The 288358-nt window shown below is 38.6% G+C and overlaps 4 protein-coding genes and 1 pseudogene across 5 annotated transcripts; 4 read left to right on the plus strand and 1 right to left on the minus strand.

Annotated features, from left to right (window-relative positions):
- The first annotated feature begins 43542 nt into the window (after positions 1 to 43542).
- LOC132108313 (L-rhamnose-binding lectin CSL2-like) lies at positions 43543 to 63341 on the plus strand. The gene is made up of 9 exons (XM_059515018.1): positions 43543 to 43593; positions 55800 to 55848; positions 55949 to 56023; positions 56097 to 56232; positions 56344 to 56453; positions 59700 to 59744; positions 62609 to 62729; positions 62833 to 62942; positions 63179 to 63341. The coding sequence occupies exons 1-8, from the start codon at positions 43543 to 43545 to the stop codon at positions 62936 to 62938; spliced, it is 693 nt and encodes a 230-aa protein (XP_059371001.1). The 3' UTR covers positions 62939 to 62942; positions 63179 to 63341.
- Positions 63342 to 69865: 6524 nt separating this feature from the next.
- wdr62 (WD repeat domain 62) lies at positions 69866 to 108140 on the plus strand. The gene is made up of 31 exons (XM_059514909.1): positions 69866 to 70279; positions 70523 to 70614; positions 72572 to 72634; positions 72725 to 72782; positions 74450 to 74620; positions 74995 to 75132; positions 75942 to 76124; positions 78428 to 78588; positions 80643 to 80832; positions 80915 to 81049; positions 82315 to 82478; positions 82552 to 82643; positions 82754 to 82879; positions 82960 to 83030; positions 83543 to 83664; positions 83826 to 83901; positions 83996 to 84107; positions 84212 to 84275; positions 87616 to 87738; positions 90767 to 90906; positions 91038 to 91099; positions 91177 to 91443; positions 99860 to 100014; positions 101150 to 101271; positions 101382 to 101501; positions 101712 to 101823; positions 102014 to 102116; positions 104262 to 104316; positions 105224 to 105952; positions 106350 to 106444; positions 107215 to 108140. Exons 1-31 carry the CDS (start codon positions 70130 to 70132, stop codon positions 107473 to 107475), a joined length of 4512 nt encoding a protein of 1503 aa, XP_059370892.1. The 5' UTR covers positions 69866 to 70129; the 3' UTR covers positions 107476 to 108140.
- A 96-nt stretch (positions 108141 to 108236) lies between these two features.
- On the plus strand, positions 108237 to 152184 carry LOC132108242 (protein Atg16l2-like). 2 transcript variants are annotated; one of them, XM_059514911.1, is made up of 18 exons: positions 108237 to 109469; positions 110115 to 110184; positions 110644 to 110695; positions 111232 to 111305; positions 112429 to 112680; positions 113880 to 113945; positions 114209 to 114298; positions 114550 to 114603; positions 116373 to 116478; positions 121151 to 121256; positions 121626 to 121696; positions 127354 to 127425; positions 128508 to 128628; positions 128769 to 128874; positions 140759 to 140908; positions 142624 to 142671; positions 145586 to 145687; positions 145845 to 146290. In XM_059514911.1, the coding sequence occupies exons 1-18, from the start codon at positions 109334 to 109336 to the stop codon at positions 145900 to 145902; spliced, it is 1734 nt and encodes a 577-aa protein (XP_059370894.1). In that variant the 5' UTR covers positions 108237 to 109333; the 3' UTR covers positions 145903 to 146290. The 2 variants fall into 2 exon arrangements, with proteins under 2 accessions (XP_059370894.1, XP_059370893.1); XM_059514910.1 differs by lacking the exon at positions 145845 to 146290 and adding an exon at positions 151104 to 152184 and having other exon boundaries at positions 108240 to 109469.
- A 1881-nt stretch (positions 152185 to 154065) lies between these two features.
- arrb1 (arrestin, beta 1) lies at positions 154066 to 196056 on the plus strand. Its single transcript, XM_059514913.1, has 16 exons — positions 154066 to 154541; positions 187526 to 187556; positions 188181 to 188241; positions 188582 to 188626; positions 189041 to 189237; positions 189351 to 189410; positions 189529 to 189596; positions 189948 to 190083; positions 191368 to 191452; positions 191539 to 191611; positions 191702 to 191839; positions 191924 to 192007; positions 193669 to 193692; positions 194120 to 194190; positions 194435 to 194486; positions 195523 to 196056. The coding sequence occupies exons 1-16, from the start codon at positions 154522 to 154524 to the stop codon at positions 195632 to 195634; spliced, it is 1257 nt and encodes a 418-aa protein (XP_059370896.1). The 5' UTR covers positions 154066 to 154521; the 3' UTR covers positions 195635 to 196056.
- A 26683-nt stretch (positions 196057 to 222739) lies between these two features.
- On the minus strand, positions 222740 to 228846 carry LOC132107552 (olfactory receptor 52K1-like; annotated as a pseudogene).
- Positions 228847 to 288358: the final 59512 nt, after the last annotated feature.

Raw genomic sequence — 288358 nt, forward strand, 5'->3', positions numbered from 1 at the left:
CCAGATAATTCTTACACATATAACATCAGCATGCTTTCATGCTCATCTTTTAAGCTAAATTAATGTGCTGGCTAGATTTACTTATATTAGGTGGCGCTGTCAGAAAAAACTAGGGTCCTATAACCGGGGTCCTATAGGCGGGGTCCTAAAACCGCTGCCTCCGATTGTGCAGGAATACCCTTCTCAATAGTACTCACATAAGGACTCATAATTTAATTGAAAAGATACACATCCATAGTGTAACTGCATCATCTATACAAACCATTGTGCTTGGACCCCTTGATGATCACCTTGATTTAAACAAATCAGACATTGGTATTTACATACAGGAGATAGAGGACATGGTTAAGTTGTGCAATAAGCATAACTTGCTCCTTAATGTTAATAAAACCAAAGAAATGATTTTTGACCCTAGGTCTATAGGCGATCAAAGCCCTATTATAATTGAAGGAGTACCGATTGAACAAGTAACAACATATAAATATTTAGGAATTCAATTAGACAAACAGTTACATTGGTCAAATCAAGTGGAGTATGTTTCCTCACGAATAGGTCAGCGTCTATATTTCTTAAGGAAACTAAGAGTTCATGGTGTTGACAAGGATATTATGTTCTCACAGTTCTCTCTCCACCTTCAATACCACGACTTAGGTGCCCTTGAGCAAGGTACCGAACCCCCAACTGCTCCCCGGGCGCCGCAGCATAAATGGCTGCCCACTGCTCCGGGTGTGTGTTCACAGTGTGTGTGTGTGTTCACTGCTCTGTGTGTGTGAGCCGCGACTTCCGGCGCCAGATAATTATTCCGGTGAGCCAAATTTCTGCAAGACTTTCCTTAACAAGTGTTCCATGCACTTTGCTTTACAGCCCTGCACTTTCGCGACTGAGGAGCCGAAGGTTGCATTTACCCTGACTTTACTATCTGGCAAAGCCGCCTTATGGGGACGGTGGTGTGGGAGAACCAACATCCGTGTTGCGCCTCGTTCCACACCCTCTCGGATGAAATGAAACGGGTCTTCGATAGAGCAGGGAAGCTGCCCACCAGCTCTCAAACCTGCAACAAGGTAGATCTTCGGTCACGGACTATTCCATCTAGTTCCGTACCCTGGCGGCCACGTGCCAGTGGAACGAGGCGGCGCAGTGGGATCGATTCCTGCATGGGCTGGCCGACCGTGTTCAGAAGGAGATCTACCTCCTCGAGCTGCCCCCTACACTCAACGGACTAATCGACCTGGCTCTTCGAGTTGATGCCCGGATTAACCGTCTGGGCAGACAGACCAGTCCTACACGCCCTCCCATCTCTCCGGAAAGGGGCCGCTCGAGTCGAGAGAACACGGTCGGTCCTGTCAACGACCACGAACCCATGCAGGTGGGTAGAGCTCGGCTGTCCCGGAGGGAGAGAGAGCGGCGGAGGTCCCAAGGATTGTGTTTGTACTGCGGAGGCTCAGGACATCCCATCTATTCCTGCCCGGTAAAAGAGCCAGCCAGGTAGTAAAAATGAGGCTACTATCGGGTGGGATCTCCGCTGGGAAGTCCTCAACTACATCATCGACCTACCTTCCGGTGAAACTGCGGTGGGAGAATCACATTCACGACTGTCACGCCCTTCTGGACTCTGGAGCCGAAGGTAATTTCATCGACTCCCTCCTTGCACGTCACCTGAACATTCCTGTCCTGCCTGTGTCTCTTCCCATCCATGTCACCACACTCAATAGCCAGGAACTGCCACACGTCACCAACTATACTGAACCCATCACTCTGCTCACATCAGGCAATCATTGTGAAACCATATCCTTTTTTCTCATGGACTCCCCCATAGCTCCCATTGTTTTAGGTCACCCCTGGTTAATCAAACATAATCCACGAGTGGATTGGGGTTCCAACACTGTCACATTGTGGAGTGAAAGTTGTCATGAGTCTTGTCTGGTTTCTGCTTGTCCTGTTGTGGCTGTTTCTGTCTTTCAGAAGGAGAACATGGTATAATCAAACGTGCCCGCAGAGTACCTGGACCTGAAGGAGGTGTTTAGTAAGTCCCGTGCTGCTTCTCTTCATCCGCATCGTCCCTACAACTGTGCTATAGACTTAGTGCCAGGTAAGTCTCTGCCTAAAGGCAAACTATACTCTCTTTCTATTCCGGAGAGGGAGGCCATGGAGAAATACATTTCTGATTCCTTGGCATCGAGGTTCATCCTCCCTTCCTCTTGTCCAGCGGGGGCGGGATTCTTTTTTGTGGGTAAGAAGGATGGTTCTCTGCGACCTTGTATTGACTACCGAGAGCTGAACAACATTACGATAAAGAACACCTATCCGTTGCCACTAATGTCTTCAGTTTTTGAGAGGTTACAGGGAGCATCCGTATTCACAAAATTGGATTTACGTAATGCTTATCATTTGGTCCGCATCAGAAAGGGGGATGAATGGAAAACCGCCTTTAATACCCCTAGAGGGCACTTTGAATACTTGGTGATGCCGTTCGGGCTCTCCAACTCGCCAGGGGTTTTCCAATTCTCGTTAATGACGTGTTGAGAGATATGGTAGATCAGTTTATATATGTTTACCTGGATGACATTCTGATTTTTTCTTCATCTCTCCAGGAACACGTTCAACACGTCAGATGAGTGCTCCAGAGATTACTTGAGAATGGGCTTTTTGTCAAGGCGGAGTAATGCGTATTCCAAGCACAGTCTGATCCCTTCCTAGGGTATATTGTCTCATCCGAGGGAACACGTATGGACCCTGACAAGGTTAAGGCTGTGATAGATTGGCCATCTCCAGATTCCCGTAAGGCCCTACAGCAGTTTCTGGGGTTCGCCAATTTCTATCTGCATTTTATTCGCAATTTCAGCCAACTAGCCTCACCTCTGACTGCCTTGACCTCTCCCAGTACTCTGTTCAGGTGGTCGGACGCAGCCGAGACTGCGTTCACTAACCTCAAGAGCCACTTTGTTTCGGCACCCATCCTTGTGGCCCCTGACCCCACACGGCAGTTCGTGGAGGAGGTCGACGCATCAGAGGTGGGGGTAGGAGCAGTGCTGTCCCAACGTGCTGCCTCGGACGATAAGGTACATCCATGCGCGTTTTTCTCCCATCGTTTATCTCCTACTGAACGCAATTATGACATTGGTAACAGAGAATTGTTGGCCGTCAAATTAGCTTTAGAGGAGTGGCGTCACTGGTTGGAAGGCTCAGGGGTACCTTTCATTGTTTGGACCGATCATAAGAATTTAGAGTACATTAGAACTGCCAAAAGGCTCAATTCCAGGCAGGCTCGGTGGGCATTTTTTTTTCGGCATTTTGATTTTACTTTATCGTACCGCCCAGGTTCCAAAAATGTCAAACCCGACTTTTTTGCACGTATTAATCCGCCTACTCCGGTTCCCCCGCTGCCGCGTCTCGTAGATGGGGAACCGACATATTCGGTTAATCGTATTCTGGACTCGAGACGGAGGGGACGAGGATTCCAGTACCTGGTGGACTGGGAGGGTTACGGTCCGGAGGAGAGTTGGGTACCTGCTAGGGACATATTGGATCACTCCCTTATTGATGATTACAATCAGCAGGTAGGCCCTTCTGGGAACTCCAGGAGGCGTTCTTAGAGGGGGGGTACTGTGGGTTTTGCACTTTGTGGGTGAAGTCTGTGTTTTATGCGTCTGCAATGATTAGTTTATGGGCATCTCCGTTAATTGTCATCAGCAGCAGCTGTCACTCATTACCCTCTCTATATAATGGCTTGTCTCACATCTTGTGTTTGTGAGAGCGTTGTTTCATGTTGGTTAACCGTGCTTTGCTTTCTGTTGTGTTCTGCGTTTTGGATGTCCGTGTCCTCCCCCGGAACCTCGTCCACTCTTCGCAACCACCACAAGCATCACAACTTACCTTCGGCTCGATTCCCCGCAGTTCCTGTGCCACCCTCTCCTGCTGCCAACTCACCACCGCCATCTGGATTCATCACCTCCTTCCACCATCTCGGACTGTATCTTCTTCCCAGCGTTGTTTGTGTTCCAATTTGTTTGGTTATCGTCTCTCATTAAAACTTTGTTTATACTCGCACTTGTTTCCAGCTTCACCCAGTCGTCACAAGAAGTCAGTCAACTAAACAATTCAGAAAATAACTAAACAAATCACAACTCAAACAATCAAAGAGAAAAATGAACGCGGCTGGCAAAAATGGACAGTCGCCCGCTGGCTGAAAAGCAGGACGGCTGACAACATCACATAAAGCCTGGCCCCCTTTTAAGCAGGCAAGTCCATCCTTATTGGTTGAGTGATGAACTGAACAGCCAATTAACAAAACCTAAGAATTTAGAACAGAAAAAGAGAGGGAAAGAAAACAGGGAGCAAACAAAACAAAATACAGAACGTACAGGGACGTAATGTCACGCTGTCTGGTTTCTGTTTCCCTGAGTCTTCTCTTGATAGTCATTACCCTGCCTATATTAACCGGTCTGTTTCTGTTTGTTTTGATGGAGTCCTTTCTTTCTGTCACCCAGTTTCCTCGCCTTCCGAGTTCTCATTCCTGTTCCAGTTCCTATTCCTGTTCCTATCCCTGTTGTTTGTTTGTTTTGGATTGATTTCTGGTTTTGACCCCTGCTTGTTGGATTCTGATTTGGATTACCCATTAAAACCCACACTGCGTTTGGATCTCTCGTCTCCTGTGTTTCTCTGGGTTCCTGATCGTAACAGAAGGACTCCATCATGTCGAAATCCAGCGGTGTGGGACTTCATTCCTGTTCCCCAGCCAGTATGGTGGAGCGGAGGGCGAAAAAGTGGACAACTTTTGCCCACTGTTGTCTAAACCAGCACGCACCGCCCCATCTGCCCCCTGGCTGTCCGAGGTTATCCGTGAACATCGCTCTAAACTCAGGGCTGCAGAGAGGAAATGGCAGAAATCAAGAAACTCTACCGACCTCAGTGTGTATCAGTCTCTCCTCTCTTCCTTCTCTGCAAATGTCTTCACGGCTAAAACATCCTACTACCACAACAAAATTAACAGCTGTTGTGATGCTCGGACACTCTTCAAGACTTTCTCTTCTCTTCTTAATCCGCCGCCACCACCTCCTCCATCGACTCTTACAGCGTACGATTTTACAGTTTTCTTCACAAATAAGACAAGAACCATCAGTGACCAATTCTCCACACCGCATACTGAGGACAACTTCACAATGACCGACGCACACTCTTTCTCCTCCTTCTCCCCACTCTCAGAGATGGACGTTTCCAAACTTCTCCTGTCCAATCATCCTACTACTTGTCCACTTGATCCGATCCCCACTCACCTCCTTCAAGCGATCTCTTCTTCAGTCATACCTTCGCTTACTCGCATTATCAACTCCTCTCTTCACTCTGGAACATTTCCCTCAGCATTCAAGCAGGCTCTGGTAAGCCCACTGCTAAAGAAACCATCTCTAAATCCAGCACTTCTTGAAAACTACAGACCAGTATCCCTTCTTCCATTCATTGCAAAGACACTTGAGCGAGCTGTGTTCAACCAGCTTTCTATGTTAATAATAATAATAATAATTCATTACATTTATATAGCACTTTTCTAGGCACTCAAAGCGCTTACATAGTCAAGAGGTATCTCCTCATCCACCACCAGTGTGCAGCATCCACCTGGATGATGCGACGGCAGCCATAGTGCGCCAGAACGCCCACCACACACCAGCTTACTGGTGGAGAGGAGACAGAGTGATGAAGCCAATCAGTGGATATGGGGATTGTTAGGAGGCCATGATGGTCAGAGGCCAATGGGCACATTTAGCCAGGATGCCGAAGTCACACCTCTACTCTTTTTTCGAAAGACTTCCTTGGATTTTTAATGACCACAGAGAGTCAGGACCTCGGTTTAACGTCTCATCCGAAGGACGGTGCTTGTTGACAGTATAGTGTCCCCATCACTACACTAGGGCGCTAGGACCCACATAGACCACAGGGTCCCCCACAGCACCCCCTACTGGCCTCACTAGCACCTTTTCCAGCAGCAACCTAGTTTTCTCAGGAGGTCTCCCATCCAGGTACTGACCGGGCTCATCCCTGCTTAGCTTCAGTGGGAAACCGGTCTTGGGCTCCAGGGTGATATGGCTGCCGGCATATACTCCTTGTCCTTGTACAGAACAACCTCCTGGACAGCAACCAATCTGGCTTCAAAAGTGGCCACTCAACTGAGACTGCTCTGCTCTCGGTTACTGAAGCCCTGCGACTAGCAAGAGCAGCTTCAAAATCCTCAGTACTCATCTTACTCGACCTGTCTGCTGCTTTTGACACCGTTAATCACCAGATTCTCCTGTCCACCCTCAAAAAGATGGGCATCTCTGGAACCGCACTCCTGTGGGTTAAGTCCTACCTCTCCAACAGATCCTTCAGTGTGTCTTGGAGGGGTGATGTTTCTAAGTCCCAACACCTTACTACTGGGGTTCCTCAAGGCTCAGTACTTGGACCACTTCTCTTCTCCATCTACATGACGTCATTAGGATCTGTCATTCAGAAGCATCGCTTTTCTTACCACTGCTACGCTGATGACACCCAACTCTACTTCTCATTCCAACCAGATGACCCGACAGTAGCTGCTCGCATTTCCGCCTGTCTGAGTGACATTTCTAGCTGGATAATTGACCATCACCTTCAGCTTAACCTTACGAAGACAGAACTCCTGGTGATTCCAGCTAACCCATTGCTTCATCACAACTTCTCTATACAGCTGAGTTCGTCAACCATTACTCCTTCGAGGACAGCCAGAAACCTAGGAGTTGTGATGGATCATTGCTTCACAGACCACATTGCTACAACGACCCGATCCTGCAGGTTTGCCTTATACAACATTAGGAAGATTAGACCCTTCCTGTCAGAGCAAGCCACCCATCTTCTTGTCCAAGCTCTTGTTCTCTCCAGACTGGACTATTGTAATGCTCTCCTGGCAGGCCTTCCTGCGTGTACTGTCAAGCCTCTGCAATTGATCCAGAATGCAGCAGCAAGGGTTGTCTTCAATGAGCCAAAAAAATCTCACGTTACTCCTCTCCTCATCAGGTTACACTGGCTACCAGTAGCCGCTCACATCAAATTCAAGGTACTGATGCTAGCCTACAAGCCAACCACTGGCACGGCACCAACATACCTAAACTCAGTGGTTAAATCTTATGTGCCCTCCAGAAGTTTGCACTATGCAAGTGAACGACGCCTTGTGGTGCCATCACAAAGAAGTTCAAAATCACTCTCACGGACCTTTTCCTGGACTGTGCCGAGCTGGTGGAATGACCTCCCAATCTCAATTCGTACAGCTGAATCTTTACTCATTTTCAAGAAACATCTAAAGACTCATCTTTTTCGACAGCACTTAACCAACTAATACTAGCACTTTTCCTTTTATTGTCTTTTCATTTATTAAAAAAAAAACAAACCTGGCTATGCGTTCTATATTAGACTAACTGAGACTTGTCATGGCACTTATATACAGTCGTGGCCAAAAGTTTTGAGAATTACATAAATATTAGTTTTCAAAAAGTTTGCTGCTAAACTGCTTTTAGATCTTTGTTTCAGTTGTTTCTGTGATGTACTGAAATATAATTACAAGCAATTCATACGTTTCAAAGGCTTTTATCGACAATTACATGACATTTATGCAGAGTCAGTATTTGCAGTGTTGGCCCTTCTTTTTCAGGACCTCTGCAATTCGACTGGGCATGCTCTCAATCAACTTCTGGGCCAAATCCTGACTGATAGCAACCCATTCTTTCATAATCACTTCTTGGAGTTTGTCAGAATTAGTGGGTTTTTGTTTGTCCACCCGCCTCTTGAGGATTGACCACAAGTTCTCAATGGGATTAAGATCTGGGGAGTTTCCAGGCCATGGAACCAAAATTTCAACATTCTGGTCCCCGAGCCACTTAGTTATCACTTTTGCCTTATGGCACGGTGCTCCATCGTGCTGGAAAATGCATTGTTCTTCACCAAACTGTTGTTGGATTGTTGGAAGAAGTTGCTGTTGGAGGGTGTTTTGGTACCATTCTTTATTCATGGCTGTGTTTTTGGGCAGAATTGTGAGTGAGCCCACTCCCTTGGATGAGAAGCAACCCCACACATGAATGGTGTCAGGATGCTTTACTGTTGGCGTGACACAGGACTGTTGGTAGCGCTCACCTTTTCTTCTCCGGACAAGCCTTTTTCCAGATGCCCCAAACAATCGGAAAGGGGCTTCATCTGAGAATATGACTTTGCCCCATTCCTCAGCAGTCCATTCACTATACTTTCTGCAGAAGATCATTCTGTCCCTGATGTTTTTTTTTGGAGAAAAGTGGCTTCTTTGCTGCCCTTCTTGACACCAGGCCATCTTCCAAAAGTCTTGGCCTCACTGTGCGTGCAGATGCGCTCACACCTGCCTGCTGCCATTCCTGAGCAAGCTCTGCACTGGTGGGACTCTGATCCCGCAGCTGAATCCTCTTTAGGAGACGATCCTGGCGCTTGCTGGACTTTCTTGGACGCACTGAAGCCTTCTTTACAAGAATTGAACCTCTTTCCTTGAAGTTCTTGATGATCCTATAAATTGTTGATTTAGGTGCAATCTTAGTAGCCACAATATCCTTGCCTGTGAAGCCATTTTTATGCAACGCAATGATGGCTGCACACGTTTCTTTGCAGGTCACCATGGTTAACAATGGAAGAACAATGATTTCAAGCATCACCCTCCTTTTAACATGTCAAGTCTGCCATTCTAACCCAATCAGCCTGACATAATGATCTCCAGCCTTGTGCTCGTCAACATTCTCACCTGAGTTAACAAGACGATTACTGAAATGATTTCAGCAGGTCCTTTAATGACAGCAATGAAATGCAGTGGAAAGGTTTTTTTGGGATTAAGTTAATTTTCATGGCAAAGAAGGACTATGCAATTCATCTGATCACTCTTCATAACATTCTGGAGTATATGCAAATTGCTATTATAAAAACTAAAGCATCAACTTTTCCAATTTCCAATATTTATGTAATTCTCAAAACTTTTGGCCACGACTGTACTGTTGTTGTTCTCTTGTTGACCTGACTGCTTCTATTGTTCTCATTTATAAGTCGCTTTGGATAAAAGTGTCTGCTAAATGATTAAATGTAAATAAAATTCATAAGATTTACCACCCTCCGCCAAGAGGGGAATGAGGTGGGTGCTATGGCACATGTTTTCTGGACCCTGGCGGATGGTATGGGATATAATGATGAGGCCCTAAAAGACATTTTCAACACCGGTCTGGATGACCCGGTGCCTCGAATGGAAATGGATCAGTTGGATGCTTTCAATTTCTGGGAATTCATGTTCTACCTACAACATCGGTGTGGCGAGTGGGGCGGGGCTGAGAGCCGTGGGAACAGGAGCGAGGCTGGTGGAGTGATTGGAAATGAGCGACACCTGCTCGACCCACCGGTCTCGAGTCCCATGGAGGAGATGGAAGGATATAAAACAAGAGCGACGACAGTGACGGATGAGAGAGGACCAGGCCTGGGCTTTAGTTTGTGTTTGGTTTTTATTTGTGCGCGCCAGTCGTCCGTGAGGGGCTGACGTGCTGTTTTGTGTTTATTTTGTCGTTAAAGTTTGATTTGATTGTCCGCCGGTTCCTGCATCCTTCTTCCCGATGATTATGAAGTTTTAATACGTTACAGTGGTGCCGAAACGGGAGAAGGAGGGACGCGCTGCTGAAGATCCCTGAAGATGTGCCGCCATGGACGCTCGAGGCGGTGGGCTGGAGTGAGTTGCCGGGGACAGCGAGCTTGCTGCCGGCCGCCCGTGATGTGGAGGGGCGGCTGCCATCCGTGAGGGAGAGGAGGAGTCGGCGCCGTTCGCCAGAGAGCCGGAGCCTGCTGCCGTCCGCCTGAATGGGGAGGAGCAGGGAACGGGGGACTCCTGCCTGCTGCCCAAAACCGGAGGAGCCATCGCCATCCACCGGGCGGCAGAGGAGTGTCGTGCCGTCCGCCGAGGGCTGTCCAGTGCCACCGCCAGGCACCGCGGAGGAGATCACCCAGCTGGTGGAGGGCCGAGCAGCAGTGCGTCTGGGAACCGGAATTATTTTTTTTTCCTCCTCTCTTCCTTCTCTTGTCTCTGTCGCTCCTCCTTCCATCTCCTTTTCTTTCGCCTCGTCTGTTCTACCCCCAGGTTCCCGCAGGTCACCGTGAGCGGTCCCCCCTAGAGGGAGGGGGGGAGGGAGTAGAGCGCAGTCTCGTGGGTACCCCCCGGCCTGCGAGGGGTGATGGGGGTATGTGACGAGTGGGGCAGGGCCGAGAGCCGTGGGAACAGGAGCGAGGCCGGTGGAGTGATTGGAAATGAGCGACACCTGCTCGACCCACCGGTCTCGAGTCCCATGAAGGAGATGGAAGGATATAAAACAGGAGTGACGACAGTGATGGACCAGATAGGACCAGGCCTGGGCTTTAGTTTGTGTTTGCTTTTTATTTGTGCGTGTCAGTCATCCGTGAGGGGCTGACGCACTGTTTTGTGTTTATTTTGTCATTAAAGTTTGATTTGATTGTCTGCCGGTTCCCGCCTCCTTTTTCCCGATGATTATGAAGTTATAATGCGTTACAATTGGCTTCCGTGGGATACCCCAGCCACTCCTGTCTCTCCCGGTGGGATGGCCGATTCTAGACCGGGGTCTACAAAACCCTCCAGAGTCGAGTCAGGTTCCCGTTGACCCTCCAGAGTCAGGTCAGGTCACCGTTGACACTCCAGAGTCAGGTCAGGTCACCGTTGGCACTCCAGAGTCAGGTCAAGTCACCGTTGACACTCCAGAGTCAGGTCAAGTCACCGTTGACACTCCAGAGTCAGGGCAAGTCACCGTTGACACTCCAGAGTCAGGGAAAGTCACTGTTGACACTCCGGAGTCAAGTCAAGTCACCATTGACACTCCAGAGTCAGGTCAAGTCACCAGTGGTCAAAGTCAAGTCACCAGTGTTCTTCATGGGCAAAATCAAGTCACCAGTGTTCTTCATGGGCAAAGGCAAGTCACCATTGATCTTCATGGGCAAGGGCAAGTCACCAATGATCTTCATGGGCAAAATCAAGTCACCAGTGTTCTCCATGGGCAAAGCCAAGTCACCGACTATCTTCCTGGGCAAAGGCAAGTCACCATTGATCTTCATGAACAAATGCAAGTCACCATTGATCTTTATGAGCAGAGTCAAGTCACCAATGATCTTCATGAGCAGAGTCAAGTCACCAATGATCTTCCTGAATCCAGTCTAAACACCACAGAATTACCAGAGTCTCTCCACGTCTCTGCTGAACTACCAGAGTCTCTCCACGTCTCGGCTGAACTACCAGAGCCTCTCCTCGTCTCTGCGGAACTTCCAGAGCCTCGTCATGTCTCAGCCGAACTCTCTGAGCGCTCGACTGATCCTGTCGTGGCCACGGAGGCCACCCTTAAATTGTTCATGTTCTCTGTTTAAGACTTGCCCAACCAGACTTGCTCTCCTGTGTCATCGATCCCACTGTACGGTGGGATCACAGAATGGTGACGTCACTTCCTGTTTGTTGTTGGCGGCTGTACTGCGTTTGAGCTCGGTCACTATATTCTTTTCATTGACTATTTTTAACTTAAAAATCAATTTTATACATCATCGTTTCCGTTTATATAACGTGTGAATATATCCTCTATTGTATTCTACAACAAAAACAAACGACTTCTCCCACTCCTGCCTTCGACATCTCCATCCGGAACCGCTTCACTCCCCTCCGCGAGACAGGACACGACGCTGTGATCATCGGAGACTCCATCGTCCGAAACGTAAGTGCTACGTTAGCCGAAGGTAAAGTGCACACTCATTGTTTGCCTGGTGCTCGTGTTCTCGATGTTTCTGACATTCACGGTGACGATCGTCGTGTCAGGACCACTGCCCACGTATCGACGAGGACACGAAAGGTTCAGTAGACTTTTTGCTTTAAATGAATGGTTGTTGTCATGGTGTAAAGAACAGAAACTGCTATTTGTTAATAACTGGAATCTTTTCTGGGAGCGTCCTAGGCTGTTTCGCGCTGATGGATTACACCCCAGCAGAGTCGGAGCGGAGCTGCTCTCTGACAACATCTCCAGGACACTTCGCTCCATGTGACTAGTAAGACAATTCTCAAATAACTATTATGATGAGTTTTGTTCCACCCGCTTAAATGATAAAAGTACTTGTGCTGTAAAAACTATTAAGACTGTGTCTGTTCCCCGAATAGTGTGGTCAAAATATAATGTAGGATCTAGAAAAAATCTTATCGTAATTAAACCAGAAAAATGTAAAGTAAATGATCAAAAACAATTTTTAAAGTTTGGGCTCATAAATATTAGATCACTCACACCCAAAGCAGTTATTGTAAATGAAATGATCACAGATAATAGTTTTGATGTACTCTGCTTGACTGAAACCTGGCTAAAACCAAATGATTATTATATAGTGATATTCTCAATGTTACACAGAAAACAGGATACAGGTTTAACTCTTTTGAAATACTTCTGCTAAATGTTACACTGTCAGACATGCAAAAGAAATCTAATGTATCTCTTGCTCTGGCTACTGTGTATAGACCACCAGGGCCGTATACAGATTTCCTAAAAGAATTTGCAGATTTCCTCTCAGACCTTCTAGTTACAGTTGATAAGGCGCTAATCATGGGAGATTTTAATATTCACGTTGATAATGCAAATGATTAGGGCTGTGAATCTTTGGCAAGGCAGCGATTCGATTCGATTACGATTCATAGGTTGTCGATTCGATTCAAGAACGATTTTTGCAAATTTAGAACGATTCAATTCGATTTGATTCACAATTAAATTCGATTCGATTCGATTATAACGATTCGATTCTGCATTCTTTAAGTGCATTCACAGGATTGTTTAAATGCTTCTACTAAATTCTTTAAATGCTTAGTCAGGGGGCAAATTACAGTAGCATTTATGGTTAGAGAACCATAGGTTAGAAAAAAAAAAAAAAACCTTTTGTCCATTGTTAAATGCTAGTTTAATGATGCGACATGGCATACGTAAAAATGTATGTAAGCCACGTTTTTAAAAAAAGAGCTTAAAGAGTATTATGTATAAGCTAACATTTTGTCACACCAGGGGCGTAGCCATAATTTCAGAAGTGACAGAAATGTCAAATACAATCATTTTATGTATGTAGCCTATATAATAATAATAATAATTATTATTATTATTATATTTTTTTTTACAAGGAATTATCTTCTTTTTTAATTACTTTTAATTAGCTGTAATAACTTAAATACACTGCTGGACAATAATCAATCATTTGTAATCAATATTTTTTTCCTAATGGCAATTTTATGATTGTTTTATATACTAGGCTACATTTAATTAGCAATTATTTAAATTTTCTGCACAGGATAAGGTAGAAAATATACTTTATAGTTTCTGTACTGTAATAAATGTCAATTAGCACTGCATCATTCATAAATTGTTTTTGGGTTTTTTTTTAGTTTCATCAGTTCATTCTGCTTTTATTCAGTTTAGCTGCAGATATAGCCTGGCACGTCTATGAGAGCGAGATCGCTTCTCTTTCAGTGTGAAAACGTCTTCATCTCTATTTAACTTTTCCTCTCCATCAGAGAATGATTCTGAGAGAAAATGTGCCCGATGTCTGTTTGCTAATGAAACAAACGCTTCATGCATCTGATTATCAGATAAATATTGCGCTCTTATTTCAAGGTCGTTGTTAATGCTGTGGTTAATTTTAAAAGTTTCCTTCGTATATTCGGTTCATCCGCATTGTTTAAAAACATTTATCATTCAATGGATCTGTGCGTATGATTTAGACACTTACATTTCTGCTCCGTCCATGAAATAAATACAGCTGTCGACGGCTCTGGTAACTCCGTCGGTAAGATGCAGAGAGCCATTGACAAACTACAGAAAAGTAAAACTACTTCACGGCATTACTGGCCACAAGTCCTATAGATCACACGTCAGCTGCGTCAGATACGAACGGAGCGCGAGCGCAATCCTGTGACAGTCTCAGGCGGTAAACAGTGGAGCGCGTGAAGGACAGATAAGAGGCACGATTCACGAACACTTTTCAAGGTCTCCATTAATTCGTGCATGTGTAATTTAATGTGTATACATTGTGAAAGCATTGAATCGCTATAGAAATCGCGATTCAATCGATTCTTAGCATTTTGAATCGATAACTGTCCAAGATCGGTGATTCACGATTCAAAAATCATGTTTCAAGATCGATGCATATGAATCGACAGGGTTTGTAATCGATGCATCGAGAAAACGAGTGAATCGTTACACCCCTACAAATGATACATTAGGACTTGCGTTTACTGACCTAATAAACTCCTTTGGAGTCAAGCAAAATGTCACCGGGCCCACTCATCGTTTTAATCATACACTAGATTTAATTATATCGCTTGAAATCGATCTTACTGCTATAGATATTGTACCCCAAAGTGATGATATTACAGACCATTTCCTTGTATCGTGCATGCTGCGTATAACTGATATTAACTATTTGTCTCAGCGATACCATCTGGGCAGAACTATTGTTCCAGCCACCAAAGAAAGATACGCAAATAACCTGCCTGATCTATCTCAACTGCTATTTGTACCCAAAAATACACATGAATTAGACGAAATTACTGACAACATGGGCACTATTTTCTCTAATACATTAGAAGCTGTTGCCCCTATCAAATTGAAAAAGGTTAGAGAAAAACGTACCATGCCATGGTATAACAGTAATACTCACTCTCTCAAGAAAGTAACTCGTAGTCTTGAACGCAAATGGAGAAAAACTAACTTGGAAGTTTTTAGAACTGCATGGAAAAACAGTATGTCCAGGTATAGACAGGCTCTAAAAACTGCTAGGGCAGAGCATATACACAAACTCATTGAAAATAACCAAAACAATCCAAGGTTTTTATTTAGCACAGTGGCTAAGTTAACAAATTACCAGACGCCACCTGATTCAAATATTCCACCAATGTTAAATAGTAATGACTTTATGAATTTCTTCACTGATAAAATAGATAACATTAGAAATACAATAGCGAATGTAGATTCTACAGCGTCTAACACTTCAGTTTCATCCATCGCACCCAAAGATAAACTGCAGTGCTTTACAAATATAGGACAGGAAGAGCTAAATAAACTTATCACTGTATCTAAACCAACAACATGTTTATTAGATCCTGTACCCACTAAATTACTAAAAGTGCTCTTTTAGTAATTTAGTGGGTACAGGATCTAATAAACATGTTGTTGGTTTAGATAAAAACCATTCAAGCTGGCGGTTATCAAGCCTCTTATTAAGAAACCAAAACTAGATCCTAGTGTACTGGCAAATTATAGGCCTATTTCAAATCTTCCATTTATGTCTAAAATTTTAGAAAAAGTTGTGTCTGCTCAATTGAGCACCTTCCTGCATAAAAATGATCTGTATGAAGAATTTCAGGTTTTAGGCCCCACCATAGCACAGAAACTGCACTTGTTAAAATTACAAATGACCTTGCGTCAGATCAAGGCTGCATCTCATTTCTAGTCTTACTTGATCTTAGTGCTGCGTTCGACACCATAGATCATGACATACTCATAGATCGATTACAAAACTATACAGGTATTCAAGGGCAGGCTCTAAGATGGTTTAGATCCTACCTGTCCGATCGCTACCATTTTGTTTACTTAAATGGGGTGTCATCTCATTTATCATCAGTAAAATATGGAGTGCCACACGGATCCCGTCCTAGGTCCCCTTCTATTTTAAATATACATGTTGCCCCTTGGTAATATTATTAGAAAATACGGAATTAGCTTCCACTGTTATGCTGATGATACTCAGCTATATATCTCAACGAGACCAGATGAAACTTCCCAATTATCTAAGCTTACAGAGTGTATTAAAAATGTAAAAGATTGGATGACAAATAATTTTCTCCAATTAAATTCGGATAAGACAGAGATATTAATTATTGGACCAAAAAACACTACACAGAATCTTGTAGATTACAATCTGCAACTATACAGATGTACTGTTACTTCCTCTACAGTCAGAAATCTGGGTGTTATATTAGACAGCAATTTGTCTTTTGAAAATCATATTTCCAATGTTACAAAAACTGCATTCTTCCATCTTAGAAACATTGCCAAGCTACGAAACATGTTATCTGTTTCTGATGCAGAAAAACTAGTTCATGCATTCATGACCTCTAGACTTGACTATTGTAATGCACTTCTAGGTAGTTGTCCTGCTTCGTCAATAAACAAGCTACAGGTAGTCCAAAATGCAGCAGCTAGAGTCCTTATGAGGTCAAGAAAATATGATCATATTACCCCAATTTTACAGTCTCTGCACTGGCTACCTATTAAGTTCCGTATCAGTTACAAATTATCATTACTTACCTATAAGGCCATAAACGGCTTCTGTCTCGACCGCACGGATGTGGTGGTCTTCTGCGCCGCCCTGGTGGCCTTCTGTCTCGACCGCATGGCTCCAATTCCACCTTGCTCCTCTCTGGATTCCTGCCCTGTCGGTTCAGCCCTGGGCCACTGAACTTTCTGTTCCTTCCTGGACTTGTGTTTTGTTGTTGTTTTGTTTTAGTTTGTTTTGTTTTGTTTAGTTTTTTTGGTTTTCTCTCCGTCTCCCTCTATGGACCTGGCCCTCCATCTCTCCCCCTGATCCTCCACTGGTCCACCTCCCTCATGGTCTCCTTGTTTTTGTTTTTTGCTCTTCTTCTCTCTGTTTCCCTCTATGGACCTGGCCCTCCGTCCCTCCCCCTGGTCCTCCGACTTCTTGTCTCTGTTTCCCTATATTACCTGGCCCTCCGTCCCTCCCCCTGGTCCTTCGCCTCTCCACCTCCCTCCTGGTCTCTGTTATCCTTGGTCTGTTCTTGTGTTCGGGTGGAGCATCTGGTAGCTGCTCCATGGAGGAGGGGGTAATGTCACGCCGTCTGGTCTCTGTTTCCCTGAGTCTCCACTAGTGGTCTCACTTCCCCATAGGCACCTCACCGCAGGCACTACAATTCCAACAAAGCCTTGTCCCTTCATTACAGTAATTGCACTCCTGTTAATTGCACTCAGGTGTCTTCTCTTAATAGTCATTACCCTGCCTATATTAACCGGTCTGTTGCTGTTTGTTTTGATGGAGTCCTTTCTTTCCGTCACCCAGTTTCCTCGCCTTCCGAGTTCTCATTCCTGTTCCATTTCCTATTCCTGTTCCTGTTCCTATCCCTGTTGTTTGTTTGTTTTGGATTGATTTCTGGTTTTGACTCCTGCTTGTTGGATTCTGAATGGATTACCCATTAAACCCACACTGCGTTTGGATCTCTCGTCTCCTGTGTTTCTCTGGGTTCCCGATCGTAACACGTAACACTCCCCCCTTAAAGAAAAAAAACTATATAATGATAAACATTATAAGTTTTAACAAGTTCTAAGGCCACCAACCAAGCTCTAGATAAAGCATCAGCAATAATATTTTCCGATCCCTTTTTGTGTTTAATCACCAAATTATAACCCTGTATAACTAGAGACCAGAGATCAAACGCTGGTTATGGTTGTACATGCGTGCCAAGAACACCAAAGGATTATGGTCAGTGAACACAGTTACAGACATATTACTTGAGCTAATATACACATCAAAATATTGTAGAGCCATCAGAAGTCCCAAGGTTTCTTTTTCGATAGTAGAATAGTTTAAGTGATGCTTATTAAACGTACGTGAAAAGAAACACACGGGATGTTCAATTCCATGGGCATCCTCCTGGATCAATACGGCTCCCGCACCAACCAAACTTGCATCAATCTCCAGTAAAAATGACTTTTCACAATCCGTAGTTTCTACAGCAAAATTTTACAGAATTTTACTGTATAAACATTTTACAAGATACAGCTGTAATTCGCAATGCATTATGGGTCAAATAAGGTTTTACAGTTATTAACAGTATATTTCCACATCAACTGTAATTCATTTACAAGAAGCAGGTGTTGTCACTGTAGTTCCTGCTTTTTACACTAACTTACTGTAGTGTGGCATTATGGGATTGCGCGCGCATCTATAAAGTCGTGAGTCGTGGTTTGAAATCGTGACTTACGGGTTCAAAAACCTGCCTGGGACGCAGCATTATACTCAAGAAATATATCCTTTTATATGCATTTAAGTTAATGTATAAGCGATTTCATGTCACAATAGCCTCCTATCCTGACATTCAGTGGCCTTGGTAACTTCTGTGCAGTAAACTGGGAATTGCTATCATAGCAAAGTTACGCCAAATGTTCGATTTTTGGAAATAAAATGTTCTTATTGAGAGCATTTAAAAGTAGTGTTTACCTGACTTAAAATAAAGCCCAATGCGAAAGATTGTCATACTAACTACTATCTATCAAAAATAACTACCGAACAGCAAAATGTGAAATTTCATTCATTTATACGTGTTCAAATGTCCCATATTGACTCGACGCCTTACTATAATAAGTGAAAGACATCTTTATATGCCCGACTGGACAAATTAGCCTGATTTAAAAAAAAAAGAAAATAAAAAAAGACTGAGGAAGCATCGAAACGCGAGACTGATTCTGATTATATTAACGTTTCATTCAACATCAAAACAAGTTTAACCGCACATATAAACTCACAGAAAATACATAAGGTAAAGGTTCAACTGTTGAGTTTATTTATAACATATGATATAAGAAGCATCACAATTTAGATGTTTTGCTGAGTATCACGATTGCAAATACATAGTTCAATAAACAATTAACAAGTTACTTACTTTTTTAGACACAATATTAACTGTTGTTGTATTTCACCAACGCATACAGTTCCAAACAAAGACCAAAGCAAAACTATTTTGCTCATTCTCAAATCAAAACTCTCCAAACTTTAGCTAACGCTAAATGATTCATCTTTTTGAACCGATCGGTTCAATGAATGACTCAGTTGATTCACTCATTAAAGAGTAACTAAACCCTAAACCAGCTTTTTTTTAGTTAATGATCTATAAGAATGGGGCTTTATTAGTGCTGTTCATTGATTCGAGTAACTTTTTTGCCATTTGAGTATAAATTGTTATATGGTATATGGTGTAAAAACGTGTGAGTGCTGCCCTCTTCAGGTTGAACGGTGGCTACTGCAGTTGATTTTTCCTATTGGTTGTTGCGGTGGCAAGTGACGTAAGCGGTGGCAGGTGACGTAAGCGGTTTCCAGCTCACCACGCCCCTTGGTACGAGCTACCACGCCCTTGGCAGTATAAAACCATCAAAATCACTGTAGTGAGTCAGGAGCTGGAATTGCGAGTATTGGTAACGACCAGGATAGACTAATATAGCATCTATTTAGCATAGCAATTATATAGTTATTTAGATCTTCAAGTTAGCGTAGATTTATCTCTATTTAGTACAGTGGTCAGGATGGTACGGAGGTGTGTTGCTGGTTGCGACAGCACTGCTGGACTGCATAGTTTACCAGCAGACTTTAAAATTAAGCGCCAGTGGTTGCATGCACTTGGCCTGGAAGACTGCAAGTTCCCGCCTAGAGCTCGAGTGTGCAAACTGCGTTTTACACGGGATTGTTTCTCCAACGCAATGGAGGTGGAAATGGGCTTCTCCACACAGCTCGCGCTGAAAAGCGACGCGGTGCGGGAGTTAATACCGCAGTTTGAGCCAGCGGCTCGAATTGATATGAACAGACACCTCGACATCCTCCACTTCAGGTAAAAGTGGGGGAGAAAAGTCCTCTACTTCAAATGATCGCTCTGTTGCAAAGCTACTTGCGTCATTACAGTCACTCTCCATTTTAGCGTCTCTGACAGCAGCTGTCAATCAATCCGTCACTGCGAGTCTCAGGATCACGCCGCACTCGCTCAGCCCCGCCCTAGGTTCGTCCCCTCTATCTCCGCTGTGATCTGCCCACTTTTCAGCATTTTTCAAATATTGTCAGTGGGTGGAGTCAGGCTCTGAGCAGGGGTTTAGTTACACTTTAAGTTATTTACTGCCACCTAATGGCGCATTAGTTTCAGGTTTAATAAGTAGCATTGCATTTTTCCAACATTTATTAATTGTATTTTCAAATATTATGTCATTACACAGTTGTAATTTTGCACTGTTAATTATTTAATTTGATTGGTGGTACAGTTGTACAATGTAATATTACAATTTATAATTATAAATTATATAATTTATAATAGTTTGTTTATTCTAAAATATATGCCTTTTTGGGTGTTAATTTTGCTCTCATTTACAGTACATAATGCTTTAAAGAAATCACAAGATTATTTTCTTTATTTCTTGTAGGTGCAAAGAATAGCAGCTGATGTGGAGAAATGTTCGATGCTTCAAGACTCTGAAGCTGATTTTATTAGGTAATGTATTAATTATTTAAATAATTTGATAAACTTGTAATTTAGATTACAATTGATATTGAAATACTGCATTGTAGGTTACATTAATGCTTATATTTATTCATTTCAGGTCCACCCAGTGGCTTTTGACTATTTGAGGGTCAGATGGGTGTGAATTCATACCTCAACATTGTGCGTCCCGGGAGCAGGCATCTTTTGCACACTTGAATTTTTTCAAAGGTAACAAGTTTTACTTAAGGAATTTCATTTGCGAAAAAGGTTACTTATTTAAAAGGTTACTCCACCCCATAATGAAATGTAGTCATTCATCACTGTTAACTGTTAACAGTGATTAATGTCGTTCCAAACCCATGAAAGCTTTGTTCGTCGTCGGAACAGAATTTAAGATATTTCAGATGAGAACCGGGAGGCTTGCGTCTGTCCCACTGACAGCCAAACAATGAACAATGTCTAAGCTCAGAAAAGTATGAAAATAATTGTCAGAATAGTCCATCTGCCATCAGTGGCTCAACTGTAATTTTACGAATCTACAAGAATAATTTTTGTATGCAAAGAAAACAAAAAGAACAACTTTATTCAACAAAGTCATTATTTTTTATTATGTTAGCCGCACCACACGGATACGCTGTTTTCGTTTAAATCAAAGCGTAAATAAACATAGCGTGTCCATGTGACCCAGCTGACACAGAACAGGCTATGTAGTGTGTGTCCAACAGATACTCTCCTAAAATGGCACTACACTGACGCAGAGGAGACTAATTGTTGAATAAATCCTAATTTTAGTTTTTCTTTGCATACAAAAAGTATTGTCGTCGCTTCATAACGTTACGGTTGAACCACTGATGGACTATTCTGATGATGTCTTTCATACTTTTCTGGGCCTTGACAGTGGTATTTACTGGAGAGTCTATGGAACAGTCACAATCTTCCCGGTTGCATCCAGAATATCTTAAATTGTGTTCCGAAGACGAACGAAGCTTTTACGGGTTTGGAACGACACGAGGGTAAGATTTTCATTTTGGGGTGGAGTAACTATTTAAGTACTGGTAAATGCTGATTGTATTGTATAAGTGGCATTTTGATATTTATTTTATTGAGCTAGTTTCATTCAGTACTTAACTTTATCCTGATGCTTTTGCTTGTTTTTATGTGCAGATGTTTTCTTGGTATCACAACACTCACTGGATACAAGACGGACACATAGAGGCAAAACAAGTGGAAAAGTCTCAGAAGAGGGACAACCCTCATGTGTGTGCTCATCTCAGAAAGTTGATGGACTTTCAGTATGTATTTATTAAATTGTCTTTAGCAGGAATATTCTTAATTTAATAGAACATAAGCTCAAACAACAGAATTTGTGATTTAAAGGCAGGGTAGGTAAAAAAATGTATAAAAAACTTTTTTTCCAAATTTGTTTAAACTTTATTTATATATCAATACATAATTAAAATGTAAGTACTCTGAAAAAGAAAGAATAAAAATCGAGTGACTCTAGACCTCTCACGACTGTTTAAAGACAGCTCATCATTTCCATTCACTCCACCCCCTCCCTTCTGGGCTCCTTCCAAAGCCTCTACTACGGCTCGCTAAGTAATGTTATGTTAGCTATATTACGCAGCTACGTGTGCTAATGACACATGCTTCATGAAAAAAATATGTATGATCAAAATACAAAAAGAAAGATTTACCTGTCCAGCAGAAATAAAGCCATCAAGGAGTCACTTTTCAGCCCCTTGAGTTCCCTCAGTTCTCGCCATCGCTGAAAGCCACGCCGATATTAACTCGCATTTTATTTCTTTGTTTATCCAAAGACTTTTTGTTCATTGCCTTTTCTTGTACTGTTACTGTCTTCCTTTTTTTGCCTGGTTTGCCTTCACTAACTGCATAGGCTGGTACTGTGAATTTTGCTTGCTGTTTCTCTGCCATTGTTTTGGTATTCCTAGGATCCGTGCCTGTTGAATTCCTCAAATCAAACATGCGTGCAAGTGGGCAGGTCATGTGTGGCAAAAGGGTGGTTGCCATGGTTGCGAGAGAGTGACAGTCGCCTAAGCCAATCCTATGTTTCGTCCCGAAATGGAAATAATGAGCTGTGTTTAATACAGATTAAACGGTCTAGAGTCACTCGATTTTTATACTCTTTTTATCAGAGTACTTACAATTTAATTATGCATTGATATATATAGAAAGTTTAAACAAATTTGGAAGAAAGTTGTTTATACATGTATTACCTACCCTGCCTTTAATGTTGATTACAGCATTTTATTTTAATCCTTTTCTTTAAAACATATTTGTTTTACAAAAATTATACAAATTCTGTTGATTGACCTTCATTTTTATAGAAAATTAATATTCTACTCAGAATATGGCTGTCACGTTTATGAACTTTTGGTTTCCTTATTTGGTCATCTTCCTTTTCTTGTTTTAGTTAATTGATTGATCCTCACCTGTCCCCAGTTCCCTCATCACCTGTGTGTTTAAATACCTGGTCTGTTTAGTTCTCCCTTGTCCGTGATTATTATTGTGGTTTATCGTTGTTGATATATGTGACTTGTATGCTAAATGTTATCTTGTTAATATTGTCTGTATTCTTCGTTATCGTCAGTAAACTCCTCATTTATTCCTTATCCTCCTCTTGCACTTTGTTTTACTTTTAGCACTACACCTCATCTGTAACAATGGCTTTTTTAAAAAAGTTATTTGTGATGCTATGCTATTTTTATGATAAGATTTAACTGTTGAAAGACTGAAAATTACCAGTAAAAGCCTTGCAATGTCTTTCTGCCAGTTTTAATAAATACTTATTTGCAACATCATTGACTTGGTTTTTATTCATTTGTAAATGTATTAAGCTAGAGCTCATGATAATGCATTTATATCAGTATTTTATAGTTTTCTGTTAAAATTATTCTTTAAAGCAGTTTCATTGTTAAATTATTACAAGATCATATTGTATTTAGGGGTATTTACAGGATTTTATTGGCAACTTTTGTTGCCAGTTAAATACTGGCATTTAATGAAATTACAAAAAAATGCTGTAAAATATATTTACAGGACTTTATTGGAAACTTTTTTGGCAGGTAAATACTGTACTTTAGTGAATTTACAAAATATTGCTGTAAAATAAAATACAATACAATTCAATGTTACTGTAAAAAATACTACAAATTACTGTATTTCACATACAGCAATTAGCTGTAATTTTCTTTGCAGTAATGTCCTGTAACCATCATTTTTACAGGATTTTATTGGCAACTTTTTTGCCAGTAAAATCCTGTAAATTCTACAGTACATTTTTTTACAGTGCACAGATACCAAATACAGACATTGCTTATAACCTAAATCCCAGTAAAGATACCCTTATTTTATGAAAATCGATCATTTTCCCGATCAATGGTGCAATTAGAGGGATTGAATATCCATTATACCCTTTCACTCCAAACTTGGTGTTAAAAACACAAAAATAAACAAACCAAAAATAAGTAAGATCAATATTGAGCCATCTTTAAAAATAAAAATAATCATAATCCTTATTTCCTCGAAAACCTAGAGTCCTAGTTTATTACTTAATAGCCCTTTTATTAAGTTTTACTTTCACCACGAATCCATTTGCAGTCATCATAGTTCACATGCTGTTTAAACATACATGAACCATAAACCTAAACTTCAAAATTACATTTTAAGTATCGAAGTGTCTAACTTTAAAAATACAACTAACCGGTACACTTATTGTCATGCATGTATTTTTATACCATGACATTACTGTTAATCATACTCATTGCCTTATTATTATTATTACTTATTTTATTTTATTTTTTTATGCAAATCTTGTCAATTATCATACCATATTACTGTACTCAGACTATATTAAACACACATTCAGAAGCAAATCCTCAATACCTCGTATAAAGTCAATTTAGTTCTCACTGTTTTGTCAGTTAGAAATGCTTACAGGTCAGCTACCTGGTCAATGTCTTAAAAACCCTTCGTTCATGTTTGTCATTTGGCAGTGATATTTATTTACCCAAAATTATAATAAACTGAAAAAGAGCAGACAGATTTCCCAATACTATTACTAAATGAACAATACTATTACTTAGTTCTAAACGGCCAAATATTTATCAAAGAGGCATCCTCAGTTTCTGTAAATCGTACTCGGTTACTAAACGTAACGTCGGTTCTCTCTAGAAGAGCGAACGAGTAAAAAATTATCCTTAATTTTGTATTTTTGTAAAGCGCATTTGCAGCAGTACACAGCCATAGGCGAGACGGCTCGTTCGCTCATTGGCTTGTTCTGCGGCAACTGCACAGCCTATCGAGCGCAGGCTGATGCAACATCAGACCAATAAGGGCGCTTCGCGCCCTTCTTGCCACTTCCCGCCGAAACGGGTGTGGCCCAACCTATAAAAGGAGCTCGAAAAGGCTGACTCACCTGATTTATTTCATCGCCGAAGCGAACCAGAGTGAATCGTACGCACGGCAGAGAACGCAGTACTCGTTCGCTCTTCTAGAGAGAACCGAGGTTACATTTAGTAACCGAGTACGTTCTCTTACGAGAGCTCTCTCGTACTGCGTCTTAGCTAAGACGCTACGGGAACCCAATGTAAAGCGCCGTGCGCGCACACCAATAAACCTGAAGCAACGCCCAGGATTTACAGTGCACAGTCACCTGAGGGACTCACAGAGAGTCCAGGACAGAAAGGGGGAAAACCCTCCGTCCCATATCTAGCAGCATCCGTAGATGCGGCAATATGACATCACACAGCCGAGGCAAGGCCTGACCAATGTGGCAATGCGGGTCTTACGCAATACTGCCCATATAACAGTCGGCAGCGCATAGCGCTCGTGAACTCAGAATTCCCCTCAGGGCCCTGATTCGACTATACCGACAGCAGCCTTGCTTGCAAGGCGGGAACTCCAGGTTATAGAACCTGATAAATGTAGACGGCGAGGCCCAACCTGCCGCCATACATATATCCTGCAAGGAGATCCTGCAAGGAGATCCTGCAAGGAGATCCTTGAGATCTTGTGGAGTGTGCTCTGACGCCCAACGGGCACTGAAGGCCCCTGGAAGCGTAAGCTAACGCTATGGCGTCAACTATCCATCTGGATAGAGTCTGTCTCGAAACAGCCATTCCCTTGGAACGTCCACCGAATGAGACAAACAGCTGCTCCGTCTGCCGAAAGGCAGCAGAGCGAGACACATAAGCTCTTAAAACCCTGACAGGGCAAAGAAAACTCGAGTCTCTATCCTCTCCTGACACCGGCAGGGCAGACAGGGCAATAACCTGAGCCCGAAACGGTGTGTTGAGGGATTTCGGCACATAACCGTGCCTAGGTTTGAGTATGACCCTTGAGTCATTGGGCCCAAACTCCAAGCACGACTGGCTCACCGAGAGTGCGTGCAAATCACCCACACGCTTCACCGAAGCAAGAGCCAACAAGAATACTGTCTTGAACGACAGATGCTGAAGGCTAACCGATTGGATAGGCTCAAAATGGGGACCCTTCAAGGCCTCCAAAACCGCCGCGAGGTCCCACATAGGGACTGACGGAGGTCTGGGAGGATTCAGCCTCCTAGCTCCTCTGAGGAACCGGATGACTAAATCATTCCTTCCTATTAACTGACCGAGCACCGTTTCAGAAAACGCCGCGATGGCCGCCACATAAATTTCGAGCGTGGATGGGGCTCTGCCCTTATCCAACAGCTCCTGTAGGAAGGAGAGGACCTCCGTCACCTCACAACTAAGGGGTGAATAACCTCGAGCTGTGCACCAGCTGGAGAACACCGACCACTTCGAGGCATACAGACGTTGTGTCGACGGAGCTCTAGCCTGAGTGATGGTATTTAGCACTCCCACTGCGAGATCAGCGGGTAACCGTTGAGCGCCCACACATGGAGGGACCACAACTCCGGTTGAGGGTGCCAAATCGAGCCCCTGGCCTGCGAGAGGAGGTCCCTCCTCAACGGTACCGGCCACAGGCGATATCTGCTAACTGCATCAAATCTGGGAACCATGGTTGGTTCATCCAAAGAGGTGCTACAAGCAGTATTGAACATCTCGTTTCTCTCACCCGTTCTACCACCTGCGGAAGGAGGGAGACGGGAGGGAAAGCATAAAGCGGGCAGCACGGCCATTCCAATGCTTTCGTTCTTGGAAAAGAACGCAGGGCAGTGAGCGTTTTCGTGGGACGCGAAGAGGTCCACCTCCGCCCTGCCAAATCTTTCCCACAACAGCCGGACTGTTTGCGGGTGTAGAGACCATTCGCCCGTAGGAACATTGCCTCTGGACAGCCTTTCTGGACCCAGATTCTGTATGCACGGCCCTCAACGAACGCACGTTGCGCTGAGCCCAAACCAGGAGGCGTTCCGCTAGCCTGTACAGGTTTCAGGACCCGAGACCGCCCTGGCGATTTATGTAGGACACCACAGACATGTTGCCCGAACGGACTAAGATGTGGTGATCCTTGATTTGGGGACAAAAGCGCATCAGCGCATTCTCCACTGCCAGCATTTCCAGACAGTTGATATGATGGAGCTTTTCCCGTTCTGACCATAGGCCAAAGGACGGTCTGCCCTCGAGCAGCGCTCCCCATCCCGAAGTGGAGGCGTCCGTCGACACCATCTTCACATTCGGGGAAGTCCCCAGGCTTACACCTGATCGGTACCAGCCGTTCGCTGTCCAAGGTGCCAGAGCTGTGACACAGCTCTGATTGACCTTGAGATGCCGCCGGCCAGACGCCCACGCTCTGCGCGGCACCCGCGTCTTCAGCCAGAACTGCAGGGGGCGCATGCGGAGCAGGCCCAGCTGCAGAGCCGGAGATTTTGAGGCCATGAGGCCCAGCATCTTCTGACAGTGTTTGAGCGACACGGTCGCGCCGCAGCGGAAAGAACTCGCTGCACGCTGAATGCCCATCCCGCGCTGTGGTGACAGCCGCGCCGTCATGGAACACGAGTTCAGAACTATACCCAGAAACAGAATCGTCTGACTGGGGTTCAGCGAAATCTTCGCCCAATTGACACTGAGGCCGAGCTTCTCGAGGTGATCGAGTAAAAGCTCCGCTCGTGATCGGGCCAGAACCAGCCAGTCGTCCAAATAATCCAGCACTCGCATGCCTCTGAGTCTAAGAGGAGCGAGCGCTGCATCCATGCACCTCGTAAACGTACGAGGAGCCACGGAGGACTGTAAACTGGTATGCCTGGCCCTCGAAGGCGTATCTCAAATATCGCCTGTGGTTTGACGCTATCTGCATTTGAAAATACGCGTCCCTCAGATCTATTGACATGAACCAGTCCCCTCTGCGAATCTGCGCGAGGAGTTTCCTGGTCATAAGCATTTTGAAACTGCGTTTCATCAATGCCTTGTTCAGCTGTCTTAGATCCAGTATGGGCCTGAGACCCCCGTCTCTCTTGGTCACCAGAAAGTATCTGCTGTACAGCCCCCCCTCGCTTTGAGCTTGAGACACAGGCTCTACAGCCCCTTTGCTCAACAGTTTTGATATTTCGGCCCGAAGTATGTGTGCTACTTCTGTTTTGACCGTAGTTTCGACGCGCGCTGAAAAGCGCAGAGGGCGTCAAAAAAACTGTAGCGAGTAGCCTCTCTTTATAATGCCTAGCACCCAATCCGAAACCCCTGGAAGCGCTGACCATGCATCTGCATGAATGGCTAAGGGCTGGATGCGAAGCGCGCTCTGTTGACTGGGCAACGGCGGCGCTCAGGTGTGCTGCGCATTTGAGGCGGGGAGCGCGCAGATCACAGCAGGCTGATTGCTCCTCCTCGACCCCGTCCCGGCGCTTAACCGACTGGGGGAAGGCTGAGCAGGTCCCGTGGGACTCGATATGTCTGCGAGTAACTGTGGGCTGCATATGTGCACATTTACCACTTTCAACTCGCTGTCTGCCTGTGCAGAGCGTACGTGCACGGGCCTCGTTTTTACAGAAGCCACGCGCTGTATGTGACATAGTGTATGTGGGCACTGGGGAGTGGGCACGTTTACTATGCGGTGCACTCGACCAATCTGTGTCGATCTTATGTGCGCAAGCCCTGTGTGCAGGGCTGTGCTTACATGTGGAGATGGGCACTGAGGAGTGGGCATCGTCACTGCATTTATAGCACCGTCGGCCGTGGCCAGACGAGCGTGCACGGGTTTTGTTTTTACAGAAACCACATGACGCGTGTGACATAGTAATTGTGGGCACTGAGGGGTGGGCACGCTTACTATGCAGTGTGCGCGATCGACTTGAGTTGCTTTTATGGGCGCAGGCCCTGTGTGCAGGGCTGTGCTTACATGTGGAGATGGGCACTGAGGAGTGGGCATCGTCACTACATTTATAGCACCATCGGCCATGGCCGGACGAACGTGCACGGGTTTCGTTTTTACAGAAACCACATGACGCGTGTGACATAGTGATTGTGGGCACTGAGGAGTGGGCACGTCTACTATGTAGTGCGCGTGATCGACTTGAGTCGCTTTTATGGGCACGAGCCCTGTGTGAAGGGCTGTGCTTATATGTGGAGATGGGCACTGAGCAGTGGGCATCGTCACTACATTTATAGCACCATCGGCTGTGGCCAGGAAACCAGAAATTACACCTTTTTCGGGAAATATCTGGGTAGCCGTGATAACGGTTTTTGTGTGCAGGCAAGCGGGCAACCGTACAGGCTTGCGCATTGCAAAAGACGCTGAAACAGTCACAATCTCTGGAACTGAAACAGCGGCGCGCTTAGGTGAGAGCCCGGCCACAGAGGAACTCGTACACCGGCGCTTCGATGAAGCAGCCATCGTGTGTAGTGCAGACGCAGCGTCATGCAGCATGCATAGACGGCTTTCCTAGGATGGCTTCGGGGCTCCCGGCCTCACCGTAATCCTCTGCCGCGGTCCCCGCGGCGCGGGGCGACGGCCGGTAGAGCGAGAACGGGGATCTCGAGCTGCGTTGCTGAAGCTGTTGTGATAACGGCTTTTGTGTGCAGGCAAGCGGGCAACTGTGCAGGCTTGCGCGTTGCAGAAAACGCTGAGACAGTCACAATTCCTGGAACTGAAACAGCGGCGCGCTTGGGTGAGAGTTCGGACACAGCGGAACTCGTACACCTGCGCATCGATGAAGCAGCCATCGCGAGTAGTGCAGCCGCAGTGTCACACAGCAGACTTTAGATGGCAACACCGCTTTTGCCGCCGTCCAGCAGAGGGCGGACAAAGGTGCGTCGCTATCGCCTGTTCCACCTGCGGAAGTGACTGGTAGTTCCTGTTTTTTAGCATCATGAGTGTGGAGAATGCTAGTGAGACAGACGAACGAGTTCGCGCTGAATATGGAGCGTTCCAAGCCTTCGCCACCTCTTCGTGAAGCTCAGGAAGAAATGAGGCGGGCTTTGAGAAGTACGCTCATCCGAAAGGGAAATACCATCCAGCCGGGAACGAGAGAGGGGGGCGCTGGTGCAGACCACTCGCGGCCGAGACTCGTCGCGGCCAACGCGAGCATTCGCCCGGCTCCTTCTCGATGTCAGCTCGTCTGCTGGGCTTCTGAGCAGAAGGCGCGAGATCCTCGGAGCTCGCCCAGCCCTCACTGCCCGAAGCTAGCAGAGAGCGCGTGTCCTCTTCCCCCGACACGGCCCTGAGATCGACTTCCTCGGTCGACGCGCCGGCAAACAGCGGGCACTGCCCACCGGGAAGCGATGCAGGGGGGGCCGGTGAAGCAGGGCGAACCGGCGAGCTCGGTTGAGCTGAAGACGGTTCCGGAATCCGCTGGAAGCGATGCTTTTACGGCGCCTCAGCGCAGCGGAGAATGCAGGCTCAGAGAAAAAGGCCAGGCGAGTCCTCAGAGTCACCATGGCAACAGCTCGCAGTGGGGGCATCCGCCGTCAGCGAGCGCGAGCGCTGCATGATCTTCACCCAGGCAGGAGACACAGATGACGTACCGGTCTCCCTCGCTGAGTGGGGCTCTGACGAGCCGCAGGAAGGCATCTTAAAAAAGACGCGAGCTCTTTTACGAGTGTGTGTCGCAGGGAGAACACACACACACATAAAGAACAGCTGGATATAACAGAATTGAGAGGATATAGGCGCCGGATAGCGCAGCAGGAACGGTAGTGGAAGGCGGCGATGCCAGCAGCTTCAGAATGGCTCGTCCTGCTGATATGCTTTCTCAGACGGCGCTTGCTTCCTCTGTGATCCAGCGATGCGTGAGCTTCGCTGAAGAGATGAAAAATCAGGTGAGTCAGACTTTTCGAGCTCCTTTTATAGGTTGGGCCACACCCGTTTCGGCGGGAAGTGGCAAGAAGGGCGCGAAGCGAAGCATAGGCTGTGCAGTTGCCGCAGAACAAGCCAATGAGCGAACGAGCCGTCTCGCCTATGGCTGTGTACTGCTGCAAATGCGCTTTACAAAAATACAAAATTAAGGATAATTTTTTGCTTCAGTATTTCGTAAAAAGAGACTTTTCTTAGCTAAGACGCAGTACGAGAGAGCTCTCGTAAGAGAACTGTATTGAAACAGTATACATTATCATAAAGCCCTGTCAGTGTTCACAATATAAATTTGATTTGACTTGACAGGTGTTCATAAGCAGCTCCATAGAGCCTATTACAATTGTGTTGTTTAAACATAATTTTTTTGCTGTGCTTTTTCAATTAATTCAAACCTCTTGTTATGGTATTCCTCCATTAAGGGGCTATCCCAGGAGATCCACACATGTTTGTTCAACTTATCTCTGTTCTACATAAACCAAACTATTGCGTCATTCAGACCTTGAGGACCCACAAAGAACTTACAGCTGCTTTTGCACTATATTAAATAAACAGGATTCACTCCTTTGTTTTCCCACCAGGCTTCATTATGTGAGGGTGCTCTCTGAATAATTTGGTTAGTGACTTAGCCAATCTGTCACTTTTTTTCTGCCGTCAAGTCTAAAATATTTACCTTTACCATTCAAACAACAAAGTGTTAAATTGTTAAAATTTAGACCCTCATTTAAATTTAGGCATGGATTTTAAACCCATTTTGGACGGCAATCTTAAATTTCACAAATCCAATCATATAAACACTCTTAAACATATTAATCCAGAGAGTGATTTAAATCAGCATTATAAAAAGACAAAACAAGTCATTATTACCAGTAGCAGACAGAGCTGGATAACCAATCCACTTAAAGCTCGTCCCATGTTCGGCATTGTCTTTTCATTAGTTTCACTCAGAATTATCGACTTCTGTAAAGTAATTTCACTTAACACATCAGTAATGATAAAACACTCATTCCAGAGGTTAGTGACTCAATATACACAAAGCAGAAACAGAATTGTCCTCCAAAATATACAGTAGTCATACTTTTCTTTAAAATAATTTTTTACCTTACATGCTTAATTTCCTTAACCTTTGTTATCTAAACCATCTCTTGATTCAGCAAAAGCAGTCCTCATTTTTAGCCACCACCATATCTTGTAATCATCTTATGCCATGCCTAATGACCTGCATGAGTAAAGACTATGATATAGACATATTAGTTCAATATCATTTAGCCACATGGTCTCAGATGGTTCTTGACAGCCCATTGTCATTAACTCTTTATAAATAAGCCTCTTTTCCTCAGGGTCTGATCCCCTGGCATAGTTGCATCAAGTTGTGGACGCTTGTCACAACAAGCAATCAAGGAATGCGGTTGCTGGTGATCAGTTCTGGAGTAGCTCACATTTTTGAGGCAGATTGCTGTACTTCCTACAGTTCCCCTCTTAATGATGCTCTAGGCCTATCAAGCATCCGCTCAACTCCACTACCATCTCACATATAACACCTCCCTTCTGGGCAGGTGCCCAGTGGCGGTGACCCCCTGCCTTCGGTTGTCCCCTATTGGCCAGAAGAGGATCTTACCCGCACTGAGAAATCACCTCATGCACACTGGTAACCACTCTTTCCCGTTGCAACATCCTTGACAGTCTTCTTCCAGAATCCAGTATTTCCTGCAGCTTAGGAAAGGTGTACTCAAGAACCATGAGAGCCATTGACAGCACCAACTAGTGTTAAAACATTGAAAAAGGTTAATCAAACTAATATTTAATCGCTAAAATCAATTGGATACCTCCAAACTATCATGCTGAGATTACTCAGTGAATTTATTTTTCACACCCGACCATTCATTGTAATTTTCTGTTGCTTCTGTAGCTGCAGCCATCAGGCCCTGTATGATGGTGGAGACTAAAAATAAGATAGATAAGTTACTGGTCATAGAACAAATAGCAGTACAACTGTTTAACTATTCAAAATTATTACATCTATAGCATAGTATTATGATTTAAAGATTTTAAATTGTTATTCATTATTTTTTTTAATCTCTTATTTCTTAAATGCATTGGGCAGTTGAACATTTAACTACCTAATGCCCTCTTAATGCATTAAATCTGAACTTTTTTTATCATGTCCTTTAGCATCTCAGTGCCTATGATTTGACTGAAACACTGTGCTGTACTATAAATAGCTTATCACTTAAACACAGGCTCAGATAAAGGCATTTTAGCTTACTTTGAATGAGAGAGAGAACTCTGAGGGATTCAGGACTTGTAACAATGCATTTTCATTCATTTTTAACATAATTTCATCGTACTATCATTTTACTCTAGCCCAGTTTAAAACTTGTCAGAAATTATATGCATTTTAAAAATAAACATCTTTATATTTGTATTTTTACTTTATTTTCGCAACTCAAATGTTTCTCAAAGTTCTTTGCAGTCATTGTCATTACTTTTACATCAACTTGTATTTATTCATTCACTTAATTCTGGCCATGGCTTCGGAATTTCAACATTGGTTTTAAATCTGTCAGAGGTTATCTGACCCAGGTATATTACTTTGGGTCTTGCTAGCATGCAGTCTTCAAAGTTACTTTGAAACCCCCGTTTATGTTACTTGTTTACAACTTTATCATCTCATAAGCAAACAATAATTTTCTTTTCTCTTTTTTTTTTATGATGCTGCGTGGCTACAATTTTGCAATCCAACAATAAAATTACTCTTTTGGCCAAACATTAGTAAATATAGGAATTACAAAATTTTCACTCAGAACATGTCTCTGGTATTTTTACTGCTTAAGCCAGAGTCATGGTGGGGGCCAGCATGAGATAAAAACAACTGCTTCATTGCAGTCAAAGCAATCTTATCTTTTAAAGCAAAACATAAGCTTCTAAGTTTTTCCAAAATGCTACTGCCAATTTGTGTGCCTATACAGTTTTTCTTTCAACAATTATGGAACTAGAACAGATCTTATGGTATCATTCTTTGTCATTTAAACCTATGCACAAAGAATCAGATTAAATCATCACTCAATTACTTCTGGGATAATTTTTAACAAATCAGCACACATATTTAAAAAATTGTTTTATCTCTCTGGTTCTTTTTAAGTTTAAAGCCAATCAAGTTTTTGTTTTAACATTACAATCAGAATCGAAGCTCAGACTGACCATTCTTTCAATGAATTCAGAGAATATTTTTAAAGTCAGAGCTTCAGAGCCAAACTGTTTACAGCATTTGCTCTCTTCTGTTTCATTATTTCCATCAGGGCTGAGCAAGTTACCTAATTTGTCAGTCATATTTCTATCAAATCACTTGAGGCGGTGATCTTACCAACAGCACTTGACTTCTGCGTGATGAAACTGCAAAGTATATTCCAGAATTTCCATATACTGGTCCAATCCAATCAGGGTCATGAAAACTAAATTTAAGATCTTCAGGGGTTGTTCCTGATGCATCCCAGATCAATCAATACTTTCCCTTTGCATATATCCCTATATTTTTATAGGTGCACATATGAATTATCACTATTTATTTATTTTTAAACACTACTTTTGGATACTCTGTTCCCTTACCACTGACCTGGCCTATTTCTAAGCTTGGGGCGCCCCCGTCTGTAATGGTGGGTGATCAAGAGTTGGAAGAGCGAGTTACGACTAGAACCCCGTCTAGCGTCTTACATTCTTCTTGGGATTTCCCATACCCCTATGGCTTACCCAGCCGTAAATGCACTGCCCTTTACGGCCTCTCGTGCTTTTCGGCTCTCTGTGCTTGACCCAGCACTGCCCATTACGGGTTCACATGCCTGTTAAGAATGCGTTTTTGTCCCTCCTGGACTGTGCACACCTAGAAAAAATTCACGTCTCTCTCTAAGACCTATAGGTGTGCACTTGTACCCCCTGTAACTGTACACATCTTTAAATATATCTTATCCTAAGACCTAGCGATGTGCACTTGTACCCCTTTTACTCACAAGGTTACTTCATTTACAGGTGTACCGTGACACCAATTTACCTACTCCACCCTGGAGCTGGTGTCTACCCCCTCACGTCTGAGTGAGTCTATCGTTCCTCCTTCTCTCGACCCTCTCCACTTACAGACAGTCCCTAACCAATAATATTAAATATAAAATCCTTCCTACCTTGGTTTGATGATTGATCAGCGATGTCACCAAAGAACGATGGCCAGCGCATCCTCCACCATTAACTGTAGGGGAATTTACAGTTAAAACCCAAGGACCAGATATGTCGCAATGAAGACCAGGAGTCAGAGATGAGTTCAATTAATAATAATAATTTTACTTAATGAAATAGTTTGCAATTTCATCAGCAGAAGTCAGCTTCAATACTCTCGACGGAGTTCGTAGGCCGCTCTCGAACAACTCAAAATCAACCCCAGTTATACCCTGACAGAGGATACTAATTGCGTCAATACATAAGTCAACAAAATTCTGGTTGGTTCCAAAACCTGGATAAACTCTCCAAAGACGTATATCTGATACGCTGGACACTGGCAGTTGATCGTTTGTCCTGGGACTGTCTGAGCTTCTCCCTGTACAGACAGATACTAACACACATACACAGAGAACTTATCTAAAATTCAAGGCTTTCTAGCACTGGCGAGTGTCTTATCATTACGGTTGGATACACACACATGATATGTGGACATTAATCTTGAGGAAAAGAAATACAGGGTAGAACAGGATTATTTAATATCTCATAAGTACACATAAGGTTACACATTTCACTCTTGCCATAACATGATTAATAGTCAAACAAGAAATCATGTAATAATATAACTAATATCAGTATGAAGGATATGGCAACTCGGCATCCACTCCTTCACTAGTCTCCATACAGTATTTACGAAGCATAGATTTCAGCGCCTGGTGAAATCGTTCTAACGCCCCTTGACTTTCTGGATGGTACGCACTTGCGGCTCTATGGGAAATTTTCTTTAATACTTTTGAAAAAAGTCTTGAAAGAAAATTTGTACCCTGATCAATTTGTACAATTCTCGGTAACCCAAACATTGAAAAGAATTTCACGAGTGCACGAGTAATTACAGTAGCAGTTATTTTCCGCAACGGGACCGCCTCCGGAAAACGTGTCGCCGCACACATTATCGTTAACAAGTACTGGTTACCAGCTCTGGTCTTGGGCAAAGGACCAACACATTCGACAATAACGTGCTTGAAAGGTTCCCCCATCTCAGGTATAGGAACAAGTGGTGCGGGTGGAATTACTTGGCTTACCTGAAAATTTACAAATACTACAAGTCCTGCAATATTTCACGACATCAGACTTTAATCTGGGCCAAACGAAGTGCTTCAAAATGCGATTATACGTCTTCTTAATGCCCAGGTGTCCAGACAAAGCATGATCATGGGCCAAGGAGAGTATAACTTGTCTGTAACACACCGGAACAACAAGTTGATTAACAGTAGACCACTCAAAATCATCCGAAACATTCGTACACCATCTACGCATAAGCAATCCGTTATCTAGATATCTAGATAGTAAGCAGCTTTTCTCTCACGTGCTACCTCCAAAGGTACAACAACCGAAGAGAAACATTTATGCAGGGTGACATCGGCTCCTTGAGCTGCAACAATCTTATCACAGGTCAATGGTAATTTTACATCATTCAAATTGGAATCAGGTTTTTCATCTACCTCACCTTCATCAGCCATCAAAATACCATGCTCAAAAGTAGATGCCATAAAGGTAGTAGACAAATAATCTGCATCAGCAAGTTTACGAGCTTGTGCCCGTGTCAGTGCACAAACAGGAAAGACTTCAGGGAATCTTTCAGACATCTCATCAAAATGATCAGACATATCAATTTTGTCACAAACTTCGAGGAAAGGTGTAACCCTCCCACCAGCAACATCATTACCAAGGATAAATTTTATCCCACGCACAGACAAATTGTCACGCACCCCAACCTTCCCTTACGAAAATTAACCATGGTTTTACTACAAATAAAACCCAAAAAACCATGGTTACTATAGTTAAACCATGGTAACCACAAATTAACCATGGTTTTGCTATATTAACCATGGTTTAACCATGGTATTTGTAGTAAATCTGTGGTTATACAAATGGTAGTCAACACGCCAAAAAACCATGGGTTACTACAGTTTTACTATAATAAAACCATGGTTATTTTTCATAAGGGTTAATCCTTCCTGTATACAACTCAGATCGCAAATGAATCTGATGTAAAGGGACTCTGACAGTCTCCATTCCGATACCTCGTACCAAAACATAACTACCACAAAAAGTTTCATCAGAGAAAAGAAACGCATCCTTAGCCATGATCGTCTGTATGGCACACTGTAAAAAGTTTTAACTATTATTTACTCAATTTTATTGGTGAAACATTTTTACACTCAAAAAAACTGAGTAAATTTTAAAGCTGTGAAATCAATTAAATATACTGTATGAATTGAGTAAATGCAAGTAAAAAAATTAAGTAAATCTGAGTAACTGCATCTGGTACATTAACTAATAAAATTAAGTAGAAATAATTGAACATTTAAACATTTAAAAACAATATTTATGAGTAATATTAACTGTTTTTATTAATGAGTAATATTAACTTTTTATTTTCTCTAAACCTTTGTAAAATAGTACTCCACACAACCACCAGTATACATGACATTGGCCTTTATTGTCAATGAGTACAGCAATACAGCACATTTTACACTGTATACAATATTGCCTACATTTAAACTCATTTAACAAACATTTTATAAGTAAAAATTAAATATTTAAAAATTCAGGTAGCCTAATTCAAGTGTAATCAAATCAACCCAATATCCACCGGATCAGTGCTAGTCCTCGTGCCGGAGACGGACTCGCCGCTGCGGGTGAACTTTGAACTTCATACCGCCGTCCTGCGTTTCACTCACAGCCGATAGATACTGCGAGTGACTGACATAGCCTGCCAATAAACAAACAGTGACAGTTCTGAGGAAATTTTATAATCCAAATGATAATAATTATATTTATTATCATTAGGAATGAAGTCATGTGTTTATGCAAAGCGTTTCAATCATGCAAAAAGACGCGACTCTCGTTTAGGTGTCGAATTACGCCTCTGTATGTTGTTTTGCATTAAATATGATTTAAAGCACAGTAAAGATTTTATAGATAAAATAAAACATACACAAACCTGAATTTCACAGAGGAAATGCACCAAATCTGCGACGCTGAGAAGAGAGCTGTTGAGACTGGAGAGTTCAAACTGCCCGCGCTCACTGACTCAACCAACCGTCGAGTTGTCGTCACGTCAGAGGGTGGGGGAGGGGTGCATTGTTTTAATTGAGTAAACTTACTCAAATTTTAAGAGTGTGTTAAATATATTAATAATATTGATTTGAATTAAGTAATATTTTTGTTTCTTGAAACAGATCATTTTAATTCAACATTCTCAAATATTTTGATAGAAATTTCACAAATATATTAAGTATATTATAAAGAAATAATTGGTTAGTCAAATACTAAATAATTTTATGTAAAAAATAATTCTGTGGCTTAGTAAATATTACAGAAATTTTTAACTTTATTAACTTAATAAAATCTCTGTAATATTTACTAAGCCACAGAATTATTTTTTACAGTGCACCTGTATCACGCAACATGGTCAATTTAACCTGATTTATCAATTGAGCATCAGCAGAAATGAATCCTTCCATTAAAAAAGGATCATAGCCTGCATCTATCTTTTTCATGATTTTCAATCATGTCAACGGTCTTTACAAATGCAACACTTTTAGAAGGATTAAGCTGCTGCTTACGTTTTAAAGCAAGGCAATCAGCAATCACGTGGCCAGTTTTGTGACAATAAAAACAATCTCTCTCTTCCTTAACTTTTATACTGGTAGACTTAAAATGTGACTGGTCCTTCAAAACGGGAGTAATTGAAGGAACTTTTTCAGTACGGGCAATAAAATTTGTTTTGTGAGTCAGTGCAAACTCATCAGGAAGAACAGATACGTTTGACAATAAGCTTACTTTCTGTTCATTTAAGTAAACTGCGGTGCAATCAGGGATACAACCCTTTAATTCCTCGAGCAAAATTAATTCACATAGTGCCTGAAAATCTGTAACTTTGCTTGCTATGCACCATTTGTCAAACAGCATGGACTTTTCCCTAGCGAATTCGCTGCCTATAAGCTTCAGGTACAAGTTCATAAGTTCTCAAAATTGTCGCTTTAACAATGTCGTAATTTAAACTGTCCTCCAAAGACAAGACAGAACACACTTCTTGAGCTTTTCTCATTAGCTTACACTGTAGTAACAAAGATCATACATCTCGAGGCCAATTCAAGCCGAAGCAATTCGCTCAAAAACGAGTCCACCTCTATCTCTCTAAACTGTGGCACAAGAGCAATGCGTTTACTCACATCAAATATATTACCTGATAATCCTACTCTTGTCGCATTATCAGCCCGTACCGGCATACCCAATGGCGCAACAGGCATACCCAATGGCGCAGCCATAACCAATGGCACGGGAGGAGAAGTTGGTAATGGAGTGGGGGCTACTGGAACAGGAGGACCCTGCGCATCTCTGGTAACTAGCAATTCGAGCTCCCGCAACTTGATCTGAGTATCCGCATCAATTTCCAAACTGCGAATTTCAAGCTGAAACTCCAGCTCAGCCTGACGCTCAGCTATCTTCGCGCACTCTTTCATCTGGACCTTTGCCAGGTGTAACTTGAGACGTGCTTCACTTCCAGACACAGACAATGCAGGAGAAGGAGGATCAAAAGGCGGCAATACAACTTTGGTTTTGGACTCCTTAACCTCAGCAAATTCGCTTGCTTCTTCCTCACCAAGCGCAAGAGACTGGACATCAGCACCGAGCAACTCTTGCTCTACTCGGTCAACCAATTGAGAATGAGGAGTTGTCGTCATAGCACAAAGCCCCTCCCTCGATATCACAGTCTCCGCCATGTTGGCAGTATACCGGCGGCGAAACAGGATTGTTTACATGTGTTGTTAACTCGGTAGTAGAGGAAGTTCTCGCAATTCTGCACTGTTTTACCATGCCTGGAAGTTACTGCTGCGTTAAAAACTGCTCCAGTACCTCTCACGATACATATGGAGAACAATGGAATACAGTTTTTTTAGGTTACACCAAGCGCAAAAGAGCGGTATTTGGAGAAGCTCTCAAGCATCCAAAATATCGACCCATACGAGCTCCCTGCAAGCAGCACAGAGACCTGGACCATTTACCTCCATGCACACATATGGACATTGGGAATTATATTGTTTTTGGTTTAAGTTACTACACAATGTCATGTCCGCTCTCTGATCATCCCGTTCTTCGGTGTGTGCGTGTGTTTCTGTATAGGTCTGCAGCTCGTGTGCACATGGTGTTTTGTTTTGGTTTTGATCATTCGTCTTGCACCTATCTGTGGCGTTCCTCCCTCCCCCTCATCACTACTGTTTCCGCTTCTAATTGTTTGACTCCGCTCACCTGAATTCAATGTCTGTTCATCTCTTGCTCTATTTATTCTCGTCTGTCGCGCCTATCGATTCCAGATCGTTGTTCGTCAATAGTCCCGGTGTAGTCTTTCTGTCTGATCCTGTCAAGCCTTGTTCTGTCGTGCCATTGTTTGCTGCTACTGGTTTTGTTTTGTTTTTCTATTTTTCCCCTCCCTCATTTCCTAGACCGGGCACCGGCATACTTCTGAAGAGTTTTGTTTGCTCCTTCACTGGCTCTCTCGTGGCTTCCTCCCCTCACCGCTCTCTACGCGGCCGCGCCGTTGGGCGCCCCCTGCCGGGCATTTTTGCAAGGACATTGAAGTCTCTTATTTTTGTTGGACCTTTTTCCTCATTTCCCGGCCTGTTTTTGTTCGTTGGAGGGAGCTTTTCTTTTGACTTTTTGAATAAATTGGTCTCGCATTGTAACCTGCATCTGTGTCCAGTTGTGTTCCTGACACACAATGCAGGAGCTTAAAAGCCACAAGTCTTTGGAAAGCTATGAGGCTTTCTGCTGTGGCTGGGTCCATCTACAGCAGGTGATGAAAACATTGTTGTACTGGCCAAAGTTAGTTTATTCACATGCGTTTTAGTGTATTGTAATTACATTGCATTTAGAATGCACTTCTTGACCAAAATGACAAAGTAATTTACTGCGACGATTTCATAAACACTAGATTGTTACGAGATGTTCAATGTATACAAAGGTTTCCTACATGTTTTGATGTGGGCTAAAGCTGTGTATGTTTAGTTATGATTTGATTTTAACCCAATGACACATGCGGTACCAGGTTTTTGTGTTGGGGGCTGCAAAGTGGACAAACCAGTTCTGGGTTGGCTAGGGTAGTTAAATGTGTGATTGCAAGAACTATGGGGGAAAATAAAGGAGGAACTGGAGTGATGCCAAAACAATGAAATAATCAAAATCAGAAACAACCCTGATAACTTAAAACCAACCCAACTAATCTAACTATCAAACAGAAAATGTAGAAATGAAACAGCAAGCTTCAGCATATCCAACGCTCAAAATAAACTACCCTAATTAATAACAAAAATACAGAGACGGCAGTCACTCCCTATCTAAAACTAACAAGAAATAGAACTATACATTAAATACAAAAACTTACCTACCTCCGTCCGAACTAAGCTAACAGGACCTCATTGATGTAGGTTAACTATTCTCTGGTATGATGTCAAAAGAGTAATCACAGCTCCAATCATTCAACAACAGGTGTTTACAAGTTCTACTGATTAATGACCTAATTTTAGTAAAATATCCACAAATCAGGAAACCTCAAACCAACCAATAAGTCAGTCAACTAAACAATTCAGAAAATAATCTCTATAATCTGACTATCTATCTATCTATCTATCTATCTATCTATCTATCTATCTATCTATCTATCTATTGTCGCGGGCTGAAGAATCACACGGCAGGCTGTGATGAATTGTTAAAGCCCCGGAGGGTGTGTTTATTAATGACAGTGATCGTGAAGGTGCCAGTAGTGTCCGGTGCTCGTCCTCTGTGCTGCGTGATCCTGTTTGCCGGCCGGCTGAGTGCAAGTGGAATCGGTGTCCGGTGCTCAGGTGGCGGGCTGGTCGGTCATTCGCTTTCTGGAGAGATAAGAGACACAACATTAGCTGGCGTTGCTTTGGAGAGCTTTCTCACCCGTGTCCTCTCGGGTGCAGCTTTTGTAGTCCTCGTCTGAGCCCTTTCAGCTGGGACCGATCAGCCCGCGGTGATTGAGTGCAGGTGGATCTCCTCCGTTGCCAGGGCGACGCTGATAGGTGCCCGGGACACGGCTCACACTCCCCCCCCCTAAGCGTCGTCCTGGTCCCTCGGACGAGTGGGGAAGTGGGGGCTGGGGGGGGAAGTCATACCTGACAGACCTGCGAAAGCTGTCCACAGGCGGGAGAGCCCATCTGCATTGGCGTTGGCGGTTCCAGCTCGATGTCGCACGTCAAAGTGGAAGTCCTGGAGCGCTAGGAACCACCGTGTCACCCGGGCATTGGTATCCTTAGCCCGGGCCATCCATTGCAAAGGAGCGTGATCAGTGATGAGGGTGAACTTCCGTCCCAGGAGATAATATTTCAGCTGCAGGACTGCCCACTTGACGGCCAACGCCTCCTTCTCCACCGCCGCGTACCGCTGTTCTGTTGTGGACAGCTTTCGGCTGATGTAGACCACCGGGTGTTCCTCACCGTCTCGTATTTGGGATAACACGGCTCCCAACCCGGTGTCGGATGCGTCCGTCTGCAACAAGAAGGGACAGTTAAAGTTAGGGGCGCGTAATACCGGTTCGGACGTGAGCGCCGCTTTTATCCCCTTGAACGCCTCCTCTTCCGGGGGTCCCCATCTCACTCTCTCTGGCTGTCCCTTCTTGGTGAGGTCTGTCAGGGCGGTCGCTAGGGAGGAGAAGTTAGGTATAAAGCACCTATAGTACCCCGCCAATCCCAAAAAGGCCCGTATCTGCCGTATTTGGGACCATGACGATGGGACTGGACCACGGACTGCGGGAGGGCTCGATGATCCCCAACTTCAGCATCTCCTGTACCTCCCTTTCGACTGCATGTCGCCGGGCCTCCGGGATTCGGTAGGGCCGCTGTCGCATGATGGTCCCTGGAGGTGTGCGTACGTCATGCTGAAGTACGTGGGTCCGCCCGGGACGTGGGGAGAACACATCGGAGAATTGACCGACCAGATGTTGGAGCTCCGTCCTCTGGGCGGCCGACAGTTGGGGGCTGATGTCAACAACCACGGTAGAGACGGCGGCGAGTGCGGCGGCCTGAGTCCTCGTTCCCTCCCAGCGTTTCAGGAGATTAATGTGGTACAGTTGACTTTCCTTCCTTCGTCCAGGCTGGCGTACTCTGTAGGTCACGGGCCCCCCTTTCTCCGTAACGATATATGGGCCTTGCCATTTCGCGAGGAATTTACAAGCTGCCGTGGGGACGAGAACCAACACGTAATCACCTGGCTGGAACTCCCGTGGTTGGGCCGCCCGGTCGTATCATCGACGTTGGGCTTCCTGCGCTGCTGTCAGGTGTTCCCGGACGAGGGGCATGACGCGGTCGATCCTTTCCCTCATTTCCCTCACGTGCTCGATCGTGGTACGATGGGCGGTCGGCTGCTGCTCCCAGGCCTCCTTGGCGACATCGAGCAGGCCACGGGGCTGCCGCCCGAACAACAGCTCGAAAGGTGTGAATCCTGTGGAGGCCTGGGGGACTTCCCGGATGCCGAAGAGGACGTACGGCAGCATTTGGTCCCAGTCCCGTCGGTCGTCCGCAGCCACGCGACGGAGCATCTGCTTCAACGTCTGATTGAACCGCTCGACCAGCCCATCGGTCTGAGGGTGGTAGACGGTGGTCCGGAGCTGTTTCACCTTAAGGAGGCTGCAGAGGTCAGCCATCGTCCGGGACATGAAGGGGGTGCCCTGGTCGGTCAATATCTCTCGGGGGATGCCGACCCGGCTACACAGTAGGAAGAGCTCCTGGGCGATGGCCTTGGAGGTAGCCTTGCGCAGTGGAATGGCCTCGGGGTACCGGGTCGCATAGTCCACGATGACCAGTATGTGTTCGTGCCCCTGATGCCGGTGATTCTTCAGCAGTTTGCCCGCATTCTCCACCAGTGTCGCGGGTTGAAGAATCACACGGCAGGCTGTGATGAATTGTTAAAGCCCCGGAGGGTGTGTTTATTAATGACAGTGATCGTGAAGGTGCCAGTAGTGTCCGGTGCTCGTCCTCTGTGCTGCGTGATCCTGTTTGCCGGCCGGCTGAGTGCAAGGGGAATCGGTGTCCGGTGCTCAGGTGGCAGGCTGGTCGGTCATTCGCTTTCTGGAGAGATAAGAGACACAACATTAGCTGGCGTTGCTTTGGAGAGCTTTCTCACCCGTGTCCTCTCGGGTGCAGCTTTTGTAGTCCTCGTCTGAGCCCTTTCAGCTGGGACCGATCAGCCCGCGGTGATTGAGTGCAGGTGGATCTCCTCCGTTGCCAGGGCGACGCTGATAGGTGCCCGGGACACGGCTCACACTATCTATCTATCTATCTATCTATCTATCTATCTATCTATCTATCTATCTATCTATATTCTATATACTCATTCATCTATCTATATCTATCTATTTATCTCTTCATTCAGTCATCTATCTATCTATATTCAAACTAGTCTATCTATCTATCTATCTATCTATCTATCTATCTATCTATCTATCTATCTATCTATCTATCTATCTATCTATCTATCTATCTATCTCTATTTATCTATATTCAAACTAATCTATCTATCTATCTATCTATCTATCTATAATCTGACTATTTATATCTATCTATCTATCTATCTATCTATCTATCTATCTATCTATCTATCTATCTATCTATCTATCTATCTATCTATCTATCTATCTATCTTCATAGCAACACTTTAGCAACTATCCAAACCAACCTAGAAACTACCCGGGGTATCCTAGCAACCTCATACCAACAACTTAGCAACCACTCCGGGTACCCTAGCAACCGCATGGCAACACCTAAGCAAACACTCCAGGAACCCTATAAAAACCGAATAGCAACACCCTAGCAACCATCCTAGGTAACCTAGCAAACGCAGGGCAACACCTTAGCAACCACTCCGGGCACCCTAGCAACCGCATAGCAACACCCCAGCAACAATCCCAGGTACCTTGTTTTACTGTTTGTTGACTCTATTGTTCTTGATTTTGTTATTTAAGGTGCAGTATGTAATATTGATAGATAGTGGCTGAAATAGGTGCAGAAGTCTATGTTCAAAATATTGGAGGGAGTTGTTTCCCCAGCCCACTTCACTTCAGATTCAATACTCACACCAGGTTGCCAGATTGAGGACACGCTACAGAACAAGTGCATTGGCAATGGAAGGTGACAAGCCTTATACTGTAAGTCAGAGCTTGAATATGCCTCTTGTCAAAAAGCTATTTAGATGGATGCAGAGGCCTTTTAGTTTGGGTAGAATCTGCAATCTCTCACACAGTTCATTTGTTGGCTTCTATGGCAGCTGCACAATATCTAAAATGTAACATTAATGTTTTGAAAAATGTCACTTTATAGTCTTGTATTTTCATGTGGTCTCATTGTTGGATAGTGAGTATGAAAAAGTAGCTGGGTGTTACTAAGTAGTTGCTAAAGTGTTCCAAGTGGAATTTAGCATGTTGTTCCATGCATGTTTTTTTTTTTTCTGTATATTGCTATGCAGTTTCTTGGGTGTTCTGGGTGGTTGCCAGAATGTTTCTATGTGGCTACTAAAAAAGAAAGAGAGCTAAGTTCTATAAGTCTAGCATCCTTTGGCATTACCTATTCATTGTCTTTTTTTAAATCCTACAAAACCCGAATTTAAAATCCACAAAGCCACAACTAAATACAGGATCTTCCATCAATAGCGTGCAGACTAGGACAGAGACTGCGACATTTGAATGTGAGTTCATGTGTGAGCCTGTTCGCTTTGATGCCCCTCCAACAGTCCATTAAGCATTTAATCTTGGAGCTTTGGAGGGGTCGATCGCACCGATGTCGTGCCCAGGAGTTGCCGCATATGGGAGAGCTGTCCGGCCCTGATAAAGCATTCATCTCCCAGTCCCCTTTGAAAAGGCCCCGGACCATTTCAATAATTCATCTGTGTGTTTAATGAGCTCCAGTAATCCGCAGTGTTGGGCAACTGCAAACTCAGTGCCTCACAGTGCTCTACTCACAGTGCTCTAAAATGAACAAGATTAGAGGATTATTCCCATGCATTTCTGTATTCATGCGTTCATTTACAAACTTGGCAATATTGTTCCGCTGGTTTGGCTGCTATGGCAGCTTTAAACGATTTGAGCCAGCACTTATATATATATAAATCTTGCCATGGCAGAATTTTCACCAGGGGTCTTTTTAGGCCCCCCAGTAGGGACTCACCCTCCAATCCAACACATGCACGAGTTGAACCTGCATATCTAAATCCTTCTAAATCCAAATTATTATTATTTTTTCCCTCCTGATTAAAAATAATAACAATGCACACTTCATAATCTTTTAATAAGCTTGAATCAGTATTGCTCGTTTAAAGGAATAGTTCACGCAAAATGAAATTATCTCATAATTTATTGCCCTCAAGCCAGCCTAAATGTATATGCCTTTTTTCTTTCAGATGAACACAATTAGAGTTATATTAAATTATGTTAATATAATTTGTTATATTAAGTAAATGTGCTTTGTAATTAATTTGAACAATTTTTTTAAGTGAATTGTGAACAGAAGTGAGTTGTTTGGGTCACATGTACTATTTATTTTCTTTTAGCAACAGTTTTTTTGTAAGTATTTAGGTCTGGTACATTTTAGAAGTTCCGTCATTAATTATAAAACATTGGTTTAGTAAAGATGTTTTTGTACATTTTTTTTTTTGTACAATATTATGCTGTATCAGTAACATTCTGAAATGTTCTATAATATTGTTCATTGTGGACCATAAAATTAAAAAATATATATTTCAACGTAGCTTCAATATTTTGGTAAATATTTAGGTTTGGAAAATTTTAGAACTTCTAGAACTACCATTGGTTTGACTTGAGGGTAAGTAAATTATAGTATAATTTTTGGGTGAACTGGTCCTTAAAAGTGCTCCTTGTGGAAACAGGGAGAGAAAAATGTCAGTGCAGCTGAAATAAAGCAGTAGAGTCTAGCAGTCCATCAAACATCCTCATCCCTCACCTTCCCCTGACTTTTCTCTCTCTTTCACTCCACAAGGCCAGGTGATTAATCAGGTGAAATCTGTCTGCTTCTCTCTCCAGTCAGACTCTGACAATGCCTCCGGTGTGTATGAGATGATGAGGGAGAAATGACCTTTGTTAAGCTTTACATCAAGACATTCAGTGACTACAATATGTGCTGTTCAGTGTTAATTGCACTTCATGAAGAATTAATATCTTGAATGTGATTTCGAAGATTTCTATAAAAAAGGCTTTTTATGTGTCAGGTCTGAACTTTTTAAAACGATTTAATCATTTGTACCTTATTTACATATATAGATTTTTATAATGTGAGAGGTGATTGTGCTTGAAAAAAGTTGCTGACTTGATGCTATGTTGTTATAGGTTAGTGTTTCTCAACAGGGGCATTCGAAGATCATAGTGGGGCACTGGAAGCAATATTTTTGAAAGGGGGGTGCTGATGTTCTCAGGGGGCATTTGGTTAAGGTGAGTTTACACCAAAGATGTATGAGCTGAAACTTGTAAAGGAAAGTGGAAATTTATAGAAGCAGCCTTTGTGCACAGAAGCTTTGTAGGCTGTGGTTCAGGAAACAGTCCTCCTCCTAAAATGCGTTGCACAGATCTGAATATTTGGGTTGAACTGTTCTGGAACAGTGTTGAAATACAACTTAACCACTGATTACTAGTTGTACTAGTTTACAGATCTTCTTCATGCACAAAGAGCTTGTAACTCTCCAAAGAGAAAGAAAAAATGTAAATCACATCATTTGAACCCTTATTATATTATATTATACACTGATTATATTCAGGATCTGTGTGCTTTGACAGAATATGTTGCGATGATTGTGGCCATGTAGTAGTGTTAGTTAGTGTAAGCCACTAGTTTAAACCAAATCTACCGCTTCTAAACTATAATTTCCACAGCTTTCTTTAGTGCAGCTGCCAGACTTCCCGTAAAAATAAAAGCAAACATTTAGACACGATAAAGCACAGTAGACCTATGCTTTTTCTTGTTTAGACAAATTAATATGAAAGTGAAAAGTAAAAGTGACATGAAATTCAGCCAAGTATGGTGATCCATACTCAGAATTCATTATCTGTATTTAACCCATCCAAAGTGCACACACACCCAGAGCAGTGGGCAGCCATTTATGCTGCACCACCAGGGAAGCAGTTGGGGGTTCGGTGCCTTGCTCAATGGCACCTCAGTCATGGTATTGCTGGCCGGTCTCAAACCCACAACCCTAGGGTCTAGGAGTCAAACTCTCTAACCACTAGGCCACAACTTTCATTACTTTTTGCTTGCCGATTGACTGTAGTTGGTTTGAATGCCAAATTCCAAAAATGTTTGATCAACTCTTGAAAATATAGCCTATTTATATTCACAAGTTTTTTTGTTTTTTTTTCTCATTGTTTTTTTCACATTATATATGTGCTCCAGTGGGCTTTTATATTTGGGTTAAATTTGTATTATTTTTATATACATGCTTCACCTGAAATTCGAAACAAAGAGACAGGCTCTAACAAAATACACTAACCACTCCCCCAACCCACATGGTGGTTTGAAATGCACAACATATACACTATATTCACTTAACTGATTCGTTGTCAGTGCTATTTCAGAGCAATACTTAAAAATATAGAGACGGGTGTCGATTTGTTTCAGTACATTTGCTTCGACTGTTTCAGTGTTTCATCAAGCCTCGCTCTGCCCACCACTAATTTTTATACAGTTTGATGTTCAACAATATTATAGTTACATACATTTATACAGAAAAAGGTGTGTCTAACAGATTTATCTAACAGAGAGACAGAATGACTACTTTTATGCCAGACTAGAATAAATCATCTGTGGCAAATATGGTGATGTGGCTGACTGTGTGCAGGTGTGAAACAGAAGGGAGGCTGGGAAATGTAGTTCCAAGTAGGCTGGGCTGGTGACTGAGGAAAGTGATTGGGCTTGTGTCAGGAGATTGTGTCAAATTGACATTGAACGTAAATAAATCCTTAAAGAAGTAAAACGAAATAGAAACAGAAAATGAAACGAAGAGCAATTTCAAGTGAAATATAGTATTTTCATAATCCTCTATGATGCCTGCAAAAACATCAAAATGTGTATTTTGGTGTGATTAAGTAGCATTTCTCTCTGCAGATTATGGTTGTGGGATGTGACAGCATCTGAAATGCACACTTAACTTTAGAGTTACAATGTATCTCCTTCCATTTGTTTTTGTAAAATCAATTGTATATGAGATCCTAAAAGACATGAGGATATAAAGTCATGCAGCTGTGACTGTGTATGTATGGAATGATATTGCGGACATTATTCAAAAGCAATCGCAAATTGTATTTGCAATTGCGTTTTCAATTTGTGGACGCATAAAATGTGACATAATCCAAACGCAAATGCAAATCGCGCATTACCGTTTGCATTTTCGTTTAAGCGAACGCACAGTGTCTGCCAAATTTAAAATGGAAATGCAAAGTCCATTTGCAATTGTGTTTCCCATATCTTACGAGCTATGAGCCTGTCATATTTAAATAGAAATATTAATTACCACATTTGCCTTTTCACTCTCTCTGCACTTTGCATGTAAACTGCCAAAACTCAAATGGAATCGCAATTTCTTTTGCATTTGAATTTCCGACGTCTACACGGACACCTGTCAATCAAGTGACAGGGGCGGGGCCATTTTATTGGGCGTGTTTGCATTGGGAAGTGACGCCACTCACAGTCGACGGTAATAGATAATTATTAATTAATTAGTGTGGACTTTGTCATCTAAATACTTACAGTTTTTCTCAGTCACTTTGGTGCATTTCTCAAATCAGAAATGAAATTCTCAAAACTACTTGTACAACCTCCACATCATCTAGTCATTTATACACATCACAAAACCAGTTTCTCATTCTTTTGAACAAGTTGCGATTGCTTTTGTACATTCATGCAATTGATTACGCACATTTATCGGTGGTTTCCTACATTATCAGTTTCTTATGTCATGTTACTCAAAATGTATTATATAGTTTTCTGTGCAATAGTCTTACCCCTCAAAACATCTAGTCTTTAGTTCATCGTATAAGTCATTAAATGCAAAATGGTTAATCTACTTGTCATAAACTGCCAAGCACACTTTTTATTTTTATTTTTACAAATTATTATTAGACTTTTTGTAAATTTGGCATGAATTGTGCAAGTGAATCTTTACTAATGAAGAGAATGTAGATGATAAACCAATGATAAACCATTTCTCTGAAATAGCTCAAAGGTTCATCTCATGAATCTTCAGTTGGAAAGCTTATACTGTATAGACAGAGGACAACACAAGAGTTACAAATTCTGAAAATTGACGTATTTTCATCTTTGTGCCATATTTCTTTTTCCTTTTCTATATCACAATGGCATTGTAAAGGTTTTTTTATTTTTTGTGTCAAACCACTAGAAAAAGTGTAACTGGGAATTCTATCCAGTCTATTTCAATAAATACAGTAATGTGTAAATTTCTACTTTTGAAATGGATATATGGCATACATAAGCATATGGCATACTGTTCAATACAGTAACTGTCATCAAAAATGTTGCCATGGTTTACATCAGAACATCCCTCCAGTGTACACTGTTATATTGACAACATGACTAAGCGATTTGACTGTCTCATCTGTAAACTATGACACAAGGACTTGTCATTCTGATGGCACTGACATGTTCATTGACACAGATATTTATTTTTGAGAGATGAACTAAGGATTTTGAGCAAGAGACTGTCTTTTGCAGGTAATCCATGGTGTTTTGCTATTTGTACGAGTTGTTTTGAGAAATGCACTTACTGTTTTGAAAATCTCAAGGATGATTCAAGAAATGTACCAAAGCAACTGCATACTAATAACTTGTAATCTTTACAAGAATATCTGAATCATGCAATGAGCAAGTCTGCCTTTATTAAACACTTAATATCGCGTCAGTTTGTGCTTTCAGAATCGCCGAGTCTGCTGCCGTCGTTCCAGCACATCTGCAGAGACCTGAACCAGAAAATTGGTCACCAGATAACATGGTAACCAGATAAACCGTAACACCGGGAAGATTAGGCAAATAGACTGGTGACGTACAGTAGGTCTGCGCGCGTTTCTCAATACAAAGTACGCTGATTTCGGACTTGCATCCTCAGTAGTTCAGACTTTTTGCATTCGACTCGGGAGTGTGATTTCTGCGAGGACGCAGGTCCGGTAATTCTGCAAACAGCAGCGTACTTAATAACATGTCAGCTCGCCTTGACTACTGCAATTTTCCTAACTGTATATTTACAATAAAACAAAAAGGATATGAAATACCACTGCCTCCTTTCATTTTTCATTTAAACATAATAATAGCAGCAGAAATGTACTTAGTTCAGGGAAATGTGTATATATATATAGTCATTACAAATGAAACTAAATATTATTTCAATTGCCTCTTTAATTAGCGTCGACTGTGAGTGATGTCACTTCCCAATGCAAACACGCCCAATAAAATGGCCCCACCCCTGTCACTTGATTGACAGGTATCCGTGTAGACGTTGGAAGTTCAAATGCAAAAGAAATTGCGATTTCATTTGAGTTTTGGCAGTTTACATGCACAGTGCAGAGAGAGTGAAAAGGCAAATGTGGTAATTAATATTGCTATTTAAATATGACAGGCTCACAGCTCGTAAGATATGGGTAACACAATTGCAAACGGACTTTGCATTTCCATTTTAAATTTGGCAGACACTGTGCGTTCGCTTAAACGAAAATGCAAATGGTAAGGCGCGATTTGCTTTTGGATTATGTCACATTTTATGCATTCACAAATTGAAAACGCAATTGCAAATACAATTTGCAATTCCTTTTGAATAAACTCTGGAATATAATTCCATATGTATGTTTACGCATAGACCCAAATAATAACAATGTAAAAAAAATATGGACCAAACTTTTAATATTTTTTTTTACTTTGTGGTGAAGAGGAGATAAGTATCCTTAAAATGGCTGGACACACTTACATGTTCTCTTAAACTAAAAAGAGAAAAATATATGATTGGTTGGAAATCAGTGACAATTTGAAAGTTATAATATAACATTTTAAGAAAGAAATCATCTACCCGTTAAGAATCTGTTTAGAGTCTGTGTTGGATGGAGGAGCTCCAGAAAATCTTAATAAGCCATCTTTTTTTAGAGTGAAGCTTCTGTTAGAGTTTTACATTAAAACAACAACAGCGGCAGCAAAAGCATATTGTGTGAATAAGTTCTTTTTTATTAACACATGCAATTGTAGCAATTTTGTTTTTTAAATTTCTTTGTGTGGCTGTAAGATACACGAACAACCAATGATACAAATTTGTATGTGAAAAATAAAATACAAACATAGCAAAATGAGAAAACAGTCTGTACACACAAGTGTGATCACTTATTTCTAAAATAGATCAAAAATTCAGATTATGAAATGCTAAAACCTGAAGTAACTTTTTCTGAAGAACAAGACGAAACATCTAACATCAAGTATTTCATAACTTAAGTATGAATGTGTAAGTTTACATCAAACTTTCAGAGAAAAATGCAGCCTATCCTACAATTTCTCAAGCACATAAATGATATATCATATTTTAACACCCACCAAAAGATGACACAGTCAAGTCAAGTCAAGTCACCTTTATTTATATAGCGCTTTAAACAAAATACTCAAAGCAACTGAACAACATTCATTAGGAAAACAGTGTGTCAATAATGCAAAATGATAGTTAAAGGCAGTTCATCATTGAATTCAGTGATGTCATCTCTGTTCAGTTAAATAGTGTCTGTGCATTTATTTGCAATCAAGTCAACGATATCGCTGTAGATGAAGTGTCCCCAACAAAGCAAGCCAGAGGCGACAGCGGCAAGGAACCGAAACTCCATCGGTGACAGAATGGAGAAAAAAACCTTGGGAGAAACCGGGCTCAGTTCGGGGCCAGTTCTCCTCTGACCAGACGAAACCAGTAGTTCAATTCCAGGCTGCAGCAAAGTCAGATTGTGCAGAAGAATCATCTGTTTCCTGTGGTCTTGTCCTGGTGCTCCTCTGAGACAAGGTCTTTACAGGGGATCTGTATCTGGGGCTCTAGTTGTCCTGGTCTCCCCTGTCTTTCAGGGATGTAGAGGTCCTTTCTAGGTGCTGATCCAGCATCTGGTCTGGATACGTACTGGATCCGGGTGACTGCAGTGACCCTCTGATCTGGATACAGACTGGATCTGGTGGCTACGGTGAACTCGGAATGAGAGAGAAACAGACAAATATTAGCGTAGATGCCATTCTTCTAATGATGTAGCAAGTACATCGGGTGTTATGGGAAGTGTTCCCGGTTCCGGTTTACCTAATTAATGCAGCCTAAAAATCCTTTAACGGATTTGGATATTAAAAGCATATTAGTGTGTTATGTGTAAGCCAGGTTAAAGAGATGGGTCTTTAATCTAGATTTAAACTGCAAGAGTGTGTCTGCCTCCCGAACAATGTTAGGTAGGTTATTCCAGAGTTTAGGCGCCAAATAGGAAAAGGATCTGCCGCCCGCATTTGATTTTGATATTCTAGGTATTATCGAATTGCCTGAGTTTTGAGAACGCAGCGGACGTAGAGGATTATAATGTAACAGGAGCTCATTCAAATACTGAGGTGCTAAACCATTCAAGGCTTTATAAGTAATAAGCAATATTCCGGCGATCTCAGGACAGTTGACGGGCCACTGCTGCGCGTCCTCACGAAAGCTTATCATTTTCACGTGTTTTTAAGCCTTACCACTTGTCGATTTAAACATTAAAGCATCCAAACACAAGACGCGGAAAAGCTGAACAGAGTAGCTGGTTACTCGCGCGCTGTGTTCGGTGCGGAGAGAGAGCCGCATATCACGGACAGTCCCTCCTGCACATGAACGAACAAATACTAATCGCAGTTGAACGAACAAAAGGATGTGAAAGAGCCCAATTCAGTACCACGGTGTTCAGGTGTTCAGGGCTCACGCAGAGAAAGGAGTCTCAAAACACTTGAACACCAAATTTGCTTCTTTTTGCTATTGTGCCGACAAATACATACAAAATATTTCAAAATACCCGCCTTGGAAAGTTTTTTTTTCAGTTATTTGTCAGTTATTTCTTAAGTGAAAATAAACAGTTGAGGGAAAAGATGCATTCATCGTCTCTTAAAGTGGCCGCGCCTAATTTAGCTACTAGCTGCTGTAATGTTAATTCAAGAAAATGAAAGAAAATCACTCACTGCTCTTGACTGAATTACTTTGTAGTTTTAACAAGAATTTATGCACAGTCAAACCAAAAATTATCCAAACTCCAGATATCATTTTTGATATACATATTTTACTACAGGACACTAATACATTTATGTAAGTGAGTATAAGCAAACTGTGACATATTATACCCAAAGAATCTTCATACAGTGAACTACTAGTGAAATAGATAGATATACATTTTTTTTTAGCTTTTTTGCATTATTGACACATTGTTTTCCTAATGACTGTTGTTCAGTTGCTTTGACACAATGTATTTTGTTTAAAGCGCTATATAAATAAAGGTGACTTGACTTGACTTGACTTATCCATCTATCTATATATAAAATTGGGAATAAAATTATTCAGCACCTTATAAAGCACCATGCATTGCTTATGTGTTTTTTTTTCTGAATTGCTAATGCAACCTTTTCACACCACAGTCTGAACAAAATTAAGCATTGCTTGGTAATTGGTCAACAAAGTATTGATAGTTGTGTAAATATTGTCATAATAACAGTTGTCTGTAGTTTTGGTTTATTGTTAATCCATTACGTACATTTCTATCAAAGTTATGACATTATCAAGATGAATTTGTTCTGACAGAGTTTAACTCTAAATTCTTGTCATACTTTATAACCATTTTAGAAGCAATAGCAAATAAACTGTAATAATGTGAGAAATGTTGAAGGTGTCTGAATAAATTTTGGTTTGATTGTATATTTCATTTTTACATTGAAGACTATCCAGTGCTATTGTACATTTAATTATTCGATTTCTGTACCTGGACACCTACAAACTTGAAAAAAACTTAAACATTGTGTAAATAGCAAAACTAAATAAAAATGAACGAACATACAAATTAAACAATTTCAAACAGGTCCCACTGGTACAACCTTCAGCGGGGCCCCGCAAACCCCAGCTACGTCCCTGCTTGTGGGTGTTGAATACTGTGACCAAACACCAATAACACTTGTTATTTTGGAAAGTAATGCAATAAAATAATTGTTAATTTACAATGTTACTTAACAATTGTTAAGTGTTCCTGTGTTCTTGATACTCAAAAAAAAAGAAGCCGAAGGCTTCAGTTTCTTAATCTTAAGAAATAATAGAATAACTCTTTAAATAATAAAACTGGTCAATAATAAAAAAAGACTTTTAAAAGGAATTTTAATGACTGAAGTTATTTAGCATAATTCATGTAGGTCATAAATTCAAATCCTAATAGTCATAAAAAGGTCTTAAAAAGTCTTAAATTTGACTGATTAAACCCTGTAGTAAGAACTCTTGCTGCTGCATTTTGGACTAGCTGTAGTTTGTTAACTAAGAGTGCAGAACAACCACCCAATAAAGCATTACAATAATCTAACCATGAGGTCATCAATGCATGGCACTCAGGGAACCTTCCTTTGACAATCACACTTCATTGCAACACTTTGAAGAATGCCAGCTAAAGGTACTTTCAAGAAACCTGTTATGATTTCAACATTTAAATCAAGATTATGAAGTTCAACTGTAATTTCCTCTTTTGTTATCTATTGCCAACAGATGGTGATACGTTTGCTGCGTTTGTTATAAATACAGTATTCACATGAATGTACCTTTTCATATGAAGACAAGGTTTTCTTTTCATACATATGTACCAATATACCATGCTGGTGCAAAAACGTGGGATTACTTGTATGTATTTTTTTTTTATTTTTTATTCAATTTGTCAGATTCAGTATTTTCAATATAGTATTTGTTTCTGTTTGATTTTACAGTGCTGCTGTTGCTGTGTCAACATGGTAAGATGCCCAATTAATGTGCAAAGTTGTTAGAAGTCACATTTTTCATTCAAAACTTAATTATTTATTTCAAGTAATTTTACTTTTCTCACCTAAACAGCATGTTTCCTCTCTGCAAGTAATCCAGTAAAAAAATCAGTGACCTGTGAAGGACAATCTGCATCCCTCAGTTGTGGTGAGTAATCAAGACTCGAAAACAGTTTGATTAAACTTAACAATGATTCTCGTGGTCTTCTTACGTGTGTTAGACTGGGGATTCATACATGTCCTTGATGCCAACTATGGAAGGAATGATGGCAGGATATGCTCTGCTGGACAACGACACGAGTGGCTCTCAAATGTTCACTGCTTCCAAAAAACATCCCTCCAAACGATGACCACAAGGTAGGATTAACTGATAACAGAGAACATTTTATTACTTTGCAAAACCATGACATACCGTTATCCTTTCAAATCTTCATTTTTAATACTTGTCATTGTCTGTTCATGAATCAGGTGTAATGGAAGAAAAAGCTGTTCTGTTCAAGCAGTGAACTCAGTTTTCAAAGATCCCTGTTATGGGACTTATAAATACCTGCAAGTGTCTTATGAGTGTCGCTCACTTAGTAAGTCAACAATTATACACACATAATTTACAACCTTAAATTTGAAGTTGATAATCTTAAAGGCTTAGTGCACCCCAAAATGAAAATTCTGTTATTAATTACTCATCCTCATGTTGTTCAAAATCCATAAGACCTTTGTTCATCTTCGGAACACATATTAAGATATGTCTGATGGAATCTGAGAGCTCTCTGATCCTCCCATAGACACCAAAGCAAATAAAATGTTCCAAGACACAGAAATGTAGCAAAAACATCTATAAAACAGTCCATGTGACATACGTGGGAAAACAAAAATGACGACTTTTTTCAACAACTCTTCTCCTGCGAGTTACTGTTTTCCACCAATCACAATGCATTTGCATGCTTCACCCTAAGTGTAAACGGGACATTCTACCAGAAACGTACATTTTCTATCCCAAAAGAAACAAACAAAAAGTAGTATTAACCTTCAACTTTAACACTGATTTTAACAAAGGAGATAGTGAATAATTGTAAATTATTGAAATCCCACCTCTGCACATAATAATTTTTGAATAATAAGCATTTTAATATGCAGTTACTCTTTAAAATGTCAGGCTCCGTCACAGACATGGCTGATATTGTAAGTGTGTTAAAGAATATGCTCTCTTCTGTACAAATATCATCATTTTAATGAGGATCTGTCCCTTATTGAAGGAAACATATAATTCATTAAAAAAAACACAGCTATCAGGCTGATTTTGCTTGTTTTGTGGGCTCTTAGATAAAGAATGACCATCAGGTTCACATAATGTTGTTGAATAAGGGGCTTTTTGGGTAAAGTTTGTTACCAACGCATTATTGTAAATATATAATCCAGTCTTTACTATCACTATATACCCATTTCAATAATTGTTATAATCAAAATAGCCATTTTTGGACTAAAATATACTTTGTGACAGGACTGACCATGGTGTGACAGGGTTGACAATGTTGTGACAGGACTGACATTTTTTCCATCAAGCATTACGATTTACATTAAAATGACCAGATTTTCTCTGTAAAACTAAAAAAACTAAATGTTTATAATTTGTAGTAATATACTAAAAATCTGTATTTAAATAGTGGATAAGTCTTTATTAATAAAAATTAACCAAACACAATTAACAATGGGAAAAGATAGTCTCGATTTTAAAAAGTGAACAGTGTTTTAATTCTCTAATAGGCCTATTATCAGCCTCTTTAAACCTGTGTATGCTACAAGTAAAATTCATTAATATATCCTATATGTTATCATATATCTTTACCCAGATTCCTTATTGAATCAGTAACTTAAGAGCTGTATAATAGAAGAAACAATACACACAGCACACTTGTCTTTGGTATTATTGTATTGTACAAAACCATTTTGATGTACAACCAATTGATGTATTTAATTTTTTGTATCAGCACTAACAAGAAAAAGACATTTAAAAAACAGTCACTAAAACAGCTAAACCTGTATTTTTACAACTGATTCAGTTAGGTATGCTTTTTTAATAACAAATTGATGTATTTGACTAACTTTTCAAATTAATGCCCTTGAGTCTTACTGTAAGTAATGTACTGCCCTACCCCTCAGTATTTGTATCAGCACTAACAAGAAAAATACTTTTAAAACAAGCACTAAAATAGCTAAACATGTATTTTTACAACTGATTCAGTTAGGTATGCTTTTTTAATAACAAATTGATGTATTTGACTAACTTTTCAAATGAATGCCCTTGAGTCTTACTGTAAGTAATGTACTGCCCTACCCCTCAGTATTTGTATCAGCACTAACAAGAAAAATACTTTTAAAACAAGCACTAAAATAGCTAAACATGTATTTTTACAACTGATTCAGTTAGGTATGCTTTTTTAATAACAAATTGATGTATTTGACTAACTTTTCAAATGAATGCCCTTGAGTTTGCAGCATCAAAATTAAATTGAATTTGAATTGAAATTAGGCGTTTATTCAAAATAAATAAATAAATAAATAAATAAACAAATGTTAGCAGTAGTCAACATATTCATCTGCAATGAAACAAGAAGATTACCTGTGGTATTCACTACAAACAAGCAATGTATCAGGCCCCGTCACAGAATGTCAGGCCCTGTCACAGTGAAATGTGACAGGGCCTGACGTGACAGGGCCTGACCGTCAGCCATTTTAATAGCTATGACTCAGCAATTTAGCATGTTAGCATAAAAACTGACAACATTTCAGAGAGTATTTACACAAAAGATTTAATTTGTTCCAAATCTAAACCTATTGACATACATTTTCTGGGACATTATTGCGTGACAGGAACTGACGTAGTAGCTCGACCTCAGGTAAAAACATGCAGAAAGGCTTAAAATTACAAAATTCAAGGACAGAACTTACCTCTGGTTGGTGTCAGTGTGTGATGAGAGGCAAATGAGGTCACTTCCTGTGATTTGGGACCTTAAAGAGATATCACACACTTTTCTTGGAATCTTTTATGCAAGTGTGACAGGGCATGACAGAAACCCGGGGACACTTTTAAAAAATCGATTTATTTATTATTAATTCATTTTACTGAAGATTTTAATCGAATAATACAAATTATAACATCTTAAATGTGCTATGGTATTGTTTTTTCTATGAATTTCAAATGTATAATTATTATTTATATGATGTATAGAATTGAGATTTGACCTGGGACAGTACATTTTAGGGGTTCTTAATTTTAAAAAGGGTTTTTTAAACAAAAATAAAAAACAATTTAATCAAATACATAACATAATCTGTTGTAAAACTCTCTAAATTAATTCACTGTATGACAGTTTTGGGAAATATGTGGATTACACCAGTTTTATAAAACAATAGTAGTGCCAGGACAGCAAATGTACGTTTCTGGTAGAATGTCCCAAACAATATTAACTCGGGAGAGAAGAATTGTTAAATAAATTATGTTATTTTGTTTTCTTTGTGCATAAAAAGTATTCTCATAGCTTCGCAAAATTGAAGTGGAACCACTAATGTCACATGAACGGTTTTACAGATGTCCTTACTACGTTTCTGTGTCTGGGAAGATTTCAGTGTCGTTGCTGTCTATGGAGGGTCTGAGAGCTCTCAGATTTAATAATAATTAAAAAAAAGTCGTAATTTTTGTTCCAAAGATGAACGATGTTCTTACGGGTTTTGAACAACATGATGGTGAGTAATTAACCCTTTAACAGTCAAATCCTTTTGCTAATATTACTGACCCTTGTTCCTTTTTTCCACCTAAATAATTCTAGAACAAAGCGTAACTTGTGAAAGTAGCCAAAGTTCCATGACCTGTGGTAAGAATCATCTCAAAGGTCTTTTTTTACCCATATGTTTAGCTAATTTACACTAGGAAATAGGTCCGTGTATCTTTTGGTCATTTGACTTTCTACTTAAAAAGAAATAAAGATAAATGAGAAACGGATTGATTTTCGTTTTTCTGTTTTGTTTAAAAAACGTAAAACGAAATATTACCTGGATTTTTCGTATTTTTGTTTATGGGTATAAAATGAGATGATGCTTTAATATTTGTTTGAATGTGTGGGCGGCGCTAAAACGCCCCTTTCATCTTTCTGTTCTGCACCGACAAGCAGCAACGAGAGCTCAGTTCATCTTCAACAGGAGAGAAGCGGCAGACAGCAGAGCTAATTAATCCTGCCGATTCTTTGCTAGTGGTGCTTGCAAGATAAAATAATAATAATAATAATAATAATAATAAATAATAATATCATATTTTCATGTTATTGACAAAGCAGACTTGACAACTTTATTCATAAAACGCCATTTGTATTTTACTTTAGCCTGTGATCTACAACGACATGGAATAAAATATACTACAAATTTTTAGCCTACTTAATTTATTCTAGGCCATTCAGAAAAAAAAATAATGGGAAAAATCCGACCCACATTTATAATAAAATTTATAATAAAATAAGTTAAGTTTTCCCCATAATTAGTCTGCTTTAAATAGCCTACTTAGAATTATGAACTGAATTCACGAATTCCGTAGATGACAGTATGAATATAGTGATGGTGTGACATCATTACAGATAATGAGTTCAGACGGGAAACACTGCACCTCTCTTGGTTTCATATGAATTGCATAGGCCTAAACATAAAATTATTATTATTACTTTACTATTTAAATGGCTTATTTTAAAAGTAGACATGTCCAGCTAGACATGGTTCGTCTGATGCATAAACATGGTTAATTTCTGACGTTTCAGAAAGAAGTTCATGTACGTAGACTGAGATGGCAGAAAGCACATCGTGTTGAGTTTTGTAAGGTTTTCATGTTATTTAGGGTGTCTTATGACCAAAACTGACGGAGCTGAAGCTCTTTCCTCTGTTATCGGGATGGAGAGTGTGGAGAAGTGCAGCAGACTACACTCTACAAGATAAAGCTTCAGTTGCTGTATGTAATAGTGAATGAAAACATGTTAGGCTACCTGTGAGGTTTTTCTTAAATAGGCATAGAATAAAATTAGTAGGCTAAAAATCTGCATATTTCATGTCGTTGTAGATCATATAGGCCTACAGTAAAATTCAAATGTCATAGAATAAGGTAATTTCTGTTTTGTCAATAAAAAAAAAAAAAAAAAAAAATTTCGGTGCTTGTCGGTGCAGAACAGAAAGATGAAAGGGGCGTTTTAGCGCCGCCCACACATTCAAACAAATATTAAAGCATAATCTCATTTTTGACCCATAAACAAAAATACGAAAAATACAGCTAAATTTTCGTTTTCCGTTTTTTAAACAAAACAGAAAAACGAAATGATGAACACGATGTGCTTTCTGCCATCTCAGTCTACATGAACTTCTTTCTGAAACGTCAGCTGGACATGTCTACTTTTAAAATAAGCCATTTAAATAGAAAAGTAATAATAATAATTTTATGTTTAGGCCTATGTAATTCATATGAAACCAAGAGAGGTGCAGTGTTTCCCGTCTGAACTCATTATCTGTAATGATGTCACACCATCACTATATTCATACTGTCATCTACGGAATTCGTGAATTCAGTTCATAATTCTAAGTAGGCTATTTAAAGCAGACTAATTATGGGGAAAACTTAACTTATTTTATTATAAATTTTTTTATAAATGTGGGTTGGATTTTTCCCATTATTTTTTTTTTCTGAATGGCCTAGAATAAATTAAGTAGGCTAAAAATTTGTAGTATATTTTATTCCATGTCGTTGTAGATCACAGGCTAAAGTAAAATACAAATGGCGTTTTATGAATAAAGTTGTCAAGTCTGCTTTGTCAATAACATGCAGCAGCCTGAAAATATAATATTGTTTATTATTATGTTGGCTTGGCAAAGCCAACATACTGTTATGCTATTTAAAGTGTAACTAAACCCCTGCTCAGAGCCTGACTCCACCCACTGACAATATTTGAAAAATGCTGAAAAGTGGGCAGATCACAGCGGAGATAGAGGGGACGAACCTAGGGCGGGGCTGAGCGAGTGCGGCGTGAACCTGAGACCCGCAGTGACGGATTGCAGGTGTATTTTTTTATGGTATTATTAATATTTTTTTTTTTGCAGTGGGGCAACTCAAGAATGTTGGGCACACAAGTACTGTGGCTCTTTTGCCCCATGGCCAAGATGGCCAAGCCAACATCAAAGTTAGTTCACTAACTTTTAATTCTAGTTATTATTATTATTATTATTATTATTTTATCTTGCAAGCACCACTAGCAAAGAATCGGCAGGATTAATTAGCTCTGCTGTCTGCCGCTTCTCTGCTGTTCAAGATGAACTGAGCTCGCAGAATACAGAAGAGTTGAAAGGGGCGTTTCAGCGCCACCCACACATTCAAAAAAATATTAAAGCATAATCTCATTTTATACCCATAAACAAAAATACTAAAAATCCAGCTAAATTTTCGTTTTCCGTTTTTTAAACAAAACAGAAAATCAATCCATTTCTCATTTATCTTTATTTCTTTTTAAGTAGGCTAGAAAGTCAAATGACCAAAAGATGCACGGACCGAAATAGCTAATAAAGTTCACAAATAATTACAACGAAACAGCAAGTAACAAGTAAAATGTGACATTTTTAAATACACAGACAATGTATTTTCTTGTAAAACATATTTTACCTGTGATGGTTAGCCATGAAATTATGATCATTAACGTCAGTTTTTCTTTATCAGAGACCGGTGTTATTGTTGTTCATCATGCCAATTATGGACGGCGGGATCTTCGACTATGCCCTGATAAATATTTGACAAATTCAGATTGTTACTCTGTTGAGACTGCCAATATAAGTTCCAGGTACAGCAGAAACATCATCTATTTAGATTAGAATCACTTACAGTAAGTAACATACAATGTAAAATTAACAAAAATGAATGCAATATCTTTTTTTCTTTATAAGGTGCAATGGAAAAAGGTCTTGTCTTCTAACTGCTTCAAATTCAGTGTTCTCTGATCCGTGTGTCGGCGTCTATAAGTACCTGGAAGTGACATACTCCTGCAAATGAGTTTGTGAGTAAAAAAAATATTCTTATTGTTGATGTTCAGTTATTTTTCTACTAATAGTTGTGGGAATTCTATTAAACACAAAAACAGTTTTGATACGTTTTGACAATTATTTTCTCTTAAGGGGTTTGATTGATTTTCAACACCTTGATAAAGTTGGTTCATTGCATTATTTCACACAGAGATCTCAATAATAATCTAAAATGCTGCTAAAATGCTTGTCTTCTGTCTCAATGTCACAGAGCATGATCTGCATCAGTCGGTGAGGAAACGGCCTGGAAGAGCAGAAGCAGCACATCCTTTTCTTTTGCACTGGCATTTCTGTTTCTCTTCTGATTCTCTTTTTTCTTTAAATCTGCTTTGAATTGGTTAAAAAAAAAAAAAAAAAACTTTATGCAAAAATAAATTGCATTTGAAATGAAATCTGCCTCCCCTCCTTCACACACACTGATGTCAACAATTGTTTAAACAATCATATGACTTGGCACAGCTTATAACAGTAGCATTTATTTGATACAAATGTTAGAAGGCCTATATATAATCAAATATATTACTGATTAAAACATTATTTAGGTAGTACTTTACAATAATGAACTATTATTGGTTTATTTTGTTAGCAAACACGTAACTATAATTATTAAAAAGTTCTTTCCATCAATCAGTTTCTTACTTGCATTTAAAATATTTCACACGTTTCACTTGTACGTTACTTTTTGTCAGTCTCCTTAAGACCAGCATGTTTTAAATACAAGAGCAAGTCTTCGATCAGGTGGAAAAAAACCCTCTCCAATATTTTGAATTTGGACTGCAATACCTAGTTCAACCTTTAGTTGAACTAGACCAGTCAATCCTACATACAGCACCTTTAAGTACTATTTCTGTCATGGTTTCTTCAAGTTAAACCGAACTTTTATTTTGACGGGTTTTTGAGTAGACCTTGAGGTTTAAATTTTTTTGATATGATGATACTTTACTAAAAAAACAAAAAGAAAACAAACAAAAAGTGACTCTCTGAGCGGTCTAGAGATTATGTTTGTGTGTTCAAGTGTTCATAAATTGAGGCAGCAGAGGCTGAAAAATGCTTCAGTATGTGTGTGTTAAATGAAACTGTACGTCTGCACCACTCATTCACATAGAGAAATGCAGAACATGCAGAATTCATATTTAAATTATATTTTGCAGCTTAATATTCACAGACACTAGTCCATATGGCATTTAAACGTACTAACCTACTCTTGATGTATACATCCAAAATTGGGCAAATTCCTTGACATTCCATGTTATACAGCAAATTCCATTTTTTTCCACATCACGGAAATCATAGCCCCCTATAAAGGAGAGCGGTGCTTTCGTTCTGTAGTTTCACTTTTGTAAATGTCTAGATGTCTGAGATGTCTAGATTGATGCACTTCTGTGTCTGCTTGTGGTCTAATCTAAACACACCCATCCATGCAAACATGCGTCACTGAGCACATCTGTCAGGGCCCATCATGAGACCAAAGCAGGTGACAGATGAGGTTCATCACACACACACACACACACACACACACATGAAGTCCTACACACACTTGTGTTGGCAATCATGCAAAGTGACTTTATGAGAGATAGCCTGTCGAGTTGATTCACAGGCCTGTTAAGGAGATGAAGGCAGCGATGAGGCGACATTGAGAGCAGAAGAGCAGAGGCGTAAGCCTCCACCCCTGACACATGCATATAAACCCCTAATCACTGACCATGATTAGCTGTCGTCTCTCTGTAGCTCAAATCAATAGTGTGAGTGACGCGAGTCTCTGCAGCTCTGTCAGGGACCATTTATAAATGTACAACCACATGCTTCATTATTATGAGTCAAGTCAAGTCACCTTTATTGATATAGCGCTTTAAACAAAATACATTGCGTCAAAGCAACTGAACAACATTCATTAGGAAAACAGTGTCAATAATGCAAAATGATAGTTAAAGGGAGTTCATCATTGAATTCAGTGATGTCATCTTTGTTCAGTTAAATAGTGTCTGTGCATTTATTTGCAATCAAGTCAACGATATCGCTGTAGATGAAGTGTCCCCAACTAAGCAAGCCAGAGGCGACAACGGCAAGGAACCGAAACTCCATCGGTGACAGAATGGAGAAAAAAACCTTGGGAGAAACCAAGCTCAGTTGGGGGCCAGTTCTCCTCTGACCAGACGAAACCAGTAGTTCAATTCCAGGCTGCAGCAAAGTCAGATTGTTCAGAAGAATCATCTGTTTCCTGTGGTCTTGTCCTGGTGCTCCTCTGAGACAAGGTTTTTACAGGGGATCTGTATCTGGGGCTCTAGTTGTCCTGGTCTCCACTGTCTTTCAGGGCAGTAGAGGTCCTTTTTTAGGTGCTGATCCACCATCCGGTCTGGATACGTACTGGAATCGGGTGACTGCAGTGACCCTCTGATCTGGATACAGACTGGATCTGGTGGCCACGGTGACCTCGGAACAAGAGAGAAACAGACAAATATTAGCGTAGATGCCATTCTTCTAATGATGTAGCAAGTACATCGGGTGTTATGGGAAGTGTTCCCGGTTCCGGTTTACCTAATTAATGCAGCCTAAAAATCCTTTAACAGATATGGATATTAAAAGCATATTAGTACACAGCAAAAAAATCTGAGTGAAATTATCTCTGTTGGGAGTACATGTGAGACCACACTCAAGAGTGTGAAAGTGTTAAAATAGGAGTGTAAAATTAACACTGAAGCAGAGTTAAAGTTAATGAGATAATTAAGTGATTAATTGAGTGATGATTGACCATTATTGACGAGACCTGATGTTAACATGCAGAATCAACAAAGACGAAAATCACTATTTTTATGGTATCACCATTATAGTGGTCAGTGTTTAAGTCAGATTTTAATTGGCTGTTATAACGGAGTTTTAAAACCGATGGACAAGCAAAGACTCCGCTGACTACAAAGACTATTGTTATTCTTGAATTACTGAGTTAAAGTTACATTGTTGATTATTGCAGCCCTATGATTGTTCAACAAAGTATTTCCAGCATTTTAAATTCAATCTGAGGAATTTCTTAAAAATTGTTTGTTCAAAAATCTTTCAGTTATACATGCAAACATCAAGAATCAACCTGTCAATCTCAACAATGGTGAAAATCCAAAAAGCATGTTGCAGTGCATTCTGGGTGCCACCTATCAAAATTCATCCATGACTCCTATGATGCATTGCGGCATGAATAAATTATTAGCTGAATTGTTTCAGTAATTTCCTTTATTCTTACTATTCTATTTTTGTTTTTTATGTTTCTTTTAGTAGTTTGTTTTCTAATGTTTAGAGTTGGTCTATTTTTCTGAATATGCTGTTTGTCACCGTTGTTGAGATTCCTACACTAATTTTTGATGTATGTGTGTGCCTAAAGCAAGCTTTTCTTATGATCAGAACAACTTTCAAGAAATCATTTTAATTAGTGTGTACTGTACAATAACAGGGTTTTTACAATCAATGAGGTCAATCAAATCTGTTTAGGATTTAATTGAGTTTGGTGATTCAAGTGAAATGCCCATGTTCTGATTTTTTTCCTGTCTGTTTGTTACAATTCAGTTGTAACAGCCAAACCAAATCTGACTTTAAAAATGTAAGGCTCAAGAGCCCAACTAAAGCAAACACTGACCACTATAATGGTGACATGAAAATAGTGATTTTCGTCTTTGTTGATTCTGCATGTTAACATCAGGTCTCGTCAATAATGGTCAATCATCACTGAATTAATCACTTAATTATCTCATTAACTTTAACTCAGCTTCAGTGTTAATTTAACACTCCTATTTTAACACTTTCACACTCTTGAGTGTGGTCTCACATGTACTCCCAACAGAGTTAATTTCACTCAGATTTTTTTGCTGTGTAGGACCCTGCTGTTACGGATCACTCGGAGACAGAGGAGTAACAGATGAAAGATGTAATTTATTGAATGGACACAAGCAGAGGAGCGGGAAGTGAGGAGTGGATGGGTGTTGGGATCCGTGCCGGGAAGGAGGGTACCACACACACGCACCGTGGGGTCTTTAGGAGGATCTTGGAGGTAATCCTTGGAGAGAAGATGGAAGAAGAGTCTTCGGAGGTTATCCTTGGAGAGAAGGTAAAGAGGAGTTAGTCCTAATAGTTAGCGCAGGAATGATCTTGTCGCGAACGTGACCGGACAATGACTGGGTGCGTGTGTGTGGCTTTTGTGGTACTGTGGTGGATGATAGGTGATGCGGATCAGGTGGTGATGATTAATATTCAGGTGAGGGTGTGCGCCGTGATTGTGTGGAGGTGGAACCTGGCGTGTTTGTGACACCTGCCTCGGCGCCTTGAGTCGAGTATAGCTTGCACCTGATAGGCCTCCTTGCCATCGATGGTTATGGGAGGGGTACTCTCCCACTTAATCATTAATATCCCAATGGATATTTTTGAACAATTAGCTGCATGAGTATTATGATCTCTATAGATTAAGAAGCGCTGTATTGTACTTTTTTTTAAATAATGAAAAAATAAACATGCATTTAAAATCTAAATTGTGTAATAATAATAATAGTAAAATGTTTATACTGTTTATACTTGCTTACCTCGGAAGTTGCCTTGAGTGTGATATAAGTGACAAAATCAAGAAGAAAAACCCAATAAATGTAGCTAGAATGATCCAGAATATTATGACGACTGAATCTAATAATAAAGAGAACACAGTTAGGCATTAGATTATCAAAAGGAGGTGATCAAAAGGAGGATGTCAAGTATCTCACATCTGTTGTACTTGAGTGCACTGGCGTTGACGGAGACCGGATCTATGTAATCGTAGTAGTACTCGTAATCCCACACATACTCTGAAGACGACTCTGTGGAGTTTTTCATTGTCTTTGATTCTGTGAGTCAGTGCAAGTCTGAGCCAGAAGCACTGATTTAAAACCCTTGATCCCACCCACAGTGAAACCACATCCCCCTTTATGAAATATAGCTAATATTTCTAATGAAAACTTTTCACTCATCTTATTCAGGAGTCTTTCTCTTTAGTTTTAGCTTCAGTCCATCTAAAAATATAAATATTATGTAGATAATAGGTTGCTTTGAGCCAATCATATGAGCAGTAAACACCATGTGAGTGATTAATCAGTAAAGGCAGCAGACATGAAAAGAAAAAAATTCTTTATATATATATACAGTACAGACCAAAAGTTTGGAAACGTTACTATTTTTAATGTTTTTGAAAGAAGTTTCTTCTGCTCATCAAGCCTGCATTTATTTGATCAAAAATACAGAAAAAACAGTAATATTGTGAAATGTTATTACAACTTAAAATAATAGTTTTCTATTTGAATATACTTTAAAAGAAATAATTTATTCCTGTGATGCAAAGCTGAATTTTAAGCATCATTACTCCAGCCTTCAGTGTCACATGTAACATCCAGTCTATCACATGATCATTTAGAAATCATTCTAATATTCTGATTTATTATGAGTGTTGGAAACAGTTCTGCTGTCTAATATATTTGATCAATAGAAGGTTAAAAAGTCTAATAATATATATTCTAATAATATATTTTCTTTACTATCACTTTTTATCAATTTAACACATCCTTGCTGAATAAAAGTATTGATTTTATTTAAAAAAAGAAAAAAACAATTACTGATCCCAAATTACTGACCAGTAGTGTATATTGTTATTACAAAATATTTATATTTTAAAAACATAGCTTCTTTTTTTTTTTTTTTACTTTTTATTCATCAAATTATCCTAAAAAAGTATCACATGTTCTGAAAAAATATTAAGCAGCAGAACTGCTTCCAACTTTGATAATGAATCATCATATTAGAATGTTTTCTAAAGGATCATGTGATAATGATCCTAAAAACTCAGCTTTACATCACAGAAATAAATGATAATTTAAAGTATAATAAATTTAAAAACAATTATTTTAAATTGTAATAATATATCACAATATTAAATTTTTTTGATCAAATAAAAGCAGGCTTGATGAGCAGAAGAAACTTCTTTCAAAAACATTAAAAATAGTAATGTTTCCAAACTTTTGGTCTGTACTGTATATATATATATATATATATATATATATATACACACACACACACACACACACACACACACACACACACACACACACACACACACACACACACAACAAGCAAGTGTAAATAAATAGGCTATAAATATATAGACAAATGTTCTTACTTATTGTTATTTTTTTTAAGATGCTTTTACTGCTATATATGATAAGCTACTACTAAATATAATGTTGGAACTTAATATTCTGTAAAGCTGTTTTGCATTGATTTGTATTGTGAAAAGCGCTTTACAAATATACTTGAAAACTTGAATTGTGTGGATTTAAGCTTTGACTGAAAAAAGGAAATTAAAATATAGAATACGAATATAAACAAAAGCTTTTCGTAAATTATTTGTGCTCCGTTTTTACGTAATAACATCATGCATGCAATATTTAATAGTTTATGTAAATATCCATTCCATGCAATACGTTGTCTATCCTAATGTTTGAAACCATTTCTGTAATTATATAATGAATGTAATTTTGGAAAACTGTAAACGATTCTTGCATTTATTATGTTTATGCTTAATGATGAGTTTAAAATTAATTTAATGATCACAACTTTTAGTAAAGGTAAAATATACACACACACACACATATATATATATATATATATATATATATGTATATATATATATATATATATTTTTTTTTTTTTTTTTTTTTTTTTAATCTTTAATTACAGAACAAACATAAAAAAGTAAGACGCCTGGGCAAACCTAGAAATGATGTCATATTAAACTGACCAATAGAGAGTGAGATACATGTATGATCCCGCCCCCGGTGCGCGATTCATCCAATCACAGGAGACGGTGTATGTTTGAAACGGTCGGCCAGTATCAGATGATCACATTACATGGACTTCGTTCATTGCTAACAGCTGTGTAACATTGTCGAAGTTTCGTTTTCAGCCGAAAAAACAAGTAATTTCTTCGTACTTTCCAAATCAAAACTTAAGATCCTCAGTCAGTATTAAAAAGTCGGACGGAGTATAAAATAGTCGGGCATTCGCGCTTCTTATCAGCTGACAGCATTAGACATTTTAAATGCAAACTAATATGTGTTCATAGACTATGCATTATCTATTGAACCGTTATTAAAAGTGTTACACTATGGCGGATGGGACTTTGGTCTTTGGAGCGAATCTAAACGCGAGTTGTTTGACCTCTCGAGCAAAGAAAGTCAACAACAACAGCATTTCAGCAGCAGCGAACATGAGGAGAAAGACACGACAGAGCAACAGAAGAGACATTCACAGCCGGGTAAAGTCCTGAGCAGCATGACACACTCAGTCCTGTTGTGTTTACTGTTACATTAGTGCAGAGTCTTCCTGTTTGTGCCTTCATTCTCATGCAGTCAACTTTTCCACGCATTGTGTTTTTGTGAGTCACATTTAACCAGATGCACGATACACGCCCTGTTTATTGCATTGCGTTTGCCAGCATGCATGTGAAATGTTAATATGCACGAGATGATTAGTTCATGATGTTGTGTTATGATTGCAGGTCGTCTTGGAGAAGGTCCTGGGCATCACTGCCTCCAGCAGCAGTGCTTTGACCTGTGACCCCAACACTGGTTTAGTAGCATATCCTGCAGGGTAGGACTATTTCTATTCATGCATTCTGTGTCCAAGTCCATTCTTGAAGGAATAGTTCACTCAAAAAAGGAAAACTGTCATTTAAACTTTGTTGTTTGAGACCTGAATCTTCTTTATGTAAAACAAAAGGAATCTCTTCTAATGGAAGTGATTGGGGACTAAAGATGTGCAATTCAGATCTGATAAATAAGCAAAGTAGTCCATATGTTTTAATGCGCTATATTTGTAGTCTTCTGGAGCCATAACTTAGTGTATTGATGAGACGGAACTAGGCCTGTCACTATAACAACTTTTTTTTGTGTGTGTGTGAGATATTGCCCCAGAAATAATTGCGATAATATTGTCATTTTGAAGACCATTTTATGTCACTAAATATAAAATCATAATGAAATCGCATAATAATGCAAGAAGGCCTACACACTTCTAAATGTCAACAAACTTTTAATTTAAGAATATTAAGATAATGGAAATTAAGTGTCAAAATACTAAATACCTGAATAAATCGTAAATAAACATTTACTAACAAAAAGTGCAAAGTAACTAGTAGAAAAAGAAAAATGCACAAAGAACTTGAATGGAGATTTTTTCCATCTTCATATCATATATGTATGTATTCATGTGTATAAATATATATATATATATATATATATATATATATATATATATATATATATATATATATATATATATATATATATATATATATATATATATATAAAAACACTGTTTTGGACATTGCGAAGGAATTCTTCTTAATCAGCCAGTATTATAATGATTAAAATAGGAAGTTTAATATTGTAATATTTTGCAATATTTCTATCCCTCTCTCTCTCTCTCTCTCTCTCTCTATATATATATATATATATATATATGCAGTACAGACCAAAAGTTTGGAAACATTGCTATTTTTAATGTTTTTGAAAGAAGTTTGTTTGATCAAAAATACAGAAAAATTAAAAAATTTAATATTGTGATATATTATTACAATTTAAAATAATTGTTTTTAATTGTTTTTATTGCAAAGCTGAATTTTTTAGGATCATTATCACATGATCCTTTAGAAATCATTCTAATATGATGATTCATTATCAAAGTTGGAAACAGTTCTGCTGCTTAATATTTTTTCAGAACATATGATACTTTTTTATAATAATTTGATTAATAAAAAGTAAAAAAAAAAAAAGCTATGTTTTTTAAATATAAATATTTTGTAATAACAATATACACTACTGGTCAGTAATTTGGGGTCAGAAATTTTTTTTCTTTTTTTTTTTTTAAATAAAATCAATATTTTTATTCAGCAAGGATGTTAAATTATGTGTTAAATATATTATTATAATTTTATTTATTTTTTTAATAAATGCAGTTCTTTTTAACCTTTTATTGATCAAATATATTAGACAGCAGAACTGTTTCCAACACTCATAATAAATCAGAATATTAGAATGATTTCTAAATGATCATGTGATAGACTGGATGTTACATGTGACACTGAAGGCTGGAGTAATGATGCTGAAAATTCAGCTTTGCATCACAGGAATAAATTATTTTTTTTAAGTATATTCAAATAGAAAACTATTATTTTAAGTTGTAATAATATCATAATATAATATGTGTAATATTCACAATATTAGTTTTTTTCTGTATTTTTGATAAAATAAATGCAGGCTTGATGAGCAGAAGAAACTTCTTTCAAAAAGATTAACAATAGTAATGTTTCCTAACTTTTGGTCTGTACTGTGTGTGTGTGTGTGTGTATATATATATATATATATATATATATATATATATATATATATATATATATATATATATATATATATATTGATCAAATAAATACAGCCTAGTTGCACATAAAATTGGAATCTTCTTAGAAAATTGGAATAGTGAAAGTATTCAAATATACTAATATATTGTCAATTATTATATAATGTATAATCCGTAAACTGTGTTTCAGTTGTGCGATCGTCATCCTGAGCCCAAAGAAAAACAAGCAGACTCATATTTTTAACACATCCAGGTAAACAACATCCTCCTTTTTTAATTCCGCAGCATAATGTTGTACATTGTGACTGAATTATGTCTTTTGAATTATGTGTTTGTTGCTCAGGAAAACCTTCAGTGCCTTGGCTTTCTCACAGAATGGAAAATATTTGGTCACTGGTGAGGTAAGTGCTTTGAAATGTTTTATGAGGGCCGAAAGAATGACAACTGTGCAAAATGCCCTTCTCCACCGCATTTGAAAGGGAAAGGAGGCAGTCCGTCATTGATTCACATGGTTATTATGTATATATGTGGAAGAGGAGTTATGACTGGGCTGTTTGAACATCTGTGTTCTGCGTTCTGATGCATTCCAGCTCCTGGCTGCCATGGTGAGGCCCCGTGCCTGTCCCAACAGAGAAGCGTTGTAGCCACAGCAGATCACAAAAGCAGTGCAATGCCTGCTTTCCTATATTTAGGCATCTGACTCATTAAAGGTGCATGTTTCACAGGGAAGTTGGAAAAGGGTTATTTAAAAGAATAGATCACCCAAAAATGACCGTTTTGTTCTCATATACTGTATGTACTTTCCTCATACAAAGAATAACCTCAGAAGCGTTTGGTAAAGCGTGAGGGTTGTGTGAGCTATTGCTGTAGTTTGATTGATATCACTTCATATCACTGCAGCTGCAGCCCATCTAGATGAGTGTTAGTCACTGTTTAACCCCGTGAAAGCCACATGTTGTCCTACATTCTGACACACAGCTTTGTTTATTAGTGACCGTTTTTATCTACTCATGCTTTCCCTCATCATCTGATCTTGCTGAACACAAAAATTAAATGAAAATCAAAAGAAACGCTGGCGGCATAGTACTAGACAATATTTCTAAAAATGTTTGACTTTCCTACTACGTTTGTCTAAGGAAATATTAAGATACAACAGTCTATGTATTTGTAATACAGTCATATGAAATGTTATTATCCCATTCATATAAGTCATGAACCAAACCTGTTTTTGGAGTTCTCTGCTGAGATTTGATTTCGCAGATGATGTGTTCCAGTGGCTGACATCAGATCGGCTGTTGTAGTAGAAATGAATTAAAATAGAAAAAGCTGTCAACTGAAACATTTGAAATAAAACGATTATTTAAAAGTAAAATATGCATTTAGGCTTGAATTAAGTCAAGTCACCTTTATGTAGTGCTTTAAAAAATACAGATTGTGTCAAAGCAACTTCACAGTTTTAAATAGGAAAAGTGTCAATAAAGCAAAAGTGAAAACAGTTTTTTTTAGTTAAAGGCAGTTCATCATTAATGAAGTGATGCTGTCAACATCTAGCTCAGTTCAGTTTAAATAGTATCTGTGCAATCAAGTCAACGATATCACTGTAGATGAAGTGTCCCCAACTAAGCAAGCCAGAGGCGACAGCGGCAAGGAACCGAAACTCCATCGGTGACAGAATAGAGAAAAAAACCTTGGGAGAAACCAGGCTCAGTTGGGGGGCCAGTTCTTCTTTGACCAGACGAAACCAGTAGTTCAATTCCAGACTGCAGCAAAGTCAGATTGTGCAGAAGAAACATCTGTTTCCTCTGGTCTGTCCCAGTGGCAATCTAGGAGAGAAGGTCTTCATATATATATATATATATATATGTATGTATATGAAGGTTAATAAGTAAATGGATGTCTTTTTTTTATTTTTTTTTTATACTTCCTTCACCACTCTGTTCTTGGTATGTTGTATAGTATTGTAGACACATTGTATCTGGGTGTGGGGTCTCCCACATTTATTCTGATGATTTTTTGCATTGTTACCATCAACAATTTGTTCCCTATCTCTTTCCCTGTTGCTTGGCAGAGCGGGCACATGCCCTGTGTGCGGGTGTGGGACGTGGCAGAGCGGACACAGGTGGCAGAGGTCCAGTGTCATAAGTATGGGGTGGCGTGTGTATCTTTCTCCCCCAACGGAAGCTACATAGTGTCTGTGGGATACCAGCACGACAGGACGGTCAGCGTCTGGGAGTGGAAGGTGGGTACCAAATCACAGCCATGAACCTAAGAAAATAACCTGACTGATACTGAATTTGAATAAGATTACGAAAGACTACTTTCTTTATGATATTATCTACATAAGTAGATTCGCATTTCCACTGGGGAGCAACTTATGCATTATCTATAATCCCAACTGGTAAATGTGAGTGTGCGCAGTCATTTGTAATTCTGATATTTCTGACTCCACTTGAAGGACACATTAAACTCCTCGTTGTAGTATGTTCTGGATGAAGTAAACTGAACTTCATCAGACATCCTGTGCTCTGTTCATAGAGACCCTGTCAGTCAGAAGGCAGCTTGTGAGTCTGATTTACAACAAATAATGCTTTTAAATATTTTCTTTGCTTGTAGAAGGGGACTGTTATAGCATCCAACAAGGTGTCCAGCCGTGTGCTTGCTGTATCTTTCTCGGAGGACAACAGCTACTTTGTAACCGCAGGGCACAGGCATGTGAGGTTCTGGTACCTTGATGCCTCAAAGGAAAGAAGGGTGAGACCCTTGGCACATGTTGCTACAGTCTGCAGATGCACTGAAATAGATAGATTTTTATGCAAACACGCACTACTGGTCAAAATATCTGTTTCTATTTTAAAATGTAATTTATTTCTGGGTAGGTAAAGCTATTTTCTGCATCATTACTCCAGTCGCATATGTTTTGGTGCTCAGTTTTTCATAATGGTTTGTATTATCAATGTTTAAAACAGTTTTTGCTGCTTATTTTTGTGAAACCTGTGATGCATGCGTTTTAGGATACTTCAAATTATAGAAATATTTTTTCAAATTATACAATATTTTTTTACATTATAAATGTCTTAATGTTACTTTCATTTAATTGAATGGATCATTTGTCTTTTTTTTTTTTAATCTTCCCTTACCCCAATGGTAGTGTATGATGGTTTCCAAAAGAAACTAAACCAATAAGCAGCACAACAGTTTAACATTGATTATAAGATAATTCTTGAGCAACTAATGAGTATATTAGAATGATTTCTGAAGAATTATGACGTTGAAGTCTAGAGTAATGATGCTGAAAATATGTGGCCAGTGTGTCCTGTGTTTTGGTTCATTGCTAATTGGGTTCTTTACACAACCTAAGAATTTCAAGCGTGCTAATCTGAACTGACGTGATCAGTGCCATTTCCTGTGTTTGTGGGTTTGTCGTTTTACCAGACGGAGCACGTAACACTTGTTGTTCCTTGTCGTTCAAATAAGCACACATTTTCTTCATGTTCTTGAAGCATTTAAGAAAGTCCTCACGTGTTGAGGTTGTTCATATGTTTTGTGATTGGCTGCTCCAGGTGAACAGCACAGTTCCTCTGATTGGTCGCTCAGGGTTGCTCGGGGAGCATCAGAACAGTCAGTTCTGTGGTTTGGCGTGTGGCCGTGGCTCTATGGCCAGCAGCACCTACTGTATCACACACACGGGTCTGCTGTGCCAGTTCAACAGCAACAGACAACTGGACTCCTGGGTGGATCTCAAGGCAAGTGTCATGCATTGCCCCCGTTTCATTGCTGAAGTGCAAGTGTCTCCTATCAATCATTTCCAGTTGCCCTGTAGGCTTGCAATATTGCCTATTTCAAACAGATTTTGTTGCACTTTATTTAACCTGGGACTATGGAAGCCCATTTCTGCCACTACATTTTTTGTTTATATATATATTTCACAATTCTTAAAATTCCTTTTTTTCTCAGAATTCTGAGTTTACATATCGCAATTGACACTTTTTCTCAGAATTGCAAGACATAATCTTGAAATTGTGAAAAAAAAAGTCAGAATTGGAAGTTTATATCTTGCAATTCTGACTTTATAATTCGCAGTTGCGAGAGATGAACTTCTGAGAAAGTCAGAGTTGAAATCCAAGAATAACCAAATCATATTTTCCACAGAGCCTTGTGGTTTGTAGTAACTACCATTTAAAGGAATAGTTACCGTATTTTCCGGACTATAAGTCGCACTTTTTTTTCATAGTTTGGCTGGTCCTGCAACTATAAGTCGCATTTATTTAGAATCAAGAGAAAACATTACCGTCTCCAGCCGCGAGAGGACGCTCTGTGCTGCTCAAAAGTGCTCCTGTAGTCTACACTGAGCAGCATAGAGCACCCTCTCGCGGCTGGAGACGGTAATGCTTTCTCTTGGTTCTAAATAAATGCGACTTATAGTCCAGTGAGACTTATGTTTTTTTTTCCTCGTCATGACGTATTTTTGGTATGATGCGACTTATACTCAGGTGCGACTTATAGTCCGAAAAATACGCTACTCCAAAAATTCACCCAAGTGTTTCTTCACCAGAACAGATTTAAAGAAATCATTACGGTACATGATTTGCTCTCCAGTGAATTCGCTGTTGTAGTTGATTGGATGCCGCTAGAATGAGTCCAGCTGCTGATCAAAACACTAGAGTAATCCACACTAGTGGATGACCGATATGGGCTTTTTGACAGCGATGCCGATATCTTGGAAAGCAGAGGGGCCGGTAGCTGATATAAAGCATAAAGATATAATTTTGTAAATTTTTTTATTCCTATTTAAGAAGTTTAAAAAAATTTGACAATGGTTTAAAAAATAAATGTGTAAAATAAACATAGTTATACTTTAGATGACAATGTATTTTTCACAAATAAATATTTAATAAAAATATAATTAAAAAGGAAGTAAACACTGTAACTAACAGGCCAATCAGTATTCTGGAAAGTTTGTGTGCATTGGGAATTATTTTCATTAAAGCCAGGGTAACCCTCGTTTTACATACAGCACACAGAGAAAATGACATGACAGTGGACAAATGCATACAGTGCAGCATAATTTTAAATTATGAGTTTAAAGTTTAAAGCATTCAGTTCACACACACAGACTTCTGTCCGTATTTGACAGAACTATTAACAACGACGGTGAACAAGAGGAAGAATGTGAGTACTGTGTGGTCACTGCTCAGGCGCTTCTGCCACTCTCTCTTCAGTCTCCAGTCTCCTGCTTCGAACACAGGCCTAGCAGAAAAACTTATCGGCCGATATTTGAAAAATGCCAGCCGGATTGGTGATATATTGGTCGACAACTAATCCACACGACTCGAGCCCATCAATCAGCATTCTGTGACATGAAAAGCTTTGTAGTTCAGACTTTAACTTAAAAAAATAAGACTTTAACTTCATTGGAAAAAATAAGTATGCACAGATAAAACATTTTATGTAAGTGAAAACATGCTAAAACAGTTCTAAACAAATATTTAGGTGGATTTTGATGTGAGACGACAGCAGGGGATGGACTTTTGATCATCGATAATGTTTTATCATTTTGCCCATAAGAAAAGTTTCAAAGTAAATCCCTTACTGATGGATTTGTCTTTATTTTTTATTTATATATATATATATATATATATATATATATATATATATGTATAATATTATATAATAATATATCAATTTTTTTAAAGAATTGCAATTTTTCACTTCAAGACATTAATTGATGGAGTGGTGTGGATTATTGGGATATTTTTATCAGCTGTTTGGACTCTCATTTTGATGGCACCCATTCACTGCAGAGGTGCTGCACTGTGGTGGTGTAATGTAAAATTTCTTCAAATCTTTACAATATAAATAAGCTCAACTGCATCTTTGATAACCTGAACGTGACTACGTTTTCAGTAAATTATCTTTGGGGGAACTATTCCTTTAAGGCCAGTATGAAATAGCTGAACACTGATTACGTAACATGTCTTGGAGACCAGTAGGACAGGATTTTTAAAAGATATATTTAGGAAAGTATGTCTTTGTTTTGGTGTTGTAGACGACGTCAGCACAGTGCTTATCGGTGAGCGAGACGTTTGTCTTCTGCGGCTGTGCTGATGGCACAGTGCGTGTGTTCAGCCCACAGGACCTGCGTTACATCACCACACTGCACCGGCCACACTGCTTGGGAGTAGATGTGTCTCAGGGCACCCAGCCAGGGTAAGAGACCGTCAGGAAATCCTGGAATAATAGAGCCACAATGATTTCTCTAATAATCACCACAATGATTTCTCTAATAATCACATTTGCACTTTTGTTTCTTTTCTTTGCTGTTTAAACAAATGATTGTATCATTGCATGCCAATGACATTTCTAAAGTGTCATTTAAGATGCAGTCACATGTTAAAATTAGTTCAGCTATGACAGATGCGTCTAGAGCTGCTGTTTTTGTTTTTATTTCACTCCAGCTGTTTATGAACGCAAGGTCACACACATCCTATGTGAACACCAACTTCTTGCAGAGCAAATATAATGCAAAAGCAAAAATATTTGTAGTACCAGTGTACCATATTTTCTGAAGTGGCACCAGGTGATAATAGCCTGTATACCATATAATAATAATAATAATAACCATATATTTGAGTTCCCCTACTCCACTTAGATCTTGCAAATTAAATGGTATAAAGAACAAGAATGAATAATAAAAATAAACCTAAATCATTCATTATAAGTGGCTTTCATTATAAAATGTTGGAAATGCTCTATATAAATAAACTTGACATCTTATAGTGACCAACAAACTCAAATTGTGATAAAGTTAAATGTGAGGAAAGATAACAATTGAAACCCTCAAGATGAAACGCATTTCTAATTTCTCATCCGCTGACTTGTTCGCTATTTACCGTATTTGGTAATATTTCTGATCTAGTGTTTTTCCTCTTAAAATAAAAAAAGGACTAAAGAAGGATAATGAATGTTTAAGCAAATAAATACCCTGTAAAAAAAAAAGAGAGAAAAAAAAAGATGGGATGAAATGTGTGTGAGGCGTTGGGAGAAGAAATTGGATTTCATGTGTAGTAACACATGGCATATTACAACATACTTAAAAACTGTAATAGTATGTTGTCATACTAAAATAACACTGTCAAACATTAAAATAACTAAAATAACACAATCACTGGTGTGAGTAATGACACCAAGATAAACTCATTGACTTGAGTTTTTGTGTATATACTTGCACCATATTGGGGGGGGGGTTGTTGTGATTTCACTTTATTTTTAATGTTAGTGTGTAATGTTGCTGTTTGAGCATAAAAAATATAGTTATATAAAAAAAACAAGTTACTTCCCGGGTTCATGACATCACAAACCCAGATAAACCCCACCCTCGGGAAAAAGCAGCAAAGTGGGCGAGGGCATGTTGTGCTGCTTTAGAGATGAGGAAGAGAAAACTAGAGATGCACGTAAAAATCTGTTCATGTATGATCATTTTATAATGATTCTAATTGATTCACAAGTTTAAAAATCAGTGTTCTAAGCAGAGGTTCATAATACTGTTCCTCTGTCACCCTGCTCTCCCGCTCTCTTTAACTCCGCTCAGCTCTGACAATGAACTGTTCCAATTATACACTTATTTTCACATAGCTATGAGAAGCATTAAACTTGTGCCTGAAGTTGCCATACTGTATTAAAGCTTTAATCAGGATAAAACTGTATATTAAAAGCTAAAATAAGCAGCAGCATTTACAATAACAGTGTATCTAAAAGTATGAGACAACAACAAACAGAAAAAATTTGGCCTACCATTAAAAGCCGTACTTGCAACAGGTTTTGCACGAACCTCTTCGATAATATCCTCTGTTTCTCTATTTGGCTCAAACTGATAAGCGATATTAACGATGCTGTTGTTTACTATACAACTGGAGCACATGTCACTAAGGTGGGGGACGGGACATATAGATGTGCACTAGAGGTGGTTTAGCCAATCACAACACTGGGCTAGCTAACCAATCAGAGCTCATTGACTATTTCTGAGGGAGGGGCTTCATAAAAGCGGGAAATGATCAGCGTGTTTCTCAGAGAAGGGACAGAGCAGTGTGGAATAAAGGTAAATTATGTGAGTGCTTTTTTTTTTTTTTTTTTTTATAAACAAAGCATTAACACATGTTAGACTGCACCCCATAAACACAATCAAGCCTAGAAAGAAAACACTGAACCACCCCTTTAATATGAAATGTTATACATTTTTTCTTTGATTACTTCTCTTTTTCTAGGCATTTGTTTGGCGCAAACCCAGAAGCACAGTATCCAGATACGCTGGCTTTAACCTTTGACCCTGTGACCAGGCACTTGACGTGTGTGTATAATGACCACAGTGTGTATGTGTGGGATGTGCGGGACGTTCAGAGCGTTGGCAAGGTCTATTCAGCTCTGTACCACAGCGGCTGTGTGTGGAGTGTGGAGGTGAGGTAGTGACAGACCATGTTGATCAGATAGATTATACTCTAGCTAGGCCAGTTTCCTAATGCATGAATATTCTCTGCAGACCTACCCTGAGCTTGAAGATTCATCTGCGGCGTGTTTGTCCCCCGGTTCTTTCCTCACCTGTTCATCCGATAACACCATCCGCCTGTGGAAGAGTGATTCAGGACATGGCCTTCGCAACAACCTTTACAGCCAGGTACTGCTAGCCATGACAATATTAAATCATATTTTCACATTTTTACCCTTTTTTATGCTAAATGTGAAAACGTTTCCAAGAATTGAAAAAGCTGAGAAGTAGTTTAAAGGTACAATTTGTAAGATATTTGCAGTAAAATATCCAAAAACCACTAGGCTAGTGTTATATATATTTTGTCCAGCTGATTACTAACAATATCTCTAATGTTTTCAAGTACTTGTAAATCATGAGAAAATCCCCATTCTAAACAGTGACATGGGGCAGTGCAGTCGCCTATCAATGACGTTAGTTACCCTTTGTTACCGCCTTTACTAACGTAGAAACCACATGACAACAGTGTCGTTGACAAATGCGGAAGTAGCTTCGCGACAAACTTCAACTAGAAATAGATGCTGATCTCGCTTGTTTTACTCGACAGGTGAGTTGTTTTGATTCGTATCTTTACAGAAAATGTATGCTATTATAACGATCAACAAGATTAGTATTATGGGGCATATACGCCAAACACGGGGCATCACGTCTCTAGACCTGTGCGAGGGATGCGCCTGATCCATAGTCTGATCACGTCTTTGCATTGACTTTGTATGTAATCTACTCGCGCAAATTGTTGAACTCGCGTTAAATCCATGATTTATCTTTCCGTCTGATTGATGGCCATCAAGCGGTTAGGTAGAAGACAACAAATCCCATCATTCCACGCTCCTTCTTAGCGTCATCAAACCACGCGATTGTTATTGTTTTGATAGTATGCCCTCTAGTGGCAGGTCCTACAACCTGTACCTTTAATAGTGTTTATAATTTCATACCAGAGGTATTATTGTGTGCAGATTTTATAACTTTTTATGTATTAATTAGGAAACTGAATGACCGAATATTTGTATTTCTAAATATGAATTTGCCATACTCTAATTTTACATTGATAGTCCATTTCACTAAAACATTGATGCTTAAAGTTCACAAAGAAAACACAAGTAAACCATATGAATCACGCTTTATGCATGTTCATTAATCTGTTTAATATGTGAGTAAAAGCTAAAGTAAATCGGGTCATCATATGAAGTGATTTGTTCATCATATGTGTCTTTATGAACTTTTTAGAAGCATCAGTTTTGGTGGAATAAACTTTCAATGGAGGGAAACATCTCTTAGGTTTCATTATAAACATTGTAATTTGTGATTATCTAAGGGCTTTGGTATGGTGTGAGGGTGGAAAAAATATTTTGCCAATACATTCTTCTTGCATTCATTGATTTTTGCTGTTTCAGGATATCGTAAGGATCGTGTATGTGGACGATGACACACAGTACCTCAAAGCTGAGGCTGAGAAAGCCGAGGGAGCAAGCCAGGATGGTAAATCTGGGATCAGGGTGATGGGAATCAGCCCAGATGGCCAACATTTGGCCGCCGGAGACCGCAGTGGAAACCTGAGGTGAGAGAAAATGAAGGAACTACGCAGAGAACTGAATCATGAACATCTGCTAAATCATCTGTCTTTTCTTCAGAATCTTCGGCTTGCAGTTTATGGACGAGCTGCAGAAAATCGAGGCTCATGATTCGGAGGTTTTGTGTCTAGCCTTCTCCCCTACTGAGACTGGTAAGTGAGCCATTTCTTTTTCAAATGCATATTTTGTTTTGCACAAACAGTTTCATTTAATTGAGATGAAATACGTCTTTATGTCTTTTAAAAAGTGTTTTTCCTGTCAGGTTTGCATCTGTTGGCTTCTGCGAGTCGTGATCGGCTCATTCACATTTTTGACATGGAGAACAAATGCAATTTAGTGCAGACAGTTTATGATCATTCGGCCTCCATCACTGCCATCAAGTTTACTGGTGAGTTCACAGTAGATAAACACTTAATGATCGTATACTCTTAAATATTTAGATTAAGACCTGTCATACATTTATTGTAGGATTGAGTTCAGAGTTGTGTATGGTTAGCTGTGGAGCTGATAAGAGCATCTATTTTCGATCTGCTGAAAAGGTAAGGATGCTACAGTTATGTTGCGGTTATATTTTTCTGTTACTGCTGTTATGTTATAGAGGTATTTTCTTATATCTACTACATAGACGGACAGCGTAGAGATTGGCCAGTCATAAATAGTGCTGCCCTGGAGCAGATAATTCTAAATATTGTCATGATTTTGGAGATATTCAACCGTTATTTATTTTATATGCTTACAGCTAACCTAATTAAATTAGGAAGAAAAATTATCCAGTTTGCTTAAAGGGTTAGTTCACTTAAATGTAACTTCGCTTCAATTTTCAGTTTCAATTATTAGACAATTTTTTTTTTTGATTTCTGAATAGTTATTTAATTTAATAAAAATAATCCAGAACAATTTAGGAGGGTGGGGGGGGCGGTGGACATGTGTTAGAGGGGTCAGTCAGTGAATATGCAAACAGACATCTAAGCTTTGATTTTGATTAATCTGCCTTTAATGCAACTTATTTGTTTCTTTCTAACTGTTGTTGTTTGTGTCTCTCTTCTGAAAGACCTCTGAAGGCTTGAACTTCTCACGATCTCATCACATAGTGGAGAAGAGCACACTGTATGATATGGACCTGGACGCCACACGCACACACACGGCCATCGCATGCCAAGACCGCAACGTTAGGTAGGGCTTTGTGTGAGCTGATATTCATTATAAAGGTTCAGATGGTCTTTTTTCTTTTTCTTTTTGAATGCTGATACTACAATAATAAATGCGTTTATGTATCGGATTTATATCAGAGTTATTTGCATGAATGCCATTTCAAGACTCTTTTTCGTTTTCAGAGTTTACAATGTGCAGAGTGGCAAGATGAAAAAGTGTTTCAAGGGCTCCTTGAATGATGATGGGACACTGCTTAAGGTGTGTGTGTATGTGTGTGTGTGATGGGAATAATACTCTTTATGGTAATAACTTTCTTTTTTTTTGGCAATAACTTCGTTGTTTTGGCTCTCAGGTTCAGTTGGATCCCTCTGGGATGTTTTTGGCCACCAGTTGTTCAGACAAAAATATCTGTATCTTTGACTATGAGTCAGGCGAATGTGTAGCCACCTTATTTGGACATTCGGGTAACATTGTTTTTTTTTTTTTATCACTGATTTCATTCTTTCCCCGCATAAACAAATCTTATTTGGTCTCCTTATTGTTGACCAAACATTTTATCCTCACACAGAAATTGTTACGGGTATGAAGTTCAGCCAGGACTGCCGGCATCTGATTACAGTCTCTGGTGACAGGTAAATCTTATTATTTATATATATATATTTATTTATTTATTTTGTGTGTGTATTAGTTTTAATATATGAGGCAACATATTATATACATGAATTTTAGTAATTGTTTTATTTGGTGGATGTAGTTACAGTATAAAAGAATTACAGGAAAAGCAAACGCAAACACAGAATTGAACAAGGCATGTACACCTTTTAAATATTTAACATTTTAGATTTTAAACCATATATTAATGTAGTGGTTCTTGAAGTCATAAAATATCTTGAGTTTGAAAAAAAAGGAAGGCCATAAAAAAAAGGCTCAAATATATTAAATGTTATAACAAAATTTCTTTAAATTGGGCATGTTAAAACAAGAATTGTAACAACTTGACGTGATTATTAAACTTCAATAAACTGTGGTTAAATTAATGTGAGCGCTGAACGTTTAAAATCTGTGATTTTGCATATTATATAGGCTCATAGTTTCATGGTGGATTGCACTCAATGAATATTGTGCATTTATGCCAAACAGTTGTTTGAATTGGGACTGTTTACTTAGATTTTTGTATTTCTTAGATGGATGAAAGTGCCTTTTATCTCTTATTTTTATGTTTTGAGCAGCTGGGAGTAGTAAAGCATGTACATTTTAAAATAAGAGTCCATGTGTAGCCTGAGTCCAAGCGTGCCGCACGAGTCCTAAAAGTGAGGGCGGAACGTTTCGATCACCTCCAGGTGATTGGCTGCAGTAGAGGTCATAAACCCCGCCCTCTCCCTGTAATCTAATGGGATGCAAGACAAACTAAATAATCAAATTACTTCCAATAAATATTTCCAAAAGATGGTTTCCGTTATTTGATGTAGTTCTTATCGTGCTGGTTTGTTTACATGTTGTTGTTTTGTTATTTCTTAGAAATTTGCTTTAAGGTCGTTATTTGATGCTATAAAAACGGGCCATGGTTTCATGATTGTCAAGTCGCCTTTATTTATAAGGTTAAAGGGTTAGTTCGCCCAATTTGTAAAATGTCATTAATAACTTACCCTCATGTTGTTTTAAACCAGTAAGACCTCCGTTCATCTTCTGAACACAGTTTAAGATATTTTAGATTTAGTCCGAGAGCTCTCAGTCCCTCCATTGAAGCTGTGTGTACGGTATACTGTCCATGTCCAGAAAGGTAAGAAAAACATCATCAAAGTAGTCCATGTGACATCAGAGGGTCAGTTAGAATTTTTAGAAGCATCGAAAATACATTTTGGTCCAAAAATAGCAAAAACGACGACTTTATTCAGCATTGTCTTCTCTTCCGGGTCTGTTGTGTGAGAGAGTTCAAAACAAAGCAGTCTGGTTCGCGAACAAATCATTCAGTTCACCAAATCGAACTGAATCGTTTTAAATGGTTCGCATCTCTAATAAGAATAAATCCACAAATGACTTAAGCTGTTAACTTTTTTTAATGTGGCTGACGCTCCCTCTGAGTTCAAACAAACCAATATCCCGGAGTAATTCATGTACTCAAACAGTACACTGACTGAACTGCTGTGAAGAGAGAACTGAAGATGAACACCGAGCCGAGCCAGATAATGACTCGTTCTCGTGTCAAGAACCGTTTCTGTCAGACGCGTCCGATTCGAGAAGCTGATGATACTGCGCATGTGTGATTCAGTGTGAAGCAGACTGACACACAGAGCGCCTCAACTGATTCTTTTGGTGATTGATTCTGAACTGATTCTGTGCTAATGTTATGAGCCCAGGTAAACCGAAGGCTTGCAGTCATCGCCAATGACGCCAATACGTCGAGCGCAAAAGAACCGGTGAACCGTTTTCTTCAACCGGTTTACTGAATCGAACTGTCCGAAATAGCTACTGGTGATCCGAAAACCGATGCAACCGGTTCTTTACTCGTGAACGAGTCAGTCTTTTGTTCGTTATCTGGCTCGGCTCGGTGTTCATCTTCAGTTCTCTCTTCACAGCAGTTCAGTCAGTGTACTGTTTGAGTAAATGAATTACTCCGGGATATTGGTTTGTTTGAACTCAGAGGGAGTGTCAGCCACATTAAAAAAGTTAACAGCTTAAGTCATTTGTGGATTAATGCGTATTAGAGATGCGAACCGTTTAAAACGATTCAGTTCGATTTGGTGAACTGAATGATTCGTTCGCAAACCGGATATCCAGACTGCTTTGTTTTGAACTCTCTCACAACAGACCCGGAAGAGAAGACAATGATGAATAAAGTTGTTTTTGCTATTTTTGGACCAAAATGTATTTTCGATGCTTAAAAAATATTCTAACTGACCCTCTGATGTCACATGGACTACTTTGATGATGTTTTTCTTACCTTTCTGGACATGGACCGTATACCATTCACACCGCTTCAATGGAGGGACTGAGAGCTCTCGGACTAAATCTAAAATATCTTAAACTGTGTTCCGAAGATAAACGGAGGTTTTACGGGTTTGAAACAACATCAGTGTAAGTTATTAATTACATAATTTTGCTATCTGGGTGAACTAACCCTTTAAGTGCTTTAAACAAAACCGATTGGGTCAAAGCAACTGAACATTAATTAGGAAAGCAGTGTGTCAATAATGCAAAATTACCATTAAAGGCAATTCATCATTGAATTGTGGTCTTGTGATTGTGTCTAAGGCAGTTTGGGTGGGACTTTGATTCTGCGGCTCCACCTAATGACACTACTGCACAGACTCTGGCTCCAAATTACGTAATTTACTCAAAATTGCATGGGTCATACTGACATGCTTTGGCTTCACTTTTCTGTAGTGGAAGGAAGTGTAGACGTCACTTGTGTTTTTTATTTTTTATATTATACAGTCTATGCCTGAATCCCTTAATAGGTTTATCATTAAAAGTCCTGCATTATTAAAAAAAAAAAAATTCTTTCAAAATTCGATACTGTGTTTGGCGTTAAGTTTAAACATTGCATTTAATGTAGATTTTACTAGTACGGAGACAATCAATAATGTATACATTATTGAAACACAATGTATTAGCCAATATTGTTTGACCTTACCTCAATTTGTGTCGAGGTAGTTCATTCAAAAATGATAATTCTGTCATTTACAGAATCTATCATTCCGAATTCTGTCATTCCAAACTTGTATGTTGTTGTTTTTTTCTTTTTCTTTTTTCTGTGGTACATAAAAAAAAAAATGGGAACCAAAACTGTTTGGTTACCAACTTTATGTTCCACAGAAGAAATGCATACAGGCTTTGAATGATATGAGGGAGTAAATTTACATAATATACAACGTTTTTGGGTGGACTGTCCTACAAGGACACACCAGTGTAGACAATCACTAATACACATATCTAATGCTAGGGTGTGTGTTTTTGTGTGTGTGCGTCCAGCTGTGTGTTTGTGTGGCGGTTGGACTCTCAGATGACCAACTCCATGAGGAAGAGGCTGGCAGAGAGGAAGCAGCAAGCAGGTCTGACGGTTCAGCGGGCCCCCAGCAAACAGCAAGCCATCCGGTAGTCACTGCAAATCTGATCTTCTTATTTCAAATTCACACTAGAAGTGTTGGCACAGACCCAGACTGAGTTAATGGCGTGTGTGATTTATATTTTACAGCAAAAGCAGTTGCCCTTGCATTGGTCTTTTTTTCCCTATGAAATTCTTTGAAATTGAAAGTGAACTCTCAGGGCAACTCTGGAGATGAAGTTCATGTTTTCATGTCCTCAGAGTGAGAAAAATGCATTGAAAACAGCACAAGTGTCACGCATTGCTTTAGTGTAGTAAAAGAGCATGATTCGAAGCAAAATGAGGCTGTAAATGTGGACTAGTAATTAGATGAGTTGACCTATTTGTAGCCCAATTTAGCCACTTGTTAGCGACCACCTTTTAAGACAAGTTAAACCGGTTTAAAAAAAAAACAAAGGGGATATTACATATGCATTTTTGTCATAGAATAAAACGTAAAAATATCTTGAGCTTTAGTTCAAAAATGTGCCAATGTTCAAAAACTATTACTTTACTTCAGTCTGATTCACAACGGTTTTCTAATTTGAGTGGTACTGGTGGGAATTAGCTGGAAATTCAAGCATGCTGCCACGTCATTACATCACGTCAGTAAACCTAATGTCGTCGTCGTCTAGTTTAGTAGGCTATAGGAAGTGAGGATCCTGCAGGTGGTGGATTGTTTATATTATTTTCTCACAGCAGCTGGAATAACTAAATTTATCATTTTGATGGCAGATTGTAATCTATGGAAGGCATTTTCTGCCAAATTTAAATAAATAAATGAAATGATTAAAATTAAAATGAAAACCAGATTAACTATTTCATTACAGAAAACTGTACGCAAAATATGTGACAAAATTGAGAATGAAATTAAATGATTTCATTTTCACGGTGACATACCTGTCAAATTGAAAAATAAAATGCAATTGGTGATTTCACATTTCATTTTCAATAAAGTCTCGAGGCAAGACTGCCAATATTAAAATGAAAAGCCAAACGTGAAAAAGAAACTACACATACAGTTTTTACAAAGCTCTTTATTAACGCTCACGCAATAATAGTGACACAATTCAAATTTAAATTTTACTTGTCATTTTAATTCCTCTTTTATTTCACTGCTTTCATTTTCGTTTTCATTTTCAAAGACAACCTGCATGCAAATTATATGTTAATGAGTGGGTGTGGCTTATTCAAGTAACGGCGCTAGAGACAATCGTCTCGTGTGCATGAGTTGAATGGTGGTTGAAACAATGTGTGAAACGACATTAAAATGTGAATATATTGTAATCGAGACATGGCGAATCTGTTAGTGAGCTTTTGCGGGAAGCTGCTGCAGCATTAGAACGTGGAAGAAACAACCAGTCTGACCAGCATGCATCAAACCCTCGACCCACTGCAGTTCCTCGGCCTGAGCCTCCACGAGACTCCCCGGAAAATCTGCTGTCTGCTGAGTTTGTGACGGCTGCAAAATGTCCAAGTGTATCCAAGATTAGGGGTGCTCCGATCACGATCGGCCGATCGTTAATGCGCATCTCGTCAGTAAAGCCGGTTCTCTAATCAGCGGTTAATTCCATCAGGTGCGTGATTTCACATAGAGCAGCTGTTACTACACAGAGCCATATTGTTAACTGAGAAGATGCGCAAATAAACGCTGAAAATGAACGTGGATTTGCGCATCTTCTCAGTTAACAATGGCTCTGTGTAGTAACAGCTGCTCTATGTGAAATCACGCACCTGATGGAATTAACCACTGATTAGAGAACCGGCTTTACTGACGAGATGCGCATAACGATCGGCCGATCGTGATCGGAGCACCCCTATCCAAGATAGATTCAACTCGTAGCAAAATGAAGTCATTATCATCCGAAATGTTTGCTAGCTGGTTTAATTCTGCTGCTACACTGGCCATAACCGCCATTACAGCTCCTCCACGTAACAACGTAATTGAGCCACACCCACTCATAAACATATAATTTGCATGCAGGTTGTCTTTGAAAATGAAAACGAAAATGAAAACAGTGAAATAAAAGAGGAATTAAAATGACAAGTAAAATTTAAATTTGAATTGTGTCACTATTATTGCGTGAGCGTTAATAAAGAGCTTTGTTAAAACTGTATGTGTAGTTTCTTTTTCACGTTTGGCTTTTCATTTTAATATTGACAGTCTTGCCTCGAGACTATTGAAAATGAAATGTGAAATCACCAATTGCATTTTATTTTTCAATTTGACAGGTATGTCACCGTGAAAATGAAATCATTTAATTTCATTCTCAATTTTGTCACATATTTTGCGTACAGTTTTCTGTAATGAAATCGTTCATCTGGTTTTAATTGTAATTTTTAATCATTTCATTTATTTATTTAAATTTGGCAGAAAATGCCTTCCATAGTAATCCAGAAAGGATTGTGTATTTATGAAACACATGTGACCGAAGTTACATTCCGGTTTTAAATGTGCATCTGATTACAAAAGAGCCTATGTGGTATTACACAATATTTGTTTTAAAGAGAACCAGTTTGAAGAAAGAGTAATCAACTTTTTTGGTTAAAGAATAAAAAATTTGAATGGTATGACAATTAGAGATTTGACTGTACAGAAATTGAAATCTACACAAAGTATAACAATAATAATTTGCATTGTTTGTGATATGAGCTAACCGATTGTTAGATTTAATCACCGTTGGTAGTGTAATTTATTGTAATGCTTTTGTCCTCGGTTGGTCAGAACAAACGTGGCAGACATTTTTATTTGGGTCATATATTCCTAGATATAGGCTAGAAGCTGTGAAATACAGTATCCACACTGGTTCGGTGACTAACGGTCACATATACTCCTCGAAACATTACATTGATCTGCGCTGGAGCCGTGCCCGGTGCCCAACCCACTGAAGATAATTGCGCAAATAACTGCAATTGCAGGTTTTCAAACAGATGGCGACAAAGAGGCAAAACTTATGGATTGCAGCTTTAAAATGAAAGCCCTTAGAGGTTCCGATAATGGATTTTAGCAGATAACAAAAAAAAAATCCTATTGCTTAGGAGAGAGACCTACATCACTGTACCCTGTAATGTGTTGCCTCACATGGAGGAGGAAGAGGAGGGCAGCTTGATGCCGGAGGAGACTCCAGAAGATTGTGTGGAGGACTGCAGAACTCCCGACAGGCTCGATTCCACTGATGGTACGTCAGTTTGTCACTTCTGAGGTGATACTTGGAAGTCTTTAGCCTTTCGGGTCACATCAAGTGCATAAGCAAAATGTATAGAATGCCGTTTGAAATGTGATTTAACGGGCTTGACTGTTCCACTTCAGCATCTGTGGATTCTTTGGTGCTGCAAACCAATGGCAAAATGCCCATGTGGGTTCGAAGACTGGTATGTATGTTTCTGTTCATAAAATGTTGTTGCATATTGTGTTCTTTCATGACCAGTGGATCTCTTGGTTGTCACAGGGTGGCAGAGGTGAAAATGATGGTGGTGACGTAGCGAATAGATCTCAGTACCAGCCACAGGGACGCTGGGCAGTGCAGTCAAATCCATTAGCCATCCGCACAGTACTGGAGATGAAGAGCATGCAGCTTCCCCTCTCACACACTCCCTGCAGAGCCGTGGGAGAGGAAGAATTTGAGAAAGACTCTCGCTTTCACCCTCAGAGTTTCAACAGTCTGCTGGATGAAGATGTTGACGATGAGCTAGAGGAGGAGGACAAGATTTGCTGTGTAAGTTATGTCATTTTTAACAAATTTGCCCCGCTATGCCCCCGTATACCACACCAGTGATCACTCTATACTGTGAAGCTGCTTTTTGGTGTTCCTAGTGCTTTTATTAGTAGAGTGCACAATATTATTAGTAAAATATCAAAATACTGTTCTAATATGATTAGTGATAGTTTTATGTAAAGTAAAATGATGCTGTCGAAGAAAATCTTATTTAAACCATAGCATTGCTAATGTATTAAATCATTAATTGTGCTTTTAAAACACGTTTGCGCGGCCCACTGCAAAAAAAATTAACTGACCCCGCTATTGTTGGGTTAATAACTTAGTACTCAGAAGCTAGATTGTTAACTGTGTTTATTGAATGAACTAGGGCTGTGCAATATGGACCAAAAAAAAAAAAAAACCTATGGCGATTTCTTTGATCAATATGGCGATTTCAATTTTAATCACGATTTTGACACATGCTTTACAGTCATAAATGCATTCAGGATGAATTTGAAACCTATTTCCAAAAGAAAACCAATTAGAACTTTATCAAAAAGTTGTAACGTCTCTAGAACAGACATAATTCAAAATAATCACTATAGTAAAGGTGTAACAAACTTTATAGACTTATGGCAAAAACATATAAATAAACAAATCCCGTATCCAGGGACTTTTTTTTTATTTTTTGCCATGCATTGGTCATAGAGCTCATTAATTGTAGCGGTCCCTCAGGTGTTGAAATAGATTTGTTATACATTATAAAGGTTCACATGTACTCCGTTTGCAGTGCGTATACAGTATGTGTATGCAATGCAGAAGCAGCAGCGAGAGCACGTTATTATAACGTGAAAGCACATTTAAAATAATGCGTGAGCGTGAATCTCTCTGCTCGCACACAGATTTCCTTTACTCTATCACAAAACCAAACATGCTTGCTCAGATACACGCTGCTCTCGCACGGAGAGAGTGTGCGCACTTAAAACGTGTCTACTCACACTTAAACTGCGTCCTGTGCACTCACAACTCTCTCTATGCTCATGTGCTAGATATTAATTATTTTCGCACGTTTTTATTTCTAGCCTTTTACAGTGTGAACTCTCTGATCCATTAACATGGGCTCGGAAAAAAGACGCATCAGGCAGTGTGTGAACCTGCAGTTAGGCATAAGCTCAGTCTGTTCTGTTCTACTGATTAGATCGGATAGCATACTGCGGGAGGTCAGGCCCACTGAAAATCGTGCTATAAAGCTATTTAGAAATCGCACACGCTAAAATCTTGATTTTATTACGATTTCGATTAATCACACAACCCTAGAATGGACTGGAAATTAACAAAATAACTCTGGCTGGCACCACTCAGCATAACGGGAAAACCAGATCCAGGCAGAGCTCGGCAGCAGGTAGACAGTCAGTGGAGCAAGCAGTCAGGAGGGAACATTTTGACAGCCATTAATGTTGACCCTGTTGAAACCCATTTATGCATGTTTGAATTTGTTGTTTTGTAGCATATGCAGCAAAAAAAATATCTAAGATAAATTGGTGGTTTATTCTTAAACCAATCAGCGAGCTCGAATAGTGGAAGCATAGTAACAGTTTAATATTTATTTTTTGTTATTTAATTATATATATTAAATTATTTAATAGTAATTGGCGGCCCACCTGCAATACGGCCCACAGGTTGAAAACCACTGATATAGAACATTGCTATCGCTCCAGAAATTGTCATTGATTTATGGTTTAATACTTGAAAATTCCTTTGAGTCAGAGTGACATTGTGTTGTATACTGAAAAGAAAAGTGGGACAGGCATTGAGCCCTGAGGTATCCCAATAGATTCTCACCTTTCCTCCACATTTATTACATTCAAGTTAATTTGATTGGAGATGCTTTTATACAATTTATGAGCTATTATGAATGGTGTCTGTTAAACTTTTCGTTGATTACATGTTACAAGGAGAAATGTCTGAATCACACTCATTAAGACTCATTGTTTTATTATAGTCAGGTTTGTTTTTACACTGAGCAGAATTATAAACGCACCCCCTTTTTTTGCCCGCATTTTTCATGAACTTTTTCTGTGTACACAAAAGGCCTATTACTCTCAAGTATTGTTCACAAATCTGTCTAAATCTTTATTAGTGAGAACTTCTCCTTTGCCGAGATAATCCATCCACCTCTGAGGTGTGGCATATCAAGATGCCGATTAGACAATCGGTTTGCATAATCAAAGAATTTCTGCACAAACAGTCAGAAACCATCTCAGGAAAGCTCATCTGCATGCTCGTCATCCTCATAGGGGTCTCGACCTGACTGCAGTTCGTCATCGTAACTGACTTGAGTGGGCAAATGCTCACATTCGATGGCGTCTGACACTTTGGAGAGGTGTTCTCTACACTGATGAATCCCGGGTTTCAATGTACAGGGCAGATGGCAGACAGGGTGTAAGGCATCATGTGGGTGAGTGGTTTCCTGATGTCAACGTTGTGGATCGAGTGGCCCATGGTGGCAGTGGGGTTTTGGTATTGGCAGGCATACGTTGACGATATGGACCGCAAACACCGGTGCATTTTATTGATGTCATTTTAAATACACAGAGATTAGGGCTGGGCGATATGGAGCAAAAAATATATCTCGATTTATTTAGCTATAACTGCAAAAACAAATATGCCAAATATTACGTTTAGGGCCCTATGAAACGTTTTATTTTTTTCTTCACCATATGTTTTATTGTTACCTAATTCTGTGTTTTAGCATGTGTAATTATTTAAATGCATAAAAACAACTTAATTAGTTTAAAAAAAATCTTAAAATAGCCTTATGTGAAATGATCAGAAATTCTGTTTATTTACATTTTTCTGGTTATCAAATGAATTTAATTTATCTTTTTAATTATTTAAAATTAAGCAAACTTTATTTTTTGGTTATTAAAAATAAAACATAGAAGAAATGTTGTGTGATTTATTCCTCAAAAAATTATGTTTGTTTCATTTTAATAGTAGTAGTAGTAGTGGGCTATGTACATTCTGCTGATCAATAGTAATAGATTTCTGGTAAATACTTTTATTTTGTAAATATAAATCATAGGGCCCTACGGCAGACATCTGCCTGCTGTTCGTCCGACGCCTTAAAACCGAAGTATCTCCATATAATGGAGCCAGTTGTCCTTTAATTATTATTATTATTATTATTATTATTATTTTTTTAGACTAGTTCTATACACGCTAGGGGAGGGGGTACAAAAGCAAGGAGGCGGGGGCGAGCACAGCACAGAGAAGGCAAGCAAGCAAAGTGGCGGAATTAAATATATCGTATATATCGATATATTGTTTATGTCAAAATCCATATCGTGTTTAAAAAATCGCCCGCACCTAACAGAGATACTGTGAAATCCTGAGGCCCATTGTTGTTCCATTCATCCACGACCATCACCTCGTGTTGCAGCATGATAATGCATGGTCCCATGGCAAGGATCCGTACACAATTCCTGGAAGCTGAAAACATCCCAGTTCTTGCATGGCCAGCATACTCACCGGACATGTCACATTGAGCATGTTTGGGCAGCTCTGGATCCATTCCTGCCAATATCCAGCAACTTCACACAGCCATTGAAGTTGAGTGGACCAACATTCCACAGGCCACAATCAACAACCTGATCAACTCTATGTGAAGGAGATGTGTTTCACTGCATGATGCAAATGGTGTTCACACCAGATACTGACTGGTTTTCGGACCTTCCAATACGTTAAAACTGCACATTTTAAAGTGGCCTTTTATTGTGGGCCAGCCTAAGGCACACCTGTGCATTAATCATGCCGTCTAATCAGCATCTTGATATGCCACACCTGTGAGGTGGATGGATTATCTCGGCAAAGAAGTGCTTACTAATAAAGATTTAGACAGATTTGTAATCAATATTTGAGAGAAAGAGGCCTTTTGTGTACACAGAAAAAGTTCATGAAAAATGCGGGCAAAAACAAAAGTGTTGCGTTTATAATTTTGTTCAGTGTACTACTCATACAGAACAGTGAAATCGCTCCATAAATTCTCTGTAAAGTCCTTTCTTGCCTGCCTTGAGATGGGTGATGCTTGACCTCCCATGATTTCACTCCTATGGTTTTTTACTCCTGAAATTTGCATAAAGTTAGACATTTCTCAACTTTGCCAAATTGCTGGACGTGCCTGCATCCATTTGCCAGCAGATGGAGTTGCTCGTATTGCTGGAAGTCACCATCTTTTTATTGAAAATAATTGGGATTATGCTGCTTTGTTGTGTGTCGCTGACACTTTGAATGGTACTTTAAGGACTTAAAGGAAATTTTAAAAGGTGATGCCTAGTCCTGAAAGTGTCAGGGAATTTATTTGGATTTTTTTTTTTTTTTTTTTTTTATACTTATACCCAGCTCCAAAGTATTTGCCAATAAATAACTGAATGCTGTAACTTGGAAAAAAAAAATAATAATAATTTCTTTAATTATTAACCAGGAGTCATGAAATGAACTGCTGAAAATAACATGGAAATTTGTTAGTTAAAAGCATAGACTGCATAAAAACATGGATGTAAGGCAAGGCAAGTTTATTTATATATAGCACATTTCGTACACCATGGTAATTCAAAGTGCTTAACATAAAACGAAGTAAAATAGTTATGAAAAAATAATAAAACAAAAATGAAAACAAGCTATTTTAAAACTTTGGAAATGATTTAAAAATTGACTTATTTAAAATTGAATTTAAAACAGTTAAAAATAGAAAATGATTTTACAAAAAAAATACAGTGAATACGTAAAATACAGTGCAATCGGTTCGGACATTGCACAGTGCTCATTCAATAAATGCACAGCTAAACAGATGGGTTTTGAGTCTACAGTTGTGGCCAAAAGTTTTGAGAATTACATAAATATTAGTTTTCAAAAAGTTTGCTGCTAAACTGCTTTTAGATCTTTGTTTCAGTTGTTTCTGTGATGTAATGAAATATAATTACAAATACTGACAAGAGTCAGTATTTGCAGTGTTGGCCCTTCTTTTTCAGGACCTCTGCACTTCGACTGGGCATGCTCTCAATCAACTTCTGGGCCAAATCCTGACTGATAGCAACCCATTCTTTCATAATCACTTCTTGGAGTTTGTCAGAATTAGTGGGTTTTTGTTTGTCCACCCGCCTCTTGAGGATTGACCACAAGTTCTCAATGGGATTAAGATCTGGGGAGTTTCCAGGCCATGGACCCAAAATTTCAACATTCTGGTCCCCAAGCCACTTAGTTATCACTTTTGCCTTATGGCACGGTGCTCCATCGTGCTGGAAAATGCATTGTTCTTCACCAAACTGTTGTTGGATTGTTGGAAGAAGTTGCTGTTGGAGGGTGTTTTGGTACCATTCTTTATTCATGGCTGTGTTTTTGGGCAGAATTGTGAGTGAGCCCACTCCCTTGGATGAGAAGCAACCCCACACATGAATGGTGTCAGGATGCTTTACTGTTGGCATGACACAGGACTGATGGTAGCGCTCACCTTCTCCGGACAAGCCTTTTTCCAGATGCCCCAAACAATCGGAAAGGGGCTTCATCGGAGAATATGACTTTGCCCCAGTCCTTAGCAGTCCATTCACTATACTTTCTGCAGAAGATCAATCTGTCCCTGATGTTTATTTTGGAGAGAAGTGGCTTCTTTGCTGCCCTTCTTGACACCAGGCCATCTTCCAAAAGTCTTGTCCTCACTGTGCGTGCAGATGCGCTCACACCTGCCTGCTGCCATTCCTGAGCAAGCTCTGCACTGGTGGCATTCCGATCCCGCAGCTGAATCCTCTTTAGGAGACGATCCTGGCGCTTGCTGGACTTTCTTGGACGCCCTGAAGCCTTCTTTACAAGAATTGAACCTCTTTCCTTGAAGTTCTTGATGATCCTATAAATTGTTGATTTAGGTGCAATCTTAGTAGCCACAATATCCTTGCCTGTGAAGCCATTTTTATGCAACGCAATGATGGCTGCACGCGTTTCTTTGCAGGTCACCATTGTTAACAATGGAAGAACAATGATTTCAAGCATCACCCTCCTTTTAACATGTCAAGTCTGCCATTCTAACCCAATCAGACTGACATAATGATCTCCAGCCTTGTGCTCGTCAACATTCTCACCTGAGTTAACAAGACGATTACTGAAATGATCTCAGCAGGTCCTTTAATGACAGCAATGAAATGCAGTTGAAAGGTTTTTTGGGGATTAAGTTAATTTTCATGGCAAAGAAGGACTATGCAATTCATCTGATCACTCTTCATAACATTCTGGAGTATATGCAAATTGCTATTATAAAAACTTAAGCAGCAACCTTTCCGATTTCCAAAATTTATGTAATTCTCAAAACTTTTGGCCACGACTGTTGTTTTAAATGTGACTAGTGTTTTAGCACATCTCTTCTGAAAGCTGATTCCAACTGCGGGCGGCATAATAACTAAAGGCGGACTCCCCTTGTTTTGTGTGAACCCTTGGTATTTCTAACTGACTTGATCCTAATGATCTGAGTGCTCTGTTAGATTTATATTCAGTGAACATATCTGCAATATATTTCGGTCCTAGGTCATTGAGTGATTTATATATGAGTAAAAGTACTTTGGCTTCCAGTTACATTTACGATTGATTTTAGTGTAAGTGTGTGATATGCTCAGATTTTCTAGTCAGAATCCTGGCAGCAGCGTTCTGGATAAACTGCAGCTGTCTAATTGTCTTTTTGGAAAGGCCGGTGAGGAGCCCATTACAATAGTCCACCCTGCTGGTGATAAAGGCATGATCAAGTTTCTCCAAGTCTTGACTGGAAACAAAACATCTAATTCTAATGTTTTTTAGATTATAGTATGCTGATTTAGTTACTGTAATGACATGACTACTGAAACTGAGGTCTGTCTCCAGAATTACACCAAGATTCCTGACTTGATTTTTAGTTGTTTGACCCCTAGAGTCAAGGTATGCATTCACCTTGAAAACTTCATCTTTGTTTCCAAACGCAATAACTTCAGTTTTTTTTCCTTGTTTAACTGAAGAAAGTTCTGGTACATCCAACTATTAATTTCACCAATACATTGGCAGAGGGAGTCAATAAGGCTGTAGTCATTTGGAGGTAAGGCTAGGTAAATCTGGGTATCATCAGCATAGCTGTGATAGGCAATTTGGTTCTTTCTCATTATTTGACTTTGTGGGAGCATATACAGGCTAAACGAAAGCAGTGCAAGAATTGAGCCTTGTGGGACTCTGCATGTCATGGATGTCCACTTAGACTTATGCTCTCCTAGACTCACTCTAAGTATTACCTGAACCATTTGAGTAACATCCCAGACAGCCTGACCCCGTTTTCCAGTCTCTCTTAGTAGTATCTTATGATTGACAGTGTCAAACGCAGCACTGAGATCTAGCAATACCAGCACTGATATTTTGCCAGTGTCAGAATTTAAGCGAATATCATTTATTATCTTAATCTGTGCTGTGATGCGGTCGGAAACCTGATTGAAAATTGTCCAGGTATCCATTTGAGTTTAGGTATTTTTTTCAGCTGACTAAAAACAACCTTTTCTGTAATTTTGCCCTATAAAAGGAAGATTAGATATTGATCTATAATTGCTCAAAATTTTCAGGGAGTTTGGAAATGTCCCAGAAAGAAGTGAGGCGTTCACCACTTCTAAGAGATCTGCTTCTAAACAATTTGGCACACTTTTGAAAAAAGATATGGGAAGTGTGTTAAGATAACAGGTTGACGATTTTAGGTGATGCACTATTTCTTCCAAAATTTGGATGTAGTGTCCGTGACGTGTGCCCTCGCCAAGAACGGGCCGTCGCCATCCGACTCTCCCGGACAATCAAAAATGGGCAAAAAGGCAGGAGCTACTTGCTGAAGCCATGCCCACGGAGCGTGACGGCAGTGTCAGCAACCTTAATTATGCAGAACTTTAAGTCTTAATATAATTTAAACAGATGAGTTATAAAAAAATTCACCCTCCTCACAGTTATCATGAAGGGCAAAATTAGCAATTTGGACCAAAATCATTTTACGCACCAGGCTGTAAACGTTTTTTTTTTTTTTCTGCTGTAAAGTTGGGCATTTTAACATGGGGAGTCTATGGGATTGACTCCCTTTTGCAGCCAGCCTCAAGAGGCCAGTCAATGAATTGCAGTTTTTGTCACTTCCTTATTGGCCTCACGAACCCTGTTTGTAGGTTTGGTCTTATTTTCCCAGCTTCACGTTACTGGATATTTGAGAAAAATGACAATTGACAATGGTCAAGTGGGTAAGAACAGTTAATGGGACTAACAAAAACACAAAATCTATAACTCGAAGTTTGAGCCAATAATAGCAGTGATGCTTTTCTTAACAAGGCTAACTAATAATCATATCCATGTAATCATCTGATCCCTTAATTGAAATATGAAGGTGTTTGTTCATTTGTTTTAGGATTCCCGAGATGGGCTTAGCTCTTCGCTCAAGGAGCCACATTTTCTGCAATTGCCACATGGAGAGGAGAACTTTCATCCAGAGCTCAGCTCACCAGACAAGACCGGCTACATTTTGTACCCAGCAAACAGCACTGCTCTGTCCACAGGAGAAGGGTAAATTGCTTGTAATGATATCTGGTTTACTTAATTTTTTCCCTTAGAAAGTGGGCATATTTACATTTAGTAATTTAGCAGATACTTTTCCAGCAACATGAGAAATGGTGTTATTTGATTTTTGTTTAATATTTAAAAATGCCTTAAAGTATCATGACTTAGAGTAGCTTTGTAGTATGTACTCAAAAGATAAGGGGATCAAGCATTGAGCCCTGAGGTATCCCAGTGGTTACTTGATGTGAAAGTCACCAGTCCCAGAGTGCCATCCATCCATCCATCTTCTTCCGCTTATCCGGGGCCAGGTCGCGGGGGCAGCAGTCTAAGCAGAGAACCCCAGACTTCCCTCTCCCTAGACACTTCCTCCAGCTCTTCTGGGGGGACACCGAGGCTTTCCCAGGCCAGCCGGGAGACATAGTCTCTCCAGCGTGTCCTAGGTCTTCCCCGGGGTCTCCTCCCAGTGGGATGCGCCCGGAACACCTTCCCGGGAAGGCGTCCAGGAGGCATCCGGAACAGATGCCCGAGCCACCTCAGCTGACCCCTCTCGATGTGGAGGTGCAGCGGCTCTACTCTGAGCTCCTCCCGAGTGACTGAGCTTCTCACCCTATCTCTAAGGGATCGCCCAGCCACCCTGCGGAGAAAGCTCATTTCGGCCGCCTGTATCCGTGATCTTGTCCTTTCGGTGAGAGTAGGAACGTAGATTGACCGGTAAATCGAGAGCTTCGCCTTGCGGCTCAGCTCTTTCTTCACCACGACAGACCGGTACATCGACCGCATTACTGCAGAAGCTGCACCGATCCGTCTGTCAATCTCCCGTTCCATCCTTCCCTCACTCGTGAACAAGACCCCAAGATACTTAAACTCCTCCACTTGAGGCAGGAACTCTCCACCAACCTGAAGTGGGCAAGCCACCCTTTTCCGACTGAGTCCCAGAGTGTTTTTTTTTTTTTTTTTTTTTTACAAATTATGAAAGGTTGATGTGCCAGATTCAAACTGAATTGGAGGAAGGAAATAATAAACAGTGAGACACATTTTCATATGGTGAAACTGGACTTTGTACACACAGTAAATTAAATATAGCTATATGAAAGTCCCCAGTAGCATTTTCACTTATTGCGTAACCTTTTTTTTCATGCAGAGAGTTTGATGTTAAAGCTCTGTGTCAGGGTGCATGTGATGACCCTGAGGAAGAGGAGCTAAGTCCAGATAGTGCTTGTTCAGCTGAGAGTCCAGCCTCCCATAGCAACCATCCCCATGACCGTGAGTCACATTACCTGCTGTGTTTGGAGTGCTGTAAAACATTAGTAGTTGCCTTGAAAAGTTGAAGGTCATCCTGTTTATGTGACATTATCTGTTTTGTTGCTTTGTAGAGGAAACCGACTCCCTCAGTCAAGTGAGCTCCACAGGAAGCTCAGGAGTTGAAGAGGATGAAGAAGAATCTGGAACTTTGCTTCACCAACATTTTGACTCTCTGGGTGTGGCGGCTAATGGTAAAAGATGTTTGCAACATCAGCTGTCTGTTTTTAATGGAAATCAACATTTTATTGGCTTAAAAAAATACATTGAGTACACAATACAAATTTGTGCAGTCTGAGAATAAACACATTTGTGATTTTCATTTTGGTTGAAATATTCCTTTAAGACGATGGTGAATTTCTTATTGCTAATCTTATCTGCTGTGGATGTGGAAACTCTTGTAGAAAAGTTCAACACTGATTCAAGCAGTCTGCAGCCCCCAACAGACAATAACTTCCTCAATCCTCGTCTCAGCATCTCCACGCGCTTCCTCTCACGCTTTCAGAGCCGCTTTCGGTGAGTCAGCATCCATGTCTTAACTGTAATGTTCAATATGTGTAATAGAGAAATATAAGATTACAATTATAGCTCTTCTCTTCCCTTTTGAGATCTAAATAAAACGGGGGAAGAAGTGTCTGTGGAATTACATATTGTAGTGTGTCATGAAGATGACATTGTACATTTCATTTCTGTCTTCCTGTTTCAGCACTATTGGGACTAGTGGCAGTACTGTTTGCAGGCCTGCAGCCTGCCTGCCCTGTATACCGGATGAATCCAGTGATAGCTGTCTAGCCCTTGATGGAACAATGGTATGATTTTTTTATTTAAGTCTGAATGTCATACAAGATGATCCCATTGGTTGTTCATTCCAATGACAAATCAGACTGAATAGCAATGTCACAAAATTCTATGGCATTTCTTTAGCTTTAAAAAAAAAAAAACTCAATAGAACAAAATGGTGCAATTAATCATAAATTTAACCACTTCTCCCATATTGTTAGTGATGCCATTGTTGTTCTGTAATGTGCAACCTCTACATATGATAACACCTCTGTAATGTGGTTTTAGGTTTTTATATTTCTAGTTCACCCAAAAAGGAAAATTGTCATTTACTCACCCTCAAGTCTTTCCAAACCCACAAAAGTTTGGTTTATCCTCTGAACACAAGTGAAGATACATAATGAAACCAGAATGATTTCTGTTCCTCGATTTGAAAGTCTGTTCCTTTTTAAAATCGCAGTACCCCTAAAAAGAATCTACATGAATCAAGCAGTTTAATCCAAGTTTCCTTACAAGACATGATTAACTTTATATGATGAACTGATTTAGTTTATGCTTAATCATTTGATAAATGCACATATAGTATATAAAGAACATCAAAAATGGTAAATGGAAGCTCACATGTGCTTGTGTGATGCTAGAGAACCGATGAGGTTTGTTCTTGCATCTCACTCACTCAAGCATGTTTGAACTTCCACAAGAACCACTGGCGTTTGTTCTTATGTGCAAAGCAAGTATAATTTGAGCTGCAGTAGCTATATTTGATGTGCTCTATTTATGTCCATTGATCAGTGTAAATAAAAAGCCTAAATAAAATCTTTATCCTATAAAGTAAATGACAGACTTTTCACTTGTTTATAACTATCCCCAAGTCTTAAGGGTATATCTGCTAATAGTTTGAAGTCCTTGTTTAGGATTACTCTCTTAGTTTAAATGACCTCAAAAGCACGGACAAAAAAAAAAGTGACTTTCATAATAATCAAAATAATGACTTATTTTTTCATAAGATACTTTCTCTTAATAATGTAAAACTTTCTTGAAAAAATGACTTAATCCACGCAAGCGCAATGCAAGAGTGACAGCACGCTAGCGACATCTCTTAGTCAAAGCCATGCAGGAACACCGCAAACATGTTTTCTGTAATCTAAAGTGTACAATCTGTCTTTTAAATAACGTTTTCAGATAAATTATCTGCATGTAGTTTTGTTAATTTGCAGCACTTACCAAGTTACTCTGCCAGATAGTTCATGGCTTCAAATAGGTTTGCAGCGATAGACTGTGCTGACGGTGATACCGGTGTTAAGCCACAACACTGGTTACATCACTTGCCCACTGCGTTACCGACCCCCACCATCGTTTAGATTTTTTATAGTAATACAGATCATTTATTTGAGTAAAAGAACAGACACTACAATTAAAAACTGAATGCGTATGCTCAATGCAGCGTGCCGAACGACAGTCACATCACAGATCATATTTAATTTATCCAGTAAGTTGAGCTGACTGACAAGAAGAGTGAGGTGAGACAGACAAGACGATGGCGGATGATTTCATCTCCAGACTAAATGCATAAGCGCTTGGTTGCCAATATTTTGGATTTTGAAAAGCCTGCTAACTTTTGCTGTTTATCTAAGGTGATTTTGGAAGGTTTTTTTTTTTTTTTTTTTTTAAATATTAGTTTCTTATTAAATTGGTTCCCATTGTTATCTGATTTTTACTTTATTTAAACTTTGTTTATTTTATTTGACATTGTGTATGCCGTGCCTCCAAGCTTTCTTATTCGTTTTGCTAATAAACATTCTACGTGTATTTATGTGGTTATGTATTATGCATGTATACTTGGCCTTTTTCCAGTTTTGTATACCTATTTAAACTTTATGTAAATGTTCTATTAGGCATAGCCTGCCCTATAGCATGGTGTGCTTTTATTTGTTTTGTTAATAAAAGTTCTGTTTTATAAATAGGCTAGAGTTTGACGTAGTATGTTGTTGTTGACGACGCTGGACTGCCGCTAATTCAAAAGTGAAAGCAAAATAAGCACGCCACCTTTACAAGCTATTTAAAAGCGGAGTAAAGCAGGGAAAAGATTAAAGTAAAGTAAAGCAGGCAAAAGCTTAAAATTGTCTGTGGGACTTCTGTCTTGTTAATTTTTCTCCCCTTATCCTGCTTTTAAGGACAAGTCCAAGGTTCTTTCAAACAACAGTGGACTCCTCGAGAACGAGAAAAGTGGTATGTCCCATTACCTGTTAATAGAAACTTCCTATCAGCAAGTTTGTTCTGCTTCACTTCAAGTCATTTGAAGGCCTAAACAGTAGTATCTGACTGGTCATGTGATCTCAACATATCGGCCCAATGAGGTGCTGTGCTCCATGTAAAATACAACTCATTTTTCCTCTCAAAATTGGTTACTGTCGAATTAGAAGATATCAGAAGTGCAGGCTCTGTTTTAGTCATTTTAAATATAATGCTTGCTTAATTATAATTTGTGTATGCTGAAATCTTGTCCTCCAGTTACCAAGAAACGTTCCTCAGTGGGTGCTCGGAAATCTTGCCAAAACTTATCTTTTTTACGCTGGAAAAATGCTCTTGGAGGTCTGTGAGAGGGTGTTGGGTGGTGTGTGTGTGTGCTCTTGTTTTTGTGACACATCAGGACACAACTCTGTATAATGTCATGGGTATGACACAGGTATTACAAGGAGAGGATGACTTATGAGGACATAACCCTTGTCCCCATTTTCCAAAACGCTTATAAACCATACATAATTTAGTTTTTTTGAGAAAGTAAAAATGCACAAAGTTTCCTGTAAGGGTTAGGTGTAGAGTTGGTGTAGGGCCATATAAAATACAGTTTGTACAGTATAAAAACCATTACGCCTATGGGATGTCCCCACTTTTCACAAAAACAAACGTGTGTTTTCTTTTCTTTTTTTTTATGTCTGGGCTTACCAAATTACCAAATCAGAACGGTTTTACTTTGGTGTGGTGATTTTCATTTTCATTTATTTGCTTTCTCAGTTAGTTTGTGCACATCTTGGTTTTTGGTTTTCTTTGTGCAGTTGGGGTTAAACATCCAGCTTTAAAAATGACATTTGGGATTTTCTTCCTTTTAATAAACTTTTAATATTTAACTTTTCAGAAATCACAAACAAGAGCAATCAGTCCAAAGCTCATGTTGCCGTCAACACTACATGCATTCTCACCACCAAATCTACCAGCAGTGCCTGTGACTCATCTGTAACGCGCTCCCGCCAAAGCTACATGGGTCCCACCGCAAGCTCCCGAGCAAAGATAACCCAGAGCAACTCGGTGGAGAGTTTGAACGTGTGTACATTAGAGGAAGTGCAGTTAAACACCCCGTCTTTGTCTCTGGACCTAAGTGTGGATCAAAGCAAAGAGAACATTGTTCCTCCTTCCTCTTCAGTTGTGTCCTCTGGATCATCTCATCCCACACCAGCTCTCTCTACTCCTGCCTTGGGGAACCACAGTGCCCGGGCGGCTCTTCGATTAGACCTCGCGGGCCCCAGTCGTGCCAGTTTATCACCAGTGTCCCTCAAGAGCCGTCTAGGGAAAGCTGAACGTGCCGAGTCTCCGCGTCGACAGGCTCTGGTGACGCCCACAGAGATGCGGTCACTGGGCAAGGAGTGTCGGAAACACATGGTCAATATTGAACAGAGTTTGGTTACTAAGACTTCAAGCAGGTTCTCAACTGGGTCTGAAGTATTTGCCAGGAACTCTGCGGTGTCAGAAACCAGTCATTCTGTGGTTGAAGACCTGCAGTTTACAGAGTCATGTGGGAATCCACTGGCTAGCGATCAGACGAACTCTGAAGATGCTACAGAAAACCACTGCACTGAAGAGGACACAGGTACTTTGTATCCTACATGCTAAAATGCATTTAAACTGCAAGGACATGGTTCATGAACCTCTTTAAGGCTTTATTCTGAAAGAGCTGTTCAATAGTTAATTAGGCATAGAAATACTTCCATATAGTTGTGCATAGATTTATGATGCTCAAAATTCAGATTAAAGGAATACTACTTTTCTTTGAATATTAAAAACACTCCACTACAATGCCAATGGGTGTTCACTGTCTTCACATTTCAACCAACCAGAATGTTCATTTATTAGGTTTTCGTCATTGGCTTAATCTGTTTAAACAACATGCTTATCAGAATATGACTGAATTCTGATTAATATTTGGATTTTTTTTTTTTTTATATAGTCAGTCACAGAAGGTAATATTTATTTATTTTTGTCTTTAGGATTTTCCGCGGAGTCAATGAGTGTCCAGATGTGTAAGGAGATGGTAAATGAACTCTGGCAGACCATCCATAAAGCAACTGGCTTTTATAACAAGGTGATTTATCAATCTCTTCCTGTGTCAGAGATATCATTTGAAATTTTATATATAATATAATCTTGTAGTTTTTCCATGTGTTTTTTTTTTTTTTTTTTACCCTCTCTCTGTTCCTTAAAATTAAAGTCTTTCTAATATTTATTTTTAAATCATTTTGTAAATCTTATCACATATATATATATATATATATATATATATATATATATATATATATATATATATAATTATTATTTATTTTATTTTTTTTTTAATTAAGATTTTATTAAATTAAAAATAACACCAGAGTTATTTTTCAGTAAAGTTGAATATGGGGCCTGGGGTCAGTTTTTATTTATTTTTTATTTTATTTTGTATTTTTATATTATTCTGCAATAATGCATTTAAATTAATCAGTAAAGGCATTTATATTTACACAAGAAGTTTTATTTCATGTAAATGCTGTACTACAATCGTACACTGATAAAAAGAAATGTTTCTTAAGCACCAAATCTACATTACAATTATTCCTAATTGATACGGTGTCACTGAAGACTAGAGTAATGGTTTCTAAAAATTCTGAAGTTTCAGTGTAAGATTTATTAAAATATTTCTAACTTTTGAACAGTGGTGTGCGTCTATAAATTTGTGTGGAAACTGGTGAAACTGTCTATAAAAATAGAAATAAGTATTTAATTCAATTAGTACAAAATTACCTTAACAATAACATTGTCTCAAAGCTAAACCTAAAAGCCGTCTAATGGTGAAACACATCATCTATCCCCTCTCTGTAGTTGTGCTCTGTCCCGGATCTGTCGGAGCAGCAGGAGCAGATGAAGAGTGTTTTGCAGGAGGTGTTTGTGGGGGTACAGAGTGAGCTGAACTCTCTGTGCCCACAAGAGACACGCCCCTCGCCCCAAAGCACCCGTCCCATACCGGAGGACTCTCCTGGCCGTCAGCTCCGGGACGACAGAGCTGTGGCCCTCCTGGAGAAATATTCAGAGATGCTCTTACTCCGAATGACTGAAAAAGGAGCACAGGCCACACTGGAGTAACGCTCCGCTCCTATCCTTCGATTGGCAAAAATGAGCTTCTAATGGCATATCCATAAGCACCTTTAAACCTTGATGTCTTTCATTGGTTTTATGTTTTTAAATATGTAAATGCATATTTGATTTGTGTGTGTGAGAAACTGGTCTTTTATACTTTCCTGTTTTTTTATTTTAATTGTATTATTATTTTACACTACATTTCAATACCTGAGTGTATTTGGTCACAAACTTTTTTTTTTTTTATGATTTGAAGGATTGTCAAGGCAAATCTTCAGGACCTACCCTATTATGTCCTTGATATTTTATGTACAGTTTTGAAACGGTGTTACCTTTTTAGAATGCAGATTTGAATTATGTACTCCGGTTTTGTTTTGATGTTTAATGCTTGTGTAGTTTTACACCATTTCACCACAGCCACGCAGAATAACTAAGAGGTGTTCCATTGTCATTTTATTTCGAATGTTGCTCTGAATAGTGACTTCCCAAAGCATCTGGCTGTGACTCAGTTTGCTCGTCACTGGTGTGCTGATCATGCTTTGTCATGTTGATGTACAATCCTTTATTTCTTCTTTTCACAGAAAATGTATAGTTGTCTGTTTTTCAAAGGCTTTGTAAATAAGTTTTAACCAGCTAATTGCACTGTTTTAATATTAAACATTCAAATATGATTGTTTTTGTGGTTCATTATGATTCTGAAAGACAGTACATTTACAAAAAAAAATAACTGAATTTTTTTTTTTTTTGCTTTTTTTTCTCAGCTTTAAACTTAATATTTAATGAGTGATTAACTCAAAAACTATTATAGTAATTTGGTAAATCATAAGTTCAAAAGAGTAGTATCAAAGTAATATGCATTGTGTTTTTGTAGAAACCATAGGTACTTTTTTTGTAAAGTTTTCCAATATTTCCCATACATGTACTCTAACTTATTTTTAACTTCTGTGGTTCCTACAGTATTTGTCATTCATACGTATTAGTCATTTATGTGTGACTTACTGTCATACGTATTAAATCGGTGTGAGCCGAGGTTTCAGTGTTTGTCCAGCTGTACTACATAGCATTGGATCATCAATGTTACTAACAAATACTGTTTCTATGTTTGTTGCGACAGAGGGCGCTTTGAGGCTCAGAAACCCATACCATCATGAGCAGCATTCACATTTTTTTTTAATTCTTGGGAAACGTTAGTAAAATAAATGTATAACAGAAGTATTTTAATTCTACGTATCGTTTCCAGACGTAGAAATTAAAACGTGCCCCAGGACGTCTATGAAATGAATACAACTATTTGAAATTGTGTAATCACAACGATTGTGATTGGTCTATCTTGGCAAATCGATGAAAGAGGTAACATAAGTCACATGACCGCATATTTGCGCAAAGATGATGCAAAAAACGTATTCTCACCTATATAATCACAGTCACACTTCAATATACAATGGGTTGAAAATACACAAAGATTTATAAAAAAAATTATAATTTAATGCAGTTATAAGTTAACGTTCTTAACCAATCAGAGAAACCGTCTGGGCCAAAAGACCACACCCATTTTATTATCCGCGATTTAGATGTACTTTCCATTCTAGCCAGTTTTTTTGCAAGGCAAGCCTGAGACGCATTGACATGTTGTGTCATGATTACTCATCAGCGACAGCAGCAGGCAGCAGGCGGCTCCCCTCGTGTGTTTACAGCCGCTGCACTGACGCGTCGCGTTGGGTCGCGTCGCGTCGCGTCTCAGCCCACTTTCTGCTTCATAGGAATGGAAAACAAACGTAAAAGTTAAGTTCCAGATGACGCGGCGTGCATCCGTGAACTATGTCTAAGAAAGTCGATTACTGGCACTGTAGTCAAATTATTATTTATGATCATGGCGGCGTCGCAGCGCGCGAGAAACTCTGAACTTAAACAGATCGAAACATGGAAGCGTCACGTTATCAGACAGCTGAAATATCGCAACAGGACCCAGACGAGCGTCTTCCAGGATCTCATACAGTCATGTAAGCTTTATTAATGCTTTATTCTTTTTGTTTTAATTTTTTAGGCCATGCAGTGCAACTTGTAAGTCATGGAAAATAAGAAAAACCTGTTGTTTTGGATGCACTAGCAGTTTAGAAATCTATTTATTGCTGTAAGGCTGATTAAATAATTACATTTTATATATGTTTAAGCACTTAAAGATACTATATAATACAGTTAAATATTATAAAATATTTAAAATTCATTAATATCATATTTTACAGAAAATACAAAGAGCAGTAACAGTTAAATATAATGTTTCACAAAATACATTTGTATTATATGTTATATTCGTATTCGTAACGTGGGAATTAAGCTATGTTTATATTTTGTTTTTATTATTTTATAATTTATTTAGGATTATAATGCGAAGTATGCTCCACTTTTATTAATTATTATTATGGAGAACAGGATATAAAAAATGCAACTAATTTAACTGAAGGTCTAATTTGCATAGCGTCAGTATAATAAACACAATTCAGTTATGCAAGTTCTCACTCATTCTGATTCTGTGAATCTTGAAAATCTCATTAACAAACACTCTCGGAGTGTTAAACATCGGCTGGCCTCTGATAAAACAAATCATGCTTGTTCAGAAATAGTTTGTCATATTGTTCTTCTTCTAGATCACAGTCTGCTGGAGAAGTCCAAGCAAAGAGCCCTCATAACCAAAGGCATTCTGGGATCAGGGTCAAGGTAACCTTTACTCTCATAATATGCTTTACCTGATCTGAACCGAAAAACTGCTTCAGTTGGAGTAAGGTTTGATGCAGTCACATTATATTTCTGAATATTACAACATAAAACTATTAATTTAGAATACCACACAAAACACATTTTTATACTACAGAAAACAAACCCCATAAACTCTGATTGTTCAATTGTAATTAAAGATTGCTACACATTACAGTGTAATGGGTGGAGTTGTGGATTTACTGAAACATGCATGCGACTGTCACTTTGATTCTATTACTATTATTATTATTATTACATTTTTTTAGATACTATAAATATGTAACAACTTACCAACCATACTATTTTGACATTTCAGTATAGAGATTGCATACTGTATATACTTATCTGTTTTTTCCTGTTCAACCATGACAAATCTTATTCTGCTTTTAATTTCAACATGCTTTTTGTTGTCCCTTGCAGACCCTCACTTACAGAAGATTCGCTGACATCTCTACAAACAACCACCGGGGAGGTAGGAAATCAGCCTTTCTCATGATGATTGGATTTCGTCAAACGTTTATAAACCAAACTGAATTTTATGGTACGAGTTGTGACCTGTTTCACTGAACAGGTTTACTAGTTGGCCTGTTGTTATCTCTTCCTTTTAGCAGACAGCCAGCCATCGAATCTACAAGCATAAAGTAAAAATGCCCTGGGAAATGTTCTTCCAAAGCATTTTGATCTAATGTGAATGAGAACATTATTTGGAGACATATTAGGAAACTCGACTGCTTTTATGTAGAATTGATCAGAGTGGTGTATATAACCAGTTGTTACACCTAATCTTGAATTAAAGTTTTCTTAAGACCAGTCGGAAAGTCTTTTGTGATAAAACCTGCTGCACATCTGCTTTATCAAAACACAGGTTCTCTCCCTCATATCGAACTATTCTAGCTAATAAAAAATATATGTCAACATTAGAAACCAACGGCATTAGTATTGTCTGTGTTATTATGCTTTTTTATTGAAAGTTTTTTTTTTGGCTTTAGAATTGTTTTGTTCTTGCAGCTTGCGTATCAAGTGGTGGAACTGCAGCAGAGAATCCAGATAAAGGAAGTGACACTGGATGAACAGCACACCAAGTGAACCTCTTTATTCTTTTATGACGTGAAAACAGGAAACCTCTCTTCTACAGAGGCCATATTATGTACATGTAGAGCTCCACAATTACATTTTTTGGGGTCTGCTAGAATACATTTAACATAATTTGAAAAAACATCATTCTTCTCACTCTGTAGATTGCTGTAACACCTCTCTGCCTGAAACATGTTACCTGGTTTAACACAGTGAAGTAGCTAAGTCATGAAAATAATGTCAGGGCTACAAAAAAAGGTGTTTCAGACATGGACTTTGTAATAGCAGCTCAATTTTTTTTTAAATAAATAAAATAAAGTAAATAAAAAAAACAGAATGGATGCTCCTTAAAGAGCTAATTGTATGCAATGATGTATCATTGGCACTCTCCACAAATAAGCGTATTGTCAGGATTCTGGACCTGTTTTGCCCCCAGTGTTCCCATATTTGGTCATGTTCCTGTTCTCTGGTCTCATTATCAGTTGATCTGCAGTGATATGAAATAACTTGAAATTTTGACCCCACTACTGAGTGATAGCTTTAGGAGCCCAGAACCCAATTTATTAATATATTTGCACTCTAATGGTAACAGGGTGCTAACATTTTAAAACTAATATAAAATGACAGCAAAATGCTAAAAACAGAACATGTAATGTTTAGTTTTACTTTTTACCTCTCAATATTGTTAATTAACGTTTTTATAAGATTAAGAACCTCCTTTAAATGATACTTACGCTCCTTTTACTAAAACTTTGTTGTTGTTGTTTTGTTTTTTTTGAGAGAGAGAGTTTCAGGCCCTATGTTGTATCCTGTATGTGGAAAGTGACATTTATTTACACACAAGCTGTTGTCTCAATATTATAAATTAATAATGTCCTAAATTTTGGACCTAAATCTAACATACGGCTAAAGGTGAAAGATAGAATAACCCTGGACATCTCTTTCCATTCTTTAGATTAAAAATAACTCATATCGAATTTCCATTAACTATTCCTTTTTCTAGCTGTAGACTATTTAGCTTGGTCTAGATGTGCATAATGGAATGCACAAAGCTGCAAAATAATTTCTTGAATATCCAAAACCATTTTATGATAGATCTTGCATTAATAATTATTATTTTATTTTTATTAGGCTATATGAGGTCCAAAACTATCTCAGTGATTTGGCGTCAGAACACAGCGTGCTTCAGAAAAGCGTGGCAGAGGTACAGACTAGAAACCGACTTCTGAAACAAGAATATGATTCTCTGCTGGAGCAGCACCAGAACATGGAGAGGACGTACCGACAAGAGAAACTCCGCAGCTCCGAGATCCTGGAGAACATGATCCTTCCAAAACAGCAGGCTGCTGTCCGCATGAACCATCGCAATGAGAAGAGAGTGAGGTCAGAGGCATGATGGGAGGTGAAATGTGTGATTGCTGCGCCATTAGAATAACCAAATCCGATCCATCTCTCAAAAATAATCTCCCGTCTTCTAATTCATGTCATCGGTTGTGCATTGATTCAGCAGAATGGTGAAATGAAATTTATATCATCATTTACTCAACCTCATGCTGTTTAAACCTGACTTTCTTTCTTCCATAGAACACAGGTTTTTTTTTGGTTTATACACTGAAGGCCAGAGTGGTCCATTGTTGTTCTATTGACTGTCACTGTATGGGCAAAAGTGTTCTTTCAATATCTGCTATTGTGTTCTGCACAAGAAAGTTCACTAAACAGGTTTGGAATAACATAAGGGCGAGTAAATTATGACATAATTTGAATATTTGGATAAACTTTTTCTGTAAATATGTTACAATATAGGAGCTAAAAGTACATTTATTCATTTAGCAGACGCTTATATCCAAAGCGACTTACAGATGAGGACAATGGAAGCAATCAAAAACAAGAAAAAGAACAAATATGATGTACAAATGTTATAACAAGTCTCAAAAGTATTACATTCTTATTAGTGTCCAAATATTTTGTTACATCTGCCAACAAGGAATAACGGACACAGAGGCCACGTCAAACATTGTTTGTTAAAATTCAATGGCTTAGAAGATGGTTAAAGTAGTTTTTCATAGTTTGGCTGGTCCTGCGAATAGTCAGGTGCGACTTATTTATCAAAATTAATTTGACATGAACCAAGAGAAATGGACCAAGAGAAATGAACTAAGAGAAATGAACCAAGAGAAAAACATTACCGTCTATAGCCGCCAGAGGGCGCTCTATGCTGCTCAGTGCTCCTGTAGTCTACACTAAGCAGCATAGGGCGCCCTCTCGCGGCTGGAGACGGTAATGTTTTCTCTTGGTTCTTGGTTCTAAATAAATGCGACTTATTGTCCAGTGCGACTTATATATGTTTTTTCCTCATCATGACGTATTTTTGGACTGATGCGACTTATACTCAGGTGCGACTTATAGTCCGAAAAATATGGTTAATGAGTTAGTGTTTTTGTCACTTTTCAAAGTTAATGGAGAAGAATCTCTCTGCTCCTGGCAAATCATCTGTAGGGTTTTTTTCCATAATGTTGAAAGCAAATTTTGTCCATTCCTTAAACACCACATCATTCTTGATCACATTCCCTCTTCTGTCTTAGAGCCAGAGAGGCCAGTCTTCACAAAGAGCTTCAGATGGCTGCCAGTAAGAACGTGAATATTATTGAGTAAGTATCAGCTGCATAAAGTGTGAATCTGATTTCATGTCAGTCCAAACCCTCATCACTGTCTTTCTTCTGTGAAGCGCAAAAGGAGAGTTGTTACAGTATGCGCTGTCATTTAGTTATTTGTGTTTCACAGAGGAAAGAAAGTCATGCCGGTTTGTAATAATGAGGGTGAGCAAAGATTTTTTAATCCGCATATAAGGGCAGCATAAACAATCCTATAAAATCAACATGTTTTCATTCATTGTTTTGCTTTTGCCTGTCAGAGAGTCTGGAAATATGTCACCTCCCAGACCATCGTCCCCTAAAAGTGACTCTTCAGAGAGGCTGGAGAGATCCCACGGGCCACTTTTCAGGTAATAGCAGGGGCCTTCATGTATAATACAGTAATTATTTTGGGTAAAATATCTAAGTAATATTTTGGGTGCATCTTAAGCTTTATCTGTAGCATTGAGGCTGTTGATTACCCTAGGAAATAATTTTGCCTAATTATGGCTAATTCGGAGTAATTTTAACATCAGTTCATGTAGTATCATTAATAACCTAATGCATTTATATTTTTTTTATCAAAGTCTGGACTATCAAAGTTGTTGTTTTTTCTTCTCAGGTCTGCTTCAGCTACATCTCCGCGCATCATCAGCTCCATCAGAGGACTTTTTGAGTACGTTTCTCACTGAAAGCTCTTTGAATCACTGTATAGCAGAAGCTGTGATTGTCTGAAAAGTTTTAAGGCATTTCACAGGGGAATGTGAAGGGGAACCTTATTTTTTTAGACGTGTTAGTGTACATGTACATAGGTGAACATAAAAAAACAGAGTGTAGAAATCATAGAAAAAAAGTGAGCAGTGCTTTTTAAAATTAGAAATACAGCAAATTCTAAGCAAACCCCATAGTAACATACAGTTCTCAAAATTAGGAAATTCAATTATTAATCTCTTTGAAAAACCTTTTTTCCCCTAATGTGTAGCATAAAAAACAAAAATGTGCTTGAAAAGTAAACCTGTTGTTAAAATGTAAATCTGATTTGAACAAACTAGTATAGTCTGAATCCACTTTATAGGCGCACACACCTATATCATCATGCCACTTGACAGGTGATGATTTACAATAAACCAATTGTAAATTTAAAGTATGTCTGTTAAATGTTAATAATGAATAAACAAAATAAAATAAAATTGAATTGAATTTTATTTTAAATAATTTTTTTTGATACATTTGATATAATTAATATTAAATGAACATCAATTTGATTTAAGTGAAGTCTACTGGATCTGATTTTGAAGTTACAGTTTAGTGGATTCTCGTCTGTTTCATTACAGAGTCAAGACATCCATTCTAGCGCTAGCAGTTGTTTGCACGGGAAATGTTATTACTTCTATATGTCAGTTTCCTACATGGTTCCTTTTTGGTAAAAACCTGCACCCACAGTACTTTACTGGAAGCAGCACTAATTTAAATCCATACCCGATCTGACCTATTTGACGTAAAGACGCGAAACGAACCGCACCTGCATTAAGTCTGCTACATATTATGCTCGTTTTACAAAATGAAAAAAATCTAGGGTTTCACCAGAATGAGTCTGTGAAGTTTCAGCTCAAAATACCCCACACATTTATTATAACAGCTGGAAAAATGTCATTTTTGGGGTGTGTGTAAAAAAGAGCTGTTTTGGTGTGTATCACTTTAAATGCAAATAAGCTTTATATTCCCACCCTGTCTCCTTGATAATATACGCACCCAATAGTCCGGAGTGAAATGATTTGCGCAGGCATATATGTATTCAGGTAGATTTTGAGGCACATTACTGTGAAAAATAGAAGTAATCCGCTGCGTCCTCAGTACATTCAAACACAGAACACCTCGAGAGTATTGTTAATTTTGTCAATCTAATCTATGATTAGTCAATTAATGCTAGCTGGTCATTTTGTGTCAGGATAAAAAAAAACAGTTGAATTAGTTTTTTTTGTGTGTGTGTGGAAAGTTAATTTTTTTGGCCAATGAAGCTTTTAGCAATTATTTAAAATGCAACTGATCACTCAATCTAGAAACAATGTGAATAAACACCACAACAGCTTAAGCAGCAAACTTTGCAAAATACATCATTTATGTCACTGCCAAAACTTTTGACCATGACTTTATCCATTTAACAGCGAAGCTCTGACTCTTGACATCTGGCAGCCGCACTCATGAAAGCTCACATAGTAGATGCGTGTAGAGCAGTCTGCAGTAACATTTTGCCTCCTTTTTTGACAAAAATAAAAGAGTTTTTTGTTAAAGTTTTATTTATTTTTTTAAATACATTTTAGTCTCTTCTTATTTCGTCAAAGAAATGAACACTGTAACACGTTAACTCAGCCCAGCTTCTCTGTATATGTAAGTTCTGAACTGTTCACAAGCATTATTGATTGTTGTTCTGTTGTCTGTGTCCAGGAGGAAGATAAGAGGTAAATCAGTTTGCAGATCAGAGGAAGACCTCTATATACCATTAGGAGTCTGTCTGGTTGCCAGAGTCCCAACAAAGGCAATTTTTACAATGGTGCGTGTTGCTTTTTACAACAACATCCAACAACAAAATCCGCCCCTCATAAGCTTTGTGATGATGTTCTGTCTAGATCTGGTCCTGTTTGGCTATGAAGCAAGTAGAAATGTATAAAACCTTGAACCCTGCAAATGATGGGGAAAAAGTTGTGTACTAGGTGAACTAGTAACAGACAGACGTGGAGAGGTAGGCTAAATGTACCATAATATTGATCTTGTGGTTCTTAAATGGGTCATGTCTTAAAGATATCTTTAAAAGCACATTCCCTGTAGTGGAGGCTGTTGGTCTGTCTGTGGATGATGGGAATGTGGAACAAAGCGTCTGTGTGTCGCTGTGAAGCGGTGTCTTTCTATATCACACTGCAGCTCTGTCATGTGCAGCCACCCGCTTCAGACGTCCATTTTCATTTGAATAGCTGACAGCAGAAACCAGCGCGAGATGTGGTATGGAGAGAAGTTACCACTTCCTTAAATGGAGATGTCACAATTTAGTGATTTGCATTTCCTGTTGATCTTTTGGTTTCTGGTGTGGCAGAATTTAAATCTTTTGGTTGTTGGCATATCAGAATTCAAGCTCTGTTTCTAGCCATTTCATCGTTTTTAAGAGATTTCTACAAATTGCATGTACTTTTACTGTTAAATAGAGCTTACATGTACAGCTTACATTTCAATTTGAGTAATAAAGTAATACACTTCTTGTTTGTATTATCTTTACACCTTTGTAAAGTTGCTTCCCTTTTTGTAGTTTCACATTATAGTGTACTGGTTAAAAATAAAATTGGGCATGACAGTTATTATTATTTTTGCTGTATTAAAAACAGAAGGTAGTTAAGTTCCTCAAAATCAGACACATGGTTATTTGTACCATCAGATACGCACACAGAGTCTCATTATATCACAAACAACAAGTATTGTTCTATACCATTGTTGGACCATGGTATTTGGTAATTTCCTGCAATTTTCCTGCTACACTAATAGAAGCGGAGCAAAACTACTACTGATGCCTAGTCTCAGCCTCAGACGTCACACCATGGACCGTTGACTAAATGTCTGATGGATATGGGACACAAAAGTGGAAACACTTCAGGAATGTCAAAGTCATTATCGGATTGGTTGAATTCTACAGGAACTGTGATGACGAGCACTTATCAGGATCAACTAAACACTGGATTTTCAGAAGTATGTGAAATATTTAAAATTCGCGGCATAGAATCTTTAAAATACATCCAAGAGTTATACACAGCAGTCTGTTATTGTGGCGACCTTTCCACGCCTCGAACCGTGGCAATGAACTAAACAAACTGTGATTGGTTGTTGACATGTCATTCAAACGGCCTCATGGGCGGGCTTTGGCTGGCCAATGAAAGTTTCCATGAATTACCGGTCTGGCTACGCGAGACTAACTGATACCTAACATCAGGTGTGAGATGAAGTTTTCACTAATCAGACCCAAACTGTGAGCAGGGCTACTCAAGGCTACCTGGCAAAAGTTTGAAATAATTAGTTTGAAAAGTTTGAAATAATTTGAAGAAATCTCTTATGCTTATCGATTCAACTTTTTATTCAACCAAAAAACTGTGAAATATTATAATTAAAAAGTATTTAATAATTTTAATACATTTTCAAATGTAATTTTTTCCTTTGATGACAAAGCTGAATTTTCAGCATCATTACTCCAGTCTTCAGTTTCTCATGTTCCTTTAAAACATTCTCATATGCTGATTTTCTTTTTTTTCCGAATAGAATATGTTAAAAAGAACAGCATCTATTTGAGATAAAAATCTCTTGTAACATTAACATGTTTTTTTTCTGTTACTTTTGAACAATTCAATGGCTCCTTGCTAATTTTTAATTTATTTTATATTTTATGGTCGTGTAATCGCAGTTTGCACGAAAATATTAAGCAGCATATTAGAATGATTTGTGAAGTATCATGGAACACTGAAGACTGGAATAATTTTGTGGAAAATTCAGCTTTGCATCACAGGAATAAATTACATTTAAAATGTATTCAAACAAAAATCAGTTATTTTAAATTGTAACAGGATTTACAATATTACAGTTTTTGCTATATCTTTGGTCAAATAAATGCAGCATTGGATAGCATAAGAGACTTCTTTCAAATACATAGGATATTTTGGGTGATTGTTAGGGAATTGGTACGGTGTTGCTAGGGTGTTCTGGTTTGTTGCTAAGATGTTGCCAGGGTGCTCAAGGTGGTTGTTAGGGTTTTCTGAAAATGCAAACTGATTAAATGTATTCATAAATGCAATCAGTTTGGATAAAAGTGTCTGATGGAAGCATAAATGTAAATGTAAAGGATTAAAGCTGCATGCAGCGATGAAAGGGCCCTCGCACCCGGGCTCACCACCACCCGGTGCCCATAGGAGGAACAGTGAACGTTGGGCCATATGCTTATAAAATAGTAAATATTTGTGCCACATTTCCTGCTGCCAACAGGTGGCGCTATGATTACAACTGAATATCGGCATGTTAATGTCTTCAGGCCAGGACTCTTACCAAACATGCAAAGTATCGGGCAGATCAGACATCTCTGTTAAGTTAGTTAGTATAAGTTAGTATAAAATAAGTCATTTCCTGTTTCCAGCAGGCGGCACAATACTTATAGTTGTATATTGGCCTTAGGTTGTGTTCAGGCCAGGACTCTTATAAAACATGTGAAGTTTGGGTCAGACTGGGAATAGTATGCATGAGTTACAACAACATCCTGTTTCATAGTAATAATAGCATCCATTAGCACATAGTAAGTGTTGCTAGCATGTTTGAGAATATTTCTAGCATGATTAGCACCCAGTGGCTAATTTTTAATGTGCTGCAAATAGTGCATAAAAGTGTTAAACATGATGCTTCGTGTTGCCAGCAGGTGGCGCTATGACTATAAACGAATACAGGCTTGATGTATTTAGGACAGGACCCTTGTCAAACGTGTGAAGTTTGGGGAAGATCGGACATTGCTTGCCTTAGTTACAGCAACTTCCTTATTCAATGCAATAGTTGCATGCTTTAACATTTAGCTAAGTGTTGCTAGCATGTTTTAGTATGCTTCTAGAATGTTGCCAGCCTATTTAACACTTGTTGATGCTTTTTATTATTTTGCATGGAGTCCATAACCGTCTTTAACATGCCACTTCCTGTTGCCATTATGTGGCGCTGTGACTTTAATCGAATACTGGCATGTTGATGTGTTCAGGAGAGGACTCTTATCAAATTTGTTAAATTTGGGGAAGATTGGACACTTTATGCCTGAATTACAGTAACTTCCTGATTCACCTCAGTAATATGATGCTTTAGCATTTAGCTAAGTGTTGCTAACATGTTTTAGTATGTTTCTAGCATGCTGCCATTGTATTTATCACTTGATGATGTGTTGATGTGTTCAGTACAGGACTCTTGTCAAACGTGTGAAGTTTGGGGAAGATTGGACGTTGCTAGCCTGAGTTACAGCCACTTCCTTATTCAATGCCATAGTTGCATGCTTTAACACTTAGCTAAGTGTTGCTAGCATGCTTTATTATGTTTCTAGCATGTTGTCAGCCTATTTAACACTTTTTGACACATTTTAATTTGTCCCTAGGAGTCCATAACAGTGTTAAACTTGTCACTTCCTGTTACCAGCAGGTGGCACTATGACTAAAACTGAATTTGGTCATGGGTGTTTGTTTGGAACAAAACACCTATCACACGTGTGAAGTTTGGGGAAGATCGGACATTGCTTGCCTGAGTTACAGCAACTTCCTTTATCACTACATTAGTAGCATGCTTTAGCGCTTAGCTAAGTGTTGCTAGCATGTATTGGTATGTTTCTAGCATGATGCCAGCTTATTTAACACTTGTTGACACTTTATAATATGTTCCTAGGAGTCCATAAGAGTGTTAACCATGTAACTTTCTGTTACCAGCAGGTGGCGCTATGACTATAACTGAATTTGGTCATGAGTGTTTGTTCAGGACAGAACACCTATCACATGTGTGAATTTTGGGGAAGATCGGACATTGCTTGCCTGAGTTACAGCAACTTCCTGTTTCAGGGCGAAACATCAAACTTTGTCAGGCAGCCAGGGACACACCCCTTGACGAAAACTCAAAACCTTCGCAATTTAACATCACAAAGGTCTTATGATGACCCTCACTAAATTTGAAGACCATCTGACTAAAACTGTAGGAGGAGTTTGTCAAAGTACAAGGCATGGAAATAGCAAAAACTGCACAAAAATCGTACAGGATATTCAAAATAACTTACTTCCTGTTGGGTTTTGGATTTTGTACCCAGAGACTTTTTTGTAGATAATGGTGTGCTACATGTGTGTACCGATTTTCATGCATGTACGTGAAACGTAGCTCGAGGCGCACTATATAAATATATAAATATAAATATAAATATATATATATATAAATATAACATATAAATATATAAATATAACAGGTGGCACTATCGAGCCATTTTGCCACACTCACTTCTGAAACCTATATCAGATGTAAATTTTCGCCAGTCCTGATGCGTGTGCAAAGTTTCGTGAGTTTTGGAGAATTTTTAGGCCCTCAAAAATGCGATTCATTTCGGAGAAGAAGAAGAAAAAGAAGAAGAAATGGAGCAATTCCAATAGGGTCCTCCACCTAATTAGAAATGAATGTGTGTTTTCTGGTTTCAGGATGCTCATGAGCTGGGAATCAATGCTGTGAGGTTCAGTACCAGTTCAAACCTACTGGCTACAGGAGGAACTGACAGAGTCATCAAACTGTGGGGCATTGAAGCAGGTACATCACAAAAATTATCTGATCTTCTGTTCAATTGTCAGCTTCAGCCATATAGACAGGATTCAAATATAGTAAAAAACCCACATCAAGTAAGTGATAGTGAATGCTCTTGTCATTACATGTGACTGCCTCTGACCACCAGCAGATGTCAGCACTCTAATATCTAAAACATCCCTTAGTCGGGGTACATTAAATTGAGATGAAAAATTAAATTTTCTATATATATATATATTTTAAGACAAGTATTACTGTGTGTAGATAAACTATGATCTCATTTGATGTGCTCTATTATACAGTTAATGGACACAACAAAAGTGAGTGCATATTCTCAGGCTTGATGTAAAATACTGCAGTGTTTTGTCCTCACAGGAACTCTTCAGAACAAAGGGACATTAGATGGAAGTAATGAGGGGATCACCAGCATTGAGTTCGACCCGACGGTATGAACACACATAAATCACTGTGTTTGAATAAATTTTTCACAGAAAATGAGCAATGTAACCAGACAACATACTAAAATGCCTCTATTATTATCCCTGAAGCTGTCACTCCCTGCAGATTTACACAGTTTTACATATGAGCCCTGGAGTTCAGCACAGCTTACAAATTCTATACTCTTTGTTGGTTATAATGGAAGCGTTGTAGTTTTGTCGCTTTGTTTGCTTGTTGTATATATTGGGTGTTACAGTGCATGCATTTTGCTTCAGTTTCACCAGCAGTAATTTCTGTGTGCACTGCAACCATAGATCTGTGCATCAGACTTCAAATTCGCTCATTAGGACCTGCTGTTGTAATTAACCAATTTAATGCCTACATTTATGCACACAACAGACATTTCTGAGATCGTTTCTGCAATTCTTGTACAACTGCTACAAAAAATGTATGAATAAAACTATAATGCATAAAAGTATACCCAAATTAAATACTGTAAACAACTATTTCATTAATGTTGACTCACAGAACTAATATGTGCTGATTTAACAGAATTACAAATGGTTTTTGAATGTGTTGTAGCTTTTTGCGCTGCTACACCTGTTTAGTGAATCAACCCCCCTTATTGGACTTTAGTTCAGGGATTTTTGATGCCAAGAACCCTTAAAGTATGATGATTCCCTCCCTAAAACATAAGAGCACCTATATTTCCATGTATGCTCATGAAATGTGTTTAACAATAGTATGTTCCTTAAAAATAGTATGTGTGCTATAATGTGCACATGTGTAGAAGGTGAAACAATGACAGTTCATAGAATGTTCATAGAAATAAAATAATCACAATTAATTTGAATTTTGCACATTCTTTAGAAAGAAGAATTATTAAATTATTCATTAAATTAATAATATATTAAATTATTGTGATCAATACACATTTCAATCAAGACAACTTTCAAAATAGATTTTAACAGCATTTTTATAAATAAGAATAAAGGTAGTTTTGATGTTGGCGGACTAGATTTGCTATACTGCTGCTGCTGGTATGAGTGTATACATACTACTGAAACATGGTCAGAATAATGGGTATTAGGATACATGCTGCTACATGGTAAAAAGGAGAACACTACAGCAGATGTAGACAGGTGGTGCTGGGGAAGAGGAGGACTAAAGAAAATTCTCATGGCGCACACTAATGAGCTGTACCAGCTTGGGATGGGAATTGCATAGATATGAAAGAGAGATTGTTTGGCTACATTGACTGCTTGGGAGAACCAATCAGCAACTTTAAAGAGAAAACATCTCGGTTATATATGTAACCCTTGTTCCCTGAAGGAGGGAACGGAGACGTCACGTCGGTAATGACCGACTTTGGGATTTCTCTTAGAGAGACCAATCCACTTCATATATGGTGAGAACACCGGAAGATACCGGCTCTACACAAAGGCTATAGAATCTAGCGAACATGTTGGGGGTCTCCCAGCTCACAGCTCTACAAATTTCTTTCAGCAGGCGTCTTTAACCAGCGTAAAGGAGGATGCAACTCTTTTAGTATAGTGAGCTTGCAACCTGAGTGGGCAGGGCACACCCTGTGCCTGATAAGCCAGGGTGATGGCATTCACTATCCAGTGAACCATCCACTGCTTAGAGACGGCATTCCTCTTCTGCCGGCCTCTGTAACAGACAAAGAGCTGATCTGAGGTCCTGAAGCTTTGTGTCCGGTCTACTTACCATATCAAGGCTCGGACAGGACAAAGCAAAGTTAGGGCTGGGTCTGCCTCCTCCAGGGGCAGCGCTTGCAGGTTATCTCCCTGATCCCTGATGGGAGTAGTAGGAACCTTGGCCACGTAGGCGGGCCAGGGCTCAGGATTACCTGGGAGCCAGCTGGCCCAAACTTCAGGCACAATTCGTCTACCGAAAATGCATACACTACCCTCTTGTTGGAGGCCAATGCAATCATTAACAGAGTTTTCATTGAAAGAAACATTAGCTCGACTGACTGCAAGGGCTCAAATGGGCCCTTCTGTATTACTCTGAGTACTGAATTGCATAGCCGAGTCTGATGGTCCTCAGGAGCCAGCAAGATGGGTTGGTTTGCCAGTAACCCAGACACCATGCAAGCTGGACCACGGGAACGCCAACATACCCACGGTGGGGCAGCGAGGTGGAACGCAGGACCCAGACCATTGGTGGACTGAAGAGGGGTCTGAGTGTACAGTGCAATGCTTACCTGGCTCCACGGTTTGGCAGAGGGTGCATGAGCAGGGCCTTTGATGATACTCTCGAACCGCCCCAGTGCTGCCTACTGGCGAGAGAGGAGGATGAGTGTGGTCAATCCACAAATCTCTGTGCCCTTTTAGGACCCAGAGACAGAGAAAACTGCTCATTTGTCAAGATTTTTGGAAACAAGAAAATAACTCTGTGGTGTGGGAGAGGTACATTCACCATTCCCCATAGAGCAGTTCTGTCTCTCTCTGGGTCGCCTGTCCCAGGGCCTCTTGCTCTTCCACTTAGCGAGGTTTGTTGGGGGCCTGGACAAGCAGGGGGGCCTGCCTACGCCCAGCTCCACAGTGCCGCTTGCTAAAGGCTGGCGTGCTGTGGCCAGCAGATGGGTGGAAGCAGCAGCTGCCTGCTAGGGCAGGACATGTCGGTGCTCCTTTGCAGACGAGAACTGCTGGTCCATGTTCTCAGCTGTGTCTTGAGGATCCAAACCCTTATGTCGACCAGACACAGCCAGAGGTGATGCTCCTGGACCAAAAGTGTGGACATCATACGACCCATAGAACTCGCTGGTCAGTTGTGGTTCAGAGCTCTTTTAGAACTTCCTGATTGTGACCACCCTCGTGGAGGTCCCTCGGTGCTTTAGCCTGAAAAACCTGCAGTGATGCCATAGCGTGTTAGACGGAGGCAGCTTCTCTACTGGCCGCATAAGCATTGCTGGACAGACGAGTGCGTACAGACCCGGGAGGGAAGACACAGTAAGCAAGTCGGTTTTCGACAGAAAAAGGTGCCATCCATGGCCTGGTAAGCCCTTCATGCACCTACAGGAAGAATGACACCGGGGTGAGGCACTGAGAACCAGCGGGGGCCACCCAACCAATCATCCAACCAGTCATCCAACCTTGAGGGCTCGGGACACGGTGGAGGTCTCCACTCAAGGCTACCCTCATGGTGCCCCGGAAAAGCATTGCCATTATTTCCTGATCAAATTCAGGCATTTCTAAAGTCCCGGAGGGCAGCAGCGCAGCCAAATCGTCCTATCCAGAATGCTCCTGCTCACCCTCCGATTCAACGATTTGACATCCGATCGTCGGGAGGAGCGCTGAAGGATACTGCTGATATGCTCCTTGTAGAGGGCCCAACACGTTCCTTTGGCAGCTCAACTGGTTGTCGAGGGCAAGAGGAGTGATGGTCCCCCAAGGGTTGGTTTCCTGGAGGGTTTGCCATCACTGTTACCCTGAGACCACCTGTCACTACTGCTTGAAGTTGCCCCTGCCTGACTGCAGTCATGACGAGCACTATATCGAAGCAGAAGCAAAGGAGCTCTACACCTTTTGAGGTAACGGAGCTTACCCCGCAACTCGAAAATGGTCATCTTCCCGCAATGAAAACATGACTCTTCCACGAATGGCACCTCAGCGTGCTTAATGGCCAGACATGTGAGGCAGCAATCGTGACCATCACTCAAAGCCAGGTAACGGCCGCATCCAAAAACGCACAGGTGATAGGTTTTCTGTAGACGTAACATCTAGTTTTCAAGACACAATGTCATCTTTAAAAATACGCACCCGTGAATGCTCTATTAGGGAAAAAGCTCTTATAGTGTGCAGAAGCACACAGGAGAGATGTCTGCCTGCAACACAAACGGGGTAGTGCAGCCTGATGTGTGCAATCCACTCGACACGGGAAACCACCACCGCTGAAGTGCCATACCACCAACATCAAGTGCTTCAAAGAGCGCGCTGAACTCATTCAGACTTAGTGTCTCAGTAGACTAGTCAGGAGAAAAATGATGTGATCGCTTGGCTCCGAAGCTAAAAGCGGAGTATGTGTTGCACCTGCTGCCTAGTTATACTTGTGGTGCGCTCAGCGGCAGCTGGATGCAGTCATCGCATGCCAGTGTGCATGCCACTTTCTCTCCAAGCAAGATTCCAAAGTGTGTCTGTGACGAGTGGGGCGGGGCCGAGAGACGTGGGAACAGAGCAAGGCCGGTGGAGTGATTGGAGATGAGCGACACCTGCTCGACCCACCGGTCTCAAGTCCCACGGAGGAGATGGAAGGATATAAAACGACGACGTCAGTGAAGGACAAGAGAGGACCAGGCCTGGGTTTTAGTTGTGTTTGGTTTTTAATTTGTGCGCGTCAGTCGTCCGTGAGGTCTTGTATTTATTTTGATTATTAAAATATTATTTGATTGTCCGCCGGTTCCCACCTCCTTCTTCCCGATGATTTTGAAGGTTTTATTGTTACAGTGGTGCCGAAACCCGGGAGAAGGAGGGACGCGCTGCTGAAGATCCCTCGCCGCTGTGGTGAATCCGTGGTGCCATCGAGCAGGCGAGGGAGTGTGCCGCCATGGATGCTCGAGGCGGTGGGCTGGAGTGAGTTGCCGGGGACGGTGCGAGCTCGCTGCCGGCCGCCCGTGATGTGGAGGGGCAGCTGCCGTCTGTGAGGGAGCGGAGGAGTCGGCACCGTTTGCCAGGGAGCCGGAGCCTGCTGCCTCCGTGAAGGAATCCGGAGGAGCAGGGAACGGGGGACTCCTGCCGGCTGCCCAAAATCGGAGGAGCCGTCGCCATCCACCGGGCGGCGGAGGAGTGCTGTGTCATCCGCCGAGGGCCGTCCAGTGCCACCGCCAGGCACCGCGGAGGAGATCACCCAGCTGGTGGAGGGCCGAGCGGCAGTGCATCTGGGAACCGGAATTTTTTTTTTTTTTTTCTCCTCTCTCCCCTCTCTCGTCTCCGTCGCTCCTCCTTTCATCTCCTTTTCTCTCGCTTCATCTGTCCTACCCCCAGGTTCCCGCAGGTCCCCGTGAGCGGTCCCCCCCGGAGGGAGGGGGGGGGGGTAGAGCGCAGTCTCGAGGGTACCCCCCGGCCTGCGAGGGGCGATGGGGTATGTGACGAGTGGGGCGGCCGAGAGACGTGGGAACAGAGCGAGGCCGGTGGTGGAGTGATTGGAGATGAGCGACACCTGCTCGACCCACCGGTCTTGAGTCCCACGGAGGAGATGGAAGGATATAAAACTGGAGCGACGACAGTGAAGGACGTGAGAGGACCAGGCCTGGGTTTTAGTTTGTGTTTGGTTTTTATATGTGCCGCTGTTTTGTCTTTATTTTGTAATTAAAGTTTATATTTGATTGTCCGCCGGTTCCCGCCTCCTTCTTCCCGATGATTATGAAGGTTTTATTGTTACACTGTCATTACCAACGTGACGTTGAGAGTGACCGACTGAAAGGGAACCCCTGCTTTTAGATGAGCTGAAGAACACTCCATAAGACTCTACTGAGTCATTGTTAATTAGCAAATACCAATTAGCTGAGCTAAAAGAGTCCTTGGCTACTGAATGATCTTTATTAGTAAAATAAGGGGACTGTTCCAGTAAAGCTGTTGAGTTGATTATGCTGTGGTTACTGCTCTAATGCATTGTCGGATGTGTTACTGTGCTTTTCCATCAGGGCACTCGGATTTTAGCTGCGTCATATGACAAGTCGGCTCTATTCTGGAGGCTAGAGGACAGCGTTCCCAAGGTAACAGAGCTTACCTCTCACCCACCCAAACCTCCCTGCCCTAATCTGTCTCTCTGAATTACTCTAGAGCATCATCAGATGAGAGAGAGCAGTATGAATCTTTTTAAAGATGTTTATTGTTCTGCCTACTAAGATTTCATTGTGTTTTACATGGCAGTGAGGCGTTGAGAGTTTTATGTGGTGGAATCAGCTTGTCATATGATTTTTGATGCAAACAGGCAAGATATGGGTCATTCTTACTATGCAGTCATTTCTATGGCCCAGCATATTTGACTTAATATATTGTATAAAATGAATCTTATATTGTATAAAATATATTTTCTCATATTAGAAAATACAGTCCATTGAATATGGGGTGAATTTTTAAAAATACAATAATGTGACGCTCTTATAGAAAAACAAATCAGAAATAATTTTTATACATTTTGTATGAGGTACAAAGTTCAAAGGGCTTGGCATAACAGAAATGACGATATGTCATATAAAAATGTAATGTCTGAAAATGTACTTGCATGACAGAAAGGGTAAAAACCAATTTGTCATGCTGAAAATAAGAGGAGACTACTTTAACAAGACACCATTGCTCCAAATGCTGTAAAATGTATTTAATATTTTATTTCTACGTGTGTGTGTGTGTGTGTGTGTGTGAGAGAGAGACAGAGTGAGAAAATACATGTTTGGATTAATTCCTTAGAAAATGTGTCTGGGTCATACTTTACCTCCATATCTAAAGAAGAAAGATATTTAAAAGATATTAACACTTTTATTCAGCAACAATGAATTAAAAAAGATCAAAAGTGAAAGCGACACTGAAGACTAGAATATCGACTGCAAAAAAACCCAAAACTTTTTCATCACAACACTTAACCAATTATAAAAATGTTAGTTTAAATTGTAATAATATTTTACAGTATTTCTGTAATTTATATATATATATACATACACACACACTAGTCATATTTTCTTATGCAAAATAAAACTACTTTTAATTTTGGGAGAAAATATGACATGTAAATGTTCTTGACATGTTTAGAGAGAGATTCTGTTTAGCTTCTCATTATAAGTATATCTTGTTTTTCTAGGTTACATTGACAGGTCATTCTCGTAAAGTGACAGCAGCCAGATTTAAATACAGTCAGAGGCAGGTGGTCACGGGCAGTGCGGACAGGACTGTGAAGATATGGGACCTCCAGCGAGCAGCGTGTATGTGTCACAAAAATATGCATCTAATCACTCATGCATTAACTAACAATGAGCACTTTCTGCATCTGTCTGCGATAATTTGTTCAACATATTAGCACAGATCAGTAATTTCCATATTTCTTTATCGTTTCTACGCACAGGCATACAAACCATTGAGGTTTTGTCTTTCTGTAGTGATGTTGTGTGCTCCGAGTACCTCATCATCAGCAGCCATTATGACAGAAAAATACGCTTTTGGGACAGCAGGTAAGAACAGGGAAATTCCAACACCACCCACTGTGTAAACAACATAAAAAATATATCATATATATTTTATATTATATATATATATATAATATATCATATATCAATATATCAGAAAATATAAAAACTCATCTTAATAAATGTTTATGAAATGTTAACATCTATTTAGTCTGACGTAATCAGACTTTGACTACGTGTATAAAGTGTGCTTCACATTGAGGCTTTTGCCGTGAAAGGCTTTGTTCACACTGCAGGGGAAAACTCAAATCCTTCAATCCAGTTTTTAAACAGACTGTTTAAACTGCATGTGTAAATGGCCAGATCTGATTCTGTTCAGAGTGCAGTCAGCTTTTTCTACATCACTATGTATAAGACTTAGCATAGGTTCCTTCACTATTTATGATGTTTTCCACAAGGTCAGTATTCAGATCTGAACACGTTCAGTGGAAATGTGCGGTCACATTTTTGTGGATGAAATCTGTTTATTCAATACAAATCCACACAATCTGAAATATCGCAAGATTTCCATATGCAGATTTGGACAGAAAGTTGCTTTGTTTGAAAATAAATTCTGTATAAGCTGTGCTTCAAAAATCGCTACACTAATGAGAATAGACAGTCAATATTTTTTAACTATTTCTTTAATGTGTCCAACACCTTAAAACAGTGGTCTCAAACTCAATTCCTGGAGGGCTACAGCTTTGCAGAGTTTAGCTCCAACCAGCTCCAAATCACACCTGCTTGGATGTTTCTAGTAATCCTGAAGACCTTGATTAGCTGGATCAGGTGTGTTTGATTAGGGTTGGAGCAAAACTGTGCAGAGCTGTGGCCCTCCAGAAATTGAGTTTGAGAGCAATGCCTTAAAAGATGGAAAGGTTGAATGATTTGTCAGATTTTTGCCACAATACCTGGTATAGCAATAAATTGAAAGCAGGAACTGGCTTGTGTTTTTTTACTGTTCAGAGTATAAAAAAAATGAAAGGAATTTGAGCCATATAGTCAGGCCTAATAAATGCATTCTTAGGGCCTGTTTACACCTGGTCCTAGACAATTGAGATTGTCTAGGAAGCATTCAAGATGAAACTGGAAAAGTGTGAATGCATCTGGTTGTTGATGTGGCCAAGTGCAGATGGAAAGGTTTAAACAAATCAGATACAGATCCATTTAGAGAAAGCACATGAACTGACCAAGAGCAAACAGGCCATTAGAAAGGAAAAGATTATCTGAACCTTATGTTCAATTCACATATGTACAAATCTTGGTAATATGTTATATATTTTCACAATTCTGACTTTTTTCCTCAAAACTTACGTCCTGACAGGTCTGTTTTTTTTCTGCATGCAGTCAGGTCAGTTATCATAAATCAGAATTGTCAGATATACACTCAAATGTTTTTTCAAACGTTCAAATGTGTGAAAAGGTCAGAACTGTGAGATCGCAATTAGTTGCAATTACCTTTTCATATTTTTATTCCATGTCAGAAATAAGCTTCCACACAAATGGGATGTATTCTCACAAGCAAAGCAGAACATAAAAGAACATAAAATAAATTTCTTATTTAGCCTTTCTTCTCAGGTTTACACTACATCTAGTATTATTATCCATCTTTATACATCTGCTTGGATCACTCAAACTTCATTTGATGTTAGATGAAAACATGTGACCACGTATAATCTGTGGTGAAAACATTGCTATCTCTTCTGTAATTATTCTGTTATAAACACTCACCTGAGACGGATATTGATACTGTGTGTAAATGGGGCCTAAGTCTTATGTACACAAACTAGGTATTACATTTTCTTTCTGGTTCTGAATGTAATTGCCTTAAAATGTACAGTTGAAGGTTGATTTGTTAAACGAGCTGTGGTTTAATGGCTTTGTAGCAGTGTAAAACCTAGAAATGTGTTGATCACTGTAGTGCTTTTCACAGCAACCTTTCAAGTTTCCAGGGCTGACAGTTAATTGTGAGTAATGAACCCAGCTGGCAGTGCTCGCTGTCTGTCACCACACGTCTGGCTAGTGTGATGACCTAAAACAGTGCAGCCTCAGGTGTGTGTGGTGTCATCGCTGGCGAGAGACGGCGTGTTAACACTTTTGTGGTAATGCGTGAGATTGGCTTCTCCACAGGCCCAGTCATACAGAGAGAAACTCTTCCACATGTGTTGACAGTTGACGCTCAAATGTGTTTATGCTGCTCTGCGTGGAATTCAATTTCCAGATGTGAATTTTTTTTCTAGGCTAAATGTTTTGATGCTTTTGGTTTAATTTAGTATATTGCTGTTCTTTAAATGGATATATGGCAAAAAACGTATCTACATGTTTTAACGTTGTGAACTTCCCAACATAGAAACATAACAACAACATGATTCAAGTGACATCCACTTTACTAAAAACTTGCAATACCATCTAGTTAATTGTTTTAAAAATATTTTTCTGGGACTTGACAGTGAAGCAGCTGAAACATGTATGCCCGAATTGTATTCATACCACCCATATACATATATTTGACCCTGGACCACAAAACCAATCTTAAATTTAGATTTATACATAATCTGAAACCTGAATAAATAACTTTCCATTGATGTGTGGTTTGTTAGGATTGGACAGTATGTGTTCGAGAGACAAAAAGTAAAAAAAATATACAGTATACATACTGATAAAATCGCCTTTAAAGTTGTCCAAATGAAGTTCTTAGCTATGCATATTACTAATCAAAAATTAAGTTTTGATATATGTATGGTAGCACATTTACAAAATATGTTCATGGAACATGATCTTGACTTAATATCCCAATGATTTTTGACATCTATAATTTTTACCCATACTATGTATTTTTGGCTATTGCTACAAATACTGTATACTTGTGCTACCTATGACTATTACCTATGGTTTTGTGGTCCAGGGTCACATATAGAATGTACTTTTTTTAATGGTTGCAATGCAAATTTAATGGTTGCAAACCAGATGTTTTACATACCATACAGTACAGTATGCAATTTCAGATACAGCTATGGCAAGTGAGAACTCATAAACCCTTTTGTAAATGCATTTATGAAAATTTGAAATATTAGCATTAACTCTTTTTTTCGGGGGACTCCTCCTTTGATGCTTTTAATCTCATGAAACCTACACTGAAAACACCTACACTGTCATTGGATTAAAGAAAAAAAAACTTATACAGATTTGGTTTACTTTTTCTCAAGTAAAAAACAAAACAAACAACAAAAGAAGTATGTTGGACATTCAGAATGTGAGTTTACTGTGTGAAATATCATTGAATTACTGTTTGGAAAAAAAATTAAGCATTTCCACTCTTGAGAGTCAAACATTTTAAAATGTTCATTATATCACAGTGAATTCCTCAACACTCACATAATTCCCACTCTTATCATTGCAATAAAAATGTTGAGGAAGAATTTACAATGGTTAATAGTGAAAACTGCTTTTAAAGTCTCCCTCATTTGGAAAAAAAAAACATTCAAATAATGGGCAGCATTGAAACTTTTTATAGAATTCATACTACAATTCATAACACATTTTATATATTAGCCAAAACAATTCCCATGAGATTTGGTGCTGTAGACAGCTTTTAAAAAACATCAATTCACTGGAAAAACATTTGTAGCTTCATTTTTCAGGAAAGTGACAGCATGCTCGGGGAATCCAAGGACTTTCAGTTGTGTATGAGGTTTTCCTGTCTTTATTTTATAGGGATAGTTCACCCAAAAATTCAGATCATGTCATCGTTTACTCACTCTCCTGTAGTTCAAACCCATTTGACTTTAAAATGGGACAGTCCATTTAAACAGAACTTCCAAAAAAGTCATAAGCGCCATGAAAACAAATTCATATGAAATGTATGTTTATATGGGAATAAAAGCATAAATTAAATCAGTTAATCATATACATTTACATGGCTTATGCATTTAGTAGACGATCCAAAGTGACTTACAGTGCATATAAAGTGATTATATCTCTATACAAGACTTAAATAAAGCAACTCTATTCATATGCAATACTCTTAAAACACCTTCACGACCTAGTTTTGGTTGCCTGAACTTTTATTGGATTGAAAGAAATCTGTCAGGTTTCATTAAACATATCTTAATTTGTGTTTCAAAAATTAACCAAAGTCTTATAGGTTAGGTTTGGAACAACATGAGGGTGAGTTAATGACAGAATTTAAATTTTAAATCATCTCATGCACTTTGTAATGTATGGAATCAATTTTTAAAGCTGCTTTAAATTTAAAACTGTATTCATGGATCCAGTTAATTGATTTATATAAAATGTCCTCTAAAATATTCACTTTTGCGTGAGACATAACTAACTGTGTTTGTTAATATTCATAAAGACCGGCATGTTTGTATGATTCACCTTTAAAGATAACAAAAATATTTTGCAGAGTGCAAGTTTTATGAAATTCCTTTTTAAAAGTATTTTTCAGAGCAATTAAAAGAATTTTAAAAAAGAATCAACTAATGTTCAAGATTAACCATTTCAAGTAATTAGTCGTAAGTATACGGATTACTTTTGGAATAATCATTTTGATTAAAAAAGGAAGTAGCACTATGCACTACACCTAACCAGTCACAGCTGCCTTTCAGTTGCATTCTGTATTTTGAAATCCCTACTTTGCAATCAAGCGGTGCTATGTGACGCCACATGACTGTCACGGCTTACGCTGCTGGAAGGAACACGGAACCGAAGGATAAACGAAACAAGGCTTTATTATCCAACATAGGCATTATCCAAACATGGATCACAGAGGAAGACACAGGTAAGTAGCAAGTAACTGGTAGCAAGTGGCAAGTAACAAGTAGACCCGACCAAACAGAACTGAAAGGACAAGGCTTTTATACAAGGGATAATTGGGTAAACGCAGGTGGATGGAATCACTAAATTAACCGGGAAATAGAACACATGGAGAAATGAATAGACACACCTGGGAACTAATCAAACCACACACGGAAGACAGAAACTGGAACACAGGGGCAAAAACACACAAAATGAGTCCAGGTATGTGACAGTACTCCCCCCTCCCGGTAGGTGCGTCCTCGCACCGTAGAAACAACAAAGGGAGGCGTGGGTGGGAACTTGGGAGGAGGTTCCGGTGGAGGACAGCCTCCCAGGAGGGGGCCAGCAGACAGGGACCACGGAAGGAGGAGCCAGGGAGGAGACGACGGAGGGAGGAGCCAGGGAGGAGACAGGAGGGATCTGAAGCAGGAGGCACCCAAGCAGGGCCCAGACCACAGCCATAACGGCCCAAGGTGGGGCCGACGGTGGAAGGAGCCATGGAGGAGGAATGGTCGCCGACTCCAGGGACTCGACCCACGGCAACGGAGCAAGTGGAGGAGGAGCCCGAGGCGGAGACGGAGAGCCGAAGAGCCAGGGTGACGGGGAGGAGCCGGAGGTCCTAGGCGGAACTGATGGCTCTGGTGACTGACGCGGCGATGTGGATCCGGAAGGCTGCGGTGAGGCCAGAGTGACCGAGGACTGAGGTGTAGCCGAGGGGATGAAGGAGCCTGACGGAGCCGGAGGGACGGAGGGATGAGGCGAAGCCGGAGGAGTGGAGTCCCGAGGCATAGGATGGACGACGCCAGACCAAGGCGGAGCCGGAGAAACGAGGGAGCCAGGCAGAGCATGTGGACTGCCGGGCCACGGCGGAGAGGAAGGAGCTAGGAGCCATGGTGGAGCCGACGGGTCAACGGGCCGAGGCGGAGTCCAGGCCTCAGAGGCTGGAGGCGGAGGTGAGGGAGACGCCGACCAAGGCGGCGCTGGAGGATGGCGGTCCCGCTGAGCTCGCACCACAATGATGGTAGGCTGAGGGCGAGCAGAGGGGCAGCCAGACGACAGCGGAGGAGGAGGCAGGAGTGGGTGGGAGGGTGGGAATTTCGGAGGAGCAGGCACTGGAGTGAGCTCTGGGGCTGGAGCCCTTCCTGGGCTTAACTGGGGATCAGGAGCCCGTCCTGGGCTTAACGGGGGATCAGGAGCCCGTCCTGGGTTTAACGGGGGATCAGGAGCCCGTCCTGGGCTCAACGGGGGATCAGGAGCCCGTCCTGGGCTCAACGGGGGATCAGGAGCCCGTCCTGGGCTCAACGGGGGATCAGGAGCCCGTCCTGGGCTCAACGGAGGATCAGGAGCCCGTCCTGGGCTCAACGGAGGATCAGGAGCCCGTCCTGGGCTCAACGGAGGATCAGGAGCCCGTCCTGGGCTCAACGGAGGATCAGGAGCCCGTCCTGGGCTCAACGGGGGGATCAGGAGCCCGTCCTGGGCTTAACGGGGGATCAGGAGCCCGTCCTGGGCTTAACGGGGAATCAGGAGCCGTCCTGGGCTTAACGGGGGATCAGGAGCCCGTCCTGGGCTTAACGGGGGATCAGGAGCCCGTCCTGGGCTTAACGGGGGATCAGGAGCCCGTCCTGGGCTTAACGGGGGATCAGGAGCCCGTCCTGGGCTTAACGGGGGATCAGGAGCCCGTCCTGGGCTTAACGGGGAATCAGGAGCCGTCCTGGGCTTAACGGGGGATCAGGAGCCCGTCCTGGGCTTAACGGGGGATCAGGAGCCCGTCCTGGGCTTAACGGGGGATCAGGAGCCCGTCCTGGGCTTAACGGGGGATCAGGAGCCCGTCCTGGGCTTAACGGGGGATCAGGAGCCCGTCCTGGGCTTAACGGGGGATCAGGAGCCCGTCCTGGGCTTAACGGGGGATCAGGAGCCCGTCCTGGGCTTAACGGAGGATCAGGCATAGGTGAATTGAAAACCCCCTCATTTTGACCCATTCGGCGCTCAACATTTAGGTCCCTCGTGGTGGGCAGTGTCGCCGGCTCTCGCACCTGGTCTGACGGGTTGCTCTCTGGCTCTCCGTCATCGGTGGGCTCGGGCTTATGCCCCGTACCATGGGGAGATTGTAGGCTGGGCTCTGGGTCCAGAGTGGACCTGGCGAGATCCTCCATTGGGCAGACCGTGAGAGGTGACCCATTTCTCACCAGATTCCACTCTACGAACGCGGCAAAATCCTCCCGAGGACCATCTTCGTTCGACAACGCTCTGCACTTGGAGTTCAGGCTGGCGTGATAGAAGCAGCAGAGCTTGCTGTCCGGGTAGCTGGTGGCATTAGCTAGCAGTAAAAACCGTCTGGTATGGTCCTCGAGAGAAAGTTCCTCCTGCTTCAGCAGGAGAAGGAGGAATTCGGGCGATAGAGGGGATCCATGACACTACGGAAAGAAAAAGACTGGGAAAAAACAGAAAACAAAACGGAGGGAAAACACGCAGTTTTTTAATTTTTTGGGTCGGGTCTTCTGTCACGGCTTACGCTGCTGGAAGGAACACGGAACCGAAGGATAAACGAAACAAGGCTTTATTATCCAACATAGGCATTATCCAAACATGGATCCCAGAGGAAGACACAGGTAAGTAGCAAGTAACTGGTAGCAAGTGGCAAGTAACAAGTAGACCCGACCAAACAGAACTGAAAGGACAAGGCTTTTATACAAGGGATAATGGGGAAACACAGGTGGATGGAATCACTAAATTAACCGGGAAATAGAACACATGGAGAAATGAATAGACACACCTGGGAACTAATCAAACCACACACGGAAGACAGAAACTGGAACACAGGGGCAAAAACACACAAAATGAGTCCAGGTATGTGACAATGACAAAACCACATTGCTCATTATAATTAATGATTATCTCTGAAAGTGACGTGACATCTATTCATTACATAGACATTACATGCAAACCATGACAAGCTTGACAACAACAACAAGTATTACTTTGAATAACAAAAAGCACATGCAAGCCAAGAATAGAGCTACCGTTCTGGAAGAGTAATTGACATGTAGCTTTAACATAATTACTACGTACATTTACATTTACATTTAGCAGACGCTTTTATCCAAAGCGACTTACAAATGAGGACAATGGAAGCAATCAAAAACAACAATGAGCAATGATATACAAGTGCTATAACAAGTCTCAGTTAGCTTAAACGCAGTACACGTAGCAAGGGCTTTTAAATAATATAATAAATCAAAAGAAAAAAGATAAAATAGAAAAAGAATAGAGCAAGCAAGTGTTAGAGGTCCATATTTATATATATATATATATATATATATATATATATATATATATATATATATATATATATATATATATATATATACAGTACAGACCAAAAGTTTGGACACATCTTCTCATTCAAAGAGTTTTCTTTATTTTCATGACTATGAAAATTGTAGAGTCACACTGAAGGCATCATAACTATGAATTAACACATGTGGAATTATATATGGAATTATATACATAACAAAAAAGTGTGAAACAACTGAAAATATGTCATATTCTAGGTTCTTCAAAGTAGCCACCTTTTGCTTTGATTACTGCTTTGCACACTCTTGGCATTCTCTTGATGAGCTTCAAGAGGTAGTCACCTGAAATGGTCTTCCATTGGTCTTGAAGGAGGAGAGATGCTTAGGTTCAGGTCTGGTGACTGTGGAGGCCAGGTCATCTGGCGCAGCACCCCATCACTCTCCTTCTTGGTCAAATAGCCCTTGATGCCTTCAGTGTGACTCTACAATTTTCATAGTCATGAAAATAAAGAAAACTCTTTGAATGAGAAGGTGTGTCCAAACTTTTGGTCTGTACCGTATATATATATATATATATTTATTTATTTATATTATGTATTAATATTTTATATTTATTGGTATTCCTAAAGACTTGATTATTTATTTTTTTCTGGTTGGTGGCAATATTTTCTGATATAGAGTTATAAAAAAATCCAACGTGGAAAAATAAACAAACAAACAAATAAATACATAATTTGATTAAATAATCTCTTTGCTTTTAAAAACATAACATTTCAGAAAACTTTTAATACAAAACCGTAGTCTAAGGGGCAGTTTTACTAACAGTTGTCGCCAGTGCAAACTATCTTTTGGCATTAAAATTATATTGTCTGGTTTTACTAAAGATGCGCAGTGGTGAATTAGCGCTGAAAAGAAATGGACAAAGTTCTTTTTGTGCCTGACCTTATCGAATATGCATCTGTAGGAGTTTCCCTTTCAAACGCAAAATTTATGGGAGGGGAGTATTCAATTGAATCACGCAATGTGCGTTACTAAATTTTAGCTGTTACTACACAGAGCTGTTAGTTAACTGAGAAGCTGCGCAAATCCACGTTCAATTCCAGCATTTATTTGCGCATCTTGTCAGTTAACAACGGCTCTGTGTAGTAACAGCTGTTCTATGTGAAATCACGCACCTGATGGAATTTACAGCTGATTAGAGAACCGGCTTTACTGACGAGATGCGCATTAACGATCGGCCGATTGTGATCGGAGCACCTCTATTGCCATAGGTCCATATTTTGTATATTACAGGTTGTGATTTAGTGGAGCAGCTGGTCCAAATAAACGGGATTGAGCCATTTTTCAAGAGCAAGTGTTTAGTGAATCCCGCATTGAACTTTACCAGTTTTTTTTAACTCCCCGATATTAGAGAAGCAGTCATCAGTAAAATCACCTGTTTGTGGGTGTGGTCAAGTTGTTCACTGCCATCCAACATAGAACATAGGCGGGAAATATGCAAATGTGTTACTCAGTGACGTGTAACCATCACGAAAGTGGGATTTGAATTACTAACGACTCGATTAGTCTGTAGAGAGTCGATTCTATATTTTGGGAGACAGTAAGTTTAACATGCACTTTCGGCTTTGCTGATCGTTTTATTACATTACATTTGTTACATTACACACTGCATGAAGGGCAATATTGGAAATGGCATAATGGGGCACTTTGAAGATGTTGCCCTATTCACCTGTGGTGTATTCCCTTAAACAAAAACAGCAAACATGTGTCTTTGATTCGATGCATTGCTGCCGTAAGAACAGCTTACATCATCTGCTACTAAATATTAATGGTGTACCATAAATGTCCCTTATGTCACACTGGAGCTGATCAAGTTTCCTTGAATAAGGTTGCTTTGAAAATCACTTGGTTGCGTTTTAAGTGACCCTGCAATATTATGCCTCAATTGTTGCTTAACCCTCCTTCTTCAGAATCTCAGTGTGTTTTGATTGCTCTGATTGGATAAGAGATGTAAAATAATACCACCAAGGATGTTCATCCAGCAAAGCTCTGTTCTTCATAGGCCACAAAGCCTCACGGCGAACGTAATTCACCTTTCAAGCATGAAGCTGACAATATAGATGACGCCACAGAGGTAGAAAGAGAGCCATTATTTACACCACGTCTCAGTCCTTGACATCTCTCATTCACTCCCAGCAACCACAGCTTTCAGCTGCCAAGGAGCCGACGGCTCGCTTGTCTCCTAGCAACCATCAGACCACATGATTGTCTCTCCTCTGTTTATCTCGTCGTAATGGGATTTGTGCTATATAATGACATTTGCGTTTTACTCCATGCAATGCTTTGACCATTTTTGCCTCTTTCGGAAAAGAAGAGTTACTTTCAGAGTTATGCGTTCACTGTATAATAAGCTCGCACCAAATCTGTGTTGCTTTAAGAGACAGTAAACACTCCAGCCTGTCTCTGTGATTGAAATTCAAATCATTGTCTTGCACAACGTTCAGAAAAATTTGGCTCCTCTGGTTTACCGAGTGACACCTGGAAATCATAAATGTTAAATGTCTTGAGATTCACAATCTTTCCCCTTGTCTTTGTCCAGATGATAACTTGTTGGAATATAAAAGGAAACAACAGACTGTGTCCTCAGGCTGCACATCTGCAGTCACCTCTCTTGTCTTATTAAGTGTATCACTCATAGTGTAATGAGACAATCTATCATGACATCAGTCTCCTTATGCTCGATGGAGAGCTGCAATTATCAGATTTCAGACTTCAGATGGGCCTTAAGCCTCATGGTGCTGGATCTGTCCTAATATACAACACAAAAATAATATGAGGCCAGATGGCAATAACAACAACTAGGTCACTTTTCCCAATCAGGGTTCACTGTGGTGTCCCATTACATTTTAAAAGCATTTAAAAAGCACACCTTTAATTTAATTTAATTTAATTTAAAATGTAATTGAATTTAATTTATTTTTTGTCAGTAGTTATTAGATAACTTAAGATATTAGCTATTAGAACTATTATTGAACATAAAATTAACCTGAAATTATTGAAATCTTGAAAAACACGGTAAAATAGTCCAAATCCATATGTTCTCACATTAGCATGAAAATAGTTTGAAACATCAAATGTCTTCCTTTTTTAATTATTTTTTTGTAAATACATTGCTTTTAAAATAGATTCTGTACTTAACATTTACATTTGTAATTATTAATATTATTTTCAACTTTATTCATTACATATAATTAAATAATTACATTTTTTACTAATTATTAATAAGGCCAGTATTACCTATACCACTACTGATGCTTCGGTTAAATTGATTATTTTGTTTTTAATTTCTAGAGATAAAATTTATAATTATAGCCATTCAGAATTAAAGTATAATTGAAGGCCAAGACTAAACAACAAATTATTATTATTTTCATCATCATCATCATCATCATCATTATTATTATTATTATTATTTAATTTGACATTTGTTGACAATTACAGAACATTAAAAAAATATTATAACAGCTTTTAGTATAAGTTAAATAACATAAGCTACTTCAGGAATTGAAAAATGGATGCTTTTTTAATTGCATTTAGTATTTCTAACGCATTAATCAGCAAGTATTAATTACAGAATTTAATGTACTTTAATTCCCATGCCTAAAAATAAATAAACGTAATAAAATAAACAGTTATAAAACAAGTACTGAATTGTCATGTTTACCTGTTTGCTGTATTATGCTTGGTTACACTAAGATATGACAGTAAAGTGAAATGCGGTTGTCTGTTTTCCGTAGGGCAGGCACTTGCACACAGGAAGTGCCTCTTCAGGGCAGAGTGACGTCACTGGACCTCTGCCCCAACCACAGGCAGCTGCTCAGCTGCTCCAGGGATGACATCCTGCAGCTGGTTGACCTGAGAAAGAGTAACGACAGGGTGGCCTTCAGGTAGACACACACAAACACAGAGGGGGTTAGGCACAGGTGGGGGTGTATTCTTAACAGCATCATACACAGAAATAGATTTTATAACTCTTGCTAAGCAACAAAACATGCCTTTGGCGAGCAAATAAAACTCTGCCAGCTGGTAAGTAAGTTAATTAGGACCTGCAACATACATGTTTATGATAATATGACATTGAGTGATCCTCAAAACACATGAAAAATAAACATCTACTCAAAACTATATTTTAAATTATATGAATAAAAAGTGCTTATTTAATGTAATTATCATGCCTCTTTTATATTGATTCTGAATTAATTTGGGTAATTAATTAAGGATACACATGCTGAACATTTTTATTTCCAAAAAGTGGCAGTAAATTTCACACACACACACACACACACACACACCTTTAAATTTAATAAATACACACAGACACAGTTTTTGTTACCATATACGAGAAGGTATTTTTTTTATTGAGAAACGACTTTGCAATAGGCTCACAATATTGATTAAAGTTCCAAGAGACAAACAAAATGACTTTGTCATTTAAATCACCTATTCTTAACTATAGGGACCATAACCATAACCACCTGGAGGGCCGCAAAAAACTTTACGTTTTTCACCTGTGGGCCGCAAGGGCCGCGGGACCAAACAAGTTATCAATTGAAGACACCAGAATGACCACTGTTATCTATGAGACAGTTACAATACACCATCACACCACTAGTGGCAGTAATGCCTCAGTTAGTTGTTTAACAAGCGCTAATAAGCAATGATTTCCACTGCACACGTCTGCGGCGCGTTACGGCTCCGACGCGGCTACCGGAGCTGATCACGACCACTCTAGTCTATGCTTGTGTTTACACCAGACGCTTGTGCAGCTTTGCTGTGCTGCACGCGCTGAATTACGCCTGTTTCACACATACTCCGTCTGCAGTGCGTATGCGTTTGCATATTTTTTTTTACACACCCAGGATTCCAGCGTTCACACTGCATGCGGCTGAGTAGGTCTGTCAGTGCGTTCCAGGAGCGGTCCGTCAGTGCGCCTATATTTTTTCATTTGCAGTTTATTTCAATGTTAATTTACAACTTATTTAATTTTAAAAATATTATTTTGAATTTATTTTAGCAAAACATTTTATTTTATTTATTTTATATAAATGTTAATTTTTTGTAAGCAAAATCTGTCAAATCTTACTGATTTTTTGCATTAATATGCCTGTCTTTTAATTTTGTTCTTGATGCAGATTGATTTGTTCCCTGAATTGTTGTGTGTTTGGCATCTTGTTGTATGTGCAGGTTTATATACACATGAATAATAAACTGTTAAACTGCAAGTGGATTTCATTTAGTTATTGAATACAAATCAAACCAAGGCTTAGATCAATAAACCAATACAGTGCTAATATTTGATTGGGCCCTGGGCCACTTTGTACTGTAAAATTTGGGCCCCGACATCAAAAAGGTTAAGAAACCCTGATTTAAATCATGCATATTCAATTCCCTGGCACCAATGACAGAACGGCTCCCTTCAGCATTATCCTTTGTTTTAAGGCAATTCCAAATGCAAAAACAGAGAAACTAGTTATATAGACAGAAAATGGCCCAAGGCATTTAAAAAGTGTGTTTATATAAATCTGAATGAGCACTCTGATTAGTTTTGTTGTTCATTTTACAAAACACTCACAAATTTCTCTCTTTTTCTTGCTTGTTTCAGAGCGGAGGGATTCAAATGTGGAAGTGACAGCACCAAGGCCATCTTCAGGTGAGTGAACTCAAACAGGACGCAGTGAGTCGTCGCTAGCCATCCATCAGTGTTGAGTTTGCAGACCACTGTCTGTGCAGTAATAGGACATGTCTGTGCTATGTCTCATTCGAGATGGCATGCTGTGTGATGCTTACAACCCCTGAAACGTTGGCATCTACACAAACTCTGTTTTGCAGTGCTGACTTTTCTTTTCTTAGTCTTTGGAGAGGTTATGTGAATGGAAAATCCAATTCTGATAGCTGGCAAGACAGATTTCATTTGTCACTCTTGTCAGTTTCTAGTTTCAGAGGGAGTCACGTCTTGTTTTCTTTCGGGTAAAAGTCTGGATTATTCTCAGCGTGCAGTTCCATGATAGTTTTGGGTGAAACTTACAAAACTTGTGCTGGTCATATTTAACCTCAAAATTAAGAAAATAAGACGTGTTATTTATTTATTTACTTATTTTAGATGAATGTGAAGCCAACCTTTTAGATAATTTGTATAGTGACATTTTCATTCATTAATCATTTCATTCATTTACATTCAATTAATTTTGGAGCTAGTAATTAGATTATTAATACATTTTTTAATTATTGGTGTTGCTGAGAAAAAAAAATCATTATGTTACATTATTGTATTGTTTAGTTACATTACCATCAATGGGGCTGGTATATATATATATATATATTTTTTTTTTTTTAAAGTTATCTAATGGTCACAGAAGTTGCATTTATTTGAAATCTGAAATCCAGTTAACTGTTATTTTATAATTAATTAAATTTAATTCGAATTGAATTATAATTTTCAGCACCTTTAGTCCAGTCTTCTGTGTCACATGATCCTTCAGAGGTCATCTTATTTTGTGCTTTAGGCTTAATTTCATTGCCAAACTTTTTTGTTGTGTATGAATTTACAGAAAAGGCTTATATAACAGCGTAAGATGCCGTATTAAAGAATCAGATAGATGCTTTTAATTTCTGGCCTAAAAATGGTGTGCTCTACCTCTACTACAGATGTGTTTTCAATACTCCTTGAGCCTTTGCAGCCTTTATATCCTCATGCACAGTCTGACCCTGCAGTTTTTCTCAGCATTGTTAGAAAGTAAATGCAACACATTCCATATGATGTGAGATGAGAAACCTTACAGATGAGTCTTTTTAGCACTTCCCTGCATAGGCATATACCGTTTCCATGGACACAAGTGAGGCCAAGAACGCACTGTGGCTTTTTTTTCACGAATGGATCTTGCATGAGCACAAAAAGACAGAGAGTCACAAGCAGGCATCTAATGGTTGCTTCATCATTCATCAACACCTTCGCTCTGCACTCTTGTGCCAGGCATATAACTCAGCATCTTCCCTCCTTGGCCAACATTTTTCTTTTAGACTGCGCAGGTAGAAACAGCCCACTGTCATAGGAAACACTAATAGTCGAGCAAAGCATATCTACTACACTGGAGGAAACAAACATGCTATTTCTATTGAATAAAATTTGCTTGAAATTCATTTCATTTTGTTATCTGGCAAAATATTTTACAGTATGTGAAGAATGATTAATCTGTATGGAACATTATATTATATTATATTATATTATATTATATTATATTATATTATATTATATTATATTATATTATATTATATTATATATGCTACTGTTTAATATTCTGGGGTCTGTACAATGCTATGCTTTTGAAAGACGTCTCTTATGCTCACTAACGGCTACATTTATGTAAATGAAAAATACAGTAAAACAGAAATATTGTAATTATAAAAAAATGTTATAATAAAATAATTATGGGGAAAAAAAATATATTTTTTAAATGTCATTTATTCTTGTTATGAAAAAAAGCTGAATTTTCAGCATAATTACTCCAGGCTTCAGTGTCACATGATCCTTTAGAAATTATTCTAATATACTGATTTTGTGCTCCGTATTTTCATGTTATTATCAACAGTTGTTCTTCTTAATGTTTTTTGTGAAAACCATTTTTATAGATACAGCAATTATTTGAAATAGAATTTTTTTTTAACAATGTGAAAATCTTTGACTGTCAAGTTCAGTCAGTTTAATGCATAATTCCTGCATTAAAAAAAAAAACCTTTTGCAGGGTAGTGTAGGACCAAACGGGAATTGCAACCATGTGAATATCACAGAAATAGGTGTCCAAGGAAATCAAACCTGTCCCTACACTCTGTAACAAACATGTTTTTAGCCAGTCATAAAACCAGCCAATGAGCAATACTCTTTGCCTGTTAATATTTTACTGCATTTGGGATTGCTGACAGTGGATTGGCTGACATGTCTTTGGAGCACAGGGTTTTTTAGAGAAGCCGTGTGGTTGAAGGGATAGTGTGATCTAATGTAGTCCAGCAGAGGTTAGCAAGACTGAAATCGCTTATAGTACCTTTTGAAATCCATTGATTCATGTCAGATGCAGTATCGTGGAAAAGAGCAAAAACATTGAAAATTGTGTCCAGATGGTTATTGACTATAGTTTTTGTCTCTTGCTCTCTACATACTTCTAAGACGGCATGCTGTCTGAAATGGAGCCTCAACGGATTTGAAACACTTTACATTGGTTTCAGCTAATGCTCATAGTTTCCATCCACCATCTTATTGTCTTTTGTCATTGCGCTTGTGGTATTTCGATCACACACTCTGTGAGGTATACATTTAAAGCCATGTCTAATTTGTCCAAAATAAGGTCTATGAAGGCAGCATAATTTCAGCATAAAAAAAGCTAATCTTCATTCACTTGGTTATGGAACAGACTGAACAGATATGTCTTGTATAGCTTCCTGACATTTCAGTCAATTTTTTATCAGATCACTGGCCCGAGGGATCTATACGGCAAGAGAAAAACAGTTCCACAGAGTAATGTCTTTCAGTCTGTAGTCATCAGTCACAATGGACGGTTTTTTCTCTTTTTCAGTCCGGATGGCAGTTTCCTGGCAGCTGGCTCTGCAGATGGTGCCGTCTACATATGGAATGTGAACACAGGAAACCTTGAAAAACGGCTTCCTGACATGCACAGGTAACACAGAGATGGCCACCACAAACAACCAATCATTTCATTTCCTAACAATACTTGCTTTTCTTACAAGTATCCTACAAGCATTTCCTAAATATCGTTAGCAAACTATGATTGTGACCAACATAATTCAGTATTTCTGTGTTTTCCAAAACCATAGCTCCAACACACATTTGCAAACAGCATACCAGAATTGTGTGGTGAGAACTTCAGCATAGTTTCTTGTTAAGACGTGGACTGGCTAATATGCAGTACAACCTATATACAGTATGTCATTCCACATTTTCATTCTGCATCTTTTAGTGTGGAAAGACAACAAAGAGTGGACGTGTGCAGCTTTGCTCTAAAACCCTAGTGGAATGTAATACGGAGCCTGAAATTGAATCAAATATCTGAAAATAAAGTGAAACAATGGAGAACAAAATAGCGAAGTAGTCCGTAGATGCCATGTTTAATATTTACAGCAATAATCTGACTCCACCACCATTGTGATGTAATTTACTACAGTTCTAAATTACTAAACCAGCAACAAATTATTTAAATTTTGGGAAATAGTCATGACTAGCAAGTTAATTTCTCCAGTGGTTCATTGTGGTTCATTGTATTATGCATGGTTTAAATCCATGTGTCCGTTAGTTTAGCAAAGCTAGATGGATTTAAAAGCTTTATTGACAAAATTTGCGTATGGCAACAAGTAGGGCTGTCGCGATAGTCGATAAATCAATTAATCGCACAATAAAAAAAAATGAGCTTGATTATATTTTCGGCCGCAATAATTTTTTTCTATTTTTATTTAAATAATGAAGCATGTCATGATGTGATGTGGGGTTAGTCTGGAGCGCAGCCTGTGGACAGCTCGCGACAGAAAACACCCTCTCCGATGGCACAGATGTCCTGGGAATAAAGAGATAACGTCTCGCTAGAGTGACCAGCTTTGGGAAGCCCCTTTCATTTGCTTGTGGATGTTTGCGTCGCAAGTGATACACCTATGTACTTGCACAACTATTGTACTTCCTTTTAATACCGCGTAAAATATTTTGCAAGTACCTTCGTTGCCCTTTCTGTCGAAATTGGCCTTATTTTCGCTCGCTTCATTTGGCTTGCTCAGCTAAATATGCCTGTAGGCGTGTGGATGCGTGTGTCAACACGCCCAGTTAACACACACGCGCGTCATTTTCTCCATTCCAAAGCGCTCGTGCAGTTGCGCTCCTGATGCATCTGTCATTGCTAAGCATCCATCAGCTGCGATATCCGTTACAACAAGGAAATATCAGTAATGGATTTCCACCACTGAAGAACCCTCGCTGTAACTCTGCTACAATATTTATTTTCGAAGAAGAGTAAAATAAAACTTTGCAGTGTTTTGGTGCACCCCGTTTTTCAAAAACAACGGGTATTTTCACCCTGAAGGAAGCTGATTGAGTCGGTTCTTTTCACATGACCTGGTGACCTGGTGTACCTGTGTTATTATGCCATTATCATTATATTAGTTGAAACTGGTCTTAGAACGACGATATTATCGTTTATCGCGATAATTTCTTGGACAATTTATCTTTCAGCAAAACTTGTTATCATGACAGGCCTAGCAACAAGGTTTCTCAACCTTGATTTAATTGGCTATTTGGGCTGTTTCATCTATTATAATGTCAATTTATCTTGGTCATCGAAATTTCATTGACACCTTCATTCATTTCACGCTGAATCAAAGTGTTTCTGTGATGACAATAAAAGTTGCCCACGCAAATTTTGCTAATTGTTTTGCTAATTTCAAGTTTGTTATGTGAATTCACTCTTCTGACCAACAGAAAGCTGCTTGAAAAAGTACATAATGTTTAAAATAATGTTTATAAACTATATATAATTAATTAAGTTGCTTAAACATTTAGAAACAAATCAGCATCATGCATGTATGTATAGTTTAATACAAAGGACTGAAAACCAATCACAAAGAGTACTTTATTCACTTAACCCTCTGGAGTCGATTAACACGTATACGCGTTATGAGGCATTTTCTTCTGATAACCCTGAAAAGAACTTCAATCAATCAAATCTGTAGAGGGTCTACTTTTTTGTATACAGACATAATAATAACAAAACGTTGTGCATTTATAAAATAAAGATAACAAACAAGGTGTGCTGTCTGCAGCCTTTGTCTGCGCTGATCTTCTTTTACAAACACGTCATTTAAATGAACTGTAACTCCGTGAATACTCAACGAAGAGACATGAGAGAGATATCTATAGAAAGCCTGACATGTCTACTTTTAAACTAAACAAGTGCCGCCGAAAACAGATATTCTGTGTTAAAGTAATCCATATGAAAACAACGCGATGTCCGTTTTTCATGTCTTCCTTCATTATCTTCTAATGCGACCACGTCACCCTTGCTGAACGAGCTATTCAGATTCTGATGTGTCACTGAAGCACGCAGCTTGAATACGCCCATACAACAGAAGACAACGCAGCCAGACTGTTCTTCAAGTGTTATTATTTTACTGTTTGCTTCGCGATGAGAGGAATGAGACATAATTCACCCCAAAAAGATGTGATTTGAGATTTGGATTTCCGCAGAAAAAAAAAGAATGAAGCGCTTTATTCAGCAGAGATCATAAACATGAGTAAGTCTCTTTTTTTTATACACTTGTACTAGTTTTCACATAACGTGTAAGCATTTTACTAGTTAGACTTTTTCTAAACTATAATTCCTGACTAAGTGTATAATCAAGTGAAACATTATGAAGTTTCAGTAACAATATACACTACTATACCATTCAAAAGCTTGATGTAAATAATATAAATGTAACAAATAAATGTAAATGTAACAAATGATGTAATTGTTTGATGTAACAAGCAATGCTGTTCTTTCAATTCATCCCCCCTAAAAAAACCTGAAAAAATATTATCATGTCTTTTCAACATTAATAATAATAATAATAATAATTTTTTTTTTTTTTTTGTAGAAAATCAGATTGTTAAAAGGATTTCTGAAGGATTGTGTGACTGGAGTAATGATGCAAAAAAATCAACTTTGAAAGTCAGCTTTGATTGTTCCTAATAAACTGTTTAACTGCACTCGCAAGTGAATATTAAATTATGTTGTGGGATAATTAAATATATTCTAAATAAACTAGAAACATAAAATTACATTAATTTACAATAAAAAAAATTCTCAAAAACTCAATCATGTACATACATGCTGTGCACATATTATTATAGCCCAGTTTGTGCTGATTACAGTGAGATTAGACTTTAGCCATTTAGATGTTTATAAGAAACTGAAAAAAGCACAAATGTCAGGGCATGACAAAACTTCTCCAGGCCCCAAAAATACCCTTAGACCTCAGAGGGTTAAAAACATGAGATGCAGTGGGATGGGAAAAACTGCCATTAAGTCTCGAGACATGTTTTTAAAAGTTTAACTTACATTAATTTTACATGGCTTTCTAAACATGTGGTTCTCTTGTGCGAGACGTGAGTGCAACGGTGATAGATGTCCCTATAGAAAATGTGATAAATATGCATTCTGTGTGAACGGCTTGGTTTCAATTTGGATGTAAACAACATCTTCTCCACATTGATGTTCTCTTTTTCCGCAGTATTTTGAATGAACAACGTAGCAGTGCTACAACCAGTGGGTTCAACTGGACATTTACATCGTCAACACAACTTGTGTGCCAGTGATAAGGCTGCAACCTTTTTGCATTCAAACATGGATTTTTATTTTAAATTCGATTAATGTTCAAAGCGTAAATAAATGTTTTGACAGCCCTACTTTACATTGCTACGCTATTGACAATATTATCTTTTTTGCCCATGAAATTTCACCTAAATTTAGCAAATGTGACCACATCTGTTACTCCCAGAAGGGTTTTTTTTTTTTTTTTCCCCCAAATTTTCAAGTCACCGCCAGCCCTTTGGGTCACTTTCACAAAATTTCATGGCCCCCCCAAATATTTTGTTGTATGAATATCTGAACATGCAATATGTCTAAAAAAGAAAAGACAGAACAGAGCCTCTGCTTTTAAACAAAAACCCTGTTTTATTCTAGCATCATGCTTTTTTATGTATACTGTAAGTTTCATAAAAAAGCAAAATTTTGAATGGAAAGCTGAGAAAATCAGTTTTTTTTTAAATATTTTTGCAGTATAGGGTACAGAACAATGATTCAAAATGTAGATAGTTTCCATCATCACCTCCAGTCGTGGCCTAACGGTTAGAGTGTTGGACTTGCAATCCAAGGGTTGCAAGTTCGAGTCTCGGGCCGGCAGGAATTGTAGATGGGGGGAGTGAATGTACAGCACTCTCTCCACCTTCAATACCACGACTTAGGTGCCCTTGAGCAAGGCACCGAACCCCCAACAGCTCCCCGGGCGCCGCAGCATGAATGGCTGCCCACTGCTCCGGGTGTGTGTTTACTGCTCCCCGGGCGCCGCAGCATAAATGGCTGCCCACTGCTCCGGGTGTGTGCTCACAGTGTGTGTGTTCACTGCTCTGTGTGTGTGCATTTCGGATGGGTTAAATGCAGAGCACAAATTATGAGTATGGGTCACCATACTTGGCTGAATGTCACTTCACTTCACTTCAGTCTGTGTGTGTGTGTGTGTGTGTGTGTTCACTGCTGTGTGTGTGTGTGCACTTTGGATGGGTTAAATGCAGAGCACAAATTCTGAGTATGGGTCACCATACTTGGCTGTATGTCATGTCACTCACTTTTTTTCACTTTCAAACCTTAAACAGTCCTAAACCACTTCATGTGTCAAAATTTCATTCGTAACATTGGTAACGTTAGGCAGTTTTGATTTAAATGCTGTTTAATGCTTGATCATCGCTTTATTTTACCTATATGTGATCACTTGTTTTTGCTTCTTCGTCTTCGCTTATGTTTTTTTCAGACATTCAGTTCTTTTTCAGAAGATGTGTATTAGCGCCCCCTACCATATAACAGTAAAAATACAGAAAATTCAGTCAATTGCATGGAAGTGTTGGGGCAAAGGAACAGTTAAGCAGCAAGCTACATTGTTGTACAGGAAATGCACTCCAGTTTGATTAGTTTACCTTTTTTCCTGCTTTAGTATATACTGCAAGTCACTCTCAAATAAGGGATAATATACAGTCAGCCATTATGATGTAAAAATGTGTCATGATGCATATAAATGAACTCTAAATTGTCAAAGGTTTAAAGAGCAGGAAAGATATTCAGCAAATATTAACTTAAATTTCAATCTGTTCTTTGCAAAAAGCTATATTGTAGTTTTCAAGGTGGCTTCAGGATAATTAGAATACGGTATATTAGTTATGGAGTTTTTTGTGTCAATAATTCCACTTTTCCCGAATGCTTTTTTTGGGTGGGATGCTGTGAATTATCTCTTTAATTTTGTCTTTAAATTGAATTCTAAGATTCTGCTAAATTCTTTTTGCAGAGCTTCAATAAGCGCTGTGGCCTGGTCGTTGTCAGGTGAATATGTGGTAAGCGTGGACAAGAGCCGTCGTGCTGTGCTCTGGAGCGATATCTGAGACCAGACACGGGCTGCCTTTTTCCATCTTATCAACTGAAGACACTCCTGGAAATGCACTCAGGGATGTCATCAAAACACAACCTTGTTGGGAAAGCTCACACTCTGCACTCCGTCAATAGCAGGATCCTTAGTATTGTGACAGTCTTTGTTGCTAAGAGGCTGTGTCATCCAAAACGCAGACAGATGTGCTAATGCTACAGGGGTCTGGCGACTGTTGAGCAGAGCTGTCTGGGTTTTGTTTTGAAACCTTGTTACAGATGAATTACCGATGCAGAATTTGCCAAAGCGTTTGTAGGCCTTCCTATTGCTTGACTTCGAACTATAATTGTCAGCAACTTTAAAATCTGAGACCTCTTGCCGTACGCCAGATATTGCTGCCTGTGGGATTTGATATCAAAGGGAAACATGAACAAAATGGATTCAGCCTGTTTTAGGAACAAGACAACACATTTCTGAATATGTGGAAACTCGACCCCAATGGATTCGCATTTCAGTCCTATTTTTAGAGACCAAAACACAGAACAGACACAAAATTGAAGGCCTGGTAAAAGGCCATTGTATATTGTCGCACAATGACACAGATTCTTGAATACAGTATAAAATGAGATATAAATATTATACTTTCGTTCAAAACTGTGGGGTCAGTATTTTTTTATGAAATAAGTGCTGATATTCAGTAGATCAATAGTGACAGTAAAGACATTTACAATGTAAAAAGATGTCTATTTTAAATAAATTCTGTTATTTAAAAAAAAAAAAACAATTGTTTTCACAATAATATGAACTTCAAACTGTTTAAGTTAATAAGAAATATTTCTTAGAATGAGATCTCAAGGATCATGTGATGCCTAAGACTGGAGTAATTGGCTGCTGAAAATGTAGCTTTGGCAATAAAATACATTTAAAAATAAAATAGAAAACCATTCTATTAAAGTGTAATAGTATTTTACACTATTACTTTTTTGCTCTTTTTCTTTTTTTTTTTTAAATCAAATAAGGGTTGATAGATTGCAGGCTTTGTGAGGAGAAAAGACTGACCCCAAACTTTTGAATGCTAGTGTATATATTTTAGCTGTCTTACACCACAGTGGAAATCTTGGGACCATTATGATGTTTTATTGACTATAGTTTTTTCAAATTGATCTATTTCTATTCTATTCTGGTCCTGTCATTAAAGCAGACACTCCAATTATTGTGTTTGTTGATTTTTAAATTCACTCTAATTGTCATGCCAATGATTTCTAATAATGAAAAAATATATTAAATTAGAAAAACAGCAAAATAGAAGCATTTTCACTAGTGGTCTAAGACTTAAAGACCCTACTGTGTGTTGTTAATCACTGCTTTAGTTCTATTGGACTGACTCCAGTAATTTATTATAAAAAGGGACTTGTGTTTTAAAAATGAATGAGAGGAAGCCTTGGCCTCCGCCACACTCTTTAGTGCTGCCATAGAGACCCAGTATGCTCACTGCTAAACTGCACTCAGATTAGCATTTAAAAGAGCCCGTGTCTGATGAGAATCACAGCACACCGCTCTGACTGACTTTGAAGACCCAAATTACTGCCATCAGAGATCACACGAGTCCAGCGTAATGTACAGACCACCATTTGATTCGATCTGCTGTGTTCATTTGCATGTTAATTGACGGTTAGATGATGGAAAGTCTAATGCCCATCTTAAACTCAGCTGTTGGACCGAGTAGTTTTAATGTTGTGTCTAGAATATTTATCAACCTAAAACCATATGAGCTAGTTGCTATGGTGAAGTACTATGTATGTGCCTCAGAAATCTCTGATCTTACTGTAGATCACTGCATTGTTACCAAGTAAAACTTAAAAGAACTCTGCCTTTCCAAATGTGGATCGTCCTCAAAGTAGCACAGTTATCAAGGGAACAGCGGTATATTTGTTAATTACACTCATTTCTTTTTTGCAAAAACTTAAGAACCAAAAGTGAGTTTTATTATCAAGTCAATTGTTTACATGCAAAATGAAAGACAGAGCAAAGAGTAGTAAGTCCATGCTTCTCTATGCTCTAACAGGCGCCTTCCATGAATAGAGTACAAAATACTATATGTCCTGAAAAACCAAAAATTGTGTCATGACACAGTTACATGATACAAGTGATTTTGTGGGTTATTACATTAAATAATCATACAAATTAAATACATTTTACATTTTATTAAATAAAATAAAAAATAAAGAATAATTTCAAAATGTGTCTCACTGTATAGCGGGTTATTTGAGACAAAAATATTTGTTTGTAGTTGTGATTAGAGTGCTTTTATTTATTAATTATTATTATCATTATTATTATTTGATATTTGTTTCCTGCATTAAGTTTTGAAACTAACTGCTTTTCATTATGGGTTCATTGTTAGGTTAAAAACTTTGTGGAATCTGTGCATAATGAAGTCATGGGACACCAAAGTGTATTCTATTTATGGAAAGTGCCAATATGACACGGTTTAGCATTCGTTTGAGAATTAATGTATTTTAGAGTTTTACACTTTTGTCATTATGGTCTGAAGTAATGATGCTTTGCTGTCATGTCATATTTTGTCTGGGTTTTAATTTCAGCATCATCTTGATGTTTAGATTTTAGAATCTTATTTGATTTATTTATTTGATATATGATAAAAACACTCAAATTTCAGGGATGCTTTTAAAATTAATAAAACCATTTTAAACCCACATGATGGCTGATTGATTTGCTTTATCCTAGTCGGTATTGATTTATTGCTTTGGGAGTTTAGGACTGTAACGTGACACCACTTTAACCGATGTCATCGCTCATCTCACTCACAGCCTCTGCACAGTGACGGCGAGCTGAGAAATCTGCCCAGCGTTGGAGAATATCATCATCCCGCGCACACATCCAGAGAGGAAGGGAGATAGCGAGAGAGAGAGAGAGAGACGAGGAGAGGAAAACACAGCGGATGAGCTCTGCTAGATAGTGTGGATATCAAACAGAAGCTTCTTAAGCGTTAGGATTTTCCAAACAGCGTCTACTGTTCCTACATTCCCACCTGAAGGACTCCTAAAGCAGAGCAGCTCAGGAAAGCAACCAGGAATCGCCGGCTTCTGCTTGTGTTCTTTCCGTTTGTCTGGAGTGGAGATGCTTCTGTAATTGGATTCACCTGGAAAGCGTTCAAACCGTGAGGAGAGCTGCTTAAGTGACAGTGTCTCTCTAACGCAGCCTAGTAAATTCTCTTCATCTTTCTTTTTTCCCCTTGGCTCCATCTCCCTCTCTTTTCTCGGCAGCCCCTCTCATCTTCTTCCCACAGCAGAAGAGTTTCTGTCGCACGCTGATCCTTACGATGGGTGATAAAGGCACAAGGTAAGCCGTGTGTTGCAGAAGGATTCGCTGCTACAGGAGGACATCTTTCTTTTATTCTATAGCTTGTCATTTAACATAACAGTGGCTCAACGCAGTCAGTATTGCATTGCTGTTCACATTTATCCATTCTCGGCGCAAGTTTAGGGTGAGATCTCTGAGCTCTTTAACACCAGTTATGATGAGTTAACCTTTTAAATCATATTAAGCTGTGTTCAGTTGAAAACCCAGGTCAGGAAAGTGCATGTAGAGAGTGGGACTGGGACTCAGCTGGATTTGAGGCTGGAATAAGCATATTTGCTGTGCTAAATGGACCATTAGCTTTATGGATAGTTGCATTTTTTTTTATCCCTTCCTGTCTGTCAAGCCATCAGAAACCATTGCATAAGTGTATCCCATATGTTTCATCTGTTCTTCATTTGATGAAGGCTTTAGAGGGCGGTGAAGGCATCACACTGTTTTGGCATAGCGGCATTTCCATTGATATTTGACATTTCACACAAGAGCACATTTAACAGGACATTCAAAACTCTCGGCAAGACTGCGAACCAGTCCTGCTTTATAATAACAACTCACTCTTCAAAATCACTTACATGCCTTTTTTACTGGCACCTTGAAGAACCTTTAACATCCATGGAAACTTTTCATCACGCAGAAAGGTGGGAAAAAGTTGATCAGATTTAAAATATTCTTTACAACAAGAAAGATGATTATTTTATTTTATTATTTTTTGGAATTATATATATATGTTGGAATTGGAATTTTAAAGCGTGTATAACCCTTGGGTCCCCAATGGGGCACCCATTCTTAAAGAGCCACTCTGTATTTAATCATTGAGCTATAGTTACTGTACGTCCAAACTCTTGGCCAGTGCACATTAATAAGGTAAGAAATACTTTTGAGCCCCTCAAACCTCTCAACTTTCAAGTCAGTGAAAGAGATTGACTGTCAGCATGAAGTTATTAAACATTACTGTTTATTCTGGTCAGTAATCACCCACTTACAGTAAATGAACATTCTGACATTTTGTTTTATATCTTTATACTACAACATTGCATTTTTTATAGTGATTGCTACATATATATATATACATGTGTGTGTGTGTATATATATATATATATATATATATATATATATATATATATATATATATATATATATACGCTATAAGAACTTCTATGGAAAGTACTGTGTAGATTTTTTTAATTTTACTTTTTTAAATTAGACAAAAAGACATGTTATAACAAATAGGCCAAAGATTATTTATCTTTGACTGCAACAATATGAAATTCTCCAAAGCAGAATGTCACAATAGCATATTCTGTGCACATGATGATTCACAATTTAAAGCATAGTCACTCAGAGTCGCATGGAATGAAAGCCGCATAATGAAAATTTCATTTCGCTCGCTACTCCAGTTCTCTCATCTAACAGACATCTGATTGTGAGTATTTGACCATTCAGAATCACCAATAAACTCCAGCAAAACACAATCTTTTTAAACAAAAGCATGGGCCTTTATGATAAAGAGAATGGGAACTTAGGAACATCTTGTAGAGAGTTTTACTGTGCTGACTGTCGTAACTGACCTCAACATATTGCTTGAGCGCTGAATAAATAATGACGTGACTAACACAATTTCATGGAAATTCGTAACTGGTGATTTGGTGGCCAATTTGTATGAATTCATATGATCTTGTTTGTTTTCTGTTTTCTTATTATCTGCTTATGCCAGGTGAACCTTCATGCTTAATTTATGTTTTAGGTTTTTTTATTTTTCATTATTTTACACTGTATAAATTTACTATTTTCCCTTTTTTTGTCCTTTTTTGACAGTAACACCATAATGCACAGAATCGTTTTGGATCAGTCCCATCAGACTGATACTTGACCCGAAAAAAGGAACATATCTGACTGATATGATAAGGTATCAGATCGGTGCAGTAATGTGATACAGTGGAACAGCTGTTCTTGTTTACTTGCTAACAATTCTTAAACGTCTTCCAAAGATGCAATGTGTGAATCTCGCAACAGTTGTAAATGACAGTGATTAGTCCTTTCTAGCAAGTGCTTATTTTAACAGATTAGGAATTCTTAGTTATTACGTTAAATACCTGTAAACTAAACCCCAACAGATTGGTGCTTGGCATTTTGAGAAAGCACAGCCAGTTTTGTGTGCACTATGCTTTAGATTATCAGTGAAAGATCTGCTGACGAGCCATCTGAATCTGCTCATGACAAACTTTGCAAGAAGTGCATCTTCTATTGCTTTACGTGGTCGTGTTACCTTGCATATATTCATTAAAATGACTTTTCTCTGTTATTATTTCTGTTTATACTGCGTCTTTATAAGATTTAACTAAAACAACATTATTAATTAAGACATTCTGGTAATACTTTCAGTTAAAGTTTAATTAGTTAATATTAGAAAAAAATAAATAGTAATTAAAAAATAAATCAAATCAAATTTGTTAAAGCCAATTTATTTTATTTTATTCAGATGAGATTTATTGCTTGGTTGAAACCTTACATCTTCATTTATATTTCTTTGAAAAAATCATTTTAAAAACCACATACACTTAATACGTTATAAATGTGTAGTATTTTATATATATATACATATATATATATAAGCCAAAATGTTACTTAATATAGGTCAATGTAATTTTATTTTATTATAAATTTTTGGCTTTTACAAAATTGAATATATTTTATATTTAATGTATAGTATTTTATACAAAATTAACTTGCTATTTCAATTACTTAATAAATTATTGGATGAATTATATCCATAGATGTATATTATTTGTATAATGCACTTTAAATGAATGACACAGTCGCTCCATTTTATTTTATTTTTTAAATATTATGTAGAGTCCTTACATTAAAACTGAGAAGAAAGAAAAAGAAAGAAAATAAGAGTTAATCACATATAGCACCCATTAACAAAAGATATATGGAGTCACCACTGTCCCTATATGTCACTTCTTTGACCGTTAGAACCAGACACTGCAAATAAATAATGTCATGAAAGAATCAATTCTACTTCTGCTCTTTAAACATTTCAGAAACATACAACCCACTGAAAATTAATGGACCTGAATGATCAGCGGACACTCTATTAAACAAGGCCTCAGGCCTGACCGGCAGTTGAAGTTTTGGTGTGATAAAGTTTTACAGTATCTGCAACTCATGCTTAAGTGTTTTTTGCAAGATAAAAATTCATTTTCCCCACTTAATCTAATTTACGATGGTATCAGGTTATCAGCACTGATGCGCTTTTTAAGATTCAGAGTTGATTTCTGAGTTTCCGGTGCAGTAAGCAAGTTGAAATCTTTATAGCCTTTAATGGTTTATTGTTACTTAAAGTGCTTTATAGTTCAGAAGCCTACAGTTGATCTGTTCTACTATCTACTAGTATCTACTATACAGTGTTTTCAGGATGGACATCCTATTTGTGCTGCCCACACTTATTATCTAAGTAGTCTTTGTGATCCATTGTTCATTTTGAATGATTTTTATGCTTCTTTAGCATCTTTGTGTGACTTTTGCTGAGCTCTTCAGCACCTTTTGAATTCTCCTGCCAATCTGAATCTCCCTGGATGCATATGACCACTTGAATAACAGTTTAGAAAACGTTGTGCATGATACGTTAAGAGGCAGCTGTAAACAAATTAAATTTATATAGAATACAATAATAGACGGCATGTCTTTTAACCTATAATGCTTTTGTTTGTGTAATTTTTGACTGCTATATTGTACCAGTTGTACATAAAGCTGCATTCCAACCCCTCAGTTCAGTCAGTAATAAATTTGTGTGCAGTATTTTGTCCCACAACAGTATCAGACAGGAAATGACAATCTGGCTGTGAACAGTCTTAAGACACATCAGAATGACTGACACAAATTTATTATCAAATTTGACAAATTGCTGGATATATTCTATTGACCTATTGACCTGCATGAAATGAGGAAGCCATTAGATTTGTCATACCCCAGGAAACATCAAGTTTGTGGTCTGTGCGCTTTTCTCTCAGCTGATGCAGCAAAACACAAACATATATACACATGTACACTTTGTCTTTATCTTGCTTCTAGAATTCAGATGTGTTTCATGTTGGTCACAAGCAAAATTTTATTTATTTATATTACAATGGTAATGTATGGTGTAATTAATATTTGAAATTGAAATGTTAAAACTGCCTTTTAGTAATTAACTGTACTGTCTATCAGTTATCATAAGGTTAAAATTGTATATTTAACATGATGTGTAAATGTAGTCAAATATTTAAAATGTAGAAAATTGTTTTAATTATAATTTACTAGTAATATCTTGATAAGACAAACATATAGGGAACAATACAGCAATCTGTGTAAAATTTGCTAAAATGCAATGGAATTATTTATCTGTCTGTCCACCATAATGTTGAAAGGGTTCAGTGTTGTTTTTAGATGTCACCATTTTAAGGAATATTTCAGTAACTTTATTTTGTTAATTTTATTTTATTGTTTCTGCAATGGTGGAAAACTTATGCAGCAATGGGGATGCAAATAAAATGTGAGAGACACTTAAAAATTACTTTTTTTAATTAATTAAATAAGTTTAATAAAAAAAAAAAATAGAAATCGATTTTGGAATTAAGTGATGTTTCATAAACAAATTTCGGGAAGAGCATGAACGGATAACTAACACAGCCAGCCCATCATTAGTGATTACACAGTTTAGCAACAGCTCAAGAGAAAAACACCTATAAATAATCAGTACGTCCTACCTTTGTTTTTCTCAGTTTTTCAATATTGTTACATCGTTGTACAATTTTCACTGTCGGTTACAGTCGAGAAGGTCAAGACAAGGGAGGCAGTGCAAAGTGCCAAACAGTGTGAGACAGCTTCTTGCTGTGCTGTAGACCTGAAACATTCCTGTCTGTTTTATCATGGACCATGGTCAGTCTGTATTTTTAGCAGTGGTCTAATGTAACGAATTAAAAATACTTATTTACAGTACTTAAGTATTTTTTGGGAGTATCTGTACTTTACTTGAGTTTTTATATTTCAGTCAACTTTTACTTTTACTCCACTAAACGCTAACACTTATACTCTAAACTCTGATAAATTTCCCCTAAGTACAATAATTTTCCACTCAAGTCGAGTCAGGGGTGTGCGATAGATACAGCATCGGCTGCGATAATTTGGTAAGTGTTGTTGTAATGATATGCAATCTGACGTTATCAAGTAGACTATATCACCAACTCACACAGATAGTGAACGCACATTGATTTATTAGTCTATTAAAACTCAATATTCCAGGAATTCTAAATTGTAGACGGCAAAAAATGCTTCTGTATGCTTTTGATATTTATATAATTTCATGTAGGCCTAGTTAACTTAATCTATATCACAAAAAGAGTCTCGCGTCTCTGAGCGATGGATCGGTGTTTATTTACTGAATGAATACATTTTTTTTTTAACAAATCTGTTGAATAAATGATTTAGTTATTCACTCATTAACGTGGTCAAATGCAAATTTTACTTTCAATACTTATGTACGTATAATTTTTTTTTTTTTTAAATATTTTTTTCGTACTTAAGTGCAATACATTTCACAGACTTTAATACTTTTATACTACTTCTAATACTACTCAAGTAATATTCTAAATGGTGACATAAACTTCTACCAAAGTCATTTTTTGGTGAGATATCTGTACTTTTACTTGAGTATGACTTTCAGGTACTAATACATCACTGATTTTTAGGGTAGTGTGCAAGTGTTTTCTACACTTCTCCCCTTGTGAGCATGGATACTGATGTCCATATAGTCAGGAGAATGAGGACTTGCATGCGTAAGACCAACAGAAGCAAGCATGGCGGTCATGCTTAGCGTGCTAAACAGAGAGGGCCTGTCATCTATCCTTTCCGCTTCCTCCACAGTCAACCCCCACCTGCCTCGATCCCACCCATGCTCTTTGTTCCTGTGCTGCACATCCTGTGTCTTCAGATGCTAGGGACTGGAGCCTGGGATAAAGAGGATGCAGTTGAACACAGATTTAACCTGTTCTTAGACACAGTGGAAATGTGGAATGCATTTAGCAGATAAACATAAAGCTTGAGACTGAACTTTAAGCCAATGCTCGATGTGATTTAAATAATGGTCTCAGAGATTTTATGTATTTTATCTTCAGCTGGATTCATTTAAGGCTGTAGATTAAGTCAGTTGTAGTTCTTGAGTTTTTGTTTGTCTATTTTTTCAGTTGTCTTCTTTTCTTCTGTGATGGCCTAATCTAGCAAACATCAACAGTCCGCCCAAGTGCCATCATGCCACTCTACATGTGAGCCAAATCATCATTCCGCATCTGGGCTGGATCTGGGCAGACAATATGTTTATCATAGTTAATACAGGTGTATATCTTTAATACAGATGACCTGCAAAACAAACCATGGAAGATTGTTGGTTAAGCTTGTTAAGAAGTCCTGTGTTGGTCCTATTAGTAGAGTATTAATCTCATTGAATCAAAAATATATCAGTTCAACTCCTAGAGTGGAACTAGTTGTGAAAAATACAATCCACTCTAGGAGTTGAACTGATATATTTTTGATTCAATGAGATTAATACTCTACTAATAGGACCAACACAGGACTTCTTAACAAGCTTAACCAACAATCTTCCATGGTTTGTTTTGCAGGTCATCTGTATTAAAGATATAGAAAAAGCTTCTAAAAGACAGCAAAAAATACCAGACGAAACCAGAAGAGTTATAAGTTATAAGAGTTAATCACATATAATGTACAAATGGAAGACCCATGCACCCATTAACAAAAGATATATGGAGTCACCACTGTCCCTATATGTCACTTCTTTGACCGTTAGAACCAGACACTGCAAACGAATCATGTCATGAAAAAAATTAATTCTATTTCTGCTCTTTAAATGTTTCAGTTTTAACTAGCTGAAATAGCGAGTTAAATGTTCTAATGTTTAGCCTTCTTTTACTTTTGAACCGACACCCTATTAAACTAGGTTCAGGCTAGACTGGCTGTCAAAGCTTTGGTATAACAAAGTTGGACAGTATCCTCATCTCATGCCTGATCTCATTTTGTCTTATTTGTTACTATAAATGTGTTTGATGAGCACAACAGCCAGTGAAGACAAACTAATTGTAATAAGAGTTATGAGCACAATTAATGAAAACACCAATCACCATTATGGTGACTTCGAATGAAACAAATGTTAGATTTAAACACCTTTTAATTCTCAATAACAAAATCTGTAGACCTCTAACAGAAATAAAACCAGTCTGGTTAGTAATATGTGAAGCTGGTGATGCTGTTTAATCCTCCTCTGCTGAGACTTTCAGAGATTTACTGTATTTAATCTTCATATGAATTCATCTAGGGCTGTGGCTTAAATCAGCTGTAGTTCTTGAGTTTCTGTTTGTCTCTTTTTTTCCTGTTCTCTTCTTTTCTTCAGTGATTTTGCTTGGTAACAAACTTAGACAAGCTGAGAGGACCCTATAAATAATATATGAATTTTTTTTTGCTCAGAAAAGGTCCAGTGTGGTTTATTTCTTTGCTCTTGGCTGATATGTGGCATTGCTATGGCTTGCTTTTTGCCCAGATCTGGCAAACAGGAGTGGTCTGTCCAAGTGCCATCATTTTACTTTAAATGTGGGCCAGATCATCATTCCATCATGTGTCTATTTATATGTTGCTATCTGGGAAGCAAGAGCAAAGAAATCTCTATATTAGGCTAGCAATTCTCACTATTTCCTAACTATTAACTATGACCTTTGCCTCAATAAACTCCAAATTCCCTGATCAGTAAAGTATTTGAGGTAAGATTAAGGGATCTAAAATATGTTCATGCAGAATAGGGCATTAATAAATGCTTTAAAAGTACTAATTAACAGCATATATGCTAGAAATATGCATGCTACTAAGCTGAGTTAATAGTAACAATTTGTCTCTAAATTAAATTACCTATGCACTTTTTTGCAGGCTTGGTATGTCATAACAAGACCCTGACTTTAGCTATCCAACTTATTTTTAATGTGTGGTCATGTGTAGCTTGAATGTTTGAGGCTTTCAGGTGTTATTCACACAAAAACTATTATGTATGCTACTTGATATTGCAAAATGATATTTGTTATTAAATCAATTTATTATTTAAATCACTGGTTTGTAGCACAAATAGTTTTACAGTTTACTGCACATAGTTTTTCTTCTTGTTACTCATAGCAGCTAAAGAATCAGCTGAATTTTCAGGAGCCAATTACTCCAGTCTTCAGTGTCAAATAATCTTTCAGAAATAATTTTAATATGCTGATTTAGTATGTTGGGACACACCTGTTAATTATTGAATTCAGCTGTTTTAATTAGACCCATTGCCACAGGTGTAAAAAACTAAGCACCTAGCCATACGATCTGTATTAACAAATATTTGTGAAAAAATGGGTCATTCTGAAGAGCTCAGTAAACTCAAATGTGGTAATATAACAGGATGCCCCCATTACAGTAAGTTATTTCATGGAATTTCATTCCTGCTAGATATTCCACAGTCAACTGTAAGTGATACTATTGGTAATTAAAAGTGTTTAGTGACAGCAGCAAATCGAAGCCACAAAGCGTTTGCTGATTCCATACAGTAGCTAAAGAGTTTGAAATTTCCCCTGCCATATATATCCACACAAAAACTGTGCAGAGGAAGCTTAATGGAATTAGTTGCAGTGGCTGAGCAGCAGTATGCAAGCCTCACATCACCAAATACAATGCTAATCACTGCATGATTTTAGCCCCGATTTTCACTGCTGACAGTTTTGTGGAAATGGCAGGCAAATCTTGACCTGTCAGCAACTTGAAGTCATGCAAGTGAAATGTATTTTGTCTTGAAATGACATCGGCAAGGACCTACAGCCAATGAGAGAGCATGACAAAGGTAAGGGAAAGTTCAGTGGGAGCCAGGACATGTAATCTGTCTGCACCCGGACATCATTCCCTTCTTTTTCTTAGATTTGTCTTTATTTATTTATTTATACATTTTTTACCTGCAAATTCACAAGCTCACATATAATAAACAGTACAGGTTATGCGTATTTGGCATGCTTTCTAAGTGAAGAGAAATTAGTCTAAGGGCTAATTTTGGCCTGAAAACCCAGAGTACCCCAAAAAAGCAACAGAGAAAAAGGACAGCCGTCTAATGAATACCCCCCTCCCAAAAAGAGCGCTGAAAATTTAAAGGTTTGGGCTGTCGGAACAGTGGACCGTACTACCTCCAACAGGAGCAGCTTGCAGCGCTGGGAAGATGGGCCCCACTAGATGACAGACGAGGAGCAGCGTGATTTGGGAGGGATTAGTAGGGCTCACACCGGTTCTTGTTGGGAGCAGCTCACAGCGCGGGATGGGTGAGCCACAGTGTGGACGAGGCTCGAATCAACTGATTGGGAAGAACCACGTAGCTTCAATGGGAGCAACTCACAGCATCAGATGGGATGAAAGTTGTGCAGCAAAGAGGGGCTCACAGCATCCAATGGAAGTTCAACACTCACAGCATCGGACGTGTAAGCCTCACTAGGAGATGGACAGAAAAGCCATAGTTTTCCTGACTGGGAGGCTTTCGCAGCATCCGAAGGAAGTTAAGTAATCCCGGCATCAGACGGGTAAGCCTCACCAGTAGACGGATGGACAAGCCAAGGTTGTGCAACCGGAAGGCACTCTCAGCATCCAACGGGAGTTCAATACTCACAAACAAACAATTTGAATTGTCTAGAAGAGTATATGCTACAAATTATTTTGCATAATTGTTTGACAAATCCAGTAAGCTGCTTCTGATAACACATCAGAAAATCTTGGTGCTACTTTGCATCCAAAAGTTAAGCGTATGACAAAATATAATTATTTTAGCCATCATACTCCAAATAAGTGCCATGAATCTGGATGGAGAGGCAAAGCTTTGAAAGTGGAGGCTAAGGCCCATGATTTTATCATATTGATTGTATGATCAATGTCCTACTACTGAGAAGATTTATCAAGAGGAAGCAGGGTGTTTATGCTTGAAAAAAGGGAGTTATGAGGAGGTGACAGATCGATTAAAATGTGTTTTTACCCAAGAATTTCCTAGTAGTCAATCCAGTGGGCTAATGTGAAAACTGAGAAGGCCGGGCATCGAAAGGCCTGATCATGAACCCTCATATAATTCACTCCGCCAATGGGGGAAAAGCTGAACAGATTATTTATGTGAAACGGCTGAACGTAATGGAAAAAATGCCAACCTTAGATTTCCAAATTCAAAGATTTACAATTGCTGTAGCATTTGTCGTAAAGAAATCGACAAAAATCAAAGATTAAGTGGACATTTGAATTGATTGTGGTTTAGCCAAAGAAGGATTAGATTGCACAGTGACATGTAAAATGATCGTTGGGCCATTGGTGCCCTCTGTAGGTTTTTTTATATAATGCGTAATGTACATTATATTGTTTATATTACATTAAGTTTTGTTCAACAGAACCATATTGCTACTTGCATTTGATACTTTATTTGAACTAAGTATTGCTATTATATATGTATTTTAGGTAATTTTAAAGGCTATTGTTTGATTAACCCTATTTTTACTACCTTAAAAATAAATGATAATTATCTGATTAATTATCAGAAAAATCAACCGAAACTCTGTTACCAAATTAATCGTTAGCGACGGGCCTAAGATAAGGGGTCTATGTCCTCACCTGCAGTGTTAGGGTTAGGGTTAGGTTATTTAATATACATAGATTTTGTGGCTCAGATAAGGTCCAGTTCTGGTTAATTTCTTTACTCTGGCTGATATGTGGCATTGCTATGGCCTGCTTGTGGCTCAATTCTGGCAAACAGGAGCGGTCCTTCCAAGTGCCATCATTCCACGCTGCATGTGGGCCAGATCATCTTTCCACGGATGCCAGATGTGGGCCGGATCTGGGCCGACACAATGTTGCTATGTGGGTCTGCATCTGCTCTGTTCAGCAGAAACATTAAATGATATAAATTTCAAACTGGCTTTAGATACTTTATATTGAAGAAGTTAGCACAATGCCTGTATACTAGGGCTGGGTATCGATTCAGATGTTCCAGATCCATTCGATTTCAATTCACAAGCTCTCAAATCGATTCGATTTCGATTCGATTTTCTATTAGAGCTGCAATCGGGCCTTAAAAGTTAAGCCCGACAGGACCCGAGCCCGACAAGGACATTTTGATTGACAGCTTTTTAAAAGCCCGAACCCATTTAAAAGCCGACATTATTCAAATGTATGCACGCACAGCTCTTTTGCCTTTTGTCAGGAATGAGTCATTTATACATGTTTTAACATAATTTATACATGACTAACGTAATAGGCCACTTGGAAGTTTGAACAAAAAAATAAAATAAGTCCTCTGTAAAATCGTAATATCTCAGCACTCTATAAATAGCATAGGCTCATTTAGCATATAAATAGGCCAACGCACCAATAAAAACAAGTCTTTCTTAAAAAAATTGAATTAAGATAAAATCTAAATTAAGATGGGTATTTGGCAATAACAAAATTAAGATAAAGGCTCTGCCGGATTTGCTTCGCCATAGCAGCTGACATAATAAAATAATAATGCCAACATTAGCTTATATAGCCTACTCTGTCTACATTATGCATTTAAGACTCAATTAATATTTAGTTATTATTTGAAAAACATTTTCTCACCAAGATTAGGTAAGGCCTAAGTGTTTTTGTGGAGGAAAATGATTGAATCCACTGTAGATGTCTTCAGCGCGTTCCTGCGCTCACTGATGGTGCGTCCAGCAATATAACCCTCTGGCTCATTATTCGAGGATTCCCATTACAAACAAGGTCAAAACTTTTCCAAACCTCAGACTTTGCTTTAGTTGCTGGTGCTACCAAAACGTAATCGTCAGAGGCAAGCCTCTGTTTCAACTACTCCGCATACATTTTCGCATCTTTCTCGCGCTAATCGAAACACATCACATGATCGCTCATTTACCGCACAAGCCGGAGCCCGTGTAAAATTATATAAATGAAGCCCGAATCGAAATGAAGTCCGATCGGGTCCCTTCGGGTTCGGGCAAAGATCTTAAGATCTTTTTTTCTATACTCGATTCTCGATTCAAGTCAATGAATATAGATTTAATACAAATACTATATGTATAAAAAAGAACAGTGAACGGTCCACAACACTATCGTCGTCGTCTTGCTTACGAAATCTAAAATGCTTCCATACCTCTGACTTTTTATCTGAAGGTGGCATCAAGGTCGACAAAGCACCTGAAACCCTTTAAGCCAGTGGTTCTCAACCTTTTTTTTTCCAGCGGGTCGCATTATGGTCCAAGTACAAGTCTCCCGGGCCGGGCCGCATGCACATTACGTCATCAATACAAACCAACCTGATAATATTGTAGCGTGGCCACAGAGGAGTAAATGGCACAATGAATAATAAACAAGAATTAATTTAATGCTGACTACGCCACCCCTTTCAAGTAAGGGGAACTAAACACGGACACAGGTTCGTTACCATGGAGGGCAGAGACATGGGCATCATAATACAAAATGTTTATTAAGTTCATCAGATAAGACACTTTAAAACGACCAGACTAAGATAGAACTCAATGGGTTAAACAACTACAACTCAGTACACCACATACATAACTAGAATGACTAAGGCTTAACTGTAGCAGGGTAGGCCAGCCGTAGAGTGATTATTCTTGACCCACGCACACACACACACAGTGAGATAAGTGATCACACACACGGCAATCCACACTTTGTGCTCCAAACGCCACCACCAGGGTACTAGAACTAGCCTCCCTGCTCAGAAGCCTAAAACACAAGAGAAAACAATTAATCAAAATGCAAACAAAGTTATACCAGAGCCTGATTGGAGACATATGGCATTCTTAAATTACATATGAACAAGATTCAGCTGGAAATCAATTGTCACTAAATAAAAAGATACACAAACATAGGGTTTATAAAAGGAAATTACAAAATAAGCCAAATCAAATGAAGCAAGAAACAAATCAATAAAGAAACCAATACAATAAACAAAACAAACAATATAAAAGGGAACAGACAAACTCCAAAACCAAAGAAACCATACAAACACGCTTATACAAAGCTGGTAATTCTAGGATGGGAGGGCAGGCCGAAGCACCCAGCCCAACACATGCAGTGTGGAGTTAGTTGGAGCAGCTACAGCCAAGAATGGGAAGGACAAATTAACACAAACACACAGCAAAACAGCAGCGTCGTTGTAATCCTGTTTTATGAAGGAAGTGATTGCCCCAACCCCCAACAGGACGGAATGCTCCCAAAGATAGTCCTGCTAAAAACAGTGATTCATTAATTTGTCAAATTCACTCATTAAGAAAGAGTTAAATTATACATACCAGATTTTGGTCATCAGGAGACACAAGTTATACAGTTGCTCACAGCACAATTCTCAACAGTTTATTTGAAGATGAATGAACTCAAACCCAGCCGGGAATAATGGCAGCCTTACACACCACCGCAAAGCAGATGAAATTCCAGCTACAATAAATGAATTTACTTAATTGATATGCCAGAGCTCTTACAATATTAGCCAAACGGCTAACAACATACCTTTACCTCTGCAACAAACATGTGAACAAATAATTGCCCAGAATCATTGCACATCACTGTCTTTATATTCTTTATTGACAGACTGCACAGGTTCGATTGGCAATGAGCTTCTTCACACTGCCTGAACATGTGCAATTGTGCTCTTGAAGACTACTGACCACGCGCATCTGTCCGCGCGGTCGTCTGCTCAGAGCCTCGGCACACATTCTCCGATGGAGTAAGACGCGCACGGGAGCATGACTTTGACGCGTGACATTGCAGAAAATGTGCGTTCACAAATGTAGCCTGTTGATCCAAATATGGAAAGCACTTTCGAATTTAATAATATGAGGTTCTCTCCAGATATGTTTTGCCACATTTCTTCAATTAAGGATGATTGCTGCGTACTATATGGTGTTTCTATTTGCTTGAACTTCAAGTGAATTGCAAAAGTTTTGTGTGTGTGTGTGTGTGTGTGTGTTCAGCATATGTTGGGCCGCATTTGAATTCGTGACAAGCCGCGGGTTGAGAACCACTGCTTTAAGCACTGAATGAATGAATGACGGGTTCGTTAGTAACATGGCACAAGGCACATAAGAGGGTGACATCTAGTGGAGAAGATTTGTAATTAGATTAACGCCAATCTTACGTTCAATGTCTGCAGAAATAAATATGGAAAAAAATCGATTCATGGCCTTTGAGAATCGATTTTGAATCGACCACATTTTAAAAAACGATTAATCGAAAAATCTATTTTTTTACCCAGCCCTACTGTATATACCCTACACTGCTAGCGGAGGCAGGTTTGTGACATTTGACAGGAAATGCTGAAATGCCTAAATAGCCTGCGGTGTTGCCAGTTTAGCAATTTTGTTGCCAGATTTAGCAACTTCTTGGATTACGCTAGCAACTTGTTTTCCAAAGCATATAGCAACAAATTTTGCTATTTAAAAATGTATGCCACAACATCTCTCACTGTTTACACTCCGATCAATGCATATAAACAAACAAGCAGTTCAATTCTACATTTATTTACATATTTGTTACCTTATCTTAGGTTTTATTCTTCTGTTAAATTCCATATAATGGCACACGCAGCACCTAAGCGTCGTATCTGCCACAACTTAGCGCCGGCAAGCGCATTCAGCGGTTCCAGGTAATGTGGCTGGCGCACATAGTGGTGGCAGTTGCACGTAGCCGTGGCAGGTTGAGTAGCAGGTGCACTTGGTGTTGGCAGGTCAAGTGGCAGGTGCATTTGGCGGTGGCAGGTCGAGTGGCAGCTGCCACAGGCAGGCGCACATAGCGGTAGCAGGGCAAGTGACAGGCATATTTGGCGGTGACAGGTCCGGTGCCAGGCACATTTGCCGGTAGCAGGTTGAGTGGCAGCTGCAACCTGCAACACAAATATTTTTATTATAAATTAATAATATAAATTAAGCAGCTTTTGCCTCAGGCTTAAATTTGATTCACCTTCCGATCTGAGGAATTGTTGGCATGGTTGAATGATACGAGGATGCTGGGGAAGTTTGGAAGTGACTCCAGTGGAGGCAAGGTTAAGCCGCGGCATCATGGAGAGCGTGTGGCTGTTCGAGCAGAGAGTTAATTATCTGAACGTGCTCCTCCCGAACTTTAATAAAACATAATTTAGTGTACAGACAAAATGGATTGCAAGCTTTTTGTTGGCTACTGTTTTTGACAGGAATAAATCCATTGTTTCACGTATTCCATACGTTATTTTCCATATCAATTCTCTGTGTTTGGATGTGAAACGGTTTGCAGACAAGTATTTTGTCTGTGATTTCTTCCTATTGAAAAGTTGTGTAATGTGTGATCCACTGTTGCTGATCCAGAGAACCATGCAGTGTGAGAAGAGCAGTGATGCGATGACTTTGAAAATAGTAAATTCAAGTCAAGTCACGTTTATTTATATAGCGCTTTAAACAAAAAAGATTGTGTCAAAGCAACTGAACAACATTAATTAGGAAAACAGTGTCAATAATGCAAAATGACAGTTAAAGGCAGTTCATCATTGAATTCAGTGATGTCTTCATTCATCTCAGTTCAGTTTAAATAGTATCTGTGCAATCATTTGCAATCAAGTCAACGATATCACTGTAAATGAAGTGTCCCCAACTAAGCAAGCCAGAGCCAACAGCGGCAAGGAACCAAAATTCCATCGGTGATAGAATGGAGAAAAAAACTTGGGAGAAACCAGGCTCAGTTGGGGGGCCAGTTCTCCTCTGACCAGACGAAACCAGCAGTTCAGTTCCAGGCTGCAGCAAAGTCAGATTGTGCAGAAGAATCATCTGTTTCCTGTGGTCTTGTCCTGGTGGTCGTCTGAGACGAGGTCTTTACAGGGGATCTGGTACTGATCCACCATCTGGGCTGGATATGTACTGGATCCAGGTGACTGCAGTGACCCTCTGATCTGGATACACACTGGATCTTTTGGCTACGGTGACCTCAGAATAAGAGAGAAACAGACTAATATTAGCGTAGATACCATTCTTCTAACGATGTAGGAAGTACACTGGGTGTTATGGGAAATGTTCCCGTTTCTGGTTTACCTAATTAATGCAGCCTAAAAACCCTTTAACGGATTTGGATATTAGAAGTGTATTAGTGTGTTATGTGTAAGCCAGGTTAAATAGATAGGTCTTTAATTTAGATTTAAACTGCAAGAGTGTGTCTGCCTCCCGTACAATTTTAAGTATGTTATACCAGAGTTTAGACGCTAAATAGGAAAAGGATCTGCCGCCCGCAGTTGATTTTGATATTCTAGGTATTATCAAATTGCGTTTGATAATTATAATTGAGTTTTGGGAACGCAGCGGACATTGAGGACTATAATATAACAAGGGCTCATTCAAATACTGAGGTTCTAAACCATTTAGTGTTTTATAAGTAATAAGCAAGATTTTAAAATCTATACGATGTTTGATAGGGAGCCAGTGCAGTGTCGACAGAACCAGGCTAATATGGCCATACTTCCTGGTTCTAGTAAGAACTCTAGCTGCTGCATTTTTGGACTAGCTAGAGTTTGTTTACCAAGCGTGCAGAACAACCACCCAATAAAGCATTACAATAATCTAACCTTCAGGTCATAAACGCATGGATTAACATTTCTGCATTTGACATTGAGAGCATAGGGCGTAATTTAGATATATTTTTGAGATGGAAAAATGCAGTTTTACAAATGTAAGCTAACACCTTGTTCCACACACCTCTTTAATGTTATTTTTAGTGATCTTTGACTGGCAAAGTCGAACATCATTAGCGCCAGCGTGAATAACAATCTTACTGTATTTACATTTGTAATAATCTCGGGCTGGCAATACCATGACTGAGGTGACCTTGAGCAAGGCACCGAACCCCCAACTGCTCCCCGGGCACTGCAGCTTAAATGGCTGCCCACTGCTCCGGGTGTGTGTTCACAGCTGTGTGTGTGCACTTTGGATGGGTTAAATGCAGAGCACGAATTCTGAGTGTGGGTCACCATACTTGGCTGTATGTCACTTCACTTTTACTTTTTATTTTCATGTTCCATACAATAGAATAGCCAATAACTACAGCACTTTCATCAGGTTTCTCACTCGGTTCATTACTGAGTGGGGAGAACCTGTTTAATGTTTTGATCGGAACGGAAGAGCGGTGTTTTGTCCTGCGACCATGCCGTATCACAGTCACCCAGTTGCCCTGCTGCAGAGGCGCTGTTACCGGAACCAAACAATGTACAGGACTCCCTGAGCTAGACGCATTCAAAGCCATATCTAGAGCCCTAACATTCTTTTACTGTCCTCAATTAAAGTTTGGATGAATGTCTCTAATTCTAAAATCTTCTCTGTCAGCCTAACTATTTCCCTGCATTTATCACATTTGAATTCTTCGTTGCCGACAGAGAGAGATAAACTATACATGTGGCAAGCAGTGCAAATAACAATAGCAGGAGAAGCCATTGCTCACCGTGCTTGATGAAAAATTCTTACCACAGTTGTTTGATGAACTTGTGAAAAACTGGAGTGAGAGAGTAGCGAGAGAGGGGAGAGGAGAAAAGAAAAAAGAAAAGAAAACAGTGATAGGCATGAATTGAAATGCTAATGACAAGCTTACGAATGCTAACACAATGCAGGTGCGCTGGACTCACAGATTTAGGATAAACGCAGAAGATCAAATTAATCAGATTAGATTGATAGATAATATCAGAAATATATTGGGGATCAAGTTATATTTTATCACTTTAAACAACAGTGATAGTAAGATAGTAAGCAGGAATAACACTGTCCAATTGTAAAGTGTGAGCTCAGCATTACCTTGAAGTCTCTAGTCTGTCTGAAGACCTTGATTAGCTGGTTCAGATGTGTTTAATGAACGTTGGAGCTAAACTCTGCAGGATAGTGGCCTTCTAGGAACATGTTTGGATACCCCTGATATAGTTTATATAAATTTTCATCAAATGAACACCTTGTAAACTGGCAAATACTTCCCCCTCAAAAGTTGTTATTTTGTCAACCCAGTACTTAGTTTCTCAGGCTGAGTGATGAGCAAGATGGACAATGTTTAGTGAACAGGGGCTTAAATTACAGTATGCTCCTCATATAATGCTATTGTATGGCTTCAGAAAGCTTAAGTTAAGAGAGCTACTTTTATTATAAATTCAACATCATTTTTATCAATTTAAAGTATCCATCCCTGTTCACTCTCACAAGGAAAAAACTGGTAACCCTCTCCAACTAATGAAAAGTGTTCAAATAATGAAAGTCAATTTTGAAACAATGTGGAGGTAAATGATGACAACTGGTTTAACTATTACCTTTGGAATAATTTTATAAACAGACTAATTTTTATAAAAACAGTATATCCTTTTTCAGAATGTGCTACCCTCACAAAGAAAACACATTAACTAATTTAGTCTGAGCAAGGTCTAAATAACTTATCTAACTACACCGGTAGCCAGTCCTGCTGCTTTAGCTTAAGAGTACAGTAAAGATTGCATATACTCTTGCATGCACCATATTTAAAAATTCATACATACACTTTGAAATCACTTACTGTATGTTTCCTGGCTATTAAAACTTGGAGTGAGAAAGCACATTATGGGCTGAAAGCTTCCTGGTGCCTCTCAAGTTTAATTTCATGAAGCCTTTGTCTGTGACATGTTTATGTTAACACATAATCTAATGCTTTCAGGAAACGCCAGGTGTCTATGTATGGCCAAATCAGCCATTGTAGAGCTTTGGTGGGTATGGAATTGAATACAGCTTTCTATAAATTAACATTTAGGTTACACATTGCTGATGTTTTAACATGAATAAGCTTAAAATAATATGAAGGTAATCACAAATCTGAGAACCTTTGCCATCACGGGAGAAGAGTCTAATCTGGCTTTTTTGAGGGAGGCTAAATGTAGGTCAGAGAAACTTGTGCCAGTATTTGTTTATTTATTCTAAAAAGATTGAATTCTTATGAGTTCATGTGGTGTGGTCTAGTGTCCAGTGTTTCGGTGACCCAGAATATTGACATACTGTAAATCATGTTGTAATTGCCAGAATCTGCATTATGTTGTTGTAGGGAGCATCTTCAGAAGCTGTCACCATTGCCAAACCACCACAATGTCACATTTCACCAACATTTACAGTACTATTAATATGAAATGTGTAGTAATATTAATAAATGTTAAGTGATAAAAGTGCAGTTTGAAACATAGACACTTTAAAGATTCAATTAAAATGTTTTATTTTTTATTATTAATTCATTTATATATATATATATATATATATATATATATATATATATATATATATATATATATATATATAGTATGGTGTTCTTTCCAAGGCTGCATTTGTTTGATTAGAATTACAGTAAAATAGTATTATTATTACAATTTTAAAATGATACAATACAATAAAATAAACTGTTTTCTGTTTGAATTATTGTAAAATATTTTTTTAATCCTGTGATGCAAAGCTGAATTTTCATTCAAAGCTGAACATTATTAATCCAGTCTTTAGTGTTATATGATCCATCATTCTAATATTCTGATTTGATGCTCAAGAAAAAAAAAATAAGAATAATATTTCTTAATAATAAACTTAGTAATGCTTAATATATTTTATTGTGTGTGTGTGTGTGTGTGGAAATTGTAATGCATTTTTAATACATAAAAGTATAAATTTCTTGTTTAACATTTGAACCTGGTAAACTGGCAAATTCAGCGATTACATCTTCCAGTGAGATTTTCAAAGATTTATCAGCTAACTTGAATGGGCGGAATGACAGACAGGCAGAGAGAATTCTATAGAGTAGGGATATTTTATTCATGATATTCCAGAAATAAGGCTAAGAGCACCTTTAAAAAGTTAATATTGTCCTTGGCTTCCTAAGACTAAAGATCACCTTGTGTCAGTAGCAACAGTTTGTCAACTATAATTAAGCCATTTTTAGGCTGACTCACCCAAACACAGTGAGTTTATGGCATTATATAAACATTGTTCATTTAGCACTTGGTGCAGAAATCACCAAAAAATAAATCCTAAACTTCTCCTTTATTTAATTACAACTTGATTATAAAAAAAAAATCACTGTGGTTGGCTCTAAAATTCAGTCATACATTTTTTTGTGACTAAAAAACATTGTTTGTCTCTGTGGTCAATGGTGATTTTCATGTCAAGCACACATTTTCATAAACACATTATAACAGGACATGAATGCTGAGAACCAAATTTCCGCCCAGATGACTCACGGTTTTATGGCATGAGAGCGTTATGTGCTCAGCTAATATAATTAATTTTTAATTCTTTCCTGGTTCAATTTGGGGAAGCAGCCAGGACACATTAAAAAGAATCTCAAAAAATTAATAAATCATGTAAACATCATACATGTATAATTGATGCTCTGGAAGTACGCATATATTGATCATGTGACGATATCAACATTCTAGCATTAAATATATTAAGTAATTAACGTGTCAAAATGACATATATGGGTTATCAAATTGATATGAAATGCACTGTCAGGTGTATATAACCGTTCTCTGAACAAATATTATAATACAATAGTCTTTATAATAAAGAAAATGTATATTTTTTTTAAGTAATGGTACGTTTTGGATAACTATCCTTTCCAATTTCTGGACTTAAACTCTCTACTTAGAGCCTAAGAAGCTGAGTCAGGTGTTTTATTAGGTAGATAAAGGAGTCGGACAAAGTAAAGTGAACCCCTGTTAGATAGGCAATATTTCTTTATGGAAGAAATCTTCCAGCTGTCTTTATTCATCTAGATTCATGCAACCAAAATTTTCCAGTGGACTGCTGTCTATCAAAACATCTGCCCGTCGCTTCAGATATGTAGGAGGGAATCAGTTTCTCCCACTTCTCCCCAAAACTGTCCAGAGTGGTTTGATAATATTCAAGTCAGGTGATTTGTTTGCACCAAGATCATAATGGTGCTGCAACTGCCAGGTTTTATTGTCATATATCATTATTATAATTTTTGCATTTTCGCTTTGGTGTCTGTCATTAAAGTTGTAGCAATTGTAGTTCTTTCAGGATGTTTGTGTTGTGAAGTTGTCTGTGGTTGTTTTTTGTGAAAATATATAATATATTGAGATTTTCTGTCACTTTGCTGCAATAGTTGTGTGTTATTTGGACTCAATTTTTCTTAATGTTCGACGGTCCATATTATTCACTTTTGGCTATTTCTCCTTGCTGATGAGGTCTTGCCATATTTTGTGTACACATTTATAATAATGAAAACACAATCAGTTGGGCTGTTAAGCCTACAGACGCTCCTGCTAAATGAGCTTCCATGATTTGCCCTAATTGGAATTCTGACATGGTTCGCTTTTCACCCATGGCTTTTACTAAACACTGCTGAACACAACTTAAACTACACTGATATACAAAGAAAACAATGAAAAATATGAATAAAAGATAAGCGCATTACACATGTAACCTACGATAAATTATATAACCTTTTTAATGGATGTCCACATTATTATGGCACACCCCGCCTCTTTGGTGTGCCTGCCGCAGGACATTCTGAATTGAGCTCCATGGCATGGCAGGAACATAGTTTGCTTTTTCCCGTCATTAGCTTTAAATATGTTTTTGTCGGGTATGCGACTGGGTTCTGCCACTAGTAGCCGCTCCTATAAGGTATAATGACAGCAGACCCTCTAAGCTGCTCCATAATGACGCAACCCTGGAACAACTATCGTTATTGATATTTACAGATAACCGGTTGTTCCCTCAATAAGCTATCCGTGTCAGGTAATCTAAAACCAATCAATTGGTCGACCTCTTACTTTACATACAGTGATTGCAAAGCATTTTAAATTATTTGTAGCGTAAAGTACTCCATTTGAATGTCTGCACAAACACATGCAGTCCACAAATGTGCATTGTAAAGTTGCATCTTTGTCCAGTTTTTGCAATAATTTTTCTCCAGAAGATTGGACTGATAAAATCTCTTCGGACTCTTTTAGATTTAGAGTTAAATCCCAATCTACATTTTCTCATTTGAGAAACCATTTCACCCATATAGTACGTACATCTAACTACCGTATTTTCCGCACTATAAGGCGCACCGGATTATAAGGCGCACCTTCAATGAATGGCCTATTTTAGAACTGTTTTCATATATAGGGCACGCCGGATTTTAAAGCGCATAGAATAGAAGATACTGCAGACAAACGTTTGACTGGGTTTGCGTTATGCATCCACTAGATGGAGCTGTGCTAAAGGGAATGTCAACAAAACAGTCAGATAAAGACACCCTGAGAGCCTTGATCCATATATAAGGCGCTCCGGATTATAAGACGCACTGTCGTTTTTTGAGAAAATTAAAGGCTTTTAAGTGCACCTTATAGTGCGGAAAATACAGTAATAATGCAAAATCTGCCATTTTGTCCAACAAACAAATCAGACAGCGGGGTAGATTAACATTGGCAGACTTAAACTTGAAAAATGTTGTATGTGCCACTTAAACTGAGTCGCTACAGTGATTAGGTAAACGATATTGTTTGAATTTCTTAAAAATTACCAAATTTGAAAGTTAAGACTGTTTCATACCCGAAGTAACCTGCTGTTGGCGTGTTGTCAGATTCCTCTTTTTTTCTGTGATGTGTTTTTCGCAGCGTGAGAACATGATATGTGGGGCGTTAGAGCGGCATGGCTTGTCGGACGTTGCAACAGTAACTAAATAAGTCTTTGCGAAGGGTCAATTGGGAAGAAAAGACAATCGCAACTTCTCTTTTCTAAAAATTTTTAGCGGTCCACCTGGAAACAGTGCCATTGTGATCCTAAATTCCCTCATGGCAGAAGAAAGTCATATTTACAACTGTGAGAATGAGTTTTTGTCGGGATTAGCTAAATGTCATCAGTATGAAGGTCATGGCTATGCAACACTAGTTTCTTTCTTCTGTTGAACATAAAAGAAATCAGTGGGACCAGAAACTTCTTGGTTACCTACATTCTTCAAAATATCCTTTATCCTTTAATTTTACTTTCGTGTGTTGAAGCCATTCCAAGATTGGGAAACTGTGAACAATGTCTGTGAAATACCCATATTCTTTTTAAGCGACCAGGTTAGTCCTACAAATCAACGCCGACTCAACCACTGATTTCATGAAAGGGTATCTGTTCGTTCGATCAGTGGTTGATGGAGTGGTGCGTATTCGGGAGAGTTTTTGCTGTTTCATTCGGTGGCACAGAAATTACATACTGCTTTTATTTTGATGCTGTCACCTTTAATTATTATAATTATTAATATATATATTTATTTATTATTAATAAAGACCTTTTGTAAATGTTCAGACTATTATGATCAGATTAGTTTAGAAAGAGGACAGAACAGAATGAAGAATCTCTAGTTATAATCACATTAAGTTTTATCTCACATCCTGCCCTTTCCTCTTCATGAATATTTTGTTACTGAAGAGCTTTGCATTTTCCTATTGATCATTTCCTCATTATTTCTCCCAGGAAATCTCGGTGCAAAAAGGCTGAATATTTTTCACTGTAATTGCTGTAAATGATCTAAATCACTGTCTGTCATTATTGGGCTGTCAGTTCCTGAGTTAAGGGACTGTAATAAGAGGCTCCACTGTGTGAGCCATTTATTTAGCTGAAGATAATTTGACTCTGGAGATTCCAGCGAGGCCAGCTGAACGGTTGCTTCTCTTCCCAGGTGTTTGCATACGCACAGCATGTGTAGGAGCACTGTAGCTGCGAATCAGCTCTTTTCCAAAAGACATTGGGTAGTGAAGCATGACTTTTTGGCTCTTGACTAACATTCCCAGCTGGTGACTGAAGAGGAACCCTTAGGTTTCAAGATGAATCTGCAAATTCAACTGACAGACTGGATTTTTGTTTGTCAGATTTTTCAAACCAAAAGGGCATTAGTTCCCTCAAACAAATAAACCAACAAATGAAAAAGTATCTATATGTGAAAAGATTGTCTATCAATCCTTCTAGCAACCAGCCTAATGTTAAAAAAACATTATATTTTACTTTATAATTGTAAAGGGTTTTTACTAGTAACTCACAGAAGGCTAAAAACTACAGTGAACAATGATTTTTACAATAATTTAGCTATTAGCTGCTGCAGGGTCTCCTATTGCGAAATTGATATTAGTAGTATGAATATTTAAGTACTGTAATGAGACTAATTACTTATGGTTATCATAGCAGACCCAAATAAAGTTATACTTATTACACGGACTACAATTTTTTTCAATAACACTTTATTTGAAGGTCCAGTTCTCGCTATTAACAAAACAATTAACTATGACTTTTGCCTCAATAAACTCCTAATTTGCGTTTCTAAGAAAAATATCCATATTCAAAACGTAATGATCATCTAGCTTGCACTCACTGTTGTAAACTAAGCAGTTCCGGGGGTTATGACGTATGAGGTCAGCGTTGCTCATCTGCTGCTCAGAACAGAAGTGACGCAGGCGGAAATGCAGTGGAGAGATCATGGTCAAAACCACGGTCAGTAATAAGAAGTACAAAATGGCTGGGCTGTCACTTTAAGTTCGAAAATTGATCGCACAATCGATCGGACCAACCAAAAAACGGTTCAAAAATGAAAATAGGGAATCGATTTTTCCACCAAATATGTACACTATTAATTTTAAAAGAATTAAACAATTAAAAAATATAGATGTAACAAAACTCATGTAAAAACAAAAAAGATGTAACAAAAGGGCAGTATGCGTTGCGCAAGCTAGACAGAAAATACCAGCAATTTTACGTGCCTATAAAACCCTCTTATGCTGCGTTCACACCAAACGCGAATAGAGCGTCTGGCGCGAATGATTTCAATGTTAAGTCAATGTAAAGACGCGTTTACAAGCGTCTGGAGGTCTCGCGGCGCGGTAGATGTGAATTCGCCTCATTCGCGCATCACGTTACAGGAGATTCTTAGTTATGAAAAGGACCATTGCAAGCTGACAGCGACCGGCTTTTGTGGTGGAAAATTGGCAGTAATACCCCCACCTTGCACAGCTGTACCTGAGTGTCCCTGGGACATCAGTGCGGTCGGAGCGCGTCTTCTCGACAGCTGGACATATAGTGAATAAAAAACGCTCTGCTCTGGACCCCGAATGTTGATCGACTTGTTTTACTGTCCAATAAATGTGTAAAGGCACTAGCCTTTTTGCGCACTTAATTATGCCTGCCTAGCCTAAGTGTCGGTTACGTTCAATAGAAAAACACACATGGCTTGTTCACAAGTCCATTTAAAGTTTCATTTTTTTGAACAGTTGTTTGAAATGGATTGAATCATTATTTAAAATTATCTTGGATATTTTTGAATTGCCTAAATCATAAATGCAGCCGGGTTGAAGCCTGCAGTGATGTTTTTCTTTTGTTATGGCAGCCGTCCCCTCTACACATATATTTTTTCGAGAATGTTGCACTCCTGTTGCTGTTTGTTATTCTGCACGAAACTTCATGCCAATAAATAAGAAATATTGCTGACTTGTGCGTTTCCAGCGCTCTCTTTATGTTCGTCCGTTATTTGATGTTGAAAAAGGAAACGTCCTTTTCTTTTTGACATGGAAAATCGATTTTACAATCGATTCAATGAACACTTAATCAAAAATGATTTTTTCACAAAAGTGACAGCCCTAAATATATATATATATATATATATATATATATATATATATATATATATAATATGTATGTAAAGTATATATATATAATGTATCTATGTATGTATGTACAGTATGTATATTTTGAATGTTTTCTTTTTCAAATATAACATACAGTGACTTAGTAATGCCCAAAATAAATAAATATTGTTTATTTAGTTTTCTTTGTATCCAAACTTGCAAATAGAAATACCCATTTTAATGCACTTGTACATTTGAGCATTCATAGGATGTGATTAATATAAAAACATTTTTCCATGTTATGATATCATCGATGATTACGGTATCTATGCTTTCGGAAAATATACCATAAGAATAAAGTGCTACATACTACTAACATTCTACATAGTGCTGTGGGAAAGAGTATCGAGCTCTGAATTAGAGGTCTTCACAGGTCCAAAAATTCGAGCCCGAACCCGAAAGAGACCCGTAATGTATTACACCGAACCGACCCGGACCCGTCTATTATTTCAAAAGCTGGACCCGGACCCATGTAGATTCGAGAAATGCCTACCCGGACCCGACTCGGACCCCTCTATTATTTGAAAGCTGGACCCGAACCCGCTGGGAAGACACAGACCCGACTGGACCCGATTGTCACATATTCCACCTTAAATTGCTATTACAAGTCAATAAACCTGTTGCAAAAAATACAACTTTTTTTCTAACCTAATTTAAGGAGCCGTAGTTTCTCTTCCTTGTACCTGACTGTCTGTGATGCATTAAAATCCTCCGACAAGAAAGTTATCCATGTTATTCCTCTCGTTATTTCAAGTCCGAGCTTAATCCACTCATTATTTCAGCTTCAAAAGTCTGCTTGATGTCACGGTAACGACTGCACATGTACATTCTGACTCGAGTTAACTCGCATAATAACTTCGACTGTTTGCCCTTTTGAACTATAATAACGATCGCTCGTGTAATGCCATGGCTGCTGACCTTATTTATTTGCTATCATCTCTGTGCTCTCTGCTCTGCACCGAGTCTGAATCTGACCACTAAAACTTTAAGATTAAACGGTTCATTTATATTATTAAAAAAATGGTAGAAAATGTAAAGCGCGGTTTGTCCCTCACTGGTTGCCATAGAAACATGACACACGCTCGAGACTGCACATGCGTGCTAGCCGGATCAAGCTGAAATATGCTTTTTAACATAATCTGAGCGTCATCGAAAACATTCATGTGACAGTTCACCTTGATCTTGTTGCTGATTTGATATATATTAAATATGAGTGTGTCAAGTCTGCAAGCATTATTACCGTGCGTGCCCTTGCATTAACTCTGAGTCTGCGCACTCTGCTTCTAACGGCCGAGAGAGAGATCGCTTTTTTTCTTTCTTTTTTTGGCTCACACTTTTCTTTTCCTAATTTTACAAGTTGCAAGTTACAAGAAACACAAGCAGTGTGTGATCACGGCCGCGTGTTCTCCGAGTCAGATGACTCCGATCACACGGGTATTACACACATTGTTAAACAGACCCGGGACCCGAAGTAATAGATTCGGACCCAACCCGGACCCAGCTGATCATTTAAAATATAGACCCAAACCCGTATGGGTCCCGGGTCGACGGGTCTCGGGTGCACTGTGAAGACCTCTACTCTGAATGGCTTGGGTTCCCACTTAAACAGAGAAACTTCACTGACAGTCACCGACTTAAATTTATTCATTTATCAGATGCTGCTTTCTGGCTTACACATGAGGGGAAAAAACAATTTATCAGAAGTCACTATAAGAAAAATACAGAGTTTGGCATAACTAGAAATATTATGTATAAGCCTAATCTTTTTTAAATATCTATGGCATTTTAAGATTTGATTAATTATTAAAGGAATGACCAGGTTTTCCAAGATCTTTAAATATAAACAGTCTTGATTTGTTTTAAGTTTTCTTATTTGATTTTATACACTGTCAGAAATAGGGGTACAGTAGGAGTCCATTTCTGTCCCCCAAGGTACAGTCTACACTAGCGTACCCCATAGGGCTTATTATTGGACCTCAAGGTACATGTATGTACCTTTTTGAGGGTCAAAAAGGTACATATATGTTCCCAAACATTAAAAGGTACATATATATATATACCATTTCTTTTAAAGATTAAGGTACAATTTGTAGAGCCAGCCCTGATTGGCTGCTTGAATCTCAATTTAAAAGAACGTTTCTGTTTCTTTCTTTTGGCGGAGAAGCAGTCATAGCATGGTTACGCATGGTTCTTACCAGATTTGGGTAGTCCAGGGGCCAAAGAGTAAAAATCCTGCCATATTTTTGCTCCACCCATGAACTCAGCAGATGATTTCATCAGAGGAGGAACCAAGTCATTCCTTCCAAGTCACAAACGAGTCTTGAGTCAAATCCCAAGTCCTCTAAGAGTAAAAGTTAATGAGATAATTAAGTGACTAATTAAATGAAGATGCATTAGTGATGAACACCTGCTGTTTACAATCTACATCAATTAAGAAAAGAGAAACACAAGAATTACAACTGACTTTAAGCACAGCCTTGGATGAAATCAATTGAAAGGAAAAAAAAACTTTGCCACCATAATTGTGGTGAGTATTTGCTTCAGTTGAGCTCTTGAGCCTTTAAGCAGTTTTTAAAAATATGTTTTTAAGCAATTGCGTTGTTGTTTTGCAGCAAACATTTGTGCAATGTGATCTAGTGGGTGTCTTGTGGCTTAGTTGTTGGAGAGGACTGCAGTGTATTCACTGCTCTGTGTGTGTGCACTTTGGATGGGTTAAATGCGGAGTACGAATTGTATTTGTAATTCACAAAAAAGAGAGAAATCTCATTATGCAAATGCCACCATATAATGCTTCAATATTAAGGAAAAAATACATGTTTTGGAATTAGGCTTTTAGCCATTAACAGTTATCATGTGATCCTCAACAGTGGTGAAAATTATTATTCATACTGCAGTGCATTATGGGAGTAATTCATGTATTGCAACATGAAGCATTTTGTTGATTGTCACCATTGTAGAGATTCATATGCTGGTTCTTGATATATGTGTGTCTCTAAAGAGCACTGGAGTTCAAACTTCTATTTGTGTTACACAAATGTAAAATTCATAGCCTGTAAACATTAGAGCAATGCTTTATTTTTGTGCATGCTGTAGTTTCACTGGAGTTACTCAAAACCTGAAAATGTGAAATGGAAAAAATATATATATTTAAGATATAGTTAAACTAGCTCATTGTGACTATATGTTCTTCATATGTCACAGATCTGTCTTCTCCACAACACCACATGCAGAGCTACAGAGAGAGATCTAGCACAACAAGTCAAGGGGTCAAGAGCACAACTAAACCAAACACTGATCTCCATGATGGTGGCATCATTTTAACCAATAAAACATCAACATCTGATCCTCTGTAATTCTCAATAACAGCAGGTGTCAATCACTAATGTACAATCATCATTTAATTAGTCACTTAATTATCCCATTAACTTTTACTCTTTGAGGACTTAGGATTTAACTTGAGAGTCATTTGTGACTTGGAAGGAATGACTTGGTTCCTCTGGTGAAATCAGCTGCTGGACTTTTACTCTTTGGACCCTGGACTTCCCACCTCTGTACAAAACTGGTCTCTTAAGGTACAAATCACAAGGGTCACACATGCCAAGGGTACAAATGCTGTACCCTTGAGGGTATAGCCCCAGTGACAGGCTATTCTACCCCTAAAGGTACAATTATGTACTTTATTTTCTGAGAGTGTTCCCCTTAAGGGTACAGCTTTTGTACCCTTGGCATAGGGTACATAAAACATCAACATCTGATCCTCTGTAATTCTTAATAACAACAGGTGTTAATAATTAATGCACACTCATCATTTAATTAGTCACTTAATTATCTCGTTAACTTTTACTCTTTGAGTACTTGGGTTTTGACTCAAGACTCGTTTGTGACTTGGAAGGAATGACTTGTTTCCTCCTCTGATGAAATCAGCTGTTGAGTTCATGGGTAGAACAAAAATATGGCAGGACTTTTACTCTTTGGCCCCTGGACTCCACACCTCTGGTTCTTTCAGGGCTTTCAACCAAGTAGGTCCTTCAAAAAATATCAGAAGCAGGCATAGAAGTAACCAACATCGAGATGTACTGCATTCTGAGTCTATTCCATTGTTTTGGCAAATCAAGTATCTTTTTAACATAGAAAAATGTTGAATCCTTTGTTCTATGAGCGCCACTTTCATGCACGCAGTGTCAAGGTTGATAAAAAAAAAGGACTATACTGAAACATGAAATGGATTTTCAGGCAAATTGCACTCACTCAGTAGATGATCATTTCTATGTTATAGTTAGACATTGTTTTTAAAATGAAAAGGATTTAGTAAATTCTGATTTTAATTCAGCATGTGTGTTAATATATTTAAAATATTTTCTCATTATAGTCAACGATTGTACCCTTTTTGAAGGGTGAATTTTTGTACTGTTAAATAAAGGTACAAAATTGTCACCACAGGTACAAACCTGGTCTCTTAAGGTACAAATCACAAGAGTACAAATTTGTACCCTATGCCAAGGGTACAAAAGCTGTACCCTTGAGGGTACAGCCCCAGTCACAAGCTATTGTACCCCTAAAGGTACAATTATGTACTTTATTTTCTGAGAGTGTATGAAGTCATCGTAAAGGCCCCTTTAGGGTACATTTTATGAGGCTTAAATTGTGGTTTATAACAACTCTTTGTTTTGTGCAAAATATGTTGCACATCAGTGCCATTACAAGCACTTCAAATGTTATCTTCTAATGCTCAAGCCATAAAAATCCCACAAACTTGTGTTTTTAAAGACGCTAATGATTCACACTCACTGCTTTAATAGTAAGCTTTTTGCTTACTGCCAAGATCTCCATCATTACACACTGTTATTGTACCAAAATGCTTCCTCTGAAAGTGTAATGTCCATTAATGAGGATGCTCCTCCTAATAAAGATGTAAAGTTAAGAGGATATGCTGGTGCCCAGCAGGATTTGTGGAGACACCACGGCTAATTTACAGAAGCATTAGGACTTAACAGAGAGGAAAGCTGAGTAATTTAATTGAAGCCCTTTAACTAGGACAAACATGCCTGTAAGCTATCACGAGATATGGAAGTGAAAAGACAGAGAAGTGTAATGCTGAGAAGCTTTTGTGCTTCACCTGCCAAACTTTAGCACTGACTGCAAGGTCTTGCCTAAGCAAGAGTTGTTTGGCTAGCAAGAACTTTAAGAATTATATTAACACTCTGTTATTAAAGTCTTCTATATTCCACCTACAATCTATTAAGCTAAACTGAGTGCTTGATTAGACGTTCCATTTCCAGGGTCTCAGATTAAATGGGAGTAATATTTTTTAAATGCTTTTATATTTGATCATACTGCCAAGATTTAAAGGGTCAGATCACCCAGAAACTTGCATGCTGTCATCATTTAGTCCTTCATGTCATAAAAAACCATAAGACTGTCTTTCATCTTCAGAACACAAATGAGGATATTTTTAATGAAACATTTCTGTCCCTCCAATGAAAGTTAATTCCTTTAAAACTTTAAATCAAAAAGTTCATAAAGATACATTAAAAGTAATCTGAATTGAGTGTTTTAAGAAACACAAACTCTTTATATGATATAGAAGATTTACTTTACACTTTTATTCACACATAAACATTCATCACACATAAACATTCATCGATGCACATACATAGAGCACATAAAATATGGTAAATAGAAGCTCAAACTTGCTTGATGCAAGTGTTGTCCTTTCAAGTTTATTAATAATTATATTTTAACAAAATTGGATTGAAAATGCAAATAAATTTTTTTTTTTGGGGGTGGGGGGGTTATTTATATCTCATTTAATTGAGTTGCTTTAGCATTGTAGCATACTATTGTTTGAAATGTTTATCAGTTTAAAAAGAGGATACACGTGTAGGAAGTATTGCAGTGTACTCTGCAGTATGCTAATGTAGCCGTTCATTCTGAACATAGCCTATGTCTAACCTTAGATTAGTCGATTTTAATCCATCTAAAAAATGTTAAGAAATTAAAATGTAATCTTTTGTTGTTGTTTACAAAGAGTAGCACCCTTAGTCTTTGTCCATAAAGAAAAAAAAAACATTTTGTTTTGTTTAACCCACTAACAAACCCATTTTTGTTTTGCTTAGGCCATATACAAACAGATAAAACACCCCAGCGTGCCTTTTAAAAATTTAGGCCATCACACCGGCAGCAAGGCTGATTTACGACTTCATTTATTGTTGTTTTGCTGTAGGGTGCTGTCTATGAAAGGAATGGCTGAACTGTGGATGAGGAGCTAAGAGATGTGTTATTATTTCAGTATCACTGAGGCAGCCAATCTTTCTACAGATATAGAGAAAAAAGAACATATTGGGATATTAAAAAGTCTAAGAAAAGCAGACAAACTGCTAGATTTCTTAGTAAATATTGCAGATAATTGGCCTATTTGTGGCTGTTTATGAACATGAATATAAACAATGAATCAGTTTTGCTAAATTATGCTTTTAGTATATTGCATCTATGTGGATAAAGTTGTATATATACTGTATTTATATATCCAACTTTATATACAGAGCTGGAGATAAAATAGTAAGGTACAGTAAAGTTGGATATACTTGTAGTAGTTGTTGGAGTTATTACTTTATATGGTATTGATGATTATGAAACCTGTAAGGGTTTATTCAAATGAAAAACAGTTTGGTTTAGTAACAAGCCTATTATTCGGTGATGTGTCTTGTTGTCATGGTTAAATGATGCACACAAGGTTAAAAGTTTGATCATATCACATACCCCAGTCGACTGAAAGTCATAGTATGACATAACACATTGTACATGGTTTATAAAATCTTTAGTTCACTAATGTGCAAGAATCAGGCAACTGTGGCAAGGAATGAAAAACTCCAGGTAATGTTAGATAATTGATAGAGAAAAAAACATTGGGAGAAAACCAGTCAACGTAACATGGGCAAGTTTGGCTGATTTGCTGATATAATGACTCAAATACTATAAAATTTCTGCATGATATTTAAATTAACCACACAGAAAACCGAAATGAGTGCATCCAGATTGCTTGTTTTAACGGCTTTGCACCAGCCGAGCAACTGCCATTGGCTTGTCACCACAGACTAGTGTAATTTTTTTTTTTTTTTTCAGGACACCACCAAATTATATCTCCTTTAAATCGCTTCATCTCAGCAAAATTTAGTGTGTATGATCATCTTATGATACTCTTCTGTTTCCACAGGGTGTTCAAGAAGGCTAGTCCAAATGGAAAGGTAATATTACATTAATTTTGTCCCTCCTTCATTTCAAACTGCAATGTTACTGTCAGTTGTTTTGATTCTGATTCTGCTAAGGTTTTCTGTCAGTGAGTGCAGCACAGCCTGTTATGAAATGGTTATGACTGAATAACCACAAATATTGAGCAACAAATTACCTCTTGTTCCAAAATTTGATTTGATGCTTGTGACATGGTTAGCCAGATGGATGGGTCCCAGCTCGTAATGGTTGTGCGGTTAGCATTTAGCCACGAGCCTATATGTATCATTAGCCAGGAGACGTGCTGTGCGCCGCAACAGTCCTTGAGCAGGAAGCGGGCGTGGGGTGAATATGAAAGAGGGGCATGTGACTCAGCACAAGATCGGCACAAAACAAACGTTACAGAATCATATATTCGATTGAGACATCTCAGAAATGGCCTTTGATAGAAAATGCACTAAAAAGACAATTTAGTGCTCATAACTTCAAACGCATTAATTTTGCAGGGGTTAATGAAAGGTAAATATAAAACTGCATACGCAAAATGGCACAAATGAACATTTTAGATCAGTCCAAACTGTTCTGTCTTTGACTTTTTTATGTGTTGTGCTAATACTGTCGTTTCATGATTGCCTTTTTAGTTAACTGTATACCTTGGTAAGAGGGATTTCGTCGACCAGGTGGATCTCGTGGAGCCTGTCGGTAGGAAATAAGATACATAATCTTAACTTATAGTTTCACTTTTATGTAGTGATCATATAAAATTGTAATTAACATGTCATAAATATGTATGTGTACTTTGTGATTACATAATGAAGCTGCTTGCAAATACAGTTGATTAAGATTACTAATTTACTAATGTAAATTATTAAACTTACGTTATTCAAACCTAAATTATTCATCAAAGAAAAAATGTTATCACTTCACCATATTTTGGATTAAACATTAAAGTAATAATATAACAATAATTTCACAGCTAAGCATGTAGCATGTAAGCACTTGATATTTTAGCTACTGTATAATGTATTTTCTGTTCTTGCAGATGGTGTGGTTTTAATTGATCCAGAGTACTTAAAAGAGAGAAAAGGTGAGATTTTTATTTTCTGAAAGCATCACAGTATAGCAATAACCAAACTGATACTTTGCTGAAGTTCCCTGCCTCAAAGATTTTTCTCCTCATTTTCACATGACCCTTCTAAAATTACAGAAGAGATCTCTGCATTACAAACTTTGCTTAGATTTGGACGATACCAGCAATCATAAATCAGAGATCTCAGTATGAACTCAAACCTCACTCATTACATCTGTCTCCGAGTCTAATATCCGAGCTGTGCTTTCTATATGAATTATATAGCTCTGTACACTTCATGTCAATAATTTTCCAATTTGTTGATGGTTTCTTTCATTAGGAACAAGAGGTACAGAGTACAAAGTTGACTGTAAAGATTGTAAATCCATTTACGATACAGTTACAGAGAAGTTTGTTTTTATTCTTCCTCAGTTTTTGTGACCTTGACATGTGCTTTCCGCTATGGACGGGAGGACTTGGACGTTCTTGGCTTGACGTTTCGCAAAGACCTCTTTGTGGCTAACATCCAGGCATTTCCTCCTGTGCCTGAAGAGAAAAAGAGCTTGACACGTCTACAAGAGCGACTGATAAAGAAACTTGGAGAACATGCTTACCCCTTCACCTTTGAGGTGAAACTTCTTATTTTATTGACATGATGCCAAGTATGTGATATTGGATTCAGTTTGGCCCCTTTGTCATATTTGTGCTATGATTTACATTTTATGATAACATTTTCTCACAGATCCCTCCGAACTTACCCTGTTCTGTCACGTTACAACCAGGGCCAGAGGATACAGGAAAGGTACATTTTCCTTCAAATAATGTTTCATGATGTTGGGTTTGATAGATAAGTAAAATGGCTTTGCAGAATTCTCAGTTTCACACTCTAGAGTAACATTTTCTTATTCCTATCTGCAAAGGCCTGCGGGGTTGACTTTGAAGTGAAAGCTTTCTGTGCAGAAAACGTTGAAGAAAAAATCCACAAAAGGTACAGCCTTTCACAATGGCACCCAACTAAATAACTGAAACAAAGCAACACATAAAACCTTCTTTTAAACATTTGTCAGAATGTGTTTTTGGAAAATATGGGAGACAAACGAGACAAAATGATTTTCGATTAAATGCATATGAGAAAGTGTCTAATTATGATAGATAATTTCATTTACGTTGGGGTTTTTGTTATAAGGACCCACAACAAACACAAAGCAACATGCTCGAAAACCACTCACACTAGCTGCACATCCCACTGTCCTGGCCACCACTCACAACATAGATTTTGTAAAAGTCAATAAATGTCACACATTATGATATGTATGCCCCATTTACTGCCATTTTACAGGAATTCAGTGCGTCTTGTCATCAGAAAAGTGCAGTATGCTCCAGAGAAGCCAGGCCCACAGCCAATGGCTGAAACCACAAGGCAGTTTCTCATGTCAGATAAACCTTTACACCTGGAAGCCTCACTTGACAAAGAGGTAGGATTTTCTGGGTACTCAATATCTGACTTTTGAAAAAAAAGAAAACATTACAGAGTTCTGCTTATTAGTAATCCAAGTTAATCCAATGACAACGGGTACATCTAGTGATGAAATCAGAGTATTACAACTGAAATCCTGCAGGCACAATGTTACTTGTAGAAATAGTAGTATTTAATAATAATCATATTTTCAAAATCAATTAGAATCAGCATAAATCTATCCATTGTAAAAATTATTAATTATTTTCAGTGTAATCAGAGTTGAGAAAACAAGAAAATCTCACACACTATCAACTTGCAAAACATGAAAAATACTTTAATAGCAGCGTTTCGATCGTATGATCTTCATCGGGCATCAACTTTGTATTCAAACTCCATTGTATTTAAAACAACATGATAAATTACAGTGAAGAATCATCAATATCCAATCAAGATTAGTACTTAAATAATCATTAACACCACACCACAATGTTAACTCCACAATTACATACATCGTAAATGCAATATATATATATATATATATATAATAATATAAATATAAAATAATATTATTAATGATATCATATATGTAATACTCATATTTCATAACATCACATTAAATAATGCTTCATCATTCATACCCAAAGGTGATAAAGTCTGAAGGGTAAAAATCCAGAACAATTTGCGTCTCTGTAAGAGCAATTCAATATCGCCGCCTCTAGGTGGCACACTCACTTTCTCAATCCCACAGAAGCGTAAAGAGGAAACATTTATCTTGTTTTGCAAGTTGATAGTGTGGGGGATTTTCTTGTTTTCTCATATTTTGACTATATCAGTCTTTCTTCCTACGCACCTATCTATGACCTACAGGTGTGCGACGCTAATTGATCAGTATAATCAGAGTTAAAATATGGCTATATATAAATATTCAGCTTTATCAAAAAATTTAGGAGACTGAAAGAAATTGAAAGAAATCAATTTATTGATGAGAAATATATAAACCTGGTTGTTGTGCATTCAAAACATTTAGTTTATTAGTACAATAACAGAAGTCTTGCCTGTTTCAAATATGCACCACATTAAGTTATTTTAAAATGGTATAATTCAAATGGATGGAAATTTCATATTCAAATACATGCATCTTAAATATTTAGCCCGAATGTAGATATAATATAATTATGTATATTTATACTTATATACTTTCTTCTTCTTTTTTTTTTTTTATACAAACACATATTTTTTTCCTAAGCTCTCATTTACTCTTGTTGTTTGCATGACTTTCTTTGTGCTTGATGTCTTTCAGATTTACTATCATGGTGAACCCATCAGTGTCAACGTCCATGTCACAAACAACACAAACAAGACAGTAAAAAAAATGAAGATTTCAGGTCATTCAATTGTTCACAGTGGACAGACTTTGTATTAACACTATTGTATAGTTAAGAAACAATAACACTTATTTGTATTATTGTAGTGCGTCAATATGCTGATATCTGCCTCTTCAACACTGCCCAGTACAAGTGTCCCGTGGCCACAGAGGAAACAGAGTAAGTCCTCTGCAAACTGGACACTCAGCTACTGTATGAATACTCAAATTTACATCTGAATAAATTCTCTGTGCTTTGTTCCTGTTCTAGTGATATTGTGGCCCCCAGTGCTACATTTTGTAAAGTATACACTCTCACGCCTTTCCTTGTGAATAACCGAGAGAAACGCGGCTTGGCTCTGGATGGCAAACTCAAACATGAAGACACAAATTTAGCCTCCAGTACATTGTAAGTACAGTCTCTCATTTGAAAGTGGATATCGTTTCTTGTAAGGTTTGCGGATTCACCTTTCCATGGCATTGTTTCTCAAAGGTTAAGAGAGGGAGCTAATAAGGAAATTCTGGGCATCATTGTTTCTTATAAGGTGAAAGTGAAACTTGTGGTGTCTCGTGGAGGGTAAGTGTGCATTTTGGTTATCCTGTGTGGTGTGTGATTCTGGAATAAACTTTACAATAAGATTAAACAACCTTCCTACTTCTGATAGCAAAAAAGCATTTGCAACACTTTCTCACTCCCATCTTTTCACATACTGATGCCTGGTCAGTACCCCTTGGCATCACTTTTTAATGAACGCTCCATTGTTTTCAGTTGTTTATCACAGAATATCTCTTTTCGGCGGCACTTGTTTAGTTTAAAAGTAGACATGTCAAGCTTTCTATAGATATCTCTCTCATGTCTCTTCGTTGAGTATTCACGGAGTTACAGTTCATTTTAATGACGTGTCTGTAAATGAAGATCAGCGCAGACAAAGGCTGCAGACAGCCACCTTGTTTGTTATCTTTATTTTATAAATGCACAAAGTTTTGTTGTTATTATGTCTGTATACAAAAAAAGTAGACCCTTTACAGATTCGATTGATGTATTGCTCTTATCTGTACGATTAAAACTGAAAGTGTAATTTAAGTTCTTTTCGGGGTTATCAGGAGAAAATGACTCATAACGCGTATACGCGTTAATCGACCCCAGAGGGTTAAAGCTACCAACAGATTTAAAGTTAAAACAATTTAAACAGCAGCATGTTTGACAATTACAAAATGACAAAAAAAAACAAAAAAACTTTTTTTAAATATCATGATTTTATCATTATTGTTTGTCATGTTGATTTTTCTATTTTGCAAGCTGTTTGAAAGCTTGTTACATTAAGGTAACAATATATGAAAAAGTATGGTGGATATTTAGGCTAAAGTGAAAAAAAAAAAAAAAAAACCTTGACCTGATGGTAAAAACAAAGGGCATTATTAACTGTCTTTACATTTATTTGGAAAGATGAAGCTCGTGAGTATGGAAAGGGGCGCTACATTTCCAACGAGTGCTTGCGGTGATCTGCCAATTACAATGCACTTGGTCAATTGGCCAATCAGAGCAGACTGCGCTTGTCAGAAGGAGGTGACTTTATAGAAAATGACGTGTTTGAGAGAGGTGGGGCATAGAGGACCTACAATAATGAAAAATAATGTGTTTTTTGAACATTAAACAATGTCAACATATTCTGTTACACCAAATACACAAAATAATGATCTTTAAAAAAGCATCATATGACCCTTATAAATAATGATGCAAATGCCAGTAGTTTGACAAGCAATATAATGTAAATAAAATTGCTGTGGCTGTTTAAATTGAAAATCATACCCCTACAATTATAAGCCAATATGCAATTTCATCATATTTATCACATCATTTTAACTTTGTGTATGGTGGACTATACATTTGACAAAAAAACTTCATAACAACATGCTAGGAATAATTCAATATAACTAATTATACGTTTGGTATGTTTTGGTCATTTTAAACATATTTGTGTAATGAGACAGGAACCAGCCAAAAACATGGACACAACTGATCTTTTGGATCATTTGAAACATTCATTCTGATGTGCATGACCTGTAGTTTATACAATATATATATATATATATGTTTTTTATAAAGATAGACAGATAGGTGGCTAGATGGATAGATTTATTCATTCCAAGGATACACTGAAATCACTGCTAAATCAGTACAGAATGCTTATTATTGTAATTTTCAGTAAGATCATATTTATTTTTTTATTTTTTCAGGCTGCTTGGAGATCTTGCCTCAAGGTACAATGATCTTTACATTTATTCTTACCAGAAATTCTTCTTCTGTTTAATGTGTGCAGTTGTTTGACTCACTCCCCTTGAACCCGGATTAAAGCTGCTCCATAGTGAATTTCATTGACTAGGACTGACCATATACTGAAGAGTCCGTCTTACACAGTTGACTCCAGCCAATTGTGCACATTAGAGATTACTATAAGTAGCCAAGCCTTTGGCTGGAAACACAGACAGACTCAGACACTTGAGAAGATGCCATCAATTACTGGACCATTTGTGCTGATGCTTTTAGGCCAGTGGTCCCAGCACTCTGTTAGCACCTCATGAGGGGTGGAACTGAGGTTTGGGCGCAGCGTAACCTAAATAGGTCAGGACTTACTTGGTTATCATGCCTCTTGGATGCCTTACTCCCATGATTTGTTTCCCTCTCCAGTGATGTTGCCGTTGAGCTACCCTTTACATTAATGCATCCCAAACCACTGGAGGAATCAATCTACAGAGATGGTATTTTACAGATTTTTATCGGCTTTCATATTTCTCTTGTTTAAAAGTAGGGTTTATTTTTACCATGATATCAGTGACAGCACCTAAAACACATACTTTCCCTTATACAGGGAGTATAAAATGTATAATAAAATGTTTTGAATGAAGTATTAAAATACTTATGATATACATATAATATATATATAAAATGCCCATTACCTACAGAGTGCCAATCAGTATTCTCTCTACAACCTTCTTGTTTTAGCTCCAGAAAATGATGCCCCCATTGACACAAACCTTATTGAATTTGACACTAAGTAAGTGAAAGTCTTTTGCATGGTGTAATTGGACTTTAACCTACTAAACTGTTCTGAGTCTTGTGGTTATACACAGTTACATGTTATTCTTCTGTGTTTGTTTGTTTATTCAATAATTCAGTCATTTATGTATACTACCTGTCATAAGTTTGGAATTATGATTTTTTTTTCTTTGCTTTCATAAGAAGTAAAAGTAAAACAGTAATATTATAAAATATTATTAGTTTAAAATAGCTGTTTTCTGATTGTTTTTTTGTATAGTGTAATTTATTCATGTGATGCAAAGCAGATTTTTTTGCTCCATTACTCTTGTTTAGTGTCACATGATCTTTCAGAAAATGTTTTGCAAGTATATTACAATGGATTTCAGCATTGATAAGGATAAGACATGTTTCTTGCGCACCGAATCAGCATTAGAATGATTTCTGAAGGATCATGTCACATTGAAGACTGAAATAATAACACTGAAAACTCAATTCAGATTCTATGCCACTAAGTGATTCTTGTTCTTTACAAAAAAAATCCCTTTGTTTGATTTTAACTAGTGCTGGGCAATGATTAATCGCGATTAATTGCATCCAAAATAAAAGTTTTTGTGTACATAATATGTGTGTGAACTGTGTATATATAATTTTGACACATGCATGTATATGTTTAAGAAACATGTTGTTTATAAATTATATTTATATCCAATAAATTATATGAATATAAATATATACATGTAATTTTTTTAAAATATATATATATATATATATATATATATATATATATATATATATATATACTGTATGTATCTTTTAGATATACATAATAAATATATATTTTTTTATTTTTATTTTTTACCAAAGCTAATTGATGAGAAAAAAAATATATACATATGACATCCCCAAAACAGTAACAATTGCTCAGTGCTCACCTGTCTGTACTTTGTCAACTTCTTGTTAATAAGAAAAAAATAACAGCTTGTAATGCACAACACAAAAAATGCTTTCAGGGAAACACAGCAATTGATGTTTCTCAAATTGTTTGTCCCTAGTGATGATGACATCATCTTCGAAGACTTTGCCCGACAACGACTGACCGGGGCAAATGACGACAAAGACGAAGATGAGGAGGGTGTCGATTCGCCTAAACTGAATGACAGATAGATTGCAGATAAGAGTTTCCTGTGTTGTGACGATACATGAGACCCTTTTGAGATAACCAGGAGAAATGGGACACCCTTTAACACACTCACAGTGATGCAGTTGTTGTGTTCTTGTTCACATTTGTCTCTTCCATCCTGCAAGGGTGTACAGCAAAAACTTAAGTGTAGAAAATGTGACGTTGTCCTCAAAGCGATTAGAAGGTGAGGCTTTAGTTGATAGGCCGGCCACTGAGTGCCTCGGGTATTTGAAGGTCTTTTAGAGTTGTGGCAATGGCTTCTCATCTTAGCTAAATCAAACGTCAGTGGTAGCATGCCTTTGTTGTTGCTAAGTTTTATAGGTTTTTCCTGGGCCGTGATTTCGTTTTGAACCATATTTAATGTAAGGAATTTCTTGTTTTAAGTAATGTCAATGGAACTGTATTCAGTATTTTTATAAAAGCTGCCAAATTGAATCATCTTTATGTCTAATGTCTCAAATGAGAGCTTTTGAATCAGTCACGCAGGGCAAAAGTTATTATTATTTTTTTTTTACTTTTCAATAAAAAAAATTATATCTAAAAGCTATCTTACCTAATAAAAGTTATGGATACTCAATGCAACAACCATTTATGAACATATTTTTTTCACTTAAAAGTCTTCAGTTATTTCAAGTGGGTTTCTATGAAATCATTTAATTTTAAACAATGCCTATATATCTGTAAGGGGACTATATATTATTATATGATATTTTTACATAAATGAAGCTTCTCAAAAAGAGCACCTACTGTATGAATAGTCATGAGCTACAAACGTTCCAGTTACAATCTCTATTCTGAATAAAGTATATGTATGCTGAAATCTGTCTCTTCTGTGGAACATAATAGATCTTTTGAAGAATGTTCTGGTCTATTTTCCCCATACTATCGCAATTCATTTAAAAGCTCCAAAGTATCATGAAAAATCATCCCTTCAATTTTTGCCATGTGCATATTGTATTCTTGTTCTGAACTAACTGGTTTGTGTGAAGAAGAACTCAACATTTAAGTTGTTATTCATTAAATTTTTCCAGCACTCTGGAACCGGATCAGTTTTTGAATTGATTATTTAATAATTCCTTATTCCTTCTTGTGAACCAGTTCAGTCATTCATTGAATAGATCAGACTCAAAAGAACAACTTGTTAATTGAAAAAGTGGAGAATCAATTGTTTCAGTTGAATCAAACTGTTTCTCTAAACAGTTCTACAGTAGCTCAACTGTTTACTATTGTGGTCATTTTTTAGAGCCTCTTTGAGCAGAACTGAATTTAGTTAGTATTATTAAAACACTATTTTCCTGTTTAACACTGTAAAGTTGCTTTGACACAACATGTATTGTGTACAGTGCTATATAAATCAAGATGACTTGACATGACTTTTAACAAATCAAAAAGACTTCACCACACAGACTCACATGGAACGCTTCTGTGATACTTTCAAGATGCTTTTTCTCGTTATGGTCCTTTTTGAAGCTTGAAAGCTGTAGGTCCCCAATATAATTGCACTGAAAAAACAACCAGCCCAATCCATACATTTCTCTTGTGTTCCATGAAAGAGATAAAGACATGCAGCTTTAAAAATTATGACAGTTTAAATTTTTGGGCGAACAATTCATTTAATTTCCAAACTCATCCAGTTATTCTCTGAACTTGGGAGCCACTAAAATGAAGTTACACATGACTGGAAATGTAGCCATTTATACATAGCAAAGATTATTGTGCTTTCCATTTGAATGAGGCCTTGATTTACTGCATGAAACATGTCAAAAATTTGTATGTTTTGTGAATGAAACATTTTGTAAAAAGAAAAAAAGGAAGATTAAATTAAAATTAAGTGAACTGATACAATATAATTCCCATGTGCTGGATAAACCACAGTTATAAAATAAACTTGATTACTGACAGTAATCAGGCACGATTTGTCAAGAAATGGTATCAATGATTCAATGTAAGACAATTACAATATATTAAATATCTAATGCTCTATATAAAAGTCTTTGTTTCTTCTTTATATTCTATGTATTTAAACATTTAATGTAACATCAAATGATACAAATATAGGATAAAAACAACTGTAAAATGCATATATATGAGTGTCTGAGACAATATTTTTCATTTCACTGTGATGATTATGGTGAAACAATCAGATTGGGATTGTTGATTTACAGTAAAAAACCAATTTGATTTGCTCATTTCAAACTACAGAACAAAATCAATACTATTACAGGGTTTGGCTTAAAATTATAAACTAAATACAGTAAATATAATTTAAAACGACAAACAAATGATAATATAAATCATTTAATGAGCAACAGCTTGTTGTTTGACTGGTTGTCAAAGTTGAAGTTGGGGTCCAGGCTAAGGTCTTAACTGATGGAAGAGGCTGCATGTGTTACAAGGGTAAAAGTAGGATTCTTTTATCTTTAAGTGGCAGATATAAGAGCCAACAATACGATTTCTATAAAAAGTAGCCGATTACACCACCTTAAAGGGTTAGTTCACCTAAAAATAAAAAAAATACTCACCTTCAAAGCATCCTAGGTGTATGTGACTTTCAACTTTCAGACGAATCTAATCAGAGTTATATAAAAAAAATTGTCCAAGACTTTCAATGGGGGTAAGCAGGGTGTCAGGCGTCAATAGTTCAGAAGATGCATCCATAATAAAACATCCCTTACATGGCTCCGGGGGGTGAACAAAATGAATCAATGCATTTTTGCAAGATAAATATCCATATTGAAAACGTAATAAACACTTTTTACACACTTCCGCTGACTGTGGTACGCGTAAGTCATGCTGGCGGATGACGTAGGCATGGGGGGCGCCCTCTAGGGTTGCCGTTACGTTATGTTACGTTACGTTAGGCAAGTGCGCAGTTGATGAAGAAAATGAAGCGGTCTAATAAACCCAGGGCTTAATTTGTGCCGGAACAAGCCGGATCCGGCACCTCATTTTGGCGGATCCCCCTCCTTCAGGGGCGGCGTTTCCGTATGGCAGACAGAGAAATAACTTTGAATAGTACAGCATTTCTTTACTCAAACGCTATATCTGTAAAGGCTTTTGTTTTTGTGTGTTTGAAGACTGGAGAAGTAGTTTTTTTGCCATCTAGCCAATATACTTTTGTACGTTTAAAATATCCTGTGCATAAGTGCTTAATCGTTTATATCATGAGATTTTGGTGTATTAAACAGCAAAAAAACAAAAAACAAAATGTAAATCAACGTAATACCCTAACCTGTAAAAGGTGATAATCGCATATAATGCGCTGCACTTTCCTCAGATGTTAACTCCATTTGAGCTTGTTTTTCATATAGCCTGATGTTAATTGCAAGTGTCTGATACAATACCAACACTGACGACGAAGTGTAGTTTAATTATTGATTTGTTCCCCCATTCTTTCTCCCCCCCCCCCCTGTATTTTAGTAGAGTGTGCCTTAAAACTGTTTAATTTGTCAACACCCATCAGACATCATATTGTTTGTATTTGGTTGCTTTTGGATGTGACTGTGAGGGCACATAATACAGCCTTTGGAGCGCGTGAGTACCGAATGGTGTAAAATTCTTAAAAAGGTGTGCAAATTATTATACATTTTTGTGACAATGTAACTATGACCTGATTAGTCAAGTGACAGTTCTGTCAGCTGTCCTGAAATGCGATTGAGTCTTGTATCACAGCGTGCAGGTCACTGATGGGCTAATGAGAAGCACGCTCTGAGATTTCATGGATTCAAATTACTGATTTAATCTTAGACTTTGTGTGAATTTATTTTAAACCTATTCAAACCTACAAGCTATGTTGAATAAATGCAGGAATTTCCCTCATTCTAAATGTGAAAGCAGCGAGATTTATTAAAACCATGCGACACATAGTCCCCTTCAGAAAAGTTGTTAGGCCTGGAAATTATTGTTTTAAAATCGCATGGCCTTTTCATGTTATTCATGACCTTACAGACCCTATAAAAGCAACTGATGCATGCTCTTGATCACTTAAACTGGTCCACCAATGTGATTGCGTGAGTGCTCCTTTACCTCTCCCTTCTGTAATCGCGTGCCGGACCCTGCTTTGTTCCGGTACCTCGCAATTTACAAATTAAGCATTGTACGTATTACTAGCAAACATAACTTTACTGATAACCTACATGGTTACAATTTAATTTAACACCACTGATCTGGCTGTTGCAGGTGAAGGGGCCACATCTAGCATTCCAGGCCCCGGGGAAACACTGAGACCAGGGATACCCAGCCTGGGGGGCGCAAAACTCAATCTCGCTTAGGGCAACCAAAGGGCTAGAGCCGGCCCTGCATGCCAGACCAGCATGTGGCGCTGTAATTCTGCCACAGAGATACACTAAAAATGGAGAAGAAGACTTGGACTATGTGCATAAACTTTGCATGGGGTATACAAACGAACATGGAACAATGCATTTATTATTTGTGTTAATGTTTGTTAATAAAAACAGAAGCGTTTGGTGATGGAGTAGCATACTGGCTTCAGTCAGGGCCTTCAGAGAGCAACTGTAAACTGCATACCCTTACACATCTCTGTAACAGCTAAGACACCCATATGCATATAATTTGCCTATTATGCCACACACAGGCTATCAACAACAATGACAGCTGATAAACAATTTCAACAGTTGACTAGATGGGGTGAGTTAAATTCAGAGTAAATTTTCCTACATGGATCAGGAAAAATAATCCACCAATAAACTATTCACTGTGAACATTCACGTCACTCTTAAATGACGATGCACCCACAGCAACAGAACTGTACAGAGGCTGGACATCCACACAACATGCCACAGTATTATCAACCACCACATATACCTCCATAACAATGTGCATGAATCAATACTCGTCAAATAATAAAGCATTCACCTGTCACTTGTAAATAAAGTATCAGTGCTGTCATTGCGTCTGTCATTCCATGTCTCTTTACATGTATTTAAAAAAAAATAAACATGGCCAAATAACTTTTTGTGCTCGGTGCTAGCTGTTAGTCACTCATAGGTGCAATCTTTGAAATGGTGCACAAAACTATTGTTAGCAAATTCAGTTTAAGTAGTTTATCCTTCAGTTATCCTCTTTTGTTTGCAATAGAGCACCTTGAAAAAGGCAACAAGATCTGGTGTAGAGGTACTGGCGACAGTGGCTTGGAATTTCCCAACTAAACGATAGACACAGTGTTGCCAAATTAGCGTACTTTAACAATTTTGTCTTTCATGTTTGCTGATTGAAGCGACCTCAATGACGTGATATTTAGCCCCAGGAACGTGAATTTTACAAGGAGATCCACGCCAAAAACATTTATTTATCTCCTGGCGCCTGTTTCAGAAAGGAGATTAAGTGAAAACTCTGAGTATGTTAAACTTGAAATGAGGGGAAACTCTGTGTTTTCCGTTTTAGAATGGGAGGTATGTTAAACCCGAGAAAGCAGGTTAAGTCAAGCCCGTTTCTGAAAGAGAGGTAACTTATACTCAGAGTCAGTTACCACAGTAGCTTACTCTGTGAACCTAACCTGGTCTGGAGCAGGTTTTCTTCGGTAACCCAGAGTTTCTTTCTGTCTCCTCCCCCTTTTTAAAGAGGAAGTGATGTTTAAACACCTCATTGATTGAACACATTTCGGGAGAATTTTTTTGTCATATCCCTATGCATTTTTATTTGAGCGGTACTGTTTTTCTTTACAGTCAATAAGATACATCCATAATCTCATCCATCCTTACATCAGAAACATCAGCCATCCGAGCAGATGCTTTGCGTTGCCTTACATTTCTTTGCAAATGGTAGTTTTCTGTATAACATCGGGGATGCAGAACATATTAGTAAGGCTACTGTTTGCAGAGCGGTCAGGAGAGTGCTCTTAAGAGTTGCTCTTAAGCACTTTCTAAGAATTTTGGTGTTGTTTCCTTGGCACGAACCAGTGAAAGTCATCAAAGAGGAGTTTTACAGGATTGCAGGTCCGTGGTGTATAAATCGGTTTAAATGAGGCTAACCTGATAAATGACATTCAGTTAAGAATATCTTGCTGCGACCCCTGGAAGTTACCTAATAATTAGAATTCCCTTTAGGATTTCTGAAAATGAAGCGGATTATGCCAGCAGGTCCATCCACAGTATTAATGTGCAGGTACACTGATAGCATACTGTTTCTAATGGTCAAAGACTACATCACAATACTGTACATGTCTCATTCTTTGCACTGCCAAGATCATATGTGATGCTGCACATATAATCAAAAATGTGAAGGCCAAGTGGCCCGGCTCTGTTCATGACTCAAGAATGTATCAGGAGTCAACCCTGAGCAACAGACTGGAAAGGGGTAAGTAAATGTATAGCCTATACACATATTTCAATGTATGCACTACACACTTACAGGGGAATTTCTATGCAGCTCTAAAGCAATGTGAGCTTTCTTACAGGAGAGATTGATGGCTTTCTGCTGGGAGATGGGGTTACCCATGCCGACCAAATCTTATTACCCAGAACCTGAACCAGGCCCCCAGCAGCGCTTCAGTGAGGCCCACTGCAGGATGGGAGAGCCTGGGTGGAGATGACCATAGGCCTGTTGAAAGCACGTTTCCAGTGCCAACGTCACCTCAGGGTAACTCCTGAAAGGGCCGGCGACATTATTGTGGCATGTGTTGTTCTCCATAATATTGCCATAATTAGGGGAGCAACACCCTGCCTTACAATTACAAAATCCTGAGGAAGACCTCATCAACCCTGCAGATTTCCAGGATGGAAGGGTAGTCCGGGATATGATATGCCGCAATATCTTCTCAGATTAATCATGATATCCACCACCACCACCCTCCACAAAACAGAAAAAGAGAAAATGAAAAAACACAAAATCAAAGCAATTTATATGGTGTCCTTTATTTCCTACAAAAAAAGGTTAGATTTTAATATAGTTTCAATACTTTCTAGAATTGGCCTGTGACCATACACTCACCTTTAGCTTTTGTTTCAGAATCTCGATTTCCAGATCTGCCTTTTGGATCTTGCGGTCCAAGTATACAAGTTCTTTGCTGTTTTTTTCTATCTTTTTAATAAGAATAAGTCTATATAATACCTTAACTGGCAACTGAAAATATAGTAGATTAGAGTTACATAATGTTGTTCTAAAATTCTACAGAATTAAACTGTGGCATTCACTGTATATCACTAATCTGTGTTCATCTGTGCACCAGAAGTTGGACCTTCCTCCTCCTGACCATTTATAGATATAAAACGTAGATTCTATAGGCTTCTCCACATAAAAATGTGAAGAAATGTGAATGTATAGACTGTTTGATGTGTAGACACTGAACACATAATATTAACATTACCTCAGTAGGCCTCTCTGTGGCAGCAGAAACGGTTTCTTCATCCCCATCTTCCTGTGCACTTTATAATACTATTTGTCATCATTTATGGTGTATTGAGTAGGCTACTTACAACTGCCTGGGGTTCTGTTGGGACAGGAGGCTCCAAGAGAGAGATTTTACCATCCAAACTTTTGGCACCAACGAAAAACCCAACCCAAAGTAATATAAATGGAAATATCACAAAAAGTCTACATAAAAAATAAAACATACTGTAGGTAGACCTCTTACATTTTATGAAGTCACTTAAATCTTCTGGAGTGAATGGCCCTTATGAAGTCTCTCCAGGAATTCCCTCAGCTATTGGCCTTCCAGCATTCGAGCTCAGGGCAATCTTCTCTGCATTCGTCAGAGGTGGTGGTGCAGGTCCTTCCCCGGTTTCGCGAGCCTCTGACTTCTTTCTGTTGGCAGAGTAGTCAAATGAGAATAAACATTTAGACCTATGTTAAAAAATGCTGCTGCACTGCTAGACACTGAATGCTATTCAATTATTTAATATGTCAAATGTTTGTAAAGCCAGGTACCCTACACCTATGATATGCTCAAGGCTTACCTGATTGAATTATGTTTTTATATTTATATAGCTGCTGCCACTTTCTTTTAATACCTGCAGGATTGCACCTATACATGAAAATTATATTATTAGGTTTAATAAAATATAAAAAAATGTTCTTCCAGTTTCACCTCTGATATTATAACAGTTGGGAATTTACTCTAAAAAAGTTCTTAATAACTAACTACAAATTACACCTACAACAAGTCTAATTAGATTAATGCAATAATTACTATCTCTAGAAAGTATTGGTCTACTTACTAATTTGGTCTACTTATTAATTACTTTCTAAATCCCAAATCAACCTCAACCACTTGAACAATAAGGAGAGACAAGAAACTGCACTTCTGATGCTTTCAATAAACAATAAACAATTGCATGAATTATTCTTGAATTGACTAAAGTGTGTGACTAGGGAGAAGGTTACATTAAAAATATACATTTAAAAATTTGATGTTAAATCCACTATTGTTTTATACAGAATTGTTTTATAGTCTTTAATTTAATTACAGTATTTAGATTAATTAGTAATTAATTACACCCAACACTGTATAAAAGTAATTAAAATGTAAACTTACGCATTGAGTCTAATTTCAGCTGTTCTGTACCTGGGCACGTAGCTGGTCCCAGATGGCGTGCTGTCATGGAACGACAAAATTTGATTGGCTGATGATTTTGTCATTAATGCTCGTTTCAAATCCTATTTGACGTCTTTGAACAAAAGGGAAGCACTATCTGTAGTGCTGGCCCTGTTATTACAGTCTATGTGCTGGCCCGCAGACTATTTTTCATGTAGAATATTCCAGTTCAACCTCAACGAAACTAATCATAGGCCATCTTGTGGACATTACAAAAATGAAAAATTATACCTAAATAATATTTTTTTTTAACATTAATAATTTTAAACATTTTCTACACAATTTTATTTTTTATAGGGCAAGCAGAGAAGGCCCTGCTGGCCCTGACGGCCCACCACTGGCAAGATGAGATCGTTTCAGAAAATATACGGATTCACTGTCCACAGGAAAATGCAAAGTGTCCTTGTGGACAGGGCCTAAATCATACCCAGCATTCTGTTTGGTTTTATCTTGTCTCTGTATTCGTCACTAATCACGCAATGCAGCCCTTCTACGGCATCCGCCTGGACAGCTCCCATGTACGACAGTCAGTGGAATTGTGAAAAAAGTGTTTATTACGTTTGAGATATAGATATTTATCTTACAAAATATGTATTGTCGGCTATTGCTACAAATATACACATTTATCCTTTTTTGTGTGTCTGTAATTTATTTATATTTATACATATGTGTATTTTATTCACATCTTATTTTTTATTATCTGTGTATTGCTTTTGTCTCTTTTCTTTTCTTTTCTTTTCTTTTCTTGTCTTTCATATTCTTATAAAAGAAAATAAAAAAACAACATGGCTATGTGTTCTGTACTAGACTAACTGAGAATTGTCATGGCACTTGTATAATGTTGTTGTTCTCTTGTTGATCTGATTGCTTCTGTTGTTCTCATTTGTAAGTCGCTTTGGATAAAAGTGTCTGCTAAATGATTAAATGTAAATGTAAATTACTCTGTGTACTGGAAGCTTTTGGCACTAAAACAAATTCCTTGAATTCCTTGAAAGATGACTTTCCTTATTGATCACATATTTCCTTAGGTAAAATGGATGTTTTCTTGCGTGGCTGGATGCTGGAATCACATTGTTTGCATTCACCCAAACTGATTTGCTGAAGTCGAAACGCAGACGTTAAAAAAACCAAACTGTTAGCGCGAGTCCTGCACGCTGTGAAGTGGGAGCGACCAGCCGGCAGAGGATTCCGTTTGGTCCCCAGCAAACACAGAATGTTCCCCTTATGTCAGTCTCTAGTTCCCATTGGCTATTTTTTGGGGAACCAAAACTAATGTTAGGGAAACATTCTTTTTAGGTTATAATGTTTTTGCAACCATAAAATAACGTTCCCAGAATGTGGCATGGTGGTTATTTTTTAAATAACCTTAAAATAACTTATAGAGAACGTTCCCTAATGGTTATTCTCAGGTTATTTTTATAACCCTATAGAGAATGGTAATGTGTCCTCACAGCAGCAACGCATTCTGGGATTTTAGGTCAAAGGAGCTACAGTGGAGAGTGGATAATCTCTCTCTCTCTCTCTCTCTCTCTCTCTCTATATATATATATATATATAATTTAATCTTTATATTATTCTACTTAAGATCACGTTGGAGTGTTAAAGGCTCACTTTACACCATTTGCTATAGCCCTTTGCACAGCCAGTGTGAAAAACATGCTTTTTTTCCTGCAGACATTTGTAAGAACTTATAGCCCTAATCAATGTATGCATTAAATACCTCTGTTCCCAGTTCGGAATGTTACTGTTCTAAGAATGTTCTGAGAACATTACATGTTCTGGGAATGTTTTCAGTGGTGAGTTTTATTTTAGTTCCCAGAATGTTCCTCTAAAAGTTAGGATAACATTCTGTAAAAACATTCTAAAAATGTTTATTGATAAAATGATTAGAACATTATCTAATTAAACTTGCCTAACATTCGAATTAATATATAAACAAATATTCTCAAATGTACTCAAATGTTGCTCAGATGTCAAATTTTGGTTGAATGTAAAAACCCAACCTTTGCCATCTTCAGTAACTCCAACATCAGTATTTCCAACTTCACTTACTATAAACCAGATTGACTTTACCTCTGTTGTACATTTACAAAAGTTCTTATTGAATTGAACAGAGGTTTAGATTAGAGCTGAAACAACAAATCGATTTAATCGATAAAAATCGATTATTAAAATAGTTGTCAACTAATTTAGTCATCGATTCGTTGCTAAATAACTTTTATTTGCCGTAAGCGGCTCATTTCGTGCATATTTCAAATCTGCGGTGACCAAAGTGTGGCAGTAATGAGCCACCAGAGGTTTTACTCAGCCAGTACAGCAGGAGAAGTAGCGAATAGCCAATAGCTGGCCTCGTTTTATGTCACGTGCTTCCCGAACAGCATCTCTGCAGCATTTAGCGGGATGTGGGAGACTGGGAGTACTTTACTTTGAGCCTTCAAAAAAGAAGAGTAACCTGTAAACTCTGCACTACTGAACTGTTTAAGGGGACGTTCACATATCGCGTCTTTTGCGCGCTCAAGTTCGTTATTTCCAACACCGCACCGCATCGAGTTAAAAACATCTCAACTTTTCAGAATGCTGCAAGCGCATCGCGGGTCATGTGACAAGAACTAACCAATCAGCTTCATCCTTTCCCGTAACAACATTAAAAGCTCAGTCAAGATGAAAGGAACAGCTGATCATAGTTGTATATGGATTTCCATTTTGAAATAAATTTAGTAGCAGAGCTACTGCAAGCGATTTTTTGAGCTGCAAATCCATTTATCCTTTGCTGAAATTTCCGCGTCTTCAAGGAGAGAGCACGTCATGGTTGCTTATCAAAGGCAGACGCCTAAGGGGCGCTTCTGCCCGAGCGCTTTGGAAAGAAGGAGAAAGCGGCGCGCCTAGCGTTTTCCAAACGTTTTTAGGCACGATATGTGAACGGCCCCTAAGACTTTTATTTGTGCAGATTCTCCAGTACAATGTTGTTTGCAAATGTTTAGTCGTAAAAGCTGATAACATTGCTTTTTAACAGTTAACATTTAAAGCTTTACAAACATGTTCTGTGATCAGTTTGTCGTTTACCAGTTCAAAATTCAGTCGTGCAGCCTAATTATGACTGAATGAGAGAGGTAAATGTTTAAAGATATTTGAAATGCACTTTTTTTCTAAGTATTCACTGCTCTTTTTCACACAGCAGGTTTTTTGTGTGTGACTGTCCAATTTTTTTTTCTGGACAACCTTCTGATGGATTTTACTTTAAATTGTGAGTTCCATTCAGGTTTCATGCCACTGGCACTTTATTCGAAGGATTGTTTACAATTTCACAGTAAACAGTAATTTCACAGTTTCCCAGTAAATAATAAAATACAATGCACTGCAATTTTATTCTGTTTTATCCTTATTCTTCGTGAAAATATGTTCTGAAAGATTCCTTAATAAGCTTCGTTCGGGATGTTAAACTACTTTAGGAGCTCTAAGGACTGCCATGGTGAAAACATTATTTTAAATCTCCTTGTGAAATTTGCTAGAGTACTCCAGGTATATTTTTGATTAGGATATGACAGTGCAAAATGGTTAAAATCTCTTAAAAATCTATGCTGAAGGATAAAGACCATTTATTAATAATTTACTTGGGGAAAAAATGGACTAGAATAAACTAAAATATAAGTACATAAACCGATTAATCGTAAAAAATAATCGACAGATTAATCGATTATCAAAATAATCGTTAGTTGCAGCCCTAGTTTAGATGTCTATTTAAAAGTAATAGTTTGGTGTTCACCATTATGGTGATCAGTGTTTGCTTTAGTTGGCCAATTTTACACTTGAGCTATGCATCTTTAAAAAACAACAACAACAACAACAGGAGAACACATGATCAGATGATGCTGGTTTCTTACTGATGATTAAACTGTCATCGCGTAGTGGTCTGATTTCATACAGTGTAATATATGGTATTAGTGACACATTATTTTTTTATGACAACTCAATAGTTCCACAGATTGAGACCCATCCGAATTTTGATCAGATTATATAAAAAAAATCTTAGAAAGTCAAGTCAAGTCACCTTTATTTATATAGTGCTTTAAACAAAATACATTTCGTCAAAGCAACTGAACAACATTCATTAGCAAAACAGTGTTTCAATAATGCAAAATGACAGTTAAAGGCAGTTCATTATTGAATTCCGTGATGTCATCTCTGTTCAGTTTAAATAGTGTCTGTGCATTTATTTGCAATCAAGTCAATGATATCGCTGTAGATGAAGTGACCCCAACTAAGCAAGCCAGAGGCGACAGTGGCAAGGAACCGAAACTCCATCGGTGACAGAATGTAGAAAAAAACCTTGGGAGAAACCAGGCTCAGTTGGGGGGCCAGTTCTCCTATGACCAGACAAAACCAGTAGTTCAATTCCAGGCTGCAGCAAAGTCAGATTGTGCAGAGGAATCATCTGTTTCCTGTGGTCTTGTCCTGATGGTCATCTGAGACCAGGTCTTTACAGGGGATCTGTATCTGGGGCTCTAGGTGTCCTGGTCTCCGCTGTCTTTCAGGGATGTAGAGGTCCTTTCTAGGTGCTGATCCACCATCTGGTCTGGATACGTACTGGATCCGGGTGACTGCAGTGACCCTCTGATCTGGATACAGACTGGATCTGGTGGCTATGGTGACCTCGGAATAAGAGAGAAAAACTAATATTAGCTGCCATTCTTCTAATAATGTAGCAAGTACATTGGGTGTTATGGGAAGTGTTCCCAGTTCCGGTTAACCCAGTTAATTCAGCCTTAAAATCCATTAATGGATTTGGATATTAGAAGCACATTAGTGTGTTATGTGTAAGCCAGGTTAAAGAGAGGAGTCTTTAATCTAGATTTAAACAGCAAGAGTGTGTCTGCCTCCCGAACAATGTTAGGTAGGTTATTCCAGAGTTTAGGCGCCAAATAGGAAAAGGATCTGCCGCCTAAATTTAATTTTGATATTCAAAATATCGATATGCGGGCATGGAGGATTATAATGTAAAAGGAGCTCACTCAAATACTGAGGTGCTAAACTATTCAGGGCTTTTTAAAAGTCTAAGACGACCACCAGGACAAGACCACAGGAAACAGATGATTCTTCTGCACAATCTGACTTCGCTGCAGCCTGGAACTGAACTGCTGGTTTCGTCTGGTCAGAGGAGAAATGGCCCCCCAACTGAGCCTGGTTTCTCCCAAGGTTTTTTTCTCCATTCGGTCACTGATGGAGTTTTGGTTCCTTGCTGCTGTCGCTTCTGGCTTGCTTAGTTGGGGTCACTTCATTTACAGCGATATTGTTGACTTGATTGCATTGATTGCACAGACACTATTTAAACTGAACTGAGATGACATCACTGAATTCAATAATTAACTGTCATTTTGCATTAATTAACTGTCTGTTTTCCTAATTGACGTTGTTCAGTTGCTTTGACGCAATGTATTTTGTTTAAAGCGCTATATAAATAAAGGTGACTTGACTTCATGTGTTTTATGTAAGTGATGGAGTTTATTCAATGTTTGATAACCCTTTCTAGCAGATTAGGTTATTAATGCGTATGGAAATGTTTGACGTTTGACCTTGAATAAAAGCTTGCTTTATTTCCAAGATGTTGATGTGACTGAAATTTTGATCTTCGGTATCATATGTATTTTGCAACACTTTATTGCAGTTATTAAACTAAACCAGCAAAGATATTTCCCCTCATGTGATAATTTGAAGCATCATGTTAAGGTCCACCATCACGCTCCACCAACAAGTCGATTAGAACATTGCGTCATGGGATGGGCCAATTCAGTTCGGACAAACCCCCAATGTCTGAACAAATTCAGCGTGCTTGCTTTTTCGCCATGGCTTGAACTGCTTGAACTGCCTACTCCAAAACACTGCTAGTGCTCTTGTCATCTAGAACTCAAACATTCTGTTAAAACTTTGTGACTACCGGAATCTTCAAAAGCCTAAAGTCTTTGAACAAAGAAACTCTGAGAAGAAATGCAAAAGCTGCTTCATCACAAGGAAACCCCTGGTCATCACCAAGCTCTCCCAAAAGATGTCATCATCGAGGAAGATTGCCAGCCAATCAGCAACGGGACTACTTCAGGCAGAAACGGAAACCCCACTTCTCAGCTCAAAAGCCGGTTAAACAGACAAAGCTTTATATCTTTGCTGAACTTTTTCGAATTGATCTCAAGCATGAAGATAAGACAAATCTGTGGTTTTGTGATTTTCTTGGTGCGATCGAAGAATGAATAACTTAGGTTACTAGACTCTTGGGACTTCATTCAAATTCAGTTAATCCTCATCCTCAGTAACTGTATGTGTGTGTATGTGTGCATTTTCATTAGCATAGTTAAATGTAAAAGCAGTTAGTAAATAAACTTTTGTTTAATTTATAAAGAAGTATTGTCTTGTATTGTGTATTTTAATGTCAAACTTTGCCCTGATCACGTTACCTTGCTCATAATTATCTTAATACCAGATCCTTTGCTATCTAGCTTGTAGCTTAAAAATCATCCACTTTGTTTATATTCTCATTTGCCACGAAGTATTATAGACAGTATGGTTAAGATGTAGTGATTTTAACATTCGCTGGACGAACCATTGATGAAGTATAAGCGAATCAAATTTGGAATCAGTTCAGTCAAATTAATTTGAATCTTTAGATTCGATTCTCCTCTAAAATAGCTAAAATTCCTTACATAGCCTTCACTGTATCTTCACTGCCTCAACAAAACAGGTGACTGCATTTCTTACCTATGTCTTCAGTAGACACGGCAACCTGGCCACTCTGGTTAGTGATAATGGGCCTCAGTTCACTTCCCCAGAGTTCGCTGCATTCCTGAGAGAGAGAGAGACATTAAGCACATTTGCACATCAGTGTATCATCCTGTTGCAAATGGAGCTATTGAACGCTTCCACAGAGTTCTTAGAAGTACAATTCAGTCAGCAACCGTACAATCAGCCCCTTGGAAAACAAAAGTGACTGACATCCTGCAGATCTATCGCGCAACACCTCATGCTGTGAGCCCCTACTAATTGCTTCATGGAAAGAAAATGTGTACCTGCCTCAATGTCCTGAAACCCCACACCTTCTGGTTATGAGCCTAGACAATTGCAGAAGCATGTTTCATCACGTCACAATGTCATGAAAGTGGGGGACGTGGCTTAGTGGTTAGAAAGTTTGATTCCTAACCCTAAGGTGGTGGGTTTGAGTCTTGGGCTGGCAATACCATGACAGAGGTGCCCTTGAGCAAGGCACTGGACCCCCAACTGCTCCCCAGGCAGCCACAGCATAAATGGCTGTCTATTGCTCCAGGTGTGTGTTCATGGTGTATGTATTTGCACTTTGGATGGGTTAAATGCAGAGCACAAGTTCTGAGTATGGGTCACCATACTTGGCTGTATGTCCTTCCATGAAATCTTGCTTTGACCACAAGCATTGTGTGCAACTTTTTAAAAAAAAAAGGAGATAAAGTGCTCATTAAAAAGTCAGCACATGTATCAAAAGCCCATCCAAAATTCACTCCTCCAGTTGAGGTTAGGAAAAAAATTGGCCCTTACACCTACCTCTTGGATGATGGAAAAAAAGTGACATGCATTGTGTCTCGCACACATACCGACTAACGTGCTGCATAATGGACTGACCACCAATGCTGAAAACTTGATTCCCTCTTATGTTCCATTGTCTGGAAGTTTAGTGTCTTCTGATGCTTGTCCATGGGTGAAACGTAAAAGACCTGAGCCAGGTTGGCTAAAGGACTATGTCTATTAGTCACAGAAACTGACATGGACTTTTGCAACATACATTACACACACTCACATGAAAATTCAAGTACTATCAAGTACTTCAATAGATGAGCAGTTTGGTTCATGTTGCTTATTAATTTAAATGCTCCTTTGTATTCAGTTTCTTAGTGTATTATTCATATAGATGTGAAATTATTGTTACATTACATATATGATGTTTTTTATTTCTATTTCATGCCAATTGATAGTTACAGAAATAATTTAACTAAGAGGGGAACACGTGATGTCCTTACATTAATGCACAACTAGATGGCACTCAAGCTTCTTGAGTTAGATCTATACATAGGAAGTAAGTGAGAAGAGAAAGAAAGAATACTGAGCATGTGCATGCATGATATCCAGCTTGTTGTGGAAATGTGTCGTTTGCAGTTTGGGGAGGGGTAAAGAGAAGGTCGACAGGTCAGACACTTTGTGATTTCCGTACTGTGCTGAACCTGTGTCATTCATGGTAGACCATGCAATTTTTGCATTGATTGTAGCCGAAGAAATGGATACATTTGAAATTCCCATGTTTTTGCTTTAAAATCTTTATGGACAGCAAATGTGATACAGGAACTTGTCTATGAAAAAACATGCAACACTGATCTAATCTAAACTAATTACAGTCATGGCCAAAAGTTTTGAGAATTACAAAAAAATTCAAAAAGTTTGCTGCTAAACTGCTTTTAGATCTTTGTTTCAGTTGTTTCTGTGATGTACTGAAATATAATTACAAGCACTTCATACGTTTCAAAGGCTTTTATCGACAATTACATGACATTTATGCAAAGAGTCAGTATTTGCAGTGTTGGCCCTTCTTTTTCAGGACCTCTGCAATTCGATGCTCTTAATCAACTTCTGGGCCAAATCCTGACTGATAGCAACCCATTCTTTCATAATCACTTCTTGAAGTTTGTCAGAATTAGTGGGTTTTTGTTTGTCCACCCGCCTCTTGAGGATTGACAACAAGTTCTCAATGGGATTTAGATCTGGGGAGTTTCCAGGCCATGGAACCAAAATTTCAACATTCTGGTCCCCGAGCCACTTAGTTATCACTTTTGCCTTATGGCACGGTGCTCCATCATGCTGGAAAATGCATTGTTCTTCACCAAACTGTTGTTGGATTGTTGGAAGAAGTTGCTGTTGGAGGGTGTTTTGGTACCATTCTTTATTCATGGCTGTGTTTTTGGGCAGAATTGTGAGTGAGCCCACTCCCTTGTGTAACAAGCCTTTTTCCAGATGCCCCAAACAATCGGAAAGGGGCTTCATCGGAGAATATGGCTTTGCCCCATTCCTCAGCAGTCCATTCACTATACTTTCTGCAGAAGATCAATCTGTCCCTGATGTTTTTTTTGGAGAGAAGTGGCTTCTTTGCTGCCCTTCTTGACACCAGGCCATCTTCCAAAAGTCTTCGCCTCACTGTGCGTGCAGATGCGCTCACACCTGCCTGCTGCCATTCCTGAGCAAGCTCTGCACTGGTGGCACTCCGATCCCGCAGCTGAACCCTCTTTAGAAGAAGATCCTGGCACTTGCTGGACTTTCTTGGACGCCCTGAAGCCTTCTTTAAAAGAATTGAACCTCTTTCCTTGAAGTTCTTGATGATCCTATAAATTGTTGATTTAGGTGCAATCTTAGTAGCCACAATATCCTTGCCTGTAAAGCCATTTTTATGCAACGCAATGATGGCTGCACGTGTTTCTTTGCAGGTCACCATTGTTAACAATGGAAGAACAATGATTTCAAGCATCACCCTCCTTTTAACATGTCAAGTCTGCCATTCTAACCCAATCAGACTGACATAATGATCTCCAGCCTTGTGCTCGTCAACATTCTCACCTGAGTTAACAAGCCGATTACTGAAATGATCTCAGCAGGTCCTTTAATGACAGCAATGAAATGCAGTGGAAAGGTTTTTTTGGATTAAGTTAATTTTCATGGCAAAGAAGGACTATGCAATTCATCTGATCACTCTTCATAACATTCTGGAGTATATGCAAATTGCTATTATAAAAACTTAAGCAGCAACTTTTCCAATTTCCAATATTTATGTAATTCTCAAAACTTTTGGCCACGACTGTACATTGTTGTCCTTGTAATCACAGAATCAGATCAATGAGAATAAAGGGTGCCATCATCAAGGCTTTTGCAACCGATTTTGAGCAACTGCAGCGCTTGACGTAGGTGGCCGGTGTTCTGAAATGTTCAGTTTCTGAAATATTTGGTGTCACTGGGCAGAACATACAGTACATGCATATTCATGTGTTTCCTGTTTCACATTAAAGCGTATCATGGTTGTATCATGGTTAATGATTTACCTGAGGTAGGTTATGCTCCAATTAACTGAGCTTACAACTATTAAGCATTTTTATAATATTCTTATTTTACATTCAGAGTGCCTAAAATGTGTAGTTTAATAAATGTATCTGTTGTGCCATAATAAAGTTTATGATGATTATTCTGTGCCATTCCTAATCGTTTGCTTAATCATTCCCAATAGTTTTTAAACAAAGCCATAGCTGAATGTTTTTTTTTTTGACAAACATAAGTTGGAATATAAACATTATTAATTTTGCCCAAAATGATACATTTAGCGGTTGAAATGCACTACATAGTTAAAGACAAAAAAAGGGCAAGATTGTAAAAATGTAACCCACGTGATTTTTGTCTTTAATCATATACTGCATTGTTGTGCACTGTGATTTAGATGAAAATTATTTTGACACAAAGGTATGTTGTTTAAGTTGTGAAATCCACAACCTTGCCGTACTCAATGTTTTACTTACAGGTCCTTCTCAAAAAATTAGCATATTGTGATAAAAGTTCATTATTTTCCATAATGTAATGATAAAAATTAAACTTTATATATTTTAGATTCATTGCACACCAACTGAAATATTTCAGGTCTTTTATTGTTTTAATACTGATGATTTTGGCATACAGCTCATGAAAACCCAAAATTCCTATCTCAAAAAATTTGCATATTTCATCCGACCAATAAAAGAAAAGTGTTTTTAATACAAAAAAAGTCAACCTTCAAATAATTATGTTCAGTTAAGCACTCAATACTTGGTCGGGAATCCTTTTGCAGAAATGACTGCAGAAATGCGTGGCATGGAGGCAATCAGCCTGGGGCACTGCTGAGGTGTTATGGAGGCCCAGGATGCTTCGATAGCGGCCTTAAGCTCATCCAGAGTGTTGGGTCTTGCGTCTCTCAACTTTCTCTTCACAATATCCCACAGATTCTCTATGGGGTTCAGGTCAGGAGAGTTGGCAGGCCAATTGAGCACAGTAATACCATGGTCAGTAAACCATTTACCAGTGGTTTTGGCACTGTGAGCAGGTGCCAGGTCGTGCTGAAAAATCTTCATCTCCATAAAGCTTTTCAGCAGATGGAAGCATGAAGTGCTCCAAAATCTCCTGATAGCTAGCTGCATTGACCCTGCCCTTGATAAAACACAGTGGACTAACACCAGCAGCTGACATGGCACCCCAGACCATCACTGACTGTGGGTACTTGACACTGGACTTCAGGCATTTCCTTCTCCCCAGTCTTCCTCCAGACTCTGGCACCTTGATTTCCAAATGACATGCAAAATTTGCTTTCATCCGAAAAAAGTACTTTGGACCCCTGAGCAACAGTCCAGTGCTGCTTCTCTGTAGCCCATTTCCTGCACACGCCTGTGCACGAATGTTTTGGATGTTTCTACTCCAGACTCAGTCCACTGCTTCCGCAGGTCCCCCAAGGTCTGGAATCGGTCCTTCTCCACAATCTTCCTCAGGGTCCGGTCACCTCTTCTCGTTGTGCAGCGTTTTTTGCCACACTTTTTCCTTCCCACAGACTTCCCACTGAGGTGCCTTGATACAGCACTCTGGGAACAGCCTATTCGTTCAGAAATTTCTTTCTGTGTCTTACCCTCTCGCTTGAGGGTGTCAATGATGGCCTTCTGGACAGCAGTCAGGTCGGCAGTCTTACCCATAATTGCGATTTTGAGTAATGAACCAGGCTGGGAGTTTTTAAAAGCCTCAGGAATCTTTTGCAGGTGTTTAGAGTTAATTAGTTGATTCAGATGATTAGGTTAATAGCTCGTTTAGAGAACCTTTTCATGATATGCTAATTTTTTGAGATAGGAATTTTGGGTTTTCATGAGCTGTATGCCAAAATCATCAGTATTAAAACAATAAAAGACCTGAAATATTTCAGTTGGTGTGCAATGAATCTAAAATATATGAAAGTTTAATTTTTATCATTACATTATGGAAAATAATGAACTTTTATCACAATATGCTAATTTTTTGAGAAGGACCTGTATATTCTACAAACTTATAACAATTAAAATGTTTTACATTTTAATAAGAAATGGCTAAATCAAACCATACAGTAATCAGCATATTTTAATTTCCAGAGATAAAAGTACTGTAGATTGCTTTTGCTGATCAAAGACAGCAACTGATTCTGTGATAAAGTTTTATTAACAGATGTTGTGAAGTCATTACATAAATGAGATTTACTACACACCTGTTTAAATATAAAATTGATGGTCCTGTTTAAATAATAAAATGTTTGTCCTTTGGCTGCCCTCGCATCATCCAGGTGGATGCTGCACACTGCTGGTGGTTGAAGAAGGACCCCCCCTCCCCCACACGATTGTAAAGTGCTTTGGGTGTACAACAATACACAATAAAAAGCACTATATAATATATGTATCATTCATTAATTTCTCTAAAACCTGTTATAAATTCCTGTATGAACAACAAATGGAAAATATAGGTTTACAGTATATTCCACAAACAAACTCAATGAAAGCTGTCTAAATGTTGGGAAAGAAACATGCTTCCAAATCAATGGGACCATATTGTTTATACCCATTGCATAATTGGGATGACCCACATGTTCTTAATATGTGTCCACTAACATGATATTTTTGCCAAAACCCTCCATGAAACATGTTTATTAGGTCGTGCTTGGTTTGACTAATTGTACAAAATGTAGTAAAACTTTAAAACTGTCCAAATAATGTAACATTTGATTCATATAGTATACACGTTATTTATTTTTTACATTTGAAAGTGACGTTAATTATTTTTTACATTTGAAAGTGACATGACATACAGCCAAGTATGGTGACCCATACTCAGAATTCGTGCTCTGCATTTAACACACACACACACACACACACACACACACACACACACACACACACACACACACACACACACACACACATTTTAACAATTTATTTAAGTCCACTCAAAAGAAGTACTTACAAGGACATAAATATTATAGATGCAGTTAAACACGTACAAGATCATGGACCAGTGACATACAATATAAAGCACATCACTCAGTTGTTATAGGTATAAATAACAGCGTCTCCTCCATTTATGATGGCTGCCTATAATAGCAGACAGTGCACAGTACTTTGCCAAGCGTTTGGCCCTCGTTTTGGGCTTCCCAAGCTGTTCAAGCCCTCTTACAAACAACCTGTGTGTGTGTCCTAAGCTACCAAATATAAAAACAAGTAATCGGCCTCAATAACCTATTTCTGAAATGGTATTTAGGAGTAATTGATATTTAATGATTTTAGTCATGAAAGCTTCCTTCATACTAGAGTCAAAGGTGCATGCAACCTCCAAAACAAATACCTCTCTACACTCCTCATTAATCACAACAACATCTGGTGTGTTAGCAGACAGATGAGAGAAGATTTCAGAGTCACTGTTCAGATACTGGAACATGGATGAGTTTACACAAGAATGTGTGAATATTCAAGATGGTAAAGAGTTCGCTATGTCTTTCACTATCAAGCCCACTATTCTGTCATGGCATGCTATGTACATTCCTTTATAAGCATGACAGCTGTTCAGGATGTGTGGCAGTGTTTCTGTGATCTGTTCTGTAGTGTGAGGCAGAAAGTGATGAACATGAGCTGTACCAAACCAGATAGAAAGGTTAAGTCTAGTTGGAAGAACTTGTAATCTGGCTTTTACTGTGAAAATAACAATGTCCTGTCCCTCAATGCAGTATTCTTGAGGAATGAGTGAGAAACAGAATGATCAGCCGAGGGAAGACAAGTTTTCCCTGAAGGTTCAGTCCAGTCCAGTGTTGTTTTTGGTGACACTGATGTAAATCCATGAGAGTTCGCCGGGCACCTGTAGATGTTAGCAGGGGGCTAGATCCACCGAACGCAGCTGTTGCTCTGACATAGATCAGGGGGTCAGTAATGATGTCCTCTGAGACCCTCACCGTCCCAGAGTCAGACCGAGCCCAATCCAGAGATACTCCTGTTCTTACACAGAGGTCATTCAGGTCCGGCCAATCTGACCAGACACCAAAACCAGCCGAGGGAGTGTCCAGTTTCCCGCTGGGTTTTTTTTTGAAGCCAAGGAAGTGGGGCTCTGAGTCTCTGGCTAACGGCACCCTGCGTCTCCTGAGATACAGGAACAGAGAGGACCGAGCCAACTCCCTAACGTCTCAGTCATCATTGTTCAACATGTTCAGAAGATGGGAAATCCGTGTGCTGGTATAAACCCATTTCACATTTGGCACACACACACACACACACACGCACACACACACACACACACACACACACACACACACACACACACACACACACACACACACACACACACACACACACACACACACACATACACACACACACATACACACACACACACATACACACACACAGGCACACACACACACCAGTGGTGGGCAGCCATTTATGCTGCAGCACCCAAGGGAGCAGTTGGGGTTTGGTGCCTTGCTCAAGGGCACCTAAGTCGTGGTATTGCTGCCACGAGACTCAAACCCACAACCTTAGGGGTTAGGAATCAATCTCTCTAACCACTAGGCCATGACTTTCCCTTAATTTGATTTGTTTAACAATTACATTGGTAAAGTACACATTCATTTTGGCCATCATACAGTACACACAATCCACCATCCACATATATAACATGAGAAAATTAAAGTCTTCCCATTAGAAGTGCTTCTGCAAATTAGGAAAAAAATAACAAGCAAAAGTGCAAATAGCAAACTCTGATTTGTAACAGATACATTAATTACAAACAAACAGCTTCTCCACATCAACTGCAATCTGGTCAGGCTGTCATGGACATGTTCCATGTGACATCTTTTCAAGGAGAATTTTTTTTTTTTAAAGTTGTTACTTCCTTAGAGACTTAATATTGTTCACAGAATAAACATATAACACAGGAAACAATTTATAACATTTTGTGCACAAGTGAACAATTATATGCTAAGCTCTGTTCGAAGATGAAATTGAATTACCTGGTTGAAAAGTTTTTATGATCCGGTGAAAATGCACTGATGTTTACAGAGTCACTTTAACACAAAACAAGAAACTCATGAATATTCATGTATTCTCCGACCAGTGACACCAAATATCTCAGACACTGAAAATTTCAGAACACTGGACTAGTTTTGTTCTCGTGGTACTTTGATGGCACATGTGATCGTAAGGCAGCTGCAGTGCCAATCAGAGTCAGACAAATTTTCTAACCAGAATGCATTGCTTTTGTCAGACGGCAGCTGATCTTTGTGGTGTCGCATTAAGTTGAACAAGCCATTTATGATTAACTGCTACGGATCTTTTGATTGGGCTGCCTCTCACATGTGATAACCTACAATAGCCAATGAAAGAGTGCAAGTGTCACCTACCGGATGTTGTATGCTTCTATAGCTGAAACTTGGCAGCCACAAACATGCTACGAATGTACAGTACTGAGAAAGAACATCACCCATATTCTTTTTTTCTATTTTGTTTTTCACTGTTCAACAGAACACGTGCCAGGAGAACCAGCTGACAACATCGATTGTCCTCCTTGTGTTTTTCTTCTCTAGTCAGATTTGATCTCGCTTCTCCTGCTATTTTTATATGCACTACTTGCCACATGTACAGTTTATCTATCTCAGTCGGTGAGTCACATGTGATAAATGCAGGGAAATAGTTAGGCTGACAGAGAAGATTTCAGAATTAGAGACAAGCATTCAAACTTGACGACAGTAAGAATGTTAGGGCTCTAGATACGGCTTTGGATGCGTCTAGCTCAGGGATTCCTGTACATTGTTCAGTTTCTGGTAACAGCGCCATCACAGCATGGCAACTGGGTGACAGTGAGGCTGCAGAGTTGTGGGTCAAAACACCGCTTTTATGTTCCGATCAAAACATTAAACAGGTTCTCCCCACTCAGTGATGCACCCACTGAGAAACCTGATGAAAGTGCTCTAGTTATTGGCGATTCCATTGTATGGAACGTGAATATAGAGACACCAGCCACCATAGTCCAATGTTTACCGGGAGCCAGATCGCCTGACATCTTGGCAAATTTAAAAGTACTGTCTAATGCTAAACGTAAATACAGTCAGATTGTTATTCACGCCGGCGCTAATGATATTCGACTTCACCAGTCGGAGATCACTAAAAATAACATTAAAGAGGTGTGTGAACTTGCAACCATGATGTCAGTCACTGTAATATGCTCTGGTCCCCTCCCTGCTTACTGTGGTAATGAGATGCATAGCAGATTGTCATCACTAAATGGCTGGATGTCTAAGTGGTGCCCGCTGAATAACATAGGTTTCATAGACAATTGGATGAGCTTTTGGGGCAGACCTGACCTGTTGAAAAGAGATGGTCTTCATCCCTCCTGGGGTTGTGCTGCTCTTCTCTCTAGAAACATGGCACATAGTCTTAGAGTGTGTACTTGACTAACTGGGGCCCAGGTCAGGAAGCAGACAGACTGGCTAAACCGACCGTCTGCTAGCTGCCTCCCGTCACAGAGGTCAGTTAATTCTCCGCACATAGAGACTTTTTCACCTAGATATCACACTATAGAGACTGTGTCTGTTCTCCAAACTAGAAAATACAAAAAAACATCCAAGCCAATTTAAGAGTAACAATTTAATTGAGGTTCAACAAATAAAAAATAGAAGAAATACGGATAAACAAATTATAAAGCTTGACTTATTGAATATCAGGTCCCTTTCTATGAAAGCACTTTTTGTAAATAATATGATTACTGATCATAATCTAGATGTGCTCTGTTTGACAGAAACCTGGCTAAAACCTGATGATTACATTATTTTAAATGAGTCCACCCCGCAAGATTACTGTTATAAACATGAGCCACGTCTAAAAGGCAAAGGGGGAGGTGTTGCTTCAATTTATAACAACATTTTCAGGATTTCTCAGGTGGCAGACTTCAAGTATAACCTCGCTTGAAGTAATGGTGCTTCATATAACTTTATCCAGAGAAACAAATGTTAATGATAAATCCCCTGTTATGTTTGTACTGGCTGCTGTATACAGGCAACCAGAGCACCATACAGACTTTATTAAAGAGTTTGCTGATTTTACATCCGAGTTAGTTCTGGCTGCAGATAAAGTTATAATAATTGGTGATTTTAATATCCATGTTGATAATGAATAAGTGCATTGGGATCAGCATTTATAGATATTCTGAACTCTATTGGGGTTAAACAAAACATCACAGGACATACTCATTGTCGAGATCAGCACCTAGAAAGGACCTCTACAGCCCTGAAAGAAAGTGAAGACCAGGACAACTACAGCCCCAGATACAGATCCCCTGTAAAGACCTTGTCTCAGATGACCACCAGGACAAGACCACAGGAAACTGATGATTCTTCTGCACAATCTGACTTTGCTGCAGCCTGGAATTGAACTGCTGGTTTCATCTGGTCAGAGGAGAACTGGCCCCTCGACTGAGCCTGGTTTCTCCAAAGGTTTTTTCTCCATTCTGTCAAGGATGGAGTTTTGATTCCTTGACGCTGTCGCCTCTGGCTTACTTAGTTGAGGACACTTAATTTATAGCGATATCGTTGACTTGATTGCAAATGATTGCACAGATACTATTTAAACTGAACTGAGCTGAATGATGACATTACTGAATTCAATGATGAACTGCCTTTAACTGTCATTTTGCATTATTGACACTGTTTTCCTAATTAATGTTGCTCAGCTGCTTTGACGCAGTCTTTTTTGTTTAACGCGCTATATAAATAAAGGTGACTTGACTTGACAGTAAAAATACATTGCATAGAGCAAAGAGGAAACTGACAAGCCAATAGACAAGACAGAACAAGTTACTAGTGGTATGAAACAATGTCTCAGCTTTCAAATTTGATATATATATATTAAAAAAAATTAATTAAAACAGTAAATATTGTTTTGTAGTGCTTTAATGTATGTGATGTGATGTGATGACAATTGTATGTACATACTGATATCTTTTTATATTTAATTAAGCATGACATAAACATGAATAAACGTCAGAATGTGGGCTATTTTATTTCAACCATGGAAAAACGTGAATACACACCATTTTTCAAGTTTTAGTCCATCAATGATAAACTATACTCCTGTCTGATTTGTTTGTCGACAAGATGGCAATTTGGCATTATGATTGGTCTGATTGCCTTATTGGTCTATTTGTTCTGTTCTGTTACCATGGTTATTCATTGTTTGATTGATTCTGTTCATGTGTTCATCATTTGGTTTGGCTGGCGTCTCACTATTTAAAGCCTGAATTTATTTGTCAATTCCTATCTATATGCACGGTTGTGTTGTAGTTTCTCAGGGTTCTTTGGTGTATTTGCTTGTAGATTAAAGACCTTGTTTGTGTTGTTCTTCATGAGAATTGTCATTGCAACCACACTTATTTAGATGTTATTTTGTGTAGTTATGGCATATAAAATATGATAAAAATATGTCTACTGAAACGGTTGTCTTATTTCCTTTGTTCTCACTCCATAAACAATCGGGTTAAAACAACTTGGGAAAAGTACGTACATTGTGCTCACAAACACACGACTGTTAGTAGAAAAAGTATTTCTTATTCTGTATGACATAAATGCAATCAGGGCAAAAATCAAACTACTTGTCATGACAATGATGTGAGTAATGCAAGTGTTTATGGCCTTAATTTGGCCCTTGCCAGATTTAAACACAGAGGCAAAAATCACAACATAGGAACCAGTAATGAGAATAAAGTCAGCAGTTGGTATCAGGAAAGCTGTCAAAAGTCCTACTAAGTTATTAATAGATATATCTCCACATGCTAGCTTAACCAATGCCATGTGTTCACAAAAACAGTGATCAATAACATTTGTTAGACAGAATGTTAGTTTTCCAGCCATATAGACCATGCTGATATTCAGGAGTCCATTTCTGATTAGTGGGACAACAACAAACTTTAGAAAGTTAGGGATTTCCATGTATTTATGATAGTAAAGAGGTTTACATATTGCAAAGTAACGATCCAGTGCCATCCACAAAAGTAAAGTAGACTGAAATGCACCAACATAATGAATGCAAAACATTTGTATCAAACAACCAACTAGGGAGATCCCATCCCAGTTGAATAGAAAGCTAACAAGCATGTTGGGTACAAAACATATAGGCTAAGATTAAGTCTACAACAGCCATTAAACCTATTAGTACATACATAGGAGAATGCAGAGACCTTTGACATGTGCGAGGGTAATGTGCACCTTGTCTCCAAAAATTTGATTGATGAGGGTCATAAAAGCCATCTGTTCTGGACACCTGTTTGTACACCCCCCTCTCCTTTACATTTTATTAAAATAGGTTCAACTGTTTCATGAAGATCACATTTAACACAAAGTCCAGACACATGTTTTTCCCCTTATAAATAATGACTGATTAAGTGCAATGTGTCCAATAATATGGCGAGATCTTCCTTTCTACCCCCAAAATTCTCCTTTCATTTCCAACTGTTCTTTGAATACTATATAAATGCCGTCCTTTATTTTCACCACCCCATTTAATTTGAACCGTATCTTTTTATTTTTTATTTATTTTTTAATTAGACCTTTTATTTCTAATTTACTCATTGGAGTATTAAATACGATGTCATACATTTTAATGCTTTTATCTGGTCCACTACTTTCATTACCTTCTATTCCTATATGTGCAGGTATCTATACAAAATAAATCTTTGTTTTTGCTTGTATTCTGAACAAACTCTGTAAAATGACTGACAAAATGTCTTGTCTAGTTGAAGAGTCGCCACTCTTTAAACTTGATATTACTGAAAATGAGTCTGAACATATGACTACTTTAGGTATATTAATGTGTTCAACCCACTGAAGAGCCAAAAATATGACAATCATTTCTGTAGTATAAACAGACGGATGATTAGATGTTCTTTCTGGTATTCTATACCTAACCCTTGGAACATATATAGCTGCTGCTGCTGTATGGACTGTTTCAGGATCTTTAGATACATCTATGTATATGAGGTACTTTAAAACTAGGTTAGCCTATATGCTCTTTATTTTTAATCTAAACAAAAGTCCTTGATGTTTTATTTTATTTTAATAAGCCACTCACACTTACTTTAGTAGCCTAAATCATTGAATATGTCTTTTATTTTGTTAATATTAACTTCTGGCACGAAATTCTACATTCATAAATGTATGTTTTCTCAAAATTCCCCCACGTTTAGAGGCGTTTAAAGAGGAATTTGTGATGTAATTGGAGACGTTAAAAGGAATGAAAAGTCCCAAAGCAAGATTTTTGTATTCTTCATTAGAGGACTTTGGTTTCTCAATGTGAAAATCTGTTACTCCCCTACTTTTTTTCGTTCTTTATCATTATATTTTTCTTTTTGAGAGTTGTTTTATTTATTTTACATTTATTTTGTTTTATGATGTACAGAGTGTGAACAAAAATTGAGTGTAATCTCAGACCGTGTTTGTAAATCTACCAGTAATGTATGCCTTTATGTATTAATGTTCAAAGCAACCGATGTTTTTACTTTAAAATTAGGTTAACCTATACAATTTAATTTTTTCATCTCAACAAAAATTCCTTGTTGGAAAAAAGTATTGTTTTATTTAATTTTAATAAGTCACTCACACATACTTTAGTAGTCTAAATCCTTGAATACGTCTTTTATGTTGTCAATATTAACTTCTAGCATTGCTATATCGTTGCTATATCAATTAAAACATGCGTTTAGACATACAAATATTAAACAGGAATGAATGCGGTAAGTCAAGATGGGGTTTTCTTGCCAAAGAAACTTTTACAACATTACAGGAAAGGCTAAATATTTCATCTCAAGTAGTGCGTAGAAACGCGTCTGGTGTCTGGCATCTGATGTCTTTGTGTTTACTGTTACTGTTACTGTTTGCTGTTATGTCAGCGAAGATTGTAAAACATCTAAAGGTTTTTGGGGTTTGCAACTCAACTGTAATCTAATTAGTTTTCCGGGGTTCTGGTGTTGTAAATGGTGTGCTGCAGGTCAGCTAAAGTAAAAAAAAAAAAAATGTTTTTGTATTCATTGATCAAAGGGTGACAATTTCAACTTTATGGCTTAGGTCTGTGATCGCAAGGTTAGCTGAAAGTTCATTTACTGGTCAAAAGGATGTGAAATCTTTTAACAAGTCAGACTATAGAAAAATGTTGTTTAACAAAATATTGTTAACATCAACATAGACGTACTGAGAATGCAAACAAGTACACAAACACAACCATACAATCATAAACACACACACACACACACACACACACACACACACACAAATGTAAACATACAGAAAACATGAACATGTAACCAAACAAATACAAATATACACTCAAACAAGTACATAAATACACAAACAAACAAAATAGGTCACAAACACGAAAATACCTATATTAGATTGAAAATGAGTTGTCATGTCAAGTTTTCTTTGAAACCAAAAGTGTTTGTTGCTACAAATGTCTCACAGAACTTTATACAATAGATTAGACGTCCTTTCTCACTTTCCAAATGGTGTTGTTAACCATGATGTTTAAAATAGTTTAAAAAAGTATTATTTTTTAGCTTTCATGTAGGATTGATGTCAGCACTCAAATGTTTTTAGCAAGAGTCCAGAGACAGATGAAAATAGATGCATGAAGAAAAAAAATGTAAGAGTTTTTTAATGACATACTAAATGGTTTCAAAACAATTGAGTTTATGCATTTCTCTTGAATGTCTGTACGGTAACCATTGCATACATGAAGCAGAAGAAATACATAACCTCATAAACGCATTGTGGTTGATGTTAAACAATAAAAAAATATTATTTATATATCATAACTTACTTTCTTTTCAAAACACAATAAACATTTGTATGACTTTTTTAACTGCGAACAACCGGTTTGGTTGGAAAATAAAAAATAAATAAAAACATATTATGTTTCTTAGTTAGAATGCTTATAGTTTGTAGTAAAATCACATATATAAGCTAAAACATTTTTCTTTCAAACCACACGGTTTTCACACACACACACACACACACACACACACACACACACACACACACACACACACACACACACACACACACACACACACACACACACACACACTCCTCACAAAACTGCCAACAAGGACCTTAAGTTTTTGTTTTAACGTTTAGCTGTAGCTGAGACATTGGTGGAATTATTTTACGCACAGTTTTGGGGAGGTTACTATGAACTTTGTAATAGGTTATAGATCACTAATTACCCTATTTAAAATCTAAAAGTTTGTGCAACTATATCAATTTCTTTAAAAAGTAATGTAACTGATAACATTTGAATACATGTTTTAAGACTTGTAATGTTTTCAACCGTTAATCTTTTGAAACATGTAAACAGGACGGGGTTAACATTAGATTGCTCAACAGCTAATGACCGTCAGACTTTTCAAAATCCTTCATCACTTAAATTAGGATTGTGATCGTGATTTCATTTTAAAGCACAACCACCACAAAATCAGATTTGCTTGGAGATTAAATACATATTTAAAAACACAACAAGAAAGCTTAACAGCTATGATACTGTTTTGAAATCGGGTTTTTAGACAGCTATGAAGGGAAATGCCCCGGCATCTAACAATGGGTTGGTAAAACGGTTCAATTTAACAAATATATATACATCAGCCAAATAGGAAATAAGCATACGTCTTTAACTCCTGAAACATCTGACTCATATTTTAGAGTAGTTAAGGTAGTTTATGAAATATATCAATGAAATCTGTATGTGTGTGAAAAAACATTCAGATGTAACATTTTCATAATTAACCGCAATTTAATTATTTTTTTCTCACTGACTGTAACTGATTACATTTATTTTTGTAATCAAATGATATAAATTAGCTATATGTAACTAGTTGACCCCTAACACTGATTATGCGTTCTAACAATAATAGATGGTGAAAGAGTTCATTACCCTCTTTAACTTTAAAAATGCGGACAGTGTCGCTTAACACTAGTTTGGCAAACAAGGGTTTGCTCTTAAAACAACCACCAGACCCCGACTTGAAAGCACCGTAACAAGTATAGCCATTGTAGAAATTTATTATAGAGATGCAGTAAGATAAACTCTGGATGCACGATTGACCGACTTATGACATGTTTACCATATTATTACAAGGCCCTGCTTACCTAGTTTTATGATGAAATATGTCTGTAAAAATAAACAAGCATACACACAATCTCCAGAATGGGGTCTGATGATGGGGGTTTATCATTTCATGATGAAGACAGACTGGATATTCAGACCACAGCAGCAGGACACGATTGTCTTTTTCTAAAGATAAAGACAATTATTTGGTTTCAGGACACACAAATCCTAACACCCCAATGGTTCACAAGATAACATAACAACGGTTGCTCCATTACAACATAGCCAACCCTATTTTAGCCTGTTTTAGCACATGTACAGTATATCGTATTATTCTTGAATATAGTCGTTTAGTCTAAATATGTGTTAACAGTTATTTTATTGTTATTATATGTATCATATGTTTTTGTTTTACAAAGGGGTTCAATTTAATACGTTTAACTAATACCTCATTCAAGCTATGTAGATCTTCAGGTCACGGAACTACAATACCCATCACACACCTCAGACTTCAAACATGGCCGTCGTGGAGACGTACTCATATTGTATGTGGCAACGCTCTAAATCATTGGACATCTGATTAAACGCATGCGCAGATAACCTAAATAAAAAGACGCACATTTCTACACTGTTTGTGAAGTATACGCTCCTTCCATGTTGTGATGTTACAAACCCTCTTTTTTGTGATCTGTTTTAGTGATGCAAAGTCCGATTCACTTCTGAAAAATGATTCATTTGGACAGTTTGGTTCAATGAACCGATTCATAGGGCCCTTAAGTCATTTTCGCAGTTATGTCAGTACACATTTTTTTTCTTCTAACAACTCAAGAGTCATTTTATTTCTGTGAATCATCTAAAAAAATTTATTGTGTGAACACATATTGGTGGTTATTATCATCTGTTCATTTAAGTTAATGCTGAATCATCTAAATAAAGTTAACTGTGTGAACACATATTGGTGTTTATTGTCTTTTGTTCATTTAAGTTAGTGATGTTTGTGTTCGCAGTTTTAGGCACAGTGCCTCTGTCGTTTGTTTAGCTTAAACATCAGTTTTTAGTCAGTTACAAAGGTGTCAGGCATTAAGTTTTTGTATTTTTAACTAACCTAATTATGACAGAGTTACAGGTTTCGGGTGTTTTTGGTGAGTGTAAGCGGTGAAAACTTAACTGTGACCGTCGAGTAACGTTAGCTACTCAAATTAAGACAAAATGTGTAAGTGTTCATTAAGATGCCGAAATGAAAATAAGCGTACAAATATTCATAATGACAATAAGTACAATATACCCTAAAAACACAATAGCCCCTGCTAAGTACACCTAAAATTTGCTAGAGTGGTGAGATATTTACATTTACATTTATTCATTTAGCAGACGCTTTTATCCAAAGAGACTTACAGATGAGGACGGTGGAAGCAATCAAAAACAACAAAAAGAGTAATGATATATAAGTGCTATAACAGGTTAACACAGTACACGTAGCATGGGATTTTAAATAATATAATAAATAAAAAGAAAACAGATTGAATAAAAAGAGAATAGAGCAAGCTAGTGTTAGAGGTCTTTACACATACACACACACACACACACACACACACACACACACACACACACACACACACACACACACACATATAAATAGATATAAACTGCAATGTTTTTCATAGCGTTACACTTTGAAACCAGAACGATATGTTTCCATGATTTTGTTAGCTCTTTCTGTTTGAATCTGTTTATGGCAGTTTCACCATCCTAAATGCAATGGTTTGGTCTTACGCTTAGGGCCTTATACGAGTCCTTTTCTTAGCTTTTGATCTCGTGTAAGTGGGTCTCTTTGTTCATACAAAGCAATATTTCTGTGAATTTGGGTATTAAAATATTGCTTTAAACATTGTCTTCATTCAAGACGTTTACTTAACATCATTATATTATCCTTTATATTATCCTAGTTTATATCAGATATAAGATATGTTGCTTATTATTATTGAATTGTTAACAAACAAACAAAAAAGTTTCTGAACTCAGAGAACTGAATAGCGAGTGAAGTGGATCAATCTTTTATTTCAACACTATATTGTTGAATATACATCGATGTAGTGAAGAAAATGATCAAATTGTCATTAAAAACAAATAGTACTCATGACATTACAGGCAATCTAACCAGAATAGAAAATCTCTGCAGATTAACATGTTTTGCTCCAATATAAAATCAACCAACGATGCAACAATTTTTTGGAAGCCAACAGTACACATTGATCTGTTACAGATGTACACAGATAGAGAACGTCATTAACGTCCATCTCATCTTCACATTCAGACATCACTTCCAGAATTTTACGTGCAGAAATATATCATCATTATGTATATTTCAGGCTTCTTACAAGTTTCATTTGGTTACTGAGATTTTTTTCCCGCTTGCTATCGCCCGTAAAATCGTGATTTGGGTCGCATTCCGCCGTGATGATCTTTTGCATCAGACCGATCATCTGTCCTCTGTAGTGTAGTTTAAAAACAGGGTCGATAATGTATTTTACAAAACAGGTGTTTCCCGCGGCGCACTCCAGTTTTTCGACCTCATCAGCGCTGCTCCATTTACCCTCCATGGGGCGTTTGTGCAGCGTCAGACGACTTTTTCAGAATTCGATTCTTTCCAAGGCATAAACTTTGCCCCTAATCGATATAGAACTTTGTCGCCGAATGCGTATGTACTGTTTTAATTCACAATGAATTTCCGGTTTATTGATTTATTGTATTGTTTATTGTTCACAGCAGGCAACTGTAGCGTTTATCAGACGGTCTTTGTTTGTTTTAGTGATCGGACCCACCCTCAACCCCTTGTATGGTGTACACGATGGGGGATTGTCATCAGGAAGTCATAAACATTGGTCACGCCCAAGATAAGAATTCACTCGAGTCGGCCGTGATATTTTGGTTTATGATTAAAATGTTGGATAATAATAATAAGCAACATATCTTATATCTGATATAAACTAGGATAATATAAAGGATAAAATAATGATGTTGAGTAAACGTCTCGAATGAAGACGATGTTTAAAGCAATATTTTAATACCCAAATTCACAGAAATATTGCTTTGTATGAACAAAGAGGTCGGTTAACATGAGATCAAAAACTAAGAAAAGGACTCGTATAAGGCTCTAAGCGTAAGACCAAACCATTGCATTTAGGATGGTGAAACTACGGTAAACAGTTTCAAACAGAAAGAGCTAACAAAATCATGGAAACATATCGTTCTGGTTTCAAAGTGTAACGCTATGAAAAACATTGCGGTTTATATCTATTTATATGTGTGTGTGTGTGTGTAAAGACCTCTAACACTAGCTTGCTCTATTCTTTTTTTATTCAATCTGTTTTCTTTTTATTTATTATATTATTTAAAATCCCATGCTATGTGTACTGTGTTAACCTAACTCTGACTTGTTAAAACACTTATATATCATTACTCTTTTTGTTGTTTTGATTGCTTCCACCGTCCTCATCTGTAAGTCGATTTGGATAAAAGCGTCTGCTAAATGAATAAATGTAAATGTAAATATCTCACCACTCTAGCAAATTTTAGGTGTACTTAGCAGGGGCTATTGTGTTTTTAGGGTATATTGTACTTATTATCATTATGAATATTTGTACGCTTATTTTCATTTCGGCATATTAATGAACACTTACACAATTTGTCTTCGTTTGAGTAGCTAACATTACTCGACGGTCACATTTAAGTTTTCACCGCTTACACTCACCAAAAACACCCGAAACCTGTAACTCTGTCATAATTAGGTTAGTTAAAAATACAAAAACTTAATGCCTGACACCTTTGTAACTGACTAAAAACTGATGTTTAAGCTAAACAAACGACAGAGGCACTGTGCCTAAAACTGCGAACACAAACATCACTAACTTAAATGAACAAAAGACAACAGACACCAATATGTGTTCACACAGTTAACTTTATTTAGATGATTCAGCATTAACTTAAATGAACAGATGATAATAACCACCAATATGTGTTCGCACAATAAATTTATTTAGATGATTCACGGGAATAATTAAATAAAATGACTCTTGAGTTGTTAGAAGAAAAAAATGTGTACTGACATAACTGCGAAAATGACTTAAGGGCCCTATGAATCGGTTCATTGAACCAAACTGTCCAAATGAATAATTTTTCAGAAGTGAATCGAACTTTGTATCGCTAAAACAGATCACAAAAAGAGGGTTTGTAACATCACAACATGGAAGGAGCGTATACTTCACAAACAGTGTAGAAATGTGCGTCTTTTTATTAAGGTTATCTGTGCATGCGTTTAATCAGATGTCCAATGATTAAGAGCGTTGCCACATACAATATGAGTACGTATCCATGACGGCCATGTTTGAAGTCTGAGGTGTGTGATGGGTATTGTAGTTCCGTGACCTGAAGCTCTACATAGCTTGAATGAGGTATTAGTTAAACGTATTAAATTGAACCCCTTTGTAAAACAAAACATATAATACAAATAATAACAATAAAATAACTGTTAACACATATTTAGACTAAACGACTATATTCAAGAATAATACGATATACTGTACATGTGCTAAAACAGGCTAAAATAGGGTTGGCTATGTTTTAATGGAGCAACCGTTGTTATGTTATCTTGTGAACCATTGGGGTGTTAGGATTTGTGTGTCCTGAAACCAAATAATTGTCTTTATCTTTAGAAAAAGACAATCGTGTCCTGCTGCTGTGGTCTGAATATCCAGTCTGTCTTCATCATGAAATGATGAACCCCCATCATCAGAACCCCATTCTGGAGATTGTGTGTATGCTTGTTTATTTTTACAGACATATTTCATCATAAAACTAGGTAAGCAGGGCCTTGTAATAATATGGTAAACATGTCATAAGTCGGTCAATCATGCATCCAGAGTTTATCTTACTGCATCTCTATAATACATTTCTGCAATGGCTATACTTGTTACGGTGCTTTCTTGTTACGGAGCTTGTTACGGTCCGGGGTTGTTTTAAGAGCAAACCCTTGTTTGCCAAACTAGTGTCAAGCGACACTGTCCGCATTTTTAAAGTTAAAGAGGGTAATGAACTCTTTCACCATCTATTATTGTTAGAACGCATAATCATTGTTAGGGGGATCAACTAGTTACATATAGCTAAATTATATCCTTTGATTACAAAAATAAATGTAATCAGTTACAGTCAGTGAGAAAAAATAATTAAATTGCGGTTAATTATGAAAATGTTACATCTGAATATTTTTTCACACACGTACAGATTTAATTGATATATTTTATAAACTACCTTAACTACTCTAAAATATGAGTCAGATGTTTCAGGAGTTAAAGACCTAGGCTAATTTCCTATTCGGCTGATGTATATATATTTGTTAAATTGAACCGTTTTACCAACCCATTGTTAGATGCCGGGGCATTTCCCTTCATAGCTGTCTAAAAACAGTCATAGCTGTTTTCAAAACAGTATCATAGCTGTTAAGCTTTCTTGTTGTGTTTTTAAATATCTATTTAATTTCCAAGCAAATCTGATTTCGTGGTGGTTGTGCTTTAAAATGAAATAACGATCACAATCCTAATTTAAGTGATGAAGGATTTTGAAAAGTCTGACGGTCATTAGCTGTTGAGCAATCTAATGTTAACCCCGTCCTGTTTACATGTTTCAAAAGATTAACGGTTGAAAACATTACAAGTCTTAAAACATGTATTCAAATGTTATCAGTTACATTACTTTTTTAAAGAAATTGATATAGTTGCACAACCTTTTAGATTTTAAATAGGGTAATTTGTGATTTATAACCTATTACAAAGTTCATAGTAACCTCCCCAAAATTGTGCGTAAAATAATTCCACCAATGTCTCAGTTACAGCTAAACGTTAAAACAAAAACTTAAGGTCCTTGTTGGCAGTTTTGTGAGGTGTGTGTGTGTGTGTGTGTGTGTGTGTGTGTGTGTGTGTGTGTGAAAACCGTGTGGTTTGGAAGAAAAATGTTTTAGCTTATATATGTGATTTTACTACACACTATAAGCATTCTAACTAAGAAACATAATATGTTTTTATTTATTTTTTATTTTCCAACCAAACCGGTTGTTCGCAGTTAAAAAAGTCATAAGAATGTTTATTGTGTTTTGAAAAGAAAGTAAGTTATGATATAAAAATAATATTTTTTTATTGTTTAACATCAACCACAATGCGTTTATGAAGTTATGTATTTCTTCTGCTTCATGTATGCAACGATTACCGTACAGACATTCAAGAGAAATGCATAAACTCAATTGTTTTGAAACCATTTAGTCTTTCATTAAAAAACTCTTACATTTTTTTCTTCACGCATCTATTTTCATCTGTCTCTGGACTCTTGCTAAAAACATTTGAGTGCTGACATGCATCCTACATGAAAGCTAAAAATAATACTTTTTTAAAACTATTTTAAACATCACGGTTAACAACACCATTTGGAAAGTGAGAAAGGACGTCTAATCTATTGTATAAAGTTCTGTGAGACATTTGTAGCAACAAACACTTTTGGTTTCAAAGAAAACTTATAACAACTCATTTTCAATTTAATATAGGTATTTTCGTGTTTGTGACCTATTTTGTTTGTTTGTGTATTTATGTACTTGTTTGAGTGTATATTTGTATTTGTTTTTGTTACATGTTCATGTTTTCTGTATGTTTACATTTGTGTGTGTGTGTGTGTGTTTATGATTGTATGGTTGTGTTTGTGTACTTGTTTGCATTCTCAGTACGTCTATGTTGATGTTAACAATATTTTGTTAAACAACATTTTTCTATAGTCTGACTTGTTAAAAGATTTCACATCCTTTTGACCAGTAAATGAACTTTCAGCTAACCTTGCGATCACAGACCTAAGCAATGAAGTTGAAATTGTCACCCTTTGATCACTGAATACACAATTTTTTTTTTTTTTACTTTAGCTGACCTGCAGCACACCATTTACAACACCAGAACCCCGGAAAACTAATTAGATTACAGTTGAGTTGCAAACCCCAAAAACCTTTAGATGTTTTACAATCTTCGCTGACATAACAGCAAACAGTAACAGTAACAGTAAACACAAAGACATCAGATGCCAGACACCAGACGCGTTTCTACGCACTACTTGAGATGAAATATTTAGCCTTTCCTGTAATGTTGTAAAAGTTTCTTTGGCAAGAAAACCCCATCTTGACTTACCGCATTCATTCCTGTTTAATATTTGTATGTCTAAACGCATGTTTTAATTGATATAGCAACGATATAGCAATGCTAGAAGTTAATATTGACAACATAAAAGACGTATTCAAGGATTTAGACTACTAAAGTATGTGTGAGTGACTTATTAAAATTAAATAAAACAATACTTTTTTCCAACAAGGAATTTTTGTTGAGATGAAAAAATTAAATTGTATAGGTTAACCTAATTTTAAAGTAAAAACATCGGTTGCTTTGAACATTAATACAGAAAGGCATACATTACTGGTAGATTTACAAACACGGTCTGAGATTACACTAAATTTTTGTTCACACTCTGTACATCATAAAACAAAATAAATGTAAAATAAATAAAACAACTCTCAAAAAGAAAAATATAATGATAAAGAACGAAAAAAAGTAGGGGAGTAACAGATTTTCACATTAAGAAACCAAAGTCCTCTAATGAAGAATACAAAAATCTTGCTTTGGGACTTTTCATTCTTTTTAACGTCTCTAATTACATCACAAATTCCTCTTTAAACGCCTCTAAACGTGGGGGAATTTTGAAAAAACATACATTTATGAATGTAGAATTTCATGCCAGAAGTTAATATTAACAAAATAAAAGACATATTCAATGATTTAGGCTACTAAAGTAAGTGTGAGTGGCTTATTAAAATAAAATAAAACATCAAGGACTTTTGTTTAGATTAAAAATAAAGAGCATATAGGCTAACCTAGTTTTAAAGTACCTCATATACATAGATGTATCTAAAGATCCTGAAACAGTCTATACAGCAGCAGCAGCTATATATGTTCCAAGGGTTAGGTATAGAATACCAGAAAGAACATCTAATCATCCGTCTGTTTATACTACAGAAATTATTGTCATATTTTTGGCTCTTCAGTGGGTTGAACACATTAATATACCTAAAGTAGTCATATGTTCAGACTCATTTTCAGTAATATCAAGTTTAAAGAGTGGCGACTCTTCAACTAGACAAGACATTTTGTCAGTCATTTTACAGAGTTTGTTCAGAATACAAGCAAAAACAAAGATTTATTTTGTATAGATACCTGCACATATAGGAATAGAAGGTAATGAAAGTAGTGGACCAGATAAAAGCATTAAAATGTATGACATCGTATTTAATACTCCAATGAGTAAATTAGAAATAAAAGGTCTAATTAAAATATAAATAAAAAATAAAAAGATACGTGTCAAATTAAATGGGGTGGTGAGAATAAAGGACGGCATTTATATAATATTCAAAGAACAGTTGGAAATGAAAGGAGAATTTTGGGGGTAGAAAGGAAGATCTCGCCATAGAATTGGACACATTGCACTTAATCAGTCATTAAGTAACAGTCTCCATTTTTTAAATTGTAGTTAGTGGTAAAGTACTGCATAGATTTGACAAGTATCTTGTCTGATGTATTTTATTTTAGATCCGCATAAATGCCTACCATATTTTTTATTTTGTTTTAATTTTTCATCCCGACGTGACAAACGCCAACTTTTCTGGTTTGTATCGTTTCTTTACATTCGCTTCTTTTTTTTAGTATGAGGTAAGGTACAAATGCTAAAACTCTGTTACCTAGTTTTCTAACTGGTAACAAAACAGCTTTTTAAATTGTAATAGTACAAGCTCTCACATCTTTTTCACGTGTTGCTTAACCAAACGTATCTGTTAGTTTTTGATTTGTTTAGTTGTTTTAGATAAATTACCAGTAACCTAGTTTTCTTTATCTAATTTGTAACAACTTTAACACCGTTTTTACAATTTTCCAAGTACGATAAAAAGACCATTACATTGTTTCAGTCTCGTCTGTTTATAACCTTTTTCTGATAGTTTTTGACTTGTTTAGTCGTTTTACATAAATATCCAGTAAGCTGGTTTTCTTTTTATTTAATTTGTAACAACTTTAGTAACGTTTTTACACCTTTTTAAACTGCAATGCTACAAGCTCTCACATCTTTTTCACGTGTTACTTAACGAAACGTATCTGATAGTTTTTTGACTTGTTTAGTTGTTTTAGATAAATAACCAGCAAACTAGTTTTCTTTTTATTTCATTTGTTACAACTTTAACAACGTTTTTACACTTTTCCAAGTAGGTCGAAAACGATCCTTACATTGTTTCCATTTCGTATGTGTTTATAACCTTTTTCTTGAAATGCACTGTGTACTTAAAACCTTAATAAAAACTTCCCTTATACCATTTTCACGATTTCACATTTCAGAGTTTAAAAAGCACATAGATCCCAACACACACACACACAAAAAACCCTTTCCCCTCCCTCACCGAAATTCATTCTTAGGTTCATAAGTTCATATTTAGGTCACTGGGCTGTACAGGGAGGGGAGGGGGGGTGTACAAACAGTTGTCCAGAACAGATGGCTTTTATGACCCTCATCAATCAAATTTTTGGAGACAAGGTGCAAATTACCCTCTCTGACATATGATTAAATATAAGAGAATAGAATTTGCAGTGATGGACAATAAAAACATCAGAAAGAAGGGGATAAATAAAAAGGCCTCCATTCCCCTAGACTGTAGAAACCATTCAGTTTGAAGTCTGTGAATAAAATATTTTGAGCAGAAAGATTCTTCATGCTGATCAATCCAATACAGTAGGCTATACTACAGTACGATACATTTGACATTATTAGATAAATAATTTATTTTTAAATGGCCTCTTTGTTAAACGGTGATGTGAAGTGGCTGTGAAGACACATACAATAATCTTTTCTCTCAATATGTTGATGGATAGAAATCTATACAACTTATTTTAATATACTTTTTATTTTCTATCATAATGCTTGGTCTTACAAGTTAGAGTGGAATGAAAACTTTATACGAATCATGGTCTCTAAATACTCAACGCTGTTTTCCCATGAGCCTGTGCACTATTCCCACGGAGAAACAGAGATCTTCTTCACAATACAGGCCCAAAAAAGATCTTTCTGAATTGATGGCAATGCAAAATGTGCACACTGATTTATTTATTATAAAGCAACATATAAATTGGATATATTTAATTAGTACTTTTTTCTCGTTATGACATCTAATATATAGTTAAAAAACAAACACCTGACCATTATTCAACTTTAACTGGTCAGGACAATTAATTAAAAGTGCTCTATAACAAACCAGTTCATTACCCGATGATTTAAATCTTCTTATTTCTAATCAATAGGAACAATACTGTACAGCAGTGGTGCCCAACCCTGTTCCTGGAGATCTACCTTCCTGCAAAAAGTTCAGCTCAGGCTCAGCTCAAGTTGGAACTGAACTCTGCAGGTAGATATATCTCTAGGAACAGGGTTGGGCACCACTGCTGTACAGTATCCTGAACATATTCTGACCTCAAAACAACTCTCAAAAATATATTTTATAGTGCAAATGATCTGTCTTGTTGGCAAAGGTTAAAGATACAAATTCCGTCTGGTTGAGCCAGACAATACAAACACTAGAAACCCATTCAATAACAGGAGCAATGGTGAGGCCAGCAAGGATAATAGATTTAGGTGTTGACAAGACTGTTCAGATCTTCAGAAGCTGCCTTATTTGAATCATATTCACAACAACAAATGTATACCCTCATATATAGACAGTATTTTGTAAGATACTTTATGTTGATTTTGATAGGTGGAAGAAACATTTAAAAATTCCTTACTCTTCAGAGAGTACTGTGTGTTTACAGTGTTACATTAGTAATGGAGTTCCAGAAAATAAAACTGATGTAGTTATGCCTGAAGCATTAAAGGTCCTTTTATTTCTTATTGTATTTTTTATTAAAATATTTTTGTTTGTTTGTTTGTTTTTTTACCCAAAATTAAGGTTTACTCACCATCAGGCCATCCAAGATGTAGATGATTTGGTCAGCTGTTTGAACTCTCATTCTGACAGCACCCATTCATTGCAGAAAATCCACTGGTGACCATGTTATGTAATGCTTAATCTGTTCTAATAAAGAAACAAATCACCTAGATCTTGGATAGTCTAGGGATGAGTACATTTTTAGCAAATTGTATTATTTTAACTTTTCATTTAATGGTAATGTCCCTCATTGTATGGACATTTCTTATGTTACAATGAATTTCAGTGTATAATCATTTTTGTTTTACTAGATATTGTACAATGGAAATACCTTTACATCATTTATAAACTGAATAAACTTTTGTCTTATTTCTTTTGTTCTTACTCCATAAACAATCGGGTTGAAACAACTAGGAAAATGAAAGTACATTGTGCTCACAAACACACGACTAGTAGAAGATTTTTTTTCTTATTCTGTATGACATGAATGCAATCAGAGCAAAAAACAAACTACCTGATATGAAAGTGAAAAACTGAAAGTGACGTGACATTCAGCCAAGTATGGAGATCCATACTCAGAATTAGTAATCTGCATTTAACCCATCAAAAGTGCACACACTGTGAACACACACCCGGAGCAGTGGGCAGCCATTTATGCTGCAGCACCCAGGGAGCAGTTGGGGATTTGGTGCCTTGCTCAAGGGCACCTAAGTCATGGTATTTCCGGCCCAAGACTCAAATCCACCACCCTAGGGTTAGGAGTCAAAACTCTCTAACCACTAGGCCACAACTTCCCAAATTGATGTCACAATTAAGTGAGCAATGCAGGTGTTTATGGCCTTTTATGAGGCAAAAACACATGAAGCAGCAAAAAGAATACCCTTACAAAAAATTACTGCAGTTTTTTAGAAATAATACTAATTTTTTTTTGTTATATGTAGAAAAATGCAGTTTTTTAGACATTAAAAAACTGCAATATTGCAGTATTACTGTAAAAAAAAGATGTCTGAAGTTTTACTGGAGTACAAATGCAGTATTACTGCTCAATACATCTAAAGTATGAACAAATGACTTTGTTATTGTCCCTTTACTTTAAGCAGTAAAAGAGACTCATAAGATGTAAAATAATACTGTGCAGATCTTCAATATCAACAATGTCAAGATATTAGTCTTGGGTAAGCAAAATATATGAAACTGTGGGATATATAATCCATTAAACCGTCTTACTCTTAATAGTTATTACGAATAAGTAAGTATTATTACTATTGTTACGATTATCCATGAGAAAATATTACACTTATATTATAAGGTTGTTTATATGTTTATATAATGCATTATAAAGGCTTCACCTGGTGTTATGCACTCTTAAACGCTATGACCACAAGTAGGTAAGCATTATAATGTATTGTTACTGTTGTTGAGATTTTTTATAAGATGATACAACATGTTATAAGTTAAAATGCATTATGCATGTATCATCTGATCGTGGGTGTATCTCTCTATTAGTTTTATTGGATCTTAGTGCTGCGTTTGACACAATTGACCACAACATTCTTTTGCATAGACTTGAACACTTTGTTGGCATTAATGGAAGTGCATTAGCATGGTTTAAATCGTACTAATATGACCGCCAGTTCGTAGCAGTGAATGAAGATGTATCGATCATATCGATCACAAGTGCAGTATGGAGTACCTCAAGGCTCAGTACTAGGGCCGCTACTCTTCACGCTTTATATGTTACCCTTGGGAGATATCATCAGGAAACATGGTGTTAGCTTTCACTGTTATGCTGATGATACTCAGCTCTATATTTCTTTGTGGCCCGGTGAAACACACCAATTTGAAAAACTAATGGAATGCATAGTCGATATAAAAAACTGGATGACGAGTAATTTCTTACTGCTAAATTCTGAAAAAACAGAGGTGTTAATTATAGGACCTAATAACTCTGCTTGTAATAACCTAGAACACTGTCTAAGACTTGATGGTTGCTCTGTCAATTCTTCGTCATCAGTTAGGAACCTAGGTGTGCTATTTGATTGCAATCTTTCCCTAGAAAGCCACGTTTCTAGCATTTGTAAAACTGCATTTTTCCATCTCAAAATTATATCTAAATTACGACCTATGCTCTCAATGTCAAATGCAGAAATGTTAATCCATGCATTTATGACCTCAAGGTTAGATTATTGTAATGCTTTATTGGGTGGTTGTTCTGCACGCTCAGTAAACAAACTACAGCTAGTCCAAAATGCAGCAGCAAGAGTTCTTACTAGAACCAGGAAGTATGACCATATTAGCCCGGTCCTGTCAACACTGCACTGGCTTCCTATCAAACATTGTATAGATTTTAAAACATTGCTTATTACTTATAAAGCCCTGAATGGTTTAGCACCTCAATATTTGAATGAGCTCCTTTTACATTATAATCCTCTACGTCCGCTACGTTCTCAAAAGGCAATTTGATAATACCTAGAATATCAAAATCAACTGCGGGCGGCAGATCCTTTTCCTATTTGGTGCCTAAACTCTGGAATAACCTACCTAACATTGTTCGGAAGGCAGACACACTCTTGCAGTATAAATCTAGATTAAAGACCCATCTCTTTAACCTGGCATACACATAACATACTAATATGCTTTTAATATCCAAATCCGTTAAAGGATTTTTAGGCTGCATTAACTGGGTAAACCGGAACCAGGAACACTTCCCATAACACCCTATGTACTTGCTACATCATTAGAAGAATGGCATCTACGCTAATATTTGTCTGTTTCTCTCTTATTCCGAGGTCACCGTAGCCACCAGATCCAGTCTGTATCCAGATCAGAGGGTCACTGCAGTCACCCAGATCCAGTACATATCCAGACTAGATGGTGGATCAGCATCTAGAAAGGACCTCTACTGCCCTGAAAGACAGCGGAGATCCGGACAACTAGAGCCCCAGATACAGATCCCCTGTAAAGACCTTGTCTCACAGGACCACCAGGACAAGACCACAGGAAACAGATGATTCTTCTGCACAATCTGACTTTGCTGCAGCCTGGAATTGAACTACTGGTTTCGTCTGGTCAGAGGAGTTGGTGTATACAGTATACCAATGTCTCAGCACATCCTACTACAGGATTCTGGAAATCATACAGAACAAAATCAAGCCAACTACTTTCATAGGTTTGTTTGTGATGGGACACTCTACTCCACTGATCAGTATGACTCAAAATACTCCAGATGTAATTCCTTGGTAACCATTGGGCAACAGGTTGCAAAAATTTAACACATCACTGTTGTTCAAACACAGGCCACCCCCAAACAACCAGTTTTACTGGTAAGGTAACAAATCAAATTCAAGCCTTTCACAAAAAACGAACGGTATATTTGCATGGATTCTCACATACTTAATGTCACATTCTGTACAGGCTACATGGCAGTACTTCCATCTGAAGTAACAAACAAATGTATTTGGTAAAATGGTAAAAAGACCAGATGGGCTTGTCATTTTGCCTCTACCAAACACATATGAAAGAGATTAAAAAATAAGCAGAATCAGATTTACTGTAGTATCTCAATGTATGTGAGGAGGAGAAAATGAATGCTTTGAGAAAATAATGTTTATGGTTGAGTCATTAGTACAAATTTAGTAAAATTGCATTGTGTATGCTTACCCATCTATAAATTAGAATATCTCAATATAGATGTACAATATTTATTGTATTAACTGCATGTTTTAATCTCAGAATGTGACAAATTAAATGTATATATGTGTATAAAACTTATAAAATGCAATACAAATAAACATGAATTGAAAATAACATGTGTACTTATTTAAAATAATTAATAAGAGTAACAAATAATCAGAATCAGATTTATTGTGTTCAGTATCTCAATGTAAAATGTGAGGAGGAGAAAATTAATGCTTTGGGAAAAAATGTTTATCATTAAATCCATAGTACCAATATCGAAAAAATATTGTGTATGTTTACCCATGAATTTTGAGAACTCCATGTAAACGTACACAAAACCATTTGCATCTTTTATGCATTTGCTAATTGTCTAATCTTGGACATGAACACCATACAATAGCATTTTTTTGTTTGCACTGAAAAGAGTACTTTATTAATTACACTTAAAACAACACCAGGGATGTGAAATACCCCAGAGTGTAACATTTGGAGTGTTACACTTTGCACTTGGAGTGTACCATATTTTCCGGACTATAAGTTGCACTTTTTTCATAGTTTGGCTGGCCCTGCGACTTATAGTCAGGTGCGACTTATTTATCAAAATTAATTTGACATGAACCAAGAGAAATTAACTAACAGAAAACATTACCGTCTACAGCCGCGAGAGGGCGCTCTATGCTGCCAAAGATGCTGCACAGTGCTCCTGTAGTCTACACTAAGAAAATCGTTAGCCCCACGTCCCGGGGCTATTGTGTTTTCCAGTTCGATGGGCTATCGTGAATAGTGATGTAAATTTTTTAACTTGATTCACGTTGTTCACTCGCTTGAAGGGGTGAAAAGGATCATAGCTGATCGATAGCACTTGTTTCTAAATCTTGCTGATTCAAGCGTTCTTCAATCTGCGCACGTTCAGAGCTTGCACTCACTCATTGAAAGCACGTGCTGCGAGCAACATTTCAGACAATGCGTGTACAGAGAATGAATTCATCTTTCGCTTATCGTACCTTCTGAATGAACACATACACACAATTATATCAAAATAACTGTCTCTGCAAGTATTCACGTAAACACAGTCGGTTATGTTCTAAGTGAACGTATAGTAAAGTGGCCTGCTGCTCAGAGAAGATCGCTGTACCGGATCTGTCTCTCTCTCTCTGTTTTTTAGACGACGTGAAAGGGGGCGTGTTTCAAGATATGCAATGGAGTAGACCAAACTAAACAGGGAGGGAGGGAAAAACACTTTTATAAAGTGTAGCCACACTTTAGACCTCTTTGGCATTGTAAAACGGAAACGTTTTGAGAAAAAACAACTACAATTGTGTTGTGTGACTGCGGGTATCTTCAGAAATCCTCCCTGTCACGTCACGTGGTGGTGGACAGCCAATCACGGCGGATTTAGGTCCTTACATGCACGTATGCTACAAGCTCACACAGACACAGCCGCTTGGCAAAAAAAAATAAAAATACCGCCCGCTTGGCTTTTGGAACCGAAATTTGGCACCGAAAGAAACATAATTTTTCGATACTCATAGTATCTAAGTTTTTTGTTCAATACCATAAAGGCATCGAAGTTCGGTACCCAGCCCTATTCAGGACCTACTCATTGTCGAAATCATACTCTAGATTTAATACTGTTACATGGAGTTGATGTTGATAGTGTTGAAATTATGCAGCCAAGTGATGATATCTCAGATCATTATTTAGTTTTGTGCAAACTTCATATAGCCAAAATTGTAAATTCTACTTCTTGTTACAAGTATGGTAGAACCATCACTTCTACCACAAAAGACTGCTTTTTAAGTTATCTTCCTGATAATGGAAGATTACCATGGTATAATGAGCATACTCGCACCCTAAAGACAGCAGCCCGAAAAATGGAGCGCAGCTGGAGGAAAACAAAACTAGAGGTATTTCGTATTGCTTGGCGGGAAAGTAACCTATCCTACAGAAAAGCTTTAAAAACTGCTAGATCCGATTGCTTTTCTTCTCTTTTAGAAGAAAACAAACATAACCCCAGGTGTTTATTCAATACAGTGGCTAAATTAACAAAAAATAAAGCCTCAACAAGTATTGACATTTCCCAACATCACAGCAGTAATGACTTTATGAACAAATTTACTTCTAAAATCGATACTATTAGAGATAAAATTGTAACCATTCAGCCGTCAGCTACAATATCGCATCAGACAGTGCCTGAGGAACCCCCTGAGGAACAGTTCCACTCATTCTCTACTATAGGAGAGGAATAATTGTATAAACTTGTTAAATCATCTAAACCAACAACATGCATGTTAGACCCTATACCATCTAAGCTCCTAAAAGAGGTGCTTCCAGAAGTCATAGATCCTCTTCTGACTATTATTAATTCCTCATTGTCATTAGGATATGTCCCCAAAACCTTCAAACTAGCTGTTATTAAGCCTCTCATCAAAAAACCACAACTTGACCCCAAAGAACTAGTTAATTATAGACCAATCTCGAATCTCCCTTTTCTGTCCAAGATACTAGAAAGATTCAAGATTCAAGAGTTTTATTCGTCACATACCAAATTATATATAGCATACATAACCAGCAGTGAAATGTGAGTCAGGTCCGCTCCATGGACAGTGCAATTATTAAAGAAAACAACACAGATGAAAATATACATAAATATAGCTATGTAAGAATGAAATAAAAGTAAACAATAAAAATATAAGAATAAAATATAAAAAAGATATAGATATAAAGAAAATATAGAATGCAAAATAATGTGCATGAACGTAAACTGTAGTCTTAAATATTAAGATGTACAGGGATGTCCATGTGCATATATGCATTTTACTGTGGTCTTAAATATAAGATACACAGGAATGTACAAGAAGCAAATGTGCAAACATGGTGACACTGTCAGTGTGTCTATGTGAGGTAGTGAATAAAATGAAAAAGATAAAGTGAACATTAAGTGGAGGCATGAGGATGTTAAGGGGCTGGTTAAGAGTTTAGGAGCTTGATGGCCTGGGGGAAGAAACTCCTCCTGAGTCTCTCGGTTTTTGCCATCAGGCAACGGTAGCGCTTACCAGATGGCAGCAAAGTGAAAATATGGTTACTAGGGTGGATGGAGTCCTTGATGATTTTAGTAGCTCTACTTCTGCAGCGTTTGAGGTAGATGTCCTGTAGAGAGGGGAGAGCAGACCCTGAGATGCGCTCAGCTAAGCGCACAACTCTCTGCAGTGCTTTGCAGTCTTGACTGGAGCTGTTCCCATACCACACTGAGATGCACTTCCAGAGTTTAGGCGACAAGTGTATTGAAAGTGAGTCAATACACTTTCTATAGCCCCAGAATAGAAAGTTTTCAGGATTGCTGGTGAGACCCTGAATTTCCTCAGCTGTCGCAGATGGTACAGTCTTTTCCTGGCTTTATTAACCTGTGTTTGAATGTGAGTAGTCCAAGTCAGGTCCTCGGAGATGTTTACACCAAGGTACTTGAAGCTGCTCACCCTCTCCACAGGGGTCCCGCTGATCATAAGAGGAGTATAGGGTTGCTGCTGTTTCTTCCTGAAGTCCACAATCAGCTCTTTAGTTTTGCTCACATTCAGAAAGAGACAGTTGTCCTGGCACCATGATGTTAATTTCTCTACCTCATCCAAGTATGCGGTCTCATTATTGTTGTGAATGAGTCCCAGAACCACAGTATCATCAGCAAATTTGATAATGGATGTGGAGCTGTGCGAAGACACGCAGTCATGTGTGTAGAGAGAGTAGAGCAGGGGACTCAGGACACAGCCCTGTGGGGCTCCTATGTTCAGGGTAATGGAGCTGGAGGTGTACTGGCCTAGTTTCACCACTTGAGGTCTGCCGGTGAGGAAATCAAAAATCCAGTTGCAGAGTGAAGAATTCAGGCCGAGGTCTATGAGTTTAGAAGCTAGCTTTAAGGGGACTATAGTATTAAAAGCTGAGCTATAGTCAATAAATAGCAGCCTTACGTAGTTCCTGTTATTGCTGTCAATGTGAGTGAGAGAAGAGTGCAGGATGTGAGAGATGGCATCATCAGTGGATCTGTTAGGGCGATAGGCAAACTGAAGAGGGTCCAAAGTATCCGGTATGGAGGAGCAGATGACGTTTTTAACCAGTCCCTCAAAGACCTTCATGACTATTGATGTGAGGGCAACTGGACGATAGTCATTCAGACAAGAGGGTTTATTGTTTTTAGGCACAGGGATGATGACCGATTTTTTGAATGAGGTGGGAACCACCGATGTAGCAAGAGACTCATTAAAAATGGATGTAAACAAACCAGCGAGCTGATCAGCACAGGACCGCAGAACACGGCCAGAAATCCCATCAGGTCCGGCTGCTTTCCTTACATTCACTCGCTTTAGTGCCCTCCGAACCTCGTCCTCTGACACGATGATCGCATGATGATCGCTGCTCTGACTGCTGCTTCCTGAATCGCTGATCAGCAGACTCACACTGCTTAGATTGTTTTCAAAGCGGCCGTAGAAAGTGTTTAGCTCATCAGCCAGCGACGGATCTGCTCTCACCTCTGCAGAGGATTTATTTCCAAAGTCACAGATGGTCCTTAGTCCTTGCCACATGCGTCGGGAGTCATTTAGCTGGAAATGTGACTCTATGCGTTCCCTGTATCTGTGTTTGGCGGCTCTTACTGCGCGCCGGAGAGCATAGCACGATGCTTTGTACTCGCTCATGTTTCCTGACAGAAGACCGGCGTTGTAAGCAGCAGTTTGTTTGTTTACTGCTGCACGGATTGATCTGTCCACCCACGGTTTCTGATTTGAGAATGACCTTGTAGTTATTGTATCCATGGCTTGTTCGGCTAGCGTGTTTACAAAGCTTAACGCTACATCCGTGAACTCGCTGACGTCAGATGAACTTGCACGAAACATGTCCCAGTCTACGTCATCAAGAAACGCCTGTAACGTTGCTTCTGATTGGGCGGACCATCGCGTCACCACCCTCTGCACTGGGGGATCTTGAACGAGAACGATCTTGAACGAGCCGTTGTTTATATTCCGGTGTGAGGAAAATGGCGGCATGGTCCGATCTGCCGAAAGCCGGTAGTGCGCGAGCTTTGTAGGCATTCTTAAACTGAGTGTAGCAATGATCCAGTGTATTCGGTCCTCTGGTTGGACAGGATACATGTTGATAAAAATTAGGCATAACTTGCCTGAGTTTGGCTTTGTTAAAGTCCCCAGCAATGATAATAGCAGCGTCAGGATGTTTGTTGATGTAGCCGCTGAGCGCATCGTGAAGCTCAGACAAAGCCAAATCGGTGTCTGCTTGTGGTGGGATGTAAACAGCAGTTATGATGATCGATGAAAACTCCCGGGGCAGATAGAATGGGCGGCAAATAATGGTTAAATGTTCCAGATGAGGCGAGCAGGAGTGCGACAGTGTGGAGATATTCCTCGGGTCACACCATTTCTTGTTAATCATGAAACACACTCCTCCACCTTTGGATTTGCCGGAAAGGTGGTATCCTCACAATTATATTCCTTCTTAGAGAAAAATGGTATATGTGAGGATTTCCAGTCAGGATTTAGACTGTATCATAGTACTGAGACTGCTCTCCTTAGAGTTACAAATGATCTGCTCTTATCATCTGATCGTGGGTGTATCTCTCTATTAGTTTTATTGGATCTTAGTGCTGCGTTTGACACAATTGACCACAAAATTCTTTTGCATAGACATGAACACTTTGTTGGCATCAGTGGAAGTGCATTAGCATGGTTTAAATCGTACTTATATGACCGCCATCAGTTCGTAGCAGTGAATGAAGATGTATCATATCGATCACAAGTGCAGTATGGAGAACCTCAAGGCTCAGTACTGGGGCCGCTACTCTTCGCTCTTTATATGTTACCCTTGGGAGATATCATCAGGAAACATGGTGTTAGCTTTCACTGTTATGCTGATGATACTCAGCTCTATATTTCTTCGCGGCCCGGTGAAACACACCAATTTGAAAAACTAATGTAATGCATAGTCGCTATAAAAAACTGGATGACGAGTAATTTCTTATTGCTAAATTCTGAAAAAACAGAGGTGTTAATTATAGGACCTAAAAACTCCGCTTGTAATAACCTAGAACACTGTCTAAGACTTGATGGTTGCTCTGTCAATTCTTCGTCATCAGTTAGGAACCTAGGTGTGATATTTGATCGCAATCTTTTCTTAGAAAGCCACGTTTCTAGCATTTGTAAAACAGCATTTTTCCATCTCAAAAATATATCTAAATTACGGCCTATGCTCTCAATGTCAAATGCAGAAATGTTAATCCATGCATTTATGACCTCAAGGTTAGATTATTGTAATGCTTTATTGGGTGGTTGTTCTGCACGCTTAGTAAACAAACTACAGCTAGTCCAAAATGCAGCAGCAAGAGTTCTTACTAGAACCAGGAAGTATGACCATATTAGCCCGGTCCTGTCAACGCTGCACTGGCTCCCTATCAAACATCGTATAGATTTTAAAATATTGCTTATTACTTATAAAGCCCTGAATGGTTTAGCACCTCAGTATTTGAATGAGCTCCTTTTACATTATAATCCTCTACATCCGCTACGTTCTCAAAACTCAGGCAATTTGATAATACCTAGAATATCAAAATCAACTGCGGGCGGCAGATCCTTTTCCTATTTGGCGCCTAAACTCTGGAATAACCTACCTAACATTGTTCGGGAGGAAGACACACTCTAGAAGTTTAAATCTAGATTAAAGACCCATCTCATTAACCTGGCATACACATAACATACTAATATGCTTTTAATATCCAAATCCGTTAAAGGATTTTTAGGCTGCATTAATTAGGTAAACCGGAACCGGGAACACTTCCCATAACACTCTATGTACTTGCTACATCATTAGAAGAATGGCATCTACGCTTATATTTGTCTGTTTCTCTCTTGTTCTGAGGTCACCGTAGCCAGCAGATCCAGTCTGTGTCCAAATCAGAGGGTCACTGCCGTCACCCGGATCCAGTACGTATCCAGACCAGATGGTGGATCAGCACCTAGAAAGGACCTCTATTGCCCTGAAAGACAGCGGAGACCAGGACAACTAGAGCCCCAGATACAGATCCCCTGTAAAGACCACAGGAAACAGAAGATTCTTCTGCACAATCTGACATTGCTGCAGCCTGGAATTGAACTACTGGTTTCGTCTGGTCAGAGGAGAACTGGCCCCCCCAACTGAGCCTGGTTTCTCCTAAGGTTTTTTTCTCCATTCTGTCACCGATGGAGTTTCGGCTCCTTGCCGCTGTCGCCTCTGGCTTGCTTAGTTGGGGTCACTTCATCTACAGCGATATCGTTGACTTGATTGCAAATAAATGCACAGACACTATTTAACTGAACAGAGATGACATCACTGAATTAAATGATGAACTGCCTTTAACTATCATTTTGCATTATTGACACACTGTTTTCCTAATGAATGTTGTTCAGTTGCTTTGACGCAATGTATTTTGTTTAAAGCGCTATATAAATAAAGGTGACTTTGACTTTGACATAAATTAGCTTATAAACAAATGCCACATAGATTATGGGTTAAAGTTCAAAGAGCTGGCAACTCAGTAATTAGAAAGGATGAAATAGATCCAATTCCAAAATTAAGTGGAAATTTTGTTTGGTCTACTACTGCATCTGGTTATACGGTCAGAGAAGATTTCACTGTGCCATTGAGATGTAAAGATTAGAATGGCATGAACTTCAAGCATTGTTTACAACTGTCAGAAAACTGCCTTCAAAATTTGTTAGACAGAGATTTAATGTGAAACTGGGAAGTGGTCCAGTGCCAAATTCAAACTTTAGCCACAATCCAACAATGGCAGTTGTATATTTACCAGTGTAAACGGAAAGATGATGAATTATGTGAAAAGCTTGTCAAGGCTGCAAAAGAGAGTTTCACCTAATCCTAATTTAAGCCATTCTCTGATTTACATTGCTCACCACATATATCATTGGGAAAAGATTAAATTTTTTTAATAAAAATGGTTTTATGTATAGAAACAACAGACCTGAAAGGGTTAATCAAGACATAAAATAGATATGCTGTTGCTGTTGACTTGAGAAATGAACAGCAAATGTTGTTTGATTCTCTTCCACATGTTTCATTGTCCAAAAAAGAACAATGACCATAGGGAAGACATTGGTTTATTTGTAAAAAATTGTATTTTTCATGTGAATTGGGTGGAGACAGCAGAGGAAAATATTGAATACAATCCAACACTGTCTGCATACCGAATGTGTTTGCACGGGCCTGCTGTTAAAGCTGTACGTACAGTCCCCTAAAACACTTTGGGCTTTATCTAAATTTGACTTGGGGCTGGTTAAAAATTGTGAACCAGTTCAAGTCACTCCAAAGTCTGATTACAGACTCTGTGAACACCAGTTTTTGAATCATTAAGAGCAGCTGGGGTAATTGTGCTCTTTGAAAATTCTCCTGTGCGTACACCTATTTTCCCTGTTAAAAAGATGAAGAAACATACAAACAAGACACTGTAAAACTTTAAGAACTTTTGGCTGCTGAGGGTCATTAGCCAGTTTGTCAAATCTGCAGTTTGTAAAAAGGGAGGTGACATTTTTAGGTCATCATCGCTAAAAATGGCAAATCTTAATCTGAGAAACTAAAAGAGACAATTCAAAAGATTGTAAAGCCTATCATGAAAAAGCAACTAATGTCATTTTTGGGCATGTGTTCATATTGTCGAACGTTCATTCCAAATTATGTTATCAAAGAATCGCCCCTGAGCGCTTTGGCTCATGGGAAGGGCTTGCAACCCCATGACAAACTGACCTGGATTCCAGAAGCAGAGAAAGCATTTAAGAACATATCATTGCTACACACATCACCAACACTGGGACTCCCAGACCCAGAGAGAAATTTTGTACAAACTGTTGATGAGAGAATGGGTTTCTGACTAATGTTCTGTTACAGGATCATGGGGGAAACCTGTGGCCTATTTTTAGAGTAAGCTTAATCCGGTAGCGGCAGGCATGCAAAAATGCCTGAGAGCTGTTGCATCTTCAGAATAAGCTATTTTAGCTTCAAGGGAAATTGTGGGGTACTCTGATGTGACTCTGCTCATGCCACGCACTGTCTCTGTGATCCTGTTGGAACAGAAAACATCACATTTGTCATCGGCCAGGTGGCTCAGGTACAATGCAATTCTATTAGAAATGCCAAACATCACAATTAAAAGATGCACAGTGTTAAATCCGGCTACACTGCTTCCTACGAAGCAGGATGGGGAAGAACATGATTGTGTTGCCACATTTGAACAGGTCTGTCAACCAAGAACAGATTTTAAAAGAAACCTCCTTAGAAAATGCTGACTTAATTCTATTCATTGACGGTTCAGCATCTAGAGACCCAAATAATTGGCAAAAACAGAGCAAGTTAAGCTGTAACCACTGCATATGCAACAATAACATCTGGAGCGCTCCACGTGCATTGCTCTGTGCAAGCGACTGAATTAGTAGCATTGACGGAGGCTTGCACAATTGCTGATGGACAAACAGTTACCATTTATACAAATTCTTGTTATTCTTTTTGGGGTTTGTCATGATTTTGGGGCATTGTGGAAGCACAGGAAATTTATTAAGTCTAATGGTAAGCCTGATTTAAACCATGATAAAATAGCAGCATTGTTAAAAGCAATTTTGCTACCAAAGTTAGTTGCTATCTGCAAATGCATCACACATTCCAAAAGTTATGATTTTGTGATTTTAGGTAACAAGTAAGCTGATACCACGGCGAAAGACACAGCTATGAGAACATAACCTTCTTTTACCTGTGTAACATTTAACAATGATTAATTCAGACTCCCTTCTGATTATCTTAAAAGCTTTTGCCACAGCAGACGACAAGAAACAATGGATGAAGGCCGAGTGCAAACTATCTTTGGCCAAGTACTGAAGACAGACCATGTCTGCCAAAACACTTTTTCAAACACTATGCGAAACTTGTACATGGCCTAGATCACATGAGTACACAGCAAAATATCCAGTGTTGTTTTTATGGTGTTAATTTTTCAGAGTTAAAAAGTGTTGATTCTGGTTTTGATTTGAATGGCATTAACACTTGCAGTGTAAATCAGTGGTCGGAGTCAGTGTAATTACAGCGAGTTGACATAACCGACACTGGTGACGAGTTGATCCAATTTCCGGTCCTTGCACATTTCCTTTTTGATTTAATGGCGGACGACCACGAGGAGAAGACAGTGTTCAAACAGGTATAATATTTTATAACCATTTAAGATTACCAATTTTCGTGTTTTGTGTATGTTTCTCTGCATTCAGAATAATATTAGTACGTTTCTCAACATTGCCAGAGTGCTAACATTATTTATTTTCAGATAACGCGACAGACTACTGACAGAATCTCGAGGCCATTTAGCTGCACCACTTAGCTAGCAAACTGAGGTAAGAATGGCAATGTTTGTTAGTTAGCAGTTTTAAACGCAAGTGTTCTTATTTTAGAATCTGGGGAAGAAAACGTATTTTCTGTGATTTGTGTAACCGTTTAATGAGTTAAATTAATGCAGCATCCATATTCCCCTTCTTAGGGCTCATGTTTGTGTTGCCAAAAGACATTGTAATTAATTTTTGTCTCCAATATTTTAGTATAACTGTGCATTGTTCCACAAATAATCTATGGCTGTTTAAGTGAGCAGCGCATTTTTTTTTTTTTTTACATGGACCTTGAACGCACAGCTTCGGAATGTCCGAGGAATTTAAATATATTGCGGTTACTCTTGTCTGCAAAGGAAAAGGCAGCAGAGATAAATCATCAGATAATAAAGAAAGACGCGTTTTGCTGAACTGCCAGCATATGACTATGAACTAATAAGAATTCTCTCATTAAATGAAACACGTGTTTGACGTGTGCGCGCTTAATAGTAGATGCATTAGTTTTTGCATCACTTTTATGTTACGTTAAGATTTGTGGGGTGACAAATGGGGCTTCTGGCGACCGGCTCTGTGAATTTTCTTTAACCTTAACAACGTCATAATTGGCATTTTTCTTGACCAACAGTTTTTGTCATGTTCATCAAGGAGTGAAGTAATTAAAACTGCACAGCGATGGCACTTTCCAAGACTTTCTCACTGAAGGTAAGCGAAGAAACTTGTGCTACTGCCTAGAATTATATTTAGTCATATAGGAACTATGCTTGAGATATAGGGATTGTGTATGTAAATTCGTTACAATAAGGTTTAATTTGTTAACATTAATGTGCAAACTAACTATTACTAAATTTAGTATTAGTTAATAAAAGTCTAACTTTGTTTATTTTAGTTCATTGTGCATTCATGTAAACAGATACAACTTTTTATTTTTATAATGTAAAAGGAAATGTTGAGATGAACATTAACATTATTAAATGCTGTAGAAGTATTGTGCATTCTTAGTCCATGTTAACTAATGAAACCCTATTGTAAAGCACCAGATGTCAGCTTGTTAATGTAGTCAGTCACATGACAGAAATTCATGGGTAAGACTAAAGTGTACAGATGCAAGAAATACACACAGCTGTGGCACTTGGTGTAGAAAACAATATTAAGTTTAGCATTAACTGTATTTTTTTTTTCTTTTTACATTGAAGGATTATTTGCCTGCCATTATTTCTCTCTGTCCTAGCCTGAGAGACCCGTTTCAACAAAGGGCTATGTACGAATCTTTTGTTGATGTACTTGTAACACAATCTAGTTGGACATGAAGTTTTGTGCTCCTTTCTTGTGTCATAATTACTAAGTTTGACTCTATCCATTTTGGTGGTAAAAGATGAAGTCACCTTAGAAATCTTGTAATATGCTTTGTCATTAGATAAATCAGGACTTTGGTCTGCTGTTCAATGCTGAAACATCAAACAAGCTTCTTGAGAGGTGGGAGACTGCATTTAAGCAAAAGATCTTCAATGACACCCAGTCTCTTACTTCTACAGCAGAAATGTGGTGTCTTCTAAAAGCAGCAGGTGGACAAGGATCTGAAAATGCTTGGCATTATTTGTGAGGATTCCAATTTCATATTTGCTCTGGTTGCTTGTTGTGAGCACTAAATGTTTTTTTTTGTTTTCCTAAATCGCCCACCACCGCCTAAACATCTACTCATTCAGATTGGGACAGTGACATGTCATCTGTCCAGCTGCAGGTGCATCTCCTGCTTCAGGGAGGAAGACCAAGATCAGTCCAACAGGCTGTAGACAGACTTCATTTCCATAAGGTAAAACTAACAATACTGGTGCAAAGTCATTGTAAATGTTTAAATGCAGTGTTTTTTTTAATCATATGGTCCTTGGGATTCACCCCTCTGCACGTATTTTCTAGACACTGGTATAGTCTGTCTAAATGTTCCTTTTGGACTAACTGATTCTATATGTTCACTTTCATTATATTGACCTACAGCTCTCGGATGTGCTTGTACGACTGTTCAAATGAAGTCAGTCAGTCACATAGCTTGGTTTGGCTTAGGGTGTATCAGCAAATGTAATAAAAAAAATAATTGTGGGGGTTGGTGAGGAAATTAATTTCATGACATATTACTTTCGTTGTAATACAAAGCGTGATATCAGCTGGGTTTTTTGGCACGTATTGGGTTAAGGTGTGTTATATAGGTGTTTTATTGTGCATTTATCGTTTCACATTTCTTTTTTTTTCTGGTTTTATTTAATCTAATTTCTTTTTCAGTCCTGCACGAGCATTGAAGGCCATCCAAGGTGGAGGGAGGGCCACCAGTCAAGGATTGAGAGTAGGAGACCACTTGCGTCATTGTGGACAAGCGCCTCATCCCTTTGGGTTGGAACCAGCTCCATGAGTGCATTTAAACTTTTTCAAGTTTAATAATCTTCAATCTGTCCTACGTGGAAGCCATGGTCTCAAAAGTGTCAACAGCTTGAAGTTCTACACTCCTTTTGATCTGCAGTGTCTATATGGTCAGATGATGGTGAATATATTGCAGCTTCTTTTGTGTTGGTGTATTTGTTACATCTGCGTTAAAAATAAAATGTCAAATTGATACAGCGTGTTGACTTTTTTTTTAATGCAGTTATTTTTAGTCGATTACAGATTACTTTTAATTTAATTAATCAGGATCTGTATGAACACTACATTAGTGTGCAAATAAGTATATTGGTGTTAAGATTGACACCACTAGTGTAGTTTCAACACTAACTTGGTGTAAATGAGGGGGAGGGAAAACACTAATGGTGTTAATGTTGAACACTTACAGTGTTGTTTTTACTCTATGCAAGTGTAAAAAAAGTAACACTATTTAAAGTGTTACTTTAACTCTATTTAGTGTGGACCTATATAAACCCCGAAAAAGTGTTAATTTTCTCACTGTGAGTGTTACTTTAATACTTTCAAATTTGCTGTGTAAGGGAGAATGTTTGATTTGCTAAATTTAATATTGGTTCACAAAGGGATTTACTTTCTTTGCGGACAGGTATTGGCAATCATGTATGATCTGTGCCACAAGCAAAGTGGACAGACGGCAAATGATGCCACAAGCATCACACCCAATTCCAAATCAGCGATTTGATAATATAATGTACGAGTGATAATAGCACACCTTTTGTAAGTGAAAATATCAGTCGGGTGTGACATTAAAGAACAAATTAATGAAGTGTTGTGAGCAAACAGGACTGTCTTGGGTAAAAGCACTCCCCATTGTGTTAATGTATATGAGAATGACAATGTGACGAGTGGGGCGGGGCCGAGGGACGTGGGAACGAGCGAGGCCGGTGGAGTGAGTTGTGTTTATTTTGATTATTAAAGTTTAATTTTGATTGTCCGCCGGTTCCCGCCTCCTTCTTCCCGAAGATTACGGAGTTTTTATCATTACAGTGGTGCCGAAGCCCGGGAGAAGGAGGGACGTGCCTCGCCGCTGTGGTGAATCCGCGGTGCCATCAAGCAGGCGAGGAAGTGTGCCACCATGGACGCTCGTGGCGGTGAGCTGGAGTGAGTTGGGGGGGGCACGGGCGAGCTCGCTACCGGCCGCCCGTGATGTGGAGGGGCGGCTGCCGTCCGTGAGGGAGTGGAGGAGTCGGCGCCGTTCGCCAGGGGGCCGGAGCCTGCTGCCATCTGCCGGAACGGGGAGGAGCAGGGAACGGGGGACTCCTGCCGGCTGCCCAAAACCGGAGGAGCCGTCGCCGTCCACCGGGCGGCAGAGGACTGTCGTGCCGTCCACTGAGGGCCGTCCAGTGCCACCGCCAGGCACCGTGGAGGCGATCAGCCAGCTGGTGGAGGGGCGAGCAGCAGTGCGTCTGGGAACCGGAATTTTTTTATTTTTTTCTCTCTCCCTTCTCTCCTCTCTGTCGCTCCTCCTTCCATCTCCTTTTCTCTCGCCTCGTCTGTCCTACCCCCAGGTTCCCGCAGGTCCCCGTGACCCCCCCCCCCCGGAGGGAGTAGAGCGCAGTCTCAGGAGTACCCCCCGGCCTGCGAGGGGCGATGTGGGTATGTGATGAGTGGGGCGGGGCCGAGGGACGTAGGAACGAGCGAGGCCGGTGGAGTGATTGGGAATTGAACAACACCTGTTCGACCCACCGGTCTTGAGTCCCACGGAGGAGATGAAAGGATATAAAACCGGAGCGACGACAGTGAAGGACGAGAGAGGACCAGGCCTGGGCTTTTTATGTTTTGGATTTTATTTGTGCGCATCAGTCGTCCGCAACGGGCTGATGCGCTGTTTTGTCTTTATTTTGATTATTAAAGTTTCAATTTGATTGTCCGCCGGTTCCCGCCTCCTTCTTCCCGATGATTATGGAGTTTTGATTATTACAGACAAAAAGAGCAGTCTAACTTGAGTCCATTTGAAATTTTGTTTGGCAGGCCAACTTCCAATGGAGTAGGACCAGAACCACAAACACTGTCCTCTACAGTACAGTCTTGTGTGAAGATGACATGCTAAAGTGTAGTAGAAAGTTGTCTCTTGTTCTCTCTCAGATATCTTAGCAGGTCAAGGACGCTCTGCCCAAGCCAGCGGAAGGAGTCTTGCATGTTATCAGGTCTTGCTGATAACACAGATGACTGAGGAGAAAGTGGTAGAGAGAGCTACGTGGGTAAATGCAAGTCACTGCAGGAAGGTTCCAACGCCACCAGAGGGCTACAGCTCAGTAAAGTGATTGACCAGCTGCCCCGTGCCAAGGGGGACGTCTGGCTGACTTAGGTGAACAAACATCCAGTGGTGTATGGGAGCTGAACATGCAACAACATCACTGTGTGGGGGTGATCTGAGGTCAGTTTGGGCCAACGGATGACAGCGAGGGACTTGAGGTGTTAGTAAACATACCATCCGACCACTGCAGCGAAACTACACGACCAACTCGACAAGAGGGAACACAGGCTGTGGAATGGAGCTGAGAAGTTCTTCCATGCTGTAATTCCGGCGCTTGGGGTCAGCCTTCTTCTAATTTATGTTGAAATCGCAAGGTATGAACTGATGAGTTTCATGAACACTACTAAGGTGATGATGGAAGGCATCAAGAAGAAACTACGAGGACTGAGGCCGACTGCACTGCAAGATTTGTCCTGGACCAGCTCTCCACATCTCCTGGCGGGAATGTGTGTGTACTTGTGGGAAATGTATTCAAAACATGACTAATTCAATTCACAGGTTAACAGCTAGAGAAGTAAATGCCAATGATGATTGGGAATGGAATTGGTTTAAGGGTTTACGGCAGAAAGAAGAATACATTGGGTTAATTGCCATCTCAGCACTGGCCATGAATTTATTTTTGCTGTGTATGTGGCCTTGTGTAGTGGGAATGATTAGAAGAGCTGTAAATTCAATTATTAAATCTTTAGTAGTTCATCAGATGTTAATGTACAATGTCTTGTGTGAAACTAAGAATAATGTGAGTGCTTCTGATGGAAATGATGAAGACAATGAGATGCTAAAATCTGACACCTGCAGCAGCTCTACAGAAGAAGAGTAGTAAGTAAGCATTACATGCTGTAGAATAAAGAGGGTCTAAATCAGGTCATTGTCCGTGTTACGAGATGATGCAACTGGAAGGAAAGTTCAGAAAGTTTTTTCTGTTTGAATATCACACTAAGATTTTTACATATAATCAAATATAAGAGTTAATGTTTTCTTTATAGTTTGCTTATATGTTAGGAATGACTATGTTCCATAAAAAAACAATGCAGATGCTTTCTTTCGCCCTTATGAGAGTAATGGTTTTTAATGAATTTAGCCTACATGATTGATGTAAACTATAAGGGTAGTGTGTTCACAAATTTATCTACATTTAATCAATATCAGTGATCAATAATGATCAAAAGGGAGGAGTGTTGTGGAAATTTTTAGTTTTGTTAATTTGGCATTGATTGCATTAATCTCTTTTAAGTATCTTTTTAAACATACAATGAATAATGTAGTATATTTAATCCATAGGGACATTGAGTTATTTTATGTAACTTGTGCACATAAATGCTTTAGTTTGAATAACAACATTTGAGGGGAAACTGTGTAGCAGGGACGGATAGTTTTTGAGAGTAACCAGACATCTGCGATGTAATGTGCATGAGATGTGCATGTGTTATGATGTGATGTGCACTGAGCAACATGATTGGCTTAAAGGTCCTAGTCTGTCCTTCAATGTATCTTTTTACATTCTTTAAAAAGTGGGCTGTAAGTCTGTGTGTTAACTCTTTGCACACAGACTCAGAAGCTGTGTGTAAACCAGATCATTCTCTGCAGAGAATTAAAGGAATACAAAGACAAAACTCTGTTTGGTTTTTCATTCTCAGTCTCTACAAATTGCTACTGAATTAGAATTTCCACGACAAGGATTAAAATACACTTTGGCTTTAACTTAGTTATGAGGCCTCTTTGTTATACTGGATTGCTGTGAAGAAAAAAAAAAGTCAAGCTGACATTTATGGGATTAGAATCCCGCCAAATGTATTGCAGTCACAGATCGAAAAATAATAAGCATAAATAAAATATTTAAAAACATGTGTAAAATAATAATGCACAAAACCGAAAAACAATTTTTTTTTTTAAATAACAAACAGTGCAGTCATGGATTACACAAAACTGAAACATGAATTAAAAATTTTCCAAATCGCAAACAAAATCAGGTTTCCTGCTCATGTTATTTTTATTTTTTTCAGAAACATTCCCTTTGTGTGTTATGATATTTTCTGCAAGCGCTATGTAGTCCGAGTAGGCCAATATCTAGCCTGTTAACACGTGTCTTGTTAGTTTGGTTTAGCTACCAATACTTTATATTAATGGCAAATTGGGTTGGGTTGGGCTCTCTCGCCTTGGGCACCAAATAACCTAGAGCCAGCCCTGGTGATATTAACAGACCAAACTCACAAAAAATATCTACTACAAAAATCTACAAAAAATAAGATATGCCCTGAATATAATCTCAACATGTTTAATAACGTTAAGCCTTTTTCCATAGAAAACCATCATAAGAAAGCGTTTAACATGGCTTAATGCACTTAGACAGTTATATTAACAGACCGAACTCACTAAACATTATACTAATAAAGTATACTATCTATAAAAAATCCAATGAGCCCTGAATATGAATGCAACTCCTTTAATAACACGTTAAGCCATTTCATCCCATAGAAAACCGTTATAAGAAAACTCTTAATGTGGCTTAATGTACTAAGACAGTGATTAAAAAAAAACAAACTGCACTAAACATTGTACTAATTAAGTATACTATGTACAAAAAAATCAGATGAGCCCTGAATATGAATACAACTTGTTTAATAACATGGGAGGAAAAGGCTTAACGTGTTATTAAACGCATTGAATTCATATTCAGGGATCATCTGATTTTTTTGTATATAGTATATTTTATTATTATAATGTTTAGGGAGTTTGGTCTGTTAATATCATTAAACCACGTTAAGCGTTTTTCACGTTAAGCGTTTTAGAATGTCCCCACAGAATGATCACTGTATGACATTAAAGTAGCCTACTGCGCGAGCGATAAGAGAGCACACGGATCCAATGCATGCGGATCACTCGCGCGGCACTTTGATGTCATACAGTGATCGTGCAGCTGCTTCAAGTCGAACGCGCCTAATGCTGCTCCATGTGAAAGCGCTCAGGTGATGGATTATAACGCTGAGGTGCTACATCCGGCTTTACTGACAAGCTTTTTAGCTGCTTTACTGGAATCGTAATAACACTTTGATCCCCAACTTTCTACACAAATATAGCCTACCTTTTAAATAAATAAAGTATAGGCTTATATTTTAATTTTGAACTCAATTGTACTCACCCTGTGTCGTTATGCTCTCCTCCTGTTTGCTTTAATCTGGCTGGTGAAGGACAGATCGTTAATGGCTGGTCTATGTGGTAATAGTAGCCTACATCGGGCAGTACATCAAAAGCCCACCTATCATTCACAGACCTCAAATATAGCGTTTCATCTAAAAGATGTATGTAGTAATAACTTTACATGGCCGCTCAATCTAATGTTAACCTACAGAAATGTGCGCTATCGAAGTGTGTGTGGAAGTTGAACAGCAGTGCGCTCACAGCGGGACAGATGGAGGCACCAGTGCTCTCACTTGCTCTTAAAATACTCCGTCATTTTTGGTCATACAGATCAAAGTAATAAATCTTTCTAATCGGCATACGTTTATTTGTGTGCACTCAGAATAACAACGAAACGCTGTGCCTCTGTAAAATAATAATAATAAAAAAAAAACAAGATGCTATTTCTGTCGTCTTGGTCATGTGAACTTGAGCGAGAAACTCCATGTATGAAAAATAAATCTATAGAGAGTGCCACTCTCAGAGTGCAATGTCTACGCTCAAATGAAAAAAATAAAATAAAATAGTGTGTTAGCATGGATGATTTACATTACGTGTGTGAAATGCACAATGTTTATTGTTTAAGATGGCTTTCAGTTCAATAAAATAACAAAAAAAACCTACATTTTCAATTTTTATTTAACTAAAGTGGGCATGCTGTGATCTGTGCTGTATTTTTTCACTGTAACTGACAGATTCCGGCTGAAAATAAATAAATAAATACAACATGGGAGTGGGAGAGAACGTGAGTCATTCTGGGAAATGGGACGGGATTTTCCCATAGTTATTTTTTGTGGGATTGGGACGGGACGGGTTCTTTTTTCGCCTGAGTGGGACAGGAGAGATTTGAAAATCCACTCCCGTGTAGTGATGTCCGATTCGTGAACGAATCGTTCAATTTAACCGGTTCCTCTTAGTGAACCGGTTGAACCAGTTCACCAAATTGAACTGAATCGTTTGAAACGGTTCGCATCTCCAATAAGCATTAATCCACAAATTACTTAAGGTGTTAACATTTTTAACGTGACTGACACTCCCTCTGAGTTTAAACAAACCAATATCCCGTAGTAATTCATGTACTTAAACAGTACACTGACTGAACTGCTGTGAAGAAAAAACTGAAGATGAACACCGAGCCGAGCCAGATGACGAACGAACACGCCCACTGCTGGAGCAGTTCTCGTTCTTGAGTCAAGAACCGGTTGCACCAGTATACTGAACCGAAAACCGTTTCTTTCGGACACGTCCGATTAGAGAACCGATGAACTGATGATACTGCGCATGCGTGTAATTTTTTAAAAAGTATCTTGTTAAACATCGGAAAGTGTGATGAAATAACTATATTTTATTTTGCTTTTTTTAAAAAAAATTTCTTTAAGATGAATGTTTCTAATCTGTATATTAGATAATGTAGGCCTATAGGCCAAAGGGGTTTTCAGGGAAGTTGGACAATAATTAAGACTCTAATGACTCTAATGTTTAATAGGAATAAGGGATGATTTATGAAACATCTGTAGTGTAGCCTATTTATTGTTAATGATGACACATTCACAAATTGAGTTTGTAGTAAACAGAACATGAACCCGGGTAGAGCAGCTGATGATACTGAACTGCAGCGTGCCGGTTAGAGCGATTCTCGTTCTTGAGTCAAGAACCGGTTGCATCGGTTTTCGGATCACCAGTACACTGAACCGAAAACCGTTTCTTTCGGACGCATATCATCAGCGAGGAGCTGATGATACTGTGCATGCGTGATTCAGCGTGAACCCAACTGACTCATATCGCGTCTGAACCGAACTGATTCTTTTGATGATTGATTCCGAACTGATTCTGTGCTAATTTTATGAGCGTGGGTAAACCGAGGGCTTGAATGAAGGACAATCTGGCGAAACGTAAATTCATTTAATAACAAATACATCTCAAAGGATTATGTATAGTAAGTGGATCATGGTTTCTGCGCTGATGACACCTTATTTATTTACTTTATATCTTCAAGACTTAAATCCTCGTATGCACATTATTGCTGTTACTGTATTTGGGTGCGTTGTAGCAAAAGGTAATTGTAAACTTTTCATGATTATGAGGTTTTTAAATGACTAAAGTTATGATTAATGACTTTATATATTTAAATGTTTGATAGACTTGACGGCATTACGTCATCGCCAATGACGTCATTATGTCGAGTGTAAAAGAACCGGTGAACCGGTTTTTCAACCGGTTTATTGAATCGAACCGTCCAAAAGAACCGGTTTGTGGAAAATAATCAAACTTCCCATCACTACTCCCGTGTCACCGTCACCCTCTACTTTACACACCTGCCACAGCAGCCACGAGTCGCATTGGAGTGACGTCAACTCCCCCATGAACTGATTGGCTAGAGGAGCAGCTGTCAATCTAGAACTTGCAGGCCAATGGTGACGCTGAAGCCTGCCCTGATTTACATAAAACTCAAACTGCAACTTTTAGAAACGCATACAGTGATACATACAGTGTCATACAGTGATCGTGCAGCTGCTTCAAGTCGAACGCGCCTAATGCTGCTCCATGTGAAAGCGCTCAGGTGATGGATTATAACGCTGAGGTGCTACATCCGGCTTTACTGACAAGCTTTTTAGCTGCTTTACTGGAATCGTAATAACACTTTGATCCCCAACTTTCTACACAAATATAGCCTACCTTTTAAATAAATAAAGTATAGGCTTATATTTTAATTTTGAACTCAATTGTACTCACCCTGTGTCGTTATGCTCTCCTCCTGTTTGCTTTAATCTGGCTGGTGAAGGACAGATCGTTAATGGCTGGTCTATGTGGTAATAGTAGCCTACATCGGGCAGTACATCAAAAGCCCACCTATCATTCACAGACCTCAAATATAGCGTTTCATCTAAAAGATGTATGTAGTAATAACTTTACATGGCCGCTCAATCTAATGTTAACCTACAGAAATGTGCGCTATCGAAGTGTGTGTGGAAGTTGAACAGCAGTGCGCTCACAGCGGGACAGATGGAGGCACCAGTGCTCTCACTTGCTCTTAAAATACTCCGTCATTTTTGGTCATACAGATCAAAGTAATAAATCTTTCTAATCGGCATACGTTTATTTGTGTGCACTCAGAATAACAACGAAACGCTGTGCCTCTGTAAAATAATAATAATAAAAAAAAAACAAGATGCTATTTCTGTCGTCTTGGTCATGTGAACTTGAGCGAGAAACTCCATGTATGAAAAATAAATCTATAGAGAGTGCCACTCTCAGAGTGCAATGTCTACGCTCAAATGAAAAAAATAAAATAAAATAGTGTGTTAGCATGGATGATTTACATTACGTGTGTGAAATGCACAATGTTTATTGTTTAAGATGGCTTTCAGTTCAATAAAATAACAAAAAAAACCTACATTTTCAATTTTTATTTAACTAAAGTGGGCATGCTGTGATCTGTGCTGTATTTTTTCACTGTAACTGACAGATTCCGGCTGAAAATAAATAAATAAATACAACATGGGAGTGGGAGAGAACGTGAGTCATTCTGGGAAATGGGACGGGATTTTCCCATAGTTATTTTTTGTGGGATTGGGACGGGACGGGTTCTTTTTTCGCCTGAGTGGGACAGGAGAGATTTGAAAATCCACTCCCGTGTAGTGATGTCCGATTCGTGAACGAATCGTTCAATTTAACCGGTTCCTCTTAGTGAACCGGTTGAACCAGTTCACCAAATTGAACTGAATCGTTTGAAACGGTTCGCATCTCCAATAAGCATTAATCCACAAATTACTTAAGGTGTTAACATTTTTAACGTGACTGACACTCCCTCTGAGTTTAAACAAACCAATATCCCGGAGTAATTCATGTACTTAAACAGTACACTGACTGAACTGCTGTGAAGAAAAAACTGAAGATGAACACCGAGCCGAGCCAGATGACGAACGAACACGCCCACTGCTGGAGCAGTTCTCGTTCTTGAGTCAAGAACCGGTTGCACCAGTATACTGAACCGAAAACCGTTTCTTTCGGACACGTCCGATTAGAGAACCGATGAACTGATGATACTGCGCATGCGTGTAATTTTTTAAAAAGTATCTTGTTAAACATCGGAAAGTGTGATGAAATAACTATATTTTATTTTGCTTTTTTTAAAAAAAATTTCTTTAAGATGAATGTTTCTAATCTGTATATTAGATAATGTAGGCCTATAGGCCAAAGGGGTTTTCAGGGAAGTTGGACAATAATTAAGACTCTAATGACTCTAATGTTTAATAGGAATAAGGGATGATTTATGAAACATCTGTAGTGTAGCCTATTTATTGTTAATGATGACACATTCACAAATTGAGTTTGTAGTAAACAGAACATGAACCCGGGTAGAGCAGCTGATGATACTGAACTGCAGCGTGCCGGTTAGAGCGATTCTCGTTCTTGAGTCAAGAACCGGTTGCATCGGTTTTCGGATCACCAGTACACTGAACCGAAAACCGTTTCTTTCGGACGCATATCATCAGCGAGGAGCTGATGATACTGTGCATGCGTGATTCAGCGTGAACCCAACTGACTCATATCGCGTCTGAACCGAACTGATTCTTTTGATGATTGATTCCGAACTGATTCTGTGCTAATTTTATGAGCGTGGGTAAACCGAGGGCTTGAATGAAGGACAATCTGGCGAAACGTAAATTCATTTAATAACAAATACATCTCAAAGGATTATGTATAGTAAGTGGATCATGGTTTCTGCGCTGATGACACCTTATTTATTTACTTTATATCTTCAAGACTTAAATCCTCGTATGCACATTATTGCTGTTACTGTATTTGGGTGCGTTGTAGCAAAAGGTAATTGTAAACTTTTCATGATTATGAGGTTTTTAAATGACTAAAGTTATGATTAATGACTTTATATATTTAAATGTTTGATAGACTTGACGGCATTACGTCATCGCCAATGACGTCATTATGTCGAGTGTAAAAGAACCGGTGAACCGGTTTTTCAACCGGTTTATTGAATCGAACCGTCCAAAAGAACCGGTTTGTGGAAAATAATCAAACTTCCCATCACTACTCCCGTGTCACCGTCACCCTCTACTTTACACACCTGCCACAGCAGCCACGAGTCGCATTGGAGTGACGTCAACTCCCCCATGAACTGATTGGCTAGAGGAGCAGCTGTCAATCTAGAACTTGCAGGCCAATGGTGACGCTGAAGCCTGCCCTGATTTACATAAAACTCAAACTGCAACTTTTAGAAACGCAAGCGCAGAACGTGGAAACAAGAGCAAAGGGGAAAAAACCACAAGCACACACAAAAAAATAACATGAGCAGGAAAACTGATTTTGTTTGAGATTTGGAATTTTTTTTATTCATGTTTCAGTTTTGTGCAATATAATTTTAAATGTGTTTAAATGTTTGATTTACGCTTATTATTTTTCGATCCATGACTGCGCTGTTTGTTATTAAAAAAAAACTGCATTTGTTTTTCTTTTTTTGCGTTATTATTTTACACGTGTTTTTAAATATTTGATCTTTGCTTATTATTTTTCTATCTGTGACTGCAATACATTTGGCGGGATTCTAATCCCATAGACATTTACAAGTTAGATGTTCAATAAATATATTGTCATATAATCAGCTGAAAATTCAGATAAAACTGCAGTAAACAAGCCTTTTAGGCCTTTCTTTAATGCATTACCCTCTGCTTTTCCTATTACAATGATGAACAGATATCCTTTCCTCATTTCATTAGTTTAATTTTTATTTTGTCTTACGTTTTAATGAAATAAAAGTTTAAAATAATGAAATTGTGGTCTCTAAATAAACCATGCTGTGTTCCCAGAAGTCGTTGTCTTATTCCCATAGAGGAATAGAGCTGTTTGCACACGTCAGTGATAAGTGTTCTAATCTCTGATTTTTTTATTTTATTTTATTAGAAACATGTAACAATTGTCAAATATGCAACATATACTTTGAAAAAGAGATTTATTTAATTGTGTAAATGGGTAGCAATAGCGTGAAAAAAGCATGTTACCAAGGGGTCTAAGTTTGTATGGTTAGTACAGTAGGTCAATGTGGGTCCTTTCTATGTTGATAGCAAATATGTTGTTAGATTGACTACATATATTGTTTTGCACATTTTGTAAATTTTGCTTAGTTTGTTTTCCTAGGTTATGCATTTGTGGCAGGTGTAAAACAAAAGCAGCGATTATTCTTTAATTATCTTGTATTTGTTGTTATTAATGTTAAAAATTTGAAAAAGTTGTGAAAAGGCAACTTTTTAAAGACCAACATTTCAAAGTAGAATTTGTCTGTTTAAATGTGTATATGGTGATATTCAAGCTGTTCATCCATCTATTCTGTTTGTTTTATGTAGGGCTGTAGCTGTTCTGGAGCCTATTGCAGTTTCTCGGGCTATTGGCAGAGAAACAGTAAATTTGAGTTTTTCTTCTTTCATTTTTCTTTTCATAAATTATAATTAATTATTGTACAAGTATTACTTTTAGGACTTATTATACATTTTGAATGATAATGAGGAGTCATGGTGATAAACCTTGTGTAGCTCTTCCCCCTTATGACTGTAGTTAGGGAACTCTTAGAAATTTGTGACTCATTACTGGACTTTGTTTGGCTAGACCCATCTCAAGAGTCACATTAAGTAGCCAGTAAACACATTAAGTAGCACTCAAAGGAAACAGTCTTAAGATTAGATTAGACCATAAGGCACAGCTGACATCAACAAGGGTCCAATTATCTTATTTTTGTGTTACTTAGATTCTGACCACTTATTATCAGAAGTGATGTCATACCTGTATACTGAAACAAAAACAAATATTTACATTGCATGTCTGGTCAGCTGTTGATTTTGTTTACTTTAAATTTATTCCATATCATTTAAAAAAGACAACAGGTTTTAAAACAATAGCTCGTAAACAAAATTGAAAATCCTCTTAAGTATGTGTCTATAGTTCACCAAAAATAACAGAATGAATCAAATGGAACTTTGAATGAGTACAAGCATTACTTTTGAAAAGTAATATGACAAATTCAATGAATGACAAAGACATTTTGGCACTACTACATTAATATCTTCATCCAATGTCACATAGATTCTCCACGACAAGCTTGAAAGCTATAGCTGGAATTCAGACTAGACAGAAAGCTTTTTAATATCTGAAGGCAACATTGTGAGTCCTTGAGTATGCAGTGTGCTGCTTGTTGCTCAATCCCCAGAAGACCTACAAAGGCTTACAGTAGACTCTGTCTGTCAGTCAACCCTCAAAAAAGCTTGAAGTGCAACAAATTTCATTTACACTGAATGGGAAAATATACTTACTTATATATACTTTTAAAATATACTGTGCATTTGCGGTCTGCTCTCACAGTTTAATCTACAATATAAACCATTAATTATTCCCTGGAATGCACTAAGAATGTTTTCCAAATCTTCACGTCTCCTTCCAGGTTTGTTCTCGCATGAATGATGTAAAATGTAATTACAAAATATAGACATATATTACTATAATGAAATGACATTATTATTGATCGATGGTTGAAGGGTGAGTAAAATAATGTCACCTCTTTGTACCCAGTTTTTGAAAAGGTAACCTTTTGTTGATTATTTAGTGTTAATGGAAGTTACTCTCATAATTTGAGCAAAGCATTATGGGGACATAAAAGGTGAATATGTTACATAAATTAAATGCTGTATTTGAGCACTACCTTTATACATTTTACTGAATTGCCTAGCAACTTTAATGATGCATATAGTAGTATTTAATTAAATGTAATACTCCTCGGGAGCTGGAAATATAGCTGCCCACTGCTCAGGGCATGTGTTCATGGTGTGTTCACTTCTCACTGCTGTGTGTGTGCACTTGGATGGGTTAAATGCAGAGCACTAATTCCGAGTATGGGTTACTATACTTGGCGAATGTCACAACTTTCACTTTCAATGTCACGACTTTCATTTAGTATAGGAAATGCTTTGTGTGTTCATGATGGTTAATAATTACATTATTCCACCATTAGATAGACAAGAGACACTTTTATGAGTGAGTGAGATTTTTTTTTTAAAGAGACTGTACCAGGGTTGTAAACAAGTAAGTTCACGTTCAACAACAATCTTTAAAAGATGAAAGGATAGTACGACAAAGATATCGCTTTCCTCAGTGGACATTCATACTAATGTATTATTGTTAATATGAGATTGAGCTGAAGACTGAATGCTGTATCAGATGCAGGTATTTCCACTGCATGGTACGGTACGGCTCGCTTCGGCTCGCTTTAAATGATACAACCTCTGTTGAGGTTCCAAGCGTACCATACCGATACTAAAATGTGACGTGAAAACACTGCAGATTACTAAATAGCCAGACAACAGCCAACGCGGTAGAACCTGTTTTTAGAGTATTTACTTGATAAAAGAATTTTAAAAATTTCAAAAAAGAAATGGCTGAATCGTGGTCAGTGGACGAGGTGCAGACGTTCCTCTCGTTGGTTGCCGAGGAGCGGATCCAGCGAGAGCTGGATGGGGCAACACGGAATGAAAAAGTGTTCCAAGAAGTAGCACAGCTCTTGGCCGCACACGGCTACCACCGGACCTACAAACAGTGTAGGGGCAAATTAAAAGAACTAAAAAGTGACTACCGGGCCATAAAGGATCACAACGGCCAGAGTGGTGTAAACAGAAGAACGTGGAAGTGGTTCGACCAAATGGACGCTATCTACGGAAGTCGACCTGTGAGCAATGGGAGAGAGGGTGCCCTGGACTCGGCCACCTCGTTGTTGGACAACACAATCGAGGATGGTATGTAAAGTTGTGTACAATATATTAAGTTTGAAAGCTTCCCTTTATTGACCATCTATACTGTAAAGCTTTATTTAGTTTTTTTTTACATGTATGCCTATTCAATTATTATTTCAATGTTCTGGATTTTTTATTGTTGCTAGTTTGATTTGTGTTGCTGATTTGTGCATTAACAAACATTGAACAAACTTTTTGTTTCAGATGCACTGTCTACGATTGACTCGTTAGCACTTTCTCCGTGCAGCGATGCCTCAACGTCCTAACTGGTGATAGCAGCATCGCCACCAGCACGACCGTCGACACCAGCAACCTCCAGCAGCACCAGCAGGACACCAGAGCGTGTGGTACAAGGTATGAAATATGACTAAAACACTTAATGTTACAGATCATATATTTAGACTAAGCTTACCTAATCCTTTTCTTATGTCATTTTGAAAGCCTGCACTAAAATTGGATATATCATGAAATCCTGCTGCTCACCATAAATACATTATTGCTAGCTACTGTAACTTTGATTAGTTCACACTGTAGATCATGGGGTTGTTAATGAACAGTTCTTTCATAAATTAATCGATGATATGTGATAAGCTTTATTTTTACTCTCAATTTTATTTTTGATTTTAGCAAAAACCTTTAGAAAAAATAATCACAATTATAACTTTTTTCTTTGTGTCCAGGCAAGAGGAAACGGAACATGCACCATCAGGAGCATCTTGCTGTTTTAAGAGAGATGCAGGTGGCTGATATTCAACAGCAGGAACTGAACCGGGCACAGAGGGAGCTACATTTGCAGATGGCAATAGATGAGGCCCGGCAAGCAAGGGAGCAGGAAGCGGCCTTAAGGAGGGAGGAAAATGCACAAATGGCTGCATTCAATCAAGCCTTTCTGAACGTCATGGGGATGCTTGTACAGGCGATGAGTAATAGAACAGAACAGTGACAGAACCCACAAGAACAGAACTCTGTGCCCGACTAAAACCTCCCTAGTCCATACTTCACGGAAATAGTTTTTTTTTTTACTTGTTTTTCCTGTGAATGTTTTTATACTACATACGTTTGTGCACAACATTTAAAGTTTGCTTAGTGTACATTTTTTACTTTTAAATGTTTATGTATGTCTTATTTATATTTTTTATTTTAATTTTTTTGCACTAAATACATTTTCACATTTAAAGTTTGCTTGGTGTACATTCTTTACTTTTAAATTTGTCTTTATATATGTCTTTATATTTTCTTTATATACATTTTTTGCACTACATACATTAGTACTTTGTTTAACGTTTGATCTGTTTACATTTTTCTTCAATAAAATTTACTGGTCAAACATGTACTTTCCTTTTTAATGGTGCATGTGGATTAGAGCAACAGGTATCATCAAGCTAAATGTCACAATTTAAAAGATTAATAGTACACTTTTACTTAAAACTCACTTTAAACCGCTATTGAGTATTTGTATCATATTCTGCTCGTGGTTTAAAATAGTGTTTGGGCATAAAATTAACAAAAATGCTATTCTGTATGACAAAATATTTAAAAGAACATGTGATAATTATTTCTCCAAATGTGCACACAATTGGATAAGAGCCCTGATGAATGCTGTATATTGCATAAGTGAACACAAACCTGAGAAAACATGATTGAGTGCATTATGAGTGATAATTCCTATTCAAAATATAAAATGTTACAGATTAATAATTTTGCACTCCTGGGATAAATTAAGAATTTAATGTCACTGCAAAGCAGATTTATCATAAACAGTGGTCAAATATCAAAGCTGGAGTCTTTACCCCAAATGAATCTTTATAATGATGCTATTTATTATTAATATTATATTTATAATAAATGGTTTTTTTATAATAAATGGGTAAATAAATATGCAAGGGAAACTTTTTCAAATACTGCACAAAAGTTTATTTACAACACACTTTACAGAACAGAGAGAGTCAACTATTCAAGTAACGCATCAGAGCCTCACGGACATCCCTGCCCTCCTCCTCTACAGGCTGTGCCAGTCCCAGCACAGGCTCTGCTGCTGAAGGTGGATCCCATGCACTCACATAGGCCTCTCCATGACTCTCACAAAGGTTATGTAGAGCACAGCATGTCAGCACCATAGATTTCACAAGGTCGACCGCACAGTCATTTCTTTTCATAAGGCAACGCCATCTTCCTTTTAATCTACCAAAAGCATTTTCAACTACTACACGTGCTCTGGAGATTTTCATGTTGTAGACCCGCTGTTCCGCTGTTAGACGTCCAGTGTCGATGAATGGTTTTAATAGCCAGTTCTGCAAGGGATAGGCAGAGTCTCCAAGGATGTAGTAGCCAACATTCACCCCAGCAATGTTTTTGGTGCTAGATGGTATGTGGTTTCCACGGCTTGCCACCTCCCACAGTGTGGACAGTCTCAAAACCCGAGCATCATGCAGGCTTCCAGGCAGTCCTGTGAACACATTCCAGAAAAGTCCCTTTTCATCCACAACACCTTGAAGGATGATGGAGTGCCAGCCTTTACGGTTAAAATAGTCACAGTGATAGTCTTGTGGTGCTATTAAGGGTATGTGTGATCCATCAATAGCACCATAACACTGTGGAAGTCCCCATCTGTTCTCAACGTAGGCAGCTTTAAACCTCTCCTGATCTGGAAAACGAATTTGTTCTGGTATCAACAACGTCTCATAACTCCTGAACACATCGACACACAGTTGAAATGCTTGCTCCAAAAAGATGTCCAACACTTCTGTACTCAGAGCCGATTGCAAGCTTCCACAGTGCAATGGCTACTCTCTTCTTTAGAGGTACACACGTGGAAATTTGTGTCCCGTCTCTCCATCGCAGGACGCAGTTTGTTGCACAAGTAAATAAACGTTTCTTCTGACATTCTAAAGTTCTCCAACCACTGCATGTTTGTAAACCCAGGAACAATCACACCCCACCACTCAGAAGCTCTGTTAAATGTCCAAACAGATGGTCTGTGATGGCGACTTTGCAAAATATGATACATCTGAAATACACAGAGTACACATTTGAATACAAAAAATTGTCAGCTAAATTCATTATATGCTTTGTGACAATATAGCGATTGAGACCCTAAACAAGATTAGCTTACCCTCGTGCGCCATCGGGCAAACCGAGTGATGTCGTCATCTTCGCTTCGTTGTAAGAGTTCCGAGACTCTTTTGTTTTTTTTTGCAGTAATTTGTTTTGCTGCCATCAGCCTCATTTTAAACACATTTCTCCGTCTTGAAGTTAAAAACATCCACATGCCGAGAATCAAGAACACCATCCCCTCGATAGGCTCCATTGTTCCTGTGTTGTGCGTTTGAAATGTGGCGCGATTAGGATGATGTCATGACAGTGGAGGCGGCAACTATTAACGATCAGTCCCACCCACTTTGAAGCAGTACTAACTGCAGTGGAAAAGCAACCGAGCTAAAGCGAACCGAACCGTGCCGTACCAAGTCGAGTCGTACCACGCAGTGGAAAAGTGAAGCGAGCCGAACCGTTCCGTGCCGAGTCGAACCGAACCGAGCCGTACCATGCAGTGGAAAAGCGCCATGAGGTGAGTGATACCACTCTGTATCAGCATTCCTTATGGCTGAATCACAGCTATGCTGATATAAAATTAAATTACATGGCTACAAGTGTGATATTGCTAATATATTATATGAAAATATACAGATGATGTATAATTGTAACGGAAGAGGTCTTGACACAATAGGTTAGTATATACAAATATGTTTATTTGGTCCAGAGAGTAAAGGGTATGGAATCCGCTTATGTTTATGGTAAGTAGGAAGTTTGTGGATCAGTTATGAAGTAATGAAGGATATGATGAGAATGGTGATCAGAGTCTTTGCCCTTTCAGGAGTAGGGGAAAAGCACAGAAGAAGCATATTATGCCCGCAGAAGCGATCTCGTAACAACGAAAGAGTGTAATTGGCCCCTGGGTGGCCAGTGCCCCGAGAAGAGTGAGCAGAGTGAATTACTGGGGTGCATTGTGTTCATGGTATGTACTGGTATCCTGGAGGACAGCCCGGTGGATTGTTGGGAGGAGTGTTTGAGGCTGCTGGAGGGGAGTTCCATTCTACTGGACTGATGATCATCTTAGGTGGAATGATACTCTCTGGTTCTTCAGTCCATTCCACGTGACTATGAATACAGGACAGGGCGTCTGCCTTGACGTTTCTCGGACAAGGGAGATAAGTAATGGTGAAATTGAGTCTGGTAAATAATAATGGCCATTGTGTTTGGCAGGGATTCAGACGTTTGGCCTCACAAAGATACTGAAGGTTCTTATGGTCAGTTAGCACTGTAAAAGGATGGGGCACTCAGCCAATGCCTCCATTCCTGTAGGGCCAACTTGATGGCCAGTAGCTCTCTGTTGCAGATGTCCTAATTGGCTTCTGCTGGGCTGAGCTTTCTGGAGAAGAAGGCACATGGATGGAGTTGGGCTGGGTTCCCCTGCTGCTGGGACAGCACTGCCCCCTCTCCGTTAGTGGAGGTATAGACTTCTACGACAAATGGGAGGACAGGATCAGGATGGGCCAGGAGTGGGGTGCTGGTGAAGGCTTTTTGAGGGAGGAGAAGGCTTATAAGGCTGCAAGTGTCCAGGACAGAGACTTGGGTTTTCCTCGTAGCATGCTTGTGAGTGGACTGGTAATATGGCTGTAGTTCTATATGAAGCAACGTTAGAAGTTGGCAAATCCAAGAAATCATTGGAGCTCTTTGACTGTGTTGGGTTCTGGCCAGGAGGCTATAGGTTTCACTTTCCCCTTGTCCATCTGGATTCTAGTATTATCTATGTTATTACCCAGGAGTTGAAAAGTGCACTTCTCAGCCTTCATCTATGCAGACAATGATAAAGCGAAAAAGAAGCTCCCGGCGCACCTCGTGCATAAAGTCCTGGAATATTGAGGGGGTGTTAGCAAGTCCATAGGGCATGACCAAGTACTCATAGTGGCCAGTAGGGGTCACAAAGGCAGTCTTCCATTTGTCCCCCTCGGATTAGGTTGTATGCACTGTGGAGGTCCAACTTAGTGAAGATGGTGGCCCCACAGAGATGTTCCATGGCATTTGGGACAAGGGAAAGAGGATACCGGAATTTTACAGTGATGTTATTAAGGGCTCAGTAATTCATACAGCCTCTGTCCTTCTTGGCGATGAAAAAGAAGCTAGATGCAGCAGGGGGATTGGATGGATGGATGTAACTGTGTTCCAGTGTCTCCTTGATTTACTCCTCCATGGCCTTGTCCTCAGTAAGCGATGGGGGTAAATTTTCCCACGGGGCACTGACTCACCTGGAATGAGATCTATGGTGCAGTCCCATGGCCTATGTGGGAGGCTTGTTTGGGACAAAAAAAGTCATTGAAGGGGGCGTAGCAGGCTGGAATATCTGAGTGCTTCTCGAGGGGAATTTCCATGGAGGTATAATTGACGGGAAGGACCTCTTGGTTGGTGAAGGAGCTATGCTGATATCAAACTAAATTACATGGCTACGAGTGTGATATTGCTCATATACTATATGGAAAATATACAAATTAACTCAAAGATCTAAGACTTTTTCTATGTACAACAAAAGGTCTATTTCTCTCAAATATTGTTTACAAATCTGTCTAAATCTGTGTAAGTGAGCACTTCTCCGTTGCTGAGATAATCCATCCACCTCACAGGTGTGGCATATCAAGATGCTGATTAGACAGCATGATTATTGCACAGGTGTGCCTTAGGCTGGCCACAGTAAAAGGCTACTCTAAAATATGCAGTTCTCTTTCAATACTTCACTAGTACTGCTTTGAAGACGCTATGGGAAAACCCCTTTTTTCTCCTGAACTGAAGCCTTATTCAATCATGCAGTAAAACTGCACGGCCATTGGTTCGTGCAGTGTTATTAAAAAAATACCACTGGCTCGGCAGTGGTGCTGCACAAACCTATGGCAGCAAAGTCCTCCAAAGCCCACCAAATAGGTGGGGGTATATATTGGCTATTATCTGGCTATATATTGCCCGCTTCACCACAGGAATTTAGATTTCTTCTCCTTCAGCGGCGACGTCACAATGCTTTCACAATCTCGCTGTTGACACGCCTCGCACTGGAACGTGACTGCCAGTCTCCACTGCAGACACATCGCTTCCCTGCAGCCATCCGGCGAGAGAGAGAGAGAGATTGCAAGAGCAAATTTTTCTAAAAGAGCCTTTCTACAGCATTGTTGCAAATGCCGTTTCGTCATTGAAGCTCGTGTAGAGCCCCTCTGCATGCTGATGACGAGCACAGCGAGTGTGTGGCATGTTTGGGGAAACCCCACGCTGACGAACCACTCGTGGGGAATTCCTGTTCTCATTGCGAGAACATGAATATCGCCTCTCTGTGCTCCCGAATCACTTTCTTTTCAGAGAGCAATCTCGCTCCTCGCGCCATCCCGCTTTCTTCCTCCCGCGAGCCGGCAAAAAAGAAAAGGCCTGGCAGAGGATTAAAGCGACAGGATGAAAGCGAGCTCACGCCGGCTCATCCCCCGCATACCTCGTTTTCTCCGCCCAGAGGGGATTCCCCAGTCCTCTTTATTCAGCCAGCCCAATGTCCCTCTGCTGCCGTGAGTGATCTGGTCTTGTTTGGAGGGACTGAGGAGGAACCGCTAGATGACAACATGTCTCTAGCTGCTTCAGATGCTGAGGAGCTGTCGGGCTCGCCGGACCCTGCCCCCTTGACGTTATATGAACCCAGCCACGCGAAACTCGGGATGGACGGCGAACTTATGGTTCTTACGTCTGGAATGGTCTCCTCCAGAGTAACCATCCCATAGACATCTGGATGAATGGTTTCTGCCGGGGCGCCAGCAAGCCCCTCGTCAGAGAACCGCCCCGTTCTTCCCGGAGGTCCACAACGAGCTTACAAAATCGTAACGCGCCCCCTACTCGGCGCGCTTGCTTACTTCATCCGCCCTCACCTCGATTGGCGGTGCTGAAGAGAGAGAGGATACGAGCGATTGCTGCTGCTGGATGAGTCTGTGGCCGCGCATATCTGTCCTCCCACGGCTATTGGATGGAAAGCCAAGGCCAACCACCCGTCCAAACCCTGCCGTACGACATCGGCGCTCTCTGGCCATGCTTATTCGTCTGCAGGACAAGCAGTCGTGGCGCTCCACTCCATGGCAGTGCTACAAGTCTTCCAGGCCAAACTTCTCGCTGCCACCGATGAGCCCTGATGTCGCCACGCTCAGGGAGCTGAAAAGCACAAAGGACTTGCCACTGCATGCTACCAAGAGCACTGCCCAGGCTATAGGGCTCTAGATGGCTAACCTGTTCGTCCTGGAGCGCCACTTGTGGCTTAACCTCAAGGAGATCAAGGACGCTGACAGAGCCCAGTTCCTGGTTGCCACGATCTCCCCCAGCAGCCTCTTCGGTCCAGCGATTGAAGGGTTCGCAAAACGCTTCATGGAGGCACAGAAGTCATCCCAGGTGATTCGACACTTCCTGCCAAAACACGTTTCATCTGCTGCTTCCAGTAGCCCCAAGCAGATGCTGAATTGTCAGTAACCCAAGCAAGCGTATGCTGCTACCGCCGCTGCCCAGCCAGTGAAATCTGAGCATCGACATTGTTCCTGCTCGGCCCCCAGACAGATTAAGTTCCCTAAATGCATGGGACCCGGCCCAAGGTAGTGCTGGACCCCGCACTGCCGCCGTCATCCTGATCTACAGGCAAGAAAGAGGAGGGGGCTGTCTCGCTGCGGCCAGACCACCCCCCAAACTGCCCTGTGTGTTTTGCCGTCCATCTCCGGGTGTCGACGAAGATGTTTTTGCTGCAAATGATGGGCCCTTTGTAGCGCCCAGACAGCAAAGCGCTGTTATAGCACACAAAATAAAAAAAAACACAATTCACAAACAGAGCAGTTTTCCTCTCATACCACTCACGAGTGCTATGTCCCCCTGCAGCAGACAAACACTCGAGTTAATTCAACCTCTGTCCATCCGGGCCTCTAAATGGCGAGCCATTCATGGGGTGTCAGATTGGGTCATGGGAATAATAAAACATGGCTATTCCCTTCAGTTTGCACGACGACCCCCACGCTTTCACAGGGTGGTCACCACTTCGGTGCACAACAAGAACGCTCACATTCTGTGTGCCGAGGTAGAAAATCTGCTGGTGAAGGGAGCTATAGAAGTTGTTTCCCCAGTGCATCGCAACTCAGGGTTTTACAGCCGTTACTTTCTAGTTCCCAAGAAGAATGGCAGGCTGCGCCCCATCCTCAATCTAAGACATCTGCCTTCGAGGGTGTGGCTTATCAATACAAGGTCCTCCCCTTTGGGCTGTCTTTGGCGCCTCACACATTTACAAAGTGCATGGATGCAGCTCTCTCCCCTCTCAGGAAGAAGGGAATCCGCATTCTCAATTACCTAGATGACTGGCTAGTTCTAGCTCAGTCAGAGGGGGATGCATTGATTTACAGAACTGTGTTCTTCAGCCATCTGAAATGCCTGGGGCTCAGGGTGAATTTTGCCAAAAATTCACTGTCTCCCAGCCAACGGATATCATTTCTGGGAAGTGTTAGACTCAGTGACGATGAGGGCAACAATGATGGAGCGCACCGCGCCTCTACAGCGACTCTTTCAAAATAGGTGCTTCCCGCCCCCTAAAAACATTCCAGAAGTTTCTGGGCCTTATGGCAGCAGCATCACCGGTGCTGGAGCTCAGGTTGCTACGTATGCGCCCTCTCCAATATTGTCTGAAACCGCGTGCTCCACTTCATGCGTGGCGTCACGGACGCCTTAATATCAAGGTGTGTCAGGACTGCATTTTGGCCCTGACTCCTTGGAGGAACATGCAATAAATGGAACGGGGTGCCTCGCTTGGTATGGTTTGCAGAAGGAAAGTGATCTCCACAGACACGTCCAACAGAGGTTGGGGCGCGCTGTGCGAAGGGAAACTCGCTTTTGGCCGATGGTCGAAAAAGGAGAGCAGGCTTCACATCAACTGCCTCGAGATGACTGCAGTTCAACGAGCCTGCCAGAGCTTCCTGTCAGACCACCACATGCTGGTCAGATCAGACAGCATGACAGTGGTGTCTTGTATAAATCACCAAGGTGGGCTGTCATCGACGCAACTCTTCAGACTAACGTCATGACTGCTGGAATGGACCCAGTGCAACTTGGGGTGCCTGAGAGCAGTGCATCTACCAGGCAAGGGCGCGGATATGCTGTCGAGAATTGGAGTGGAGGCTTCACCCACAGACAGTTCAGAAAATATGGGACGTTTTTGGCAAAGCGGAAATAGACCTCTTCGCCTGAAAAGACAACTCTCATTGCCCAACATATCTTTTCAAGATCGAGGACGCGTTGGTTCAGGACTTTACACTTTTCCTCCAGTTCCTCTGATTCCCCAAGTAATCAGGCCGGTCAGGGATCAGAGATGCAGGGTTCTTCTTGTAGCCCCACTCTGGGAAAATCAGCACTGGATAGCCGACCTGTCACAGATGCTGACTGTGGCCCCATGGCCCGTCCCTCTGAGACGGGACCTCCTTTCTCAGGCGGATGGAACGATTTGGCATCCGCACTCAGAGATGTGGTCTCTGCAACTGTGGTCGCTCGACGGGAAACCACAGGACTCCCTGAGCGTGTGCTAAACAATTTCACAGAATAGAGCTCTGTCTACACAATGCCTATATGCCTCCAAATGGTCTGTGTTCTCCACATGGTGTCCAGACCATGGCGAAAACCCGACCTCCTGTGACGTATCAGTGATACTGTCATTTTTACAAGAGCTCTTGGAGAAGGGGATGGTCCCCTTCCACTCTCAAGGTCTATGTGAGTGATTATAGCTGTGTCACACGCCCCTATAGCAGGCCAGTTGGTGGGCAGAAACGACTTAGTCATCCGATTTATGAGAGGTGCCAGAAGGCTTAAAGGGATAGTTCACTCTCAAATAAAATTTTGATATGTTTTAGCTTACCTCAAGGACATCCAAGATGTAGGTTTTTTTGTTTCCTCAGTATTTCCCATTTTGATATTTTTAGGTCCAACCGTTCTTGTCTGTGACTCACATAATGGATGTCTATGGTCACCACCTCAAAGAGCATGCACAGAGGAGTCAAAATTAAACAATTCCCCATCATAAGTATACATTGATGACCTAAGACACAAAACGAGCGGATTGTGTAAGAAAACGAACAGTATTTATATCGTTTTTACCTTTTGTACACAACCACATCCAACTGATCTGAGTTCGCGAGTGCTTCCTGATGTGACGTGCGTGCGCGCTCTGGCTTTAGTCTGTGCAAGCGCGGAAAGCCCCGGATGTGATGTCTCGCGCATGCACATCACTCATTGTTTACCACACGCTACGCTTTCAATCTGCACTGTCTGAAATATAATGCAGTAATTGTAATAAATTAATGTTTATAATGCACCCTATAATCGTTGCGTTTATAATAAAAATACAACACATTACTCACTCTATTGACAGCGTGCCATTGGGTCCCTCTGGCATTGGACGTCGCCTCCAGTTTATACGTGGCAAACTAAACACAACGTGCAAAACGCTGCGTCTCAACAGCGGAGAAAACTCAGGATCTTCAGTCAGGCAGGCGTGTGATGTGATACTGTTAATGTCCTCATCGTCATCTTGTAGTTGTTCCATTCGTGAAAACATATGCTCTCCACTTCTGTTGGCATCTCACAACACTTGCTACTAAAACACCACCAATTTTGAAGAGATCTCTGTCTCTGAGGCTTGAAGACGTGCTGCTGCAGCGGATTGCTCCTGAGTACTTGGTCTGTGTATTCTGTTTCAAATAAATATGGTTGTGAAAAATATGCAACATTGTCTGTTGATATATGGAAATCGTCTTCAATTGCAATTTCCTGTATGTCTAAATATGTTTAGATCTTCACAGTGAAAGGTAATACTTCCGAAATCTGTGTAAACCATAGGCAGTAAGTGTAAACAATGAGTGATGTACACGCGCGAGAGATCGCTTCCGGTGCTTTCCGCGCTTGCGCAGACTAAAGCCAGAGCGCGCGCCCACGTCACATCGGGAAGCACTCGCGAACTCAGATCAGTTGGACGTGGTTGTGTACAAGAGGTAAAAACGATATAAATACTGTTCGTTCTCTTACACAATCCGCTCGTTTCGTGTCTTAGGTCATCAATGTGTACTTACGATGGGGAATTGTTTAATTTTGACTCCTCTGTGCATGCTCTTTGAGGTGGTGACCATAGACATCCATTATGTCTGTGACTCACAAGAACGGTTGGACCTAAAAATATCAAAATGGGAAATACTGAGGAAACAGAGAAACCTACATCTTGGATGTCCTTGAGGTAAGCTAAAACATACCAAAATTTAATTTGAAAATGAACTATCCCTTTAATCCACCTCACCCTCCCACTGTCCCTTCATGGGACCTGCCCACAGTTGAGAGCCCTAAAGAGGGCCCCCTTTGAACCGCTACAGTCCATAGACCTTAAGGCCTTGTTGCTAAATGCCGCTTTGCTGTTGGCACAAGCATCTGTTAAGCATGTGGGCGATTTACAAGCACTCTCGATAAGCCCTAATTGCCTAGAATTCAGGCCTAACAACTCGAAGGTCGTCCTGAAACCAAGGCATGGCTATGTACCAAAGGTGCTCTCCATACCTTTCAGAGCACAAGTGGTCACTCTCTCTGTGTTAACCTGTTAGCCCCCATTATGGGACTCACAGCTGAAAGTGCTATACCTAACTTATAATTGTAACAGTTTCCTACTTCAGTGTGTTACAAACATAATTTTGGTGTCTTTGGAAAGAAGACATTTTGAGCTTTACTTTTTATCAACCACATTTGATAATGCTCAAAAATATTAAAAGTTATGGAAACTGAAGTGCCTTGACATTTTTTTTTAACCACACTTAAATATTTTTTTATTTGATATAAAAATACATGAAATGAGTCCTGGAGCAATCTAGAAAAGTAATGGGTTGAAAGTCTCAAATCTGAATAAGATATCATGAAAAATGAGACTATTTTTCTGAGACTATGTCTAGACCCCCCACCCCCCAAATATTAGAAAATATATTACCCAATAGTATTGAAGGCTTCTACAAACTATTTAGTCAGTAAACATACCACTGCATAGTTTTTTTTTCAATTATAAAACACTAGACAGAAACTTAGACATCATATAAGTGATTTATTTTAGCACTAGAAAAATACAATAAGAATAATTTGAGTAAGAAAAATAAGAATAATAAGAAAAATAAAAAAAGATCCAACTTTGTTTGCCAATTACAGAAAATCCTGAGATTGCTAGAAATGCAGCATTTACAATGAATTACGATGCAAATAAGTGCTGATGTGCTGATGGCCACTTATACAGATGGTAATAACACAAATGTGCCATAAAGTAAATAATCCACTCTCTCTATTCATATAGAAGCGTTCACTTTGATAGTTGTGATCATACAGTAATAGCGAGCTGATTTGGGCTGATTTACTCTCAAACAGATAGTAATCATGCAGATACATTCACATTCAACATAAAATACACTCTCACATATAAAAACAGTTGAAAAATAAAACAAACAAAGAAAAAGGTGATCGCTATAAGTTCCACCTCCATCAGCTGACAGGTGTGTCACGAGGGAGCGCCAAATTCAAATATACTATCTTTCGCCTATCTTTCATTCATTCTTTTTTTCCGGTGGATCGCCTCATTCTGCTTTTGACACTGCAAAAACCATGCCGTTTTTTTACTACCAAGATGCAGTTTTCGACCGTGAGTTATTCTATAACGGACATAAACGGTTCTGTCGCTGAAGAACTAAAACGTAAACAAAGGAATTATGATCCATATTACAACGTTATTGCTTCGTTGGACCAAACGTGCTCCATGAGATGTCGTTCAGTGGACCCTTACCTCTCTAAATAAACCGAGATTTACAGCTGTGGATGTGTTTATGACTCGTTCCTACGGCGAATCTGGTATGTACAGCGTTTCTAATGTTTTTTATGTGTACTGCTTTCCATTGAAAAACAGCGATCTGTCGTCGATGCTTGAGGCTTAGATCTTTATAACGATATATAGTTTGTCAAGATTAAATTTGTCCCATTTCATTTAATCTATTCATAAACACTGGCACGTGCAAGTTGAGTGGATTTCAGGACGAGGCCGTCGGGGTGCAGGCTAAGAGGTTAAAAAACACAGAGGATGATATTGATAGCTGAATCTGCTTTGCCTAGTGAGGGCTCTAAAAGTTTACATAGAGCGTTCTGCGCCGATAAGGTGATCAGAACAGCTCTTTATATGCTTTGGAAACTGTGCCAGATGGCATAGAGTTGATCAGGTTGTTGATTGTGGCCTGTGGTATATTGATCCACTCCTCTTCAGTGGCTGTGCGAAGCTGCTGGATATTGGCAGAAACTGGAACATGCTGTCGTATACGCCAATCCAGAGCCAATCCCAAACATGCTCAATGGGTCACATTTCCGGAGATTCTGCTGGCCATGCATGAACTGGGATGTTTTCAGTTTCCAGGAATTGTGTACAGATCCTTGCAACATTGGGTCATGCATTATCATGCTACAATATGAGGTGATGGTCGTGGATGAATGGCGCAACGAGCCTCAGGATCTCATCACAGTATCTCTGTGCATTTAAAATGACATCAATAAAATACACTTATTCTTATTGTCCAAAACATATTTGAGCATTTGCCCACTCAAATCGGTTAAGACGACGAACTGCAGTCAAGTCGAGACCCCGATGAGGATGACGAGCATGCAGATGAGCTTCCCTGAGACGGTTTCGGACAGTTTGTGCAGAAACTCTTTGGTTATGCAAACCGATTGTTGCAGCTGCTGTCCAGGTGTCTGGTCTGTAATGATCTTGGAGGTGAAGATGCTGGATGTGGAGGTCCTGGGCTGATGTGGTGACACATGGTCTGCGGTTGTGAGGTTGGTTGGATGTAGAGATGTTCCGATACCCTTTTACTCTTCCCGATACCGATTCCGATACCTGGGCTCAGGGTATCGGCCAATACCGAGTACTGATCTGAGACCTGGGTCTGTATCTGTATATACTACGGGTGTAACGGTACGCAAAAATCACGGTTCGGTACGTACCTCGGTTTTAAAGTCACGGTTCGGTTAATTTTCGGTACAGTAGGGGAAAGAAATGCAAACATTAAACTGCAGGTTGTTTATTACTATAAACTTTTTTTTAACAATTTGTTTACACTTTTTTAAATACTTTTTAATAAAATATATATAAAATAAAAAAAGAATAAGAAATAAAATACTGCTGCAAAGTTCTCCACTAAATAAAATACTCTCAGTCTCAAACCAATATCATATAATGAAATGAAAATTAAAAATATAAATAAATAACTATGATTACAGTGCAGATTTACCAATTCCAGCTTGTAGGCCTGCTCATATTTAAAAAAATATATATAACTTTTCCAAAGTGTAAAGTGCAGCATGAACAGTTTCAGTTTTGAGACCTGCTCAGATTTAGTTATTGCGTTGGACCGATCAGAATTAAGAGCAAAGGTCTGTTTAAATGCCGACGGGAGCTGCGTTTGAATTACAATCGTTTTTTCCTAGTTGTAGTGATGTTCATACTCGCGTGATGCCTTTTGAAAACCTTAGGCCGGTGACACACTGGCATATTGCACCTGTCCTTTATCAGTAGGCTTTATATTTATGCTCAACATGAATTATAGATATTGTTGTAGTGAAGACAAGATCCTGGTCTGTCGACGCCTCGGCGGTCTCTCTCTTTGTCACCTACAGTAGCGTCAGCGCCGCGCCAGGCACCATTCTGGTGTGTAAAGACACCGAAAACGCGAAGCAGGTGTCACACAACTGACAAACAGCAGAAACGCCACGCTCAGGCCATGCAGCCAGTGTGTCACCGGCCTTAGAATCAGCTGCAGGGCGGGATTTGCGCTGAATGCGGAGACTTCCGCCACTTAATATGTTCGTTTGGAAACACGAAAATGTATATGTTCCACAAACAAAATATTGCATTCGTTCATTCGGTACACACGTGCACCGTACCGAAAGTCCTGTACCGAAACGGTCCGGTGCGAACACACGTACCGTTACACCCCTTGTATATACAGCTGTATACTACTAGCCCTGTGTAAATTGCTAGAATTATTTTATGGTGTGCTTCAGACTTATCCCTTAATAAAACATGAACAAATACATGGGGAACTACTGTATTTAGTACAGTATTTTTATTATCTGACATGAATTTGACAGTAATAATATTTATTTTCTTTATATTTATATTTAATATTTATAAGCGAAAAAGTACTTCAAATGCAGCCAAAAATCTATCACTGCAAACTAAAATAAGTCTAGGAATATAAAAAATGATATATTAATCTCTTTACAACAAAACAAGTAAAAAACAAGCAATCGTCTAGGCATAATTATTATTATTAAAGGGTAACTAAACCCCTGGTCAGAGCCTGACTCCACCCACTGACAATATTTGAAAAATGCTGAAAAGTGGGCAGATCACAGCGGAGATAGAGGGGACGAACCTAGGGCGGGGCTGAGCGAGTGCGGCGTGAACCTGAGACCCGCAGTGACGGATTGATTGACAGCTGCTGTCAGAGACGTTAAATGGAGAGTGACTGTAAGGACGCAAGTAGCTTTGCAACAGAGCGATCATTTGAAGTAGAGGACTTTTCTCCCCCACTTTCACCTGAAGTGGAGGGTGTCGAGGTGTCTGTTCATATCAATTCGAGCCGCTGGCTCAAACTGCGGTCTTAACTCCCGCACCGCGTCGCTTTTCAGCGTGAGCTGTGTGGAGAAGCCCATTTCCACCTCCTTTGCATTGGAGAAGCAATTCCGTGTAAAATGCATTTTGCACACTCCAGCTCTAGGCGGGAACTTGCGGTCTTCCAGGCCAAGTGCATGCAACCACTGGCGCATAATTTTAAAGTCTGCTGGTAAACTATGCAGTCCAGCAGTGCTGTCGCAACTAGCAACACAGCTCCATACCATCCTGACCACTGTACTAAATACAGATAAATCTACGCTAATTTGAAGATCTAAATAACTATATAATTGCTATGCTAAATAGATGCTATAATAGTCTATCCTGGTCGTTATCAGTACTCGCAATTCCAACTCCTGACTCACTACAGTGATTTTGACGGAACAAGATGGTTTTATACTGCCAAGGGCGTGGTAGCTCGTACCAAGGGGTGTGGTGAGCTGGAAACTGCTTACGTCACCTGCCACCGCTTACATCACTTGCCACCGCAACATCCAATAGGAAAAATCAACTGCAGTAGCCACCGTTCAACCTGAAGAGGGCAACACTCAAACATTTTTACACAATATATTGTAGAATTAAAACACTTTATACTCAAATGTAAAAAAAGTAACTCGGATCAATGAACAGCACTAATAAAGCCCCATTCTTATAGATCATTAACTAAAAAAAGTTGGTTTAGGGTTTAGTTACTCTTTAATAGAGACGTATTATCATTACTACATAGAGACATAGCTAAATCTACTGTAGGCTACAACAGTAGCTTAATATATTGTCAATTTACTCACGTTAAACCGAACAGTTTTCTCAAATGAAACAATAAATTCTCATGAAGTGACGGTATATGCGTTCGTGTCCTCATAAAGTGACACACGGCAGAGACAACAAAACAACGAGCTCCCGCGCATCCGCGCCCATCACCCACTGAGATGTAGAATTTGCAGGAGTAATATTTAAATAATATTTTGCCGTTTAATATTCACAGACACTAGTATATATATTCTGCTACAGTCTGGAGCCCTGCGCTTAGACTAACACGGAAGTGACTGAACGCAGCTGCGGGTACCGAATATACTCGGGAGTAGGTACTTACTACACAGACGCTGGTATCATCACATTTTTAAATTTTCAGCACCGACTTGGTAGTGAAGTGCCAGTACTTGTGGCATCCCTAGTCGCCGTTTTACTGTCTGGTTGGTCCAGTCTGAAATATTGCTAAACAGCGGACATAATGCTAACCACTGATCTATAATATAGAAGTGGCATCACTGTCTGTTGGCAGTTTAGAACACGATGAGCGATCCAGTCATATATAGATCAGTGCCGCTAACGCGCTTTCATTTCTTCTTCGCTGCTCTAAACAGGGGTTGCTTGTGGCAAAACAGCAAAACTTCCTGCGTTTGCAATGCATTCTGCGCAGCGAAGAAGAACCGTGCAGCGGTACGGCAAAGCTAGCGGTCATACCTAGGTCTTGTTTAAGAAAATGGTATCGGATCGGTATATGGATTCATGTACTTGCCGATGCCAGAATTTGTTGTGGTATCGGTGATATTTCCGACACTAGTATCGGAATCCGAACAACTCTAGTTGGATGTACTGCCATATTCTCTGAAATGGCTTTTGGACACGGCTTATGGTACAGAAATTAACATTCAATTCATGGGCAAAAGCTCTGGTTGACATTTCTGCAGTCAGCATGCCAATTGCATTCTACCTCAAAACTTGCGACATCTGTGGCATTGTGCTGTGTGATAAAACTGCACATTTTAGAGTGGCTTTTATTGTGGCCAGCCTAAGGCACACCTGTGCAATAATCATGCTGTCTAATCAGCATCCTGATATGCCACACCTGTGAGGTGTATAGATTATCTGGGCAAAGTAGAAGTGCTCACAAACACAATTTAGACAGATTTGTGAACAATATTTGAGAGAAATAGGCCTTTTGTGTATATAGAAAAAATCTTAGATCTTTTGAGTTCAGCTAATAAAAATTGGGGACAAAAAAAATTGTTGCATTTATAATTTTGTTCAGTGTAATTTTTATAAATATAAAAAGGTGACCAATGAAACCAATTCTGTAAGCCAGAGTTTGTTCAGCCAACTTTATTTACACACATACATTGCTCCCATAGTCACAATGTAAACAGATGTGACATAATTGGTGAATAAGTTGGTGACTTTTCAAGTGACAAATTTTATTCATATAAATTTGCTTACTTGCTTTGCCAAAGCTAAACATATCCACCCTGTCCACAAAGTTATTAAAATACAATATTTTCAAAATATGTAAGTTTAAATATACCAAATTCTCAACAACCAGACTATTCTGCTATAATTTTTGTAAGCTAAAATGTGACCATAGACCACAAAACCAGCCTTAAGTGTCGTTTATTTTTCTTAAACTGAGATTTATACAATATAATAAATATAATAAATAAATAAGCTTTCCATTGATGTATGGTTTATTAGGATCGGACAATATTTGGCCGAGATACTATCTGAGTGTGCAAAAAAAAATAAAAAATAAAAGTTTTGATATATTTATGATTGGAAATTTACAAAATATCTTCATGGAACGTGATCTTTACTTAATATTCTAATGATTTTTCATCTTGATATTTTGCCAAAATATTTTAAATAATAATTAAATCATATCTATAAAATCCAGATAATCCAGTGTGTTCAATAGCTATGACAAAATGAAATATATATGTGTGAATTGTATCTGCTGTATCTATTGTTTCTTTAAAAACACATGGTTACATAAAATCTTTTATGTATTTATAATTTGAAAGCAAACAAATAACCCTGTTCAGGAAAGGGATTCATACCTTTCAAAAAATATAATTTTCATCTTAATTTTGCAATGAAAACATATATATAACAGTAATATATTACAGGGTGGAAAATCTTTTATGGTTTATGCTTTGAATAATGGCCCATAATTATCAAAAAAATTATAAAAAAAAAAAAAACCTGTGGGAGCTCAGCTAATATGTTTCTGTATTACTTGAGTGTCTACTATTTATGACATGACATGAAGCAAATGGGAAATTAAAATCACATTTTTTGACTATTGTGAGGATTGAAAGGCACTCTATAGTGATTATGAACCTTATTAAAAAAAATAAATCATATGATAAGCGATATCACATGAGCTGTGAGAGCAATCACATGAGTGGTTTGTCCAAAATAGCATAAGTGCAAATGTGATTTTACACAACAGTTCAGTAAATAAGAAGTTAATATTGTATTATAATTTAGACATTATATTGTCTGTTTTTGCTCAGTTTTGCCAACAAAAATATTTTCTGTAAAGCCAAAGCAGAATTGTTGCGGGTCTCCGAACAACAAACACAGTGGTGTTTAGTTTCTGAATGAATCTGAGTTTTGA

Source organism: Carassius carassius, chromosome 28 (genome assembly GCF_963082965.1).
Source record: "Carassius carassius chromosome 28, fCarCar2.1, whole genome shotgun sequence".
NCBI classification, from domain to species: domain Eukaryota; kingdom Metazoa; phylum Chordata; class Actinopteri; order Cypriniformes; family Cyprinidae; genus Carassius; species Carassius carassius.

Coding starts and splice junctions, on each gene's coding strand:
- LOC132108313 (XM_059515018.1), top strand. CDS start 43,543: ATGCCGACCCGGCTACACAGTAGGAAGAGCTCCTGGGCGATGGCCTTG. Junction 56,454..59,699: donor TTATGAGTGTCGCTCACTTA/GTAAGTCAACAA, acceptor AAATAATTCTAG/AACAAAGCGTAACTTGTGAA. Junction 62,730..62,832: donor ACTGCCAATATAAGTTCCAG/GTACAGCAGAAA, acceptor TTTCTTTATAAG/GTGCAATGGAAAAAGGTCTT.
- wdr62 (XM_059514909.1), top strand. CDS start 70,130: ATGGCGGATGGGACTTTGGTCTTTGGAGCGAATCTAAACGCGAGTTGT. Junction 74,621..74,994: donor TCAGCGTCTGGGAGTGGAAG/GTGGGTACCAAA, acceptor CTTTGCTTGTAG/AAGGGGACTGTTATAGCATC. Junction 83,031..83,542: donor ATTTTCGATCTGCTGAAAAG/GTAAGGATGCTA, acceptor CTCTTCTGAAAG/ACCTCTGAAGGCTTGAACTT.
- LOC132108242 (XM_059514910.1), top strand. CDS start 109,334: ATGATCATGGCGGCGTCGCAGCGCGCGAGAAACTCTGAACTTAAACAG. Junction 121,257..121,625: donor ACTGTGGGGCATTGAAGCAG/GTACATCACAAA, acceptor TTGTCCTCACAG/GAACTCTTCAGAACAAAGGG. Junction 128,875..140,758: donor ATACGCTTTTGGGACAGCAG/GTAAGAACAGGG, acceptor TGTTTTCCGTAG/GGCAGGCACTTGCACACAGG.
- arrb1 (XM_059514913.1), top strand. CDS start 154,522: ATGGGTGATAAAGGCACAAG. Junction 188,242..188,581: donor GGATCTCGTGGAGCCTGTCG/GTAGGAAATAAG, acceptor CTGTTCTTGCAG/ATGGTGTGGTTTTAATTGAT. Junction 189,411..189,528: donor GGCCAGAGGATACAGGAAAG/GTACATTTTCCT, acceptor CTATCTGCAAAG/GCCTGCGGGGTTGACTTTGA.